The sequence below is a fragment of the Canis lupus genome, chromosome 7, assembly GCF_003254725.2.
Source record: "Canis lupus dingo isolate Sandy chromosome 7, ASM325472v2, whole genome shotgun sequence".
NCBI classification, from domain to species: Eukaryota; Metazoa; Chordata; class Mammalia; order Carnivora; family Canidae; genus Canis; species Canis lupus.
Window position 1 is genome coordinate 19,457,987 of NC_064249.1, and position 240,995 is coordinate 19,698,981.

The 240,995-nt window shown below is 37.2% G+C and overlaps 1 protein-coding gene and 1 long non-coding RNA gene across 11 annotated transcripts; one reads left to right on the top strand and one right to left on the bottom strand.

Annotated features, from left to right (window-relative positions):
* The first annotated feature begins 48,949 nt into the window (after nucleotides 1-48,949).
* On the top strand, nucleotides 48,950-200,555 carry PLA2G4A (phospholipase A2 group IVA). 10 transcript variants are annotated; one of them, XM_035718804.2, is made up of 20 exons: nucleotides 48,959-49,301; nucleotides 56,985-57,088; nucleotides 68,828-69,082; nucleotides 77,452-77,554; nucleotides 90,416-90,497; nucleotides 112,243-112,391; nucleotides 113,109-113,222; nucleotides 125,029-125,066; nucleotides 129,998-130,139; nucleotides 145,562-145,698; nucleotides 153,407-153,629; nucleotides 154,379-154,493; nucleotides 160,619-160,756; nucleotides 160,845-160,937; nucleotides 164,752-164,823; nucleotides 170,669-170,911; nucleotides 178,626-178,810; nucleotides 189,792-189,987; nucleotides 191,471-191,628; nucleotides 199,933-200,555. In XM_035718804.2, the coding sequence occupies exons 4-20, from the start codon at nucleotides 77,522-77,524 to the stop codon at nucleotides 200,062-200,064; spliced, it is 2,250 nt and encodes a 749-aa protein (XP_035574697.1). In that variant the 5' UTR covers nucleotides 48,959-49,301; nucleotides 56,985-57,088; nucleotides 68,828-69,082; nucleotides 77,452-77,521; the 3' UTR covers nucleotides 200,065-200,555. The 10 variants fall into 10 exon arrangements, with proteins under 10 accessions (XP_025285917.1, XP_025285916.1, XP_035574697.1 ...); XM_025430125.3 differs by having other exon boundaries at nucleotides 48,959-49,129; XM_025430124.3 differs by lacking the exon at nucleotides 68,828-69,082 and having other exon boundaries at nucleotides 48,959-49,129.
* LOC118355212 (uncharacterized) lies at nucleotides 55,668-64,941 on the bottom strand. The gene is made up of 4 exons (XR_004817237.1): nucleotides 64,828-64,941; nucleotides 57,231-57,431; nucleotides 56,095-56,235; nucleotides 55,668-55,774 (listed from the first exon to the last, which is right to left on the bottom strand). It is a non-coding gene; the product is annotated as an uncharacterized LOC118355212 (long non-coding RNA).
* Nucleotides 200,556-240,995: the final 40,440 nt, after the last annotated feature.

Below are 240,995 nucleotides of genomic sequence, written 5' to 3' on the forward strand. Positions count from 1 at the left end.
CCAAAGGCAGGCGCCAAACCGCTGCGCCACCCAGGGATCCCTGCTTGGTGTAGGTTTTATTTGCTGTTCTTTCTTCAGTTCCTTTAGGTGCAAGGTTAGCTTGTGTGTTTGAGTTTTTTCCAGCTTTTTGAGGGATGCTTGTATTGCGATGTATTTCTCTCTTAGGACTGCTTTTGCTGTATCCCAAAGATTTTGAACAGTTGTATCTTCATTCTCATTAGTTTCCATGAATCTTTTTAATTCTTATCTAATTTCCAGGTTGACCCTTTCATCTTTTAGCAGGATGCTCTAGTCTCCACATATTTTTCTTCCAAATTTCTTCTTGTGTTTGAGTTCAAGTTTCAAAGCATTATGATCTGAAAATATGCAGGGGACAATCCCAATCTTTTGGTATGGCTAAGACCTAATTTGTGACCCAGTACATGGTCTATTCTGGAGAAAGTTCCATGTGCACTTGAAAAGAATGTATTTTCAGTTGCCTTTGGATGTAAAGTTGTGTAAATATATGCAAAATCTGTCTTGTCAAATGCAAATTTAAAGCTCTTATTTCTTTGGAGATGTTGTGCTTAGAAGATCTGTCATTTGCAGAAAGTGCCGTGTTGAAGTCTCCCAGTATTAGTGTATTATTATCTAAGTATGTCTTTACTTTGGTTATTGATTGATTGATATACTTGGCAGCTCCCACATTAGGGGCATAATTATTCATGATTTTTGGTACTCTTGTTGAATAGATCCTTTAAGTATGATATAGTGTCCTCTTCATTTCTTACTGCAGTCTTTGGGATAAACTTTAATTTATCTGATATGAGGATGCTGTATTTTCTCAAATGCATCTATTGTGAGGATTAGATTTAAAAGAGGAAACAATAATGCTGCCTTTCTTTGCAGATGACATATGGTTGTACTTGTAAAAATTCCTAAGTAATCAATATAAAATCTACTAGAACTTCTAGGTAAATTTAGCCATGTTATAATATCAAAGCGACCTTGCAAAAATAAACTGTATTTTTACTTCCCCAGATTTGAATATAAGATTAAGAAAAGGTAGCATTTATAATAACACCCAAAACAAGATACTTAGGAATAAATTTAGTAGGATTTGTGTTAAAACTCTACATTTAAAATTATTAAATATTTTGAGAGAAATTAAAGAAGACCTTGAATATGTGGAGAGACATATCATATTTGCGAATTATAAGACTCAGCACTATTAAATGTTCAGTTGTCCCCGAATTGGGCTATTGATTTTTTGCAATCCCAATCTTAGCAGACTTTTTAAAAGTAGAAGTTGACAATATTATTTTAAAATTTATATAGAAACTCAAAGAACCTAAAAGGAGCAAATTATTTTTTAAGTAATTTTTTCCCCAATAAGTGGTGCTAGAAACAGTAGACCTCTGGATGAGAAAAGAAAAAATGCTGACCTCTGCCTCAAGTCACACACAAGTACTAATATCAGAAGAATAATACACTTAAATGCAAAAGCCAAAATGATAAAGCTTCTAGAAGAAAATATAGGAGACTATATTTGCAAGTTTGTGTTGGGCAAATGTTTCTTAGAAATGAGAAATAAAGGTAAACTTTAAAAAATGAAAAATTGAATGTTAAAATTTAAAACTACTCATCAAGAGACGTTACTAAGAAAATGAACACACAGCCGTAGAAAGAGAAGAATATTTGCAACACATAAATTTGAGACTAGGAATGGTATTCAGAATATAGAAACAATTTCTACATTTCAATTATAAAAAGATAACCAGCCCAATATAGACGTGAGTCAGACACTTAACTGACTATGCCACCCAGGCACCCCTCGATGTTGCTAATCATTAGAAAAATGAAAATTAAAACTACCATACAGGGATCCCTGGGTGGCGCAGCGGTTTAGCGCCTGCCTTTGGCCCAGGGCGTGATCCTGGAGACCCAGGATCGAATCCCACATCGGGCTCCCGGTGCATGGAGCCTGCTTCTCCCTCTGCCTGTGTCTCTGCCTCTCTTTCTCTCTCTCTGTGACTATCATAAATAAATAAAAAAAAATTAAAACTACCATACAAAATAACTACATAGGCACTAGAGAGGCTGAAATAAAAGCATAGTCAAATGTTGATGAAGGTGTAATGCAAAAAATCAACATACATTGTTGATGGGTGTGTAAATGCTATTTTGGAAAACTTGTAATATTTGAAAGATTTAAGTGTATTTCTACCCTATATATACCATATATATATATATATATATAGTTATTGGTATATAATATATATATATATATCCACAGCAGGTCCATTTTTAGATTTTCATTCGGGAGAAATAAAAATATATATCAAAAATAACTTTTACAAGAACATCCACAAGCAGCTTTACTTATAATAGTATACTGAACCTGGAAACAGTCTGGGTTTCCATTAACTGAAGAATGAATTAAAAAATATACAATGGAATGACATTCAGCTATAAAATGGAATAAATTACAGCTGAATACAACAGCATTATACAGAGTGAAAGGATCATGACATAAAGAAATGCATACTTAGGGGCACCTGGGTGGCTCAGTCGGTAAAGTGTCTGCCTTTGGCTCAGGTCATGATCTCAGGGTCCTGAGATGGAGTCCCATGTTCCACTGAGAGTCTGCTTCTCCCTCTGACTCTGTGCTCTCTCTCTCTTTCTCTCTCTCTCAAATAAATAAAATCTTTTAAAAAGATACATACTTATATGAATTCCTAGGAAACCTAATTTATGATGGTGATGAAAATCAGAACAGAGCTATTTCTGGGTGAGAAGAGACTAACTAGAAAGAAGCATAAGAAAATTTTCTGGGACCATAAAAATGTGCTATATTTTAATAGGGTATAGGTTATATATCCATTTGTCAAAACTGATGATACTGTACCTTTAAGGTCTGTCTACTTCACTGCCATAAAATAGACTTCAAATTCTTTTAAATGGAACAAAGCAAATACTGATAGGAAACTAAAATTCACAACACAAGATACTTAATTTCCTGTAGATATTCTACGAGGCAGGCAGACTGCTATAAAGGCCCCCTTGCACCTCCCCACCCTAAACCCTTCAGGATCTTGTTTTCCTCTTTTCTAATTCAGCAAATGTGTGTAGAGCAGAGGATGACTGACACGCTCACTGGAGGTCCAGATATGGTCTACCTTAGTGAGTCAGTGGAAATGTGGGAATCTCCTCCTTTATACATGTTGCTTTCTGATTCTAAAGTCTACCATTATAGGTTAACCTTGACTCTGACTCAGTACACTTCTATTATATTACAAAATATGATTTCCCAATATTATCCACAGATTGGTCACTCAGTCTGCTAAGATACATTGCTTCCTGGTCCATAGATTACTACTCTTTTCTGGTCACAGGGATCTCTGATGGGACATTTTTTTTCTCCCAGAAATCATAAGACTGATGTATAATTTGTGGTGCAGGTTTTTGTTATAGTTCATTATTGTCACTTTCTCTTTGATTTGGTGGTACACAAGGAGAAATGACAAGCTTTTCATTTTCTAGGTTACAGTAAAATTCTACTTTGTATCCCATTGCGTTTTGCAAGTTATTGTTTACTCATTGTGTGAGATTGACGAAATAGTACTAATCAGTAACCCGTGGGAGCATAAAAACTGTGGCCCGGCTAATGGTGTATAGGAATTCTGGGATGTACAGTCTAAAACATTTTTTCTTTCGTTTTACACAGATACACTCTATAAGAAAAAATAAAGAATTTTTAAATTTCTTGTTATCATTTCTGAGTATATGCATTGATGAAGAGACATTTTTTTTTCCCTCACTTGGGAAACTTGAATATAATCACAGAGTGCTGACAACAATTTCCAGAAGGCATTTCTGTCTTCAGTGTTCTGCTTAATGTTATTTAGGTTTGGGTATGTGAGCAAATATTTGGTGACCTGAATTGTATTGTTCACACAGTGAACAACCAAATGAGTGATGTGGGTTTTGCTATCTACTCATTCAATATCCTGTGAGTATAAAACGTTTGAGGGGGTTTTTGTCTCCTGGGCAGTTCTTGTGCTTATGAGTCTTTGTAGAGAGGAAAATACGTCATTGAGTAAACTCAGGTGTAGCCAAAGTGTAGTAATGACCTTCATTAGTGATCTGGCTGTGTAGATTGGATTTGCCTGAAGCTTCGTCCCTTGGGATTTATGTGCTTGAGCGTTTTGAAACATATTTTCCATTCAAAACTAAATGCAATTATTATTCTTTAATATTTATGTATCTGGGCAGCCAAAGCCTGATGGAACTGACCTCCAGTGTGTTGACAGGGAAGGTTGGGTGAAAGACAAGTAATTCAGATTTCACCTCTTCTCGCCTATGAAGCCTTCTTTGTTCCACTCCTTTCCTCCTCATTCGTCATCCCCTTACATTTTGTGTATAGTATTAGATTTGCACTTATTGATATGTATGTTTATTTTTTAACTGTTGAGATGTGATTCATATACTATAAAATTCACTACTTTAATGTGTACACATTGGTGGTTTTCAATACATTCCCAGAGATAGGCAACCACTGTTACAACCTGATTTTCAAACATTTTAAACAGCTCTGAAAGAAACCCCATATCCATTAGCAATTACTCCCCATTTCTCCCTGACCCCAGCCTTTAGAACCACGCAACTAATTTTGGTCTCTATGGACTTACCTATTCTGGACATTTCTTATAAGTAGAACCAAACAATATGTGGTATTTTGCAGCTGGCTTCTTTCATGTAACATAGTATTTTAAAGAATCATCCATGTTGTAGTATGTGTCAGCACTGCAGTCCTTTTTATTATCATATAATATTCCATTGTGTTGATATACTACATTTTGTTTGTCCAAGTATCAGCTGATGGACATCTGTTTTTTTCCCCCACAGTTCCAAGTGTTTATTTTTAAATTTTTTTTAAATTCAATTAATTAACATATAGTGTATTATTTGTTTCAGAAGTAGAGGTCAGTGATTCATCAGTCTTTTTTTTTTTTTTTTTTCAATTTTTATTTATTTATGATAGTCACAGAGAGAGAGAGAGAGGCAGAGACATAGGCCGAGGGAGAAGCAGGCTCCATGCACCGGGAGCCTGATGTGGGATTCGATCCCGGGTCTCCAGGATCGCGCCCTGGGCCAAAGGCAGGCGCCAAACCGCTGCGCCACCCAGGGATCCCGATTCATCAGTCTTATATAACACCCAGTGCTCAGTACAGCCTGAGCCCTCCTTTTAATGTCCATCACCCAGTTAGCCCATCCCCCCTCATCCCCAGGGACTCTCAGCTTGTTTCCTATGATTAAGAGTCTCTTATAGCTTGTTTCCCTCTCTGAATTAATCTTGTTTTATTTTCTCCTCTCTTCCTCTATGAGTGTCTCTTTTGTTTCTTAAATTCTATATGAATGATATGATAATTGTCTTTCTCTAATTAACTTATTCCACTTAGTATAATATCCTCTAGTTCCAGTTGATGGGCATTTGAGTTGTTTTCGCTTTTGACTATAATGAATAATACTACTATGGATATCTGTGTACCAGTCTTCTTGTGAACATATGTTCACATGTTTTTATTTCTCTTGGATAGACACCTAGGAATGAAATCGCTGAGTAATATAGCTCCATTTAACATTTTGAGTAACTGCCAAACTGTTCTCCAAAGTCACTGCATCATTTAACATTTCTACCAGCAGTGTATGAGAGGTGTGGATTTTTCCACATCCTTGTCAACTCTTATTATTGTCTGTCATTTTGAATAGAGTCATCCTATTGTGTGTGAAGTGGTATGTCATTTCATTTTGATTTGCATTGCCCTAATGACTAATGATTTTGAGCCTCTTTACATGAACCTATTGTCTGTCTAGCTTCTCTGGAGAAATGTTTATTCAAATCCTTTGCCCATTTTTAATTTGAGTTATTTATTTATTTATTTTTTGTTATTGAATTGAAAGATATACACTCCCACAAAACCATACTATGGAGGAAAAATATATCCCCCCCGCCCCCTGCAAAAGAGGATGCCCTTTTATGAAAGGGAACAAATTCCAAATAGCAAAAGTAACTGTAAATATGCTCTGTTATTCACTTCTCATTCTCTATCCCATTGCATTAAATGCCATTCTCTTGGGATCTCTCTTCCAGGAAGATGATAAAACTCTACAATAAATTGGTTTAAAAAATAATAAATTGGTTTAATGATTTTAGGTATTTGACATCTGAAGATAGTGATCTTTCAGCCATCTATTCATCCATTCATCCATCCATCAGTTCAGCCATTCACACATTCATTCATTCCACAATACATTGAGAACCCTGTACTTGCTCATTGTTGGGCTGAGTAGTCAGAAAAGGGCCAGTGAAAACAGACATGGTCCCTGCCTCATGAAGCGCATTGCGTGGGAGGTAGACAGTGATCCTCTAAGTACACAAATCAAAAAGAGTGATAAGTAGCTGCACCTGGTTGGTTCAGTTTGTTAAGCATCTGCCTCTTGATCTTGGCTCAGGTCATGATCTCAGGGTGGTGAGATCAAGTCCTGTGACAAGGCTTTATGCTGGGCTTGGAGCCTGCTTAAGATTCTCTTTCTCCTTCACCCTCTGCCCTTTCTAGCCCCTCTAAAATAAAAAATAGTGATAAGTGCCATGAAAGATGTAGGGATCTGATCCAATTTGTCAAATTAGAGCAGGATTTCCTGAGGAAGAGATATTTAGATAATTTGAAGGAAAAGAAAAAATTATTAAGTGAAAAAATTATTAATGTGAGAGGTGTTTCAGGGAGAGGAAATGGTAAGTGGAATGGCTGTGCAGTGAGGACAGGGTACATCCAGAATTGGAAAGAAGCCAGGAAGTTTGAATAAAGAGTGAGAAAGAAAGCAGCAGGTGAGGAGGCTGGGGCTGAGGTGATCTGGGATTTAAGCAGTCAGAGCATCATAGGACATGTTAAGGAGCCTCTTATTTATCTTAAGAGCACTGTGTTACTTTTGAAGGGTCTTAAGAAGGAAGAGAATATGGTGAGACCTATTTTAGTCAGCTCACACAGTCTCTTGTATGGGAGAATCAACTGGAAGAGGCAAGTGTTGTACCAGAAAACCAGGTCAAGAGCGTACTATAGGAGACCTTGTTATTTGAATTAGGAGTGGCAACAAAGGAGAGAAAGAGAGAGGAATGTGCATAGATTGGAAGATACTTTAAAGATGGTATCAGTGGAACTGGTGATGGGCCACTGTCCTTATAAAGGGATAAGATGTCAAGGATGACAATGATATGTATATACTATTCACAGGAAGAGGTGACACCAGGAGAGGACCAGATATGAGATAAAGGTGACAAGTTTTAAGTGTTGGTCATATTGAGTTTGAGGTCTCTTTAAGACATGTAGGCAGAGATGTCAGATAGAGAGATGGATACATATGTCTAGAGCTTGGAATTTTAGGTAACCTGAAAAGTTAATGAGGGGAAAGACTTTTAGCCTGCTACATCTCATGAAGAGAAAAAAAAAATCTGTCTATTACAATGAGTAATTATCAATGTTAAATACAAGATTAACTATAATCACTTACATATAATAAGCATCCCAGACTTTCCCATAAAAATGTTAGAATAACATAGTATCCTGAATTAGTATCCACCTCCTTCATGAAGCCTGGTCAGACCCATCCCTCTGCTCAGTTCTTTCAGGCACTACAGCAAAGGACTCTCTCAGCTTCCGTTCCAAGTCTACTAGTCTTTTCCTTTTCTGATCATAAGGCCTTTTTATGATGCACTTCAGAGCTTTACCTATTCACAAGTGTATACTTCGGTAGGATGTGTTTCTATGTTTTTGTGTTTTTCTACACTTTTTCCCTATAAACTTTTTATAGAGCAGCAGAGGTTGTCATTATTTACTAAAGAAATTGCATAATTGTAAGTAGATAACAAACCCCTGAGTAAAAAATTAGAGTTCTGCAAGCAGAGTAAAACAAGCAAACAAAATCCAATAAGTCATGTATCTCAAAAGCCTTAATAGTCACATTACGATCAATATGCTTATGCTAAGTCTACCCACTCACTAGGCTGTTTGTTTCCTGGTTTCCAAAACATCAGTAAATATTTACTTATCTTATTCATCTCTGTTAGGCTGTAAATCCTGCGGAAGGAGGAATAGCCCCTTTCAAGCCATTCTTTATCAGTGCAGAGCTCTTGTGGGAGTTTGCACAGGAAATCATAACTCATTTTAAATAATGACATTTGGATTTACAAATGGAACTCTTGACAGCGTTCGAGAAGGTTACTCTCAGAAGCCAACGTTTTAATTCAAATAAGAGGTACAAGCCTAGTGTTCTGTTAAATTTGGATATTTGCTCTTTTGGAAGGATCCCTTTATTTTATTGCAGTGCACTCTACCTGAATTTCTACAGGTTTTTGGTTTTTGTTTCTGTTTACACAGTTAAAAGAACTCACAGGTGCTATGGGAATGAAGTAATAAATAACCTGGTCTGGACCACACAAATATGGCCAGACAGAGCTAGAACTGCATGCCGGGTCTCCTCACTCTTAATCTAAAGCTCTTTGTGGGTTTGATCATGAGGAAGAATGTGGTATAAGGACTAGGGGCTGTGTATACACGTGTTAGTTGTCATCTCCATGCAGTGCATCAGGAGACCCCACTTAGAATCTTCTCTTCCCCTCTGCCCCTGCTTCTCCCTGCTTCCAAACCCTTTTCCCCAATGATGCTGATGTTTCACTATTAGTATTTCCTTTCTTTATTTTAAAGGGTATATTTCTTGACACAAATACCTCTAGGAATGGTAGTTAGTAAAACATAATCCCTCAGGTACACTTTAGTGAGAGACTCTGTGAACCAGATAATTTACTAATAGGTGTGTTTGACTACTAGATGATAAAAAGGAGCCTACTGGGGTGGTGAGGAAGCCAGGTCAGAGAGGGCACCAAGGATGAGGAAAAGGAAAAAGAGGCTCGCAGTGACTGGAGATAAGCTTTATAGCTGATAGAAGCTTTGTATCAAACCAGACTTCCGCTTTCTCATTCAGAACACTCATCACAAGTGTTTTCATCATTTTTTTTTCATTCACAGATTCCAGTAATCTGGGACCTCCAATTCAAGACCAGTGTCACTGATAACTCAATTGATAAAACAGAGGCAGATACACTCTGTACAAATATTTCTCAGTATGACCTTGTAGATAATTAGGGGTGAAACATATTTTCCATTTTAAAAATACAGGACATTTTGAACATATTGTTTATTATGAGGGGAAATCATAGAGAACCAGAGTTCTTACCCTTTGTTCTGTTTCCATTACTGATTTGATAATGGTAGAAATGTCTTTTCAGCTAGTGAGATTTTGTATGCTTGTACTATGATTTAGCTCTGCTTCCACGACAGGACAAACACTGTTAGAAGAAGGATGAAATAGAATGGAAAGTGGAACAAATCAAAAATATTAATCTGGAATCATTGATTATAATTCTTGTAAATAATTAAAATAATGCCAAACAATACCAATAATTCCTGAGCTGGAATATTCAGGAGTTGCCTAATTCCTTTTCAGTTCTCAAAGTTTATCTTAGTCCCTGAGTAAATAATACATTTTTATTTATTAGTGTTATAAGGTTAATAACACTGTAATTTGTAGTATTAGGAAGTTACTGCGCTTTTAAAATGATCCTTGTTGATTGTTTCTGGATTGTTTGATTCTTCTTTTCCTCACTTTTCCTCCTTTCTTCTCTTCCCATCTTTCCCTCCACCCCCATCTCCTGAACCGATTTACAATCACCATAAGTCAAGTTATTTGTCTACTCATAGACACCTGTTCAGGTTTTCTGCCTACATTTTCCCTTCCCATACTTAGAAAATATCATGTGTGAAAGATACTAAAGAATTTTTTTTTGTATTCCAGCTTTTCCCTTAGTAAAAAAAAATCACAAATATTCTTATTTGATGTATCTTCATGTTATAATGCAAGCAAGAACATTATCACCTAATGAGCTTATCAGTTAGCATAATCCACATATATATATAGGTATTTTATAAATAGTATGTGATTGATGAAGAATATATTTTTTAAATTATAGGACTACTGTGATTGTAATATTATGTAATCTTGATATGTAAAGCATAGCAATGTACATCATCATGGACACATACCTGCAAATCTCTGTCACATATCAAAGTGTGGCAAAGGCTGTTTCACTGCAATTGCTGCCACTATTACCAAGTTACTGCTTTGAAGACAATTAGAATGCAGGAAAAGTGTAGAAACTTATGGTGCATATGAGATGCCATTGTTGTGTTCCTCCAATCTTTATTCATATCCTTCAGCTCTCCTTCATGTTGGTTTTAGGATTGCAGGCATCCACATTACTAATTGACACTGTTGGCTCCAAACTGATGTTGGAAAATGTTAACACACTGATTGTGTTCAGTTAAACCGTATTTTTTAAATGATATCTCTCATGTTTTTCTTGTTCCTGCCAGACAAGATTTTATTACTTGCTGACTGTTAACTTGTACTTTTTTGGCTGATGGCATTTTGGTGGGGGGAGATCTGGGTATACAGCTTTAATGTGGTGGCCTTACAACAAGATGCTATGTCCTACCTTCCTCTACCTTACAAACCCCTTTCCTCCTTAACTCTGGCTTAAAGCAGACAATATTTCAGGGTAGGATTAGAAGCAGGTACCAAAGAATGAGCTCCTAAAATCACAGTTGCATTAACTTTGGTCTTTTAGAGATTTAGAAAGATATTTGATTTTTGAATTAGTTGCATGTATACTCCAGACCTTGAAGATTATTGCATTAATTTTGTTTAATCAGCATTTTAAAATATCTCATTTTTATAAGATGTAAAGGTGATTTAAATATCTATTATCGTGTATAAAGATATATGTTACACATATATGTAACAAATACATATCACATACTTGCATCTGAGATAACCAAAGCAAAATTTGGGGTTAAAAAAACAGTATTGCGACGCCTGCATGGCTCAGCGCTTGAGCATCTGCCTCTGGCTCAGGGTGTGATCCCAGGGTCCGGGATTGAGTCCCACATCAGGCTCCTTGCAGGGAGCCTGCTTCTCCCTCTGCCTGTGTCTCTGCTTCTCTCTCTCTGTGTCTCTCATGAATAAATAAAGTCTTAAAAAAAAACAGTATTATATTTTAACATAAAAATCAATATACTATAAAACATTAAAATTATCTGTTGCAACTTATTCTTTGGTCACCTTTCTGGAGTTTGACCACGCCCACTGTTGAACAATGGCATTCACAAAAGAATATAAATAAATGAGAAAATTTTAATTAATAGTTTCCAAAGTTAAAAATTAAAAACATATCAGTGATCAGTGACCAATGAGGTTGGATCCACATTGTCAATCAATTTTGTTTTCTTCCTTTTACTACTGTGCTACTCACAGGATAAAAAATTTCAATGGGTAAATTATTAGAGGCAAAACAGAGACACATACAAGAAATGCCTAAATCAGGTAACCTCATGACCTTGATTTCAAAATGCCAAAAGTTAGATGATGCATTTTCTTTTGATTCTTCACTTGGCTTAGTAGATCAAAAGCAAACTTGTGACACATTCTAAACTTGCTTTTAAATGCAATATTTGGTGAAAGATCAGGAGAGAATCCCATCTCCTAATTGAAACCAAGGGAACTTATTTGCTTTTTTAAGATAACAAAATATTAAGAACATCAAGACAAAGATATTAAACAAAAATACTTTTCACCATTGTGAAAATAGTCTATAAATTGAAGTACTTGTGAAAGCACATCAGAGACCCCACTCAGAATAATGAAGCTGCATGCACAGCAATTACTCTGAGTGAGTGAGGCTTTAATATCCAGTATGTGTGTCAGAGGCCTGGGTCTCCCTGACAGGATATTGCAATTTGGTAATTCCCTTGGGGAAAGGGAAATAATCATGTTGTTACTCTTTAACCATAGACAAGGTTTGAAATGATTGAATAGGGTATTCAGAAACCTAATGAACTATGATGTTTCGAGGCAGGACACGGTTATTACGCATTTTCTGAAGGGCATACAAGGTTATTCATACCATTCCCTCTTGATTACCAACCACCCCAACCCTTAAATATTGTTTTTAACCAGTTTCCACATTGAAGATGCATAACAGGGGAGATTTTTAGGGCAATATCAATGCTTTGGAATAACTATGTTCCAGCAATGCAGACATCAATGGCTTACTCTTGGAGCCTACTCTGGCAGCATAGAATATTGAAATGTCGCCAAGTACCCGATATTTATACTTCACTGTCTTTCAGATCTTTATGTATATTACTTACATAGGCCATATGCATATAGGTGAATTATTGGATGCAGAACTAGCTTAAACAAACAGAAACTCCTACTTTTTTTCCATACTTAGATTCCTTTCCTTTAGAAAATTGACCTTTATTCAAAAGTTTATTAACTGTCCTAACCTGTCACCCAGATCCAGATTGCCTGACCCACTTGATGAGTAAAATAACCAAGCTGATGAAAACTACTTCCGTGCTCATGATAGGTCATGAATGGGTCAGAGCTCTGTTTACCTATTAATGCAAAAGACCTTATATAATTAGTTTATTTTTTACAACCTCTTAAACACACGAGTTGCTGAAATCAATTGAGTTGTAATCATCTGCGGAATCAGTAGTAGGGGGGGAGGACAAGTCTCTAGATCTGAGGTATGAGAGCTTCCTAGTTTCCATTGTATACAAAGAGAATGAGAAGAATGCAGGCTTTCCCTCTCTTATGCTCCTTGGAGTAAGGTTTGTTTGTTTTCCTCCACAGTGTAGTCCTCCATTATCAGCAGATTTCGCTTTTCAGGTTTTAGTTACCAGGGCCAATGTAGTCTGGAAGCAGGTGATTCTCCTTCTGATGTATAATCAGAAGGTCAATAGTAACCTAAGGCTACATCACAAAACCTGTGTCATTCACCTCACTTCGTCTCATCACCTAAGCATTTTATCGGCTCACATCAACACAAGAAGGGTGAGTACAGTAAGATAATTTGAGAGAGAAAGCAAGATCACAATCACATGACTTTTATTACAGTATATTGGTATCATTGTGCTAGTCTATTATTGTTTATGAACAATAGTTCATTTCTTATTGTGCCTAGTGTAGAAATTAAACTCTTACAGGCATGTATGTATAAGAAAAACACAGTCTCTAGAGGGTTCAGCGCTATCCACAGTTTCAAGCTTCCACTGGGGATCTTGGAACGTATCCCTCATGAGTAAGGGGGGAGACTACCGTCATTTTTTTCAGCTTTTAAAAAAATGAACTGCCAGTTGTTTTATCTTTTTCTCCAGCTAAGCATTTTACATTTGTTCTTAATTTTGTTTTACAGTTAAGATGAAAAAAGTTCCTACAGCCTTAGTTCTTTCTCTTCCCTCACCACCACCTCTGTTGTCTCAGCATACCTGGATTGTCTTGGTATACTTGCCCTGATTATGTGAGACCTTGCCAGCATCCCATATGTCATGCCAGGGATCCTGGGTGGCTCAGCCATTGAGCATCTGCTTTTGGCTCAGGTCATGATCCCAGAGTCTTGGGATCAAGTCCCACGTTGTACTCCCCATTGGGAGCCTGCTTCTCCTTCCGTCTATGTCTCTGCCTCTGTGTGTCTCTCATGAATAAATAAATAAAATCTTAAAAAAATATGTCATGCCAAGAGGCAACTGCAGAGTATCAATTGTATTTCTTACTACATGATTTGAGTTTCATAGAGGAAAACCTTTCCTATTTGTTAGTACTATAACCCCTTTTCTTAAAGTTCATATTATCATTACACTCTGCAGTGCTCAGAAACTAGATTCAATCATATTTTTAAATGAGTTGATTTTTTTCTGACAGTGATAAACAAATAAGGACATGTTTGTAAAATATAAGCTAAGCAGTTTTACTATATTTATTACAATATTGTGCTTTATTAAGAAGTATATATTTAAGTTTTTGTTTTATCAAGAAATATATATACTTGGTCTGCATCACAGCTCAGAGCTCCCCAAACTCTTGGAATTTCCTGAGCCACAGGAGCAGTGGAAGCACCTTTTGTCATAATATTTGGTCTCTTGTCCTCAGTTGCTTTAGAACCATAAAGGTAAAATGAGTATCTTGTTATTCACAACATTCAAGCCCTTTCCAACACAGCTGCGTTTATGTTAATGAAGATGACTTTTGCAAAACACCTAAGGTTGGAGGGTGGTTGCCAGGGGAACCAACCAGAAATAGAGGGTTGAAACTTCCAATCTTACCTTCTGATTTCTAGGGAGGTGAGGAAGACTTAAGGTTGAATCAATGGCAAATGAGTTAATTGCCATAATGAAGCCTTCATTAAGAATCCAAAACGATGAGGTTGGGTTGGGGGGTTTTCATGTTGGGGTACCAGAATGTTTCCACATGCCACAATGCTGGGCCTCAAGCTCCATGAGGGCAGAGGCTCCTTTGTTCTGTATTTCTTCATTTGGTTGTTGATTTGTATCTTTTGAGATAAATCAGTAATCTAGTGAGTAAATGGGTTTTCCTTAGTTCTGTGAGCAATTCTAGCAAATTAATCAAACCCCCCAGGAGACATTGTTGGAGCCTCAATCTGTAGCCTGGAGATCCGAAGCATGGCTAACAACCTGGTGTGTGTGTGTGTGTGTGTGGGGGGGGGGGTGATCTTGTGGGACTGGGTTCTTTACAAGTAGAGTCTGATTCTATCTCCAGGTAAATAATGTCAGAATTGAGCTGAATTCTCAGACACCCTGACAGTGTCCTACACTTGCTTGTTGGTGTGGGGAAGTCTACACACATGCACGCGCACACACACACACACACACACACCAGTATTGGGTCCAGAAACCTAATTTATTTATGTGGCAATGTATTAATTTTCTACAGATGTCTAGGAAAGTAGCTCTGGAAATCAAAACAAAACATGAAATAAATGGAAGGAAATTAAGTCAGAGTCACAGTTGTCATGGAACAATTTTATTTGAATGCTTGGTTCATTTAAAGATTTATTCTGCAACTGCAATTTATGATTAGAGCAAGACTGGTGGCCTGACACCCCCTGCTGACCTGTGAGAGAATGCTGTGTCGTCGCCCTTCAATATTTACTGAAGGGACACATTCTCTAGGCCTTTTTCCGTTGTTCATTATGATGACTGCTGACACATTATATTACTTCATCCCAGATTACAGCAAAAATTGGTAATTTAGGGATCTCTGGGTGGCGCAGCAGTTTGGCGCCTGCCTTTGGCCTAGGGCGCGATCCTGGAGACCCGGGATCGAATCCCACGTCGGGTGCCTGGTGCATGGAACCTGCTTCTCCCTCTGCCTATGTCTCTGCCTCTCTCTCTCTCTGTGACTATCATAAATAAATAAATAAATAAAATAAAAAAAATTGGTAACTTGGAGTGATCTTAGAAGCTGGTTTGAGGCCCTTGCACATTCTCATCCTTTGCTTTTAGATTTGGTGACACCAAAACTGTCCTGTAAATTAACTAGTTGTAGCCATGAGCATGCTATCTTTGAACTATACCATAATGCTAGGTCTGGATAATCCTAAATTATTAGGCCAATTTTATCTGACCAACTTTACCGATATGAAAACTGAGTTTAGTAAACAAGGGAGATAAGATGATATAGTGCTAAGTCTGGAGAAACTAGTGTTTCATTTGTTGGTTTTTAGTTCATTGGCTAGACCATTCAGATCAGTGTGACTGGTGCACATAGATGTCTTCATAGTGTCTAAAAGTTTTTTCTATATTCCAATGCCTATCACCTGGTACCAAAGGCCTACTTACTAGCTATTTCCACAAAAGAAACATCTAACCCAACAGCCCTTCCAAATAACTCTTGGCTTAGAATTTGAGCCAGCTTTAGGTTTTCTTTTAATGGACACTGACTGGAGGTCATTTTGTGCATGTGAAAATTCTTTCTTTAATTCTTTAGAGCCCCCAAAAGTTAGTGGTTTATATTATGCAGCAGCACTTAAAGAAAATAGCAATGCTGGGATTAGAATTTGATTCTAAGGGCAGCCCCGGTGGCTCAGCGGTTTAGCGCCGCCTTCAGCCTGGGCATGATCCTGGAGACCCAGGATTGAGTCCCATGTCGGGCTCCCTGCATGGAGCCTGCTCCTCCCTCAGCTTGTGTCTCTGCCTCTCTCTCTCTCGCTCTCTCTCATGAATAAATAAATAAAATCTTTAAAAAAAAAAAAAAGAATTTGATTCTAAGCTTGTATAATCTTCTGGAAGATAGAAACTACATTCTCCTAAAATTGCTATACCACCAAGTAAGCATAATATCCTCTAAGGCCTTTCCAATTGGAACAATTAGTATTAAGAATTGGGGAAATCTTATTCTATTTACAGTCCCATAGAAATGTTGACGTTTTCATAGTTTACCACTGCATATCATTTAAAATACATACAGTTGAACTTTGAATAACATGAGTTTGAACTGTGCAGGTCCACTTAATATGTGGATTTTTTCAATAAATGTGCAGTACTATAAATATATTTTGTTTCTTAAGATTTTCTTTTTTTATGATTTTATTTTTTGGCAGAGAGAGAGCACATGAGCACAAGCAGGGGATTAGCAGAGGGAGAAGGAGAAGCAGGCTTTCCACTGAGAAGGGAACCTGATGTGGGGCTCAATCCCAGGCCCCTGGGATCATGACCCAAACAAAGGCAGACACTTACCTGGCTGAGTCACCTAGGTGCCTCCTATGATTTTCTTAATAGCATTTTTTCTCTAGCTTACTTTATTGTAAGAATACAGTACGTAATGCATATAACTTACAAAATAGATGTTAACTGACTATGTTATCAGTAAGGCTTCCAGTCAACAATAGGCTATTAGGTTAAGTTTTTGGGGAGTCAAAGTCATCCATGGCTAGAGTTATAAAGCACCCCCATTCAACCTGTTCTACTCAGCAGGAGTCCCTCCAAAGCAGTGCCTGATGTATCTCATTCTGCAACAGTGGACAGCACTGCTCTAAAGTTACTCTTGGGGACACTCAGTGATTGTCTGCCTTCAGCTCAGGGCGTGATCCTAGTCTAAGGATCTAGTCACTCATCAGGCTCCCTGCAAGGAGCTTGCTTTTTCCTCTGCTTATGTCTTGGCCTCTCTCTCTCTGTGTCTCTCATGAATAAATAAATAAAATCTTAAAAAATAAAAGTTACTCTTGCCCTGGGGAAAAGTGTCGATAACCATATGTACCAGTTAGACTGCAGCCCCATCAGGTGCCTGGGTGGCCAATAGGTTAAGCATCCATCTTTCATTCAGGTCATGATCTCAGGGTCCTGGGATCAGGCCCCACATTGGGCTCCCTGCTCAGCAGAGAGTCCACTTCTCCTTCTTTCCTGCCCCTCCTCATGTTCTCTCTCACTATCTCTCTCTCTATCTCAAATAAATAAATGAAATTAAAAAAAAAAAAAAGAATTCAGCACCAGCAGTGGGCTGGGGACAGACATCTATTCTGACTGTTGGCCCCACCCACCATCAAAAACCTCACAAGGGGCAGCATAGAGAGCCCTGTTGTTCAAGGTCATTACAACCCAAAAGACAGACTGGGGACAGACATCTGCTCTGACTGCCAGCCCTGCCCATGAAAGTCTCTTAATGGACAATGCAGGGAGACCACCCTACACTTTCATGTAACCATAGTTCCAGTAAACAGGCTGAAGGCAGGCATCTGATCTAACCCAACTACAAGCACAAGGTGGCCCCAGACTGGCCCCTTAATACACAGGGACCAAACCCTGCTCACAACAGGCAAAGAGGGCCATTGCTGCTGGCTGGCTGGACTGAAGGTATGTGGGGCTCATTTGCAACAGTAGGGCACACAATATAGATAGGGGACACTACTGAAGCTCCAGGTTCTAGGAAACAGGGGACATTGCACTACAAGGCACTACAGGACCTATTCTTCCTAAGGCCACTACTTTCAAGATCAAGAGACATAGCTGACTTTACTAATACAGAAAAACAGAGAGTTAGACAAAATTGGGGGACAGAGGAATATGTCCCAAATAAAAGAAGAGTAAAAAATCACAACAAAAGAACTAAATAAAATGGAGATAAGCAATATACCTGCTGGAGAATTCAAAGTAATGGTCATAAAGATACTTACTATATTTGAGAAAAGAGTGAAGGATCTCAGTGAAACGTTCAGTGAAAAGAGAGAAAATATTAAAAAGAACCAATCAAAGATGAAGAGCTTTATAGCCAAAATTTAAAATACACAAGAGGGGATAAGTAGTAGTTTAGAGAAAGCAGAAGAACAAATCAGCAAGCTGGAAAGCAGAGTAATGGAAAGCAACAAGCTAAATAGCAAAAAGAAAAGAGGATATTAAAAAATGAGAGTAGGTTAAAGGAACTCAGTGACATCATCTAACATAATAACACTCACATTATAGGGATTCTGGAAGGAGAAGAGATAGAAAAGAGAGGGAAAAATCGTTGGAATAAATAAAAACTTCCCTAATAGGAAAGATATAGACTTCAGATCCAGATGGCACAGAGTGCCCCAAGAAAACCAACCAAGGAGGTCCACACTAAGACACATAACAATGAAAATGACAAAAAGTAGTGATAAAGAGAATTTTAAAAGCAGCAAAAGAAAATAGTTATAGGGTGAAAATAGTTATATATAAGGGAAATAAGGACTATCAGCTGATTTTTCAGCAGAAACTTTTCAGGCAAGAAAGAGTGCATATATTCCAAGTACTGAAAGGAAAAAAACTTACAGTCAAGAATACCCAGCAAGGTTACCATTCAAAATAGAAGGAGAGATAGAGTTTCTCACAAACAAAGGTTAAAGAAACTCATCACCAATAAACCAGCCTTAAAGGAAATGTTAAAAGAAATTCTTTGGGTGTAAAGGAAAGGCCATAATCAGGAGGAAGAAAATTAGGAAAGGAAAAAAATTCACAAATACATATAAACATAGTAAAAGTAATGCCTTAATAACTTATAAAACCAGCAGAGAGTTTAAAGCACAAAAGCAGTAAAATCAATTTTATCTATAAAAATTAGTCAAGGAATTCACAAAATAAAACGATGTCAGGTATGACATCATGTATATATAAAACCTGGGAGGTAGAGAGAGTAAAAATATAGTGCTTTAAAAATGAGTTCAAACTTAAGTAACCACCAATCTAATATAGACTGCTATATGCCTAAGCTAATTATATATGAGTCTAATGGTGAGCCACACTAAAGGTAGCCACAAATCAAAAACCTGTAAAATATATGCAAAATATAAAGAAAAAGGAATCCAAGTATATCCTAAAGAAAACCCTCAAACCACAAGGGAAGAGACCAAAAATAGAAAGGGAGAGAGAAGAACTACCAAAACACCTGGAAAACAAGGAACAAAATGGCAATAAACACATATCTTTCAATAATTACTTTGAATGCAAATGGACTAAATGCTCCAATCAAAAGACATAGGAAGACTGGATAAAAAGAGTAAGACACATCTATGTAGTGCCTGCAAACGACCCAATTTAGACCTACAGACACACGCAGATTGAAAGTGAAGGAATGGAAAAACGTTTATATCGCAACTAGAAAAGAAAACCAGGGTAGCAATAATTACATTGGACAAAATAGACTCTGAAACAAGAGACAAAGACACTACATAATCGCAAGGGAATAATTCAACAAGAAGATATAATAACAGTTGTAAATATACACTCAACATGGGAGTACCCAAATACATAAAACAACTATTAACAAACATAAAGGAAGTAATCAATAGTAATACAATAATAGTAGGGGACTGTAACATTCTTCTGACATCAATGGATAGACCACTCAGACAGAAAATTGACAAGAAAACAGTGGCTTTGAATGACACATTGGCCCAAATGGATCTAATACATATATTCAGCACATTCTATGCAAAAAATAGCAGAATGCACATTATTTTCAGGTGTACATGGAACATTCTCCAGAATAGATCACATGTCAGGCCACAAAACAAGTTTCAACAAATGTAAAAAGATTTCAATCAGATCATGCAACTTTTCTGATCACAACAGTATGAAACTAAAAATCAACCACAAGAAAAAATCTGGGAAGACCACAAACATGTGGAAGTTAAGTATCATGCTACTAAACAATGAATGAGTCAACCAGAAATCAAATAGGAAATTAAAAAATACATGGAGACAATGAACATGAGAACACAACAGTCTGAAATCTTTGGGATGCAGCAAAAATCTTTCCTCTTAGGAAAGAGGAAAGATTATAGAAATACAGGCCTACCCCAAGAAGCAAGAAAAAATCTCAAACAGCCAAACTTAAACCTAAACGAGAGAGAAAAAGAACAAACAAAACCAGCAGAAGGAAGGAAATAGTAAAGATTAGAGCAGAAAAAAAAGTGATATAGAAAGTAAAAGAAAAAAAGCACAATACAACAGATCAATGGAACCAGGAGCTTGTTCTTTGAAAAGAGCAACAAAATTGATAAAACTCTAGCAAGGATTATTAAAGAGAGAGAAAGAGAGAGAACCCAAGTAAATGAAATCGCAAATGAAAGAGAAGAAATAACAACCAACACCACCCAAATACAAACAATTATAAGAGAATATTATGAAAAATTATATGCCAGTATGTTGGACAACCTAGAAGAATGGATAAATTTCTGGAAACATAACTTCTCAAAATTGAATCAGGAAGAAATAGGAAGTTTGAACAATCTGAGTACCAGCAATTGAAATCAATGAGATTGAATCAGTAATCAAAAAGCTCCCAACAAACAAAAGTCCAGGATCAGATGGCTTCACAGGTGAATTCTATCAAACATTTAAAGGGGAGTCTTTGAATGCAAAGGGGAGACCAAAAGTGATAAAGTACCAGAGAAAATCTCCAGAAGCAAAGAGAAAACAAGCAATAAAATAACAATAAATACATATCCATCAATAATTCTTTGAATGTAAATGAACTAAACACTCTAATCAAGACACAGCATGTCAGAATGGATTAAAAAAAAAAGACCCATCGCTATGCAGCCTACAAGAGACTCATTTTAGACCTAAAGACATCTTTAGATTGAAAGTGAAGGGATAGACTAACATTTATCATGGAAATTAATGTCAAGATAAAGTTCGAGTAGCAATATTTATATCAGACAAACTAGACTTTTTTGTTCTTGTATTGTTTTCATACTGCTTCAGTGTCACGATAGTACTGGCCTCATGGAATGATTTTGAATGTTCCTTCTACTTTATTATAAGATTTTGATAAAAGTATTCATTAACTTTTCTTTAAAGATTTTATTTAATTCATAAGAGACCAGAGAGAGAGGCAGAGGCACACGCAGAGGGAGAAGCAGGCTCCATGCAGAAGCCCAGTGCGGAACTCCATCCCAGGACTCATGGATCAGGCCCTGAGCCAAAGGCAGAGGCTCAACTGCTGAGCCACTCAGATGTCCCTGGTTTTTTTTTTTTTTTTTTTTTTAATGTTTGGTAGAATTCACCAGTGAAACCATGTGGACTTAGCTTTTCTGTGCTGCAAGATTTTTGATTTCTAATTTAACTTTCATTCTTGTTATTGTCTAAGAAGATTTCCTGTTTCTTGAATTTAAGATTCATGATTCAGTCTTGGTAACTTGTGTATTTTTAGTAATTATCTGGGTTTTTTTTTTCTAAGTTATCCTACTTGTTAGTGTATAATTGTTTATAATCTATTATCACACTATGGATTTCTGTGGTTATCTGTTGCATTGTTTTCTCTTCCGTTTCTCATTTTGGGTTTTGAAACTTTTCTCTTTTTTTTCTCAGATAACGTAGTTAAAGTATTAACAATTTTGTTTACTTTTTGGGAAAACCTGTTCATTACTTTCAGTGTTATGTTCTTGTTTGTTCTGGGCTCCATTTTCTTTGTTATTTCCTTCCTCTACTAAATTTTAGCTAAGCCTCTTCTTTTCCTAGTTCCTTGTCATGTTGTTTGTTTGAACTTTTTTAATATAAACATTTATAGCATAAATTTCACTCTAACATCTGCTTTTGCTACATCCCATAAGTTTTAGAACATCATGTTTTTCTATTGTTTTGAGCCATATTTTAATTTGCCATTAGATTTCTTATTTGGCCCATTGCTTGTGTGGTAGTGTGTCATTTAATATTTATATATTAAGTATTTAATATTTACATTATAGATTCTTCCAGCTTTGTTTTACTGTTGGTTTTTAGTTTTGCACCATTGTGGTTGGAAATATATTTGGTATGTTAGTCTTCTTAAACTTGTAATATTTGTTATATTATATTACATTTTTTATCTGACGAAACCAGGGGACTCTTCTGTGTGTACTTGAAGAAAATGTGTATTCTATTTTTTCTTGGATGGAATGTTTTGTATACATCTTTTAGAACCAGGTATTCTGAGGTATGCTTCAATTAAAAAATGTTCTTGTTGAAAAAAATTACTTTTACTGAAGGTACTCATTTAACATAAAACATATCAGAGGGGAGGTGGGTGGGAGGATGGGTGAAATTACCAAAGGAGATGAAGGGTACACTTCTCATAATGAGCAATGTGTCACGTATAGAATTGTTGACTCATTACACTATACACCTAAAATGAATATAATAATGTATGTTAACTATACTGGAATTAAAGTTTTAAAGCTTAATAAAAAATAATTAATGCTTATTTTTTTCCAAACCATTCCAAAAGATGGAAGAGGAAAGAAAGCTTCCAAATTCATTCTACAAGACCAGCATTATTCTGATACCACAACCAGATGAAGACACTGCAAAAGCAAAGAACTACAGGCCAATATCCCTGATGAACATAGATGTGAAAAACCTCCACAAACTGTTAACAAACCAAATCCAACAATACATTGAAAAAAATCATTCACCATAATCAAGTGAGATTTATTCCAGGGATGCAAGTGGGGTACAACATTTGCTAATCAATCAATGTGATACATCACATTAAAAAAAAAAAAAAGCTACACATGAATTTTCAACTCTGTGGAGGGTCAGCACCCCAAACCCTTAATTTTTTAAGGGTCAACTGTACTTTAGATCTCAAGTTACTTAGAGCATTTACTCAATGTATTCTGTTGGAAAGGACCATGTTATAGTCTACCTCTTCTTCCACTGTGGTACGTTTACATTTCTCATTAAAGTAAAAAAGACATTCAATTCAGATTTTAAATAATTCAGTGTTTAGAATAAGATCTGGCACATAGGAAGAGACCATCAACATTAACTATTACCAGAATGCTCTAGACAATGGTAGCAGGAATGTTATACATGGATACCCAAAGGTCCCTAAGATCCTATCAGGAGATCTACAAGCAAAATATACTCATAACAGTCCTAAGGTATTATTTTTATATTATTTATGTAACCATTACTATAAGTCATTGTACTCTTCACTATTAGTACTGGCGCTAGTGCTACCGTCGTTGAATACTTTGCCATCATGCAATCTCAGTCAAAAAAAAAAAAAAGTCAGTGTAACTTAAGAATGCCCTTTATGAAGTATTAAGACTTAGTAATTTTATTAAATCTCAACTCTTGAGTATATATCTTTTTATTATTTTGCATGATGCAAAGAGAAGTATACATATACATAAAAGACTTCTACACCCTGCCTGAAGTATGACGGTCCTGAGAAAAATCACACGTGCAATTATTTGAGTTTTGAGTTAAACTACCCACATTTTCTATGAAATACCGTTCATACAGAAATTTTTAAAAAAGATTTTATTTATTTGACAGAGAAAGAGAGCTAGCACACAAGCAGGAGGAGTGGCAGGCAGAGGGAAAGGAAGAAGCAGGCTCCCCACTGAGTAGGACCAGGGACTCGATACCAGGACCCCAGAATCATAAGTTGAGCTGATGGCAGATACTTAATGGACTGAGCAACCAAGGTGCCCCAAGAAATACCATTTTTAATTCAAAGACCTAATTACAGATAAATTATGATTATTTAGACTTTAATATTTGACATTCATTTTCTTAAAAATGAATGGAGTGAGCCTGTCACTTCAGAAAATATAACCAAATGTTTGTTACCAATAGTAGCATTTGAATTTTCACATGAAAATTAGAATTTGGAAAAAATTCACCACCATGAGCTTCCAAATACTTAAAGACTCTTCTGCTGAGATTGGTAATAATAGTAATAAATGTGCTGTTTTATTTTCTGTAATGAAATGTGTTGGCATTTTAACGAGCTGCATAATTTCAATGAGCCTATATTTTCCAAATGACAAACAAGTATGCTACTAAGTCCTGCATAGATTAAAAAAAAAATCTGGGTAGGACAGACCAATGGCTTTATTTGAAGATAAAAAAGTAGGTTTATTGATATTTGGTTTCAGCTTTCACATTTCAGCTCACCTTTAAGAAATTACCACTTGTTATCAATACCATGTGTGGTATCAAAGGTAATTTTTTTTAGAAGACTATTGAAATAGCTCTCTTTTTCCAGTAGCACACTTGCTTGTGGCTGTATTTTCTTCATAAACTCTAGCTGAAATGTATATTTCAATAGACTTATGATAGAAGTAGTATGAGAATCCAGCTACTTCTCTTCAGCCAGACATAAAAGAAATCTGCAAAAGTCTCCAATAATCGCACTCTTCTCCCTAAAATTTTTTGGTTGGGGAATGTTATTTTTCATTTCAATATATATTTACCTTAATTTATAATAAAATTATTATTATTTAATTTTTTAAAAGGTTTTATCTATTTACTCATGAGACACACACACAGAGAGAGAGAGAGAGAGAGAGAGGCAGAGACACAGGCAGAGGGAGAAGCAGGCTCCATGCTGGGAGCCCGACGCGGGACTCGATCCTGGGTCTCCAGGATCACGTCCTGGGCTGAAGGCAGGTACTAAACCGCTGAGCCACCCAGGGATCCCTTATTATTTAACTTTTTATAAAGATTTATCTATTTATTTTTAGAGAGAGAAAGAGTACACGACCAGGAGGGGCCGAGAGAGAGAGAGAGAGAGAGAGAGAGACAGAATCATAAGTAGCCTCTGCCCTGACATGGGGCTCAACCCTGAGATAACCACCTGAGCTGAAACCAAGAGTCCGACCCGTAGCCGACTCTTACTCTCCCACCCAGGCACCTCTATTATTGTCATTTTAAAATGAATATATAGATAATTGTTCCAAACATTTCTTTTTGATTTCAAGTGCAGTAGATATTAGTAAGCCATTTCATCAAAAACTTTCTTGGGTCCTCAATTATTTTTAAGAATATAAAGGATTCCTGAGACAAAAAAGGTTAAGAAACACTAGTGTAGAATAAATGTCTGTTGTGTGGCATCTTCACACCATAGAATCCCTTCAGTCAAGGGCTTTAGAAGATAGGATAAGGATTATAATTCTGTACATAAAATAAACTGGAATAAAGCAATAATATGTAATCAGGCATGACTCTAGAAATTCCTTTAAGATAAAGAGAAAGGAACACATTTTTGTGACTAAAGGTATACCACAATTAATGAATAAAATGTTTTTTGAGAAGTTATTTTTGAATTGAGAGATTTATGAATTGATTGCAACTGGAAAGTTTTCAGGCTGCTGTTTATTCTTGTCAATACAAGGGTAGTAATAATCTTACCAAATGCCCAAGATGAAATTATTATCTGGTGACTTGGAGATACCAATAGAGGGACAGTGGACTTCAGTAAGTTTGTACTTTTTTTTTTTTTTTTTAATGTGCTTGAAAGCATGTGCTTATTCCTGCTAGTTTCATAATGATTATTTCTTAGATTTCCTTCTTCACTCTACAAGTGAGAGTGGCTTTACAATAGCCTTTCTGTGTAATGAGAGACTACCCGACTTGAAAGCTCAGTGAGGTCTTTGACTATTTTTCTACTTTATTTGTAACCAGCTGCCAAATTGTACTGTTTCTTCTTTTCAAATCCATCCCCATCGTCCTCTTCTAATCCAGATGATAATCACCAAGACCTGGATTTTTAGAGGGAGATCTTAGCTGATCTCTCTGCTGCTAGGAGCATTAAATATTTGACTACAGCAGTGATTTGATCTTGTCACTTTTGAGCATAAAACGTTCCAGAGGCTCATGATTGCCTATAAAATACTTCCTCACCCCAGCATTCAGGGGCATGCAATACTATTAATTGTCTCCAGACTCTGTATTCAGAATGTCTTTCACTATAGCTCATCAGGGGAGGAAGATTTCCCAATGTCCTGCACAAGACATGCCTACAATTGAAACTAGAGCTTGACTTTTGTAACCCTACAGACAGACATGTCCCCCCTCCTCTTCCAGTTACAAATCCCATTGTCCAGAGTCCAAGTCCCAACTTTTCCAGAAATACTCTTCCCTTTCTTGTAGAATTTAGAAATAAAAACATTAATAATACAATTACAGTGCTTCCTCTGTGCCTCAAATCCTAATGCTACATGATATGGGAGACTTACAGCAGAGAACGATGTCCCAATTTTTATCATTGGCAACGTGGTGAGCCATAGTCTTTGGAGTTAGAAGATCAACTTCAAACTCTAATTATGGTTAAAGAAATTTGGACAAGTCATATCAACCTTTTGTACTTGGTTTTCTCATGTGTAAAATGGGGATGTTAATAATATATACCTTACAGGATCATTATAGAATCAATTATCAGAGAATGTCTCTTGAAAATGACAAAGCTCCATAAAGTTTATTATTACTATTACTGCTGCTATTACTACTACTCTGATTATTGTTATTATTGTTGCTATTATTGCTTTTTTATGTATGTATGTATTTTCTTTATTTTTTAGAAGATCCTATTTATTTATTTGAGAGAGAAAGAGAGAGGTAAAGAGAGCAGGGACGGGGACAGAAGAGGAGAGAGAGGAACAAGCAGACTTCCTGCTGAGCACAGAGCCCCACTTGTGGCTCGATCTCATAACCCTGAAATCACCAACTGAGTGAAAACCAAGAGGCAGAGGCTTAACTGACTGAGTCAACCAGATACCCCTAATGTGTGTATGTGTTTTTATGCCCTTAATTAGGATATAGTTTTGAAAGGGAAGTATTGAGCCATTCTTTACTTTTTAATCCCCCCTTGGTAACTAAGTTCTGAATATAAGAATGAATGTTTACAAAAAGAGAAGTAGACTGTGGTAACCCACAAATAAATTTTTTGTTTTGCTAAGAAAAAAAATATGAACTGGGAGATTAGCAACGTGGAGCTTAATTCTGCTTTTATTGAGGGATTGTCTCATAGTGATGAGAATAGTCTTACTACTAAAAAATTTTGAACCGCAAGAATTTTTAAAAGATTCCAAGATAAATAATTTATAGCTTCTCAAGGGAGAATGAGGTTAAAATTCTGTAGGGAAGGAATGAACCAAAACAGAGGAGACTTAAGCATGAATCAACATGAAAAATAAAACTGTAATAGAATATATGGTTGGCTAAATTCTGGGAAGGTGGCTTACCTCTTACACACAATAACTTATTACAGAGATTAAAGCTTAAGTCATCTACATAGTTCAATTTCTAATGTTCAATCAGCTGAGTGGTCGGCAACCTATATGATAGATTATGGTGTCATAAGGAAAGTAATGTAAAATTAATAAATTCTCAGTGCTTCCAGAATTATAAGAAATGATATTAAACTTTTAATAACCACATGCTGACTTGAGAGTTACCACATACTATAACTTAAATGAAATCCTGAGCCAATGAGAATGTTCAAGATTAGGAATAGCTGGTAAGAAGAGGTGTGGAGCACCATGCAAGTGCATATATGAGGGCAGAGAAAGAGAGCAAATAGCTTCATAAACAGAGGGATCAGCGAGTATGATAAAGCTAGGGGGGCATGTAAGGGATAACATCCTGCTTGTCTTCTGCTCACTGCTCTTCTCCAGCCTTTATAGGGTAGGTCAGCACCTACCTGTCCCCTCTGTGCAGTGCTCAGCTGTGTTAGACTCTGGAACCAAATCAAGGGAAATTGGCTTCAAATAAATGATGTTACTAATCCCTCTGATTTTGAGTCTTGCCTGGTTCTCACCTTCTGCCTCGTATGTGATCAAAGAAACTCCCCCTTTTGTTCCTTTGTTCCCAAGCATCTACTCAGTAATGCACTACTTTTCATCACCTCTCTTTGTCACCAACACCAATTGCTTCTTCTTAGTGTGGGGCCCTTGTTGCCTTTTCTACACAATGGGGGTGAATAAAATTTAGGACTAAAAAGCAGATAGATTGAAGAAGCACCTAAAATATGATAAATTTAATTTTCTTCCCATTGAAGAAAGAAAGGACTTTCCATAGTAACAAGCAACAGAAAATTAAGAGTAAAAGAAGCTAACAAGTAAAAGAAAGTTACATATTGGCACTGAAACACAGGACCCACAGACAGCCATTTGCACTCAACCCATTGAGCAAGTGGAGTCCAACTCTGTGATGACCCCCATGGAAGCCACAGCAGTAGAGCTTGTATTTCAGGATCATGTTCTGAGCTATTGGTGGAGTGAAGGATCTGAACGATGCTTCACAACAACGTCTGGAAATATGATTACTTTAATTTGGTCTTCAGTGAAGTTTTCTTGAACTTCTATTATATGTCAAACAATATGCTAGTATTAGGGGTTCATAGATGAAGGAGACTGGTTTTTGCCCTCAAGAAACTCACTGTCCTGATAGATGAGGCAAAAGGTTGTGATACATTAAAAAGAAAATCATTGGGGATGCCTGGGTGGTTTCGGCTCAGGGCATGTTCCCAGGGTCCTGGGATCAAGTTCCACACTGGGGTCCCCACGGGGAGCCTGCTTCTCCCTCTCCCTATGTCTCTGCCTCTCTCTGTGTGTCTCTCATGAATAAATAAATGAAATCTTTTAAAAATAAATAAAAAGAAAAATCACTGAGGTGAGAAGATTTGGGATTTGGTGAAATTGAGCCATACTGAAGAGTCACCACAACAAACAAAATTGTGTGGTGTCAGTAATAATTAGGATACAATTTTATTTGAAATTCTTTACTTTTTATCTCCTGAGGAGAAATCAAGAAACTGTGATGGGACACAAACACAAGGATTGAAAAAGAGAGAGATAAATGACAACTAGTTTAAAACACTTCAAGTGTAGCAAGGGAAAAATACATGTGAATATTCAGTGATACAAAAAATTAACATCAACACTAAAAATTGCGATGTGGTACAGCTTGAATAAACTAATAATGAACATGATTATAGGGAGATCTCATCTGAAGGTGATTGGAGAAGACTTTGAGAGTAGTTTTTGCCCCCCCCCCCCCCCCACGGTGGATCAGCGGTTTAGCGCCACCTTCAGCCCAGGGCATGATCCTGGAGACTCTGTAGAGTCCCGCGTTGGGCTCCCTGCATGGAGCCTGCTTCTCCCTCTGCCTGTGTCTCTGCCTCTCTCTCTGTCTCTCATGAATAAATAAATAAATAACCTTAAAAGAGAGAGAGAGAGAGAGAGTAGTTTTCAACCAGAACTTGAAGATAATGATAGAAACTCTTATCCCATGGCTAAGTCTAGGTAATGACTTGTCCCAAAGCACAAGGACAAACATTAGTAAGTTTGGTTGAAGGATAACAATGAAATGTTGTTGGCCAAAGTAGAGGGTTCAAATTGCTAATTAATAAAATATGAGTTAAGGGTTGAGCTGAGGAAGATAATGGGTGACCCTGAATTATAGACTCATGTGGACACATGTGAACTTAGATAGATCTATAATATCTCAAGAGTTTAGAACTAGCAATTTGCTGAAAACAAAGGAATCCAGTGGGTCTGAGAGTCTGGGGAGCAGGAATTTATGGTCACCTGGCAGAGCAGAGATATCCATTCATTCATTTACTCATTCATTAATCTAATATTTATTGACAACTTACTGTGTTCCAAGAAGTGTTCTAAGCATTTGGAGGAGCTCTGAAGCTTTATGAAACTTACATCCTTATGGAAGAAGTCAGAAACAAACAGATAAACAAACAAATGAAGAAATTGCCAGATAATAATCGCAATTATTATTGCAAATTATTGGAAATTAAAAGGAATCATATGAAGAGAGACTCATTTTTCTCTTAAATTTGGGCATAGGGAAGGAATGGGAGTAGAGGAGGGCTCTTTGAAAATGTGACATTTAAACAATGACCTGGAGTCAAGAAGGAGATACACATGTACACAGGGATGTGTGGCTGCGATGAGCATAGTCTGATGGAGCAATTCCCAGCAGACAGACTAAATTCAAAACCCTGGGAGGCCAATGTGGTCAAGAAGGAGTAGTCAAGGAACAAATGGCTTAAGTAAGCAAGCTGGGTAAGGGAGGATGAGGATCCTGTGAGGAAGGATCTCAGGAACTTAAACCACAATTCTGAGGTATAGAGAAGCCAAGAGCTAGTTCAAAGAGGAGAAGTCCAAGGGCTGGGTGTGGGCATGTGTGCGAGATTCAGTCATGGATAAACTGAGCAATGTTAGAATTCGGTACAGTTGGGGGCATCTAGGTGGCTCAGTCAGTTAAGCATCTGAGTCTTGATTTTGTCTCGGGTCATGATCTCAGGGTCCTGGGATCGAGCCCCATGTCAGGCTCTGCGCTCAGCATGGTAGTCTGCTTCTCCTTCTCCCTTTGCTCCTCCCCTCACTCACATTCTTTCTCTCTCTCTCAAAGAAATAAATAAAATCTAAAAAAAAAAAAAAAAAAAGAATATAGTACAGTTTGCTGTAATAAGGAACCAGAAATTAGCTTGGGTCTGAGGCAGTGTTTTCTCATGAAAGACTTTGTAATAATAATAATAATAATAATAATAATAATAACCACAATAATTGTTCCAGTGCTCTACCACCTACTTGTGACAACCTTCTGTTTCCTCTTTGCCTTTATAACTTTTACTCATTTTTGCCTCTTGGTTGAAATCAGGTGTCTCATCCTCCTTGATCCAATTCCCCAGTCTTGGTAGAGTTTAGAAGTTCTTACTCAGGGATCCCTGAATACACTATTACTATTTCCATATAGGCACATTACTTTATGTTTGCATTTCTGCTACTATGTGAGGGTTTTCAGGGCGAGGGACTAAATCTTATTCTTCACATCTCAAGTTATTAACATAGTGCCTCGCACCAGGATGTATTCAATATATATTTTTTATTGAATAAATTAATTTAAAAATGAGTAAACGATAGCTTATTAAAATCCTTTTAGAAATTAAGGCAAAAATATAAAATAAGAGTAAAGTATATGAGTATGTCTCATACACACTGGGTTCTTTACTTAAACCATGTCTGTTAGTTCTCACAGCAAGAAGTCAGTGTGGTGGAGAGTGAAATCATCCATCCTTTAGAGTCAAAGAAACTGCAGTTCAGAATCCATAAAGCCCAGCAACAAAGTGGAATATCTAGTGATGGGCAAGGCTGGGAAATGACACTGGGCTCTTTCTAGTTTGCCTAGGATCACAGCATGGATGGTGTTGAACTCACAGATATGTGCACAAGAAGGAAAGTTTCCTGCCAGAGGGCACATAGTTCCTGATTGCCGTGAACTTTTTTGACTATTAGGCAATAGAGAACAATTTAAGTTTCTGAGTGAGTGATAGGATAAAATGTATTATGCTATCTATGATGGACATGATCTTTGAGATAATTATTCTCACTACTCTGGGTACTCTGTATAGGCTGAATTACAGAGAGACCAGTTAGGGGTTAATTATAGTCCCCAGCTGTGGAGTTGTGAAGAATGACAATTGTGTGTGTCCCTAGAACTAGAAAAGAAAGAAAAAATAAATTAGGAGATGTTGGATAGGAAAAAAATAACAGGACTTAAAAATCTCATTAGATGTGAGATAACAAGGAGAGAGTTCATTTAAGTATGGGGTTTCAAGTCCACAGATCTTAAGAGCATCCAGGAGTTTTGGATGGCACTTCATTTAAGGGATGTGCTGGATGCTGCTTGAATGAAATTCATTACATTTTTAAAATATCCAATGTTCCACTAAAAAATCATGGAGTGGGTGGATGCAAATCAGTGTGCAATTCATGTCTCATTGTTCCTCATCTAAAAACTAGTAAGAGATTTCTTAGATGACTTTAAGGGTCAATGTCCTCTCTAAATTTATAAAATTCTTGAATTGGAACAGTTTCTTTCTTTTATGTGCCCTTCCTTTTCCTTCCCTCTTCTTATTTCAAAATGATGGACCTGAAAGTGGTCATTATCTGGATGAACAAATATGTTTAAAACAAGCATATAATTAGAAATCTTTCCCAGGTTTTGTACACACGAAGTATATTTTTTGGTTTGCCAGTGCTGGAAATGTTTGTGATGGCTTCTTGGCTTTTAGTAAGGATTACTCAGCACAACCACCTGCTTTTTTCTTTCTTTTCTTTTTTAATTGCTTGGGATGAAGCTGACTGTTTTCTCTCATGGTGTTTTCCATTTGATAAAACTCTTCTGTTTACCTTACTTTCAAACATTCCTCTGTAGCACACCCTTGGAGATGGCTAAGAAATCCTGCTGTCATCAGTCATCTACTTTAAGTATGTTGCAGAGTCTTAAACATTTCTAGAATTTCAATATGGGCAGTAGCAGCAAACAGTTTGTGTCAATCATGCCTCAGGATTCACTGTACTTTACCAAAAAAAAAGTTCAACCAGAATTTGAGAAGCATGATTTGGTAGCACAAAGGAGAAACATAGGAAAAACACATTATTATTATATATTAAATTCAGAGCAGTGGGGCCTTGGAAATTGGAATGTTGATTTGCAACATCATCTTCTGAAATAATTAAGATGTGTTGCTGAAACTAATAGCCAGAATAAAAAAAGTAACAAGAGAAAAGGGCTCAGAAGACAAAGCAGAAGGAATTCATTAATTTGAATATATTTATCGAATACCAATTATTAAGATATGGAGGCATCATGTTAGACATTGGTCATACAGCAGAACACAAAAGAGACAGTCCCTGCCCTTCCAGAGCTTACAGCACATAGAGTGTGAAGCTATAGGGAATGTAGGTATTGCATAAACTATTAGAAATTTTAAAATAGAGAACTTCAAGTGAAATGGAAGGAAAAGGAACTTGACTTTGGGCATAGAAAGAGGGGATATTGTTGGCCTGGTAAGATCTTTTTAGGAAAAGGAAATCTTTAAGATTAAAATTAAAAGTTAGGTAAGTGTTAACAAGGCAGAAATGTTGGGAAAGGAATGGGATGGGATAAGTATGAAGGCTAATTAGACCCTCAGGAGCTGAGATATTCTTGGAATTGAAAGAAGTCCATTTCTTCTTTCAGAACAGATAGGATTTGGTCAAGATACTTTGAGACCATATCAAAAAGAATAGGTAGCAAACCAAAGGAAGTGGGGAGCCATTGAAGAGAGGTGACAAAAGATTTGTGTATTGAAATGATCATGTTAACAGCTGTTGGAAGTACAAGTAAGTAATACTTATGAGTCTAAGTGTGGCTCACAGAAAAAAATGTCTATTTGCTCTAAATCTAGGCAGTAAGGAAATGCTATTTGTCATATTGCATTTACTGAAGGAAGAGCAAGAAGTTTAGGATAATGGTTTATCACATTATTAAGCAGCCTAGTTAAGTTTTCCTTTTTGATGGCAACCCTTGCTATAAGATTACAAACATTTGTACTGCTGGAACAGTGTCAAGAGCCAGGTTCCCTAGCCTTTCTTAAAAAGCTTTCTAAATATCACAGATCAGGAAATCACTCCACTCTTTCCTTAATACAAAAATCAAAACAAAACCCAAACAAACTCCAAAACCTAAATATAAATTTGAAATGCCGTTTTAACATCATGATTTAAAAAGAATATAATTTCACAATAAATGGTAAGCCTTCTAATTCCTCTGTAAGGATAGTTAAAATTTTTGTGCATATGATTCTTTATTTTTCTAGTTTGTCCACAAAGCTATAACATTTTGTCACATCCACAATGTCCCAGAGCCTGAATTTTGTAAACCTTAATTCTACCTATCACAGAGACAGGATAAAAACTGGTGTCACCTTTACCCTTGAACCAATTATATCCAAGGTCACTTAAGAGTTGAAATACACTTTAATTCCACAGCTGTGCCTTTTAGGATAGACCAGAAGGAGGCTTAACCTCTCTTACTGACAAAGCATGATTAGTTGCTTATTCATTGAAGGGGGGCAAAAGTTTCTCAGAATATTCCTTTTGCTTGATGGGTACTAGCTTTGTAAATATACCCCTGGAAGAGACAACACAATTGTGATGAGTCATCATGGTTTCATATAAGGATGCTGAAATGTAACCTCAGAATAGGAATAGAAACTGAAAACTTATTTTAAGACTTCTCTGATTTGTAACATTTTTTTTTAAAGGAACATACACAGGAAATAAATTTGCTGCATATATATTAATTTAAATTGAATATATTTAGAAAATAAAGACCCAGTGAACAACCCTAAAAATGTTTCAAATCATGGACATTATGTTTTTAGTTTTACAATTAAGAGGGTAAAGTAATAAGCAATGAAAAACGCTGATGGGTAATGAGTTCTTTTTTATTTTATTCTTAATAATAATAGGTCTTCTGGTGGAAGAGAGCTTTGGTAAGAGGAAAATGTAATTTCCACTCTGGATAAAGTAGGCATAAGGAAGTTTGTGAGTGAGTTGAGTTAAAAATAGACCTGCCCTACGACCCAGCAATTGCACTGCTGGGGATTTACCCCAAAGATACAGATGCAGTGAAACGCGGGGACACCTGGACCCCGATGTTTATAGCAGCAATGTCCACCATAGTCAAACTGTGGAAGGAGCCTCGGTGTCCATCGAAAGATGAATGGATAAAGAAGATGTGGTCTATGTATACAATGGAATATTACTCAGCTATTAGAAATGACAAATACCCACCATTTGCTCCAACGTGGATGGAACTGGAGGGTATTACGCTGAGTGAAATAAGTCAATCAGAGAAGGATAAACATTATATGGTCTCATTCATTTGGGGAACATAAAAAATAGTGAAAGGGAATAAAGGGGAAAGAAGAAAAAATGAGTGGGAAAAATCAGAAAGGGAGACAGAACATGAGAGACTCCTAACTCTGGGAAACGAACTAGGGGTGGTGGAAGGGGAGCAGGGCGGGGGGTGGGGGTGACTGGGTGACGGGCACTGAGGTGGACACTTGATGGGATGAGAACTGGGTGTTATTCTATATGTTAGCAAATTGAACACCAATAAAATATAAATTTATATTTTTAAAAAAGTAGGCATAAGGAAGTTGTGAGTGAGTTTGTGAGTTTGTGAGTGCCTGGGTGGCTTAGTTGGTTAAGCAACTGCCTTTCTGCTCAGGTCATGAACTCAGGGTCCTGGGATTGAGTCCCACATGGGGTTCCCTGCTTGGCAGGTAGTCTGCTTCTCCCTCAATCCCTCCCCCTTGCTTGTGATCTCTCTCTCTTTCTCTGTCTCTCAAATAAATAAATAAGATCTTAGAGAAAAAAAAAAAGTTTGTGAGTTTAGTCTTAACCTGCAAAGGAGTGACACTGCACACCTACTAGCATATCAAGAAGATTTTTTCCAAAATACACAAATGGAAATACATCAAATTAAAAGCTGCAGGCGGGAGGGGGGGGGGGGTCCCTGGGTGGCTCAGCAGTTTAGCGCCTGCCTTTGGCCCAGGGCGTGATCTTGGAGTCCCGGGATCAAGTCCCACGTCAGTCTCCCGCATGGATCCTGCTTCTCCCTCCTCCTGTGTCTCTGCCTCTCTCTCTCTCTCTATGTCTATCATAAATAAATAAATATTTAAAAAAAAGCTGCACAACAAAAGAAATGAGTAGCAAAATGAAAAGACAACTTATGGTTTATTTGCAAATCACATATCTGATAAGGGCTTAATATATAAAGAATTCATATAACTTGATAGCAAAAAATTCTAGTTAAAAAATGGACCAAGGACCTGAATAAACCAAGAAGGCATGCAAATGGCCAACAGGTCAATGAAAAAGTGCTCAGCATCACTAATCATTAGAGAAATGCCAGTCAAAATCGCAATGAGCTATCACCTCACATCTGTTAGAATGGCTATCAACAAAAAGACAAGCAATAACAAATGTTGGTGAGAATGTGGAGAAAAGAGAACCCTTGTGCACTGTTCATGGGATTTTAAATCGGTCCAGCCACTATGGAAAACAGTAAGGAAGTTCCTGAAAAAAATAAAAAATAGAATGACCCTATGATCCAGTAAATTCTGAGTCTGAGTATTTATCTGAAGGAAACAGAAATACTATGTCAAAGAGATATCTGTACTTCCATGTTTGTAGCAACATTATCCTCACTAGTCAAGATAGAGAACCTAGGTTGTCTATCAACAGATGAATGGATAAACAAGTTGTGAATTTTATGTATATAATGGAATATGCTTCAGTTATAAAAAATGAAACCCTGCCATTTGTGACAACATGGATGGAACTTGAGAGCATTATGCTAAGTGAAATAAGTCAGAGAAACACAAATACTGTGTATTCTCACTTATATGTGAAATCAAAAAATCCCCCGGAACCCAATTCATAGGAAAAGAGATCAGATTTATGGTTACTGGAGGCAAGGGGTGGAGGGAATTGGATGAAAGGAGTCAAAAGGTGTAAAATTCCAGCTATAAGAGAAATAAGTGCTGGGGATGTAAGTACAACATGATGACTAGAGTTAACACTGCTGTATGCTGTATGTGCAAGTTGCTAAGAGAGTAAGTCCTAAAAGTTCTCATCCAAAGGAAAAAACAGCATAATCTTGTCTTGCTTGTTTGATATCTGTCTGAGATTATGGATGTTAACTAAATTTATTGTGATAATGTCACATTTTAAAAAAGTCAAGTCATGGTTGCTATACGCACAAGCTTATACACTGCTGTACGTGAATTATAGCCCCATAAAACTGGAAAACAAACGAAAACAAATGAACAAAACAAAACAAAAGATGTTTCTCCAGAAACTTGAATGCCTTGCTTTCTTTCTCATTCCTTACATATTTGAGAGCAGAATAAATGCTATTATCATTGGGTGGTTTTGCTTATGCAAAATGGTAATGTTGGCTAAACTTGTTTTAAATTATGTATGAAAAAAAAAAACCTTGAAAAAAAGCCATGGTCCTTAAAATCAGGAAGACTTGAGTTTGCTCTCTGCTCTAACACTTAGTAATTTATCTTGGGCAATTTAATCATATGTCTTAGTTTCCCATTTATAAAATGTAGATAATGCCCTTCGATAGTGTAGCTGAAAAAAATTTTTTTAATAATAAATTTATTTTTTATTGGTGTTCAATTTGCCAACATACAGAATAACACCCAGTGAGTGTAGTTGAAAATTAAATGAAACAGTATAACTGTTTTTCTGGATCCTTGCTAAATGGTCACTGTTCTCCTATGTTCATTCTTCTGTGCCAGTATCCAGTCTTCTCTGTGTACTTACGTCCCTTTGGATGAGGATACTTTTCCATCCATCTGCCTGGTCCAGACTGTTTTCCCCAAGGAAACATACAAATGTTAACTTTCCCATTACTTCTCATATCAAAATGTGCCTCTTCAATTAATTGTAAATTTGAGCCAAGATTTATTTACAAAAATGTTTATCAAAGTTTTGTTTATAATAGTAAAGAAATTGGAAACAGCATAATATCTTGAAATAAGTTATCCTTTAATAATAAATTATAGTGTCCCAATACATTGTAATATTACACAATTATTAAAATATCTTATTGATATGGAAAAATATTTCCAGCATACTTCAGCAGGTAAAAATAAAGATTACGAAGTAGTTATATTACAAAGGAATTAAAAAATATGTATAGAGTACATATACATGTACAAAATAAAAAATAGTGATATACAACAAAATGCTAGCCAGTGTTATTTCTAGGTAGTGATTTTTATTCTCTTTCTTCTATAGAATTAGGTACGGTGGCTACAAATTTTGTAACACAGGATCTAAGTCATTTCTTTTATTTTCCTAAGTCAAATTTGAACTGTTCCTAGCCTCTATCTGGCTAGAACATTTAATTTCAAGCATTATTGAAACTTCTTTGCACTTAAAATTGTCCAAGTTTATGCAAGTGTTCTGTGGATCTTGTAAAATTCAAGACATTCATTTATTTTAAAGATTTTATTTATTTATTCATGAGAAGGGGGGGCGGAGAGGCAGGCAGAGACACAGGCGGAGGGAGAAGCAGGCTTCTCACAGAGAGGCTGATGTGGGACCTGATCCTCGGACCCCGGGATCATGCCCTGAGCTGAAGGCAGAGGCTCAACTGCTGAGCCACCCAGGCATCCTAAGTTCCAGACATTTAAATAGAATCCCCTGATTTTGATATATTCTGATTACTAGTGATAAGCTCATGCCCAAGCTGCATCATGTTTTGAAATTTAAGAGCTGTTTTCCTGGGGATCCCTGGATGGCTCAGTGGTTTGGCGCCTGCCTTTGGCCCAGGGCGCTATCCTGGAGTTCCGGGATCGAGTCCTACGTAGGGCTCCCGGCATGGAGCCTGCTTCTCCCTCTGCCTGTGTCTCTGCCTCCCTCTCTCTCTCTCTATGTCTATCATAAATAAATAAATCTTAAAAAAAAAAAAGAAAAAAAAGCTGTTTTCCTGCCTCTGCACCAAACTTGAGTTCTGGGAACTCCTACCAATCTTGTAATCCCAATCCTTTACTTTCTTCTTCAACTTGTTTTTCAATTTTTCATATAGCAAGGCTGTTTCCTACTAAGAATAAACTGGTTTTCTTTTTCCATGTATTAATTCTTGAAGTAAAAGGCAATTAGAAGATTATTTTTTTTTAATTTGGACTTTATTTTTTTAAGATTTTATTTATTCGAGAGAGAGAGAGAGAGAGAGAGAGGCAGAGACACAGGCAGAGGGAGGAGCAGGCTCCATGCCGGGAGCCCGATGTGGGATTTGATCCTAGGACTCCAGGATCATGCCCTGAGCCCAAGGCAGACGCTTAACCACTGAGCCACCCAGGCATCCCAGAAGATTAAATTTTAATAAGTATTCCTAAGTACTTAATATGTATCTCCCTGTATTACTTATGTATTACTATGTAGTACTATGTATCACATACTATGTATAAGGCACAGAAGTCCCTAATTTTAAATGGAGTCCCTGAATCATCAATCTTTTTTATGCATTTAGTAATTTTTAAAAAAATTGAAGTGCAGCTGTCACATAATGTTGCATTAGTTTTAGGTATACAACATAGTGATATGAAATTCTATGTGTTATGCTGTGCTCACCACAAGGGAAGCTACCATCTGTCACCATACAACGCTATTACAACACCCACTGACAACATTCCCAATTGTGAATTTTGGGATGGAGCCCGGTGTGGGGCTCTGCGCTCAGCACAGAGTCAGTTTACCCCCTCCCTCAGCTCCTCCCCCTGCTCTCTCTCAAATAAATAAAATCTTAAAAAAAGAAAAAAAAATAGGATTTGGGCTTTGCAAGCGTACCTGGGAGGGGAGATGGAAGTAAGCAAGGAGTTGAGGTTAGCAATCTTTTCCATACTTTGTACTGGCTACAACTTAAAATATTCTTTGTGAATGGAAGACAAAGTCATGATTTGGAGCGGAGAAGAGAAAAATACCTACAGCAGGAGAACAAAACACACCAGAATGACATGTACATTATCAGAATGTTTAACAATGTGTTTGTTACTTACCTCATATAAATTAAAAAAAAAACAAACACAATAATTTAGCAGGAAAGAAAACAAAGCATGTGTATATTAAAACTCCAAACTTTCTCATTTTCTATTTACTTGGGAACTTTTTCTTTGACTTCTCAGGCTCAATTAATTTATCTGTGAATAAGCAAAGGGAAATGACTATAAAAAGATGTACATATTTTGAGGTTAAAGGTTTGGTTTAAACTCTTTTTTTTTTTTTTTTAAGATTTGAGAGACACAAAGAGAGAGGCAGAGACATAGGCAGAGGGAGAAGCAGGCTCCCTGCAGAGAGCCTGATGAGGGACTCAATCCCAGGACCTTGGGATCATGACCTGAGCGGAAGACAGATGCCCAACCACTGAGCCACCCAGGTGCCCCTAAACTCTGACTTTGCTGTTCAATTGTGGGTAAATCACCTACTCTCCAAGAGTCTTTGATGTTCTATTCTTTCAGTGGAATGATAACAAGAAAGTTGGGGGCAAGGCTGTCAGGACCCCAGTTCATCCCAGAGGTCACTTGCAGCTCCCATATGCTGGGAAGACTTTCTTCCTTAAGCACTCATGTCTGCCTCTCTAGGGATTTAGAAACAGAGGACATGTTTTGTAATCCCAATCTCTTGGTTTCCCAAGTTGTTTTTCCCAACTTTCAGATGGCAAAACCGATTCCAACTAAGAATAAACTGATTTGTTCAGATGTAAGTTCAAGAGGTAAGCAGTAGTTTGAAGATTAACTCTTAAATTTCAATTCAACATTATCAAATACATACTATGTATAAAACATTGAGTCTCTAACTTTGAATTGAGTCTCTGAATCATCAATCTTATATAAATTATTTTGCCCTACCATGTGTCATGGGCTGGTTTATTCATGCAGTTGACTTTTGTCAATTTTTTTCAACCTTCCACTTCCATCCTTTCCATCTTGACAGGCCTCCTCTTGTTCAGGGAGTACACCACATCTTCTTGGCACAGTAATCACTTTGGCTTCCCCTTCCCCACATCAACGCCTTTATTCTTCAGTCTATCCTGCTATCTTCCAGAATATTAAACAGTGTCATTCCCCGACTAAGATCCAAAAAACCAACACCCATCTGTGACAAAGAACCAACTACCAAAATTAAAATAAAATGGCACAACTAACCACTGCCATCTCTGATACCTGGGAAGTTTCTTATTCGCTGCAGGAAAATGTCTAAATTTCCTTATTATTAAGGAACTGTGAAAGCGAGACCCCCAATGTACATTTCTAAGTTTACCTTCTACTGCTCTCCCCACAAACTCTCCTCATCTAGAATTGCCTTTGTACTTCCTCCCAACCATGAATGCTGGCCTTTGCCTTTTCTACTCAAATTTATGATGATCCATCAAATTCTAATCCAAGTTTCATGGCCCAATTTGGATTTTCAGATTTAATTTTGTACTCCCTTGTTGCTATTTCCTCCCTCCAGGACTTCTTGTTCAAGACATTTGTAATGGCTTTCAGTCATACATATCTTTTATATTTCATGCGTCAATACAGGTTTCTGAACTTGTACATTTCTCTTACACTCAGTTTCATGGCTGACTGGCTTATTTTCACCCTTCAAGTCTCAGTTGACATGTATCCTCAGAGAGGCCTTCCCTGGACATGTTGAATTATTTTTTTAAGTCATTATCTTATTTATTCTGTTCCTTGCCTCTCCTGTCCAAGGAGGATATAGTCTCCATGAAAATATGAACCTTGTCTATCCCTTTTGTTCTCTCTAGCTGCTAACAACATGCTAGGCACATGATGAGTAGGCAAGACTGCAGGAGAACGGCTACATTAAGTCCTTGGTAAAGCTAGATTATGTTTTAAGGTCTTCCCAGGAGCCAATCTTATCACAAAAGCAACAGATAGACTTCTTACTTTCAAAGGATGAAGGCACTTGATTTATCAGTTAGTAACCTGTGCTTTCTGAGTTTGACTTTTGCCTCCCCAAGTAAATTATGGATTTTTAAAAGGATCTCCCAGTATAGGTATTTAAAAATCATTATAAATGAGTGATCAAATGAATGAATCATATTATTGGGTGAATGAATGCTATTTATTAAATATATATTACACCCAAAGAGAATGCTGTGTAATATTTGGTAGAACATTTCAAAATGAAACGACCCCATATAACTTAAACTATGAATTTATAACAAATATCAGAATGGGTGTTAAGGAAAATAGATATATCTATAGAACCAAATGAAAGGGAAATTGGTTTTTCTAGAACTACTATTTTTTTAAAGTTTTTATTTATTTATTCATGAGAGACAGAGAGAGAGAGAGAGAGAGAGAGAGAGAGAGGCAGAGACACAGGCAGAGAGAGAAGCAGGCTCCATACAGGAGCCCAATGCGGGACTCAATCCAGGACTCCAGGATCATGCCCTGGGCCGAAGGCAGACACTTAACCACTGAGCAACCTAGGTGTCCCTAGAACTACTATTTACAATAAAATAGTCACACCCTTTTCTTCTTATTTTAGTGATATATGAAAATATTATTTGATATTATGGTGCTTTCTTTAACTGTAGCAAATGATAAACAAGAATGGACATACAATTAGTTAGGGTACTAATTTTTTTTATTCAGATTTTGGACCAGTCTATTTTCAGGACAGTTAAAATACCTCAATAGGATATTAATTAAGAAATACTTAATTTTTGTGTGTCAGCACTATTTTCCTCAATGGTCCTATCTATATAAGTAAAACAGTTGGATCATTTTGCTAACTTGGAATGGATTTGATTATTATTAGTGTTTTGGTTTTTTTTCATAGCAGTTTTTGGATTTTTGCCTTAGTTGTCGTGAGTTATCTTAAATTTCATTCTACCTAAAAAACAGATTTGGGACAAACTGAGATTAGAGGCTAGATTAAATGTAATGAAATTAAATTCTAGTATGTGATTCTCTTTGTTAGCTGGGTGAAGGTTAAGAGTTACTTGCTTTTCTTTGCTGTGCTTTCAGTCAGACAACAATGACCTATATATATTGGGAATGAAGAAAGACAGATTTTCCAAAGAGAAATTGTTGGGCCTGACAACATATTTGGACAATCAGATAACAAAAGTGCTTTTGAAGATGTTTAGTCACTGGTTTTACAGACATAAATACGGGAAAGCTATTACTCTTATAAAAACAGTACTCACATCTATCAGAGCTCAGTCACTTGATGAACTCTGGACATTCACTTAGCAGTAATTCTTCCCACTCAAACGAAAATATCAGAGAGGGTGACAAAACATGAGAGACTCCTCACTCTGGGAAACAAACAAGGGGTAGTGGAAGGGGAGGTGGGCGGGAGGTTGGGGTGACTGGGTGATGGGCACTGAGGGGGGCACTTGATGGGATGAGCACTAGGTGTTATGCTAAATGTTGGCAAATTGAACTCCAATAAAAAAAATAAAAAATAAATTCTTCCCATTCAGAATTACCTTCAAAGAAAAGGACAGATTCTCTCATGGTCATCAGCACAGCTAAATTCCAGGAGTACAAATATTTAAAAATTTCTATCAAGTGCCGGCAAGTCAGTTTCTGAGCTGTATAATTGGGCTGGTGCCCATTCTGACAAAATTCCTAAAACTAGACATGCACTTGCTTTACCAAATTTAGAGGGATCTTGGAGAGTAGAAAACAACTAGCTAAATTATTTCCATGAGTAGGTAAAATGCATGAGGACAATTCAGCTTCCTCAAAAGTTCCTGAAGATGGTTTGTCTATAGTCAAGATTTTTTACTGTGTATTAAGTCATATTAATTGCTGACTGTAGGGATCCCTGGGTGGCTCAGTGGTTTGGTGCCCGCCTTCGACCTGGGGCCTGATCCTGGAGACCCGGGATCGAGTCCCATGTCGGGCTCCCTGCGTGGAGCCTGCTTCTCCCTCTGCCTGTGTCTCTGCCTCTTTCTCTCTTTGTGTCTCTCATGAATAAATAAATGGGGTCTTTAAAAAAATAAAAAAATAATTGCTGACTGTATGACCCGTTCTGCTTGTACAATATAAACGTGCAATTTGTGATAGAATCTGAAGGGATCCTGATTTTATTTTCACCTCTACTTTATCTACAAAAGAAGAAGAAATGTTTTTAAGGTACAGTAATATAAGTTGAGGGGCAGTGTAGAAAACTTCATGGTATAAGTCTGATAGTAAAATGATCTGACTTGTAGGAAAGTTTTTCTGGGAATGAAGTCTAGGATGAGTTTATGAGGGGAAAGGAGATGAAAGAGTGAATCCCATATGATAGTATATGTAACAGTAATGAAAGGGTGTAAATTAATATTTTCAAGGCAAAATGAAAAGGTAAATGTAGATATAAAAATTTTGAATCTAGAAACCCAAAGATGAACGAAGGACTTGGGGTAGGAAGGATAGGCAAGAAAGTAAGCATTGCTGATGAGGAGGAGAATGATGGAAGTTTCTAACCTGAAACTAGAATTAGGAGCCTAATTTCATGATTGTAGTGATTAATTATGCCACAAATGTAGTAAGATACAAACAACCTGGCTCCTTACAGACTCTATCTAAAGAATAACCGTGATATTGACAGTGCTTTATTTGCTATAATCCTCTTACTGTATTTAAAAGAAATTAACAAGGAAAACATTTTAAAAATGTAGTGATAATCTGCCTAATATGTTCAATTAGAAAGCAATAATTAAGAGAAAATTATTGTTTCCACTTATCAAGTTAAAGTATTGATGTAAATGTATGGGTATAGTAAATGTATATGAAGAGTACAGGTGATTACTAGTAGATATTTAACGATTAAAATATAGTTCTTATTGTTCATAAATACTCTTCCTAGATCTGTGCTTTCATCATGACATTTAATTTTTAAATGCATTATAAATATATCTTTTAAAAATATTTAATTTATTTATTTAAAAAGAGAGAGTGCGTGATCAGGGGAAGGGGCAGAGGGAAAGGAGCAGAGGGAGAGAGAATCTCAAGCAGACTCTCAGCTGAGACCGAACCTCATGTCCAGAGTCCAACATTTAACCGGCTTAGCCACCCAGAAGCCCCGCATTATAAATATATCTTAATTAGAGTTCACTCCACCCTAAATCTCTGATTAGCTTTATATCACCAAGAATTTTACCAGTGTAGGGGAAGGGAGTAGAAAAACTAAACTTTCTCTTCTTCTCCTGCTTCTTCTTCTTCTTCTTCTTCTTCTTCTTATTTACTTAAGAGAGGGATAGTGAGGGAGAGCATGAGCAGGGGGTAGCAGCAGAGGAGATGGAGAAGCAGGTTCCCCACTGAGCAGAAAGCCAGATGGAATGCAAGGCTCTATCCCATGACCCTGGGATCCTGACCTGAGGCAAAGGCAGACACTTAACCCACTGAGCTACTCAGGTACCCCAAACATTCTCTTCTTTAATAATGATGAAAAGAGCAGTTGGTAAGTAGAATGTTACCAGGTTTAAGATATCTCTGAACCCACTATCATGGAAAACAAATTCAGCAAATATCCTTTGAGTTCCTGGTGTAATATACATTTGGGGAGCGGGTTGACTAGAATGAAGAAGGCTTGCTTCCTGTCATCATAAAGCATAACATATATTTCCTTTTACAACCAAATATAATACAAGTTGATTAGTGCTCAAATGAATTGTTTTATGCTGAAAAGGGGATTGGGTATAAAAATTTTCCAGACAAAGTGGTAATTGAGTTAAGCCTTCAGGATGAAGATTATTTCAGTGGCACTTAAGGGCGAGGTGTACAGGAAGAATTAGTTTCTGTGTTGAAAGAAAAGTGAGGGTCTATTAGTTGGAGGCCAAAAATTTCACAGGCAAGAATGACTTTGATTTTCTTTGATTAATATTTGGAAGAAAGGGATGACTGGGGGCCCCTGGGTGGCTCAGATGGTTAAGCATCCAATTCTTGATTTTGGCTCAGGTCATGATCTTAGGGTTGTGGGATGGAGCTCCACATGGGGCTCCACACTCAGTGCAAAGTCTCCTTGAGATTCTCTCTCTCTCCCTCCGCCCCTTCCTCGCTCATGTGCCCTCTAAATAAATAAAATCTTAAAAAAAAGAGAAATGAATAACTCATATGAATGATATTCACACACAGATAAATAGTAAGAATACCAACTCATTATTTTACTATAAACATGGTCACAATATGGACCAGAATACTCAAGCATGGCAGTGCATAAAAGGGACATATTATTACAAGCAAATTTGTTACTGGTGGACATTTAGAATCTTCTCTGTGTCTATCTGCAATCTGAATTGGATTTTCCTATTCAACTCTGTTAGCGTTCTTTTTTTAACAGTAAAAAATTTTAATAAGAAATAGGTACACATAACTCTAGTATTCCCACTCCTCCCCTGTAGTGAAGTTCAGGAAGAAGGTGAAGAAGGTGGCCTGATGTTGGCAGGACCAGGTTTTTATCTCTGAAGCCATCTCCGATCATAAAACTGACTGATCGGATCTAACTTGAAATTTGCAATGGACAATTTTGCCTTTACATTTTCCACGGTAATTATTACACTGGTATTTTAAGTTCATCATAATAGTGACATGCAATGTTAGGCACACAGAAATATATCCAAGCATACAATTAGAATTTCTGGAGCAATACATGGACGTTGTGACTCCCTCTAAGTAGCCCAAAGCATATCCACCTGTATCAAATGTGGAGAAAAGGACTTCTGTACTGATGACTTGGTCTCAACTTTGACCAAAAGGCCAGTTTCACTGAATTTGTTTCTTGGTTGAAAAACACAAATCAGGCCAGAAGAAGACCTAGACTATGAGAAATATCTTTGAAATAAAGAAGGCAAGTTTGAAAATTTTTGAAGGCATACCTGTGTTTATCTATCATCTATTTATCTATCGATCTATTGATCTATCTATCTATCTATCATCTATCTATCTAAATATTTAAAGAAGGTATCCATTGGCATACTGGCTAATTGTTTTCATTGAATGTATAGATTTACTACAAATAGTATCTCATTCCTCATGCCCAAGTTTCCAGGAGGCAAATCACTTTCATGCAGTTAGAGCACAGGATAGGTGAAGCAGAAGTTGTGAAAAGAGAACGGAAAGCAACTTCATGTAAAAGAAGAAAAATCCATCAAAAACATCAAGTTCTTCTTTTCCATTTTTTGAGCCATGTATTTTGACAAGTATGTACTTCCTTGTTAATTAATTCAGCCACTTTTAGGACTGTTCTACTTGCTTGCTTATCCAATGCTAATTATTATTAGGGCTCATCATTCTCAGTCTAAAATGTTCAGGTGTTGATAAGTAACAAATGGTATGAAACTCATTGACTAGTAATAATGCAAAAGGAGGGACGGTGTTTAAGGAGGCAGCTACCATACCACTCAGTTTCAGATGGGTTTTACCAGTAGTCCTCCTAAAAGACCTTCACTGATCACCAGCCCAGGAAGAGGAGTCTTCAGATGTAATTGATAGCACAGCCTGAAGCAGGCTCTGAAAGCAGTGTCTCTCTTAACCTAAGGTGCAGGCAGAGGTCCTTGGAGCCAGTAGATATAATTTTGGAGAAAATGGGATAAAGATAGTAAATCTGAATGTGTACTATCCATTTAAAGGTCTATCTGAATAGTGAAATCGGGTAGGGACCCAAAATGGATGCGGACATGGAAGCCATGGAATAGGGCAATGAGAGGTGGTCTACATCAATTATAGATAATTGATATCTATATTAATATATAGCAGTATTGAAAGCTACAATTTTTTATTATCAAACTAGAACACTATGAAGCTCATGAAAAGGAAATCTTTGTCAGAGTCTTAGGATGAGCATACCTTGCAAAACATAATCTTTGACCATTTGTACCTAGGGAAGGGGAGAAAATAGTAGTATGCTCTCAGTTTTTCTCTTCCACACACACTGCCTCTCAAGAAATTTGGGGTCTCCAAAGATACAGATGCAATGAAATGTCAGGACACTTGCACCCCGATGTTTAAAGCAGCAATGCCCACAATAGCCAAACTGTGGAAGGAGCCTCTGTGTCCATCGAAAGATGAATGGATAAAGAAGATGTGGTCTATGTATACAATGGAATATTACTCAGCCATTAGAAACGACAAATACCCACCATTTGCTTCGACGTGGATGGAACTGGAGGGTATTATGCTGAGTGAAGTAAGTCAATTGGAGAAGGACAAACATTATATGTTCTCATTCATTTGGGGAATATAAAAAATAGTGAAAGGGAATAAAGGGGAAAGGAGAAAAAATGAGTGGAAAATATCAGAAAGGGAGATAGAACATGAAGGACTCCTAAATCTGGGAAACGAACTAGAGGTGGTGGAAGGGGAGGTGGGTAGATGGTGGGGGTGACTGGGTCACGGGCACTGAGGTGGGCACTTGATGGGATGAGCACTGGGTGTTATTCTATATGTTAGCAAATTGAACACCAATAAAAAATAAATTTATAAAAATAAAAAAAAGAAATTTGGGGTCTTCTTGATAACTAAAAAGATCTTGATCTTATGAGACACTAAAGGCCTTTTTTAGGAAGGAGATATTTATAATATGCCATGTTGAATTTATGGGAAAAAAATAAAAACAAAAAGGAGTTGATATTTGGGCTGCAGAAGGCAGATAATCCAGCAGACTTAATGATGGAGTCTGCAGAAAATATATTCTTTGACAATGCTAAAAGAGAACTAGGAGAGTGTGCCCCCTATTTGATTAGGGCCAAAACTAGAAGATGCTGTGTTTGAAAACAAGCTATACAAAATGAACCTCTCAATCTTTAAAGACAGGGATCCATTCTTGTGGGCTTTGGATAAACTTAAACAGTACACTTTCCTTATTACAGTGACAGAGGGAATTTAAATTCGTATTACCCATTTGTGATTCTACATGATGAGATTTTTTTCCCCTCTGTATCTCAAAATATACATTAGAGTCTTTGGTATGTCTTTAATCTTAAATTTCCAAACAGTCGGGTAGGTTATCAACTCAGGTGTTTTGAGTTTGGGGAGGAACTATTTGAATAGATCATTTAAAGTGGGCTTACATCGTTCATCTCCTAAAGGTACACATTTGATATTTTGGGTCTGTCTTAAACTTTCCTTGTATAAAGAATGCAGATGCTATTTAGCTCTTCAATTTTGTTCTGACTTGTTTGGGCACTTGGGAGGTGGGAAGAGGAAGCAGTAACTGCTTGAGCACAATAGGTGCTTCCACACACACACACACACACACACACACATCCATGAGGTTTAGGACCAGGTGACTTACGCATTACTTTAAGCACGTTTTGTGACTTCAGCCTGGCAAGTAAACATTTACGTTTAAGATCTCTGCTTCTGCGAGAACACAGCTTTCCCTCTCTTCCTCTTTCATTCCACCTTAAACAGCTTGCAGAAGCTAAAGGAAACCAGCCCACATTTTAGCTCCTCCTACCAAGGATCAGACTTGAACTTCTCCGCAGTCCCCGCCGAAAAAGGATCCCGACTGAAAGCTAGAGGCCAAAAGGAGCCAGAAGAATCTCATGTAACTCGGGGAACAGTAAGCAATATATTTACTCTCGCCCCGCTCCACTTCCCCCCCTCCCCTCCACCTCCTTAGCTTGAGGTCTGTATCTTACTTGGAAGGGAGAAAGGACGGAGGCAAACCTGGGATCCACTGCCTTACAAAGTCTGCGTCTTCTCTCTCTCTGCCTTTTGGAAACCAGACACAGGTCAGGGAATTTAATTTCTTTCTAACAAGTGCCAGCTTGCTTCCTGGGGTCTGAAAGGTGCAGGGGAGTGGGACCAGGAGGGGATTCCCTCATCCAGAGCCGGGACGGAAAGCGCACGTTCCCCTGGGCAGAGGTGGTTCTCGGTTGGACTCCACGTGACGCTGCGCCCTGGCGCCCCAACCTCGCTGTGCTCCTAAGCGGGGAGACCTGGGGGGCTCCGTCTGGTTGCAGTGAAAAAAAAAAAAAGAAAGAAAACAAGTCATTGCCATAACTTATGCAAAAGCATCCCTGGGGTTTTCATATGCTGCGGGGTTAGGCGAAAAGAAAGACGATGTTGAAAAGAGAATCGTATGTAAGACGCCTGGTACTCTAACTCGCCCTTCCCTAAGTTGTTGGACCTGCCAGGAGAACCAAGCTCAAACCTAGATGCTGGGAAAGACTTGAGAGAACAAGAAGTAAGGTTAAGTTTTGAGCGTGAATACTCTTTTGGTCATTTCATTTTAGACTAAAAAGTTTAAAAGGGCATTTGGATCTGAAAGAAGAGTGGCTTAACATATCTAAAGCTCTTACAACTCATAATGGTAGCTGTAAAAATAATGATTTTCATCTCAAAAACTAGAACAGGACATGCTCTTCACATTAGTTGATGATGTAAGCATTTATTCAGCTAAGGTGGATGGATGAAGTCTACACTCAGAAGCATCTCATTTGGATGGGTGTCAATTCTCATTTATGATGTTTGCATATATAACCCTTTGAGTTCGAGGAGGATTTGTGTTGTGTTTTGTTTCTGTTTGTTGCAGGAATTTGGAATCGTAGCCCAAGAGATATTTGCAGGGAATCAAACCCTGTTAAGAATTTTTAAATTTTACTCCAGAAGTCCTTAGACCCTGACAATCAAGTTTGATGGTGGGATAAGAAACAAGTATTTACTTCTTTCATTGAGCCAAGGAAGAGTTAAATTTTAAATTAAGCAATAATTGTGAAATGCACAGAGAAGTGTGTATTCTGCCTTTGCTCAAAGCAGCTTTACAAACTTCCTGAAAAGGCAAGCACAATTTGTGGGTCAAGAAACTAAGAAAACTATTTAATAATTTTCCTTTTCCTACTTAAACACAAATTTGTTTAAGTAGGAAAAGGAAAATTATTAAATGATACATTTTAACATTTTAAGTCCCTATTGGGGTATTTTGCATTTATGTTTAATTAGGGAAGGAAAATTGTTAAATAGGTTTCCTAGGACCTGATAAAGTTCATTCCATAGAAATAATTTGGCCTGATGGTTTTTAACCCATCAATATTTTTCTTTCCTGGTGTCACTGCTTAGAAAGCAAAATCATGAGACCAAATCATTTTAATATTAAAACATATGTTCCAGGAATAAAAAAGAGGAAGACACAGTTGCTGTGGTTCCTTTTCCTCTCTCATAAGCCTTTCATTTGCCTTCAGTTTATTTCCCTCCTCTTGCTTGTAGACTTTATAGCTTTAATTATTCTCAACTTTTTTTTTTTTTACCCACAGAACCTTTTACACATCTTATGAAAGCTATAGACTCCTCTCCCCAGAATAATGTGTGTATGTGTGTATGCTTCTCCAACATGCACAAATTTGGAGACACCATTAGGATGATCACAAACCCTTCAAAACAATTCATGTCACATGAACATGTAGTAGTTTCTTGAACTTTGGAGTTTTCTACTAATACTAAATAATAAATCATTTTCTTATAGGAACTATTGAACAATGAATATTGCAGTGTCCATGTTGCCATTTATTCAATTAGCATTCTGGAACTTATCTAAGCAATTTGGTGTAATGGAAAAAACTACTTGCCTGAAAACCAAGTGACCTAGATTCTTGACTCAACCCTTAGAACTAACTGTATGATGTTGAGCTTGCCTTTTTCTGTAGAATCTGATATTTTTTATTGCTGAATGCAGTAAGTAAAACAAACAGGAAAAGAAGATACAAGTTATATTTTATTGGATTATGGGATGTCTGTATTTCTTGCTTTTATTCCAAAATTCCTGACAATGTTTTCCAGGAGGATTCTTTTATGATATCCTTGTTTTTTACAAAGGTAATTCCTGGTCACTGTTTAAATTTCATTAGATATAGAAAATTGCAAAGGAAGAAAGGAAAAAGATGACCTATAATCTCCTCAAGGGATAACTCTTAAAAATGTCATTCATTCATTTATTCAGTCAACAGATTTATGGACTATTATACATAAGTACAGAGACAAAGGAGACAAAGAGACACAAATTCATGAATATATATCTGTTTTTACTTCTAGGCATTTTTCTATACATACATTCACATGTAAATTTTACAGAATTGTTATTACATTTTTAAAAGGTAAACTGAGGCATGTCAAAAATTTTAAGAGTTTGTTTGAATAAAACTTGATTAGATAGGGACAGCACCAAAGGGAAGTGGATAGAAGCTCTTTCCCAACAGGATCTCCAAGGAGAGACTTCTGTAAAGAAAGAGTGGAGTCAACATAACAAAATTATTGATTGCCCCTAGTTTAAAGCCTAGTTGGCTGTTTGTGATTGGTTGTCTTTACGTTTCAATTCTGTAGGTTTAGTTTTTAGAGCAGTTTAGATTTTGGTTTGCTTATGTAGGCCATCGAGGCATTAGAGTCACCTCGTCTAATGGCCTCCTTGTTTCATTAGTTTAACACATAGTTGCTATTTTATAACATGCTTAGTCCTCAGTCATGAAGTTTTCTGTTAACATATGATTTTTTTATACTCGTGTATAATTTTGTATTCATTCATATCTGAAACAAATATTATTGAGTCCCTACTATGTGTTAGGTGCTGTGCAAGTAATGGCAATCTATCCATGAGCAAGAGTGGTTCTCACCGTGATGTAGTTTGTAGCCTGTGGAAATATTATATTGGTTGATTATAAATTGTTGGATATTTTTTTTTAATTTTTTAAAATTTATTTATGATAGTCACAGAGAGAGAGAGAGAGAGGCAGAGACACAGGCAGAGGGAGAAGCAGGCTCCATGCACCGGGAGCCCGATGTGGGATTCGATCCCGGGTCTCCAGGATCACGCCATGGGCCAAAGGCAGGCGCTAAACCGCTGCGCCACCCAGGGATCCCCAAATTGTTGGATATTTAGGTGGATTAGTTAGTTTTCTATTCTAAATAATGTTTCAGCTCTTTTTATAAGTGTTTGTACACATCTTTGTACTTCCTTTGGATAGATTTTTAAAAGTGCATACCAGGTTTTAACCTACAAAGTTGTGAGATCATAAGCCAGTTTTTTTATCAAAACACTCTTTTTTCAACTGTGAAATCAGAATAATCATAACAATTGAGTGTTTGGAGGATTCTCAAAAATATTTAACAAAATATCATGGAATTATTTTTGCCATTTTGCTCTTGAGAAAAATTGTATCAATTTATAAGCACTATAGAAGAGTAGAATTCTATATGCTAACACGGTGTAATCACTCAAACAGAACAAACAACAACAGATTCAAAAACTTAGTCAATGGTTGTCTAAAAGGGTATCTTGTTTAAATTTATACTTTTTTTCAGAAATAAGGTTGGCTAATTTTATAGTGGCCACTCATGTCTATATTTATGAATTGCCTCTTTCAATGTGATTTTTAAATATTTTATTTTTCAGTTTTAATTCCTAATATGGTAAATTTCAATAGAAATAACTCATATAATCCAAGTTCCTTTAAGGTCCTCAATAATTTTGAAGTGTTTGGGGGCCTTAATATCAAATGTTAAACTGGAAGTAGAAAATTCTCTACTGCTTTTCTCAATTTTGGAAGATAGTTCTTATTTTAATGAATTCAAATGACTTCAGTGAGACTCAGCAAGCTGATAAGTGATCCTTATCTGAGTTTGACAGCTGCTGGGATAAAGAGGAGAGATTGCACCATTTTCTTCTTTATTCCTTCTCAGCACACACATTTGTGAAGCCCTGGTCCCTCTTTCTTAATCTACTACCCCATTTTCTTGACTTCTGGAGTGTGCAGGGAAATTCAGGCATTTCAGGTAATGGTAGATTTTGAATGAGAAAGCAAATGTCCATCATATGGATAATTTCATGATCTTATAATACATAAAACTCATATATATATATATATAATATAAAACTCATATGTATACATATATAATACTGAGCTTATCTTGCTTAGGTTTTGATTTTACTATTTAATTTATAATTTGTTTTTTTGATTACTCAGTTGGAAAAAATATCAGGGGGCCAATAATACCTTTCATTTGCATTGCATTTTGTGGCTTATAAAGGGGTTGCTTAATAACTTCATTCCCACAATAACCATGTAAGTTAGCAGAGTACGTATTCCCATTTCAAAGATGTGAAAAGAGAGAGATTGAAAAGTCAAATCATTTGTTTAATGCCCAAGCCTTACAATTTCTGTTTTCATGCATTTTATGTTCCAAGTGATTGAGTTATATTTTCAATTTTGATGCAAGCTATTAAAGCTGTCAACTTCTTCTAATTTTTATTAACATCAGAAAAATTATAGGGGAAGAACCAGAAAATATGCATCCTAATTCCTTATTAACTCCATTGTTCTGCTCTTATATCTGGGCTACTGATTAACATAATAGGGAAGTTACACAAGCATTTAAAAATTGATTGAAAAAGTAGTGTATGATTTAGAATTTTTTGTCTTAGAGGTATGTAGTATTTTACATAGATATATGCCACTTGGAGAGAATATGAAGAATATGAAGTTTTAGCCAAAAGTACAAAAATAGACACATTATGAGTTATATAAGTACCAATTTTACCAAAGATTTTACTTCCATGTGGTAGTGGAGCATTCTCTTAGAATGTTCTAAGTATAACCTACAGAGCCTATGGCTCTTTTTAGTTCTTATTAATCCTGGAAGTTGACCTAAAGCGTTTGTGTCAAAATGGTTACTCTGACCTTGGATTTATCATTATTTGACCTTTCCGAACAATCCAGGAGCGTATGGTCAACCAGATACTCCTTTTCAGCGGTGAAAACCAACTTTTGTTCCAAGATGGTGTATCATGCCTATGTGTAACTTCTTAGGAACTGATGTAGAGTGGGTCAGGTTTGGTTGCTGGATGCCGCTGTGCCACTAGAAACCAAGGTCAGTGAATAGCTTCTGCATTTTAGTCAGTAAATTGACATACTTTCAATTTGCTCCATACTCTACTGCCCATGGCATTACAAGATAAGCAGGTTGAGTGCAATACATGGACTGTAAACTGTGATGTTAGACCCCTTATGGAAGGAGGTATTCTTGCTGGATTCTGGATTCATAGTTGTAGAAGAGATCAGAAAAGATCTCTTCTGCCTAGGATAGGCTGGGGGCAAATAAATAAATGGTATCTTTTGTTTTCTTTGGGTTCTCACTTTTAATTTATTGAAATGAAAGAGTAATCTATCTTGTAGACTTTTTTTTTACGTGTTTTTGGTTCCATATTATGAAAGTATTGAGAAAAGTAATTTAAAGCAATTATGTAAGAATTTATAGAAAAGCAGTTTGGGGAACAGTGCCTAAAGGTGCATGTAGCTATGAGAACCTGCCGTATAGATACCTGCATTTGTAATTCAGATTTCTTAATATCCATCAGTCCCTTGTTATATATATCACAAACATCAAACAGGTATTAAATTCCTTTCCATTCAACTGTCATGAAGAAAAGACAGATGAATTTAAAATTGATTGAGGTCATGGACTTCGGCCTTAATGAGATAACACTAGAGCAATTCCATCATTCACAACACAGTCTTCTAAATCACTACTTTTTTTTATTTTTTACTACTTTCAATTTTTCAATTTATAATGGGAATTCATGTTCAGTTAAAGACTTCAAAGTATTGTTGGGTCCTTGATCCTTAGAAAAAGATACTAATAACATATTTTAGGAAGATTTCACATAACAAAAATTTTAATTTAAAGAGATTTCCTGGTTAAAAATTGCACACTCTTAAGATGGTTACTTATAGTCTAATACTTGGTACTTATTTTTTTTTTAAGATTCTTTATTTAGAGGGAGAGAGAGTGTGTGTGTATGTGTTTGTGCACGCACACATGCATGGGCGGGGAGTTGGGGGGAAGGGGCAGAGAGAGATCCCAAGTAGACTTTGTGTAGGCTGGACACAGGACTCGCTCCCATAACCCTGAGATTCTGACCTAAGCTGAAACCAAGAGTCAGAGTCGGAGGCCGAACTGATTGAGCCCACCAGGTGCCCCTACTTAGTTTTCTTTTCTTTTCTTTTCTTTTCTTTTCTTTTCTTTTCTTTTCTTTTCTTTTCTGTCTTTTCTTTTCTTTCTTTCTTTCTTTCTTTCTTTCTTTCTTTCTTTCTTTCTTTCTTTCTTTCTTTCTTGTGATGATCTCCAAGGAAGGATTTTTTTATATTTAAAATACATAAAAGTTCACAATAGTTACATGGGATTTTTTTCCTTATCTGCATCACAAACAATGCCCCTGCTGTCAAGGAAAAGCAATAAAAGAATCCATTTTGTGAGACTCATTCAGTGTTTGCAAAAGCTCTTACTGTTTAAATTATGTTTTAGATTGACAGATTGATTAGGTTGAGTAATACCTTGTGAATTACTGTCAGAGTAAAAACAGTCTTGTATAAATTATGATTTTCCATGAGTAAAATAATTTCCAGCTTTTTATTAATATACTATATAATGTGCCTAGGAAAACAGTAGGAAAAATGTATCTTTTTAATACTTGGAAAAAGAATAGGTTTTATAGAAAGCAATTTAGAAAATCTGTGCTCTCTCACTTAAGAATCTTACCTGTTGGATTAAAAAAAAAATCTGGGTCTTAACCAGGAATGGTTGATCACAGGGCTGGGTGCATATATATTCCTTCACCAGTTCAGGAAGTTTTCATTCATACATACATACTGCTAGGCACAGTGCTACCTTTCAGCATACCTGGGTGAATAAAACAGGTATGATTAATTCCCTCTTGGAAGAGAGAAGCAATAGTTAAGCAGATGGTAAACAGATAATAAAGGAAGCAACCAGGTTGCAACAGCTGAGAATAACCTGGGGAGGGGAAGGATGGAATGCTTTTGCTGAGGTGAAAGGCAAATGGAGCTGCTGACAGATGGGAAGCCGTGAGTGGGAGGTGAATGAGTGAGTGGGAGTGAGCAAGGTGTGGCTCAAGCTGGGTCTTCTAGGCAGAGCATTTACACCTGAGCCAGAAAAAAAACAAAACAAAACAAACAAACAACAACAACAACAAAACAAAAAAAACGAGGGAGCTGGGTGGAAAACCAGGGATTTGGGAGATGTCATGGTTGCAAAGAACTTGGTTCCAGGGAAACAGAAGCTAGAAAAGTGACTTCGTTTGAATACTGCAAGGTCATTAGTGATCTTAATAGCAGTTTCAGTGGAGTGGTGGGGACAGAGTGTGAAGGAAGTGCAAATGAGGTGGCACAGGGATGGGAGGTGAGGGCCCCCCACGGCGGGGTGGGGGGGTGGGGAAAGGGGAAATGGATACCCTGTGAGCACTGGCCCTCTAGCGATGTCTGTCAATAAACTGGGCAGAAACATGGAAGCATGGCAGGGGAAAAAGAATGTGGAGAGGGACTTTCGTGGGGTGGCCAGTCAGGTCATCCAGGAGAAAGTCCTTTTGACTGTTCAGAAAAGAAAAGCATGACTGTCTTGTACTTTTTCAGAGGAAGAGAGGGAATTTGTGTCCTAAGAGCCACATGTGGGGCCAGGTCTCTAACAAGAGGAGAACCCAAAAGTACAGGGTGTTTGCTGCTTTCGTGGTAGAAAGGTAAGAAACTTCCCTCTGGTGCTGTTTTCTCAGTGAAGGGAGGTGTGGTCCTCAGCTCAGACAGGGGGTGGTGGATGGTGAGAGATGAGCAGGAGAAGGAAGCGATTTTCTAGAATGGGAATGCAAGCACAGAGAAACTTACAAAGATGCTGTGGAGTGTCCAGGGCCTCTTCTGAGTGTTGAGAACTTGAAGCGAAAATAAAACCAGTCTGCCAGGTTATGTGGTTGTTCTCCAGCTACAGGCTAGGAGCAAACCAGAGAAGCTAGAATGGCTGGGTTCTTCTGGAGTGGAAGTTTTGCAAGCAAGCAAGTCTGGAAATCTTTAAGATGAACAACCAATGTCCTAAGCAAAATCACAAAAGAAAAACAAAACACCTAAAACAAGAGTACATAGAAATTTGTGAGCTTATAGAATACAGATATATAAAGATATATAAATACCTTTTATCTAAGGTAATTATTAACTAGCAGGGAGTAGTTACAAGTTGGCTTGATTTCCATCAGGTGGTAGGAAGGGATTTGGTCTTTGTTGCTTTCACTCCTGTTGGATTTTTACCATACTGGTTCCTGGCCCTGGTTCTATATATCAGTGAACCTGCTCTAGGAGCCATTGTGCTGGTTTTTTGTTTGTTTGTTTTTTCCTTCTTGTCCTACTTGCTAGAATTGTTGTCCTTCTGAGCTTGGATTAAGAGTGCGCCTGCCTTTATTGGGTGCCTAGCTAAATCCAGTGTCTGCCTTCTATCACCTCTGCCTCTGCTCTTCTTAACATTTGCTTACTTCTCCAGGCTCCTGGAAGCCATCAGTACTCCCTCAAGATAATGCTGGCTAGAATTTGAAGCATTATAGCTCTATAGTAGAGAGAGAGCTAAAACATGTAGTTGTAGTGGTAGAAACTGACCGTCAGAAGAGAAGGCTTTTCTTTTATAGCCTTGCTTTCAGGATGTTCTTTCTTTAACCTGACATAAACCCTTCATTTTGCAATGAAAAGTCATTTCCTTCTCTTTTCTTTTCAATCCTTCGAGCTTTGGAGAACAGCTGGTTACTATAATTGAAATGGTTTTCTTCAGGAATGAAAATAATATTCTTGAAATATTGACTCTTAACATTTTTTCGAGGTTTAAAAGAAAATCTTGTTGTTGCTTCAATTCGTTAGACATTTTTCATAAATCCTCTTAACATCAAAGTGCTTTAGTTTTATTCAAAGGATGGCCAGGCACTTTCATGAGTGGAAGCAATGAGCCCGTGTGGGTCAAGCCAGGCAGTATGGTGAGGGCAGTATGGTGAGGAGGGAAAGCTCTTTGTGACCTGATCCATTTAGGTTTGCTTCTGGCAAACCTTTCCCAGTTGCACTACCTGGCACTCAAGTTTCTTTTCTGTCCTCCTTTCCTCCTACCTCTGTGAGACATGCCATGAATTAGAAAGTCATTCTGTACTTTATTCCTGCTTTTGCCCATATCTGTTAGGCTACAGTTTAGATATAGTTCTCTAACTTTTTCCTGTCCAAAATGAAGGAAACATTTGCAAACTGAATGGGAGAGTATGGCACTGTTTTTGTTAATTTCATATTTTTACAAACCCACTGGAACACTTTTTTTTAAGCTTTTATTTATTTATTTGATGGAGAGAGAGTGAGCATAAGCAGGGTGAGTGGTCAGCAGAGGGAGAGAGAGAAGCAGGCTTCCTGCAGAGCAGGGAGCCCGGTGTGGAGCTCAATGATTCCAAGATCTGGGATTATGATCCGAGTATAAGGCAGATGTTTAACCAACTGAGCCACCCAGGTGTCACCCCTGGGACATTTTATTATGTCACCAGCAGAAGTGCAACAGAGGCATTCTTATAGATTTTATTAATATCCTTGGTACTGTTCTCTAGCTGGTTGATCAAAGGTGGAGAAAATGTAAATTTCATATTTTGAAGCAAATGACAGTGTTTCTAATTTATTCCAACCTGTATTTATTTCATGTAACATCTAAATATTCACATTGGGCTTACACGTTCATCTTGGTGCTGGCAGAGGTGGATAGTACAAAAAAAGCACTTAGTTTTGTATCATTTTACCTTTTATTGTGCTGTTCTTTTGTAAAAATGTCACACTGAACTTGAAAACTATATAGGTACACTCCACAGACGTAGAGAAAACGTGCTTGCAAGGCTCTAAAGCATATATAAATATCATATAAGGGGTTTTCTAGACCAAATGGACTCCATGTATTTCAACATAATGGGTTTTCTTTACAATCTGATGTTTCTATTTCATGAATTTTATAACGTCCTACTGTATCAGGGGGTCCCTGCAGCTTTCCCAGACTTCCAGACTGGTCGTGGCACAGAAAGAATTCCTGAGGCTATTCCTTTCAAATGCTTACTTGCACAGCTCTTAATCCTGCAAAAGACAGGGTTTCCTGTTTAGTTCAAAAGTGAATTGCCATTCACAGTATCTAGAAACACATTTCGAAAGCTTCTTACAACCTGAGAAAAGAACAGTGAATTTCCACTCCAGTCCCGTGTAACACGATCCAGGACGTGTAGAATGCTCATCTCCACTTTTGTCATTTAATTTCCGATAATGCCTGGAATGGGTGGGTGTACAGCTCCTCTGATCCTCCACAATCCTGCTATATTGATTTGTCATCTTTTTCCACTTTTAAGATCATATCAATGTCCATATTTTAACTGCAAGGTCAATCTCACTAGCTGCCTGAAATAGTTATTGTGTTAGTTGAAAAAAAAGTAAAACAAACCCAAAATGTTGATAATTTCATTCAGTAATAAAAGGGTTCTCATGAAATGTTTAAGTCAGTATGACGATTTTCCTGGGGGTTTTCCCTGGACTGTTTAGAAGAAAAGATATGGCTTTCCCTCCTGTGGCAATCTTGAGTACGTCATGAGAAAAAAGCAGCAATTAAGGAGGGAGTGGAACCCTCGACAAAACGCAAATACTCCCTAGGGGAGGATTTTTGCAAACTGTCTGGGCTAGAGAGAGAAAGCTGTAGAAGTAAATACGCCTCTCAAAACATTCTCTTTTTTTCTAGCATTTTGTGTCACATTGTTTAAAAAAGTAACACCAAGTCATCAATGTTATCCTTTTTTTTTTAAAGTAAAAGAACATTATTCTACATTTTCTGAAAATGAACATGGTATTAGTTAATACTTGGGGTGCCTGGATGGCTCAGTTGGTTGAGCATCTGCCTTCAGCTCAGGTCACCATCCCAGGATTCTGGGATCAAAGAGCCCTGCGTGGGGTTCTTTGGAGTTGCTTCTCCCTCCCTCTCAGCCCCTCCCCACTGCTTGTGCATGCTCTCTCAATCTATTTCTGTCTCTCTCTCAAATAAATAATATCTTTGAAAAAATTTTAAAAATATAGTTAACACTTGTCAATGTAGTGGTATTCCACAATTGCCTATGTGGGAAGAGGAATTTTTAAAACAGTCCATCTACTATTTGTGAGTAAACATCTTACAAGTATAATTCAAACCTAGAAAAGGGTGAAAGATGAAAATGACTCTTTTAAAGTTTAATTTGAGCAAACATAAATTCAGTTTTTCATTTCTCTCTAATTTATATCTTGAATCTACTCTGTAGTACCAAACAATAACTTTGCAACTTCAAATTTTGGTCAAACTAATATATATATATATATATATACTTTTTATTTTGGCTGTATTTCCTTTTTAGCTCGAGTATGTAAGGGGCAGGGGAGAGGAAGACATGTGGTAGGATAAAGAGAAAGAGTACCTGGTTCAGCCCTTTCTCCTACAGGGTGAACTTGGCTAGTGTAGGAGAGGAAAAATTTCTTTCTACCCTTCAAAGTTCTTCCAGCTAGTCTAAGAATTAAATTATCACGAGGCAGATTAACAGGAGAAAAAGCCCAGAGTTTAACTCTGTGTACATGGAAGCAAGACCTAAAGAAATGACCAAGACAGGCAGTTTTTGTATTTTTTTGGACAGAGACAGTAAGTCTGTGAGGAATTGACAAGACAGATAAATTACTGTTTGGTGCTTCATTTAGTAGGGAATCCTAAACTAACTTGGGCTGGGGTACTAATTTAGTAAAAGTAACAAGGATCGTTCATACAGCTTTTTCAGCTTTGAATTCCCCATCTTTGGTGATAAGGACGTCTCTTTAACTTCTGGTACAGGGAGGGTACCTTTTGCATGGGAGATTTATTTTCTGCTTTGTGGAGACAAAGGTGGGATGGGAGGGTGGGATGTGGGGGGTGGTCAGAGTGTTCTTTTTGCACTGGCTGTTTCTTAAGTAACTTTTATTTAAAATAATCAGCATGCCAAAGGGGCACATTTTGGAGCAGTCTGTCCTTGGCCCCTACACTATGTTTGTTAACATCTTTTGGCCTCAGCTTATATATTTGCACAATGAAGTTCTGCCTGGGTGATGGTTGTGAATATTTCTTCCAATTTCAAATTTTGTGAACTTAAAATAGGATAGTGGCTTAGTTTTGGCCACCAAGGAAACAATGGAAAATAGCAGCCAACTAGACAGTCAAGGAAAGAAAAGCCAAAAACTGGCTCAGGGATGAGGAGACATTCTTGCTTTGTTTATAATGCAGCATGTGAAACTGGGCCAGCCAGTTTCCTAGCCCTTAAAATAGACAGGTTCACCTGGATTAGTACTTCCCAATTGTGAAGGGGTTGAATAAACTGTTCTGTATTGTGTTTTATTTATAGAGTATGTGTGTGTGCACACACATATGCATGCTCTTTTTAAATAACCCGACAAGGGAGACTGGCCCATCTAAAAGATGCTGTAGTGTATCCTCTTTATCTTATCCACAATTCTAGTTTAGACGCATTTCCTATCACATTTGAACCTCTCTGGCTGATTGTGTCCCTTCCTTCTAAAGCACCGCATTTCTCCATGAACAGTTGAATGCTTCTTTATTTGACTGCTATGTTTATATTACTGATGTGTTTTAGGCAGAGTTGTGCTCGCCGTGCATCATATGTTGAAGCTCTAACCTCCGTATCATAGAATGTGTCTGCATTCAGAAATGGGGCCATTAAAGAGGCGATAAAGCTAAAATGATGCCCTTAAGATGGTTCTTAATCTAATCTGACTGGGTTCATTATAAGAAGAAGAAATTTGGACACAGAGACACCAGGGATGTGTGGGCACAGAGGAAAGACTGTGTGAGGCCATGGGCAGAAGGGGACCATCTGTAAGCCAATGAGAGGCCTTAGAAAAAAAGCAAATCTGCCATTGCATCCATATTAGACTTCCAGCCTCTAGAACAGTAAGAAAATAGTGTCTGTTTAAGTCACCTACTCTGTTTTTTTTTTTTATATTCAAATTCAATTAACCAACATATAGTGCATCGTTAGTTTGGCGTTTTATTATAGCAGCTCTAGCAAACTAATACAAAGTGTCACTTCCATCGTGCCATCTCTATGCTGAGATCCTCTCATATGCTGTTGCTTAGTGTATAATGTCTCTGAATCTCTGCCTGTCCTTTAGGGTCTCATGTGACAGGACACTAGAGAAAAAAAGAATTTGGTATGAGGCCGAGGGTCAGGATTCCAGGGCCTTCACAACCTCTGTTAACCCAGATGACCTGGGAAAGTTTCTTAGTCTTCCTGGAAGACAGTGCTTCCTCCTAGAATGTGGTAAGGGAGACTTTGCCAATTAGGCAAATCACTTAACCTTTCTAAAGGTTAAGTTTTTTTTTTTTTAATCTCTAAAATGGTAATAATCTCTGTCATTATGAACATGAAATGAGGTGGTATATATAAATCACTTAGCATGGTACTTGGCACCTAGGAAATGTTTAATGAAGGTGAACTTTTAAAGTTAAGTAATCAAATTAGCAATTGCTAAGATATCTTCCAGTTTGTCATTCTAGAGTCTATTAATAGGCTTTGCTTCCCCTTGATTATTTCTCAATACAAGACCTCATCTGTGGTTTTCCCCCTGGCACACCATACAAATTCCCAAGTTTGTTCATTCATCTTTTCAGTTAATAGTAATTGAGTGATCATCTGGGGCCCAACAGGAATACAGGGAGAAGGAGATGGAACTTGCCTCATGTTGCACACAGTGAGGGGAAGCATACACTGTGTATAATGGGATTGTAATGTGTAACAGTGTGGCAAGAGATATCAAGAAGATATATGAGGGTCCTAACCTAGTAGATAAAGAGATAGTTTAAATTTACAGTGGAATCCTGCAGGACAGGTAAAGACTGTCCTGTAGAGAAGGTGTGAGGACAGGGGAACAGCACCAGGGAAGCTGGAAGTTGGACAAAGCATCTTCAGTGAGAGTGTGGCTCACTGCTCCTGTCTTTTTTTAGAGGAAGTGTTTTTCATTTCCCCTCTCTATACATTTAAGCTTGATCGTGATTTCGAATATCAGCTTAGTTATTCTCCTTTTCTATCAAGCCTTTTTCCTATTTGAAACCACCTGACTCTTCCTTCTCTGAAACTCTAGTAGATACTCTATATACTTGTCTGTTTAAATAACAAACTCTCAATAATAGAAATTTGAGAGATAAAGAAGCAGTGCCAGAGACCTAAGAATAAAAACAGCAGGACAAGCCAAAAGAAGTAGCATGGACATTAACCACAGGGATGGGGTGTCTGCCTGCAGGATATGGAAGGCAAGTTCCATTCCTTTGGGTTCCTAGCTTAGGAAACACAGTTAATTAATGTGCATCTTTGGTGGCATGCCTTTAGATTTCCTTGGGAATAGGGAAGTTCTCTTAACAGGTTTTCCATACTAGACTGAGACTGTGGCTTGAGAGACATTTCTAATACAGAGCAGCTCATTTGCTTATCTTAATTCCTGTTGTTTATTTCTCTCTTCTGTTGATGATAGCAAACTCTTTGCTTAGCCCAGTTTTAAAAAAAATTTCCAGCAAAATAATCCAAGAATTAAAAACAGTTGTGTCATTATGACTATATACCTATGCAAGGATGAAGATGGTGGGAACAAGAGTGCACTGCTTTTTGCCTTTGGAACATCTTTCTATCTCCAGCATAATGGAGAAAGTTTTGAGTTTGGAAGCAGACAAGTCAGTGGCCCAGGATTTTTTTATTTTTAAAATCTCAACAAATCAGAAACAGGAGTATTTCTTCATTTCTATTACAACTCATTGTTGAGTATGGAAAAAGTACACAGTCTTTAAAAGAGGTGCTTAACAAATTTGCCTACTTGAATTTCTTAGAAACTTCCAAAGAGCCAAATAAATCTCAGGAAATTGGAGCAATCTGGGGGAAAAGCACCAGTTTCATAAGCAACCACAATAATAACAAATGATAATTTTGTGTATTTTATGACCGGCTAGGTACTGTGCTTGATGATTGACATATTTTCTTTCATTTCGTCATCCCACTGCCTTTGTGATGTGTGGGGGCCATTTCCTCCATTTTACAGATAAGGAGACTGAGGATCAGGCTCCTACAGTCAGAGAAAGGAAGAGACAAGCATGAACTGAGGTCTGGCTCCAGCAGGGAGCTTTTGTGTTGAGCCCCTTATTAAACTAATCTATTCTGTTATACAGTGAAATGAAAGGAAAGAGGGGCACCTGGGTGGTTCAGTGGTTGAGCATCTGCATTTGGCTCAGGTCGTGATCTCAGGGTCCTGGGATTGAGTACTGCATTGGGCTCCCCATAGGGAGCCTGCTTCTCCCTCTTCCTATGTCTTTGCCTCTCTCTGTCTCTCTCATGAATAAATATATAAAATCTAAAAAAAAAAAAAAAAAGGAAAGAGGAATGGATCCTTGGCTTACCTATCTTTCTTTCTTCCTGATGCCACAGCTCCTTCTCTTCCTGTTGTCCTATCGCTCTATGCAGGGAAAGAGAATTGACAAAGCAGCCCACTCTATGTTTCTGGTTCTTGTTCACTTTTCCCAGAGAAGCCTGTCTTGCTCTGACAACATGACTAAAAGGGTTTTGGATAGACCATACACTATTCAGCATTCATGGAAAGCCAAAAGTTACATTGCACGGGCAAGTATGCTACAAAGCGTATCCAAATTTCCCCTCTCATTAGTGTTCAGAAAGTTTCTAATGACAGGGCAGCCAAAAAAAAAAAAAAAAAAGTAAAGAAAGAAATTAAAGAAAACACGAGCTTTCTATCTCTTGCTTCAGACTTAAAAGACTGTATACTCACCAAGGCTGGTCATTCAGCTTAGTTATAAGAAAACAAAACACAAAACCCCCCAAACTCGTGTCTTATGAGCATTCATGACAATGGTTGTGCAACCTAGTTGCAGTAAGACTTCCAGGACTGAGCCAGTTGTGGGGAAAAAAACATTTTCCCAGTGTTTAATGTGGCTAGCTGGACAGAATGCCTTAATTTCATAAAAACCTAAAATATCTACTACTACTAGGGGGGGAAAAAGGATAAAAAGGATGCCTATTTGTAACTGGAATTGAAAATGCTGTCACTGTCTTGACAATAATGACCGGTAATTTTACCCTGAAGAACATAAACCTTAGTCAGTTCCCATATGACTGTTTTATTTCTTCTTCAGAACTTACTTTGGAATGGAAATTGCACATGTAAATTAGACCCATACACATGTATTGGATTTTTAAGTAACTTTTTAATTTTGAAATAATTTAAGATAAATTGCAGAAATATCACTGAGTTCCCATATCCCTTTAGCTAGATTTCCCCAATGTAACAGTTTACATAAGCATTAGGATATTATCAAAATCAGGAAATTGAGAACAGCATAAGTCTATTAACTAAACTACAAATCTTATTTGGATTTCATTGTTATTTTGTATGTTTTAGATTTTACCCAGTCTGACAATCTCTGCCTTTTGACTGGAGTATTAAATCCACTCACATTTAATATTGTTATAGTTATGGCTGTATTTCCAACTGCCGTTTTGCTTTCAGTTTTCTCTGTGTCTCACGTCTTTGTTGTTCCTCTATTCCTGTGTTCAGTACATAGTTTCCAGTGGACCATTTCAGTTCCTTTGTTGATGTGTTAACTATATTTTTGAGTGATTTTTATAGTGCTTTCTTTCTAGGAATTCTTTCTAGGTATGCCTTCATTTACTATAATCTACTCTATGTAAATAATAACTTAATTTGAGTAAAATATGGAAACTTTGCTCTACTGTAGTTCCAGTCCTCCTTTGTGCAATTACTGTTATACCTATTAAGTCTATATATGTTATAAATCTAATTATACAGTACTGTAACTGATTGTTTTAGGCTTTCAGTGTCTTTTAAAGAAGCTGTGATAAAAAAGAAAAATTATATAGAATATTTTATATCAAATACCATCTGGTATTATATCCTTACTCCATTACAGCTCCATATCCTTCCTATCTTTTGGACTATTATTTTCATATCTATGATATCTTTAAGTAAGCCCAACAATACAATTTTATGATTATTATTTGAATGCAATTGACTTCTAAATCTGTAAGAGAAGAAAGTAGAAAGCTATATTTTTGCTATCTTATAAAATTGTTTTTATATAATCTATTGGCTCTCGGTTTCTTGGTATGGCTTTGAGTTACTGTTTGGTGTCACTTCCTCCCAACCAAAGCTTTCCTCATTATTCCAGTGAATGCTTCTCTCCTGGCAAAAAATTCTTTCAGGCTTTATTGATGTGAGAATGTCTTTATTTCTCCTTCACTTGAAGGATAATTTGTTGGATATAATATTCTTGGTTAATAGTTTTGTTCTTTCAGCATTTTGAGTATGTCCTCCCACTACCTTCAAGCCTCTGTTCTGACGAGAGGTCAGATTTTAATCTTATTGTGGTTACCTTACACAGGATGAACATTTTTTTTCTCTTGTGACTTCTAAGACTTTGTCTTGGATTTTCAGCAGATGGACTGTGATGTGTATAGATTTGAATCTCTTTGTATTTATCCCACTTGAAATTGGTTGAGCTTTTTGACATGGTTTTAATCAAATTTGGGGAATCTTTAGACATTATTTCTTCAAAAATTTGTTCTTTCCTTTCTTTCTTCTTTTCTGATGAAATTCCATTTACACAGACCTATTAGTATACTTGATGTTGTCTCCCAGGCTTTAAGGCTTAGTTAAATTTTCTTCATTCTTTTTATTTTTCTTTCTGTTCTTCAGATTGAATAATCTCTATTCCCATATATAAATCCACTGATTTTTCTGAAAGTTTAAATGTGCTTTTATCCTCTGTAGCAAATTTTTCATTTCAATTATGGTTTAACGCCAGAATTTCCATTTGGTTATTTTTTCTATTGTCTATACCTCTTTATTGCTATGTTACTGTGTCATACTTTCCTCTAATTCTTTCTGGTTTTCTTTAGTTCTGTGACCATGTGTGTAACAGATGCTATGAAATATTTGTCTGTTATGTTCATAATCAGGAGTCCTGCAGAGATAGTTATTATTGGTTGCCTTTCCTTCCTGTGTCTGGCTTACATTTTCCTAGGTTTGTTTATTTTGTTTCTATTGTTGAACAGTGAAACTTTTAGGTTAGGTGTTGTAGCAACCATAGAATCTCATCCTTCTCCCGGGAGGGTTACTCTTGCCCTTTGTCTTAGTGGCTTCTTCTGCTTGTTCTATGGAGTCTTAACCCACAGTGTTCAGACTCTGACACTCTGATGTGTCAGCACAGTTTTCACTTTTCATTTTTATTTTGAAGCCTAGTTCCCTAGGTGCTGCCCTTGGGCCAGCATATTTCTGTTGTTAGCTAGTGATTGGCAAATGTTTGCTTAGACATCTTGAGCAAGTAAGTCTACCTTGTGCTGTTTAATCAGCATGTGGCCTGGAGAATTTCAAATACAAGGAAACTACGAGTTCTCCCTGGTTTTTACTTTCTGCATTTGCAAGGCCTCACTCTTAGTGGGTATTTTGCTAAGTCCTCTGAGCTTTCTTCATAGGGGGTATAGTATTGCATATACACACAGCCTTCCAGACTAGGAATAAGTGGGCTTTAGCAACCGTGCTCTTTGCTTATCTCCTCCTCCAAATCTTGCTATTAAATTTCTAAAATGGTCTGCAGTTTTTGTAGTTCTTCCAACCAATATGGACTCGATGCTAGTAAAACTTCCCACATTGTTTGCTGCTGTGTCTCTATTTTTTTTTTAAGATTTTATTCATTTATTCATGAGAGACACACAGAGAGAGAGAGAGAGGCAGAGACACAGGCAGAGGGAGAAGCAGGCCCCATTCAAGGAGCCCGATGCCGGACTCGATCCCGGGACCCCAGGATCATGCCCTGGGCCGAAGGCAGGCACTAAACCACTGAGCCACCCAAGGATCCCCTCTCTATTGCTTTTGATAATATCCCTGGGCATGGAACTTTCTATACTTTGTTCCAAATACAGTTATTTCCTTCACCCTCAAACAGAAAGGCAACAAAGCTGTAAATCCACAGGACTGCTCTATCTTCCCAGCTAGAACTTCTATGCTGAAGAACTGGAGGATGGTAGATGCAGTTTCTTGCTAAAATATCATAGATTCTCATTGCTCTTACTGAAATTTAATAGATTTTTTTTAAAAAAATTGAAGTGTGGTTGATACACAATGTTATATTAGTCTCAGGTATATAACATAGTGATTCAACAAGTCTTTATGTTATGGTATATGCTATGCTCACCACCATGTGGCTACCACCTGTCCTAATATATCACTATTACAATGTATAATTATAAGGCACAATTATATGCCTTAGCAGACTTCTAAAAAATAAGTGCTTTTGAGGTGTTCCATGTCCTTTGATTAGTTTCCAGAATTGATGTTTATAACTCTGACCAATTTTATCTGCCTTTTAGAAAGAAGATTTCCTAAGTTCCTCATTCTGCCATTTTGGAAGTTGGCACACCTACATGTTAAATTTCAAAGTGAAACTTGAAAGTGGAAGCTTTGGTCAAGACTCTATGATAAAAGAACTAAGAAATCAAATACTAAAGTAGTTTGTGATACAGCCTGTCCTTTTACATTTTGAGTAAAGCAGGTGGACAAGAACAGTATTTAACTCTCAAATTACATGCCACCTACTTCACCAGTCTTAAGGCTCAGAATAGCAGGTATGTGGGAAGGACTTTGAGAGGGTTTTGTGTTGTTGTTTGTTCATTTGGGAGAGAACTGGTTGGAGTAGAATCCTTTTGGAATCCTTCCTTGGTGAGGAGATCTGGAAGAAATATACCTCCTAACCCCTAATCAAGAGAGGGGCCTTTAAAGAGACTACTCAGTCTATCAGAGAGTTTAATATGCATGTCCTACATAGGCTGGTGTCTAGTTGGGCCTGAGAAACATAAAGGGCACAAGTAGCTGAATGGAGAGTTTCATTTGGGAAGCAGTTGTACTCTCTCTGTTGAGTATTCTCTGTAGACTGAAGAGAACTGGGCAAAAGGATCTTAAATCCTATACAGAGGTTTTGCCTGGTAGGGTGAAAGAACCACAGAAGAAGACCTGTGGACATAGACCACAGGGTGCATGGGGGCTTAGAAGAAAGTATAAGCCTCCAGCTATAATAGAGATGCATTGCTACATTCCAGAAAATACAAGGAAGATATCTCAAAAGTAGAGCATCTTAGAAGAATCTGCAAAAGCATCTATTTATGAGAAAAAGAATCAGCTTTAATATATACCAGGCACAGGGTTCACAAAGCCTGCTTATGATAGTATAGTGAAGTAGTAACTTTCTTGCTCCTGTATCTTTGCCAGCCTTCTCCAGCTAGGAGGTGTTAAAAACCAGAGTTCATGGGTTAGAAGGGTTAGGCTGTAGACAGAGGCAGAGAGAAGCCAATGACCTTATCTTTCCCTGCTGTAGTTGCAGAGGAGAAAAATTTCAACTCTAAATCAAGTTTAATTTTGGATGAATACATGGGCCTAGCATTTTAATTTCTAAATAAGCATATTTAGAAATTATATATATTAGAAATTAAATTAGAGATTAAATATATGTATATATATAAATTAAATATATATAAATATATATGTGTGTGTGTATATGTATATATATCTCCAATTTTTTAGACACATTCTGAGGCTGACCACGGTTTCACCAAAGTAGGAGAAGACATAGCCCTGAGTGGATTTAAAGAGCAAAAGAATGTTTCTCTAGGATTAAATGCCATGAATCATATATGTTTACTTTCTACCTTTTATTTTATTTTTTAAGATTTTATTTATTTATTCATGAGGGAGAAGGCAGAGGCATCAGCAGAGGGAGATGCAGGCTCCTCACAGGGAGCCCGACGTGGGTCTCGATCCCAGAACTAACTCCAGGATCATGCCCTGAGCCAAAGGCAGACGCTCAACCACTGAGCCACCCAGGCGTCCCTATCTATTTACCTTTTCATTTCTAACCTAATAGACATGGACAGTTAGCTATTATAAACATATCTCCTGCTTTTAGCTTTAATATTTGGGCTGTCTCTGTCCAGATCTTCCTGCAGGATACGGTAGTAACCGTGGTGGTGAATAGTTAGGTGGTGAGCACAGTGATTATGAATGGAGTTGCTGGAAATAAGAAGAGGAAATAAAGCTGCTGACACCAAACTTTGGGTGCTAGCAACACATTTCCTCTAAACATTTTGAGTACGAGTCTCATCTCTTCTGAAATATATTAGTTCTGCTTTTTGAAAGAGAGAGAGAGAGAGAGAGAGATTTAACATCCTTGGATATTAGGAATGAAAGAGACCTCAAAATAGAGTGCCAGTACTACATTGTAAATTTCCTTCATACAGAAACCTGACCGTGTGTAATATTCATCCATTCATCCATCCAACAATATTTATTCTGAACCTACTACATTATAGGCTCTGGGCATTAGGGATAACTCTATGAATAAGACAAATGTGATCCCTGACTTTATGCATCCCTTAGTTCTCTCAGGAAAGGCAGACCTTATTTAAGTTGAGTGAAAGGCTTGAGGGGGAGTGCAAAGTGCAAATGGAATCAGTAATAGGCAGACCAGACATACTTTGAAGATCATGGAAGGTTTCTCTGTGGAAAACACACTTAAGCTGAGTCCTGAAGAATGGGTGACTGGGCCTCCCCTCATTTCCAACCTCACCATTCATGAGTCCCTCATCTCTCAGTTTTTCAAACAACCTGCCTGGAACACTATATTCTGAACCCACTCCCTCCTGTCCCTCCAAAGCTAGCTATTTTCCAGAGCCCAGACCTCAGATTGCTCTGTAGTTCTGCTTTTTTGCTCACTTCTCTCATTTTATATATCTCTATTTCTAATTGTTTTCTTTATTTCTCAGATTACTTGTTGTCTGACTGCCCTCTAGAAATGAGGAAAGGGAATATATCTAACTTATTTCACTTTTGCCTCTCCAGACACTGGAATAGTTCTTGATACATAGGAGTTATGCCTTAAATATTTGTTGAATAAATGGATGGAGAGAAGTGGTAGGTTACAGCCATGAGTGAGCAAGAGTATGGCACCACTGAAGAAAGAAAACAGTATGGCCATAACATAGAAAGAAAAGGGAAGGATGGAGGGATAAGACTGAGGGAGTTGATAGAAATCATCTTGAAGTCATGAGACCATTAATTTCAAACTTCCATTGGTGGGCCATGAAATGAATGTAGTGAGCTACTATCAGATTTAAACACATGAAATAGAATATTTACTGGATATATTCTTAGGATATACTGTTCTTTGTAAAACTGTCAAATTTGTTTCCATATTTTGTTTATGTGTGTGTGTGTTGTGATATGAAAAGGTTTTCCTACTTTGGATGGCATAAATAGGTATGAAAGCCACACAATAGATATGAAAAAGATAGAAATATTTCTAATTTTAGAATAAAGGAATAAGAAACCACTGGAAATATTTTTGTAGAGGAGTTTCAAGATTCCTTTCCAACTCTTTTTTTTTTTTTTTTTTTTTTTTAATTTTTAAATTTTTATTTATTTATGATAGTCACAGAGAGAGAGAGAGAGAGAGAGAGGCAGAGACATAGGCAGAGGGAGAAGCAGGCTCCATGCACCGGGAGCCTGATGTGGGATTCGATCCTGGGTCTCCAGGATCGCGCCCTGGGCCAAAGGCAGGCGCCAAACCGCTGCGCCACCCAGGGATCCCCCTTTCCAACTCTTGACATTAATTATAGTGTTGTTGCTTTTGCAACATGTGAGTGTGAAGTACCAGGCTAGGCTGTAGTTATTGCCACCTCTAAGTTACTTTATGCTTATCCTAGATATATCCTTTCTGACCACAACACTATGATACTAGAAGTCAGCCACAAGAAAAAATCTGAAAGACCACAAATACATGGAAGTTAAATAACATGCTATTAAACAATGAATGGGTCAACCAGGAAATAAAAGAAGAAATAAAAAAGTACATGGAAACAAATGAAAATAAAAGCACAATGTTTCAAAACTTTTGGGATGCAGCAAGAGTGGTTCTAAGAGGGAAGCTTATAGCAATTCAGGCCTACCTCAAGAAGCAAGAAAAATCTCAAACAACCTAACCTTGTGCCTAAAAAGCTAGGAAAAAGAACAACAAACCAAATCTAAAACTAACAGAAGGAAGTACATAGTAAAGATTAGAGCAGAAATCAATGATACAGAAACTAAGAAAGCAATAGAACAGATCAATGAAACCAGGAGATGGTTCTCTGAAAAAAATCAATAAAATTGATAAACCTCTAGCCAGACTCATCAAGGAGAAAAGAGAAGGGACCCAAATAAACAAAAAGCACAAATAAGAGAGGAGAAATAACCAGCACCACAGAATTATAAACAATTAGCATATAGTTTTTCATAATTTTGTAACATACTGGACAACCTAAAAGAAATGGATGAATACCTAGAAACATAAATGACCAAAACTGAACCAGGAAGAAACAGGAGATTTGAAAAGACTGATAGCCAGCAAGGAAACTTAATCAGTATTCGAAAAACTCCCAACAAACAAAAGTCTAGGATCAGATGGCTTCACAGGCAAATTTTACCAAAAATTTCACCTAACTTTTAAAGAATTAATACTTATTTTCAAACTATTCCAAAAAATAGAAGAGGAAGGAAAACTTCCAAACATTATCCTGCCAACATTATGCTAATAGCAAAACCAGATACAACTTTTTTAGTACAGGGCAATATCCATCGAGCAAAAATACAAAAATCCTCAACAAAATACTAACAGACCAAATCCAACATTACATTAAAAAAATTACCACCATCAAGTGGAATTCATTCCTGGGTTGCAAGGTGGTTCAGTATTCTCAAATCAATCAGTGTGATACATCACATTAATAAGAGAAAGGATAAGAATCATGTGATCATTTCAATAGCTACAGAAAAAGTATTTGACAAAGTACAAAATCCATTGGTGATAAAAACCCTCAACAAAGTAGGTTTAGAGGTGACATACCACAACATAATAAAGGCCGTATATGAAAAACCCACAGGAAGGAGTATCCCATGGAAAAAGGATAGTAAATGGTGCTGGGAAAACTGGACCACTTTCTTACACCAGACACAAAAATAAATTCAAAATGGATTAAGGGCCTAAATGTGAGACCTGAAACCATAAAAATCGCAGAGAAGAACACATGCAATAACCTCTTTGAGCTTGGCCATAGCAACTTCTCTCTAGATAAGTCTCCTGAGGCAAGGGAAACAAAAGCAAAAACTACTGGGACTTCATCAAAATAAAAGGCTTGTACATAGCTCAGCAAACAATCAACAAAACTAAAAGGCACCCTACAGAATGGGAGAAGAAATTTGCAAATGACATATCCTATAAAGGGTTAGTATCCAAAATACATAAAGAACTTCTCAGGGTGCGTGAGTGGCTCAATTGGTTAAACATCTGACTTTAGATTTTGGCTCAAGTCATGATCTCAGGGAAGGGGCAGAGAGACAGGGAGAGAGAGAATCTTAAGAAGGCTCCATACCTAGAGCAGAGCCCACTGTGGGGCTTCATCTCATGCCCTGAGAAGGGATGCATGTGCCCCCATTTTTATTGCATTTACAATAACCAAGATATGGAAGCAGCCCATGTGTCCATCAATTTTTGAATGGATAAAGAAGGTGGTGTGTGTGTGTGTGTGTGTGTGTGTGTGTGTATACATACATACACACAATGGAATATTCAGCTATGAAAAAGGATGAAATCATTTGCAATTACATGGATGGAGCTAGAGGGTATAATGCTAAGCAAAATAAGTCAGAGACAAATACCGTATGATTTCACTCATATGTGGAATTTGAGAAATAAAACAAATGAGTAAAGGGGAGAAAGAGGGAGAGAAAGACAATCCAAAAAACAGACTTAACTATAGAAAACAAACTGTTGGTCCCCAGAGGGGAGGTGGGGTAGTGGATGGGTGAAATAGGTGATGGAGATTAAGGTGTAGACTTGTGGTGATGAGGACCTGGTGATGTATGGAATTGCCAAATCACTCTGTTGTAAACTTGAAACTAATATAACACTGCATGTTAACCAACTGAAATTAAAACAGAACTTAAAAAAAATTTTAAAGAAGGAAAGCTTGCATGCATTGAGTATTTACTATGTTACAGGCACCTTTCACCATAATTAATTCATTAGTCCTCACTACAACATACAGTACATTCATAGTACTATTCCCATTTATGGTGAATACACTGGATCTTAAAATGTGAAACTGAAGTTTGAATTGAGGTCTTTCTAATCCCATATGGTATTATGGTATTAGTGGTATTTTGACCAAATTATGCTGCTTCGATGAAGAAAATAATATGATTTTCCCTCAGGCATTGTATCCCTGATAGTATCCTGGCATTACTGTACAAGCATATGGGCTTTTCAGCTTCTGGAAAGGGAATTCTCAGGAATCACCAGTGATGCAGCAACATAAAGGCTTTATGCTCTTGGGTCTAGGAGCTTCACATGGCCTATCACGTACTTGAAAGAAGAATTCTGTTAAGAAATTGCTTCACTTCTAAAGGGTTGGTAATATAGGGAAAATGTACATTTTCATTAAGATGAAACAGTACATTATAAGAAGATAGAAATCAACTTTTAGTAATTACAAAGTAAGTGATTAAAAGAAATGTTTTATTTAAAAAATATTTTTTTCTAGTAAAATTAATGATTCTTGATGAACCAGAACAAGGAAGAAAGGAGATTTTCATTTTATACAATTTTTAAATAGAGAACTATGAGTGATTTTTATCTTTCTTATAATATAGCTTCATGGTTTTCATATTACAAATAATGAAGCCAGAGTGGTAGAAAAAATGCAAAAGACACATGTGAAAAAGGACTATTATCCAAAATATACAGAACTCTTAATATTTAACAGAAGATTAACAGCCTGATTTTTAAAATGGACAAAAGACCTTAACAGACACTTCACCAAAGAAGATAGATAGGTGGCAAATAAACATATGAAAAGGAGATCACATCATATGTCATCAGGGAAATGCAAATTAAAACAACAGTGAGATTCCACTGTATACCTATTAGAATGGCCAAAATCTAGACTGCTGACAACATACACTGTAGGTGAGGATGTGAGCAACAGAACTGCTGAGTATTTCCCGTGGGAATGCAAAATGGTACAGACACCCTGAAAGATAGTTTGGTGGTTTCTTATAAAATGAAACATATTCTTCTATTTGATTCAGCATATAGAAGAATATATTTGCCCCTTGATATTTACCCAAAGGAAATGAAATCAATCTTATGTCCACAGAAAAAGTTGTACATAGATGTTTATAGCAGCTTCATTCACAATTGCTAAAATTTGGAAACATCCAAGATGTTCTTCAGTAGGTGAATGGATAAATCTAAAAAAAAAAAAAAAGAGTTATCAAGCCATGAAAAGACATGGAGAAAATGTATTAAATACATATTACTAAGTGAAAGAACCCAATCTGAAAATCTGAAAAAGCCAATGTGAAAAATCACATACTATGTGATTGCCACTATGTGACATTCTGAAAAAAGCAAAACAATGGAGTCAAGTAGAAAGATAGGTGATTGCCAGGGGTTGAAAGATAAGGAGGAAAGAATAGGCAAAGATTTTTTACGGTGTGAAAATACTCTTATGATACCATAATAATGGATACATGTCATTATATATTTGTCAAAACCCATAGAATGTAGAACAGGAAGAGTGAACTCTAAGATAAACTATGGTCTCTGGGTGATGATGATGTATTAGTGCAGGTTTATCAGTTGTAACAAATGTCCCACTATAGTAGGGGATGTTGGTAAGGAGCGAGACACTGCATGTGGGTCTGGGGGGCAGAGAGTATATGGGGAGATCTCTGTACCTTCCTCTCAATTTTGCTGTGAATTTAAAATTGCTCTAAAAAATGTTAAGCCTTTAAAAATAAAGGCACGAATAGATAAATAGATGCTATTCTTTTTGCTTAAAAAATGATGAAGTGAATTTAAAAATTCAAAGGCACTTCATGAGATCCCATTTGTGTAAAAACAAAATTCAAATTCTTTCTTTTCCTTTTTACTTTAAATATATGAATATGCGTTGGATAGTCTGGAAGGCTACACATCAAAATGAAATCGTGATTATACTTTATTCTTGATTTGTTTCCATAGTTCATATTTGTAAAATTAACCATGAGTTATTTTGTATAGCTCTAGAAATGTGATGTTTAAAAAGAAAAGAAACACTTTAAAGTTTTAATACATTTTATTCTGAAATAAAAATGTTTTAGAATTTATGTATTTATCATAAACAACAAAGGCATTTGAAAAGATGTTCCAAATTAGATGTGACACATATAGAATACTAACATATAGGTATATATTGGGGGAAAATATCTATGATGGAAGAACAAAATGTTTATTGAATATTTTTTTAAATTTTAAATACTATAGAATAATTGTAGAAGAAAGCAAAGTATATAAAGTATTTTTTCATTATTTTTTCATATTTTTCATTCCTTTTTAACTGCTTCCAGATTAAACTGGTATTTTAGAATGAGTAAACTTTTTAAAAAATATCAGCGCTGAAGTGGAAATTCAATATGAATGTATCTTTAAAGTTCTTAACAAATAGCTAAGGTAAAAAATGTTCCTTTCTTATGAATTTGTGTTACACTGGCCCAATTGAGAAAACAATGACATGTGGCTTTTTAATGAGAAACAGTACAAAAATAATTTTAATTTTTTTGTAAGTTCAAGGAATGTCTCATGAAATACTTGGCCAATGCAAAAAAAAAAAATCTGGAGTTTCCTAATAACTACTAACAGAATAAATTTGAACAAATAAATATGGAAATTTAGCTGTACTATCAAAATATGTTTACCCTTTCCCTAAGTTATGTGTGTATACTCGGTCATGTAAACAATTGGGAACTCAGTCTATCTGGTTCCCTTGGGTGGACTTTTACTTCCTAAGATTCATATTTATCATAATTTAAATCTTAGAACTGCATCCAAGAGGAAGCTTAACAATAGTGATTGTTTATTTTGTAGGTTTTAAAGAAGCTAGAGTGCCAGAGAAGACCTTTGAAGTGTGAAGAGATTTCCTGTAATTAAAACCAAAATGTCATTTATAGATCCTTATCAGCACATTATAGTAAGTCACTTACTGTTTATATGTCCTTTCTGGGAGGGAGGGAGATATACTTCTGTGTATTGGTAGCATTGGCTAATAAAGTAAAAGTCTATGACAAATCCAGAACCAGAGATGCTTGGAGGGGAAAAAAATGCCAAAACATGTGTAACAATACAGAACTTCCATGGAACGATAAAAAAAGAGGTTACCACTTAGCAATGATCTGCCTATGGATGTTCTACCCTTACTACTAATAAAAGAATTATTGAATTGAAGGCTGTATTTTGATATGTGTTGCCAGGGTAAAGCATTCTGTAAACTTTCCTTTTAAAAAAAAAAAACAAAAAAAAAAAGAAAAAAAAAAAAGAAAAAAAAAACCTTTCCTTTTGCTATGCTTAAACCAATAGGTGGTTAGTTTATAGTAAAGAGTAACCAAATTTTAGTATGTATTTTTCCAAAACTTAATTGGAAGTATACACCTTCTTTTTTGATTGAAATTGAGATCTAGTTAGGTTTATGGATTGGAAATAGTTTTTATGGATATTAAGGAGCAATCCAGAGTTTTATTATTACTTAAAATGAAGCACTTGTTCTCTTACCCTACATCCTTCTCTAGCTACCATCCTTTCTCTGTCCCTGCATGGAGAGCAAGGATTAACATACTACAGTTGTTTTCTAGTGTTTTCTTGTGCTCTATTCACAACTCAGATCATTAAAAACTGGACTCAGCTTTTCCAATTCACAAAAAAGCCTCCTCAGGGGCCTCTTTTGGTGCTGAATTCAAAGGACCCTTCAGTAACCACTACAACCCTTCCATCAACACCCCACCCCCACTGGTCATTCTCTTCTTTAAACTCTTCCAATTTTCAGATTTCTCTGTTTCTGTTTCCTGTTTTCTTGCAATTGGTTCCTTCTCAAGAACTTTTCTTTGTAAGCTGCTCTTTCTTTTGGACTTTTTTTTTTTTTGATTGAGGTTTAACATATATAAAGTGCATAAATCTTAGTTGTTCAGCTTGATGGATGAACCTATGTATTCCGCTCATGAAACCATCATCCAGATAAAAATACACAGCATTAAAAGTAACCCAGAAGAGTTGCTTATGTCCTTTCCAATCAATAAACTCCACAAGGTAACCAATATTTGACTTCTTTTACCATAGATAAGTGCTGCCTGTTTTTGGCCTTCATGTAGATAATCCATGAGATTCATTCATGTTGTTATAAAGCAGCAGAATTCTACCCTTTTACATTGCCATGTGATATTTCCTTATCCGAATATACTACAAGCTATCTAGTCCCCTGATAACTTATCATCTCCTCACTGAATGGCAGTGGTGCCTCTACTGTAAATCAAGCAGCCTTATGTGTGTAGCTTGATTTCTATACTGTTCTGTTGGTCTATTAGGCTTTATTATATAATGTCGATTGTATAATATGTCTACCTTAATTTCTGTAGCTTTGAGATGTATCATATATTTTATAATCAGTTTGTCAATTTACACACACACATACACAAAACTACTGAAATTTTTATTGGCACTATAATGATTTTATAGACTAACTAAGGGAGAGATGATATGATAATGTTGAATCTTCCCACCCATTAATATCCCATGAATCTAATCCAAAACTAATGTTATTTAGATTATCTTTAATTCTCCAAGGAGTGTATTGTAGTTTTCAGTATGAAATCTTTTATAGTATTCCCCACCCCCACACCTGCAATTTCAGTGTCTCGTGGTCAGACTTTATACAGAAGCAGATGATCCTCCTTCTGACATATCTTCAGAAGGTCAATAGTAACCTAACACTATTACCTCACAAAGCCTGTGTCGTTCACTCACTTCATCTCATCACCTAGGCATTTTATCATCTCATATCACCACAAGAAGGAGTGTGAGTACAATACAAGACACTTTGAGAGAGAGAGCACATTCACTTAGCCTTTATCACAGTATATTATTATAGTTGTTCTATTTTATTATTAGTTATTTAATTTCTTACTGTGTCTAATAGAGAAATTAAATTTTATCATAGGTATGCGTGTATAGGAAAAAAACAGTATACAGGGAGTTTGTACTATCCACAGTTTCAGGCATTCATGGTGGGGTGGCAGGGAGGTTGCTTGGAATGTATCCCCTGAGGCTACAGAGGGATTACTATATATCTTTTTTTAACTGTATTTCTTGATAGTTGATGTTTTAGTGTCATTATATGTAGATTTTATTTTCCAATTAGTTTGCATTCATATCAAGATACAATTGATTTTTGTAGATCCAGTAAATTTACTGAATTTCTTTATTAATTTTAATAGTTTTAGATTCTTTTGGATTTTCAACTTATACATTACTGTTATCTGTGAATAATGCCAATTTTATTTCTTCCTTTTAAATTTTTAAATATTTATCTTTCAAGCTTTATTAATTGTAGACCATCTACTTTAGATGTAGCACATAGGTTTGGAAATACCATATTTTCATAATTGCTAACTGAAAAATATTTTTATTTCATCTGTCTTTTGACTCATGGGATACTTAGACACGTTTTATATTAATTTTCAAACAATTGTCTTTGATTTCTAATCTAATACCAGTACATTCAGAGAACATACTCTGCATGATTTTCTGTTGTTTGTAATATACTTATAGATAATTTTGGCCTAGCATATTGTCTATTTTGCTAAGTGTTCCATGTACAACAATATGTTTCATTTTCTACCTTTGCTTTATGGATTTTGAAGATATGTTATTAGTTCATATAACTTCTGGATGATATATTTTTCTGTCTAATTGATGTTTTATCATTGTAAGTCCTTTTTTTATCTCTAATAACAACTTTTGTTATTAGATTAAATTTTACTTTGTCTTTTATTATTTTGACCCTTTCCAATTTCTTTGATTAGTGTATGCATCCTTTTATGTTCAAATTTATACTTTTCCTTATATTTAAGGTGTGATGTTTGTTAAAAGCATATAATCAGAGTTTAAAATGAGATGATCTTTGTTTTTTGAAACAATATCCTACTTTCCACAATTATGGTTTTCTTTTTATTTATTTTTTATTTTTTTTTACAATTATGGTTTTCTATACATGTATTTAAACAACGAAATAAAATTGTTTTTTGATATAAATGAAGTTTCTATATGTTATGTGCAGATTAATTTCTTTCTTACCCCACCACCTCAAGACAAGTTATGAATTCTATAACTCTCAGAGAATTTAATCAATGTGTGCATTCTTAAACTTTAGCATGAAACTCAGCACTAAGAACTGAAAAGGAAGAAGAAGGTAAGGTTAAGGTCTATAACCCTGAGCTTAAGACAAAGACCAACAATAATTTTGAATGCTAACATTTGAACTTTCAATTCATTCTGCCTCTAAAAATATTTTATTTTATTTTTTCCCTGAGCACTTAAAATTATTCATTGTTTGCCCATTGTGTACCACTCCCTGTCAGTTGTGAATAGGTACTGGGGTTGCAAAAGTGTGTCAGACATATTCCCTGAACTGACCTTATGGCTAGCAGAAAAACCATTCATCTAACACTAACCGTACTTTTAGAAAGGGCTCTGATTAGAGACAATGAAGATTACTCTGGGAATATACAACATGAATAACTAATAATAGGAATCCTCCTGAAATTCCTAGTGGGAGTGACGTATAAGCATAGACCTGACAGTTTAGTACAAGTTAAGTGGAGAGGGAGAACATTACTTCTTTTCTGGATTGGAAAAAAGCAAATGTGAGGTAGTCTGGAGATGAGAAAGCTAACTTACGAAAATGAAAGAAGTTCAGTATGGTTGGAGTATAATACACTTCAAAGAATATCCTCATTTCAAATGTCCTTCACTCTCCTACCTAAATCTGACCAGGTCTTATTAGTGACCACTGTACAGTCCCCACACATCACTTGTCAGATGACCTTGTGAACTGGCCATTTAATTTCTCCTTTTAACATGGCAGAGTTTATTTAAAAATCAAACTGCTTCTGGATATGTTAAAACTCATTGCTGTCACCTTTTCTAGCAAATTTGAGCTAGAGCTAAATATTTAGGACATAGTAATTGCCTATGTGGCATCGTGATATGATGAAGCATGCAAACCACAGATCTGTATCACAGTTTCTGTTACCTTTCCCAGTGTCAGAGTGGGACATTTATAGCACTTTTAATTGGGGATCCCTAAGAGCTTTGTAGTTTTGCTCTCATTCTTTCTGTGTATGTATGAAGAAGACTGTGAGTGTGTATATCTATGTAAATTGTGTTAGTGACAAAATTCCCTGTTCTAGTTTCCACAGAAAGATACTTTTCAAAATCTATGTAAGTCAGCATACTCAACACAGAACAATTTTAGTAAAAAGGAAAAATGGGGCAAACTAAGTCAGCTAACTTGTAATGAGTGGTGCCAGACTGGTCAACATAGTTTTGGGTGCCTCAAGGCACACAAGATAGGCCTTATTTTCACTACACCTGTGATGCAGTGACATGTTGGGGAATCCCATGGGCTGATGCAGCAATTGACAGCCAGCAGGTTCTCTTTCTTCCAGGGCTGGCTTTTAGGAACTTGGTACAAAATGGAGTGATAAACATATCGCAGAATTCAGTTTCCATATGATTAGAGTCATTGTGAATAACTTCCTAGCCTGAAGGATGTTTATGTCTCCAGGATTTATTGAAATTCTCTTGGACCAATTTTACAAGGATAGGTCAAGGATAAATCATTTATAAAAATTTCCATCTTTTTACTCTGCAAATGAGTCACTTCCCTGGAGTGAAAAAGAATCCACACCTCTTCCCACCACTTATTAGCAATGGAGGGCCACTGTCCCACATCCACAGAAACTAAGGTTGTCTTCACATTAGACATAGCCAACCACATGGGTAGGCTAGCATGAATGCCTGCTAAAATACAGGAGCCTTTTGAAAAAACATCTTTGTGGGGTGACTGGAAATTTTACCAAGAAGGTAGAAAGATACTATTCTAGATTATTATAGTAACATAGTGGGGGGTGAGCAACACTGGGTAAGTAATCAAAGAACTAGTATTCTAGTGGTAGTTCCTGTCTTCAGTTACGTGCTCATGAGCACTTAAACTGAGTTTTAGCTCCTTCTTGTGGAAAACAGGGTATGAATAGTACCTGCTGTGTCTGCTTCACAAGGTTCTTAGAAATAATAAGTTATTATGTGTATAAAGTATTCTCTAGACACAGTAAAGAAAGTTCTTTCCAGCCAAGGGACATCTGCTATTGAGAAATAAAAAAAACAAAACAAAACAACAACAACAACAACAAAAAACATAAAGGTGGCAAAACTCCTATAGCAAAAGCCTAGCACTGTGCAAAACTAATAATGAGTTTTTATGAAATAGCGTATTTGTTGTTGTTTTGTACAAAAGTGAAAAAGAGGATGGTTAGTGATAAGCTTCTAACCTTTCCCTGATACCAGTTATTCTTTAAGGTGCAGTCTATGGAATTTTCGACTTAAAACAGGAGGGTGGTTTACTAGGGTCCTAATCCTTAGAAGGCTCACACTCTCTCAAGGCAGCTCAGTCTCAGCTACCTCCTCTCTGGATCACGAAATGCTCCTGCAGCAAAACTGTGCTTACCACTCTAGGTTTTTTGTGCTTTCTTTGGCTTTTTGATCTCTTCCCTGGTAGTTAAGGCCTTTCTTTGCTGCTATGTTATTCTGTGTTCTCTAGGGACACAGAATCAAGAGGAAATAGAGAGGGAGATAGATAGAATCTTAATTTAGCTTCTAAACAACAGAAGTTTATTGCTCAGAGTTCTGGAGGCTGGGAAGTCCAAGATCAAGGCACCAGCATAAGTTGCATTTGGTGAGGGCTTTCTTCCCTGGTTTGCAGCCACTCTGTCCTCACAAGGTAGAAGAGGCAAGGAGTCTGTCTAGATTCTCTTTAATAAAGGCACTAATCCATTCCTGAGAGTTCCTTACACTTCCCAGAGCTCTCATCTTGTAATCTTTGAGGGGTGAGGATTCCGACATACGAATTTAGAAGAACACAAACATTCAGACCATAGCAGGTCAATCTAGACATGGAGATTTATTTTGAAGACTTGTCTCAAATGGTTATGAAGGCTGCAAAGTCATACAGTCTTCCATCTGCAGACTGGAGACCCAGGAAAGACAGGGGTATAATTCAGTCCACTACAGGAAGCTTGAGAACCCAGGGGGCTAATGGTATAAATAGCCATCCAACATCAGAAGCTGAAATGCAGCAGTTCAGTTTGAGCAGTAAGACTGGAAGAAAAGAGGCAAATCCCTCTTGTTCTATTCAGGCCCTGGACAAATTGGAGGATGCCAGTCCACACTGGGGAAGGCCATCCACTTTTCTGAGTCACTGATTCAAATTTAATCTCGTTTGGAAAGACCCTCACAGACACACCCAGAAGTAATGTTTGATCTGAGCACCCCGAGGTCAGTCAGAAAATCTTTATTTATTTTGTAAAAACTTATTCAGTTTTTAGTTATTTTTTGTGAGAAGTATTTATGTAGGAAGTATCTTATGACTGTTTAATCTACCATTATTACAAGTGGAATTCCCCCTGGGATGCCTGCCTTTGGCTTAGGTCATCATCCCAGGGTCCAGGGATCAAGCCCCACATCAGGCTCCCAGCTCAGCAGAGTGTCTGCTTCTTCTTCTTCCTCTGCACATCTGCCTCCCCCTGCTTGTGTTCTGTCTTTCAAATAAATAAAATATTTTTAGAAAATAAGATTTAGGTGCTAAAAATTTGAGTGACTTGAATTTTAGGTATCTTGGAGATGTTGTAGTCACTATAAATTTATGGTGAATATGCCATTAAGTGACTATTTTAGATGCAAGCTATGTCACTATCAAATTTTTTTTGTACTAGTTTTCTGCTAAAGCAGTCTCAGTAATCATTTATTATGATATGTTATTACTGTATTTGATATATATTTGTTGTGTAAGTGGGGAAATCTTCCTGTTCACTAGAGAGAAGAAACCCAAGTCTTATTTCTGATTATGATTTTCTTTTAATAAAGAAAAATCTAGCTCTGCTAGAGCTAACAAATTCTATTGACAAATTACGTGTTTGGGACATTAGGATAATTTGTGCTTATGGCAATCCATGACTGAGAATTCTCAAAGCAAGTTTAGGTAGCATTATAGATTTTTAGTAGATAAATTGGACGCTCTTAAAAAAAAAAAAAAAGAGTAACACAATACCTGTGCCTCTCAAAGTATTAGAATGAAACTCCACACCAGGAAATGAAACTAAAAATAGGTATCTTATCTAAAAAAAACAAAAAACTATCCTACCTCTTAGATGACATCCGTGCAGCAATTCTTTTAAAAACATTTCTGAGATCTGTCTGAAATTGTCTGTTGCTGATTGTGATGATTGCAATCTCTGGGTTCAGTAAATGAGATTCTCCAGTCTTTATCATACTAACAGACTGGTTTTAGTTTGAGTTAAAGTTAGGCAATGGCAGTTAAGTAGAGAAAGAAAGATATTTATTTGCATGCAGAATCTTCCTTCTCTTCCATCAGATTTATTTTATGATTGTTTCTTTGGTTCTTCTTTGTAACAACAGAACTTTCAACAGGTTAGAACAATCATCAAATTGATTTTGTACCAGCTGACTGGTTCTTTTTGCCAAAGCCGAATCATTTTAGTTATAGATGGTAATATAATTCTCCAGAATGAATTTAATACAGTAGCTATTTTCCTAATGACTGGGAAATTGTAATTGTGAAAAGAAAAAGGGTTGTGATTTTCACTATGGAAAAGATTAGGGATGAAAAAAAGACACTCAAGAAAGGTAATCCAAGACCTGAAGGCAAAGCTTAATCTTGTGGCTGAGTCAGTGTATTGAGCTAATATTTGACATCTCAATTGAAATATGGCATCTCTTTTTTGCCAGCTACCATTGTGCTGAGTCATTAGTTTCCTCAGAGAACAATGGTTGTGGAGTCAATAATATCATTTCCTTTGGTACCACCTCTGAGACATAACCAAAAGTCTCCTATCCAAGTTGAAAGCTAGCCTCATCCATACTAGTTTGAATTTATATGTGATACTGGCCCCAGGAAACGAGAATTATCAAAAGATATTTGGATAGTTCTTGATTAACACTAAACATTTTACTCCAAGAGTTTGTACTTACTTTATAGATACTATAATCTTTACAGCTCTTAGAGCGTGATTTTGACGCTCCTGTTCTGAAAATAACTTACAGATAATCTGAAGATTTATGGTTTCCAAAATTAACTTATAAAAACCAAGAAGGTTGAATTGCCCCTTATTTCCTCTGAAGAGTATGCAAGTATTTCATTCATTATAGTTAAGACAGGGTTGAGGCTAATGGAAATAAAAGCAGATTAAAACAGAGCTGAACGATAGAGGAAGTAACTCAGTTACCAGAGGAACTTCAGATCAACTACAGATATAATAGACTGATTATAACTACTCACTTTGATAAATGGAAACAACTTTTTTTCACTGTTAAGGTATTGATGTTTGGTGTTAGTCTCTGTGTAAGTAAAGGAATATACAGAGTGAGGACAATGACGACAACAAGAATGGATTCTAATATAACTTTAATTTTTACTATCTATGAGATGCTGGGAAATTATTTAACCTCTCAAAATCTCACTTTAGTCTTATATAACTACAAATAATGCCTATTATATAGGATTGTTGCAAAAATTAAATGAGAATTCGCATCTAGAAGAATATGTAACATGGTTCATACTCAGTGAATCCTTATGACATTATCATCTCTCTGTATGTTATTTTTTTTATAGTGTTGACATTTTTTAAAGGATTTTATTTTAATTAATCACTCCACTCAATGTGGGGCTCAAATCCACAACCCCAGAGATCAAGAGTTGCATGCTCCACTGACTGAGCAAGCCAGGCACCCCTCGGTATATGTTATAAATAAACATTTGACATAAATACATCTGCAGTAATTTAAAAAATCATGTTAAATAATAGTGAAGATTATTGCTAATAATTTTTTGTCATTAGGGAATTTGTAGGCCTTTGAAAACTCATGTGGTATTAGAAGTTCTAGGGTATGAAAAGAAGAGTATAGATGATTTTGGGAGGATGTGTACATATAATATTTATTACTGAAGAATTCACTTTAGTAGAGAAAGCTAAGCTCTAAGTTGGTTTTTCAAGAGCACTTATTCTCTTTTTAGGGGCAAGTATCATTTTGTCTAGAATTTATTATTTTATTTTATTTTATTTTATTTTATTTTATTTTATTTTATTTATTTTATTATTTCTTTGCAGGTGAATGTCTAGTTCTAGCACCATTTGTTAAAAGATTATCCTTTTTCCATCATATTGCCTCTTTGCTCCTTTGTTAAAGATCAGTTGACTATATTTGTGTTAGTCTATTTCTAAGGTCTTTATTCTGTATTGTTGATCTATTTGTCTATTTTTTCACCAATACTATACTGTTTTGTTTACTGTAGCTTTATAATAAATCTTAAAGTCAGGTAGCATCAGTCTTCCCATTTGGTTCTTCAGTATTGTATTGGCTCTTTTGGGCCTTTTGACTGTCCATATAAGCTTTAGAATTAGTATATTGATATGCACGAAATAACTTGCTGGGATTTGGATTGGAATTGTACTGAATTTATATATCAATTTCTGAAGAACTGACATTTTGACAATATTTTGTCTTCTATCCATCAACGTAGGATATCTCTCTATTTCTTCATTGCTTTCCATTCATCAGAGTTTTATAGTCTTCCTCATGTAGATTTTGTACATTTAAAAAAATTTATACCTAAATTTTCATTTCATCAAATAAGTTAGGTACTATTTCTTCTGCTTCTATCTTCCAGGAGAGATTGGAGAGTATTGGTGTAATTTCTTTCTTAAGTAGTAGAATTTAGCAGTGAATCCATCTGGGCCTGGTGCTCTCTGTTTTGGAAGGTTAAGTATTGACTCAGTTTCTTTATAGGCCTATTCAGATTGCCTGTTTCCACTAGTGTGAGTTTTGGCAGATAATGTCTTTCAAGGAATTGGCCCATTCCATCTAGATTATTAAATGTGGGCTTAGAGTTGCTCATAGTATTTCTTTATTATCCCTTTGCTCTCCAGAAACTGGAGTGAGCTTCTCACATTTATTTATGATATTTATAATTTGTGCTCTCTTTATCCTTATTTAGTCTGGTTAGAGGCTTATCAATTTTGTTGTTCTATTCAAAGAACTAATTTTTAGTGTCATTGATTTTCTCTATTGATTTTCCACTTTCATTTTTATTCATTCCTACTCTAATTTTTACTATTTTTCTTCTGCTTATTTTGAATTTAATTTGCTTTTATTTTTCTAGTAGACACTTAGATGATTGATTTTAGATCTTCTTTGGATAAATGCATATAATGAAATAATATATGAAACATCCATATGTATGAAATAATATGTATGTCAGTATATGTATTACTTAATTTCCTTCTAAGCACTACTTTCACTGCATCCCTCAAATTTTGATAGGTTATAGTTTCATTTCCATTTAGTTGCAGATATTTAAAAATTTCTCCTGAGACTTCTTCATTGATATATGTGTTATTTAAAAGTGTGTTATTGGGCAGCGAGGGTGGCTCAGCAGTTTAGCACCAACTTCAGCCTAAGGCCTGATCCTGGTGACTCAGGATCGAGTCCCACTTCAGGCTCCCTGCATAGAGCCCGCTTTTCCCTCCGCCTGTGTCTCTGCCTCTCTGTGTCTCTCTCATGAGTGAATAAACACAATCTTAAAAAGAAAAAAAGAAAAAAAAAGAAAGAAACCATTTCATTCTCATGGTACCTGGTGTTAATTTACTGGTATATGTGTGTATGGCCTTTAAAGGGAAAGTCCAGGGCAGCCCTGGTGGCCCAGCAGTTTAGCGCAGCCTTCAGCCCGGGGTGTGATCCTCGAGACCCAGGATCGAGTCCCACGTCGGGCTCCCTGCTTGGAGCCTGCTTCTCCCTCTGCCTGTCTCTGCCTCTCTCTCTCTGTTTGTGTCGCTCATGAATAAATAAATAAAATCTTTAAAAAATAAATAAATTTAAGTGTGTTATTTAAACTCCAAGTACTCCGTGATTTTCCAGCTATCATTGTATTTTGTTTTCCAATTTAATTCCATGTGGTCTGAGAGTACACATTGCATGATTATTCCACATGATCTTAAGAAAATGTGTGTTCTGCTCTTGGATGAAGTAGTCCATAGATGTCAATTATGTCTAGTTGACTGATGCTCCTGTTGAGTTCAACTTGTCCTTACTAATTTTCTTCCTGATAGATCTATTTCTTTTTTTCTTTTTTTCTTTTTTTTCTTTCTTTCTTTCTTTCTTTCTTTCTTTCTTTCTTTCTTTCTTTCTTTCTTTTTTCTTTCTTTCCTTCTTTCTTTCTTTCTTCTTTCTTTTTCTTCTTTCTTTCTTTCTTTTTTTTTTAGATCTATTTCTAATAGAGGTTTTTTGAAGTCTCCAACTATGATAGTGGATTCCTTTTTTTTCTTTTTTTTTTTTTTTGGTGGGGTAGTGTGTGTGAGTTTTGATTGTATAAAGCAACACACTTCTTTTTTAATACAACACACTTTTTAAAAATAAGCATTCATTTCATTTGTAAATTGATCATTTTACTTATATGGAGTAAAACTTTAGCTAGTCAGAGCACCTCTAGACATAGATGGTATTTCTCTTCAATAATAAACTTGAGGGGATCCCTGGGTGGTGCAGCGGTTTGGCGCCTGCATTTGGCCCAGGGCGTGATCCTGGAAACCCAGGATCGAATCCCACGTCGGGCTCCCGGTGCATGGAGCCTGCTTCTCCCTCTGCCTGTGTCTCTGCCTCTCTCTCTCTCTCTCTCTCTCTGTGACTATCATTAAAAAATAATAATAATAATAATAAACTTGAATAAGAATTATCTTGAAACATTTTACATGCTTCTCTGCCTTTTTAAACAAAGTGTGCTCATCTTTCATGACCCCACTTCCTGATGTTGTGTTATAAATCTGAACATAAATTATTCTATTGACAGAGTAATAGCTTCAGAAACTGTTGAATGCTGTACAACTGTTGATCCTGTATCTCACTACTCATTTGTCAGTATTGCCAGTATCTTAGCTCTTTAAAATCAATTATGGACTTCTAAATCAGTTAAGCAAGTCTATTGAAGTTAGGAAAGCTAGGAGTAATCTCTTCTAAGATTAAACAGGTTTGAGCTTTAGATAAGGACTTTGTCATTTTCACTTGCTCAGAGAACTTTGTGAGTTCCTGCTTCCTTATTCTGTTTTGGTTGATAGAGTTGTTTGGTAACTACTTTCTCCTTAGGTGAAGTATTTAATAGTCTTCTAGAATCTTTTAACATTGTTGCATATGGTTTATAACAAATGCATTACAATTAATGTAAGTAGTTCACCGGTTATTGCCTTAGGTCCAAAGGATTTTGGATACTGCTCTGGAACTGTCTTGCCAAAGAAAACTTTCATTGAACAGTAACAATAAAAACAAACAAATCTGAATAATGCAAACATCTTTCTCTCAGACTTTGCCTTTCTAAGCCAGGGCTTCCTTGTCATTCAATACAAAGCCTGATTGTCTTCCTAGAAGGCCTGCAGTCCTGATTTACATTTTCCCTCAAGCTTGGTAAACCTGTCAGCAAAGAAGTTGCCGGTAGTCGAGTTGTAGTAACATTTTAAAGCATGATCTAAACTTCTCAATAATTCCGTGGTGGGAGCGAGGAGAGACTCAAATAAGAAGCAGCCCTAGGATCAAAGGATGTTTCTGGTATGAATGTTACTTCCCTTCAACTGAATATTTAACTAGTCTCGAGGAAACAAGGAGAACGGTTTGCCTGGATTCTATATTGGAAGCTTGGTTTTAATTTACTGTTATTTATTTCCAGGTGGAGCACCAGTATTCCCACAAATTCACGGTAGTGGTGTTACGTGCCACCAAAGTGACAAAAGGTGCCTTCGGTGATATGCGTAAGTATCCTTATTTGCTTTTCTGTTGAAAATGAATAATAATAGTTCACTCTTTAGTTGCTCTAATTCTCAGATATAAAGGGGGGGGGGCTGTCCCTCTTTCAAATGTGGTTATCTTTCTCTATATCTTTAAATGATAACATTTTGAACGATTCCCTGATTCTCTGTTATCTGTTGGAATAGTGTTTTATATTGACTTTACATTAATTGAGAGTACTTGGAGTCAGGCAAAATTACAGTCTCATGACATACAGATTTTTGGAGTTAAAATAAATTCTATTTAATTCTATTTTGGAAAGAGTGCTGAGTCAAGACTTCAAACAAGCTGCCTCCAAGGCACTGTGCCTACAGGATTAAAAAATGCAGTTTCTCTAGTTCTTATGCCTTTAAGTGTGTTTACTGTGTATGGGAATAGCTATAGAAACTGGTGTAGCACAGCTCGACAGGACCTGAACCACACACAGCCTGAGGAATTTGAATTAACTTGCTGGCAGTATCCTTCTCCATGCTTTGAAAAGCAGTTTTTCTGGCTCATCTCCCCACTCAAATGGCTGGATGTCACCAAGGTGGGAATAAAAAGAATGATAAGGATTTTGATGAGGAGTTTGACAAAGTTTTAGATTATTGCTAAAACATGGGAATGGGCAATTGAGCCCTCGGCACAGGTTTTCAAGAAAGTACAGAGATTACAGTTAATGGGGCTGGGGAACTAGGACGAGTGCCCTGACTTTGAAACTGGTGCTCAGAGGAAGGAAATGTCAGCAATGAGAGTGCAGAGCGGTCCCAGGCTGAGCAAACTGCATATTCAAGAGTGAGAGAAGAACAAGAGGAGAGGAGTGCTCATGAGGACTTAGCACAGGTTCAGCAATATTAGAAAACAGATAGCAAAGGACAAGGGGGACAGGTACTGATAGGACAAAGGCCAGGAGTGAAATCTCATCAGCAATGCAATGGGAAAACTTGATGGCCTTTGAGTTACAAGGCACATGGTTGGATCTACATTTTTAAAAATGTTTGTCCTGGCCATAATAGGTTAAAAATATTAGAGGGAAATGTGGGATATACTTTTTATTTTTAAGAATAAAAATAGTGAATAGAGAAATAAAAATAATACCGAACACAAGAATAAAAGTGAGCTTGTCAAACTCATGCTGAAAAAAGGCCAACATAGAAAAGTTAAATACTAAGAAAAGAAAAATACAAGCTCAGTGTTCAAGCCTTCAATGAATGAAAAAGAGTATGTGGGAAGTGGTTAAAAGAAGTAAAATGGGAAACAGGGCGGAGAATCTAATGGCAAGAGTTTTGGATGAGCAAAGAGGTTTTCACAAAAGGTGGAGGAACAAGGACGATTTCTTCAACTCTTATCTGGACCAGGAATTTATATATATTAAATTTTATCCCCTACCTCAGCCCAACCCATTTAGTCACTCTCTGGTCAATGTTCTTCTGAAGTGATTCTTATTTTGCTTTTTTAAAAATAATTCTTCGCATTTTCATCATTTAAATAAGAGTTCCCTGGGAGAAAGAGAAGTCAGATCAGAAGCTATATGTAAGAACTGGTATAGTCCCCATGCCCTGGAGAAAAGGCACAGGCTCTCCAGTTCAAGAGGTTGAGTCTTAGAAAAACTGTTCTCAATTCACCTGAAGCCTATCTCAGGAACTTGCCAGGCATGCAAGTTACAGACCTAATTTGACTTTTAAAAACATATAGTTATATACAAAGCAGCAGCAACTCTTTCCCATAGTGCTGGACTCTGCCAAGCAGAGACAATGGGTGTCACTGTGTTTAAGATGAGCCCAAGAGCAGTTCAAACCCCATACTCTGTGAGTCGCCTTCAACTGCTGTGGATTTGATTTCCTAGCTGCTTCCCCCAAAGGCACAGGCACTTGGAATTTATTTAGAATTAAGGCAGGGGAGGGGTGTCTGAGTGGCACAGTCAGTTAAGTGTCTGCCTTCTGCTCAGGTCATGATCCCAGGGTCCTGGAATCCAGTCCTGAGTCAGGCTCCCTGCCCAGTGGGGGGCCTGTTTCTCCCTCTGCCTCTGCCCCTCCCCCACCCACTGTGTTCTCTGTCTTTCTCACTCAAATAAATAAAATTTTTGAAAAAGAAAAGAATTAAGGCAGGGGAGACAGTGGTGCAGCAAATGTTATTTGAAACCTACATGAGTGACACTGATAATATACGAATGAACGGGAGGTAGTAACTTGTCTCATGAAACAGGGAAAAAGGTGCATTTTGGGTTCCCCACAGTGTGTATAGCACAGGTTAGACCCATGGTCTCTAGAAGTTTTCTTTGGAAAATGAAGGACCCATGGAAGGAATAATCACTGGCGATTAGTCACTAGAGGAGATAGGGCAGTGTTACAACATTCTGCTAATGTTTTTATTCAGCATTTGTAATTTGATTTTATTTCACTTGAATTATTACATGATTTTTTTTTTTTTTTGGAGTGTGGAGGAGGGAATTGTTGCCAAGTCTTTATATCAACTTATTGAGTTTATGGAAAGTCAGGAGCAGGAAAGAAGGAAAAACAAGAGAAAGTCTTAGAGAAATGAGTTTAGCAAGAACGTTAGTGTGAAAAAGTGAAGGGATGATACATAGTGCCAAGCACTTTATTTTTGAGCAGTTGTAGGAGATTATCACAGTGAGGAAAGGTATTGGCATTAACTGTCACTTTTCTAAGAGGGGTTTTGCTGATATTGGTTGGTGAGCTGGATCAATATGAATTACCAAGTAAACTGAATTTGGGATCTTTATATGTGGAAGTTCTTTCAATATGGACAAGGATAAAGCTACAAAAAATATTGTAAGGTCTGTGAAGACCATCATAACAGAAACTTACACTCTCTTCTGCTCTTGATAGTATCTGCATTTATTTAAAAAGGCAAATTTCCATAAAGTTTTACATGTTGGTAAAGAGAAATGACAGATTACTATTGGGTTTTTTGGTTTTCTTTGTATGTGGGGGCTTTCTCAAGGGTGCCACACAAATCAAATAAATTATTGATTCCTGGTAAAATGTCTGTATCTACATTTTTCTTTTTATGAGATAATACTAAGTTGATATCAGTTTCTTATTTTGTCCCTTGATAAATCATCTAGTTCTAATTATCACCACTTAAAAATAATGTATTAAATTGCTAAACCAGCATAATAAAATTAGCAGCACCCCATGAACTGTCTTCTGAGGGGTCAGAGCTGACCTTGTAATCATAACATCTGACATATTTCCTTGTTTTCATCTGAGGGCCTTGGGCCAGCCAAGAACAGGACAGCTGCTTCCCAGACCTGGTTGCTAATCTTACTTGTGTGGTCAAATGTATCATTTATACCTGTATCCCCATGCTAACCCTTCCTTGTATTCTTATGCTCATGTCATATGAAAAGGTAGTTTGAAGTTCGTATTTGCACTTGATTCACCATAGTCTAATTTTTAAAATAAGTACTTTGCATTAATTTGACAATATTAACATAACTCTTTTAAAGCTATAGGAGGGCAGTCCCGGTGGCTCAGCAGTTTAGTGCCGCCTTCAGCCCGGGGTGTGATCCTGGAGACCCTGGATCGAGTTCCGCATCAGGCTCCCTGCATGGAGCCTGCTTCTCTCCCTCTGTCTCTCTCTCTCTGTCTCTCATGCATAAATAAATAAAATCTTTTTTAAAAAAATAGCTCTGCCTTATTAAAAAAAATAATAAATAATAAATAAATAAATAAATAAATAAATAAAGCTATAGGAAGTTGTAGTTAGATTTAACATGTAGCCAGGAGCATATTAACATTGCACCAGGTGCAGGTGTTGGATGGATATCTGATTAAACTTTGCATTCGTTATTGTTCCTTTCTTCTTCTAATAGAAGTTACATATTTGCAAATGACTACAGTGACCATAAAATTTCAGTTGGTAATACACTTTGTACATATGTGAAACAAAAAGCATACACCCCTGGCCTCAAACCTGATTTTAAAATGGAATGAGAGAGCTGGCAAAAATGTTTTAGCTACCTCACTGCGTTTCTGCTCCTTTTAAAAAGTGTTGAGGAAAACACTGATCATATATCATAAGGGAGGCTAGTCTCAGAATTCAGAACTAGTCATGTTTCATTCTCTAAGATGAAATCAGAAAATGGATACCATTGTCTTTTTGTTTACCTCTTTTTTAAAGATGTATTTACTTGCAAGAGAAAGAGAGAGCGAGCATGGGGTGGTGAGGGGAGGAACAGAGAGAGAGAATCTCCAGCAGACTTCCTGCTGAGTGAAGGGCCCAACTCAGAGTGCCATCCCCCTACCCTGAGATCATGACCTGAGCCAAGAACTAGAGTTGGACGCTCAACCTACTAAGCCACGCAGGAGCCCCACCAGTGTTAAATATTTTTAATATCCTAATTAAGCATATATACTAAAGATTCCTGTCTGGTCTTAATGGACACTGAACTCTTTCTCTTTACAGAACTATCATCATCAACATTAGGGTTTTCAAGGACAGTTGTAGGATTGCGGATGGATCGACTTTCCTTAAGTATTTAGGAGAACACAGAGCTTAATTCCAACATTTAAACTTTAAGAAAAAATAAATATACTTGGGAGAATTATGAACTCATTGTATTGAAACCAATTTTTATAAAGTTGTATTGCTTAATATCCTAAGGTACTCTTTGAAGGTTTTCTTAAGAACCTCAAGCTTTTGTTTTTCATAATGTCTGTCTCTGTGGGTAAATGGTGTTTTATTGGAGAGAAACTCATAGCAAGATCTAGACCAAGTTCCTGATTTTTAAACAGCTGTGCCATTTGCAGGTCCAAGGCTGACCTAATCTCCCCAGTAGTGCTTTTCAAAAATTAATGTCTTTATGAATCACCAGGGGTTCCCAGTCAAAGTGCAGATTCTGATTCAGTAGATATGGGAAAGGTCTCCCTCGTTCCTCCAGTCTTGCTCTCACAAGGAGTAGCCTTGACCCCTCATGTCAAGAAACACCGAGAGGATTTAGCCTCTTCAAGGGACATGACTCTCAACACATAGTGTCAATAATTCCCTGGGAAAGCAGCTTAGAATTCAAACTTTTCTATTCATAAATGTTAGCCTGGGAGACAGGGTGTTGGGTGTGTATGTGCAGAAACATTACTTAATTTTTTGAGAATCTTCATCAGCACCAAGAGCAATGTAGAAATTACTTTGAAAATATATTATTGGGACACCTGGATGGCTCAGTTGGTTAAGTGTCTGCCTTCATCTCAGGTCATGATCCCGGGGTCCTGGGATGGAGCCCCACATCGGGCTCTGTGCTCAGTGAGGAGTCTGTTTCTCCCTTTCCGTCTGCCCCTCCTCCCCACTCATGCTTGCTCTCTCTCTCTCTCAAATAAATAAATAATTAAAATCTTTTTTTTTTTTTAAGAAAATGTATTATCCCTCCTGGTAGACACTCTTATCACAGTGATCAAATTTCTAAGGAGGAGGCAGAGTATATGTATGAAAGAACATGGTCTCCAGAGGCAAAACACTACTCACTAGTCCCATGTCCTTGAGCAAATTTTCTGTCTCCTTTTTTCAGCATAGAAATGTTATGAGAATTGAATGATTGAATTCATAGCACTCACATACCTGATGCATAGTACACCCTTAATAATTACCTATTGTTGTTAAAATTATTTCAGATACCAACATCAGAAGACTTTCTTTATTTCTTTCTTTGTAATGGTTTTATATTATTTATTCATGAGAGACACAGAGAGAGGCAGAGACATAGGCAGAGGGAGAAGCAGCCTCCCTGTGGGGAGCCTGATAAGGGACTTGATCCAAGGACCCTGGGATGACGCCTTGAGCCGAAGGCAGATGCTCAACCACTGAACCAACGAGGCATCCCAGAAGACATTTATTTCTTAAATAAAATCCATAAATTCCACTGTGAATTTCTGTGTTGAGCATATTGCTGGATCTTTGTTTTTTTCAGCTTGAAAGAAATAGATGGTGGAATGGTACTTCGGTTATCTTTTCTGATACACTTTGGCACAGTTCGTTCCTGTGCTCCTCTGACAGCTGTTCAGACTTCTGTTTAACACTTGTCACATAGGTATCTAATCGTGCATTTGTAAAACTGTGGCCTGTTTCTTACTCACTTTTTTAGAAAATCAGTGCTTAACTTTAAGTTTGGCATAGTAGTAAGATGTCAGAGAATTTTGGATTAATGAATAGAACACAAATGGGTGTAATTATACCTTTCTTCTTGGATATTGCTTCCTTTTTGCCTCACTCAAGAGAATTTTAAAAATGATTTTAGGGGCATTTGGGTGGCTTAGTCGGTTGAGCATCTGACTCTTGATTTTGGCTCAGGTCATGATCTTAGGGTCGTGAGGCTCTACAGTGAGCATCGGGTCTACTTGGGATTCTTTCTCTCCCTCTGCGCCTCCCCCCCTAAAATATAATAATTTTATACTCCATCTTTTTTGGTAATTATAAATACTGCTCTTATCTCTATAGTAATCTAGAATTTTCCTGGGTTTCAATGTACAGAAACTTTATAACACTTTTTGGATTACTATAATCAATCTTTTCTTAGATTATGGTGTTTCAAATATATATTTATAAATTATAAATGGCACTGTTGTTGGCCTATAGCAGCCTGCTACCCTTAAATATATTTTTCCAGAATCAAACATTTCCCTAGCATTAGCCCTTAAGTTAATGATGAACATGAATTCTAGTTTACTAATATTTTTGGAATGTTTTTGAGTATCCACCCAAGATTTAAAAAATTTTACGTATAATGAAACTGTTTCCCAGTGGAGTTTTTATGAAAGATAATTTCAAGATGAATAAAATGTTCCAGAACATGCCTGTCTCTGATCTCTTATCTTGTCTTTTCTGTGAAGTTGGGAAATAGGTTGTGTTAGGAGGGCACTACTGTTGTTCTTTCATTTAGAATGTCACGTAGTTTATTAAATGGCCAAATGTTTTAGAAGTACAGTTAGTCCTTCTTATCTTTATTTAAATGTCATAAGATTTCGTGTGTGTGTGTCTTATATGTATATATTTGTGTTTCTAGGTCTGATGAGTACAGTAAATAATGTCCTATGATATTTTGATAATATCAATCGGTCCTTTTGTGGATTTTCACCATATTCATTCAATAAGATTAACAGCTATACTTCGGTTGTATATTTGGTAACAATGCTTTTGAGAGATAATAAAAGCAGGTTCCAGGCAGCCTGGGTGGCTCAGTGATTTAGCACTGCCTTCAGCCCAGGGCCTGATCCTGGAGACCTGGGATTGAGTCCCACATTGGGTTCCCTGCATGGAGCCTGCTTCTCCCTCTGCCTGTGTCTCTGCCTCTCTCTCTCTGTGTCTCTCATGAATAATAAATAAAATCCTTAAAAAAATAAAATAAAATAAAATAAAATAAAATAAAATAAAATAAAATAAATAAAATAAAAAAGCAGGTTCCCATCAAAATGGAGAGTATGTTACCAGTACTAATAGGGACACAATCCACATGCTCCCTCCCTCCCTACTTTTAAAGACTTATCACTAATAGAGCCTACTTAGTCTTTTTTTTTTTTTTATCATATATGTCTTGTACTTGAGCTTCTTTGTGTTAAAATACTTCATGCACTTTTCATGTGTATACTTTAACATGTTAATGTTCTACCAAGTGAAAGAAAGCCTTCATTCTAAAAACTTTTTAAAAACTGAATGATATGCAACCTTCTTTACATATGCTAAGTAAATTCTCCTTGCCAAAAATTTATATCACTTCTGTATTGAAAAGGTGTGATATAATATCTTATGGAATTAAATTTAAAAATAGTTAAACGTTTTTTAAATTTCCTCAGAAAAGTTTACTCCTAAACTTTTTATATCAAAGAGAATAACTTTGCTGCTCTCAGTTTAAACATTTATGTGAAAACATTTATCATATGTTATTTTAGTATATTTTCATATTTTAAAATTTTTCTTAAAAATAAAAATTATATAACATAGAAATTGAAATAACTAGTGACCTTAGCCAAAGGATAGTATGGGGATTTTTGTAAACCTTACTCCTTAGAAATACTCTTCTATTCTTGCTCCTCTAGATGCATCAATACATATTTTATGAAATATTTTAGATAAAATTCTAGACAAAATTATTTTAAGTTGACATACAAGGTTAATCCAAATCTGCAGATGCAAAATGAAATAACAGCCTTGAACTTTTACCTTTGCAAAAGAAATGTTAAAGAAATATATAACCCATTATTAATGTCCACTATTAACATCTTCATCAATAAATGCTGAGCATCTGCTGTTTATATTTCATACTCACCCAGTGCCTCAAGAAGTACAAAAAATAATAAACATAATACTTGTGGTAGATAACTTTATTGAGTGCCTGTCCCATCCCCAAAGGGAAGCATGGGTTAGACATTGGAGCAAGCATTCTGGAACTGGCTTGCCTGGATTCACATCTCCTTTCTATTTATTAACTCCATGATTTTGGGTAAGTTACTTAACTTTTCTAGGCCTCAATTGCCTCAGTGGTTAGATGGGGCATAATAATAATACTTTCCTCATAGGCTTTTAAAAATGAGGGTTAAATAAGATTACAGAGTGTTTAGAAAGGTTCTTGATGAATAGTGTACACAATATGTGTTAAATAAACAAAAATGCTGAGTAGCGTTCTTAGAACTTAACATTCTTCATTTATTCAGTTTAGTAATATGAGAAGTTATATGCTGTTTTTATTTTAATTTTACAAACATTTTTAAAAAGACATTAAGTAAATAATCCAAAAATAACGCAGCTATTATATTTTATGACTTGAAACTAAACTTACCTCACTCTGATCCTTATTTGTACAGCAGCTTTACCTTTGACCTGTTTGTGGTCTAAATGAAAAGATGAAGTAGGTCTGAATAACTCTGGAAACCCAACCAAACCAAAAAAGTGTACTCTCACTAATTGTGTATTTTGGCCATATGATGTTACTGATTTTGAAAAGTGTTGGCAGGAAGCTTCACAGAAGACTTCACAGCTTGAATGGAGATTGAGATAGGTTTGATAAGGAAGTAGAATTTTAATATGTTATTATTACATCATTTTGACATTTCAATTTAGAAAAAAAATCATAAAAGGTTTCAAACATGGGACTGACATAATATGTATAGTATACATTATTAGGGAATCTGGCCATTTTTTAACAGTTTATGCTAGTGAATAAATGTCAGGTAGCAAGGATGATGCCTTGTTTGAGTTTAGTGGTTCTAAACAGGGGCAGGAGAGTGGTTTTGCTGCACAGGGTACATTAGGCAATAACATCTAGAGACATTTTTAATTGTTACAATTGGGGGGGGGGGTCCTACTGGCATCAAAAGCAGTGGGTGGGTAGAGCCCAGGGACAGCATCCCAGAGCAAACAATGATCTGACCCAAAATGTCAGTAATGTCAAGATTGAGAACTCCTTCTTTGATGAAAAATAAAATTATTCTTGTGTAGGATAGAATGCATATATGCAGCTAAATCCATATAGCTAGCATTAATAATATAAATAAATATATTTTATAATAATTTTTTGCAGAACTACATTTTCTCTCCAAACTAAGCAGATGCCAAGAAACATTCCTAGATTCTAAATGTTTAAAAACATTCCAAACATAGATACTGATAACAAAGGTATTTTTGTTTCCTTCCAAAAAAAGTATCACAGAGATTTAAGTAAAAAGGCAATGCAAATAACAACAAAAATTTCAGTTCTGTTATAGATTGACATTTCACTAGCTTTGGGTTGTTTTGAGTTTATCTTCCTGTTTTGTCTCGTGAATATCAACTTTCTTTACAGTAACGTATTGTTTTTGTTTGTTTTGTTTTTTACTATATGCCAGATGGTAGCCCATTTCATTAACATACTAAGTCAATTGTCAGTTCAAGCTGTACCAAGTCAGTTGTGCATAGATGCTGCTGGGCTTTCTTCCTGGTATCCATTTGGCTGATGCTCCATTCTGATGGTTTCGTGTCCCTTTACAAAAGGAAACATGTGACCTGAGAAAGCACTTTTATAGATCTGAGGGTGTGAGAAGAAGATGAAAAAATAGAGTTCAAATTGGAGACCCTGCCTGATAAAGGGATTTAAAAATTGTGTTAATAAAACTGCTTTGTAATTTCAAATGAAGGAAAGGTAGTCTATGATTATTTTGAGTTAGACAATGTTGGTCTTGTTGGAAGGGCTTTGCTCTTCTTTTTCCAATGTATCCAGAATCACCACCAAAGTTCTGTTTATAAAACTACATTGAATTCTTCACTAACATTTCCAGCTTCTGCATTTCCAGCAATTTGCAGGGACTGCCCTTCAGCATCTACAGCTGTAACAACTCCCACTTTGAGCCTGTGCTAGAGGAAGCAGGGGCTACTAGCTATAAATAAGTCCTCTGACACTCTACCTTATTCCTTGGAGTTGTTAAGGGAAGCATGCTGGGATTCACAGGTTTAATATTATTTTTGCATTCGGAACTTGAAAATAAAGGTTAAATGCAAATGTACTTGGAAGAAATGACTGGCAGTGACTTATATTAAAATACAAATGAATGGGGGACACCTGGGTGGCTCAGTGGTTGAGCATCTGCCTTCATTCGGCTCAAGGCATGATCCCAGGGTTCTGGGATCGAGTCCCGTGGCAGGGTCCCTGTGGGGAGCCTGCTTCTCCCTCTGCCTATATCTCTGCCCACCCTTGTCTCTCATGAATAAATAAATAAAATCTTAAAAAATATATATATAAAATATATATGTGGGGCAGAGCTCCAGGAAGGTTGAGACATGTTAGCCAAGAGTAAAGAGAAGTTAGAAATGGAAGACAGTTGCGCCTTTTCTGCAGTATTGCTTGGGGCTAGTCCATCATCCAGTACTCCAATATTTATATGTTCCTATAATGTTTCAGACTTTATGCTGGACTTTTAGACATAGTAGTGAATAGGAAGGCTGTGATTCTTGCCATGATGGAGCTTGCAGTTTAATAGAGGCAAAAATAGGTAAGAGTTATTAGTGTTGGTATATTTGAAAGAGCAAGGAGCTTGGCTTCAGAAAGTCTAGGTTAAAATCTAGTTTCTGAATGACCTCGCTCAACTTACTAAATACCTTGGAGCCTCAGTTTCCTCATTTCAGGATGGAAATAATGCCTAAGTCAGCAAGTTGAAACTTTATGTGGAATTATTTTTATTTTATGCAGATGTGTATAGATGCAGCCTCTAGGAACATGATTTATAGTGGCCAATTTTACCTGAAAAGAAAACAGAACAATTGACTTAGGGATGTGTGAGATGGATAAGGGAAAAACAGAGAGAACATCTCATTCCACTCATCCTTTATGTGTACAGTATTTGGACCCTTGAATATTCTTGAGACAAAGACAACAACATAATAATGTTTAGTTATTAGCTAAAATGCCCAAAGAGAGCATAAGACTATGCACAAATAAAAGAGAAGCTATGTTTTCTTACTCAGAACAGATGCTTTTGCCATCAATGTGACTGTGTGGAATGTGCAAAGGAAATGTGTGGATTCCAGAGATGCCTCATGGCCTAAATGTTGACTCATAAGGGTGATGCTGCAGTGCATGGTGGAGGAGAATCATTGACTGGAAGGAGAACCTGCAGTCCAGTGTGTGTGTGGGGGGGCCCTACAGGCCTTTCTCACCACACTTAGGCCTGCCCCTGCAGTCTTAGTTAGTGAAGGACAAAAGTGTGGTTTACAAAGATAATTGTGGCATTATAGTGGAGGTGTTACGAAGAGTGGTTTGGACGTGGGGAAAATAAACAACTATGGGATTATGTGAATAGTCCAGGTGAAGGTATTGGGGCAGTGATATTTTGAGTGGGCTTGAGGAACACGAAGTGGTAGCCACATTAGGGATGGAATAGCTGGAACTCTGGGAGAGATTAGATACAGGAGCTGTGAGGAAAAAAGAATGACTCTTGTGTTTCCAGTGCTAATGGCTGTAAATGATGGCTCCTGGTAAAATAGGAAAGTCAGAAAAAATACCAAGTTTTTATTATTAGGTTTTTGGTTTATTTTGGTTTGTTTTTCTTTTGCCTTGCAGGTAAGGAAAGAAAAATGGAAAGAAAATAAATTTGCGTTGTACATGTGGGGTTTGAGGTATTTTCAAGGCATTTAAGAACAGTTTCAAAATCTCAGAGTGGAGAGAGCTCAGAAATGTAGATTATGGAGAAGATCCTATTTATATGTAAGGTAGAGTCAAGAGAGGATGAAAGGACTTCCAGAATGGATTCAGAATGTTTTTTTAAAAAATGGAAGCCTTTAAATATATGTTACTCAGCAATATGTGATGAAGATACTCACATTTGTCATGTTTATACCACTTCCTCCTTGCAGCCTTGAGGAAGTGAATGAATGCATCATGACCACCATTTAAGCCTTGAAGACAATCAACATAAAGGATCTGAGATTAATCAAACTGCAGGATTCATGTGTGTTCTCATGATCTGAGGGGTTCTTACTGAGTGTGTTTTTTTAAGACTGTATCTATAAGATAATTCCTTTACAAATTGGTTGTGACTATGTGAGCATTAATTTTTTTGAAGGAGGTCACCTCATTTTGAAGGACTTTTTTGAAGGATTTGTAAGAGTTGTGAAATGAAAGCCCACAATTTAGTGGTGAGCTGAGGGGGAAAATGTTGGAGACAGATATACTGAGGGAATATTTACAGAACTAGGTAGGAAATCACAAATAATGATATCTTTTATTTGCACAAAAAGCATTGCATTAAGAAAAGTTCATTGAGTTCTATACTGAAGCTATAATAGGGGCAGATAGTTGCCAGGACCTGGGGGATGGGAGGCAGGAATAGAGAGATGTCCATCAAAGGATACAAACTTCTAGTTATTTTTTTTTATTTTTTTATTTTTTTATTTTTTTATTTTTTTTACAAACTTCTGGTTATAAGATGAATAAGTTCCGGGGATCTTATAACAACATGGTGATTATAGTTAACAATTCTGTATTATATATTTGGAAGTTACTAAGAAAGTATATCTTTAATGTTTTCATCACAAAAAGAAATGGCATTTATGTGAGATGATTGAGGTGTTAACTAACCCTACTGTGATAGTCATTTGGTAATATGTGCATCAAATCATCATGTTGTCTACCTTAAACTTACACAGTGTTATATGTCAATAACATCTTGATACAGCCAAGAAAAAAGCTACAATAAGGAGAGTAACTGATTACGTAATAGAACAAGGTGGAGCACGATAGGTCGGAATTTTATAAGATATGGGATTGGAAGCAGTAAGTATAGACTACATTTTTTTTAAAGATGTAAATGTATTTATTTATTTGAGAGAGAGCACAGTGGGAGGGGCAGGAAGAGGGAGAGAGAGAAGCTCAAGTGGGCTCCATGTTGATCACAGAGCCTGACACAGGGCTCCATCTCAGGACATGACCTGAGCCAAGACCAAGAGTTAGACTCTTAACTCACTGTGCCACTCAGGTGCCCCCATGTAGACTACATTTATTTTTCTAAACTCTTTGCTAAGGATAGGAAAGATCTTGAGGAATTGGCAAAATTAATGAAGTTGTTTTTTAATTGATCAATATTTGTTTATAGGTTGGGAAGATGTGGCCAGGGCAAAGCAAATATTTAGAGATTAAATTTTGGGCTAGGGTAGGTGACTTGAGAACTGCAGGAAATTTTTTGATAGTCATATGAAGAGTGGAAATAAAAGGAATAGGGATTAGCATATATTTGGTCAAGTTAATGACTCAATGGTCATTGGACTATGCTGAAGTAACTTACAGAAGAGAATTCATTTCCCCTAAATGCAACTTAGAAAACACAGAGTCAATTAATTTAAAAAAATATCTGAAGGATTGAAAAGCCACTGAGTCAACTAGGATTTGAAGGACCAATATCCCAGAGAAGAGAAGTCATTGAAGTAAGCCCAGGATTCTGTAAGCCATTTCCTCTATCAATCCACTGCTGGATCTAGGTGGTTTGGGGGTGACAGGGAGATAGGGATATAGGAAGTAGCCAAGCAGTGAAGAGGCAGAGAATCCAACAGAGCTTTGGCAATCCTGAAGGACTCGGGGATGAAAAAACTGCATTTCACAACTAAGCCAGTTAGAATTTGAGGGTCAAGATCTCTGATAGAAGAAGGGAAGCACAGAGAAGCTGAAAAGACAGTGCCTTCACCATATGCACTAACTAAAGTCAATCTGTGCAGGGCGACAGGCTGAGAAACAGAGATATTGGCAGCCTCACAGTGCTAATAGGGGAAAAAAAATGAAGATCAGGACTTCCAGACATAAGCCTACTAAGCAGTGGGAATGAACAAGAGGTAGGCTGAACCTTACCAAGATTTGAATCCATTCCATTTTTTATTAAATTGAGGAGATCCATCCTATTCTCACTGCCTACCAGAAGATAAAATGGGTCCTCTGTGGAGGTCTATCTCCCATGCAAATTTTCATTAAAAATCTGGCATTCAGCTAAGAATTGCCAGACATATCAAAAAACAAGCTTAAGAAAAATAAGTAGATCTACATATAATATTTAAAATAAGTAAGATTAACATGTTCAAGAAAATAGATGGCAAGATGGAGAATTTTTACCAGAGAACCAGATATATAAGAAAGAATCAAATGGAAATATTACAACTAAAACCACAGTAAGTAAAATTAAAGACTCTGGGGATCCCTGGGTGGCTCAGCGGTTTAGTGCCTGCCTTTGGCCCAAGGCATGATCTGGGAGTCCCAGGATCGAGTCCTGTGTCGGGCTCCCTGCGGGGAGCCTGCTTTTCTCTCTGCCTCTCTCTCTCTCTATGTCTATCATGAATATATAAATAAAATCTTTAAAAAAATAAAAAAAATTAAAGACTCTGTAGACAGGTGGAATGTAGTTTGGACACAGCTGAAGAGAAGAAATTAATTAGCTGAGTAGGTTAGTGGAAAATATCCAGACTGAAACATGTAGAACAAAAAGGGAAATAAACTATAGAACAAAAGCAGAAGGAACATCCAGGGCATGATAAAAAGCACTGGGAAGGAGAAAGTACGTGTGTGTGTGTGTGTGTGTGTGTGTGTGTGTGTGTGATGAACCAAGGATAAATACAAAGAATACCAATCTTAGGTGTATTGCAGTAAAATTTCTGGAAACTAAAGAGAAAGAAAAAAAAATTCTAAAGGCATCCAGAGAGGAAAAAAAGACATTCAAAAAAGCAAAAGAATGAGAATGGATTCCTCAACAGAGTATATAGAAACCACAAACTAACAGAATGACATCTTTGAAGTGTTGAAATAAAATGCTTGCCAAAATAATCATGAAGAAGCTGAAGAAAGATGATTTATACTACCTGACATCAAGATCTCTTATAAAACTCTGGTAATTAAGACTGTGGCATTAGTGTAAGTTTCAATGAATAGACTAATGGACTGGTAGACCAATAAAAGTCCAGAAACAGACTTGCATTCATAAGACCACTTCATTAGTGCAAAAGTTATATTGCAATGCAAGGATTAAAGGTGGTATTTCCAGTAAATGCTGCCGAGTCCATTGGTTGTACATATGAAAAAAATAATAACGCCCTCCTTACACAATACACAGAAATTTATTCTAATTGGATTTTAAATCTAAAAAGTAAAACAACTGAGATTTTTTGAAGAAATCCGTGCAAACACTGGTATAGCTAAAGTTTTCTTAAAAGACAAAAAGCACGAACTATAACAAAACAGATGAACATGCTTGACTCTTAGGCATTTATTTTGATCAAAAGACATCATTAAAGAAAAGAAAAGATAAACCCTAAATCAGGAAAATATATTTGCAATGTATGTCTGTCAAAGGACTCATATCTAGAATATGTAAGGTAATCTATAAATCAATACAAAAAGGCAACCCAATAGAAAAAAAATTGACAAACGATTTGAGTATGCCCTTCATTCGAAAGAATATCCAGCTGACCAATAAAAACATATGAATAAGTATCAACCTCATAGTCATCAAAGATGTGTGAAATAAATCCATATTGAGATATCCTTATACAGCCACAAGATGTTTAAAATTACAAGACTGACAATATTAAGTACTGGAAGGATGTGCTGCCGTGTGACTCTTAACATTAGGGTATACATACTGTGGCATAACAATTTCATACCTAAGTAATTCCATTCTTAGGAATCTTGCAAAAGAAACATACATATGTATGTAAACATGTATTCAACAAAAGCCATGTCCAAGGGTATCCATGGCAGTACCATTGGTAATATCCCAAATTGGAAACAATCCAAATGTCCATCAACAGTGAAATGGATAAACATATTATGGAATATGCATTCGATGGAGCAGTTTACATCAATAATAATATTGTACACATGTCAGTGTGAATGAATCTCACAAACTTAATGGTGAACATAAGAAGCCAGACCCAGTAGTACATATTGTATCTATTTACATAAAGATAAAAAGTGGATAAAAATATTCTCTGGTGATAGAAGGAAGAGTAGTGGTCACTTTTCTGGAGGGAATTGAGTGAGGTTTCTGGAGTCCTGCTAATGTTCTATATCTTGATCTGAAAACTCAACAGACTACAGTTGTAATCTTCTAACTCTTTGGCCTGTATAGTATCCTTCAACAAAAAACTATACATTAAAAAAAGAACCAACTGCTATTAAAATTTTTACATTTATCATTAGGCTAACAATCTCTTTCCTGGCCAGCCACTCGGCCAGTATAGTATGGAGAAAGTGAATCACTTTCAATCACTTGTCAATCACTCTAAGTTTTTAAACCTTTAAGTCAAAAAACTTTAAGTTCTCCACATAATTAGCATTATCACAAAATCATAAATATTTCAAAGGAGGGACATTTGAGGACATTATTTAGAGGCATTTACTTAAATTATTTTTTAATTTTTGGTCTTACTGCAGTATTCCTATTTTGGTGGCAATAGAAGCAGAATGCTTCAATATCAGCCTGTAGCCTTATATAGATTGCCAACTGACCTACCTCATGTACTTTATTCTTGGATTTGTTTTCATGTGGTCACTTGGAAATGTCTTTAAAGACTGGAAAGAAACGGAAGTGAATTACTGGATTGTGCTTAATATAGTCTATGGGCAGAATAAGTCCATGACCAAAGGCCAGTAAGCCTGTTGACTTTTCAATGCCAAACGTTTCTACTTTTCTGTGGGTGTTATTTGTATCATTGTTTGTCAATTCTAAGAATATATGCTTTAAACCATGTTTTTCAAACTTGTGGACCTAAGAATCACCTGGTCAAGTGTTAAAAAGGCAGATTTCTAAGCCTAGGCTCTGACTGAAGATGCAAGGTGTTTGCATTTTTGACACTCCAGATGATTCTATGAAGATACTGTAAAGGACTGCATTTTGAGAAACCTACTTTAAATTTACCATCAGCAGTAATAGCTATTTGGAAAGTGATATTTTAGCTGTGAATTTGGGAGGACTATTCCTTCTGGGATTTTTTTTTTTTTTTTTTTTTTTTTTGCTGTTCATTGCAAGAATTATAATAGGTTATGGGTCATCTTTATTTAAAGCAGGGTTTATTTAAAGAGGGTTTAAGTTGCTGAGCACAGTGGATATGAGAAAGCAAATGGAGGACATCTAAATAGAACTTACAGAGTATAGAAGCTGCCATCAGCCTCTATCATGAATCACATAATATTTTGCTCAGACAAAGCTGAAATGACAGATGGACCTGTTATTAATTTAGACAGGCACTCCTTAAACTACTAAAGTTTATGAGAGGTTTTACAACCCGGGAATTCTGAAGCTATTTCGGGTGCATGTAGTTTCATGCCATCTTTATGGGAGCAAAAGAAATCTGTATCCCACACCCCCAACATTTTTGTTTGTCAAGATTTAGATAAAAGGATGAGATGGAAGAAAGTCTTTGCCCACACATTACATCTTGGCTTTACCACCTGTTTGGCTGGAACTAATCAAGGGAAGCTGAATCAGTGAGCCAACATCCAGTTACCCCCTAGGCATTAATTGACAAAACCATGAAATAAATATACAGGAGAAAAAACCCCAAACATTTCTTTTCCTGCATTTGCCTTTTTTCCCCCTTCACGCATATCTCTAAAGCACTGGGCTTAGTTTTGCTGTCAAAATGGACTGCTTTCTCTTTTCAAAGCTTCCAAGAAGCTTTCCCTTTCCAAAGCCAACGAAGATTATAGATTATGTAAAGAAAGTGAGCTATGTGATTATCGTAGTCTGATTTTAAACTTGTGTCCCCAAACTCCCTTTTCATCCTGCAGTGTCTACCACTGCTACAGATGTTTCTCGACTTGCAAAGATTAGCCGTGATGCTGATTGCAGTATCAGAGTTTGCAGCTGTCAGTGGTTTTCCACTGTCCAGCACCCTTTGACATCTTAACGTTGAGGTCTCTTGCTCATGAAGCAAGGGAAGAAGCTAAATCAACGACCACTCTTTTTTTTTTTTGTTAACGACCACTCTTGACAGGAGTTGTAGAATATTGATTGTATTTAAAAGAGAAAAGAAGAACCCAAAATGACAGCATTGAACTGGATTCTAATTTTCTTTAAAAAGTCCGTTGATGTTTTGATGTATAAGTGTAGTGTTGGTATCTTGTTGCATGCTCTTTTCTTTATCATTTTTGTCAGAGTTAGAATTTGCTAAAGTGTATAACCTGGATTGAGCATCCGGAATGGCTTAGAAGATGCTTATCTCCCTTCAGCTTGCTGCTTCTTTTCCTACATGGTTTCTCCCAAGGAACTTAGCTTTCTGCTTCCTCCTCCTTGTTTGGCCCAAGAAAACCTTTCCCTCCTTTCCTCAGATTCAGATGAAGACCAAGCCTTAAAGGCAACTTCTCCACCTACGATTTGACTTTATTTGTGTGTAATAATCTGAGTGACTGAGTTACTAGTCACTGGCGTGGTGTATCTGCTTGTCTCCTATTTACCCTGGCCTCTAAAATTAGGCCGTTAGCATTTGACTCACTTCCATAGTTCAAATCTGCAGTTTCGTGTTCGGCTGCCTGTTAAAGCCAAACTGCTTCTTGACAGGTAGTTCCTGGCATAGAGCAGGTGTTCAAATATTTGTTGAATGAATGAGTGATGTTTAACATTTGCATGTCTCCTCTTCCCAGGCACTTTTTGTTTTCTAGATTGTTTTTTTTTTTTTTTTTTTTTTTTTTTTGCTTGGTTTGGGGTTTTCTAGTGTTTGGGGGAAACAGAAAAAAAGCATTAGCCCCATGAGAAAGAACCTACCCTATGGGATGACAGGCTACATTTTTATACATTTGATGTGAAGTACAATGGAATCTCTTCCTTTAAATCACATGTTGACTTCTACTCAAAAGAGGAAAGATACTTTTCTTTATGATCTTCCATCACTCACTATTCTAAATATGAAGTTTTATTTCTGATTTGCAGTCTTGAGCTCTGGCGTCATGGCAGAAACACAGTTAAGGAAAGGGAACATTTGGTTGAGGAGGTGGGAAGAGTCACCATGTAGAATGCCCTTCTCTTCTTTGGCCCATTTCCCCTTACCTTCCTTCCTGTTCAGCCTTTTTGTTTTCTAGTTTGTCTTCCATGGTCCTGTTGAGAGAGATCAGCATTGAGTTGGAGATTGCAATATGTAAATATATCAAGTCAACACACTGGATGCCTTACACAATACTATATGCCAATTATATTTCCATAAAAATAAATAATAAGTAAAATTCCAATAGCTGCCTATTTCCTTTTCTCTAAAATAGGGTATCAAAAATGTGAACAGAAGATGACCTACATCAGTATCAGCTAGAATATTTGTTTAAAAATGCAGATTCCTTGGGCCGCTGCAGATCTACTGATCATGGGTCTTAGGCAAGGAGGGTCAAGGGTCTGCATTTTTAATCCAAACCCCAGGCATTTATGTTGTACCTCTTTTGAGACTCAGCTGCCTTTGACCAATGATGCATAAAGTACAAGTGAGAAAATTTAATAAAAGACAATTCCAAATGCTTATACTTCATTTGTAGATCTTTCCACTTTACAATAAAAAGGCACACTTAAAAAATATATATATATATTTTAATTTTTCTTTGAAAAACAATCATTTGAGAACTATTATTTTTGTTTTTCCTTTATTTTCAATTCTTATATCGTTTTAAAAAATATTTTATTTTATTTATTCATGAGAGACACAGAGAGAGACAGAGACATAGGCAGAGAGAGAAGCAGGCTCCCTCTGGGGAGCCTGATGCAGGACTCAATCCCAGGACCCTGGGATCATGACTGGAGCCAAAGGCAGCCACTCAACCATTGAGCCACCCAGGCGTCCCAATTTTTATATCTTTTGTATGGATCTCTGTACCACCTCTTTCTCTCTCTTTCTCTCTCCCCTGTCCCTCCCTCTTTACCTCTTCTCTCTCTCTCTCTCTCTCTCTCTCTCCCTCTCCCTTCCTCCCTCTATCCTTTCCTCCTCTGTTCCATAACTCTAAGTCCCAACTCCTCTTTCAATAGCAATGCTTACCTTATGATCTTGTTTTTAGCACTTAAAAGCATGATGTCATTAAAACAATGTGGCAGCCAGATCTTCCTCTGAGACTTACTAGCTGGATATTAGATTGCTTAACATCTCTCAGTTCCTGATACCTCAACACCAAAACAGAGCACCTACCTTAGAGTGCCTTTAGGAGATTTGAACGCGACTAAAGTGTATAAAGTGCTTGACAGAGATCCTAGCAGTCATTGCTCAACTGTTGGTTTTTGTGGTTATGAATTACAATGGTCACATGGGAGAGGATGTGTTAAAGAGAAAAACTGACTCTTTACATTAGGAGACCGGAGACCTTTAAATATTGTGATAGTTGTTAGGTTCTGAAGAGATAAAAAATGAGTAAGACTTGATCACTCCCCTCAAGTTGTTGAATTTTGTAGGAAAAGACAGATAAATGTGTAATTACATCTATAAAATGTAGTGTGTGGAATGTTGTAAGATGGTGAAGGGTTCAATGGAACCACTAAGGAGGGATGATGAGTGTTTCCACTGCTTAGTGTCAGTTGCCTTATTGTTATGTGTATATATATACACAGTAGGAAGAAATTTAAATACTTCCTTTATTTGCAATTGATTATTTCTATTTAAAACGGCACCCACATCATGCCCTGACTCCAGCAGGCCTTTATGTACAAGAAAAAGCTGTTACATTCCTTAAGACGTCCACTTCCATCTGATTGAATACTTCTATAATAAATACAGAAACATATGTGGATTACTAATATAAATACTCACCCTTAAGAGCTGTTCAGTGCACAACCTGTACAGCTACCCAAGGCAACCCCATAACTACAATATTTATCTCACACTGAGTTTCATGATTTTGTTTGGCAAAGAAAGTAATTAGGATCATTTTTCTAACGTAGATAAGCACCGTGATCCTGAACCCATTATCTTGTCACCATCATAGTCCCGGGGTGAAGGTTATACTGTAGTTTGCTGGGTAAGATTGTTCTCATTGTTAAGCAGTTCCACTGAAGTGTTGACTGAACATGTCCTTTAGGTGGATAGAGGAATTCTGAGTAAATCACCTCATAAATGATTCCTTATGTTAGGACTGTTAGGATGGGCAAGAAGTATCAACCTATGATGTTCTTCCATTCTGGAGTATGTTGTCTCAGACATTTTAAATATGTTACTGCATATTCATTAAAAATAATCTGACAACACATATTAAAAAATAGGAATTATGAATCACATTTTTGCCTCCTTCTCACCTGTGTTTACTGTCTACAGTTGACACTCCAGATCCGTATGTGGAACTTTTTATCTCCTCAACTCCTGACAGCAGGAAGAGAACAAGACACTTCAATAATGACATAAACCCTGTGTGGAATGAGACGTTCGAATTTATTTTGGATCCTAATCAAGAAAATGTTTTGGAGGTTAGTGAATCATTTGTGGACTGTTAGATGGTCATCATTCATGTGGAAGTTGCTGCTTGAGCTTGTCCCTTTCATGCCTTCTTTCTCCTTGGTTAGGTGTAGTTGGAGTCCAGCTGGGCAGCCTGCTACACTGGGTGCTAGCTGGTGTACAACAAGTGATGTGAATATCCAGTGGGAAACACAAGAGTCTGATAGACTGGGAAGTATCTTTTATCTTCCTCATGTGTTTTAGAGAAAACATATTTTCTATCGTAAAGAGGAGGGTCCAAGGACAACAGAATAACAGTATCATCAATGGATTATGACTTTAAAACAAGTTAACTTTATTCACTTAAAGTTTCTAACTGAAAATAATTAACTTTAAAAGGAATTAAAATAGATCTTTCCCAAAATGGTTGCATGGATTTTCTACATTAATTTACTTCTCATACTCCAAAATAGCATTTCCTCTGAGGGAGTGGTTAAGGTTCCATTTTTGAAAACATGATAATGAATAAGTCAATCAGGAAAATGAAAAAGTTAATGATCATTTTAGTAGCAAATGTGTCAGAAAGAAAAGAGAAGAAAAAGTATCATAACCCTTTGAGTATTGAGGTCTCAAACTATTAAATATCATTCAAGAGCTTTCATTTTTTTAATGTGATAGAAATTTTAGATATAATTTCCAAAAATTCAAGAGAAATTGTTTTCTCATAGTCTACCTTTTAATCTCTACAGGTCACATTAATGGATGCTAATTATGTCATGGATGAAACTCTAGGGACAGCAACGTTTCCCATATCATCTATGAGAGTGGGAGACAAGAAAGAGGTTCCTTTTATTTTCAACCAGGTAAGCAACACAACAGGATTATTTCTCAACCTTATGTCAGATAAAAATCTATTCTGGAATTTATTTTATTTATTTGTTTATTTGAATGTTGGGCTTTTTTAAATAAGATTTTACTTTTTTTTTGAGAGAGAGAGCATGAGAAGGAGGAGAGTCAGAGGGAGAAGCAGACACCCCACTGAGCAGGGAGCTTGATGCAAAGCTGGATCCCAAGACCCTGGGATCATGAACTGAGTTGAAGCCATATGCTTAACTGGACTGGGCCACCCAAGTGCCCTTAAGTGTTTGTTTTTTAAAGAGAAAATTTTGTTTGCCCTTTTACTTCTTGCCCGTCTTTTTTTTTTTTTTTTTAAGATTTTATTTATTCATGAGAGACACACAGAGAGAGAGAGAGAGAGAGGGAGAGGCAGAGACACAGGCAGAGGGAGAAGCCGGCTCCATGCAGGGAGCCTCACGTGGGACTGGATCCCGGGTCTCCAGGGTCACGCCCTGTGCTAAAGTCAGCGCTAAACTGCTGAGCCACCTGGGCTGCCCTTGTCCAAATCTTTTTATTGTTCTGATATTTATAAACTTTTAGGTTGAGGTAATACACTAAATAATACAGAGACATTAATCTCTGTGGTTGTTTCAAGTGAGGCAATGGCTTTAACTTACCCCTCTCCCCCCGCAACCTCCACTCAAGCAGGTCTAGCAAAACTTTTGGGAGGATAAAGGAATATGTAAAATTTGAGAGAAATGGCAGAGAGAGAGAGAGAGAGAGAGAGAATGAGTGAGTGAACTCAAAAAGAAAACTGTTGGAGGGTGCTCAGGCAGTTAAGCATCTGATTCTTGATTTCAGGGCTCAGGTCATGATCTCAGGGTCATGGGATCAATACCTGCATCAGGCTCCTCTCTCAGTGGGGAATCTGCTTTGGATTTGCCCTCTCCTTTTGGCCCTCCTCCTGCTCACATGCTTGTGTTCTCTCTCTCTCTTTCTCTCAAATAAATACTTCTTTAAAGAAAAAGAAAACTGTTGGAACATCCAAAGTGTTCCAGAGTTACATGTTTAGTAATAAATTAAGCCTCTGTGGAGGGATATTTCTACCTCAGATAATCCTCAAATAATTAGGGCTGCATCAGTGAAAGGTGAGCAGGAATCGTTGTGTTTGTTTTCTTTACACTTCTAGGTTTGCTATATGTATGAAATTTCAAGAATTTAGAAACAACAAAGCCCTAGAAAAATTATTCATGCAGCACAAACAATGAAGTTTAAATTTTATAAGAAACTACTTTAGTAGTTTACAATAAGAAATGTAGGTAACTGATGGATCAGTATCCAGAAGGCTGGTTAATGTATTAATTTCTTGTTGGGAGAGGCTCTCTATTTTTGCTCATCCTTGGAATGACTTCAGATTGCTGTCTTCACCCAAACTGCCTATTCCTTAACTCTCACCTCCTTTCCTAACTGTTATTATCTCAGGTGACCTCCTTTTTCTCTGAAGCCCTAAGGTAATGTCTGTGCTATTCATTGGGCATGAGTCATTTAAATCGTTCGATTTCTTATCTCCCTCCTTTTGCCCATAAATTAAAATCCTATAGGTCAGGAATACTGGTTATGTATACCTAATTACAGAGTTAATTCATAGCTTATATTTATTAAATGGATATATATACCTATTCAGGAACCAACTTAACCCCAAAGGGCTACCTGACCAGTTCATACAAGCAGAGCAGCCCGGGTGCCTTGAGGACACTCTAGTCACACACTCTCTGCTGACTCCTTCGGCTGCTCCAGGAAGCCTGTCTTCTACATGTCTTACTCCGGTGCCAAGAGATACACTCCCATAGTCCTCTTAACTTTTTTAAAAGTTATTTCATTCATCCCTCTTGCATATGTTTATTGAAGTCCACCATGTACCCACCACTGTGTTTTGTGTAAGGAATATAAAGAATAAGACACAGGAAGCTCTTCCCTCGGTTACCTATATGTGGAGTAGAGGTGAGGTAGGGACTGGAAGAGGAAGTGGGCATAGGAGATATAAACATGTGAGAAATGAAACCACCACATGGTGAGATAAGCAGCAATCAGGAATGTGTGGTAGGAAGACAGAATAAAGACAGACTGTGTTGTAAGAGGAAGCCAGGGACCGCTGTATATGGGTAATGTCAGTTCCATCCCTCGCTATCTATTTCATCCTGATGAATAGCTCTTCTGTGCCTTGATTTACTCATCTGTAAAATGGAGATAATATCTCATAGGAGAGTTTATGATAACTCATTTATAATTGAGTTAATTTTATTATATATAATATATCCATGTAAAAATATATAGTATAATGTATATTACCTCTACATACATTATAAATATATTAGGTGTAATTATTTAATTATACTTTAATGTAGTTTATTACAGAAGATATAGATTCTATGTTAATTTATATATTAAGTATAAAACTTATTACATATGAAATATATAATGATGCTTGGTTGTAGAAATACATACAATACTGTATGCACAGTTGGGCTCTGTGCAGAGTCTATGAAGGTTTCTCTCTTTCTCTCCCTTTGCCCCTCCCCACTCTCTCTCTCTCAAATAAATTAATTAATTAAAAAATATTGTATGCACATGGATGTATACATGCATAATTATACTTTTATATATGCTTTTTTAAAAAAGATTTTATTTATTTATTTGAGAGAGAGTGAGAAAGAGAAAGAGAGCACAAGTGAGGGGGAGGGTCGGGGGAGAGGAAGAAGCAGACTCTCTGCTAAGCAGGGAGCCCGATGCAGGGCTCGATCGCAGGACCCTGGGATCATGCCCTGAGCCGAAGGCACTTAACGAACTGAGCCACTCAGACACCCCTAGATAGACTCTTATGTCTTATTACATAAGATACAATGTATTGCTTCGTTTAAGTATTTATTAAGTATGTAATTTATTACATATTAAATATATAACTATGCTTTGTTATAGAAATATATATCACTCCTATATGCACATGGATGTATACATCCATACATATAGTGCTTAGAACATCTTAAGCACTATATAAATGCAAAGGCATGGAGTCTTGAAAGAAGAAAGCAAGTTGGGGCCTGGCAAGTTACTAGGCTTTGTTGGTACAAGTTGATGAGCGGAGGGTGGGGGTAAAGTTGAGAGATGGTCGAAGGCTAACATTCTGCAGCCTTCCGAAGGCATGCTGCTAGGATTGGTTCTCCATCAATGGTTGTTGAGAGCTTTGTAAGCATGGATTGGCCTTTCCAAAATATGTTTTTCTCCCTCTTCAGTCTGATGATAAAGAAGATATTGTAGGGAAACATGCATTTCCTCTCTTCCTGTCATTTCCTATGGTTAGCTGTGTAACCTCCGGGCTCTAAAAAAGATGTTCTACATTCCTGAATTTAAAGTAGCTTACATAATTAGTTTCTTTAGTGTGCCTGAGAAAACAGTTGGCCAAACAGCATTTTTTTCTTCCCTCTGTTCTTAAGAGTCCTGTCTGAAGGACAATTGTTTGTTTTGGTGACCTGTGATGGTAGAGGGGAGGAAGGTGCATACAGCTGGGTGGAGAGCCCCTGGCATTCCCCAGATCACGTGGCGGGCCCTCCAGGCTTGCCTCACCCCTGAACCCCATCTTTCAGAGGAGTATGGGCTTCTTTCCACAGTGTTCACAGAGATGAGAGAGAACAGACTGTGAGGGAATAATGTGAGAAAAGAAGTTTTTAAACTATTCTTGAAGATGATTATAGCAGTCTGAAACAGTATAAAAAAAAAAAAAAGCACTTGGATTTGGCAAAGAGAGAACACGTTTCCAGCCAAGACATTATTAGCAAAAAATTCTTCAAAATTTTGTCATCCAAAAGTCAATACTGAGTCAACATAGAGTGATTTCTGTGGCCAGCAGCCAGATAGAGAAACAACAGGAGTCTCCAACTGAAGATTGCCAGATTCCCACGGGGCTTGCTCTACCCACTCAGAGAATTGGGAATTGGGAGATCCATTCTCTCATTTTGTCTGGGTCACTAATCTCCCTCTTGAATGTTTGATTTATCACTCTTTCTGTCTTATTTTATCTCTAAAATAAAAGTTTTGATGAACTTATTTCTAAGATCCTTTCTAATTTATAAAATTCCATGATTTAGAAAAAATATATTTTTTCATATGACCATTTTCATTCAAAATATTTTAATTCTTTCCATTTTACAGATATGGAAACAAAAATAATAATAATGCAATAATAAAAATATTTCATTTTGTGCCCACCCAGGGACTCCAAAAAAAAATTCTTTATTTTGTGATTTTAAAATACTGACCTAGGGGATCCCTAAGTGGCTCAGTGGTTTAGCGCCTGCCTTTGGCCCAGGGCGTGATCCTGGAGTCCCGGACTGAGTCCCACATCAGGCTCCTGCATGGAGCCTGCTTCTCGCTCTGCCTGTGTCTCTGCCTCTCTCTCTCTGTGTCTCTCATGAATTAATAAATAAAATCTTTAAATAAATAAATAAATAAATAAATAAATAAATAAATAAATAAATAAAACAAAATGCAGGGGCACCTGGGTAGCTCAGTCAGTTGGGTATCGGACTCTTGGTTTCTGCAAGGGTAGTGATGTCGAGGTCATCCAGCCCTTCCTTGGGCTCCACACACAGCAGGAAGTCTGCTTAAGATTAGCTCTCTTCCTCTCCCTCTACCCTTCTCCCCACTCATGTGCTCTTTCTCTAAGTAGGTAAATAAATAAAATCTTTAAAAAAAAAACAAAAACAAATTGCAGACAACACTATGCTTCATACCTAAACCCTTTAACATATCGTTCACTAGAGTTTAGTACTTATATAGTATAATTTTAAGTGCCAAATAAATAGTGTAGATAATATATACAATGAGAGTTATAAGAAGGAATTATTCATTCATTCATTTCACAAATAACTATTGAACACCTACTGCGTGACAGACAGCCTTCAGGAACTACCTGTTTAGCAGTGAACAAAACAATAAGAATCCTTATCCTCATGGAACTTATATTTTATTTAGTAAGAGACAAAAAGCAAGATAAATAAGTAAAGCTTACTTATGTTAGATAGTGATAGCAATAAGTGCCAAATAAACCAGGGAAGGAGGAAAGAGGTGTTTGTATATGTATGTAAAGGGGTTGCAAATGCAATTCCAAAAATGTGGCTAGGAGCATCTCCAATGATGGGGGAGGGGCAGAAGTCTCTCTGAGTAGGAAAGTCTTGAAATGGAAGTTTGCCTGGCATGTTGAGTGACAGCATATGGCTGGAACACACAGAGAAAGAGTAGTAGGGATTGTGGTAGGAGATGAGGACAGGACGGTGAAGGGGGATGGGGTTTCAGGGAGTTAGAGTGGCTATCAATGGTTTAGGCTTGTCCTTAAAGGAAGGATGTGGTTGGATCACTAATGGGGTGGAAGGCCATTCTGGTGAAGAGAATAGCCTGAGCCTTTGCTCATAGTCATGGGACTTGGAAGGGCAAGTGTGTTCAGGAAACGGGCCTAGAGCAGTGTGATGGGAGCGGAGCACGGGCATAAAGGAAGGGATCAAACTACAGCAGAGCTCAAATTTCAGATGTTAGAATTTAGATGTTTTCTTACCGATAGTAGTGAATCATGGAAGATTTTTGCCTGGGTAACAGGGAATTTGGAGCAAACAGGATCTGGCTTCTTCCTCAGGTGTATTTATTAGTAAGCAACAAGTTAGTAGGTAAAGAAACAGTGTTTCCTAGTGAAAACCAAAAGGTTGATGCAGCTTTAGCAGACCACTTCTGTGGCAAGGGACAAGGATGAGGAGCTCAGGGTGACTTGAGCTAAGTCAGTGTGGCAGCAGCTTTCCTGTGTCTGCTGTGTGAGAGCTGAGTGGAATGATTGCTGGTGGCAGCGAGGACCAGCTGTAGCTGCAGAGCGGGAATTTACAGTAGACCCGGCTCTTCCTGAGACTGCGATTGATCATTCAGTTTTTGAACTTTTTTTGGTTTGTTTATCATTATTTGTTGTTTTTAGGAGAAAGCCATTCTTAGGGCTGGGTCCACATTTTGTTTTGTTTTCTAGCTGACATTTAAGGTTAGGTTGTGTTTATTGCAGTCACAAAGTGAGAGAGCTTCAGAGTTGTCATTTGAAAGAAATAGGCAGGACCTGCTATTTTTGACTCCAGGCTCAGAGTCAGCCAGCCAACTGCCTGGGTTGGAATCATGATTCTGCTACTTATTCTCCATGTTAATGTTGAACAGATTATTTTTTTCTTTTCCTCTTTGCCGTGCATCCTCATCTGTGAAACAGGGTTGTATATAGTACCTACCTCTTAATGTTGTGGTTTGGTTAAATTAATCAATAAATGGAAAGTTTTAGAATAGTGCCTGGCCCAGTAAGCACTAAATAAATATTAGATATTCTCATTCTAATTGTAACTGGCCAGATTTAACTATTTGCCATGTGCTTCATGAAACGGACTTAACTATTAAAATTAGTTATTTGTTGGAACTTACCAGAATGAAGTTAGATGTAGAGCCTATAAATTTAGTGATCGTTTAGCACACTCCAAAAATATTTCAGTCATCCATTACTGAATATATCACGTGTGGCTGTAGCTTATAGAATAAGATGTGGAGAGATAACAGCTTTCGAATTTGGTGTGTTTTGGGTAAACAAAGTGACCCACTTCAGAGAATCTTAAAAATGCAGAGGTTTTAAAGTACGATAAGTAAGAGTACACTTCTTTATTCTTTAGATGAAATTAGTTTGCTTTGGCCAATACTTTGAGGGAGGTAGCCTCTAAAGTTTACATGGCACAGTGCTTTTATTTGCCCTCTTTATTTAGATGTTGGTGGTATTGGTTAAAAATAGCCTTGTCTCATGGCTTCTGTGACATCTGATTCTGGCTGATTGCTTTCTTTGGTTATTGCTTATTCATGACTGCAAATTTGAAAATTAATGAGGTTCTATAGAAGAGAGAATGGCAAAGCTTTAAAAAGATGGTAGTTTTGATGCTGAATTCAGAATGTGAAGTGTCAGGATGATTTTCTTTGGGAAACTGTATTGACCTATGAAGACTAAGGCTACAATTTAGTTAAGTGAATGAGACAAAACAGAGCTTGAAAGGGAAACAAGAGAACTGTATACTTTTATGAGAAGTCTGGGAGATGTTTGGCTAAGATGTGAATGCCAGCAGATGGATGCAGGTCAGAGTTCAGACATAGAGGTCAGGCATTCCTGGCTTTAAGAGAGAACACATTTTTATTTGGGGGTGCCAGCAATGAAAACCTAAGTGAGTCTTTTTTGACACTTTCCTAATTTATAACTTTTAAATTATAGGGCATTTTAGAATGCTATGTCTCCTTGGGTCCTCTACTAGACCTAACTCCCATCAAGGAATAGAATATGTTCACTTTAATTACTATTGCATACCTAGCCTGATACACCTGAGGTGCTTGAATCGTTTTTGGATAAATGGATAAATGAGTACACTTATGGGAAATACAAAAAACCTGAGAAGTGCTCAGACAGGAGTTATGAAGGTAAATTAAGAGGAGAAACTAGAGTCTGAGAACTTCCCATTTGTAGAAAAAGAAGTAGCATTTTGGTTTGATAATATTGCTCTAGGAAATCTGGTTTAGAATTTCCAATTTCTACATACGGAAAAGGGACCTTATATCAAGGAGAAAGAGATCATCCTCAAATGTAAGAAGGAAACCTGCATGATAGAGTGGAACATGACTATAGGGCAAATAATGTATTTTTTTAATCTTTCAAATCTTTTAAGACCATTTGGGATATTTAGGGGGCCACAATTCTTGGATGAATGGATTAGATGATTCCTGGTAGTAAATACAAATTTTTTTAATTAACAAATCATATATGTTGACTAGAATTACTGTGGTGATCATTTTGCAATGTATAAAAATGTTAAATCATTGTGTTATATACCTGAAATTAATATAATGTTAAATGTTACGTCTCAATTAAAAAAAAATAAACATCATATATATTTTAAAAAGTGACTTTAGCAGTATCTCATTGAATTTTAAACTTGCAAAATTTGCCTAGATATGATCTGGTTTGTCTTGGTGGAATTGTGATTTCCACTCTACACTTGAATTGCCTCGTGTTTAAATCCATCTCCCTTCCTTCTTCACTGGATAGAGTTGCAGTGTATGGAAACATGATTTTTAGTAAAAGTGGCCCTTATTTTTAAATACAACTTTAATTTTATCATGTACAGGTCAGGTATATACAGATAAAGCAGAAAATATTCTGTAATTCACTCAAAAGATATAAATGATTATTGAACCTGCATGGTGATCAGTTTCTCTTTTTGTCCATCAAGGAGGGGAAAAGAGGACATTAAGTCAGGAGGGATCAGAATTCAAAATAATGTTTTATTGATGGTAAAGGTTGTAAATGCTGGAGTATACTGATCAGCAAAGGCATAACATACTTGAAGAGCTCTTTACTAATAGGACAGGTTCTCAAGTTTAAAATCATTTGTGTGCTTCTTTTTGTAATAATAATTTTAAATGACCTCCTCAATACCAGTCACTATGCTTGTTGCTTTATCTTTATCATTTCAAAATGACCTTGAAAAGTTTGCGAGAGAATTAGTGGATTAAATACTTTAAAAATTATTTTTAAATCTAAAGTGGCTTCTTTTATATAGTTTCTTTCTTCTAGGTCCTCACCTTCTCCCTCCCAGGTGTACAGCTTCCATTGTAAGCATCTCAAATTGCTTTCCACTGTGGAATTCAAAGATGAGATTGTTGTTTTTCGCAAGAATGTACAATGAGTACAGCCTGCTTCTTACATTTATAATTCCTAGAAGAGGTGGAGTTCTTCTCATTTGTCTGGCTTCTAGCTAAGCATTATGGGGGAGGGGGAGGGAGCCAGAGAGACTTGGTCACCTTTCCTTCAAACTGCTTTGATACTGCAAGCAATGTGGAAGACCATGATGCCGTGTGTGGGAAGGAATTTACAATACTTGTTTAATGCCTCACAGGAAGTACATGTTTTTGTGGCTATTGTATCTGAACTACGTGTTTCAGGTCAAAGGGTGTGGAGGGATTGTAAATGTCAATCTTCATCGCATGTCTAAGTATAGCACATCAAGTGGGAGAATTTAAAATTTCCTCCAGATGGTGGGTGATCCACTTGGGCAACACGTGGAAGTGAGGATCCCATCTGACTAGTCCCATCACAACACATTCTGTAGTGCTCCACATGGTGGGAAAATCCAGTGTCTTCCCTTCTCTTATCCTGCCTTCATTTAGAAAGTCTTATCAATCAGTGTAGGATTATGAATGTCTTAGCCAAGAAGCACTGTGGGTAGATGTAGATATTCTATGCAGAAGACAAATATGACCATGAACATAGCACAGTTGCTTTTCCTTTTATTTATTAAGTTGTCAGGACAGGTAGACATTAGATATATCTAGACATTGAATATCTTAAGATCTAAATTGTTTAGGGACCTGCCAGTTGGGGGAGCCATCTTTTTCTCAAGTGTGTCACGACGCGGTACCTTGGACTAGGAAGCCCATTTCAGCCTTGAATCTTTCCATTTGTTAGAAAACTTCACAAAGGGTTGCAACATTGTTCTTTTAGTTTCCATTCTTCTGTGATATGTTTGTCCTCTGGAGATAGAAACAATAAATCTAGTCTCATTTAACCCCAGCTTTTATATCTATTTTTTGGGGAAAAAACAGACCATGTTTTACCCATGTCTTGTTTTTCTCCCTAAATATCCAAAGCAACCTCATTCACTATAAAGTTTTCCAAGCCCTCTTTGGGAAAGATTCTATTTGAAATTTAGAAATAGGGAGTAGACATGATATTCTGGGACATGGTCTGAGCGTGGTAGAAAGCAGTTATGTTAATTGTTTAGAAGCCAGTCACCTTTTTGACTTAAAACTGAACTCTGATTCATCTGGGCATGTGTAATTCTGTTTGTACCAGGATTCTTGAATATTTTGTTAACTTAAAAGTAATTTGATATGCTGCCTTGATACATAAAGGTCATAGGATTTCATTGGAACCGCTGTCTGTGTTAGACCAACCCATGATTTTATATTTAGCAGCAACGAAATGTTTCTTGACAAGGAAAGATTGCCTTGTGTGCTCCCCTCATGCACACATGCACAGTAATTCAATAGGTATTTATTGATTATGTGTTATTTACCAAATTGTGTAGTGAACTATTAATAGAGATTTGTGTAAGATAAAGTTTACAGTTTAGTGGGAGAGGCAAATTCTTGTACAGATGATTTCAGTACCTTTTTCTTACTCATAAAATGCAGTCCTGAGAATTAGCCATGAACTTACTTTAACCTTTTGGAAAGCTTCTAATTTGTTTTTTTCCATCCTCTGAAACTAAAAAGAACACAAAGCCAATAATCTATATCATTTTGTGTTGCTTCTAAAAACATCCTCTTCACCTTTTAAGAGGCATATCTGAGTTCCATCTGAAGGTATTGGACAGATTCACTCTAACTATATTCTATGCTAACTGATAAAATAAAAATTATAGCACCATTTTACAATTAGGCAGCAGCCTTCAAAACATTTTCTCATTTGGTTCTCACAACAATCTAAAATTACAACAGCCAAACTATGGAAAGATCCCAGATGTCCATCAACAGATGAGTGGATACAGAAGATGTGGTATATACATACAGTGGAATACTACTCAGCCATTAAAAATGCAGTCTTGCTATTTGCAACAACGTGGATGGAACTAGAGGATATTAGCTAAGCAAAATAGGTCAATCAGAGAAAGACAATTATCATATGATCTCACTCATATGTGGAATTTAAGAAATAAAATAGAGGATCATGGGGAAGAGAGGAAAAAATAAAACAAGACGAAATCAGAGAGGGAGACAAACCATAAGAGATTCTTAATCATAGGAAACAAACTGAGGGTCCCTGGAGGGGAGGTGAGTGGGAGAATGGGCTAACTGGGTGATAGACATTAAGAAGGGCACAGGATGTAATGAGTACTAGGTATTATATAAGACTGATTAATCACTGAATTCTGCTTCTGAAATCAATAATACATTATATGTTAATTGCATTTAAATAATTTTTTAAAAAAATATAAAATTACATTATTCCTAACTAATGACAGGGATAATACTGAGAGGATCTTTCCATACAACAGATATATAGTCTCTGGAAAGATACCTTTTAATACACCTTTTTTCTCTGTAGATATTAATCACTGTCTTTTCCATTAATCCAAAATTGTCCTGTTGGCAGAACTGGGTACTCCCATAAACTTGGGTGGCTCACACAGTGTTGAAAAATAAAAACCTGAGACCCACCTCCCATTTGAAGATGCTTCCTGAGCTGGCCACAGGAGCTGGCTTCTGGTCCTGCTGCCACTTTGGATAGGTGTTCTGTCTCCAGTTTATTACAGCCCACACTTGTCATAAATGCACAAATGCTAGGCTTTCTTGACCCACGGGGAGTTCCTGAAAAATAAGCACAACATCTTCATAGTTTTTAGCACTCAGGCAGTTTTTATGTTTCACACATAATGATTGTAGAACTCAACTACTTCATTTTAACAAAGGAGGAAAAACTAACCAGAGGCAATTCTTATGTTTACTAAAATGACCAATTAAATAGATTTATATCACAAAAAATAGCAATATATATATATTTATTGAAATGCATTCATAATTTAGGGTCTTCATGAAACTTCGTTACTTTTAGTTTTAGGATTCTTTTAGGTTAAAAATAACCTGTCACTTAAAAATTGTTTTGACCTTGTTTGCATTATATGTAACACACATCCATTTTATGACCTAATCTGATTAATACATCTGTTCTAGGTCACTGAAATGTTTCTGGAAATGTCTCTTGAAGTTTGGTAAGTGCATTATATTTCATTGGGTGGAAAATACTGTGAGTGATCTGCTGACTTATTTTAATTGTTAAAGGGTAAACTTTGAAAATATGAAATAATTCTGACAGCTTTGAACATAAAAAACACATTATACTTTTCTTTAACTCCTCCCTAATGATTACTGCACTAAAAACTAATAAATTGAATATCTTTACTTAATTTTCCTGTAGTTTGGTCTTTATTATTTAAAGTTTAGGGCTTAGAAGGTCAATAATAAGGGCTTTTAGAAAGAGTCCTCCTTCAGGTTCATTTCCCGTAGAAATGAACAGATACGGTTATTTAAGCCTATTCTTCATTGTTGTTTCAGATATATATTCAAAAACATGAAAGTAAACTAAACAGGAAGCTATAAAAATGAAAAACTGAAAATTGAGACTGTTTTTATTCATGGAGATCAGTAGGACTACAAGTAGTAAAGTTCCATGAAGCATGTTGCTCTTTCAAAGTGGTCTCCAAAACAAATGTTGGAAAATTGTTTATTTATTTTCAAATGGCGCATCTTAGGGGAGTCAAGCCTGCCTGGAGTATTAGCAGGATCTAACACTGAGTTCACTACATCTCACCTCCCTCAAACTCTCTGGGTCTCCTTGAACTTCCCCTGTTGAAGTGGGTTTTACCAAAGTAAATAGTACACATTTAATTTACCCAAATACATAACATTCTTCTTTCATGTGATTTGCCAAATGAATGAAGATGGCTGCATTGATATTGGTTAGTATTTCTTTCTCTTATTTTGTTTCCAGTAACATGTTGATTCAACTTAGTAAATTATTACATAAATTACCACTGTCCCTCAAGATATGTCAGGAAGTATCAAAAGATAGTCCTAGCAATTGAGTTGTGTTATTCTGCATTGTATTGATTCTTGCTTAAAAGTGGTATATTTTAGCATGAGATTAGAAAAATTTTTATCTGACAAGGAAGTCATGCTGTTTGTCTTAATGGAAAATTATCTTCATTGCTGTAATTAGGACTAATTATGTAAAAGAAATTTGCTGTAACAAAACATAGTTATCAAAAAATGTAGGAAAAAACTCAACTAAATAAGGTACATGTGTCCAGAAGCAATTTACTGTGTTTATAATGAACTTTAATCAAACTCTATTTTTATGTGTTTGTCTTGACGCTGAAATGGAAATGTTCTTTAAAGAAAAAACTTTCAATGGAATGTCTTCCATTAGATATAAAATAAAATCAAGAAAGAAAATTAGATAAAGGGAAAAGCAAAGAAAATGAGTGGGAAATATCAGTGAGGGTGACAGAATAGGAGGGACTCCTAACTCTGGGAAATGAATAAGGAGTGGTGGAAGGGGAGGTGGGCAGGGGATGGGGTGACTGGGTGATGGGCACTGAGGGGGGCACTTGACGGGATGAGCTCTGGGTGTTATGCTATATGTTGGCAAATACAAAAAAAAAAAGAAAGAAAATTAGAGATAATACACGAAAGAAGAAATAAAGGAACCAAACTTCTCTTACTATATTTATAAAATTACTCAACATTTTAAAATTTTCTTTTACATATTTTTGCTAATATCTTTAAACATCTTTGTTCATTGCTCTGTTCACAGATTTTTTTAAAAATCATACTCCTTGTGTTTAATATAAGAGAGTGATCATCATAGTATATTATAAGGAGCATGAGTTCCAGAATAAGAAGCCCTGGTTTTAAATCTGCCTCTTGCTAATTATGTTAACAGTTGAAAGATTTTTAATCACTTTTTTACTCATTTGTAAAATAAGAAAACAGTGCATTATAAGCATATGATGATGATTTCATGAGATGTTCTTTAGAAAAAGTATTATTTTATTTAATACGAAACAGAAAAATTTTCCACATGTGTAACACATATTCATAGTAAAACTGTTTGTAATAGTTTACAGAAATTAGAAGCAACCTCAATATGCATGGATACATAAATTACACTATAATCATATAATGGAAATACTCCACAGTAGTAAAAATGTTTGAATTATTTCTATTTCTTTTTAATTTAATTTATTTATTCATGAGAGACACATAGAGAGAGGCAGAGACAGGAAGAGGGAGGAGAAGCAGGCTCCATGCAGAGAGCCCTATACGGGACTCAATCCCAGGACTCGTGGATCACGCCCTGAGCCAAAGGCAGATGCTCAACTGCTGAGCCACTCAGGCATCTCAGAATTTTTTCTATTTCTATATCTATTTATATGAATCTCAAAAACAAAATGTTCCATGGAAAAGAAATTGCAGAATACATACAGTTGATAGCATTTATAAAAAAATTAAAAACATGTAAAATGACTCTATATATTACTTAGCGATGTAAATATATACTATAAAATTATAAATAAACACATTGGAATAGTAAAGAGCAAGTCTAAGGTAATGGTTACTCTAAGGAGCAGAAAAGGAAACACAATTGAGGTAGATTAACAGAGACAACTGTGCTAATGAGATTTTTATTTCTTAAAATGGTTAGAAGGTACTCAATCTAATATATTATAATAAATAATAGAGAGTTTACCCTAAGACTTGACTTAAAAAATGCTCATTCACTCTTACCTCTTTTCCTCCTTTTTTCCTCTTTTCCTCCTAAGCCTCAATAATCAAATTTAATAACTGTGTAATCCAATGTTTTAATATATACTGACGATTTTTTAAAATTATTGGATGATATGGTTAAATGATCTTTTCAAAATTTACAGTTAATTTTTTAAAGATTTTTATTTATTTATTTACTTGAGAGAGACATAGAGAGAAAGAGAGAGCATGAGCAGGAGAAGCAGAGAGAGAAGCAGACTCCTCTCTGAGCAGGAAGCCCAACACGGGGGCTCAATCCAGAGCCTCAGAATCACAAACTGAGCAGAAGGCAGATGCTTTGACTGACTGAGCCACCCAGGAGCCCTACAGTTAATTTTTTTAAAGTAGACGTCCAAAAATAGAGTTACTTAGTCAAAAGGAATACACATTTTTATTATTTTTGGTGCTCATCACTAAAGCACTTCCAAAGTGTTTTTGCAGATTTATATTCCCAAAATGAACATATGATAACATTGTTACTTTGCCTTTCCCCCAAGTACTGGAAAATAGATACTTCAAATATTTCATAAAAATTATTAATAATACATCTGAAACTAATGATGTACTATTTATTATTGGCTAATTGAGTTTAAATTTAAAAATTATTAACAATAGCAGTATTTTATTTTTTATTTTTTTTTATTTTTATTATTTTTTTTTATTTATTTATTTATTTATTTTTTATTGGTGTTCAATTTACTAACATACAGAATAACACCCAGTGCCCGTCACCCATTCACTCCCACCCCCCGCCCTCCTCCCCTTCCACCACCCCCAGTTCGTTTCCCAGAGTTAGCAGTCTTTACATTCTGTCTCCCTTTCTGATATTTCCCACACATTTCTTCTCCCTTCCCTTATTTTCCCTTTCACTATTATTTATATTCCCCAAATGAATGAGAACATATAATGTTTGTCCTTCTCCGACTGACTTACTTCACTCAGCATAATACCCTCCAGTTCCATCCACGTTGAAGCAAATGGTGGGTATTTGTCATTTCTAATAGCTGAGTAATATTCCATTGTATACATAAACCACATCTTCTTTATCCATTCATCTTTCATTGGACACCGAGGCTCCTTCCACAGTTTGGCTATCGTGGCCATTGCTGCTAGAAACATCGGGGTGCAGGTGTCCCGGCGTTTCATTGCATTTGTATCTTTGGGGTAAATCCCCAACAGTACAATAGCAGTATTTTAAAAATTTGCTAATGAAGCTAAATATTCTACTGGTTTTCATTTTTAATCATATATGCTCTTTTGTGAGTTATCTGTATTTGTCCTTTGAGAAGTAGTAATTAAAATAGTATTTGTAGTGATCAAATATCATTACAGAGTACATAGCCCAGAGGCAATGAAGTCTCTTCTTTTGGTCTACATTTCACAAGGAAGAAATACACTGAATTAATAGAAATGATGCTTCAACTTAATTGATTCTGAAGGGAAGGACTTTTATGAATAGTAAGGAGGCAGTATACTATTAGTGAAATTCTTGCTTCCTATGTTTGGATTTACTCACATTACAACATAGATTTCTAGGTTTTCTTGTTCTGGTTTGTTTTTTTTACTATTTTTAAATTCAGTAGCTGGTTTTAGAGTTCAGTATTGGACCTGTCTCATTTGTGAGGCATTGCTGCTGCATTGTGGAAAATACATCACATATTTGCTCTGTGCTCCTAACCAATAAGAACTTCAGTGTTTTTGATCTGTGATATGGAGTTATAAAAATAATGTATTGTATAATAATGTATAAGATCCATTCCCATAATTTCTGCAGTGATACATACCTATATATCTAATGTGGTTTCTGGCATAGTATAGGTTTCTGAGAAGTGGCTGCTGCCATTATTAGAAAGGAAGGGTTATATATACATGTAAGGGTTCTGAAATCCTCCAGCCATAACTTATTTGGGTGCGGGGGGACATCTTGTTGACAAGGCAATTCATTAAGATTGGGATGTTAGTGTTTTGTCATGAAGAAGTGGGGGATGAAGGGCCCAGGGAAGGAATTCTTGGTCAAGGAAATGTGGGAAATACTGTGCCAAACAGATCTAAAAGATAAAGTCTTTACCATGATAAGATGAATTTATTGGGGGCTGTTTTTTTTTTTGTTTGTTTGTTTTTGTTTTTTTAAACATCTCATACTCTTTATTTTTGGGAAACATGCCTTGGAACATGAGGCTTAAGACTGCCATGATTTTATCCCCTTATTTCGGGTCCCTTTCTAGGAAATGGCTTGAGGGGAGCAATGAGCATGTATCAGTAGCTACTTGGGACTGATTGATTTATAACAGGGTTACTGGGGATGTTGGCTCATGACTGTCTGTTTTATATACAGTTCATCCCCAGACCTCCGATTCAGTATGGCTCTGTGTGATCAGGAGAAAGCTTTCAGACAACAGAGAAAAGAAAACATAAAGGAAAACATGAAGAAACTCTTGGGTCCAGAGAATAGTGAAGGCTTATGTTCTACACGCGATGTGAGTTGGAAACATTTCAAATGTTAATATAATTTAATAATAATGTTGTTTGTACTCTCTCCCAAATTTCACCCAAATATGGACATATTAAGATGGATTGAGCATTGTATCTTCAGTTTTTTTTTAATTTTTATTTATTTATGATAGTCATACAGAGAGAGAGAGAGAGGCAGAGACATAGGCAGAGGGAGAAGCAGGCTCCATGTACCGGGAGCCCGACGTGGGATTCGATCCCGGGTCTCTAGGATCGCGCCCTGGGCCAAAGGCAGGCGCCAAACCGCTGCGCCACCCAGGGATCCCAGTATCTTCAGTTTTTTAAGATAAGATGTTTCATAAATACAAATTCTTTGAGAAAGATCATCACAAATGCTGCCTGTATTTAGTAATATTAATCAGATCCAGTTTTAAAAAGTTGCAGAGACATACTTATGCACAAACAAGATACTTATTACTTTGAAAAGTTTAGCCTCAGATGGAAAAGGCTCATTGAATTTATTTTATTTTTATTATTTTTTAATTGAAGTATAGTTGGCAGTGTTATATTAGTTTCTGCTGTACAGGATAGCGATTCAACGAGTCTATTGGTTATGCTGTGCTTATCATAAGTGTGGCTACTATGTGTTACCATACAACGTATCACAATACCATTGACGATATTCCCTGTGCTGTACCTTTCATTTCTGTGATTTATTCATTCCATAACTGGAAACTTATATCTCCTACCCCCTTCATCCCTTTTGCCCCTCCCTCCAACCCCTTCCTTTCTGGGATCATTGAATTAACTTTAATATAGACTAAGATGAAACAATTGTGGGGATGGTCATTACCAAGCTAGAAGAAAGTGTTACCAAACTTGTTAATAATAAAAAAAATTAACAAAAATAGGTAGATGTGAATAAGGAAGATAAAAGGAAATGTTTCAGACTCTTAATATTTCATAGCAGGGAGTTAAAAGCTATCATCTCAGATTGACCAAATAATTAAGAATAATGACTTCTACATTTAATGTTTTTCGTAATCCTAATTATAAGGAAATCTTAAAATATTTTTGTGAACAAATTATGGAAGTACAATCCTTCATTTGTACTTCTTTTTCTTCCCTTAAGTTCCAGTAAAATAAATACCATTTATTATTCAATATCTTGTAACATAAAAAACATTTTTGGCTACTTATCTGTTCATTTGTGCCTTCACTGATCACCTATCTACCTACTTATACATCCATCCAACCATCCATCCAACCATCCATCCATCCGTTTATCCATTGGTCTATCTTTCTGTCTGAAATCTATAAAAATAAATTGCTGCTATAGTTAATATTACTGTATTACATATTTGTAAGTTGCCAACAGAGTAGATCTTAAGTATCACAAAATATAACCATGTATGATAATAGATGTCAAGTAGACTTATTGTGGTGATCATTTCACTATACATAATCATTATATTGTACACACCAAAACTAATGTAATGTTATATGCCAATTATACCTAAATTTTTTTTTAAATTGGTGCAGTGATGCTCAGCAGATGATAATGATGAAATTTCTTCTTAGTGACATGTGTAATTTTTTACTTACTTTTTTGAGCTTCTCTGTTACTAAATATTTTAAATAAATTATTTTAGAAAGATATTTTTATTAAATGCATAAGTAAATATATGCATTAATACATGCATATAAATGGACATACACATATATTTACATGTACATGTATATGTACACACTCTATACATGCACATATAAACCAGGGATTCAAGATTCCTGTAATTTAAGCACAAAATATAATTGGAAATGAGACATAAAGTATGAGTGAGGGAGCCAGTTGGCCACCCCTATCCCATATGTGACTGTGAATTTCCAATTGTGTTATTAGGTGGGTACAGAGGTGTTTGAAAGCCAATCTGCTGCTGCTGGAATGGCTTTTTTTTGTTACAAGAGCAGACTTTATGATAAAGGGTTGCCTATAGGGAAATTTTGCTAAAAGGAAGCTTGGAGGAGATGCAAAACCTCTATTGAAATTTCTATTAAAAAAAACCCAGACTTAAAGATTTCATATCAGCTATCCATCTTGCTTGCCACTATACAGATCCCTCATAGCACTTGTGGTTGATTATTTATTGTCTCAGGTTAATTTGAAGACACTTCCTTCTCTACATATTATTTAGAAGTTTCTAGCTCCCTGGGAAATGTTTGTTTTTTGTTGTTAATGTAAAGTAAACCTTTCAGCAACACTTATATATCCTTCTTTTTATCCCCATCATTGTTCGATATTGTTAATACCCTTGGAGCGGAGAAATGACATTTCAATTTTTTTTTCATTGCTGCCATTTGTCATTTGTTGAGATACTGCTAAAATCTGGCAACGAGCAAACCTGAGCAGTTATTTTCCTTGGTGAGTTTAAAGCCTAGTTGAGGAGAAAAACACTTGAGCAGATAACACAGTGATGTGTTAAGTTCTTTTTTTTTTTTTTTAAGAGTCATGAATAGAAGGATATAAGAGCTTACAATAGAGTGACCCACTCTTTCTTTTTTTTTTTTTTTTTTTTTTTTTAAAGATTTTATTTATTTATTCATGATAGTCACAGAGAGAGAGAGAGGCAGAGAGACACAGGCAGAGGGAGAAGCAGGCTCCATGCACCGGGAGCCCGACGTGGGATTCGATCCCGGGTCTCCAGGATCGCGCCCTGGGCCAAAGGCAGGCGCTAAACCGCTGCGCCACCCAGGGATCCCCACTCTTTCTTTGTGGTAGAGAGATGGTGATGGGGTTCAGGACTCACCTGCCCAGTATATGGCACCCCAGCATATTGAATATCTCAAGCTGAAGGAGTTTGAGAAGACTGCAGAAGCAGGAAGCTCTCTCCGACCTCCCACTCTTCTCCCCTGCAGCAGGTCTTAAGACCCTCATGCAAGAGGTGCTCTCCCCAAACCTGTACAGAAAGAGCATCCTTATCTCCAAAGATATAGAGATTCCAAGAAGAATCTGAACAGACAGGTCTTGCTAAATATCCTCCAGTTCTCTACACTTAAATTCATACACTGACTTATCTGATTTCTATATGATCACCCATTCTTCATCAAACCTAGCTTTAAAAATACTCAGATGTAACTATTTCTTTGGGTATTCATTCCCTTAACTTACCTTAAATAAATATGCATGCTTTTCTCCCATTAATCTCTCTTGTTAGTTTAATTTTCAGACCCAGCCAGGGACCTAAAGAGAGTCGAGGAAAACCTTTTCTTCCTCTACAATGGCAAGTCCTCCTAGAATGGAAGACTATTGGTCAAGCCTTGAGGAATGAGTTTGCTAGAAAAGAAAAAAAAGCAGGAAATGGATACCTCTGTTAATTCCCAGATGTCAGCTTCATTTGAGAGACTCTGTCTTGCAATCTCAGTTTTTCCTTGCCTAGCTGCTTTTCAGTTGTTTCCAACAATTATTTCTTTCACTCCCAGCCACTGATTTACCCTCTGTTCCCCTCACACCTGTTTGACTTGCTTCCTAATCAAAGAGAGATCAACAGACGTTAAATGACCAAGCCTTCCTTTCTTGCCAGAAGATTGCCATATTCCATAAGCTATGCTATCCTTTGTTTCTTCCCTCTTGAATTCCATGGAGCAAACGGCCCCTTTTCTTTCAAATGCAGATCCACACCTGAAATGGATTGCCAGCCCCAACTAGGTGCCCTAGTATGTCAATCATCCAGTCTTCCCAGGACCACTCTTGTCCCCTGAACTTCTCTGCCTCTATCTCTATATGAAGTTTTACTGTAAAAATATAAACTCTGACATGAAGGAGAAAAAAGGAACAATCACAAAATCTCCCTGGAATGTACCTTCCCATCTCCTACCTCTCCACTTCCCAATCCTTATATTCACAGACTTCTTCAAGTTTCCTACACCATCTTATCCTCTTCCCTCCCTTTCTCAGGCTTCTGACCTCGTTATTCTAATGTAGCTACCCCACCAATCGCTCATACTAATAAGTGGCAAAAGATCTGGCTCTATCTCCCCCAGCTCTGTGGGTGCCAACAACATATTTCCCTACTTTGTGAAACATTCTCTTTCCTTCACCTACTGCTTTGCTACCTGCCTCCCTGGTGCCCTGTGGCAGATCTCCCCTTGTGCATTCTTTAAATATACAAGTTCTTCACCTTAGGCCCTCTTCCTCTTCATTATGTGTTCTTCTTAAGAATTGTCTCTCCCTTCCATGATGTCACCCAGCACCCACGTCCAAAGAACTTTCTGTGTCTATCAACGACTTAGAACCCCCTTCTGAACTTCAGGCCTGAATGTCTGTGCACCTACTTGATTTCTTCACTGGTATCCCTCACATCTCAAACTCTGCACGTCTAGAGCTGGACACAGCACCTTGGTTTCTGTCAGTCCACTTATGCCTGTCCCCCTAACCCCCACCTTCTGTTCACTCTCAAACCAGAGCTTAAAACCTTTCCACTGCTCACCAGCATCTGTCTCAACTCAGTTTTTGCCAGATCATTCCCAGGTCACCACACTCCTTCAGTGGGTGCCTCTTAGCTCCATATCTCCTCAGAACCCTTGCCCAGTTGGTGCCTTTCCCCACACTGTTTCTCCTCCCTGTAGCATGCTTCTCCTGTACCCACCCTCTCCCCACTCTACCTGCTTTTCAGGTAACCAGCACCCTCCCTCCCGTGCTTTGAGCAGTACATATGTAGCTGCTTCTGAGACTGTCACCCTAACCAACTGCTCCCTCTTCTCCCCCCATGTCTGTTAAGTCTCAGTTATATTCTCTGTGGCATAAATATGCACATTATCTTCTCAGCATTGACAACACTAGTACTTAAAAAAAACTTGGCCAAGTATTCATTTAATATTGGTTTTCTGCAGCAGAATATAAGCTTAATGAAGATCAGGACAGTGTCTGGGTTTTTTACTTTTATATCCCTGGCAGCTGGCATAGCTGCTGGCACATGGTAGACCCTCAGTAGATCTTGTGTTGAGTGAGTCAGGGCACAGATTCAGGTGGGGGCTTGGCGCTGCTTCCAGGGAATGAATTAGCTAGAGAGAGGGATGAGGAACTCAGAACTGAGAAATACAGTATCGGGTTGGTAGGGAGGAGACACAGGTTGAGGAGAAAAGTTTGGATGAAAAGATCCCAGTTTGAACTGTTCCACTCGAAATGTGTGTGTGGGTACCTGAGTGGCTTAGTAGGTAAAACATCTGCCTTCAGCTCAGGTTATGATCTCAAGGTCCTGAGATCAAGCTCTGAGTCAGGCTCTTGGCTCAGCGAGCAGCCCACTACTCCCTGTCCCTCTGCCTGCCGCTCCTCCTCTTGTGCTTTCTTTCTCTGTGTCAAATAATTAAAATCTTAAAAAAAAAAAAAAAAAAGAACTGTATGTGGGATACATAGATGTAGATGTCCAGTTGGCCTTTGTCCTTAGGTTCTCCTTTAGCAAAGGGAAAGTTGCTGCTGCAACACGCCCACCCCTCCAGCCCCCCACAATGCACTCCTTGTTTTGTGGAAAAAGGAGTCTTCCTGGGAAAATGAAACTTGGCCTAATAGTCATACAAATTGGCTTTTCTGCAATAGATGAAAGAATGAAGTAATTATGTTTCTATCTGGAATATTCTTCAAAAAATATTAAATTCATGTTTTTAGAAGTCATTCTTAGAATTAAAACTTTCACTGTAGTTGTTTTAGTTTGGTCTAGAGTTTTTCTGTCTTGTCCAAAATAGTTTAGATATATTCAGAACCACCCATTCCCACAACACAAGTGCTTTTTTTTAAAAGTTTTTTTTGTTATTCCTCAGTCAAGGGTCTCTTAAGCTCGCAAGTCCCTTGCTCTCTGATGAGACTTCACTTTCTAGTTAGTTCTGGCTCATCATCCTCCTTAAGGAATGCAGGACAGGCTGTCATGGCGGCTCGACAAAGAAGAACAGTCCTATTTAATTTTCAATGCACAGACTGTCTTTCTCTTGTTCCCAGTGTTCAACCAACAGACAGCATCCAGCCTAGGACTTCAGTGTACAATTAAAATGTTGCATACAGGGATGCTGGCGTGGCTCAGTGGTTGAGCGTCTGCCTTTGGCTCAGGTCATGATCCCTGGGTCCTGGGATCTAGTTCCTCATTGGGCTCCCCACAGGGAGCCTATTTCTCCCTCTATCTATATATATATCCCTCTCTGTGTGTGTGTCTTTCATGAATAAACAAATAAAATCTTTAAAAAAATAAAATAAAATAATGTCGAATACATTTGGGCAGCATAAACTTGGACTCCTTCACTTCTGTGCTTCACTTGTAAAATGGAGACTGTGTCTCTTATTATGTAAAAGAATAAGTGCTAGTGCTTGTAAGCATCCAGCTCAATGTGTAAGAGCATGTAGTTGCCCTGAAGAGTAGTAACTATTCTACTTGAGTGTTGCTGTTCTACTGCATAATACCTGAGGGTAACCATTGTCAAATGTAATAAAATCTTGCCTAATAGCCCAAGACCTTATTCTCTTAGGTCCTAAGACTTTTAAAAAATGTATTCTCCATAATAAAAAAAAAAAAGTTTTAAGAATTTATCAATTTGAATCATTTGGAGGGAGGTCTTTCTAAAATATGTCATTCCTTGCTCAGATCGAACTGATTTGAGTGTTCTCATGTCTGTTTCATTTGTGATCAACTGCCATTTCCCCATGCTTTACATGTTTCCTTGAAGTAATTTCTTCAAACCACTCCTTTCTCTTTCAGCTTTATTGTTGTGGAATTCAAATCTGATAAGCAAGATTGTTGTTAGAACAGTGTCTCTGATTAGTGTAATTTCTCTATGAATAAAGGCCTGGAATCTTTCCCATAAGTAAGATCTGTAAGACTGTGTACATGGGGATTTTTGGCATAGCTGGATTGTTCAGAGGCCATTCTTATAAATTTTCTGGTCTGAAAATAGTTGTTGGTCAGATGAAACTTCCAGATTATAGTCTTATGGGAAGGGAAATGCTACTCTATGGTTTTTGTGTTCCCTAGTAACTGACCATAACAAACCAAAACTGGCTGGGGCATGTGTGTGGGGGTGTGTGTCCAAAATATGGACTTGGAATAGTGGGGAAGCAAGAGAAGAGAATTCCACTTTAGCCTTCATCCGAGACTGAAAGAGAAAGTGTTTCCTCTCAAGTCAGGATATATTACATAACTTCAGTTTAAACAGATAGATGGCTTTGGGTAAAGTATAAAGTGGATCATAAATAATACATTCTGTGAGTGCTATTCTGTACTGAAGTCTGTCATATAAATTCAGTGAAAGACTAGAGAAAACAGAGCCATCTGGTGACAGAGGAGGAGGCAAATCAAATAGTTTGTGGAGGAGATGTGATAGAAGTCAGCCTTGAGTTACCAATAAGAATTTGTATTCCTTGGGTATGTTGTTTCCATCGTCTGGAATATTCTCCCTCTTGCTTCTTACCTTCACGGTGATGGCAGCACTGTGTACTATCAGTTCTTATTCGCATCTTAGATTGTGAATATGGCAGGGCAGACTGTGTGGAATTCCCAATAGTGGAGGCCAGGGAGATGTACTGCACAGACATGAGCTTCCAAGGATCCAATTTCATGATTCAGGAGGTGGACTTGGAGTTTTTCTCATCTGACATAGTGGTGGGATGTGAACAGCCAAGAAATAAGAGAGCTGGAGTCGGTCTAGGAAGTACTTGTCCAAGACGCCCAAACTCTACTATGAGGCGGGTGACAACTGAAGACTGCAGAGCTCCTGAGGAGACAGGCTCAAGGGGAGGCATGCACCAACACACGTGTCCAAGCAAGGAGGGAGGAGGTAGAGGGGGACAGGTGCTGAGTGTGCTGCAGTTTTCAATTTGTTTTATAAATCACATGGGCATTATGTGAGGAAGCTTCCAGGGTTTAAAGGACCAGGGGCTGGATGAAAACCAAGTTTCAATTTCATGTAAACTCACTTTTAAAATTTTGCATGTGAAATTATGGCTATGCTGGAAAAAAATTGTACATAGATTGAAATGAGATCGTATATACTACTTTTTGTATATTTTGTGATGCAAGCCAAGTCAGTGACTTCATTCCCTTTATATACAAAGGTGTTGCCTAAGTTTCTGACTAGAAATGGCCTGGACATCACTTTGGGAGGGCTGGTACTGGGCACAGGATGGTGGGGAGGCAATACCACTGTGGGAATTACCATTTACCAAGTACCGACAGCCATGTCCACTCCTACCATTGCTAATACTGTGGAGGTGCACTGGTAAATCAGATTCAGTAATTGTCATCTTTGCTTCTATCCTCTAATTAATAATAGTAATAACAACAACAAATAAGTAAAGACCTAGGATGCACAAACAGTCTAAAGCCTGAACAATTTTAATATTGGAATAATCACTGTGATATGCTCATTCGGTCTTTAAAAAGAAATTAATGCTATTTTAAAAAAATTTCCTTTATGCTTGTAGGGTTGGCTTTCTCATTTTCAATACAGCTTCTTTGACCCCTTTTATAAGTTGGTGGGGAGTCATCAGTTGAAGGTTACAAAACTAGGGCATGGCTACCTCCTTGAATGTATATTCAAGCGTCTTGACTTGTGCTTTGGGGAACTGGGGGCTCAGGTGGTGGTTGACACTTTGGAAAATTGACTTTCAGCGAAAGCAGAGGAAGAAAGTGTTCTGATTTGACATTCATACCATATTTTTCTCCAAACTGGCCAGAACAGAGAGATGATTTGGGACAAATTAGAGGGTAAGGAAACAAGTTTCAATAATGTGGAGTTTGTGGCATCTTCAGGCATCTTTGCCTGATTTTACCTGCAAAAAAAGAAAAGGGAATAATTTGTGAATGATCATTACTAACAAATACCAAACCCAAATACATAACAGTACAAATGGTTATAACTATTTATGATTCTAGCAAGAAACTGGCATAGGAAATTCTTTTTTTTTTTAATTTTTATTTATTTATGATAGTCACAGAGAGAGAGAGAGAGAGAGAGGCAGAGACACAGGCAGAGGGAGAAGCAGGCTCCATGCACCGGGAGCCCGACGTGGGATTCGATCCCGGGTCTCCAGGATTGCGCCCTGGGCCAAAGGCAGGCGCCAAACCGCTGCGCCACCCAGGGATCCCAGGAAATTCTAATACTTAAATTTTTTGACTTATAGCCCTCTTTCATACTATTCAGTAAAATATAAACTCTCTTAGAAATTAAAAAATATTTAATCAACTGGACTGCGTGTTTTAAAAGGTACTATCAGAAAAATATCTTAAGTCTCTATTTTACTAAACATAATGAACTGAATTTTCATATAATATTACTAGTTATATATTAAAACACCTTCTTCCCACTTAACACGTGAAAGGCGTCTTAAATAATTTACCAAGGAAAAGATTTTTTCTTTGAGTTTTTCATAATTTTGAGCATCCAAATTAACAATTTTGTTAAGACCTGATAGTTTTGGTACAGAGATGGTTATGTACTTTTCTTTAAGACATGAAATGGGGTGATTTTAGATGAGATTAGCACTCAGTTGAGTGAACTTTGAATTAATAAATTGCCCTCTGTAATGTGGGTGGGCCCTGTCTAATCATTTGAAGGCCTGAATAGGACAAAAAAGATCAGCTTCCTTGAGCAAGAGAGAATTCTCCAGCAGACTGCCTTTCTCTCCATCTGCACCATTGGCTCTCCTGGGTCTCTGCGTGCTGGTCTTCAGACTAGAACTGCATTAGTGACTCTCCTGGTTTTGGAGCTTTCATTCTAATTTCATGATCCAATTCTATATCAAAAATCTCTTTCTTGATAGGTAGGTAGATAAATACATGTTGTTGATTCTGTGTCTCTGTAGAACTCTGACTAATACAGGAGCCAAGGAGGAAAAAGCCCTTAGATAATTTTCAAACCTTAAAAATCTATGAAAATATAAACCAAAAAAATCTTTAAACACATGAGAATTTCTTTCGCAAGAGAAGAAAGTAATAATATCCATAAGCCTGTGCATCAAGGTAATTTAATCACAACCACAGAATTTTTGGTAAATGAAAATTCACTTCCTGTTATCATATGAGAGAAGCATGAGAAATATTCATTGATATCATTTATGCACAAATACTGATGCTATAAGGTCTAAATATAACCTAAACCTGTCAACAATATTTATCTCTTTGCTTCTTTTAGATTTTAAGCCAGGACTAACAGCTGCTTCTTGTAACTCCTCAGTTATTTCTTTGAAAGTTATTTCAGTATGACCAAGGCTATTAAAACATCCAAAGTTAGCCTTCATTTATTACGTAAAATTGGGCTGAAATCATCAAAGTGACACATGAATCTGAAATGCAAATTAGCTAAATATCTAATGGTTTCTTTTACTAAAGTTTTCTCTTTCTTTCTGAAGATGAGTAAAAAGAGTGACTTATGATGTCGGTGAGACCTTCGGTCACGTAATGGTTTTATGACCAATTAGCTGCATCTGTACGCAGACAGGGTGTTCACGTACATTGAATATGTATTCATGTGAATAATGGAAATGACACTCTCCTTTTGAGAGCTGGGAAAATTAGATGAAATAAATTGAATGCTAGTGCCCATACTTGTGCCAGACACACAGTATTTTCTTGATAAGCCTAATCTCCCCTTTTTTATGTTAATAAAAATTTATATTTTTATAGTTTTTATAATTCCTATTCTGTATGAGTTATAGGATCTAGAGTGTTCTAGGAGCTAAAGGCCTCAAGGTTATTAATTCTACGCAGTATTTCTACATGTAAGGAAACAGAGTCCAAGGATTTTTTTTGCCTCAGGTCACAAAGTTAGTTGTAGGGAAAGCTTTCAGAGACAGTGGACCATAGTGAATTAAAAGTTTTAGAAAAAGGGGATCCCTGGGTGGCTCAGCGGTTTAGTGCCTGCCTTTGGCCAGGGTGTGATCCTGGAGTCCCGGGATTGAGTCCCACATCGGGCTCCCTGCATGGAGCCTGCTTCTCCTTCTGCCTGTGTCTCTGCCTCTCGCTCTCTCTCTCTGTGTCTCTCATGAATAAATAAATAAAATCTTAAAAAAAAAAAAAAAGCTTTAGAAAAAGAAAATAAATAAAATAAATAAGTAAAAGCTTTAGAGTCTGACAGATCCACTTTTAAGTCCACAAGACATTACTTTCTAGCTTTGTAATATGGAAAAATCAACTTTGTATTTGTATTTGTATTTGTCTTTGTATTTCAATTATTTTATCTTTGACATGTATGTTATATCTCAGAGTTGTGAAATTTAAATGAGATACATAAAAACATTAATTCATGTGTAGTAAATGAAGATGGGAATTATAATCACCATAGTCATTCAATTATTTGATCATTCAATTTTCATGTACAAATATCTGACATTTGTTTCATCTGATAGCACCTCAGATACTTGACTTTAAAATCTTACCTGAAAACTCTAAGAATTTACTGTAAAGCAGTAATGAAAACAGCGGGTTATATAACAACCAATTCCAGTTTAATAAGTGACTACTTCCAGAAAATTCCTAACAACATAAAATAAACATCCCTAAGTATGTGTTGGTTACTGGCTTATGAAGAAGGACATATGGAGAGCTGTTTTCTCAGGATTAGAGAAAGTCTTATATTCAGTTTTCCAACTTTTCATATTAATCTGACCCTGAAAAACAGTTCAGGTCATGTGTTTTGTGTTGAACGGTATAACCTCTTACTAAGAATTTTCTTTCTCTAAACTATCTGATTTGTATTAGGTTTAATGTTATTTTCAATAATGCAATGTTACAAGTAACCAAATCAAAAGGCTCAAAGGCCTCTAAATGATTTTTGAATATAAACGATCTTCCTCCTTCTACAATATCCACTCTAGTACTTTTTTTTTCCTTAAAGGCCTTCTTAATCTTATTTTTCCCGACTCTCTAGTATACTCCTGCTACAATAAGAAGACTGGTCCTTTGGTCCTCAAATCACGTACCTTTCCTGCTTATGACTGTCTTGGCTTGACCTTGGAACCTGTGCTTGGCACATGGCAACAGTAACTGTTCACTATTATTGCCCATAAACTCAACTCTTTTTTCAAGGCCTAATTCCAATCCTTCCTCCTTCTAACTTCTTATCTGGTCTGCTACAAATACTGTATTGTGCTCCATTCACTCACTTTATATAACCCACTTTTGTTTCCTATCTTAGCTTTCTTTTCCCTCCACAAAGTTTTTAAGAACTTACATATTTTGCTTTATTTACAATTTAAACATTTATATTTGAAAGCATTCTGTGAATCTAAGCATACACAGGTTCAGGGCAGCCCGGGTGGCTCAGCGCTTTAGCGCCACCTTCAGCCCAGGGTGTGATCCTGGAGACCTGGGCTTGAGTCCCACGTCGGGTTCCCTGCCTGGAGCCTGCTTCTCCCTTTGCTTGTGTCTCTGCCTCTCTCTGTGTGTTTCTCATGAATAAATAAAATCTTAAAAAATAATAAATAAACATACACAGGTTTAGAGTCATTTAAATTGCTTTGCTCCATTGCACCAAACTGGTGAAGTGTATTTTCATGAATGAGGTCTCGAACCTGCATCCAATTAGGATGACTAGAGTCTTTCAGTTTAGGGCCACTTGGTATCAGAAAAGAGCCCTGGATTAGGAAATTAGTCCTGGGTGTCCTGCTCTTAATTGTCCTACGTCGACTAAGACCTAACCTCTACAGACTTCCCTTTCCATATGCAAGAATTCCATAATCTTTTTGGTCCTTCTGGTTCTAAAACAATAATTCCATGAATATATGTATTTGTCACATTGGTCAGTAAATACCCAAGAATCAGGATCCAGGTGTTCGGAACACAATGCATTTGTGTCATATATTCTGTATTTCTGAGATTGAGTGCAGTATTTCCCCTTCAGCTGGCCCCATGCCCTGGGATTTTCCTCCTGGGTCATGACAACATCATCTGCTGCAAGCAAAGCTAGAAACCCTAATGGTCTGACCACATTCCGTCCCCTCTTATGTCCGACAGCAGATTGGTCGTCAGATTTTCTTTGTAAATATGCCTTGATTCTATTTCTCTCCTAAGCTTCACTCTAGGGATTGAAGAAAGGAGGATTGCTGTCTCCCATTCATGCCTCAGAAGAAAAGAAAACCATGACTATTACAGATAAGATGGAACTATCAAAAGTGGAATATCTGGGTGGCTCAGTTGAACATCTGACTCATGATCTCGGGGTCATGAGTTCAAGCCCCACATTAGGCTCCACACTTGGTGTGGAGGACACTTAAAAAAAGAGCTGGCACAAGTACATGAGCTCATCTCTGCACATGCACTCCATGATGTGTACATTTATTCTGCAAATGAGACTTCATCACAAATATAGAAAATAAAACCTGATAACAGTATGACAAATTTGATTTCACTCCAGTCAGATACTCCAATCAGAACATCCCTACTCACTTATGTTCTGTTCTTCCACCCACCGGGATTTCATCCTTCACTTCATTTCTTATAAAGCTTTGAATTCCTTCATGATCTAATATCTCTGCTCCATGAATTGCTCAGTCTTCTATCTATAATTTTTCTCTGATAATAGCTTTACTGGGAAACAATGTCAAGCAAAAGACAGCCCTTTCCCCAGTAAATATTTCCATCCATTCCCTCTTCCCTTGTCTGTCTCGCCCCACCCCTGCACCCTACCTTATCCTCAGTAGGCTCAGAATTTTCCTGGAAGATGTTGGATTGTACTCACCATGTGCCTGATATTCTGGAGCAGTGGTTGTTAAATTTTTTTGGGTCTCAGAAATCCATTATACTCAAAAAATATAAAAAACTTCTAGGAGATTTATTTATATGGGTTATACCTATGAATATTTAACATACAAAAAAACTAAAACTGAGAAAACTTATTAGAATATGTATTTTAGATAAGTCCTCGTCTTGTTAATATAAATAACATTTTATGAAAATAACCACATTTTCAAGAACAAAAAAAGTGAGAGCAGCATTGTTTTACATTTTTACAAGTATCTTTATTGTATGACTTAATAGAAAACAGCTGGATTCTCATATCTGCTCTCAAATTTAATGTCTCTATATCACACATCCTGTAATTTCTAGAAAACTCCATCATACACTCATGAAGTCATGAGAATGAAAAAAAGGCAAATAACATATTACTGTTTTCATGAAAATAGTTTTGGCCTTGTGGACACCCTGACAGCTGTGTATACTTTGAGAACTGTGCCCGAGGGTAAAGAGAAACCACCAGCTCTCTTAAGCAGTAAGGGTTCAGATCACAAAGAAAATGACAATCTCTCCTTCTCCAAAGACTTGTAATTCAATCATGTTGCAGACAGCCTTTGCTTCTCTATTGCAAAAACTCATGGTTGACTCATGCTGCTTCCATTTTCGGAACAGCCTCCCCTCCTTTTCTGCCCTCATACCTCCCATAGTGAAGAACTGTGCATCTTTAAAATGAACCTCAGGTTTCTTTTTTATTTATGAAGCTTTCTCCACCACTTCAATTTCTCTGATTGGCATTGACCACACTTTCTGGACCTCATGTCCTCCTAGCCTGTAGCACTTTATTTTAGTAAGGCATATTAGCATGAGCCTGGAAATAGGAGTTTGGGATTTAACTTCTGACTGTATTTGCTGGTTGCATGATCCTGAACGAGTCTTCAAGATCTTGTTTCCAAGTGCTTTGGTTCCTGACCTATAAAATAGACGCTTCAGAGGAATTTTGTGAAAATTAAATGAGATAATTTCTATAAAGTGCTAAGAACAGTTCCTACCAGATACTAAGAGCTCAATAAATGTCAATCTATCCCTATTTTTATTGTCATAATTGTTATTACATTTATGCCTCACTTAAATAAATGATATTCCTATATCTACGTGTAATGACCAAAAGATAGAGATCCCTCAATCAGATTTATTTAATAAATAGATTTAATATATAGATTTTGTAGACCTTGTCTTTTTTTAATCATTTGAATAATAGCATATATTTTTGAAATGAGTCAGCATAAAGGAGCAGTAGGAATTCTGGACCAAGAGGGCACAGTGCTTACTTAACTACACATTACCAGCTAATAGATCTTACACAGGAATATCATCATTTTAGAACTTCCATCTACAAAATGAGCAAAGATGTTTTTGCTCACTTCCCAGGATTTTTGAGAGGATCATAAGAAAAAAAAGTGCACCCAAAGCAAGCCAAAAACTGCAAAGGGTCAAGCAAATATAGAGACTTACGGTTGCTATTATTTTTTAATAGAATTAGCTGGTAGTTTAGTAATGTCTACTTTCTAATAGACATTCTTAATTTTCTTATGTGAAGCATTTGCTTTATTAAAAAATTAGATATAACAAGGTATGAGTGAACTTAAAATTCTTTATTACCAAATGTGGAACATAAAAAAAATCGAAACCAAAAGGGAGTATGTTTTATGATTTACTAATGATCTGTGTTTCATCCCTTGCAGGTGCCTGTGGTGGCCATATTGGGCTCAGGTGGAGGGTTCCGAGCCATGGTCGGATTCTCAGGTGTGATCAAGGCACTGTATGAATCAGGGATTTTAGATTGTGCTACCTACGTTGCTGGTCTTTCTGGCTCCACATGGTTAGTATACATTTTAAATCTTAGTTATATTGTGCTAAGTGTTTACCATTTATCTACCTGAAACTTTAGAAAAGAAAGAAAGACTTAGAAAATTGAATGTTAGCTTCAAATTACTGAAGTGTTCCAGCTGGATGCAATAATTTGCTTCTTAAAAATGTTTTTGGAGGTGCCTGGGTGGTTCATTCAGTTAAGTGGCTGTCTTCAGCTCAGGTCATGATCTTGGGGTCCTGAGATTGAGCCCTGTGTTGGCTCTGCTCAGCAGGAAGGCTGCTTTTTCCTCTCCCTCTCTGCTGTCTCTTTCTCAAATAAATAAGTTAATTTTTTTAAATGTTTTTTTAAGGCAAATTCACAACTAATGATGACTTTCTTCATAAATTTACTCCTTTTAAGCCTCTTTGTAACTTAAAATGTAGTTAAACATAAAATTAGAAAATAGATCAATTGAAATTCTATATAAAGATCACAGAGGTGGAATAACATGCTCCACCCATAATTAATTTAATCTTCCTATAATTTGCTGATTTGTAATCTTTCAGCAATCATGTCTAAGTCTACATGATTCACTAGGTATTCATTTTCTTCTCTAGGGCAAATAGAATGAAATGCAAGATGTCTTAGTATATAGAAGAATAAAAACAACTTTTGAATGCAAAAATGGAATAAGTTTCACTGATTGGCATCTAATTATGAAATTAATCCTTTAAATGTATTTAAGCTCAGCTAAATTTGGATAGAGATGTAAAACGTCTGTACATATGATATTTGTACACTGTAGATTTGCCTTTTCACAAACATTTGTGAAACATGTTCAAAGAACCTCCTATGTACTTTTTTGTTTGCCTAACCCACAGATGTACATTGAAAATCAAATATTAGTTCTTCCTCAGATGTTTCAACTATGAGTGTCACCTTATTACAAAATGTCTGACTTTGACTTACAAGGCTTTTTAATCATTCAGCCATAGTAAAGTTCATCTAGCATACTATACTATATGTGTCTAGCATTTTAAGATTTCTGTACCTTCTCATCCTGAGATGGATCTGAGTTTTTTCATTTTTAACTAAAGAAAATTTGACTCAGAAGCCAAGAGATTTGTCTAATATTGCTAGCAGAATCAACACATAGAGTCAGGCTTTTGATCTTTTAGTCTAGGATTCTTGAAATTAAACCATAGCCTTCTCTTGGACAGCCCTATGTTTTGCATAGAGGTTCATGTATAAAGAATCTATAGTTTCTTAAATATTTTTAATCAGATTCTTTAGCTAAGAAACAAAAATAAAAAAAAGAAACAAAAATTTAGAACTATATTTGCCACCTTCTTTGTATGTACCCTCAAAATGATTTATCTCTTTTGAAAGAAGGGTGTAGCCCATCATTATTCTTTCCCTTGAAGGAAAGAGCAGGCACCTGCCTGTTTAATGAGTAATATGATGGAAAAACTTGGACCCTTAGATTAATTGGCCTCCTCAAACATTTCATTATTACTCTCTGAGTGGTTTTCTTCCTCCGAATTCACATTTGTTAGATCCCTGTGGTCCATCACTGACTAGTACATTGCAAGAAGCTTACTTTCTTAAACTCATTTAATAAAGACAGAGCAGGTATGATTTGGGTTGCTGATCTGAGGATATAAAAGTGTGTTTTTAGGCTTAATTAGAGCTGCAATCATTGCTTTGGTTATGAATTGGGGGCAACATCTTATATTCTCCTGTCAGAGTTCTAAAAACAAGTCCTGCAAAATGTAATTAAGAGCATTTGAAATGTTACAGGCCAATCATTTAACTATCAGAGGCCACATGTTGATATGTACATAAACTTCTGCTCTATCCTTCACTGTCTAATTTCCTCAAGATTAGCCTTCTCTTATTTATTCCATTTCCTTGAAAGCCACTCTCTAAAATCCTTTCAATTGATTTTCACCTAGCAACCACCTAATTTCCAAATATAATGATGTCTTTTGAAGTTCTTTTCCTCCTTGACGTTTTGGTGAAGTCAGAGAAGATGAGGTTGGGGGTTGAGACATTTCACACGGTACCTGTCCCTCTTTCAAATCCCCCTCCTATGCATCTTGGTTTGTATTTCATCCTCTCTAATTGCTCTGTCTGCCATACTGTCTTTACTACTTTCACGTCTTTACTCCTTAATGTGCGCTTTCCTCCAGGACCTCCCTTTTGTTCTGTTCTAGCTACACACCTCTCCCTTGGGAATTTCACCAACTTCTACCATTTCAGTTATTACCACCAATAATTTAGTTCATGGGACTCTAGAACATCCCAAAAGCTAATGAACCAGAAATGGAAAGAAATCTCTTCTGGACAAGACAAATAGCTGTCAGAGAAGAGAATCGATTAAAAGATGACTCAGAGGTCAAGGATAGAGAGAAGTAGTGTATCTTTTAATAGGGTGAAACATCTGTGAACAGCTTAGCTTAGAACTGGGTTTGGAAAGCTTTAGTGATTTTGGCAAGAATCACTGAGGTAAATAAAGAGCACTTTTGAACATGAAATTGCAAATAGAAGTGAATAGAAAATGAAAGGAAAAAGAGTAGGTGGGTAAACCTATTGGAAACTGTTATTTCAAGAAAGGGAATATAGGATTCATATAACTAAGTGTCTTAGTTTTGTTTTCAGAATTTAAGAAACTTTGATATGTTTGTAGAAGTCTGAGTTAAAGGAAACAGTCTTGAAGGTTGGATGGAAGATAAAGAAATAGAGGGTTCATGGATAGAAAGAGATTCAGACAGAGACAGGACAAGACAAGATAAAAAGCACAGGTGAAAGCTCTTCATCGTGGAGAGAAGAGATACTTCCTGAGACAGAAGAAAAGGTGGTCAGGATGATTCATGTTAGTTTTCTCTTGAAAAGTATAGGTGAGATGGTAAAAAAGTTCAAAGGAAGGAATTCGGAAGGACTTGGATAAACAAATTACACTCTTGTGTTGTGTAAGTTTTTATATTCTACTGACACATGACCATTACTTGGCACAAATGAGGTAATACGGAAATATTTGGAGAAACCCTGGACCTCCCAAAAAGTTTTCTGTGATCACAAAAGAGAATTTTATGTAGGACAAAGGCTTCCCTTGTAATGGCCACTACCTTTATGGTGATTACCTCAAATTATTTTTGGATGATACTTGTTATTCATTGCATGTAAGTATTAGCCAACTAGTCAACACAACTTCTCCAGTACAGCTCCCCCAATACAGCTTCATTTGCAGAATCATAAGGTACTATGGGATCTTAACTGCCACTGTGCTCGTATGGTGTTGCCATCCAAAGAGAAATAAGAGCAGCTCTATATCTATAACAGGGTTCAATTCATTAAACTGACTAAAATGGAATTCAATAATGAGAACTTCCAGTTCAATGGTCTGAAAAATTCCTGCAGCACTGAAAAATGAAACAATTTTAGGAGACATTGCCACTTTAGAGGTGATAGACCAAAAGATCAAGATGTAAGTTAGAGAAAATCTGTTTGAGGTGGGAACTTGTTTGTCTTGTTCACTAGGGAGTATCACACATCTAATGACTAAATGAGGATTTGTATAAGTATCTGAATTTTGAGGAGAAAATTAATCTAGAGATTTCTTTAGCCTTATAGGCTCTTCACCTCACAAATGTCAAGGGTCTTCTCAAGTCATTCCAAATTTTAGTTGCTTTTGAGACTTACTTTTGACACTTTTTTAAGCATAGAACTTCTATATGTTTACCCCTAAGGATGCTGATTTGCCAAGGCCTTGGAGGTCAGGCACCAGATATTTTAAAATATTGGCTATGTGATTTGGAAGAAGGGATTGCACTGAGAATTCCTTGTGGAATTTTTTAAAGATTTTATTTATTTGAGAGCATGCATGAGAGAGTGACCACATGAGTTGGGGGAAGGACAAGAGAAGTGGGTGGAGAGGGACAAGCAGACCCTGTACTGAGCATGGAACCGACATAGGCCCTCAATTTCATGATCCTGAGATCATGATCTGAGCTGAAACCAAGAGTCAGATGTTGCTCAACCACCTGAGCCACCCAGGCTCCCCTCCTGGTGGGCTTTTTTTTTTTTTTAAGATTTATTTATTTATTCATGAGAAACAGAGAGAGAGACAGAGAGAGAGAGAGACAGAGACACAGGCAGAGGGAGAAGCAGGCTCCTCACAGGGAGCCTGATATGGGACTCAATCCTGGATCCTGGGATCAGGCCCTGAGCTGAAGGCAGATGCCCAACCACTGAGCCACCCAGGCATCCCTCTCCTTGTGGACTTTTGATATGATTTAGCTGTTAAAATTTCACACTTAGCCTAAAATGCATCATATGGAGAGAATGATGTGTACCATCTTATAAATATGTTGAAAAATTAGAGACAGATATTTTCTGATTTATAGAGAAATAATGTTGAGGATCCTTTCATTTAACTACCTATAGAGACCGTGGCATGTCTAAGACCCTTCATTTTAGCAACTTAATTGGTATAATTAGGAGTCATGTATTGGTAAAGAGATGAAAGTTAATGCTTAACTACAGAGTTGCAAATTGGAGTGATGTTTGCGTGCTTTAGAAGATAGTGTGTCCACAGAAACCAGTCATAGCTGAATCTTTCCTTGGTGAAACCAAGGAAATGAAGAAAGTTATTTAAGGAAAACTGGCCACTGCCTACCACTCCATCTTTAGCTTCACCAAAGCTAAAACTCAGGTATTAAATGTCACCACAATAACATCATAAAAGGTCTGTCCAACTCACACTCGCGAATTCTAAGGAATATGGTGTCATAAATGCTAAGCAAATGGAGAACATTAGCCCAGTGCCAATGGCTGAAATATTCTAGGCCTTTCTGTCTCTGACTAGGGCTTGTATCCTCGAACCAGCCAATTGCTTCATGATAGGGAAAGGATGAGAGAGGGAAAATGGGAGAGAGAGATTCCCCAAAATTAATGAGTTTACTTAAACCTTTAGAGGGCAGAAATGGACTGGCATCCATATACATTTTGACCACTTAAAAAAATCTACCTCTAAAACTGTGGCACAAGTCCTAGCTTTTGAGCAATCCTCCAACCCCAAAGAGAGGATTTGCTTGATTTAAAGCTGATGGCTAACATTGGGAGGAAGGGAAGAGAGGAGAAGGGACTTCAGATCTTGCTGGAGGCAATTCATGGGGCATAGGTAGTTAGTAGAATCATAAATTAATTCATTTAAAGACCAGCTAAATATAGATGAGAAAGGAAGTCTTAAATAATGTCTATGGGATTTGAGTAATTGCATTATTCTGCTGAATATTTGGAAATGACAGCTTCCAAAAGCAGAATGATCATATTATTTCCTTTTTACCTACCTTTTAAAAAAATCATTCTGCAGCTAAATTGATTTCTACTGACATAGTCTGGTTCTTTTCCTTATTTTTTCCAGCTTCTTTAAGGAAGGGATTTAATATATCTTATTATAAAGTAAAACTGGAATGAATCCGATAAAGTAAGTAAATATGTAACTAGAAATTCAATTAAAAATTCTTGCTATAACTTATAGCTCTGAGAAGTGTGAAACAGAGGATTGGGTTTAAGCTTTCCAAAATCCAAGACAAAATCCAAATTATATACAATGTCATAATACAATTTTTAATAAGTTAAGGACAGGTCAATGGCCCATGCAGGTAGAAATTATTCTTGTTAATAAGACCAGTAAATAACTTCTTAATGTTCTCAAAGAATGAAGCATATCCTGAAGAGTTCCAGAACCAGCCACTCAGAGGCTCAAAATGATGTTTTATTTTCCTACTTTTATTATGTTCCTAAGTGTAAAGCAATACATTCCATCAATGTGTACGATTATTGAATAGTATGATGAGGTCCAGAAAATCAAGTCTTTGTTGTCTATCCAGATGAATCATGTGATAGACCTTGGAATAACTACAGGAATGGACAAACCATGTATCTTTCAAACATCCTAAGCTATATTTTTTTTATAGATATTTGGTGATTATACCACACTCAAGTTCAGAGTAAATATTTTCGATTTATCTTTATCACATGTTTCTGGGAAATATTAGGAATCTGATTTATGTATAAAGATCTTCTAAGAATTTTTATTAAAGGCAGCCTGGGTGACTCAGTGGTTTAGCGCCGCCTTCAGCCCAGGGCGTGATCCTGGAGTCCCAGGATCAAGTCCCACGTCGGGCTCTCTGCATGGAGCCTGCTTTTCCCTCTGCCTGTGCCTCTGTCTCTCTCTGTGTCTCTCATGAATAAATAAAAATCTTTAAAAAAAAAGAATTTTTATTAAAAAAATTTTTTTCAGAGCATGTGTTCCATTTTAGGTCTCTCCTCATCCTCCATCTGTTAACTTATAATTATTTTCAATTTGTCTCTAAAGAACTCTGAATCCAATACAAAATTCTAATTTAATGTAAAGAGGAAGTTGTTTGGTGTCTAAGAACTGAAATCTTATTTAGAAGATTTTTAAAAATAACAAAACCTATCAGAGGAGAGGGCACATTTTAAATTCTAATTCTGTTATTAATTGGAGAGCTGTGAACATTATTTATTTAGATTCATCAATCCTCTCTTCATCTTTAAAATAGAAGAATTGAAAGCTATTGTAGGTCTTCAAGGCAACAACTTATATACAGTTAAGCAGCACATGTCTTGAGCATGGCAGGGACTCATCAAGGGTTACTTGTTTCCCCCTCCATGAAGGAAAGATAAATCATTATAGTAGGCATTTTGATTTGAATGTCAAGGAAACAAGAGATTAAATTATGTGCTATTTTCTCTTTGTTTGGATGATGTGATGGATATTTATTTTTTATTTTGTTCTCTCAGTTCAATAGTTCAAAAAACTGTGCTTTCCAAGTGCCAGGCATTGAGGCCAGAAAAAGAGGAATAAGTAAAGTTTTCCCTGCAGGAGTTGATAACTTAGTAAGTGAGGCAGATGAGTAAGTCATACTTCATATTCAGTATGGAGAGCTACAATACTAGAGATATTGGCACACAGGAAGGAGAGTGGTAACTGAATGTTTACTATCTAAATATCAAACACCAAGGTAGTATCTACTGATTTCCAGTATTACTAGAAGTGGTCAGATGGCTGGTAACCAAGAATTTCCATAAGAAAGCATTTACCTTAAAGACTCATTTCTCTCTAGGATTTCACCATCAGATTTGGATGCTCAGAAATTCTGGGATCTAAAATTGGCAAAGCTTAGGATTCTGTCCAAACCACAGTGGACAAAACAAACAAACACACAAAAACACATTTGTCAGGAAAATTAGGCATTCACAATAGGTTAGAAAGCACATTTTCTGACTGTAGATAATCATTAGGGAAAATCAAATTTTCAGATTACTTGAGTAGGATTATATAGTAAATCAGTTTATTTACGTGACTCAAATGTGTTCACCAGTCTCTGATAGTCTAATAGGTATTACCCATTTCCAGAGGCTATACAGTGAACAGTAAGCCCAGTGTGGCATCCTCCTCAGTGGATTGGGCATGGGAAATCCACTGTTTCCTCTGAGACCTCTCTTTTACTTTGCTTCCATTGTAGACCAACTCCTTTCTGATTGATACATTCTTTCCTTTAACAGATTAATATCTTCAATCAGATAATTAACCAACTCTCTCTTCCTTCCTTCCTTTATGTATTTATGACAGAGAGTACCTGCCTTCTTTGGAGACCACTATGTAATGTCCTTTCTCTTCATTAATCATCTTTTGTTTTCTTTACAGGTACATGTCAACCTTATATTCTCACCCTGATTTTCCAGAGAAAGGGCCAGAGGAGATTAATGAAGAGCTAATGAAAAATGTTAGCTACAACCCCCTTTTGCTTCTCACACCACAGAAAGTTAAAAGATATGTTGAGTCTCTATGGAAGAAGAAAAGCTCTGGACAACCTGTCACCTTTACCGATATCTTTGGGATGTTAATAGGAGAAACACTAATTCACAATGTAAGCTATGATTCAACCTGCAGTCCTTTTGATACAAATAGACTTTGTATATCATAATACTTTCATAAAACAAAATGATACATCTTATAAAAGTCACTTGACTCACCTGATCCTATCAACAATGTGTACTGAGTACATACTCCCTGCCAGACGTAACATTTCTACATTTCCAACTAGTTCTTACTCATTCTGTGTAATAGTTTTGATGTAGCGAGGTACTTTTGGGTTCTTTTTCTTTGGAAAAATACACATTTTAACCCTTAACTGCCCACCCCCACGCCCAATGGCAGTCTTTTTAAATAAGGAGATGAATACAAGTAATAATGGTAGAGGAAAAATAGAGGTTGCTGAAAAGAGAGTCAGAAAAGGGAGTGAGTCACAAGAAACAAGCCCATTTGACATATGACAACAGTGTGACACTTCAACTGAAGATAAAGTTGGGGGAGATAAAGTCTGTGCCAGAGAATCTGGGGTCCAGACTCTCTTCTTCATAGCTTCATAGCTGCCAAGTTGTTCTTCATTTCAAATGTAGACATAGCCTTTAAACTTGTGGTTGTTTTTAGAGTGAAGATAATTACCTCCCTAGAGCATACTTTTGTTGTATATTAGGACCCAGAGATTTCTAGAAAAAAATAAGACTTATTTTTATTATAAAAGTTTTAAGTGTCTTGATTGCAAGTACTATTTTAAGTAGCTTCCTATCTGTATCTGTTACTATATTTAAAACCATGTATTTCTTCTGTGGACAGAGAATGAACACTACTTTGAGTAGTCTGAAGGAAAAAGTCAGTTCTGGTCAGTGTCCTCTACCTCTCTTCACCTGTCTCCATGTCAAACCTGATGTTTCAGAGCTAATGTTTGCAGGTACGAAATCTCCTCTTTCAAAACGTTTCCTCGAACCTTTGAACTGTTGGTTTGTCATGATTGTCATTAGAGGAAGTTCATAAGCAATTTTAGTTGTCTGTTTTTGTATATTTTCTGTACCATAAAAACAGTCGAAGATACAAGAAAATATTAAGCTAAATGATTTTCTGATGGTAGAGAATATTCCATGAAATTAGGTACTAATATATCTTCATTTAAATTAGTGAAATAGAAATTATGAAAAAAAGTCCTGACTGTAATCTCAATTTTCATTACTCAGTTCTCAAGGACTTTTAACAAAATAGTGTGTCTCGTGCTTTTAGGCAATGCATATTCTTTTGCTTACTGCTTATATTTTCATTAAATTGGATAACATATGTGATTATCATTAAAAGCACTTTTATAATTTTTATAATACAGTACTTAAAAAGTACGACTCTATACTTGTGGCAGATGAGGAACAAAATGCCCCATTTTGTTAATTCTCAAATGTAAATATTTGTTTCTTCTACAGAAGCTTTGCCTCTTGCTGGGTGCTCTAAAACATGTAACATCATGCTTCTGGGGGCTTTGGCAGTCCTAGTCTGCAGTATGGAAGCATTTCTGACTACAGCTAGTAGGGTTCGTTGTAATTTTAGGAAAAGTACCTCAAGAAAACCAGTCACACCATAAGAAAAAAAAAGTCATTGTGAATGGCATGAAATTAACAGATTTATTTCCAGAAACATTTTGCAATTTTACAAAGTCTCACTTTATTCAACTGACTATTCTGAGGCAAGAATTTTGAATTATTTATAAAAAGCAGTGCACCCGCAATTCATTCATTCAAATGTTTACCAGTTACATTGACTAAAATATCCATTATGCTTATGGCTCAGAAATCACTTATCATATTTATTATCCTATTCAATTTTGCTACAACTCAGGAAGTGAGGTCTTTTCAGCTGTGCTTCATAGAAGAAAAAAACAAAACCTCAGAAAGATTAAATGATTTGTACATTGCCACACAGAAGTAAGTAGCAGAGCTGAGATTTGTTTTCAAAAATCCTTTGTGTTTTTTTTAACATTTTATTTATTTATTTATTTATTTATTTATTTATTTATTTGACAGAGAGAGAGAGAGAGAGAGAGCCCGCACATGCGCACAAGCAGCGAGAGTAGCAAACAGAGGGAGAGGGAGCAGGGAACCCAATACTGGGCTCGATCCCAAGAACCAGGGATCATCACCTGAGCCAAAGGCAGGCACTTAACTGACTGAGCCACCCAGGCACCCTTCCTTTGTTCTTTTTATTAAAATATTAGCTTCTCTGGTTACTGACTATGTAAAATATAGTATGCCAGGTGCTAAGCATGAACCCCCCTCCCCCAGCACAGTATATTGCCTCTGTTCTATCAGACCTTATAATCTAGGAAATTTACCATAATTATTAAAGAATTTAAGGCACAAGGAAGAAGTTACTATGCATTATTCCTGTGACTAAGTTACATGACATCTGTTAGTCTGTTTCCACATCTGTTAAATAAGGATGAGACTGTCATAGTGTTTCTATAGATAAATGATATGAAGTATGCAAAGTACATAAAACACTGGCAGGCCCGAATTAAGGTTAAGTAAATCTTAAAAATTTAGTGCTCTATGAAATCTATATGAGAAATCAGAGGTCTGGATCTTAACTACAAATAGGTTTTCTATATAAAAGGCAAATTTAATTATTGGATGAGGATAAGGCGTAGATTAGGAGTCTAGGATAACCATGGCATGCTCAGCATTAATAAAGAGCAAGATCTTGATTGTAATGTTTTTAGAGAGAATTGAAATTTTTGCATACAAGAAAAGTAAGTGCCATGAGGAAATTGACTTTGTTTTGTTTTTGCTTTCCTATAGCTATTGTTTTGTGAGGTCTTGGAATGTTTGCAGATAGGTTGATAAATCCTACTAGTATGCTTGTCAAATATGTGCATAGCCAAATAAGCCATTTTACCCCAAAAGCATTATGATATGGTCAAACAAGCCCTAGACTAATTTGAAAGTCTTGTTTTAAAGCTGAAATACCTTGGTAGGCCATTTAATCTCTCTGATTTTTATTTTCTTCATTATTTAAAAAAAAAAAGATGGTATTAGTAAATATCAGATTTATCTAACAAAACTATTAAGACAATCACATGAAGTAGGCAGAAGATGACACATCATAAAGAGACAAAATATGATAGTGTCACTACTATCGTTAAGATTGTTAGGACATTTTCATAGTCACCTTTTTTTATTCTGAACTTTGAGGCCAGTAGCCTATTCTCAATGGAAAATCTGATCATAATCATTAAGGAAGAAGTAATTTTAGATTCCCCTAGAGTGGGAAAGGCTGTTTTATGTTCAGCTAGTAACCTTCTGACCTCGATGTGTCTGATTTGGGCCATCTGCCTAATTACGATATTGTTACTGAGATGAGAGATACACCATTAACCTTCATTGTGAAGCTTTTATGATAAGGAGGTTCAAAGCTCTGTCTTCCAACAGAGTTGGACAAAGCCATCAAGCATTAGTTATATGGATCTTGTACCCAGATAAGATATTCAAAGATGTTATGTTATGAAGGTTCAAGTAGCTTGGGTTATTGAGGGGAGGTGGGGGAAGAGCCATGTCTATACTTTATTCCTTTAAAGTTTGCTCAGATTAAAAATAGATATTCAGGGGGAAAATAGCTGCAATATTATCTGAATAATATTTTTAAATGTCAAAGAACCAAATTATCTTAGCTTACAAAAGTTTTATCAACTTTGTTTCACAATATCAGAGAATGTTTTTCTTCCCTTCAGAATAGTTTTAAACATTTTCTTCTTTTGAAGATTTTAAACAAATAAACATTAGATGTTTAAACTGTCAAATATTTTTGCCTCCTTCACTTACTACATTGCTTTCATTTTTACGTTTCCATTGGTCAGTAAATTGCATTTACTGAGCACAACTTAGAGAACTCCACATCATGTTAAATTCTTTGACAGACTATAAGAGTAGATATATAGTATTATATAGTATTGTATATATAGTATTCAGGAAAGTTATAATCCCATTAACAAGACAAAAATAAAACATGAAAAATGAATGAGCCATACACATAGCATATTACGATCTATTAAAGTGTGTAGAACCGACATGAGAGTAAGATATCATAGACATTTAGTCCAGTCATAAGGACTTCAGGTGGATAATGGAACTCAGATTTCCTTTGAACATACATGGGTCTATCAAGAGAGATGAATAGTTCTTGTTGTGTGAAATACCATGAGAAAATACTCAGAAGGGGAGCCCAAAGTATGTTTTTGAGAGCAGTAAAAAGAAATTGGCCTTATTATGAGTGGGTGAAGGTGGGTGGTGCATTTGGGAAAATTATTAGTGCCAAATTATAAAAAGATCTGAATTCCAGGGAGAAATCTTTTTATTCAGTTATAATGATAATGGGAAATATTTTGATGTTTGGGGGCAGGACAATAAATTTTTTAAGTAGTGTTTTGGGAGGAAAAAAGCACTTTGGTGATTCATATGGGTAGATTAGCAAGGAAAGAAGCTGGAAGCACCACTATCACTCTGCTTTTGTAAGTGAGTGAGTGATGTGATGTCAGTTTAAAAAATTCCTTTTTGGGGCTCTAATAGTGTACGGAAATAGGTAAGATAGACTGGGAGGAAGGATAAGGAGTTCCTTTCCAGATAAGCATAGTGGGATGTGATGACATTGTGTCTAAGCTTAAATGCGCAACAGGAAGTTGGAAATGAGTAGATGGAGGTACAGGAGAGAGATTCAAGTTTGAAATGTACGAGTCAACAGCAAAAGGAATAGTCACATACTCGTATGGTGAGTCCTTCAGTAAAGACTAGAGCGCAATCTCACCTTGAGAATGTCTGTAATTACTGTGTGCACGCACCATAGCATTAATAAGGAAGAGATTACTCGAGAAATTATTGTTTCAGTACCCAAGATAAGGGGATGAAATTCAGAGATGGGAAATTACTTGTAGTGATACAGAAATTTTCCTAGCAGCCTCTGATTCATTGCTAGTCATGTCTCAATACCTCCATGTAAATCATTATAAAGCATACCACTTTCCGATGAAAGGTATGTGTGCCACTTGGCTTTGATTTGAAATGAATTATAATGTGTTCTCATCCCAACTGTGATTTCATAACTTCCTTCACGAAAGTAGAATGTTATGATCTGCCACTGAGTAAACAATAAATAGACACCCACAATCCCTTTTCTAAAACGTTGGCGATAGGTGTTTTGGAATTCAGAATATTTTAGATTTTAAAGCTATGTTATATAATATATAACATTATATATAATGTTATATAATACCCTCCCGCTCAGATTTCATAGTCAAATAGAGTAATTTCCTTAATAGAATGTGTCAATATTCATATTTAGTGAGATAAATAAAACCTAAGTCTTGCATCATTTCAAGACTCTTTTTTTTTTTTTTTTCCTGCTGAATGAAGTCAGGTCAGATTTTACCACCAAATGAATAGCAGAAAAAAGCTAGGGGAATTTCGAGTCATTTGGATTTTGGATTGTTTGGATAGACATGTAATAATTTCAGAAGGGAAGGGAGGGGATAAAGGAGAGCAGAGAGTTATGGGTTAGGCAAGAGTGGATGGTGGTGAGACTTTACAGAGGGTGGCCAACAAAACTGGATCTTGAACTAAAGGTTGAGAAGGAGCAAGCCTTGTGATCACATAAGGTAATAGAGAGCATAAAAGTATGGAGGTATCATTGAACTTTCTCTTTGAGGAACATTAAGAAGACTTGTGTGGCTCAAGGAGAAAGAAGAGCAAGACCAACATTATGGGAGATTGGTTAGGATGTGAGGTCAGGGAGCACCAGCCGGACCATCTTGAAGCCTTGTTGACCATATTTTTATGTTCAGTATAATGGGAAGTCATTAGAAATCTTTCAGCTGGCATTAGTGTGCTGTGATTTCTATTTTTAAAAATTCATTCTTGCTCCAAGTATCAAAAATATAGGGAAATAGAGAAGAGATGTTTTAGAAGACTATGGCGGAGATCCAGGGAGGAAAGTATGGCACTTGTGCCAGTAGGGTACAAATGGCTGGTTGATCCATGGTGGAGAAATGGGTAAGCAGCCTGTTTCTAACCATATCTGGTAAGAGAGTCTATAGAACTTGAGTTTTTGTATGGAGGATAAAAAGGGAAAAGAACTGTCAAGAATAAAGTCTGAATAGGGGTATAACTATCTGCAAAGTAGTACCATTTACCAGGCAAGGGGGACTGAGAGTAGCAAGTGTAGGACGTGGGAATCAGAAACCAGGAATTCTTTTTGGATGCCTAATTAGATGTAGTGATAGCCATGGATATACATGAAATCTAATAGTAGCTACCATTTGTAGACTGATTAAAATGTGCTATGCCCTCTTCTAAGTTGTTTACATTTCTTAACTCACTAGCTTTTCAAAACAATTCTACAATCTCCTGATTTTATTCATACTCTGTAGATTAGAGGACTAAAACTTGGAGAACACAAGTAACCTAACAAAGGTTGCATAGTTGGTAAGCAGCAAAATGGGATTTGAACCCAGGGCTCTGGCTCTATAGCCTCTACTTCTAGAAAGTATGCCTTTTGACCCTATTGCAGGTAGTTCTTGAGACACTCAGCATACGAACTTTGCATTATAATCTTGAGTCAGGATAATGGTTAATAAGCAAAATTAAAGAAAGATGAAGAAAAGGCAAATGTTGGAGAACACTTTCTTCCATTTTCATAGTCTGCTTGCATTATCATAGTTTAACTTCTATCTCCTTCATGGATTTTACAATTGAATTAGCAATTTTCTGTTTTCCATTCTTTAGAATTAAGATGGACTTCATGAAAGAAGCTTTTAAATGCAAAAGATGTTCAGTTTGTACAAATTGGAAGGGATCCTTTTGCATTTTCATCTCAATAAGCTCTTTTCCCCCAGCCTCTATACAGTGCTATATACATAAAAGACATTTGGTTAATTTTTAAAAAATATTTTAAATAAATGAAAATAATCAAGGCATTGTTGGAAGTGATCTTTGGGTGCATTTCTGTAGTATTTTCCTACTAATGGATTGCACTTTTTAAAAATGTTTTCAGATTGGGTTGAATTCAGTCCATATGAGATCGGCATGGCTAAATATGGTACTTTTATGGCCCCTGACTTATTTGGAAGCAAATTTTTTATGGGAACAGTTGTGAAGAAATATGAAGAAAACCCCTTGCATTTCTTAATGGGTAAGTCATCAAAAACTACCATTTGTTTGCTTGACTGTTTTAAATCTTGGTGCAGTCTAAGTTATTCACCATTCTTGCTTGGTTTTAGGTGTGTGGGGCAGTGCCTTTTCTATATTGTTCAACAGAGTCTTGGGAGTGTCTGGCTCACAAAATAAAGGTTCTACAATGGAAGAAGAATTAGGTATTGTAAAAACATGTTTCTATTGATCATATTTGTGCTAAACTGATAAATTTTAACATGCCTGATTTTAATTAGTAAATTAAATCATCATTAAGATTGCAGTTGTCCTAACGTTACCAATAACTTGGTTAAGTCAACTTAAATATTTCCTAGGAATCATCTGTATATTACTTCTTAAGTATTATTCTGACATTGAGGTTTTGAAATTCATAAAAACTATTGATTCCTAAGAATTTTTAACTAGAGCATCTTCATTCCCCTTAGTCATCATATATCTAAATATGCTATCTGTATTCAAGATATTCCTTTTATCAAATAGAATTTGCTTTTCAAAGATTAGATTCATCAGCAGTTGAACACAGGATGACACCTAAATTCATGCTTGCCTGCTCATTTACCGCTTAAATACTAGCTTGTTAGAATTCTGTTGGCTTCCTTTGGCTAAGTCATACCAAAAAGGAGGAAAGAGTATTTCAAATTCCATCTAGTAAATGAACACTAATGATTTTCTTTAAGTCGAACTCAATGGCCCATAATAAATTAAAAAATAATATTTACAAAACTTGAAAAAGTAGACAGACTGAACTGAGAACCAGCAGTTTTCATTCATTGTAAGATGAATGACAGGAACATCAGTTTTCGTGGTTGAGTAAATTTGACTCAAAGCAAACAAAATGAAACATACGTTCGGTGTCTTCCAAATGCCTTGCCAGCTGTTTCCTTATGGCTATTTTGTCTGGCAGTAGGAAGAAGCAGTGATTGCTAAATCTGAATTTGGAACCAACCCAGCAGTGGCTGGGGAGGAGGGTCCTGTAGATAATCAGCACATGACCTACCAACTACCTCCCGTCTGTCTGTGAAGCATCACACGTCTGTGTGAGGAGAGAGTTCACAGAATAGTATCAGTGACTTTTTCAACAATCAATTCAGTTGAAGAATACTTGCATGTAAAAAACTTAATGTAGACTTTTTTTTTCTGACAAGGTGCCCTTAGTTTTTTCAGGAAGTGACAATTGATTTAAGTAAGCTTTATATGAAAAAAAAAACACACAATTGTAACATTAATTAATACACTACAAAGTGGCTTATAAGTAGTGTTATCATTCCTCCTGTAAAAGCCATTTTAGCTATTGCACATTAAGCAAACAGCAATTTTCCATAGTCCTTAATATTTTCTTCAATAGTATCAATTGTATTTTGGGGGGGTCGTTCTTCATAAAGTAGTGAAGAAGTGATCTTCCGAATGCCTTAGAGCCAAAGATTTTAAAATAAAAATAAAAACAGTAAAGAAAGCACTTTGTGCTTGAACTTTCTCCTGTCCTCTGAGTGGCACTCCGTTAACAAGCAGCCAAGGCAGATGGAACTCTGGAGCTTGCTCCAGCTGGAACTACAGAGCCCCATTCTCAGGAGGAGCTATGAGGCCAAGAGTATATTGCTGAAATGCTCTGACTTGACTTTTTTTAATGAACGTTACACCCCACATGAATAAATACCCTGTTCTCCATTCTAATTTTATGGAAATCACTAACTCTTCTCAAAAATTTGTAAAGATTTCAGAAGAAAAGGGATAAAGAACAGACGGAGCACTTGTTACGGGACTTGTTTCTCTGTGATTCCTCTCTGTTGAATAATCCAGATAAACCTAGGGCTTGTTATTTTTTTCCTCCTATGGCAGGAAGAGAATAGGGCTGAAATAACAGATCTGAGGTGGGCGAGACAATGGCTGAAGGCCAAGGAAAAGGACAGTGTTTATACTAAATAATCTTCAGAATATTCTTTGTTGTGAGATGTTTCCTTTGGGGCCCGTGGTTTGGCAGCTTATTCACTTGTCCTGTGTGTCAGACTAAGGGGGAATATTGTGCACTTGAGATCCAGTAGCCAGAAGGATCCATGTTACCTCAGATGAGGTAAGGGTTTCCAGAAATGAGACCAGAGAGGTGACTGAGGGGAATCTGAAGATGCCTGGTGACTCTTTTCATCCATCAGCTCCCCAAAGTTTACCCTTTAAAGGGAGGCTCAAAGGTGGTTTCTGTATGTGCTTCCTCCCTTCTGAAGAAAGACATTATAGTATATTGGACCATAATCCGATAACTCTAAATGAAATTCTTTACATTCTCAAGGAATTTTGAATATGAGCAATCTGTGCTCTTGAACAGATGAAGTCAAATGTTATACCATAGGGATGGAAAATAAATACATTCAAATATTTAGCTATCTCTTGAAAATATCTTTATAAAAGAATATTTTGGTGAACCTTGTTTTTTGTGAACCATTTTCTTAAATGATAGTATCAAAAATGACCCAAAAAGAGAGAGAGAAGAAAAACTTACTTGCAGAAAGAGAATTTTGTTCTGCTAAATACATACAGGACCAGAGACACATCTACTGTATAGGAAACCTAGAGCAGATCATTTCTTAACACCACCCCTCTTCTACACAACAAAACTACTTTCTGTAATAGTCATGAAATGAAATGAAGATTAAGCCGAGAACATGATCTTTTATTGAATTTCATATGTGTAACCATGCCAGTAAAATTAAATAAATCTAAAAATTAAAATGACTACCTCAAGCATTTAAAACCCTTTCATTATATACCCTCAGTCATTCATATATATGACATTTACGCAGGTATGATAAATATATGCAGAGTAATATGGGGGAACTAAGTGTTATACATGTATTTCTCTAAGTTTGGAGCCCTCAAATTACTGTGTCACTGAAAATTATAAATTTAGAGTCCGTTTCTCTGAGTTCAGAGCCTTAAAATGACTCTATCAGTGAAAATTATAAATTTAGAGTCAGTTTTTTAAGACCAAAAAAAATTCTATTGACTAATCAAAGAAAAAATTCATTGTAGAGAAAGTGGTTTCATGTAAGTATCCAAAGAAAGTTTGATTTTTCTACAAATGCTGATGTTAAGAATGATCTGTATGCTCCATAGTTTAGGTAATTTTTACTTGAAAAAAAAACGAGTTATTATGTGGATTTTACTCTTATCTTTGTTTTAAGTGTTAAGGATCTGTGGTTTCTATTTTAGTTTTTATAACTACCCTTTTAATATATTCTGAGGAAGTACAAATTCTTTTTTTTTAAGATTTATTTATTTATTTATTTATTTATTATTTATTTATTTATGATAGACATAGAGAGAGAGAGAGAGAGAGAGAGAGAGGCAGAGACACAGGCAGAGGGAGAAGCAGGCTCCATGCCGGGAGCCTGACGTGGGACTCGATCCCGGGACTCCAGGATCGCGCCCTGAGCCAAAGGCAGGCGCTAAACCGCTGAGCCACCCAGGGATCCCCAGAAGTACAAATTCTTGACTCCAATAGGCACATTTCAACAACTTTCAGGATTATTGAAAATCAAAAGATACCTTATATTAGTAGCTTTCATTCATTTTAAAGGAATTGTTCTGTAGTTCCCCTGTGGATTTTGGTTTTACCCTACATTTACCCTCCTAAACACCACTTAAACATATTTAATTGAAGAAATATATACCTTTTTGATATAAAAAGGAGCCTCCTATAATTAAGTTATTTTGTCAGGATTAAGATAAACATTTTTTCCCTTTAAATAATGAATGAATAGCTTTAAACTAATTTTTCCTGCCCTAAGACATTTTGTTTTTCAATGAGAAATTTGAAAATACTAGTGAAACTATAAATTTCGGGACTAAATTGTTCAAAATTAACACTAGTGAACTTGGTAGATCTCACTTGGTGGTTTTTCTGAGATTACTTCCTTACAGTAAATTTAATTGTGAGTCTTGACACCTGAAATCCTTCAACTGTTTTGATTTTTTTCCCCACAGAAAATATTACCGCAGAGCATATTGTGAGTAATGACAGCTCAGATAGCGATGATGAAACACAAGAACCCAAAGGTAAGAGGATCTTCTCTGGCAGAAGTCCATTTGCATAGAAGAAATGCATGTTGTGTCTGATTCTCTCACTCAAGGTGCTAATGGTAATCTCTGCTCTCCGAGCAATATAGAACTGTAGCTTTCTGTTCACTGAAAGAATTGATACTATGTGTGTAATAAAATATGCAACACATAAATATCCCTTATGTTTTTCTTTTTAAGACCTCAAACTATTATCCATGGAACAAATGGAGAATAAACTGGAATGGTAGAAATAACAAATTCTAAGTCCAGTTAGAGCACCAGGCTTCTTGGCATGAAAATTGTGACATGGGAGCATTTTTCTTTGGCTTTAAAACTTAAAATTTCATCCTTAAAAATCCTATTATTGATGAAGTATCATGTGAAAAATTATTCTCACTTCATTACTGAGCTTTATCCCATTGTCAGCAATCCATCTCTTAGGAAGAGATCAGTGATGAAGTGGGATAGAATTATGAAGAACTTTTTTTTTTTTAATTTTTATTTATTTATGATAGTCACAGAGAGAGAGAGGCAGAGACACAGGCAGAGGGAGAAGCAGGCTCCATGCACCGGGAGCCCGACGTGGGATTCGATCCCGGGTCTCCAGGATCGCGCCCTGGGCCAAAGGCAGGCGCTAAACCGCTGCGCCACCCAGGGATCCCTATGAAGAACTTTTTATTGTATATGTTATTTATAAGTGTGAATGAGTTCTTTCACATTTTGACAAGGCAGTTTTTGGCTTGGTGTGGATCACCGTATCAGGGATGAAGCCTGGGCAGGGATAAGGTGAGGATCAGGGGGATATTTATAGCAAATGTTAGGTGGTCAAATTAACCCCTGGGTAAACATCCTGTGATAGTTTGAATATGATTATTTAGATTTTAGAAGACACTAGATGCTTTCTTGCTCTAAATTTCATGAATCCCTCCAGCCATGGTGTAGATATTGGAAAAGCCTGTTTTATCCTTGCTGAATCAACATTAAAATTAAAATTCTCTTTTCACAGCTGGGCTGTGACTCCCTCATAAGATAAGTTTGTGTAAACTAGAGGGAAAGTACCTTCTCTGGGAAATGCAGCTACACAAGCTCACAGCATGGCTAGCGTGTAGTTTCTTGTAAAATTAATAATAGTAATAATAATAACCCTTCCCTGGGCACAAAATTTTCGACCAGGCACAAGATTTGAGCACTGCTCATGGTCTCCTCTTCAATCCCTGTTGGCCCACTGTCTCGCTGTTTCATGCTGGAAAGTCAGTCCTAATTCTGGCTCCTTCTTATTTTTAACTTTAATTTTTTTAGTCATTCAGGTCTTTTTTTTTTTTAATTTCCTTTTAATGAAGGGTGCCAGCCAGTACAAAGGGGATAGACAGTATATGCCTAACATTTCTAGAATTAATATGTGTTGACATAGGGACTGTCAAGTAGGTATAATAATGGCTTGTTAATTATTAAGGAAATTGCTATAGATGGTCAGTACATTTGATCACTTCTGGTTATCTTAAGGCTAAGAAATTCAAAGGCCCTTTGAACATACATACCTATTTTGGTTTTAATAGCAACCTAGATTGGAAAATTATATTTAGGATGTTCTTGGGATTTCTTATTAGCTCTTAATATTCTTTTTTTTCTCTTAAATAAAATTTTTTGGAGTAGTTTTAGATTCTCAACAAAATTGAACAAAAAGACCAGAGAGTTCCCTTAGATTTCCTGCACACTCCCACCCACACTCAGAGCCTCCTCCACCTCAACATCTTATATCAGAATTGTGCGTTTGTTATAACTACATCGACACATCCTTGTCACCCAAGGTCCAAACTTTAGGGTTTACTCTTGGCATCATATATTCTATAGGTTTTCACAAATGTAGAGTAACCTTTATCTACCATTATAGCTTCATACAGAGTAGTTTCACTGCCAGAAGCATCCCTCTGTGCTGTTTATTTATTCCTCTATCCCTCCCATCCCCACCTCTAGCAACCACTGATCTTTTTACTGTCTCCACAGTTTTGTCTTTTCCAGAATGTCAGATTGTTGGCATCATACAGTATATATAGCGTTATCAGATTGGCTTCTTTTACTTAGTAATATGCATTTGAGTTTCCTCCACGTCTTTTCATGGCTTGATAGCCACCCCCTCCTTTTTTTTCTTCTTCTTTTTTTTTTTTTTAGCATTGAATAACATTCCATTGTCTAGATGTACCAATTTATTTATCCGTTCACCTATTGAAGGACATCTTATTTGCTTCCAAGTTTTGTCAATTATGAATAAAGCTGCTATTGGGTAAAAACTAAAATACATGATTGTTGGATCATATGATGGAAGTAAAATTTAGTTTTGCAAGAAACTTCCAAAGTGGCTGTACTATTTTGCATTCCCATGAGCATGTATGAATATTTTTGTTGCTTCACATCCGCACCAGCATTCAGTGATGTCATTGCTTAGGATTTGGCATTTCTAATTGGTGTGTAGTGTTATCTCATTGTTGTTCTAATTTCTATTTCCCTGGTGACACATGATGTGGAGCATCTTTGCTTACTTGCCATTTCTATGTCCTCTTTGGTGAGGTATCTGTTAAGTTCTTTTGCCCATTTTTTAATTGGTTTGTTTGTTGTCTTATTGTTGAATTCTGAGGGGTCTTTGTATATTTTGGATGACAGTCTTTTATTGGATGTGTCTTTTACAAATATTTTCTCCCAGTTTGTGGCTTGTCTCCTTATTCTCTTTTGAAGCTTCTTCATTTTTCATCATATGATTTTGAGCAAGGTCTTTAGGAATTTTTAACTTTAGTTTTTTTCAAATCTATGCTGGCATCATTTTACCTGCTCTCACAAAATTGTTATAATTATCAACTTGCAAATGCATACAAAGGGCTTTAAGTTGTAAAAAGCTATGCAAATAGAAATTTACTTATATTATTACTAAAAAAGAGTCAATTATCATTTATCTATTGACTGCTGGGTTTGTCCCACAAACGGTGCCATTTCCAAATATCTTGTAAGGAAAGATCTCTGTCTAGGACAGAAGTGGGGTTTATTTAATAATAATAACAAAAATGATGATGATAATGGTAATTATGTTGGTGATAAAGAAGGAAGAGGAGGAAGAGGAAAAAGAAGGAAAAAGAAGAGGAGAGGGAGTTGGAGGAATAGGAGGAAGCTCCAAATTTTTGGAAAATAATTGGTATCTTTGTATCCTTTGTGACTGGAGGATATAAATCATTCACTTTATTTTTTTTAAAAAAGATTTATTTATTAATATATATAGAGAGTGCATGGGTGCGCACACATCTGGGGAGGACCAGAGGGCGAGAAAGGAAGAGTCCCAAGCAGGGGCTATGTTAAGTGTGGAACCTAATGCTAGGCTCAATCTGATGACCCTGACATTACAACCTGAGCTGAAATCAAGAATCAGCCACTTAACCAAATGAGCTCCCCTGGTGCCCCCAAATCATTCACTTTAAAGCCCAACTTGTCCTTTGAGAGTTTTTCTTTGTCATATTTGGCTTTAGAGAAGTGTGAGGTAGAAAAATGTATGTTTTTTTTGTGTGTGTGAGTATGTAGTCACCTGAATTGGTTACTGAAAGATCCATTCATTTCCTCAGCTCATTAAGCTAATCCTTATGAAGCTAAAAAATCAGTATTTATTATGATTTTATGTATGTCTAGTTAATATTTATGAGAAATTATGAAGTTTGAACATAGACTTTCTTTTTCTCAGATATATATATATATATATATATATTTATTTATATTTATATTTATATAGAGTTGCCAGAAATCTGAAGAGAGAGATGCAGGCAAGTGGAATTATACTATACCACACAACCTTCCTCGACTTGGATTATGAATGAATAGTATTGATCATGATGATACAGCTATCACTGCCACCACCATCTCTACTGTTACCTGGTTTTTATTATGAATTTAATACAGGCCAGGCATTTTTGTAAGAGATATGCATGAATGCATTATCTCGATTAATCTTCACAACAGCCCCATGAGGTGTCCTGTGAGGAAATGAAAGCTGAGAAGAGTTACTAAGAAGCAGTGGAAAGAGGATTGAAATCCAGGCAGTCTGATTCTGGAACCAGTGTTCTAAAAAACTACCGATGCTGCTTCCCAGTGGTCGTGATGTGTGCACAGGTTTTAGGGGAGAAGTCATTTAAAACTGCTTCTTTTGGAAGATTGTTGGATTTCAAGACATTTTAAAGCATGTGTTTAAATTACACGGTTTTAAATTCCAAACTTTATAAGCAAGGATGAAATGACTGTTTCTAGAGTGTTTACTGAGCAGCAAATATGTGTGTTGAGCCCTTCAGTTGTCTGTTCTCAGTTTGCATGATTTCTGATGTTTACTAAACAGGAGAGGGAAGAAAACTTAGTAATAAAGAAGGTAGGATTAGCTACTGTGGAATTTCCCTGTGTGTGTGTGTGTGTGTGTGGCCAGAGAAAAAAAAAGAAAAGGTCTAGGAAAGGACAGAAAGGGGAAAGTAGTTTGCCTGGAAATGTAAGAATAGACCAAGTAACACATCAAGAACACAACCTGTAGGGGTGCCTGGGTGGCTCAGTCGATTAAGTGTCTGTCTTGGGCTCAGATCATGATCCTGGGGTCCTGGGATCAAGCCCCACATCGGGCTTCCTGCTCAGCAAGGAGTCTGCTTCTCCCTCTCCCTCTGCCTTCCACTACCCCTGCTTCTGCACTCTCTCTGTGTCAAATAAATAAATAAAATATTTTAAAAAAAAAACACAACCTGTAGACTGATGGTGGGTAAAGGATAAAGTAATAACAATTTAAGAAAAAAATGATTAACTGAAATATTACTGTATTAATTTATACAAATATTTGTTAAATCAAAAGACATAGAGCTTCACTATTAACCTTAATATTCAATTACCTAGAGATTTAAAAAAATTTTTTATTTAAATTCAACTTAGTTAACATATAGTGTATTATTAGTTTCAGGGGTAGAATTAGTGATTCATCAGTTGCAAATAACACCCAGTGCTCATTACATCACATGCTCTCCTAAATGCCCATCCCCCAGTTACCCTATCCCCAATTGTCTCTCCCCTCCAGTGACCCTCAGTTTGTTTCCTGTAGTTAAGAGTCACTTATTATTTGCCTCCCTCTGTATCTTATTTTATTTTTTCCTTCCTTTCCCCTATGTTCCTCTGTTTCGTTTCTTAAATTCCACATATGAGTGAAATCATATGGTATTTGTCTTTCTCTGACTTGTCTTTCTCTGACTTATTTTGCTTAGCATAATACCCTCTAGTTCCATCCATGTTGTTGCAAATGGCAAGATTTCATTCTTTTGATGACTGAGTAATATTGTATTGTGTATGTGTAGACACACACACACACACACATCTTCTTTATCTATTCATCTGTCAGTGGACATCTGGACTCTTTCTGTAGTTCACCTATTGCGAACATTGCTGCTATAAACATTGGTAAACATTGGGGTGCAGCTGCCCCTTAGAATGGCCAACAGACACATGAAAAAATGCTTAACATTTTTCATCATCAGGGAAATACAAATCAAAACCATAATGAGATAGCACCTCATATCGGTCAGAATGGCTAAAATTAACAATTCAGGAAATAATAGGTGTTCGCGAAGATGCAGAGAAAGGGGAACCCTTTTATACCAACAGTGGGAATGCAAAGTGGTGCAGCCACTCTGGAAAACAGTATGGAGGTTCCTTAAAAAGTTAAAAATAGAGCTACCCTATGATCCAGCAATTGCACTACTAGGTATTTATCCAAAGTTTTTTGTTGTTGTTGTTGTTGTTTTTTAATGGATTTGGGAATCTATATGCTCTGGTTCTTTTTCCTTAGGCACTGAAAATGAAGATGCTAAAAGGGAATATCACAATGATAATCAAGCAAGTTGGGTCCATCGTATGATAATGGCTTTGGTGAGTGATTCAACTTTATTCAATACCAGAGAAGGACGTGCTGGGAAGGTGCACAACTTCATGTTGGGCTTGAATCTCAATACATCCTATCCAATGTCTCCTCTGAAAGACTTGATGACACAGGAATCGTTGGATGAAGATGAATTGGATATGGCTGTAGCAGGTAAGCACACAAAACATAATCCATGGAAGCTAATTCAGGAGATCTTTATTCCTTTCGAGTGAGAAGCCTTTTGATTCTTAGCAATGCTTATCCATTTATGCTCAGGTACAGCAACATCTATTTAGTGTGTGAAGGGCTTCAGATTACTGGGAGTTTTTTTTGGGGGGGGGAAGAAAAACATTCATTGGACAGGAAATGGCATAGTTATGTCAGCATAGAAATTTTTCACTGAACCACTAAGGAGGGGTGTTAGATCTTCTCTGTATTGGACAAGGTTCACTCAGAAAACAGGAAGCCTTCTCCCTTGCTTAACTGAGAGGGATTCAAAGTAGGGAATCAGGTGTTGACAAAGTTGTTCCAAGGCTTGGAAGAGCAAGCTCTGGGCTGATCTTCCAGGAAGGATTCCAAAAACACTTCAGAATCACCCCCACAAACGCCCCCACAACCGTGCCTGGCAGTGGAAATGGCAGAAATGTAGCCTCTGTCTCATTTCCTCCTTTGAATTTTCTGTGGGTGTTTCTGCTCTTGGCAGAGGGCAGGTCTTAGCAGACCCAGCACTTTTCAGAATCCTGGTTGATGTGGTCCTCAGCCCGACTCTCTGCCACAGCACAGGAGTTGCCTGCATTCCAGGGTTCCGAGGGGAGGTGACTTCACCAGCCTCAGAGTCTGTGAGGCTACTGAGTCTGTCCCTCTAGTTCTCAGAAAGGTTAGGTCACTTTCTTAAGGCCAGCTGGTAGGAGCCCACTCACTGCTGTGTCTGTTACGTTGCCAAATTCCAACGAATCATTCCCTTTCCTCTTCAGTTCCCTGCATATTTCAAATTAAAAGTTAAATTTGCCATGGTGACTAATCAATACATAATAATCTTTCTTATAATGATCCTACATTTTTTTACATCTAAATCTTTCTACTTCATCATACCAGATGAAGTAGATATCTGGGTCACTGCTCAGATATCATTTCTCATTTATTTCTGCTTCAGGGCATCAAAAGCAGGATGCTCTAGAAATGTAAGTGGGATTTTTCCAAAAACCTTTCTTCTACTTTTTGGTGGAGCATCGTGCCTCTAAAATACTTGGAAAAATTAGGACGTGGCTTTAGGTTTGGTGGTGTTTCTGGTAGTGCTGTTCCCATTTATTGTCTGAACTTAGGGGACATTGCAAAAGCAAGTTACCTTGTTTAAACAAGAGGAGTAGAAACTCACTATACTTTGCATTATGTTTATGGCATCCAAGTCTAGGATACGAGGTATGGTATGATTATTTAACTGCAAATGACACCCTTTCATATTAGCAGTGATAAAAGTCCATTTGTGATAAAGTCAATATCTGTTTTAAAATTCATCCAAAATTTAAAAAGAAAAAGACAAAACACTTGCCCATTAATCAATGACCTTATTTGTCTTGTGTCACGTGATTATACTTACTGCGATTAGAATATGCATTAAATGTATATTCCTTAGAAACTGAGCCTTCATTGATGAATGATGATGGCTGTTAAAAAAACTTAGTCTCAAAGATCATTTAGAACTGAAAAGAATCTTTAGTTATTTTACTTTAGAAAAAAGAATGATCAAAGAGAGTCATTCTCACTGCCTACAGTTTCTTAGCTGAGCTAGAATGGGGTCACAGACCTCAGTGTTGCTCCGAAGCTTTTCCTTTCTGCTACACTCCCTTCCCCGCTCTGTTAGTCATTGTTTTGCTGATGTCAAATGGAAGTTTCCTTTCTGTGTACTATATTACATCTGTTTTATGTTATTACTTTGATCGAATTACCCAGCATAGCTCCTGTGATTTGCACAGCATGCATTCTGCACTCCACAGTTTAACAACTCCCTGGTGGTTTTGCAATACTTTATGTAGGTTCAGAGGTGTTTGGGTTGCTAGATCAAATACAGCAGGCCTAGTTAAATTTGAATTCTAAGCCATATATATGTGAGTATATATGTAGTGTGAGAAGACTCATGGACAGTTCTCATAAAGTAAAATGAGCAAGTAGAAAATGTAATCGCCTCAAAATACGGTATTACATCAATTAAAAATTCTTTTGTTGACCTATTTCGGAATGCATGAACCTAAAATTGTTGGAAAGAACCTTAAATTTTATTTCCTAGTGTTATAGCTCATAAAAATTCTATTTCACTCACTCTGTATTTATCTAGTTGAAAAAAATATATATGGGATATTGATTTTAGTCAAGAATTTACTAAAATTGATTTAGTCAAGAATCCAGCCAGGTCAGTGATGAGTTCATTCAGATATATAATTTACAAACTAACATTGCCAAAAATGACTGCATCTTAGACCAGATTTACTAAATCGATTAGTGCTCTCTCAGACAGTTGTTTAGACACTGTCTCCTGATTATTTCCAAGTTTTAGATTAACCATGTATATGTAGTTAAAAGTTAAAAGATTTATCATAAACTGTAATCATTTTGGTTCATAAAATCTTCATCAAAACTGTTTATTATAAAGGGGTGCCTAGGTGGCTCAGTCGGTTGAGCCAGGTCACAATCTCAGGGTCCTGGGGTAGACCCCCACATCAGGTTCCACACTGAGCAGAGTCAGCCTCTCTCCCTCTGCTTCTGCCCTTCCCCCTACTTGTGTGCTCTTTCTCTCTCTCTCTCTTTCTCTCTCTCTCTCTCTTTCGCTAAAATAAATAAATAAATAAATAAATAATCTTTTTAAAAACTTGATTTATTATACAGTTGAAAATACTGCAATTTAATTAAAATGTTAAGGTTATATCTCTTATTTTTGTACCCCCATGCAAAATAGAAATAGAAACTTTTATCTTATCTAGATATTAAGAAAATCTTACATTTTAGTGTAGGAAAATCTTACATTTTAGTTGACCCTATGGTGATTTCATTTGTACCAAGTAAAATTTGAGTATTTTAGAATTAAAACAATCTCTCAACCTAAAATGAGAAAAAAAATACTACTTCACTTTGCAGACAATCGTTTGAAAATAAGAAGAGGGATCCCTGGGTGGTGCAGCGGTTTAGCGCCTGCCTTTAGCCCAGGGCGCGATCCTGGAGACCTGGGATCGAATCCCACGTCAGGCTCCCGGTGCATGGGGCCTGCTTCTCCCTCTGCCTATGTCTCTGCCTCTCTCTCTCTCTCTCTCTGTGTGACTATCATAAATAAATAATTTAAAAAAAAAGAAAATAAGAAGAATAATAAGATGAGGGAATTCCTCTTGTTTGTTTATTTCAAAATAGTTGTATACCTTTAGAAACTACGAGAAGCTGTCTATTATTTATGTGACTTCTTTCCTGTTTACTTTTGTGTTTACGTTACTTACTGTGACACATAACATCTGGAATTTTAAAAATCGAGGCATGCGTTGATTTAGGCCAGAGTTCAATACACAAACATCCAAACATTTTGTACATCATATATTGAATCTGTGTGAGGTATTTATATAAAGTGACCATTGCAAATGCCCACAGAGGAGCTGCTTTAAGGAGATGGTACATCATTATAAAACACAACATGTTTCCACACCTAGCAAAGAACCTGATTAACTCATTTACAGGTTTAGAAACCCTGTATGTTTTGAGCTATGGGAGGATGTTCTTCCGTAGTGTCATTTATCAAACTCTCTCTGACATTGTAGTAGATGTTATATAATAAATTGGGTTCAAGTTCAAATAAATTTGGAAAAACTAACAACTCCATCTCCCTATTCACAATGCGATGGGATACTCTAATGAATTTAAGGAGCCCTACTCAATGTGCCTACTTGAAAATGTGCAGACTGGCTTACATTCAAATCCTAGATGGGCCACTATTAATGAGATGGTCTTAAATAGTTACTTAGCATAATCCTCAGTTAACAGTGTTAGAAAAACTAGAGCAAAACTAAAAACCAACACCCCTGATCCCCATGCAACCTGCAACCTCAGGGCAGCGAGGTTGCAACAATGCTCACTCTTTTCCCCAAATAGAAAGAATAGTACCTGTCTTATACACTTCCTGGGAAGATTAAATAACATCTTTCTTTCTTTCTTTTTTAAGTAGCATCTTTATTTAAAAGGGCAATTAGCCTAAGGCATAGTCAGGAGGATAGGAAACCCACAATCTAACATGGTCATTACATTAAGCTGTCGATCTATTTCTCAAACCCATTTGATCATGAAACTCTTATTTTGTGTAGAGAACATCTGTTAATATCTTGCAAAACTACTTTGTTTGCAACACAATTAAGAAACACTGCTTCCTTTCCATTTATTTGGAAGGGTGGAACCATGGTGTTTAGCTACATGCCAGAGCTGGAACTTGGTCACATAATGACCTGTCTCTCAGACATCATCTTGGATATAAAAGAGGAAAAGAGAGACTACCATTTTTGTGACAAGAAGGAGCATATCAAACAGAATATGAGAGAAGTGGTCTGTCTTGGTTAATCTTTTAGCTGAAATTCAAAAGAGCACTAAGTGTATGAAGCCAAAGAAAAATATTTGTAAACTATCATTATACTTTATTGTATTAGGGGAAATCACTGCACTGTAAAAAACATTGCCCACTAATGTGTTTTGCAAACATTTGTATTTACTTGTGATTAAAGACACATATTAGTGTGGTTTTAATGATTGACAGATGCATGTGTAGTTAGCCTCTCTACGTTGTAATTACTGCTTTTTAAGTTGTTTCAGTTTTATGGCCAGCCACCCACTGAAGTAGCAATGTGACACACTGGGTCTAATGAGGGGACTAAGCAGAGGGCTGAGACCTGGGCCTGCCTTGGAATCCTATCACTGTGTGAAACCGGACCTCTTGGGCCTTAGTTTCCTTATCCTTTATTTACTTTTTAAGATTTTATTTATTTATTTATGAGAGACACACAGAGAGAGGCAGAGACATAGGTAGAGGGAGAAGCAGGCTCCCTGCGGGGATCCTGATGCAGGACTCGATCCCAGGATCCCAGGATCATGGCCTGAGCCAAAGGCAGATGCTGAACCTCTGCCTCCACTGAGCCACCCAGGTGCCCCAGTTTCCTGATCTTTAAAATGACACTAATAATGGCTCTTTTGTAAGAGTCTCAAAAGGATGATAAATCTCATATATGAAATTTCTAATGCATTAGAGAAACTCAAAATAAATGAAGCTATTTTGAAGAGAAACAAAAGTACCCAAATACTGAACTTCCAGCCTCTTAGTAAAATATTTTAAAACGAATATAAGACAAGGACCCACAATTGTTCACCTTTATAAAGCTTAAGCAAAAGTTTTTAAGCAATAAAAATTTCAGAGAAAAAAATATTAAAATCATGTTTGATGATATATGTATTTTTCAATGTTACAATTCTTAGGTTCGTGTTTCTGTGACAGAATTTTAGAATTTTGGCTAGTAGCAAAGTACTTTGTCACTACAATCCATAAGTACTTGATAGGAAAGAAGACTTCATCTGGAGATAATTATTTACAGAATAATTTCTCTTTTCTCTCCTTGTTGGTCTAGTATTCACCTCAGACATAGCAAGACTTTTTTTTAATTTTTAACTTGGCCTGCCTTTTCATTTAGTCACATGACCTTATTCTTATCTAAAACCCTCTCCCTATTGCTTTTTTTTTTTTATAGCATATTTATTTATTTTTTTGTTTAAGACCATTCATTCACACCTTGTCTCATTCACCAGTTCTGGACAGTACAAATCATCTCAGCTGTAAACTCTTTTTCTCTTCATTCATAAGCACACTAGTATATGTTTATAGCATTTGCTTGTTAGTATTCTAGGGATGAGAAATTTTAATAAATAGGAGAGAAGAAAACACATGACTCTCTGTTACCTGTAGAAACTTAGAAGAAGAGGGTGCCTGGGTGGCTCAGTGGTTGAGTGTCTGCCTTCGGCTCAAGGCATGATCCTGAGGTCCTGGGATCAAGTCCCACACTGGGCTCCACATAGGGAGCCTGCTTCTCCTTCTGCCTATGCCTCTGCCTCTCTCTGTGTGTCTCTCATGAATAAATAAAGTCTTAAGAAAAATAAAAAGAAACTTAGAAGAATAATTATGTTTTCTTGAGTAAGTCCAAACCTAATTTAGAACTGTTTCAATTCACATTGAATAAACCTCAAACCTAATTGTGTTCACTGGTGCTCTTCAGATTTTAATGATGATGAAGATTGTGGATTTAATGGGACAGTAAGAATTGAAAGATTTGCCTTTCTTTGGGATCCCTTGCTCTTGAAACATAATGATAAAATTCACCATGAAAGGGTTATAGTCAGTATCATTCTTATTTAGAAATATAGGGAGGAAACGAACATGCAGTGGGTTCCCACAACGTGAATATTTTTCTGGATAATAGGTAGTAACTACCTTGGATACGTGATTCTATAAACACAGGTCAGTCTGACCCTCTAGGTTTTATTGTTACCTCTTTGAAAAGACTTGCCAAGTAGAAGTTACAAGCTTTCTCAGAGATCATAATGCCTGTCTAGTATGAACATCCTCATGCTGTTCTGGAGCTTTCCAGCCTTTTTCTTAATAGAACAAGTGTGAGGATATGGAGACAGACCAAAACAATTGCATGTCATTTCATTCAACTCAAATCAGTTCAATTCTTATCACATCTCTTTTCCTGGGAAATGAATGAGGAGTCCCACATGTAAACGTGAAGAGGAGCATGTCACCATTTTTTCTTAAAACGAATGATTTCTAGACTCTACTTTCTTGCAGATCCTCTCATCACCCCATACTACTCTCTTCCAGTACTGTAGCTACAGTGGGCTTCTTGCTGTTCCTCAGATATACTGAGTCGGATTCCGTCTCAAGGCTCTTTCCTCTCCCTGGAAAAAGTAACCCCCCAAATATTTGGATGGACCGTTCCAGATTCTTAATCTGGCCTCAGCTCAAGGCCTTCTTCTCAAAGAGGTCTCTCCTGATTATCCAACTGAAGTTACTCCCCATTCTATGACCCCCTATCATTTTCTACCATGTATTTAATACTGCCTGAACTGTTTACTGATTTATCAGTCACGTGCTCTGTTAGAGCAGAGTTTGCATCTTGTTTAGCACCTAGAAAAGAGCCCAAATAGTAACAGACAACAACACGTCTGCTGAATGTGTTGGCTGGATTATTTCCTTGGACTCCCCTCACTTTGGGAGATGCAGCGTGGGATCCATTCAGACTCTGCCACTGCCTCATTCTGTCACTGCAGGGATTAATTTATTTCATCCTCCACTAACGGATATGGTTGTACTTCACATGTCTGTTATGACAAAACAAGATAATATATGAGGAAATGTTTTGAAGCCAGTAAAGACCTCCTAGATGAGGTGAGGTAAGGCTGATAAAGCCATCATGATCGCAGTTAGACTTCATGCCAGGGCCTAAGCTAAGTACTTTCCATACATTGTCCCACTTAACTTTCACAGCACCCTTATTTCATTCTTTTACCCAGACAGCACAGAAATTGAAACTGAGTCAAAGACAATGATTCATTTACAGGACCCATGCCCAGCTCTGTTTGATTTCAAAGCCTGAAGCCCTAATCCTATGAAATTCTACTTACAAATTTACATGAAAAATATATTTATGTTCTAGATAATGTTAAGTGGTCATTTCATTCTTTTGTCTCTTTCCTTTTTAAAGATCCTGATGAATTTGAGCAAATATATGAGCAATATATTTACATGAAAAATATATTTATGTTCTAGATAATGTTAAGTGGTCATTTCATTCTTTTGTCTCTTTCCTTTTTAAAGATCCTGATGAATTTGAGCAAATATATGAGCCCCTGGATGTCAAAAGTAAAAAGATTCATGTAGTGGACAGTGGCCTCACATTTAACCTGCCATACCCCTTGATCCTGAGACCCCAGAGGGGAGTTGATCTGATTATCTCCTTTGACTTTTCTGCACGACCAAGTGACTCTAGTCCTCCGTTCAAGGTAAGGAGAACTTACATAGCATTCCATTATCTAGCATGTTCTATCTCATGCCTGGTATATATCTTAGTCCTCTTCGCTCCAGTTTCTCATCCCTTGAGCCTATTTTTCTACGTGATTATGAGTCCTATTTTAAAAACACAGATGTGATTCAGTTGCTCCCCTTCTTAAAGAAGCTTGTGAAAAGAAAATGAGAAAAATAGAAAAAGGAGAAACTTGTAAATGGTTCCCATGGCCCACATTAATAAAGTTCACAGTCTTAGGCAGAACAAGAATGATGCAACATATCTGAAGTTCAAGGAAATTAGGCTGAGATTTGGATGTTAGCAAGAAAAAGATAATTAAAACCATGCATGGGAAGTGATACTCAGAGAAGAGGACATAAAATGCTATTTTGAAGATCCAACAGCAATCATCAGGGGAAAATAACGAGAATCAAGGAAGTGTACAGTGTTGTAAAAAACAATTAAAGGTATTTAACAACAAGGAAGTCTTTGGTGAACTGGACAAAGGCAGTTTCAATAATGTTGTGAGGGCAGAAATCATACTGCAATGATTTGAAGGAGGAGTGGAAGATAAGAAAATGGAGATAGGGCATCTAGGTGGCTCAGTCAGTTAAGTGTCTGCCTTCGGCTCAGGTCATGATCCCAGGGTACTGGGATTGAGCCCTGTGTCGTGCTCCCTGCTCAGCAGGGAATCTTCTCCTCCCTCTCCCTCTGCTGCTCCCCACTGCTCATGCTCTCTCTCTTGTTCTCTCTCCCTCAAATAAATAAACAAAATCTTTTTAAAAATTTGAGATAATCCTGTAGACTGTCCAGGAAAGAAGGAGATGTGCCATGTCTGTAAGAGGAGGTGAGGAACAGAAAACCTGTGTATGTGGAGAGGTGGGTTGTTAATAGAAGAGATTTGAATGTGTTTAAATGCTGATGCCTGGGGGTCATTAATGAAGATGTTATTGGAGAATGGAGAGATGACGTATCTGATAGGGTCACAGCCCTGGGAAGGTTACAGGGGTGAGGAGTGCAAAGGAGATATAAAAATACAGGTGGAGGGATCCCTGGATGATGCAGCAGTTTGGCGCCTGCCTTTGGCCCAGGGCCCGATCCTGGAGACCCGGGATCGAATCCCACGTCGGGCTCCCGGTGCATGGAGCCTGCTTCTCCCTCTGCCTGTGTCTCTGCCTCTCTGTGTGTGTGTGTGTGTGTGTGTGACTATCATAAATTAAAAAAATAAAAATTAAAAAATTAAAAAAAAAATACAGGTGGAGAGTAGTATAGAAACATCTATATTAGGACAAGAGAGGAGGGAGAAGATGATGGCTGCGGGTGGAAGTTCACTGTTTACCTAACAGTGAGAGGAGAAGTTAACAAAGTACTCATCTGATGACTTTTCACCCTTGTAGAAATTAGAAGTCATTATTATCTTTTGAGGGTGAGAAGGTAGAGGTGGTGAAGCCAGGGTTGTGGGGAGAATAAAAGTCTGCCTCTGAAGAAATAAGAACAAATTCTGAATAGGCCACATATATTGCTTAGCAGCACTGTGGCCTCACCCATGTGAGACCATAAATGTTACTCTTTCCTCCTCCTGGAACACCTCAAACTTTCTTTAGATCATCTCAACTGTTACCTTTCCTGACCTCCACAGCTAGACTTTCATTACAAAAGACTTAGTAGATTCTTCTAACATGGCAATGTTCATGGTGTATGGTCTATATTTGTTTACAATATATAAATCTCTTCCACTGTCTGTGAGCTCCTTGGGCTCACACTAGGACACTATTCTGAATGTATGTTTTGTTTTAATCACTTGGTTCTAATTGTATTATAAATGCCAGCCGAAGTATGAGTAAGTCATTTTTTGTGAGTGAATGAATGAAATGCTGTAAGAGTGATAGAGTTATTAACCCTATTTCATAGAGTAAGAAATGGAAATTCATAGAGATTAAGTGAAACTGTCCATGATCTCCCAACCAGGAAGAGCCAGTGATAACCCAGGTCCTCTGACATCTCCTTTCCTTCCCATTATACTGTGGTCAAACTGCTCTCAAGATTAAGAGTGGCTATCACAACAACTCTTTAACATATATAAAGTCTCATATTTTAAAAATGCTTTCATGTTTGATTTTTTTTTTCGAGGCAGTTAATCACTAGAAAACAAGGGTTGGTGAAATAGGCAATTTCATCATATCAACAACTTAAGTAAGATAATGAGTGAACAGAACATAGCTCAGGACCTGGCTGGGAAAGTGCTAGCTATGAAGTGGTCAAGCTGGACCAGATTCGAAGACTCCAGAATGGCAATCTAATGATCTTTCCCCTTCACTAGCTGCCTCCTTTGAATACATTGTACATGTACTTTTTTTCTGTGCAGTGTGCTGTGTACAGCAGTTAATGATAAACCATGGTTCTTGATCTCCGTAACATTTTAGCTTTCTTGGGGGAAAGACTTTTATATACAAGAGTCATTTGGAAGAAAAATAAGAAAAATATTGATAAATAGTTACTTGACTTTATATAAGCATGTGTATTATGGGCAATCCATATAAGAATAGATTGGTGTGTCCTGGAGCAGATGAGCAGGGAAATAAATAGAATAGGATGAAAATGGCACATGGATGGCAGTAGACCAATCTGAAGAAATGGAGCAATCTGGTTACAAGTGATAAATATTAAGCTCCCATCAGGAGGGCTTTAGGGCTGGATGATGGGAAATAGAGAATCAGTGATGGGTTTGCAGCTGACAAATGACTTCATGAAATTGGAATTTTAGGATGATTAATCCCACAGTGGAAAGTAGGATGAATTGGAGAATGAAGAGCAAAGATTAAAATTAAGAAAGATTTTACTGCAGAGCACCTGAGTGGCTTGGTCAGCAAAGCATCCGACTCTTGATCTCAGCTCAGGTCCTGATCTCCACGTCGTGAGCTTAATCCCTGCATTTTTTTTTCTTTTTTAAAGATTTTATTTATTTATTCATGAGAGACACAGAGAGAGAGGCAGAGACACAGGCAGAGAGAGAAGCAGACTCCACACAGGGAGCCCCATGTGGAACTCAATCCTGGGACTCCAGGTTGCACTCTGGGCCAAAGGCAGGCACCAAACTGCTGAGCCACCCAGGCATCCCACAAGCCCTGCATTAAAAGAAAAGTTAAATTTTTTTTTTAAAAAAAGAGGGATTTACTATAATCCAAGCATAGGATAATGAAGTACTGTCCAGGTGAGGTGACCAAGAAAGCCAAAAGCAGGATTTGATGACCCATGAGCAGCAGTGGGGAGGTGAGTTCCAGTGGATGACTCTAAGATGATATCTTAGAAACTGGTTCTGGAGGTGGAAGAAACTGTATTATTCATTTCACCAATGGGAGTGTAAAATGTCAAAGCCATCATTTTATATATGAATCACAGCTCTACTACTTCATGAGTTAATATTGGGAAGGTTTTAGAATATCACTTTGTACCTCTCAAAAGAACCATTGTACTTTGTTGTGGTTTTTAAATGCACTTTCATTCATTATTTCTAATTAAGAATATGTACTTACTGTAGAAAAATTTGGAAATTTGGAATATATATCATTTCTATTATTCATAGACAACAGCTGCTGGTATTTTACTGTTTTCCTTTAGTCTTTCTTGTGTGTGTGTGTGTGTGTGTGTGTGTGTGTGTGTGTGTGAACACCAGGATCATACTGCTTTGCATTCTGCTTCTTTCTACTTAAAATTATATTATGAGCATCTTCCCATATTGTTAAATATTTTTTAAACATAATTATAAATACAGCATGGTATGTAAATATCCAAGAATGTTTTAACAATGCTCTGTTTTCGACTTTCAGATTATTGCTATCTTGTCACTTTCTTTCTAGTGATCATCCTCACATGTGAATCTTTAATCACACTTTTTATTAATTGCTTGGCTTCTTAGATATGGATTAGTTTAGGATTTTAATAAATATTTTAAGATTGCTTTCTCATAGAGTTGCACCAAATTACATTACTACATCAGATTGTATATGCAAGTCCTTGTTTTACATTGCTGTGCTGGCTGAAAAATATTAAAGACAAAGTTAAAAAAATTTACAATATGACAGAAAGAAAAATACATTTTGCTTCTATTTTTCTGCTTTGCTTGTGAGAGTAAATAGTTTGCCATGACTATTATATGCTTATGTTTTTAAACTATTTTTTTAAACTATTTTTAATTAGATTATTAGTATTATTGCTATTAAGTATTATTTTATATTTTAAGGATACTAAAGTTTATCAAATTTATTTTTGCAAATATGATCTAATGAGTCTTTTGTATAGGGTTTTTTATTTCTGATGATTTTAACATTTTAAATATTTATGTAGTCACTTCTCTCACTGGTTTTATTCTTGAAATTCATATTTAACAAGACCAGTTGCATACAGATTGATAATTTTCCTTTTATGATATACTTTTAAAATATTCTAACTCATTAATGCATTTTTCAAGCTAATTTGGAATATTAAAAATGATTTTTTCAACTTATGAGTGTTATAATTGTCATTATAAAATATGCATTTCTTTGTGGATCTAAAAGATTACCCAAATATAATAATAATTATTATTATATTATTTTTTAGAGAGAGGAGGGGGTGAAGGGGCAGTGAGAGAGGGAGAGAGAAAAAGAATTTTAAGCAGGCTTCATGCCCAGCCCAGAGCCTGATGCAGGGCTCTATCTGACAAACCTGAGATCATGACCGGAGCCAAAATCAAGAGTCAGACACTTAACTGACTGAGCCACTTAGGTGCCCCTGAAAGATAATTTTTAAATTGATATAAATACTACACTATTAATGCTGAAGTAGGACACTTATTTTTTTTTATTTTCAGGATATTATTTTAGATATAGTAAGCTTTAAAAATTGATGAGGAATCTACATGAAGTTTTTTGACAGGAGGAGGAAAGAAGCTCCAGTGTAATAACAGGATTTTATTATATCAGTTAAATAGTGAGTAGTTTTCTGTTTTTGAGATTGAAATATGAATGCCATTTGTAATAAAGAGCAGAGCAAAAATACTGAGGCAGGAATTAAAATTGTAAACTTTATTTCACAATTATTGATAAAAGCATTTCATACGTATAGTTAAGTGTCAGATTTTGTGAGGGAGATATGAATGGTAGATATCATGGCTTTTGATAGAGGCAATCACAGTTATTTTATCTATGTTGTAACTGGCCTTGGAAACTGATGATGTCAGTATCAGTAATAGTAGAGGCTTTTTTTTAAGATTTGTAGTCACACACCCTAATGGTCTGGTTATAAAAAGCCTCATGATTCTAAATAAGATTCTTATCAATGGATTTAAGAAAAGCAGCTCTAGGTTTCATTTTCGTCAAGTTTTGTTGTTGTTGTTGTTGTTAACCCTTTAATAACTTAGATAAATGCCATGCAAATTTATTTCACCATTAGGGCCTATCCAAGGAGAATTCTAATAGCATTTGTCTTTAATATTGGTCATGAAAATAAGCCAGGGTCTTCCTATTCAAGTCTGCAAAAGAAACAGACTGTGACATTAGAAAAAAAAAAACAAAAAACACATTTTTAAGAAAGTTTGGCTCGAGAAGCAAGCAAGGAGTATAAGAGAATTCAGTTTGCCCCTAGAGATTTTTTTTTTTTGCCTTACTAAATTTTTTAGAGACTACTAGATTAGAATTACTATGCCATAAATTATGTTATTTTATAGTATGCTGCTATATATTGGACATAAATCTAACTCAGTTTTTCAGTGCCCTTTGAAATGCTTAGTGAGCAGAAACCAGAACAATGGATTCATTTTCTTAAAAATAAAGGAAAGAAGGAAGGAGAAAAGGAAGGAGGAGGCAATAGGGAAGGCAAAGAGGAGGAGGGAAAGAAGGAAAATTGGAGATAAGCCAGTCTCCACAAATGACAGAAGTAATGTGTCTAAATTGACTTTATCTTTCTGTTTTTCACTCAAGGCCAAAATTCCATCAACCACCCCCCCCCCCCCCCCCGCCGACACACACACAAATAAAACAAAAACAGAAAAAGAATTTTATTTTTCCATACTAACCTGATTTATTTGTTAACATTAAGGAATGATCCTTGTTTTAGAACCTCTGCATATGATTTACTTAAGACTTGTGTTTTGGGTTGCAACATCATGGCAACATCATGGTCCAAGTGTTAGCTTTCCGGGCATTGATCCACTGTGGCTGATAAAAAGAACTGCTTGTTGTTAAATGTACCATTTATGGATTTACCTTAACTATTAGTTTCTAAGGGCTACCATCATAAATGACCACAAATGGCATGCTTAAAAACACAGAAATGTATTCTCTCACAGTTCCGGAGGACAGAAATTGAAATCAAAGTTTCCTCTGGGCCACACTCCCTCCAAAGGCTCCAGTGGAGAATCTGTCCTTGCCTTTTCCAGCTTCTGGAAGCACTAGACTTTCCTTGGCTTGTGGCCGCATAACTTCAGGGACAGCCTCCACCTCCAATGGCCCCTCCTGTATGTTGTGTCTTCTTAAAAGGACATTTGTCATTGGCTCTATGGCCCACTCAGAACCCATGATGATCTTATCTTCAGACCCTTAGCTTAATTACCTTTGCGAAAACCCATCATTCAAATAAGGTCACATTCACATGTCCTGAGGCTGGATGGAGGATTAGAGAATGGACTTATCTTTTGGAGGGCCACCACTGAACCCGCCACATCTGTATTGGTCATTAAGGATCAGATGCCTTGGGATGAGTAGATATATCCAACATTAAGTTCTCTACATATTTTTGTGAAGTTATAGTGACATCTTGATGAAGAACTAATGAGAACTGTAAAGTTCTACACATGATTAAATATATGAAATTATTTTCATGCTATTATAAAGCTCTTGGATCTTAATACCAGCATGCTTTTTATTGGAAGTGTTGATGACCATACCCACAAAATGTTGAATTCTAAATTGTAGCTTCTGTCCATTGTATCTTCTATTACTTGCTTCATTCATCTTTTTAAGATTCAACTTATTTACATATTTACATGCATATTTATACTTCTACCTCTTCCCAATCCAAAAATAGATTTTAAATATTGAGAATCATCATAGAAAGCACATGTCTTAGGTGTGTGCAGAGAAAAAGCTCATTTCCTCTTGAGAGAAGTTAATTTATTATATATAAATATGTATTTATACATTTAAGAATACATAAAATATATATTTATCCACATATAAAAATAAGTAAAATGGCATTATATATGCCACTCATGTTCTAGTTTGAATATATTTCTGTGTTAGACTGTATTTCTTATCCTTCATGTCTTAATACTCAAAATTAGTGTATCTTACAAGTATCACTTTGAAGGGTACTGTCAAATTTTTATCTCCATAGAAAATCATTTTATTTTATTTTATTTATAAATATTTTATTTATTCATGAGAGACACAGAAACGTAGGCAGAGGGAGAAGTAGGCTCCCTGCTGGGTGCCCAGTGCAGTACTCGATCCCAGGACCCTGGAGCCCCTGATCATGACCTGAGCTGAAGGCAGATGCTCAACCACTGAGCCACCCAGGTCCCCTGAAAAATCAATTTAGTACTATGTAAATTACCATGAATTAGTCTATGGAAATCTGAAGCATATGAGGTGTCCAACAAACAAAATGGATACTTACTATAGAAAACAGTTCTGGCATGTTGCCTAATTTATGAAGCAGCAATATTCTGGCTCATGGCATTCTTCTAAATACTCTTTTCAAACTCTGCTCTACTCATAGTCTGGGTCATTGTTTCTCAGTCTTTACAAACAGGGAAACGAGACATCAGAGAGGAGATCATTTTTCCATCCTGTAATCACCGTCTTTATAGTCATCAGTTTTTAACCTTTTCCACAGAAGGATCATATCAGGAAAGGGAAAGTTTCAATTGCTTCCCGATTCCAGCATGAAATATCTATCTAAAAATAGCTTGGTCTTTTACCTCATGCAGTTCCCTTTTCCTCTTTCTCCACACATCCACACATCATTAGTCATCCTGAGTCATGTTTGTAAACACTAGAAAGCTCTTTTTTGCCTCATTCTCACGCAATTGATCCACAGTATGAACTTCTGGTTTTATTTTGGTGTTGAATAATCTTGAATGAATAATTGTGAAAGTGCCAGACAAGAAATAAACTGAGTAATTCAACTGAACAGAGGGTAAAAGGGCTGGTTATAAACATTCCCTCAAATTTCAAACTATATATATATAGTTTGAAAAAAATAGACACACACACACACACACATACTATATATATATAGGATTTTCAGTAAAATATCATATTTTGTTTGTGAGTTTATGCAACAACTGCTTTAATATACATGAAATCCTGTGTTCACCCAGGTTTTATTGTAAATGGCATTGAGAGTTGATCAGCTTAAAATTCACAACATTCCAGAAATATCAAGAACAGTGAAAGTTCAGGGGCACCTGGGTAGCTCAGTCAGTTAAGCATCTGCCTTCAGCTTAGAGCATGGTCGCAGGGTCCTGGGATCAAGCCCCACATTGGGCTCCATGCTCAGCAGGGAGTCTATTCTTCCTCTCCCTCTGTGTGCTTGCTCTTGCTCTCTCTCTCAAATAAATAAATCTTAAAAAAAAAAAAAGAACAGTAGAAGTTCAATGTATATTTTTCTATAAATTTAAGGTACTATTTTAAATGTAAATATAAATATAAATATTTTAAATATAAATTATATTGTTAAATATAAATTACTGAGTTTTTGAAAATACATTATCTCGTTTAATCCTCACGGCAATCTTGAGGAAGATAATGGTATTAACTTTACATACAATGATAGAAAATGAGTTGCTGAGAAATAAGAAAGAGGTGGAATGTAAGTGAAATGGGATTGGGAACCTACTATTTCAGGGATAGTGAACAACCTGTTTGGTTGGATGATTGATTGGTTCTTATGATTCCAATGGTGCCATTAGGGGTATATCACTACCTATACACCACAAAATAATTTCTTCCCTGTTGACTTTGTGGTAGCTACAGAGTATGTCTCAGACTACCTGGCTAGCAAATTAAGGTGTCTGTGTTTGAGATGGGCTTTTTAGACTGCACAGCCCAGGCATGAAGCCATCCATCATATCCTCTGCCTCTGTTATACTGCACTATAATATCTATTATTTATCTTTCCCATTATTTATGATCTTCAAGGATTCAAAGACAGCCAAGTTATCCCTAGAACATTAGCAGGTGCTCAATAATAATTGTTGAGTGAATTAATGTACACTCTGAGAAAATAGTCCACATACCCTGCAAATCCCATGGTGAATACTTTTTACATGGAATTTACTACAGTTTTAAACCAAAGGAGTTATTTGATTATTATCTCTCACTCACCCGGCTATAAATCCCATAATGCAAGAGTTTCACTCACTATGATGTCCCCACTTCCTAGCATGGACCTTTGATTTGTACGTAATAGTTATTGATGAATAAATTGATGCGATGACAAAGAATAGCTTAAATAACTTAATGTTGTAATGGTCATTTCCGTAAAACCTCATCTCCATGGGGAATTTCTCTAATATTGTACCTCTCTTTTTCCTTTTCTTTCCTTACTTTCTTCCCTCCACCTCTTTTCCTCTCTTTATTGACATTTATTTATCAAACTTTTGTCAGGCACTTCTAAATACTATATGCACATTCTTTTATTCTTTTTTTTTTAAGATTTTATTTATTTATTCATGAGAGACACACACAGAGAGAGAGGCAGAGACACAGGCAGAGGGAAGAAACAGGCTCCATGCAGGGAGCCCAACGTGGGACTCAATCCCAGGTCTCCAGGATCACACCCTGAGCCGAAGGCAGCACTAAACTACCAAGCCACCCAGGCTGCCTGACGTTCTTTTATTCTAATGCAATCATGAGATATATATTTTTATTATCATATTTATTTTATATTTGGGGATATTGAGTGTGGAGACATTAGGAAACATGCTCATGGGCCCAGAGCTTGCACTTGACCTTAGGCAATTGGGTCCCAAAGTCTGAGCTGTTGACACTGAGAGTCTGCTGCTTATTTTCCCACTACCCCTCAAGCTGTGTATAAATATAACTAAGCTGTATTTATGGCATCTCTCCATATTGATTTATACTTTCTAGTTTAAATCTAATACTGCACGTGTCTGCTTACCCACTCCATTAGTCAGCCTTGATGCAGAAACAAACCTAAAATCTTAGTGGCCAACAATAACGTGTATTTCTTGGTCACGTTTCATGTCAGCAGCTACAAATCAACTGCTGTGGCTCTGTTTACATGTCTTCTCATTCTGATGGGGATGTTTAATTCTCTTACTGGGAAGGAAGCTAATATGTGGAAACAGTCACACAATCTGCCATGTCCATTAACTAAACTCTTGGTTTCCCTGTCTGGCCCCTTCTTGGCCACTACACTTATAACATTTTGAGTCCAGAAGTTAAATTATTTTTATAAACAGAAGCAAAAAAAAATGCTGATTCAAAGTAACTCAAATATGTTTGCGTACATAAAATTTATTAATTTTAGTTGGCTGTTTTGAGAAGGTACAGGTAAAAATTCAGTACCAGAGTGTTCCTCATTTTGCTTCATTGGATTCTTTGACTCTGAAGGGTTTAAAAATGTTCACATGGCTTATAAATAACCAGAGCCCTAATGTTTTTTTTTTTTTCCCTATAGCCATTACATCACTATAGTTTCATTCATTTCACTTCATCAGTAAATTTTTAAAAGCCTCCTATGGAGCTAGCTCTATGCCAAAAATTAACCTAATAGCGAGCTTGTTTATAGAGTGCTTTAGTATTTTGTTTTTAGATTAATGAGCTTCTTGAGAACAGGGTCATTATTCATCTTAGCAAGGAGCACATTGCAAGCACACAGTTAATACCTGATGGATATTGAATGATGGCCAGACCAACATTCTGAATAAGTGAAAACTGAAAATCTCTAAATGCATCTTTACTTTTCCTCCATAGGAACTCCTCCTTGCAGAAAAGTGGGCCAAAATGAACAAGCTCCCCTTTCCGAAGATTGATCCTCATGTGTTTGATCGAGAAGGACTGAAGGAGTGCTATGTCTTTAAACCAAAGAATCCTGATATGGAGAAAGATTGCCCAACTATCATCCACTTTGTTCTGGCCAACATCAACTTCAGAAAGTACAAGGCTCCTGGTATGTTGAGAATAAATTATATTCTGTAAAGTAGAAATCTGGTAACAGAACAAGACTGGTATTAAGCAGGTTTATAGTGGCACTTGCAGTACTAGCTATTACAATTTTGAATGTTTCCCTTACCTTGATAGAGAACTATTATCCTGAGACTCCAAGTACTTCCCCTCTTTCTCACTCCAAGATTCCCTGAGTTCCTCATAATTCAGAAACTGATGTGTTAACAACTCCCTTGATAAAAATCTCTGGGGCTTTACCCAAAACCTGGGCTTATGTTGGTTCTGATTGATTGACACCTTTGTTATAGGGATTATTAAATATTCTGAAAATCATTCTTGCAAGGGAGCTCTTGTTTCAAAACAAATCATGCAAAAACTCTGGGAACTCTAAGTGACCACAGGAGTAGTATAATCTAGCAGTACAGCATAGATAGTTATTTCAGGTTGCTTTTATTATATGCCATAGAAAAAGAGAATCAAGTTCAAGGCACAGTTGTCCTGTTTTACTACATCCAGAATCTATAGACTCTTATATATCCTGGAAAATATTGATTAACAAAAGGAGAGCTAGAGATTGACTTGCAGGATTCTCAAGGCCTAAGAATATATTATCCTTGGACCAGAAAGTGCAGTTGGTATAGGAAAGATATAAAAGATAATCATGGAAGATTTGACACAGGATGACAGAGAAGAGATGGTGGAGGAAGACAAAGAAAGGATCAGTAGGGAGGGAAGTTATTACAAGTCATACTTCAAAACAAGAGAAGGAAGAATTGGCTGATATTTTTAGTTATTGGGGAGTAGAGTACTTGAAACCTAGAGAATTTTCTATGACTGTTATTTCTCAAGGAGAAACTACATAGGGGATTCCTGTGGCATGGACACACTTAGTTAATGTTTTGGTTTGGATTTCCCCAGAAGCAGATTCTAAGAAAAGAATTCAAGTGCAGATGGTTTATTTGAGTGGACTAGGGAACTTTAGTAAGGACATAGGGAAGTAATAAAGGTAGACAAAAAAGATGTGTCAGTAAGCCAAATACCACGAAGAGAACTTGACCCTGTTGGGAAAGTCTAGGAAATGGAATAGAACCTATTCTCCAGAATCATCCTTCATATTCATACAACAAGAGGCAAGGGAACTGGGGTATTTTATAGCCTAACTTCCTAGAGTCTCTGGTTGACTGATCCCTGGGGCAGAGTGTTATTTATCAGAATTTACATTCTGCTGCTAGAGAGCAAAGCAGCCTTCCTCTGTTGCAGGATGGTGTAGAAAGATGCAGATGCGGGCAATTGGAAGTTACCTAAAGCAGAACGCTTAGATATCCCAACCCAAGAGATCTGGGTGGGAGCATAAAGCTGTGTACTACAGATTCCATGACCCCACTGGGGGCTCCCAATGTTATGTTTACAGGTATGTTTTCTTTCTTCAGTTTTAGAGATATTTTGCTGTTTTCAAAATTATCATTTGAGACCCTTCCAATATTTAGGTGTTCCAAGAGAAACTAAGGAAGAGAAAGAAATAGCTGATTTTGATATTTTTGATGACCCTGAATCACCATTTTCAACCTTCAACTTTCAATATCCAAATCAAGCGTTCAAAAGGCTGCATGATCTCATGCACTTCAATACCCTGAACAACATTGATGTAAGTATCTCCTGTGATCACTGACAGTGTCACACACTTCCCTATCACATGAACAAACACCTTTTTAATTCATTAAAAATAAAAATAAGGTTCATGAATGATACCACCCAAATTGTACCACTTTATTTTTTGTAAATCATTTTATTGTTCTTATTTGTGAATTATAAAATTCACAAATAAGAAAAAGTAATCCCTCTAAATTGGCAGGGCCCATATTTTATACTATTATTTGATCCAAGGATTGGTTAATACTCAGCTGCTTTCCCAAAGTATTGTCATCTGATAAAATAAATTATAAGTAGGGAGAAAAGTGTTAAAAATGAAAATATAAGAGTAGGAAAGTGAATTCAACCAAAAGTGTAGTTAATCTGCTAAAATATCACGACTTTTCGTAGATAGACTCATGCTTTTAAATGTCTTTATTTTTGTAGATCTTGAGAATGTTGCCAAAAGTAGCAGCCTTCCCATTTTTAGCCCATGAGATATCAAGTACACTTTGCGTTAGGAACTTCAAAAATGACTCATTCTCTTCACTTTGGTCATCTCTAACCCCAGTATATCTGCAGCTAGGATTCCATGATGATGTGAGATTCTGTAATCTCTAACTTATGGTTTAAGAGCGCTGTTGTGAAACTGGAATCATGTTTGCTTGTAGTTACAAATCATAGTGTCTGTCAAATTATTATCTGTTGTGAAAGCCCAAGTTCATTAGCCTGGCTGGATTTTGCACATTAAGAGGAAGAAGAAGAAGAAAAGAAAAGGAAATTTATTGGGAAGGGAAAGGTGTCGTATCTGATTTGCCAGTCTTTTTGGATACCTTGCAAATGGTACCAAAGAGAGCACAGTATGTGGATGAGGCTTCTGGGTACGTAGGATTTAGTTAGATTTTGTGCTACAAGATTTCTGACACACACAGCTCACTTGTTAGTTTAGTTGGCCTGAGACTAGTAGTGATCAACTGTGTGCGGTTATAACAATTATACTGTATTATGTTTTAATCAGTATCTCTCATTTTTGTAAACACATATGAAAATTTTCCCTAATAAGCTTCAGTTCCTGAAACTCTAAGATGCTTTCTTGTTATCCTTTATCTGAATATGTGATAACTCATGAAAAACATGCTTAGCAAAGTTATGACATCTGTCATTTCCTAAATATGTTCATTTTCTTTGTTATGTTACAATCACTGGTCATCTGAAATCCCTATGCTATGCTGAAAATTTAAAGAATATTAAGAGAAAATCAGTATTTTTAATCTCTGATTTTTAGGGAGTGAACAGACACTCTCAGGATAGAGTTGTGTTTTATAGAACCTCATCCGGTCAAAAGAGAAGAGAAACTAAGGGATAGTGTCAGAACAATCCTTCCTAGCATGAAACTAACAAACTCAAAACTGTATTCCTTAAGATAGAATGTATTAAACTTGATCTGTTGTTCTCAAATGGGAAAAAGAAAATAGATTGTAGGAATATATAAATACCCTCTCGGACTTGGAAAAAATAAAAGGATACCGACACATACATACATATTTATATCTGTATATATTATAGATATATGTGAGTGGATAGATATCTGTAACTTAAACAACTGTATTTCTCTCATTGTTTTCCAGGTCTGGTTTGTATAAAACCTGCTAAACTGTTTGCTATAAAGAATGATATGGCTCTGTTTTTATATATGCTTCAAAGTAGTTTGCTTGACACATAGATGAAACAGCAAAAGCCTAAACAAATTGGACTGAATTCCAAAATTATTTTCCCAACATGCCGCTCATCAAACATCACTTAATAAAGCAGGATTTCATTGTTTCCAAGAACTTCTCTGGCATAGTGTGCAGAAGCAAGGTCATGGGCTTTATATTTCATTTAGATCTCCATGAGCCACCTGACTCGCCTCTATGACTTTGAATAAATTAATTAAACTTTTTGGGCCTCAGTTTCCTCATCTCTAGAACAGGTGTAACAGTACCTTGTCATAATAGCAAGAGTGAAACGTTGGGTAGCACATGAACAGTCAGAAGCTGCTCGATAAATGGGAAGCTTACCTATGTGTGTCTATATCCTATACCAGGATGGATACACCCCAAGACCTTTGCAAATGCCCAGAATTAATAATATAGACAAGTCTATAGACGTAATAGCAGCCTGGCAATAAATTTTTGAGTGGGGGGTGGCACGAATGAATGTAAGCTTCCTCTTAAATCATATGACCATTGCGATTTGTGCTCAAGGGATTCATGTGTGTGTGTTCATGCTCGTGCGCGTGTGTGTACATTTCATACCCAGGTAGGAATTCCGATGTTCACTGACATTTTGTCTCTTTTTTGATTACCCTCCCTGACTCTTCACTTTTAACCAAGAAAACATATCTTATTAGAATCAAAGCTTCTTGATAAGTGATGATAAATAAAGACCAACCAAACTGCTGAGGTAGGATGCTGGAGAGATCGTTAGGCTCAGTCATTAGCTAACTCACCGCTTCCCATGCCCTTTGGATAGAGTAGCTTGCTAATTCAAACTTCAGCAACACAGCACATAATACCTTGCCATAGACTGTCAGAGTTGCTTGCAAATTGTGAACACGGGGAACATAAACTCTTCTAATGCAGACCCCGACTGCCAACTCCCGAGAAGATGGTTTTCAAGTTTGTGGCCATGACCACTGTGGCTTAAGGCACATTTTCATCTTCAATCAACATTCTGGCTTCACTTTTTATTCTAAAAAGCCCACGCTGTCTCCGACAGCTGGATGCTTCTAGTGGTTTCTTTTCCCCAGAGATCTCAGCTGGCCTGCTTTGCTGAACCTAATTCTAGATCATCTTTAGAGAACTTTGGCTGTTTCTGCTCTCGTCATCACAGCAGCCTGGGTTTCTCATTAGCATCAGGTTTCTGCACTTACTCAATCCTCCCAAATTCCTTCTCACTGAGCATTGCCTCAGTGCTTTAACAATGGCAGTATTTAAGGGGGAGAGTTGCTAGTGGGTTTTTTGGGTTTTTTTTTTGTTTTGGTTTTGGATTTTTTTTTTTTTTTAAGAAACTTAACATAGAGTGACTTATACCGACAGACATGTGGTATGTAGGAAATGCAGATACTTTGGAATCAGACCAAGGTGCGTTCAAATCCTTGCTCTTGGCTGAGTGACCTTGGACACATTGGTTAGCTTTTCCAAATTTTACCTTCCTCATTTGTAAGGGGAAACAATGATGCATATCTTATAGGACAGGGTGAGGATTAAGTAAAATAATATAATTTAAAGGCTTGGCATGTAAGAGACTCTTAATAAATTGAAGCAGCTAATATAATAATGATAATATTATCAGTGTTCATATTGTCTTCTGTTTTTGCTTATATATTTTAAACCCATTAAAAACACTAACTTGCCTTATCTATCTTTCGTATCCTCCAGAGACACTGATCACAATGCCTGGCCCCTAAAATAAATATACAATGAGATTGTCATGAATGATTTTTAACATGTCATTGACTTACTGGCTGAAGTGTTGAAGAGTTTCATGTGATAGGAAGAAGGTATTGCAAGTGTCAGGATGCAGGTCCGTTGGTTGGAGGCAGAATTCCTGACCATGCAGAATCTCTGCGCCACGTATGCCTGGGCATGGAGTGTGGCTACATGCTCTACTCATAAAGCACCAGTTTGCTCTAGAGAGAATATAGCCCAGGACTTGTTGATTCAGCCCTCGCAGGAAAACGTACTGTTAGGCAGTCTCAGTCATTCAATTTATTAAATCAGTAGGTATATTCTAAGAACAGGTTATGTGTCGACTTAATATATACCAGTGGTGCATAGTAAATAATAAACTTTTAAAATTCTTTCTCAAACAGTTCTATAAAGTGTTAAATACCAGATACTAATTACAGTGAGGAAGTAGGATACCTGGATGACTCAGGTTAAGCATCTGACTCTTGATTTCGAATCTGGTCGGGATTTCAGGGTCCTGAGATTGAGCCCCGCAGCAGACTCTGCACTGGGCGTGGAGCCTGCTTAAAATTCTCTCTTTCTTGGGATCCCTGGGTGGCGCAGCAGTTTAGTGCCTGCCTTTGGCCCAGGGCGTGATCCTGGAGACCCGGGATCGAATCCCACGTCGGGCTCCCGGTGCATGGAGCCTGCTTCTCCCTCTGCCTGTGTCTCTGCCTCTCTCTCTCTGTGTGTGTGACTATCATAAATAAATAAATTAATTAAAAAAAAAAAAGATTCTCTCTTTTTGACTCCAAACTCTGGGAAACGAACAAGAAGTAGTGGAAGGGGAGATGGGGGATGGGGTGACTGGGTGACAGGCATTGAGGGGGGCACTTGACGGGATGAGCACGGTGTTATACTATATGTTGGCAAATCGAACTCCAATAAAAAATTTATAAAAAGAAAAGATTCTTTCTCTCCCTCTGCCCTTCCCCCATCCCTGCTTGTGCTCTTTCCCTCTCAAAGAATTAGTTAATTAATTAATTTAATGAGGAAAAGTATATATCCAGAAGTACTGGTACTAATTCTTAGTTTATTGATATTTCATCATCATAATAGCATTTAGGTACAAGTTAAAGTTTTTATCTTTTAAAAGTAATTTAGAAACTTATTATAATCATGGCCTAATATGTGAGGCCCAAATCCATCTACCTTTAATACTGCCTTTAATCTCTTTCCATCTTATTTATTCATTAATTCAACACATGTTTATTGAGTCTCTACTGTGGCAAGCACTGTTTTAGTAACTAAAGGTATAACAGTGCACAGAAGAAAAGGAACGAAAAAAGTTTTGAGTGTTTCATATAAGCTATTTTTCCCTCACATATTTAACACTCAAACTTGCCTATGAGGTGGGAATCTTTATTTATATGTGAAGAAACTGAGGCAAGGGTAATGGAGGCAGATTGCTGGAAGTCACACAGTTACATGGGGAGCCAAGATGGGGCTGCAGGGTTGTTTTTTTTTTCTTCTCACTCTCTCCTATTTTTTAACCATCTGCTTCTCAAGCAGCCTTCTTTCTTCCTATTTCCCAAACACAGGCGAGTTTCCAGATGCTTCCTACACGTGCCATGACCTCCCATCTTCAGCCTTTCTACAGGATGGTCTTTCTACTGAGAATACCCCATCCGTCCACTGCACTTAACAGAATCCACCTGTCCTTCCATGCATCTCATTGTCTCCCTGGTTGAACTTTGTTTAACTCAGCCTTCTGTGCATTCATTAGTTGTACAAATATTTATGGTTCCTTTTCTGTGTTGTAAGTGCTGTGATTAAAAATGACAAGATTCATAAGGCCCCTGCTTTCATGACACTTTAGTTCTTATTGGAAAGGCAGACATTTGCTAGCAGATTCATAGTAATTTAGACCAGAATGTCTTCTTGTATTCTTCTAGATTTGTAATTTTTACTTCTCTTTTCAAAATATATGATAATTTCTTCTTTGGGATCATTTCTAATTTTCCACTGTGGGAATTCAGTGTTTGCTTGTGGACTGCTTCTGGTCTTCTGTCTCTAAATTTGTTCCTTTTTGAAAGAAGATCCCATTTTGTATGTTTCCTTTTCTTATTCTCTGCCTTTCTGGCCATAGATTTAAAGCGTTTGGATCAACAATTAGGAGGCTTTTGAAGAGCACAAGTGAAGGATGACTTGGGTCAGTCACACTACTTAGGGAAGGGCAGAGGCTTCCATCCTTAGGGGATGGAGAGGCGTGAGAGATGAGGGCTGTCGTAGGAGAGCTTCCCACAGAAGGGAAGGATTTGAAATCTCAATTTCAGCGGGGAATGAAAGAGGAAATGATATGAACATGATATGAAAGGATATGAATGATATGAAAAGATATGAATACTACTGAAGATTACTCCTAATATCATTTAAAAAATAGGAAGATTCAAAGATAGCATATTGCTTCTTTGGATACATGTAATTGTACCATGTATCATGCCAGAAGGTTTGGATTTAGCACTGATGTAAGATTGAGTTTAGTCTCTTCTGTTTATATTATTGAATTATTAATCACACCAAATGGCTATGTTCTGCAACAATCTGAAAAAATCTGGCCATGATTTCACAATGTTAATATGCCACCTAGTGGTTCATCTTGCACATTCTAGTTGCATATGATTAGAGTTTTTCAATTAATACATGTAAATATTAGTTTTCCTTTATAAGAATGGCCTATTAGAAATACCTGCCAAGGTCCACTTATGGTAAATCCACTAGCTCATGGTAATGATATTGCTGATTTTTTTGTACTTATGAATTTGTTATAAAGGAATTGACAACAGTTATTAGTATAATTTCCCTATGTTTTTGATATTTTAAAGCTTTTTAGGTATTTGGAAAATAAGTGGTTGATTTTTATTTTACTTGGGTATTTCTCTGCAATGAGAGTTCCTGTGTCCTGGGCTGGTATGGTGAAGGAGAAATCAACTGAAAACTTGCTGACATAGTATCCAGAAAGCAGAGAGATTATTAAAAGAAGATGTAGTAGGACACAGTTGATAGCAGAATTGATTTGCTGACTTTTACCATTTAATAAGCCCATAATTGGATACACATTGTGTGTTTCTTTCTAGTAAACTTTATAGCCTTATATCCAAATTAAAGCGCCTACATTTTCACACATATGATCAATTTAAAAATAACAATAAATAGATGCCAGTTATGGAATGTTTCCTAGGTGCCAGGTATTGTGCAAAGTACTTTATATAAATGAACTCCAATCCCCACAAAAACTAAGATAAGTATTATTATTCCTGCTGTGAAGAAGAGGGAATGAGTTCAAGGATTTCAGTTAATTCCCTTTGATCTCACATAGCCAAGAAGTGATTATACCTCGAGGTCCTTAGTCAAGGTCTCCTTCATAGGCCTCAAGCCTCTTCTGTCACCATAGAATTAATGATGTTTCCCTTACTCATGAGAAAAATGGGCTCAGCATATACTTGCTTTACTTAAAAGACACAATAACATTTGAGTCCATAAGATAACTACATATACATATATATTATGCTTTATTATATATATTCTCTATATATAATTTAAAAATCATAAAGCAAATAAAAGTGTCACATTTCTATGATAAAGCCCTGTTTCCAGAATACAACTGTTTGTATTTGTACAACTGTTTAAAGTTACCATTAGAGAATTAGGCCTACCCATCGAGACCAGCATAAAGTCACAGAATATTTGTCATGTATTAGCACCACCCAGGTCATGTATCTCTCTCCTCTAGGCATTGAACTTGGCTTGTTCAGTGACGCTGGATGTGGACATGGGAAAAACCCCTGTGCCAAGTGGGCCACTCTAGTTCTGGGTGGGAGGGGGCCCTACATCCTAAGCTGCTCAGGCTTGCCAAGTATGGCAGGAGCTGAAACACATGCAGATAATACCTAAATGTTGTTTAACAATCTTTGAGGTAGAGAATAAAGGGAATTGTAAAATAATCCCTGTGATATTTTTCTTTGCCTTCAAACTTCTATCTCATTGGTTAAGATGAAATCCTATAGTCCTGTCATAGGGAATGGAGTCTTCCTGATTTTGGCAGGGTTCCAAATAAGCGGCAGAACCGAGATTAATATACAGGCCTCTCTTCCAAAGCCCATTCCCATTGCTCTGCAACAACTGTTTCAACTAAATTCCAAATCTTATCTTCTTTCCAGAAGTTCTTAACTAGGTTAACTTCAGACCAGAAGAGAGTATAATTGGAATAGCAATTCTTAGAGGTTGTAGTCACCATTAATTTGAGTATATATGAAAATTATCCCGAATAAAAAATAGTCATCATCAATAAAATCACAGAGTATGATATTTCCTTGAGAGAGGACAGCCACGTTTTATAACTCTATTTATTTAGCTGAGAAAGCAGGGCAATTCTTCAGCAATGTCTTCTTTTCTCATTAGGCTTAAAGAAAGTCTTTTACTTCCTTATGGTCTCTCATTTATGCTTGTCCGCTAACAGTAAAGAACATAAATTTTACATTTAGTAGTTACTTGTTTCTACCCTCTTATCAATTCCCCATTGAAAATAGAATAAAGATCAATTTACCAGGTTACAAATACTTTATTCCCAATTTTACCAGCACAAAATCTGGAACACTCCTGGAGTAGTTCTTTCTCTAGTTGGGGAAGGAAGATTATCTGGGAATGAGCTTAACAAGAATATAACGGTGGGATGTTAGATTTAAATATACACATGCATGACTTAGAGATTTCTCTACTTCAAAAAGAAAACTATAATAAAAAGATCAATTAGATTTTTTTTGACCAAACAAATGTTTACATGAGTTTAGAGCAATACTAATTACACATCTTTCCCCCTCTATTTGCAGGTGATAAAGAATGCCATAGTTGAAAGCATTGAATACAGAAGACAGAATCCATCTCGCTGCTCTGTTTCTCTTAGTAATGTTGAAGCAAGACGATTCTTCAACAAAGAGTTTCTAAGCAAACCCGCAGCATAGTTTGTATGGTGGAAAGGGCAGCAATTTCTGATGCTGAAGCAGTTTGAAATTCCATTACAACTGGATTTAAAAGCATAGTACAGATATTAGTACTGATCACAAGAGACTGGCTAATACTCAAAGTTGCAGTTATTTAGCTGCAGAGAAATAATACCATTATAAATTTGTTAGATTGACAGATGATGTGATTATGTAAAAATATACTCAGCTACATTTTCTGTCAGTATGTATTTCCTGATGCAAATGTAAGGACATAGACTGTACTTTTAGACATTCCTCACCAACTATCTTATATGTCCTCTTTTTTAAGAAATTGTTTTCTTTTTAGAATATTTGACAGTTCAGTCTCAATAAGTAAGACTTTGCATTGTGTGTAAATGTTATTCACTGACTGGATTTATTCATACCATAAGACAACACTATTTTTTATTTATATACACATGTATGCATATATGAAATAAATACATCAATATGCAATGAGCATGAGATAACTGAGTTTTTGTTTATTTTTAATGAAGTATTGCCCTGTAGCTATGAAGGATTCTCAGATTCATAGTTTTCAAACAGAAAATTTGTTAATCCTAAATGGTAATATGAAAGATTATTTAAAATCATGATTATTTTTCATAAAGGAGAAAGTATGTATAATTTGCTGAACAAATGGTATATATTTACTCAGCAAGTAGAAAGAAAGTGTAACCTCTTGTAGTTTAATATTTTACTTTGAGATTATCTTAGACTGTTTGTCCACCAGAGAACAAGTGACCTCAGCAAAAAAATCCAGAAGAGTGGCAAGGGCTGTATCTATAAGACGTGTTTTAGGGACAGTCTGTATTGTATGACTCTGGTTTCAGGTACTATTGAACTGCTAAGGTTCAGGGTTGGTGTAAAAGTAAGGAGAAAATAACATAGTAAGGAAACTTATTCATCTATTTATTGTTGGTCACCTCCACTGGAATGTAAGGTCCTTGAGGGCAGGTCTTTTCTCACTTTTCTGCCACTACATCCCCAGATCTTACAGCATGCCTGATGATCTGTAGTGGGCACTAATTTGTTCTATGCATAAATCAACCAAAGAAAGAATGAACTTTCAATTGTCCCCTTCTTTATTATTGTTTTTGCTTTTCCTCATAGATATAAATGTGAATAAAAAGTGAGAGAAAAAAGACAACTGAATGGAGGTTAAAGAAAAGTAATTCAAAGAAAGAAGAATGAATATCCAATTAACTTAGCACCATTTATTGAAGAGACTGTCTTTTCTCCACTGAGTGTTCTCAGCCTTGTCAAATATTAGTTGATAGTATATGCTTAGGCTCTTAATTCTGTTCCATTGGTCTATTTGTCAATTTTTATGCTAGTATCCTACTGTATTGATGACTATAGCTCAATGGGATAGCTTGAAATCAGGAAGTGTGATGCCTCCTGCCTTGATCTCTGGATTTCTTTGGCTATTTGGGGTCTTTTGTGGCTCCATATAAATTTTAGGAGTGTGTTTTCTACTTCTGTAAAAATGCCACTGAATTCTTAATATGGATTGCATTGAATCTATAGATGTAGATTTTGGTAGTATCAACATTTTAACAATATGAACACGAGATACCTTTCTACTTATTTATATCTTCAATTTTTTTCATCAGTGTCTTACAGTTTTCAGAGTAGAGATTTTTTGCCTCCTTAATTTATTTCTAAGTATTTTATTATTTCTGATACTATTGTAAATGTATTTCTGAATTTCAGAAAGTTTGTTTACTGTGTAGAAATGCTACTAATTTTTGTATGTTAATTTTGTATTCTGAAACTTTATTTTATATACTGCAATAGAATTCATTGATTGCAGCTTTTCTTTTTTTGGTTGTATCTTTAGGATTTTCTATACATAAAATCATGTCATCTGCAAAGAGAGACAATTTTACTTTTTCTTTTCTAATTCTGATAACTTCTATTTCTTTTTCTTGCCTGATTGCTCTAGCTAAAACTTCTAGTAATATGTTGAATAGAAGTGGTGAGAGTAGACACACTTGTCTTGTTCCTGATGGTAGAGGAAAAGCATTCAACCTTTTTACCATTCAGTATGTTGGCTGTTGAGTTTGTCATATCCGGCCTTTATTATGTTGATATATTCCTTCTATGCCTAATCTGTTAAGAGTTTTTATCATGAATGAATGTTCAGTTTATCAAGTGCTTTTTCCAGTTGTCAAGATGATCGTATGATTTTTTTCTTTCATTCTATTAATGTGATATATCACATTGATTGACTTGCATATGTTATGTTCAACCATCCTTGCATCCCAGGGATAAATCCCAATTGATCATGGTGAATGATCTTTTGTATGTGATGCTAAGTTCAGTTTTGCTAGTATTTTATTGAGAATTTTTGCATTTACATTCATCAGCTTATTAGCCTGTAGTTTTCTTTTCTTTTATTATTATTATTATATATATATATTTTTTTTTGTAGTTTTCTTTTCTACTAGGTGTTCTTTTCTGGTTCTGTGTCAAGATAGTGCTGGCCTCAGAAAATGAGTTTGGGAGTGTTTCTGACTCTTTGATTTTTTGGAAGAGTTTGAGAAGAATTGGTATTAATCCTTCTTTGATGTTTGGTAAAATTCACCAGTGATGTCATCTGGTTTTGGGCTTTTCTTCCTTGGGAGATTTTGGATCACTGATTCAATCCCCTTACTAGTAATTGATCTATTTAAATTTTTTATCTCTTTCTGATTCAGACTTGGTAAGTTGTATGTTTTTAAGTTTGTCCACTTTTTCTCAGATGTCCAGTTTGTTGGCATATAGTTGTTCATAATAGCCTCTTATGATCATTTGAATTTCCGTGTTATCATTTGTAATGTCTCCTTTTTCAGTTATAATTTGGTTGATTTGGGCCTTTTCCCTTTTTTCCTTGGTTAGTCTAGTTAAGAGTTTGTCAATTTGGTTAATCTTTTCAAAGAACTAACTCCTAATTTGGTTAATCTTTTCAATTGTTTTCTGCTCTGTATTTCATTTATGTCTGCTCTAGTCTTTATTATTTCCTTTCTTCTAACTTTGCTGTTCTTTTCCTAGTTCCTTAAGGAGTAGAATTAGGATATTTAAGATTTTTGTTATTTATTATACTTCTTTATTGCTATAAACTCTTTTAAAACTGCCTTTGCTGTATCCCACAAATTCCAGTATGTTGTTTCCATTTTTATCTGTTTCAATCTTTATTTTTCTATTATTTCCCCTTTTAATTACATCTTTGATCCATTTTCACTAAGTCTTGTTTAATTTCCATGTGTTCATGAATTTCCAGTTTTCTTCTTGTTAATTTCTAGTTTCATGCCATTGTAGTCAGAGAAGATACCTGATATGATTTCAATCTTCTTGAATTTACAAAGACTTGTTTTATGGCCTAACATATAGTCTACCCTACAAAATGTTCCATGTGCGCTTGAGAAGAATGTAAATTCTGCTATTGTTGAATAGAATATCCCGTATATGTCTGTTAGGTCCAATTGTTCAATAGTGTTATTCAAATCTGCATTTCTTTATTGATTCTCTGTCTGGGTGATCTATCCATTATTGAGAGTAGAACTTTTACTTCTATTAGTTTTTGCTTCATATATTTAAGTGCTCCAGTGTTAGATGCATAAATGTTTATAATTGTTATATCTTTTTGATATATTGACTCCTTGATCATTATATAATTACCTTCTTTGTCTCTTTTTACTATTTTTAGTTTAAAGTCTATTTTGTCTGACATTAAGTATAGCTACCCCTGAATTGTTGTTGTTGTTGTTGTTGTTGTTACTATTTGCTTGAAATGTTTTTGTCCACCCCTTCTTTCACTCTTAGTCTATGTGTGTCTTTTTTTTATTACAAACTTATTTTAAAACTTTATTGAAATATATTAAGGAAGACTGAAATTTACGATAAGCTAAAGCATGTCTTGGTTAGGAAAATTCTAGTGAATATGTTGGAAATAAAAGTTGGATTTATACAGAATCTGTAACCCAGGAGTTCTGTTCCTAGATATGTAGGTCAGGCATACAAAGAGATACCATCATTCTCATCATCATTACTATCATCACAGTTAACATTTATATTTGCCATATAGTTACAACATTAAATGTGTGTATTCACTCATTTATTAGCTTATACCATATGAAAATCCTGATATATGACTCTGTTTGGCCAACAAAAATCACAATTACACATGCTTCAAGCTAATATCCATCTCAATATTCTGTGTGTGTCTTTAAGGCTAATGTGAGTCTCTTGTAGTCAGCATATGGTTTGATACTGGTTTTTTAAAATCTATTCGGCCACTCTATGTCTTTTAATTGAAGAAATTAATCAGTTTATGTTTAAAGTAATTATTAATAGTTAAGGACTTACTGTTGCCATTTTATAGTTTTCTGGCTGGTTTGTAGATCCATTATTCCTTGTTTCATGTCCTGCCATCTTTTTTTTGTATTTTGATGTCTTTTGGTATTAGTGTGCTTTGACTTATTTATTGTGGTTTTTGTGTGTCAGGGTGATTAAGATTTTCCTTTGTGGTTATCATGAGGTTTACATAAAATATTGTAAACTGATAATGCCCTATTTTAAAGTGATAAAACTTAACTTCAATAGAATTCATAAATTTTGCACATTTACTTATCCTCCCGCCCCCCCTTTTAGGTTATTTCTTTTATAACTTACATGTTTTTCTTACATCGTATAACAGATTGTTATTGTTATGGTTATTTTTAGTACTATGGTTCTTTTTCTTTTTTTTAACTTCTAAACTAGAGTCTTAGGTCAATTTTGCACCACTATTACCATATTGCAGAATCTAACTATGGCTATATATTTCCCATTACCAGTGAGATTTACACTACCTTTTTATGTTTTTGTGATGTTAAATTGCATTCTTTTCTTTCCACTCAAAGAGCTCTCTTCAGCATGTCTTCTAAGGCAGGTCCAGTGGTAAGAAACTCCCTTAGCTTTTTCTGGTTGGGAAAGTCTTTATCTCTCTTCTCTGTTCTGAAGGACAGCTTCATTAAGTTTAGAATTCTTGGTTGACAGTTATTCTCTTTCAATATTTGAATATGTCATCCTATTCTCTCTTGGCCCCACAGATTCCCCTGTAATCCCTGTAGTGTGAAGTTAGACTAGGGACTCTTGCAAAACAACTCACAATGCTTGGGGGTGAGGATGGGGGCTATGGCTACTCATCTCCCTAGATTCTTTTTTCCTACCAGAGGAACCAGAAACTCAGGAAACACCTTCTGCATAGTGCTGCACTGGTCTGGGGAAGGAGCAATTCAGTCCCTAAGTAGCTGCTGCTCTTACCCTTCTAATGTGATCTTAGTCTCTGTGGTGCCGGGGTGGGGTGCATGTATATTGGTGGTGGTACTTTAGCACTAACCCTGGTGTTCTAGGATTCTTAGTGGTGTCTTAGTTGTCCTTCTTATGAGGGGGAGCAAAGTCAAGAGCAACCTATGTAGCCACATTGGTGACATCACTCAATCTTGGCCTTTAAATCCCATTATTTACAAAAAGAAACCTAGGCTTTTTAGAGAAGTGGCTGATTTTAGGGCTGGGCTGAGACAAAAACAAAAAAAAAGTATAAAATAAAATAATTTTAGATCACTTTAGTTTGCCAGAAAGCAAGGAAGTGCTCAAGGAATAACAAAGGCATGTCAAAAAGACACAGAATTCAGCTTGAAGGGATACCCACTGGCTCTATTTGGGAAAATTGAGCATTACAATAAACAATAATAGTAACATCATAATCTGTTATGCAACAGATCATATAATCCCATTGAATAATATAGGAAATCATTATTTTGTTGAGTAAATATGCTGATAGTTAAATAAGGAATCATCTCAAGTCATCTCAAAGATAAATGTTAATAGTTAAGAAATCATTTCAAAGTAATAAGCATCTTTTATAAAATGCCTATGAATTATAAAAGGGGAAAAAGTAACTTTACAGTGGAAAAACCTTGCAGAATAATCGAAATTATCATCAGTAATTCAACAAATCAAAATCTTGCTCACTTAATAGGATGCAATGGGACGAGTGTAGCATCACTCATGTGCTATGTGATAGTCTTACAAAGATGCACCACCCAAATCTGTTCATGAATAAATATCAAGCAAGCCCAAAGTGAGGGAAATTCAAAGCATAATTTTCTGTAATAGTCAAAATTATCAAGGAAAGACTAAAGAACTGTTCTGGACTGAAGAAGACTAAAGAGACATGACAACTGAAGACAATGTATGATTCTGACCTGAATTCTTATTGTTATTAAAGATGTCATCAGGACAATTATTGGAACTTAAATGGGATCTGAGGATTTGGTCATAGAAATGTATCAATGTTAATATCCTGGTTTTGATTGTTGTATTGTGATTATACAGATTATCCTTTTTTCTGGTAAATACAAATTAAAATTTTCTGGGTGATAAGACGTTATGTTGGCAGCCTACTTTCAAATGGCTCAAAAAAGAAAAAAAAAATCTCTTCAAATTCTACCTGCAACTTTTCTGTAAGATTAAACTTTTTCAAACAATTATAATTACCTGAAGCTTTAGCAGTAGGATCTCAGAAGTTTCTCAAATAATTAAAGAGGTTCACATGAGTGGCTCCCTTTTCATATCCACATTTTCTTCTTTTAACTCTTCCTACAGCTGATGAGTGCAAATTTTACTTATCTATATTGAATAAAACCCAAAGAGGTAACCATAGGCTAAAAATTCTATAGAATTACTTTCACTGAATATTTTAAGGAATAGTTTTACAGCATCCTAATGATTTTTTAATGCCTTCTTACTGTAATACCAAGTGACAGATCCAGTTGGTGCCATCATTGGCTGCATAAATATAAGAGCAAAGTTAGCAATAGCCAATAAGAAAAGTTTTGTTGAATAGAAAAGTTGTTCTTTTGGTTGAACGCTTTAAACAGTGCAGATAAGTAGACATTTATTATGTCCCAATATGTGTAAGATGCCATGCTTGGAAATGAAGAGAAACTGTAGCAAGGAACTGGTTGGTGGTACCCCAGATCCCCTTTGCCTCCTCTGGGCACCCATCGCCCAGCTGCGGCGAGGATTGGCTTTTAAAAGCCCACAGCTTGCAGCCTTCTTCTGAGAGCTGCCTTCAACTGAGGAGATGTGCTTGTGGTGTTAGGACTTACCCCTGGAGGAAGCCTGCAACCGGTCACTAACTGATATAGGGCTACAAAAGGCACCTTATCTCAAGATGGGCTCTTCTCTGTTGCTTTTCCTGCCTTTGGGATCTGTCTGGGATCAGGCTGAGGTAAGACTACAGTTAAACCCACTTTTTTTTAAAGATATGATTTATTTATTCATGAGAGACACAGAGAGAGGCAAAGACATAGGCAGAGGGAGAAGCAGGCTCCTCGCAGGGAGCCCAATGTGGAACTCGATTCTGGGACCGGGATCTTGACTGAGCCAAAGGCAGACGCTCAACCACTGAGCCACCCAGGCGTCCCAAAACCCACTTTTTAAATCTAGCTTCACTATTATTCATCTAAGAGTACTTCTTCAACATATTGCTTACATAAGAACCTTCATCTCAGCCTCTTTCTCTAAAGAAACTGATCTAAGATAGATGCCAAAGTACCTGGGACTGGATTGTTTGAGTTTACAAGTTAATAAAAGATAGAAAAAAAAAAAAAATAAAGTAACACCTGAAAAGGCCAAAAATTATATATATATATGTAATATATATATATTATATAACAATACATAGCGATATATATATATATATATATATATCGTTAAAAGTGGGATAATGGGGTAATTAGGGAAATTTTTTTAATTAGGGAAATTTTCATTAAGAATTGGCATTTAGGTGAATTCTTAAAAGATAAGTAGAAAAAAAAAATAAAAAAAAAAAAAAAAAAAAAAAAAAAAAAAAAAAATAAAAGATAAGTAGAATTTCAAATTGGCTGTAGGAGACAATGATTTCCCTACTGGAATAAGCTAAATAACGCCTTGGGGATTCTGTATTCCTCAATACTTGTTTTTTTTGTTTGTTTGTTTGTTTTGTTTTTAAGATTTATTTTAGAGAGAGAGTGTATAGGGTTAGGGAGTGGGAAGAGGGAGAGGGGAAAGAGAATCCCAAGCAGACTCCACATTGAGCAAAGAGTCTGACACAGGGTTCAATTCCAGGACCCTTGAAATCACGACTTGAGCTGAAACCAAAAGTCGGTTGCTTAACTGACTACACCACCCAGGTGCTCTTCCCTCAACACATTTTAATACCACTTTAGGATTTGTTTTGGCATCAATCCACTAACTTGTATTAAGTTTATGAACCCCCATATCCTTAAGATATTTTACAAGTAAATTTTATATGTTGCAGCAAATTAAATCTAATCAGGTGAAATTTAATGGAAATGAATGAAGAACACTGTACTGAAATCCAATAAACCAATAATGCAGTGGAAAGAGAAATACGACATCAAGGTTTATGGTATACATCCAGAATATCCAAGGAAGAATGACTTGGGCAGGGGGGAGTGGTTAGAAACAATGTCTTGAATCCATTGATAAGACATTTATTCAGATTCTTCTATATACTAGGTGTTTGAGACCCACTTTACACACAGGTAGTAGAACTGTTTAAATCTATTGGCTTCAAATCTCAGTTTGGAATGAAAATATAAATCCTCTACATTGGGGCACCTAGGTGGCTTAGTCACATAAGTGTCTGCCTTCGGCTCAGGTCAGAATCCTGGGGTCTTGGGATCCAGTTCCACGTTGGGCTCCCTGCTCAGCAAGGAGTCTGCTTCTCCCTCTCTCTTTATCCCTTCCCTCTCCACTCATGTGTGCGTTCTCTCTCTCTCAAATAAATAAATAAAATCTTAAAAAATTAAATAAATCCTGTACGTTGCCACTCTCCCTTCCAGAATACCTAACAGACATAGCCATTGAACTATCATTCTTCCTGATGAGTCTGGAGGCAACTTTAGATTTCTGCTGGGTACCTGCCCCAGGTCAGTCATACCAGTTGATTAGATTTGGCATAAGAGGGGGATCTGGGTGGCTCAGCGGTTTAGCACCTGCCTTTGGCCCAGGGCGTGATCCTGGATTCCAAGGATCAAGTCCCACATCGGGCACCTGCCTTCGGCCCAGGACATGATCCTGGATTCCAAGGATCAAGTCCCACGTCGGGCTCCCTGCCTGCTTCTCCCTCTGCCTGTGTCTCTGCCTCTCTCTCTCTCTCTCTCTCATGAATAAATAAATAAGTAAAATCTTAAAAAAAAAAAGATTTGGCATAAGAATTGAAAACCACTACTAAGTTTCTTTGGAAGAGAAATTAAATACCATTCAATTGCAAAGAAGGAAAAGTTTCTACCAATTACATTTTTCAAAAAAATGGGATAAAATCCATGAGGTGAATAAATTCCTTGTCACCAGAGTTATTCACATATTCACAGAGCACAAATTCAAAAGATTCATTTGCTAGGTGTGTAGCGAGGGACAGTGTAGATGACTTCATGGTATATAATTCTGTAGCTCTGTTTGCATGTTAATGAGGATGCCTATTTATCTACGAAAAGAAATCTATGATGCTAAAATTTTAGTCCAAGAAACTGGTTGGAGAGAGATTTTAGGCAGAATTCTAACCATTACCATGTCCTGAAACCCATTATGTACATTATTGTCTGCAGCTCCCAACAAAGCAACTTTAATACAAATCCCTTTCTCTAACGTTTTAGCCTGAGCTGATTTCCTCTATTTCTCCACACTATGCTGAGTAAAGATACAAAGTAGTGGTAAATATAATGACTTAATATCAAAAATACTATCAAAAAAAGAAGCTAAATGCAGCATGGCTTATGAGGCTCTTCACATCCACAACCACACAAACTTAGCCTGATTTCCCACTATTCTTTCTTTGCGCCAACTGAACCAGGTGTGCTTTTTCATGCTCTGGTCATTAATTGCATTTTTCCTATTAACAATTCCTTTGTACAACTTGTTTCTTTTGGATTTTTCTTGTAGATCCAGTGGAAATATTCTTTTTAGTGAAGCCTCAAACACCCCTTTGCAGACTTTAGCACGTTCTTCTGTGCTCCCATCACTGTGCCTCTAGAAGAGCATTGTGTTCTGTTTCCACCAAAGAAATAGCAAACCCATCCCAGGCTGAGTTTCTGATTTTCATCAGCTAAGCTCTTGTTTAAGTAATTTGTGGTTTAGGTATTAGCATTTATGTTATGCTTACCAGAGGCAAGGTGCTCTGCTAAACATTGTAAAGCATCAAGGGAAATAGTGATAACATTAATCAGCTCTAGGAAATCATCATGGAATGAGGTTAATAGAATAATTGTATACTTATATTAAAAACACCCCTAGAAAAAAAAGGAAAAGTCTCTAACAGAAGCTACATTAGAATTCTCTCAGTTGACTAGCACACAGGAGGCCAGAGGCTCAGTGTCCTCACAAGTCTCATGGAAGCAAGTTTCATCATCCCCTAATCTAGCCTTCATACTGCTCTCAGAACCTCCTTTCAAAAATGCAAATGTGATTGTCATTTTCCCCCTGAAAATTGTTCAGTGCTTCCTCATTCAACCCAGGAAAGTAGTCAAAACACTAAAGAGACAACTATAGGTTAGGGCTGTCTGGTTTCTACCTACATAATGAGCCTTTCTTCTGGCTACCACCCCCCCACCCGACCCAATCACAATCCTATCCTTGCAATCTACATTCAGCTCACCAGTCTGCATTATTCTATCCACAAATCCTTGTATTTATATTTACTGGCCACTCCATTAGCAATGCCCAACTCATGCCTGTCCTATTTACTATTAAACATATCTTCCTTGGGAGTCCTAGAAATATCACCTCCTCTGTTATGTTCCTTCCTTACTTCTTGAGCTGGATTGAGGAGTTCATTCTTCTATGTTATCATTTGCATTACTCAGTTCCTGAGATAAATCTGTAGGAGTCTGCCCTGCCTGGCTGGCACAGGGCCTGGTGGGCTGACAAGGTATCCTTCACTGAGAGACAAATGGGAGACATGATCACTGGGAAGCCCAGAACCCCATCAGGCAGTAAGTCTAGAGGACTGACTCATTTCAAATAGAGCCTCAGATATTTGACCTGTGTGGGTTCCCTCCACCCTGATTACTTTCAGGGGGTTGGGTGTCCTCCCAGCTTCAGGAGCCTGAGTGCCCCCTGGCAGCCAAAGCCAATGGACAAGGCAGGGAATGTGCATGTGCAAGCTGTGCAGGTGAGGGTAGCCAGGGATCTGGAAGGAAACAGCCCTTGGGAAAGGCCTGATCTCAGGAGTAAGCTGTTTGGGATACGAGGCATCTCTCTCATTCCAAGCCTCATCCTACAAGAATGCACATATTCCCCCTGAAGGCAGAGCCAGAGGAAATCACACTGCCTTGCCATCATCTGGCCCAGCAGACTGGCTGTGGCACCCTCCAATAAGACATACATCGGACCATTGATTGCTGTAGAAGCCAGGGACCCCATCATTAAGCCAGTCCAAATTTGGACTATTACCATTTTAAAGCTACTTCCTCAGAAAGATTTTCAGGGATGGGCTCCATATACCCAAGAGCTATGCTGGTATCTGGGGACAGGAAAGAATTGCCCAGGCCTGAAGGATCCCAGCTGCCCAAGGCTGGCTAATGCCTGCCTACTTCCACATGGGTGTGCTGCATAGGTCAGGTGAGCGAGGGACCTGTTCCAGGTGAAGCGTCTGGAGAAGCCTGGTGCTAGGAGCAGGCTGACAGGGTATAAGGCATCTGCCTAATTCTAAACCCTAATCTGCACAAATGCCTATGTTTACCCCTGAAGGTAAAGCTAGAGGTGTATGGACTGCCTGGCCAAGACAGGGACTACCAGGCCGCTGGGATAGCCCACACTGAGACTTCTGGGAGTCTAGATTTCAGGTAAGTCCAGGCACATTTATGCAGCTGGTAGAAACAGGGACTGGATTGTTGCCAGTTTAAAGCAGCCACCTCACAAAGATTGGGGGTGGGGGGTGGGGGAGGCTCTGTTGTGCTGGAGGCTATGCAGGCGACTCGAGACTGACCCCAGCCCTGCAGACCCATAGGGCCCTGGCTGCCCTTGGAGGGCTGAAGGCGGTACAGCCTGGGCATGGGGGAGCCACGTGGATCAGGGGAGCCAGGGGCTGGAAGAGGGCAGCTGTTGGTAGAGGTTGGGTCACAGAGGCAAGCCAATTGGGGTCCCTGGTGTCTGCCTTCTACACAAGTGTTGATACTCCCCCCAAAGGCAAAGCTGGAGGAAGCAGCACTGCCTTCCCACCTGCAGCCCAGTGGACTGGCCAGGGTACCCCACAGTAAGACACACCGGGAGGGCTGTCATTGCTGAGGGATCCCATCCTACAACCAGTTTTATTTTTTTAAAAGATTTATTTATGTATTCATGAGAGACAGAGAGAGAAAGGCAGAGACACAGGCAGAGAGAGAAGCAGGCTCCATGCGGGGAGCCCGATGCGGGACTCGATCCTAGGTCTCCAGGATCAGGCCCTGGGCTGAAGGTGGAGCCAAACTGCTGAGCTACTGGGCTGCCCATGCAACCAGTTTTAAATATGGACTATCACCCATTTAAAACTGCCTCCTCAGGAACATTTTTGGAAGTGGGTTCCACCCACCCAGAAAGCTGTGCGGGTGACTGGGGACAGGCCCAAGCTCCTCAGCCTGGAGGGCTCTGGCTGCCCAAGGCCGGCTGGTGGGTGCCTGTGGTGCATGCGTGAGCTGCACAAGTCAGGGGAGCCAGGGACCTGAACAGAGAAAGAGTCAGGGGAAGCCTGATCACAGCAGTGAGCTGCTGGGGTGCAAGGCATTTGCCTAATCCTAACCTTCATGAAAGCTCATACGTGGACCACCGTGCCAGAGCGGGGATACACTGACACCCTCCAGTAGGTGATACCTGGATGCCTTGATTGCTGGAGGAGCCCAGGATACCACCAGGGAGCCTAGCCAGTTGGGGACCAAAATCCCAGTTTAAATCGAACCTCCAGGATATTTTTAGGATGTGGGCTCTCTAAACCCTGAGGCCATGCCGTTGGTTGGGGTCCTGTCAGAGCTGGGCAGGCTCGGGGAGCCCCTTGCAGCCCCAGGCCTGTTAGCAGCGTGGATGGAGTAGAGCAGGGGAACCCGGGTCCTAGAACAGGTCAGTGTCAGACAAGGCTGGCCTACAGGAGAGGGCTATTTGGCCTGACTCCAAGCTTTTTTTTTTTTTTTTTTTAATTTTTTAATTTTTTTTAATTTATTTTTTATTGGTGTTCAATTTACTAACATACAGAATAACCCCCAGTGCCTGTCACCCATTCACTCCCACCCCCCGCCCTCCTCCCCTTCTACCACCCCTAGTTCGTTTCCCAGAGTTCGCAGTCTTTACGTTCTGTCTCCCTTTCTGATATTTCCCACACATTTCTTCTCCCTTCCCTTATATTCCCTTTCACTATTATTTATATTCCCCAAATGAATGAGAACATATAATGTTTGTCCTTCTCCGACTGACTTACTTCACTCAGCATAATACCCTCCAGTTCCATCCACGTTGAAGCAAATGGTAGGTATTTATCATTTCTAATAGCTGAGTAATATTCCATTGTATACATAAACCACATCTTCTTTATCCATTCATCTTTCGATGGACACCGAGGCTCCTTCCACAGTTTGGCTATCGTGGCCATTGCTGCTATAAACATTGGGGTGCAGGTGTCCCGGCGTTTCACTGCATCTGTATCTTTGGGGTAAATCCCCAGCAGTGCAATTGCTGGGTTGTAGGGCAGGTCTATTTTTAACTGTTTGAGGAACCTCCACACAGTTTTCCAGAGTGGCTGCACCAGTTCACATTCCCACTAACAGTGTAAGAGGGTTCCCTTTTCTCCACATCCCCTCCAACATTTGTTGTTTCCTGCCTTGTTAATTTTTCCCATTCTCACTGGTGTGAGGTGGTATCTCATTGTGGTTTTGATTTGTATTTCCCTGATGGCAAGTGATGCAGAGCATTTTCTCATATGCATGTTGGCCATGTCTATGTCTTCCAAAACTCTTCAGAGTGTAGGGATAGAGGGAACACTCCTCGACATCTTAAAAGCCATCTATGAAAAGCCCACGGCAAATATCATTCTCAGTGGGGAAGCACTGGGAGCCTTTCCCCTAAGATCAGGAACAAGACAGGGATGTCCACTCTCACCACTGCTATTCAACATAGTACTGGAAGTCCTAGCCTCAGCAATCAGACAACAAAAAGACATTAAAGGCATTCAAATTGGCAAAGAAGAAGTCAAACTCTCCCTCTTTGCCGATGACATGATACTCTACATAAGAAAACCCAAAAGCCTCCACCCCAAGATTGCTAGAACTCATACAGCAATTCGGTAGCGTGGCAGGATACAAAATCAATGCCCAGAAATCAGTGGCATTTCTATACACTAACAATGAGACTGAAGAAAGAGAAATTAAGGAGTCAATCCCATTTACAATTGCACCCAAAAACATAAGATACCTAGGAATAAACCTAACCAAAGATGTAAAGGATCTATACCCTCAAAACTATAGAACACTTCTGAAAGAAATTGAGGAAGACACAAAGAGATGGAAAAATATTCCATGCTCATGGATTGGCAGAATTAATATTGTGAAAATGTCAATGTTACCCAGGGCAATATACACGTTTAATGCAATCCCTATCAAAATACCATGAACTTTCTTCAGAGAGTTAGAACAAATTATTTTAAGATTTGTGTGGAATCAGAAAAGACCCCTAATAGCCAGGGGAATTTTAAAAAAGAAAACCATATCTGGGGGCATCACAATGCCAGATTTCAGGTTGTACTACAAAGCTGTGGTCATCAAGACAGTGTGGTACTGGTACAAAAACAGACACATAGATCAGTGGAACAGAATAGAGAACCCAGAATTGGACCCTGAACTTTATGGTCAACTAATATTCGATAAAGGAGGAAAGACTATCCATTGGAAGAAAGACAGTCTCTTCAATAAATGGTGCTGGGAAAATTGGACATCCACATGCAGAAGAATGAAACTAGACCACTCTCTTTCACCATACACAAAGATAAACTCAAATGGATGAAAGATCTAAATGTGAGACAAGATTCCATCAAAATCCTAGAGGAGAACACAGGCAACACCCTTTTTGAACTCGGCCACAGTAACTTCTTGCAAGATACATCCACGAAGGCAAAAGAAACAAAAGCAAAAATGAACTATTGGGACTTCATCAAGATAAGAAGCTTTTGCACAGCAAAGGATAAAGTCAACAAAACTCAAAGACAACCTACAGAATGGGAGAAGATACTTGCAAATGACATATCAGATAAAGGGCTAGTTTCCAAGATCTATAAAGAACTTATTAAACTCAACACCAAAGAAACAAACAATCCAATCATGAAATGGGCAAAAGACATGAACAGAAATCTCACAGAGGAAGACTCCAAGCTTTCACCGACAGGAATAAGCATATTCCCCCGAAGGCAGAGCTAGAGGAATCTGAACTGCTTTGCCAGAGTCAGGATACCTTCCAATGACAAGCACCTGGAGCCTCCATTGCAGGAGCAGCCCCGGGGTGCATGAGCCCTGGCGTGCATGAGCCCAAATGGGGGCCGACTGCTGCCAGCTTGAAAGCTTCCACCTCAGGAAGATTTTCAGGGAATAGGCACTCTGCACCCTGGAGCCTCTATGGGTTTTGGAGACCGGCCTGAGCCCAACAGTCCTGGAGGACCCTGGCAGACAGAGGCCAGCTGAGCGGATGCAGACTGCTTGTGGGTAGTGCGGGTCCGAGGAGTCAGGGGCTCGAAACAGGGCAGCTGTCTGGAGAGACCTTGTCACAGAGGCAGCTCTGATTCCAAGTTCTAACCTACACAAATGCACATAATCCCCCCGAAGGCAGCGCTGGAGTAATCTGAAGAGCCTTCCAGGTGGGACACAACAGGGTGGGCTAGGTACCCTCCAGTAAGAGACTCTTGGGAGATTTGATTGCTAGAAAATCCCATCAGGGATTTTTCAGTCAAATGGGGACTGGCTGTCATCAGTTAAAATCTGACTCAGATTTTCTGGATGTGGGCTCCCTCCACTCAAGGCCTTTCAGGTGGTTGGGGTCCTCCTAGAACTCCAAAGGCCTCGAGCACCCCTGCAGGGCAGGACTGACCAAGAGAAAGTGGAATGTGGATACCCAGGCCACAGCAGGTCAGGTAGTCGGAGCCCTGGAAGTAAGTAGGCAGCTCCAGGAAATGGCCAGGTCACAGGAAAGGCTATTTGGGGTACCTGGCATCTGCCTCATTCCAAGTCTTAGCCTACAAAAATGCACATATACCCCCTGAAGGCAGAGCTAGAGGAAACTCCCTGCTTGCTGGCAGCCCGCCCTACAGACTGGCCAGGGTGTTCTAATAAGCACACCCGAAAGCCCTGATTTCTGTAGAAGTCGGGAATCCCATCACTGAGCCAGTTCACATGGGGACTGATTGTCACCAGTTAAAGCTGCCACCTCAGAAAGATTTTCAGGGGTGGGATCCCTCCACTCAGGAGGCTGTGCAGGTAGTTGGAGATAGACAAGGACTCCACAAGCCTCGAGGGCCCGGGCTGCCTTCAGAGGGCTGATAGGCTGCATATTCTCCACTTCCAAGCCGCACAGATCAGGACTGCAGGGACCTGGACCAGGGCAAGTATCTGGAGACACCGTGTCCCAGGAGCAAGCCATTTGGGATACCAAAGCATCTGCCTCATTTCAAGCCTTACGCTACACAAATACACATAGTCTTTCTGAAGTTTCGCTGGAAGAGTCTAGACTGCCCTACGAGGACAACGGGGCCTGGTGGGCTGCTGGGGTAGCCCTCACTAAGAAACCCCTAGATTACTGGTATGCCCAGAACCTTATCCAGCAGCCATTCCAAATGGGGACTGGCCACCACTAGTTTAAAGCTGCCACTTGGGACTCCTGGGTGGCTCAGCAGTTGAGAATTTGCCTTTGGCTCAGGGCATGATCCCAGTTCGGGGATCGAGTCCCACATCAGGCTCCCTGCGAGGAGGCTGCTTCTCCCTCTGCTTGTGTCTCTGCCTCTCTCTCTCTGTGTCTCTCACAAATAAATAAATAAAATCTAAAAATAAATAAAGGCTTCTTCAATAAATAAATCAAGCAAGCAAGCTGCCACTTTAGGAAGATTTTTTAATAGGTGGGCTCCCTCTGCCCTAGAGCTGTGCAGGTGGTTTGGGAATGGCACGATCACAGGCCTGCAAGGCTCCAACTGTACTTGGGGGAAGGGCAGAGATGATGCATACTGCACATGTGTGAGCTGTGCAGGACACGGTAGCCAGGAAAGTGTCTAGAGAAGCCAGGTCCCCGAGCAGGCTTTTGGAGGTACAAGGTATATAGCTAATTCCAAATGTTACCATACATAAATGTGCATATTCCCCCTGAGTGCAGAGCTAGAGGGATCAGGACTACCTTGCTGGGGTGGGGCCACATGAGATGGTTGGGTTCCCTCCAATAAGAGACACCTGGGAGTCTTGATTAATGGAGAAGCCCAGGATACCATCAGGCAGCTATTCCAAATGGGGACTCACAGTCTCCAGTTTGAAATGGAGCCTCAAAAATATTTTCAGCATGTGGGTTCTTTATACCCTGAGGCCATTACAGTGGCTGGTGTCCTGCAGAGAAGCTCAGTGGATCTGGAGCGCCCCGGGCAGGCCAAGCCCTGATAATAGGGTTTGGACTGCACATGTGCAGACAATGCAGGTCAGGGTAGCCAGGATTCAGGAACAGGACCATATAGGTTGAAGTTGGTTGGTAGGCGTGGGCTCTTGCGGGCAGCTGACATTTGCCTAATTCTAAGCCTTAAACTACACAAATGCATATATTCCCCCTGAATGCCACACTGGAGGAATCTGGGCATGGCAAGTTGGAATAGTTGGGGGACTGTCCCATAGAGACACATTGAGCCTTGATTTTTGGAAAATTAGAAGAGCCCATCAGGCAGCCAATCCAAAGGAGACTGACAGTGGTCAGTTTAAGGTGGAGCCGTAGGAAGATTTTTGAGAAGTGAGTTCTCTCTACCCCAGACGCTAACAAGTAATCTGGGATTAGCCTGAACTTGACAGACCTGGGCAGTCAAGGGGTGAGCTGTCAGGGAGCAGACCTGTGTGCATGGGTTGTACAAGTCAGAGTAGTCAGGGACTTGGACTAGGGCTATGTCAGGTAAGGCTGGGTCATGAGAGAGGCCTATGGGGATGCAGCCTAATGGCCGATACCTGCTATTCCTTGTCTCACCGAGGGCAGAGCTGGAGGTTTTATCAGTTGTCTTTCAGGGAGGGGCTGATTTTGTAGGATAGGATATCCTTCATTTGGAGACATCTGGGAGTCTCTAGAGAACCCTAGTTCCCCCTTAAGGCAGCAAGTCTGCATAAAGGCTGACCTCACCCATTTGCAGCTGTTGGCTCAGAACTGTATTCTGAAGGTGTGATCCCTCCACGCCTGAGGCTCTGCAGGTGTTTGGGGGCCTGGCCAGAGTTTCACAGGGAGTCTTAATCACTGCTGAAGTCTGAGACCCCAGCAGACAGGAGGACTGCTGCCAACTTTGGCTCACACCTCAGAGCGACATCTAGAGGGGAGTGATGGGCACTCTCTACCCTTGAGGCAAGGTGGTACTGTGTTGGTCCTAGCCCAGGGGCACCCAACAGGATATGTATGGCTCATGCAAACTGCATGGCTCAGGCCAGCCAGGTCCTGAAACATGGCAAGTGTCCCAAGAAGCTGGTTCTTAGGAGTGGACTTTTAAGGGGAACAAAATGTCAGCCAAATTACAAGGTCAAACTACTCATTGTGCAATATTTTCCCTAAAGAGAGAGCTGGAGGTTCTTCCCTTGCCTTGCCAGGGAGGGGCCAGGTGGGCAGGAAAGGATATCCTCCATTAGGAGACACCTAGGAGTCCTAGTTCCTAGAGAAGCCCCAAACCCAACAAACAGCAAGTCCACATGGGAAGTCTTGCCCATTTGCAGCTGCAACCTCAGAGGGATTTTTGAAAGATGGGCTTCCTCCATGCTGGAGGTTATACGGGTGGTTGGGGCCTGTGGCCAGAGTTTCTAAGGCTTGAAAGGCCCATCTTTTCAAGAAATGGCATATCTTACTAGACATGTGTGAGCCTCACAAGTCCAGGTAGTCAGGCACCTGTAGCAGGGCAATGTTGGGCAAGGATGGGTCACAGGAAGGGGTTCTTGGAGGTACCTGGCTTCTGCCTAATTCCAGACATCAACCTCTACAGAAGTGCATATTCCCCTTGAAGGCAGATCTAGAGGAATTTAGACTGTCTTGCCAGGGTTGGATCTAGTGAACCGGTCTGGGTATTCATTACCAAAAGATACCTGGGAGTCTTGACTACTGGTAAACTAAGGACCCTAGCAAGCAGCGAGTCCAAATGAGAACTGATTGTTGTAAGTTTAAAGCTGTTATTTCACAATGATTTGGAGGTGGGGAGGAAGGTTGGGCTCTCTCAGCACTGAAGGCTGTGCATTTGATTGGGGACTCATCTGAGCTCCATAGCACTGGAGTATCCAACCAAGGGTAGATGATGGGCAGCAGCCTGCCCATGTATGGGCTGCTGCAGGTCCGGGAAATCAGGGACCTGAATTGGGTCATGTCTGGAGAATCTAGGTCTCCTGGGTGATTTCTTAGGGGACCATGGCATCTGCCTTTTTCCAAGCCCTAACCTACACAAACATGCATGTGGGGACCAAGAGTAGGCTGCCCCAGAATATGCCACCTTGGCATACTTATTATTTTGAGTTAAAATTACTTAAGAAACAGCCAGTGCAAGAAGGACACCCAAATTTCCCTTTGCCTCCTGAAAGCAGGAAATAAATCCCCCATGTCAGTGGTATCCTCCCTGTAACCAGGAAGCACAGAGACATCCTTGTCATCAGAGACATTGTTGGTTTATAGCTCTCCTGAGAGCTTCCCAGGTATAATTTTGAAACCAGCCCCCATATGCAGAGGGTAGGGAGAGACCAAAGAAAGAGACCACTCCAAGTAGGCAGATGGCAGCTTTCATAAACAAAGAAAACTTACATATGAGGCTTACCTTGCTTGGGTAGCAGCAAGAGGAAAGGATCCTCCCATTTGCCTGCCAAATCTTAAAAGTTTATAAAGAGGCCCTAACTAGGTTCAGTCACATATACAGTACAGGAGTTCTTAACACCACATCACTATCTCAAGGCTCTCTTGGAGCAGCCTCTGGGAGTGGGAAAGGCAAGTGGAACCCACATTCCAAGGACAGAAGAGGGGGTGAGGAACCTCCAAGAGCCCAGTTCAGCTCATAGGTCTATTAGCAGTCATGTCTTTTTGATGACCTTACTCGACAGGTAATTCAGTGCTGAAGAAGCTTATATTAAAATAAATAAATAAACAAACAAATAAGTAAATAGACCAACCAATCGACCGACCTTGTTGCTTTTTTAAAAAAGATTTATTTGAGAAAGCGAGAGTGGGGGAGGGGCAGAGGGAGAGAGAATCTCAAGCAGACTCCTTACCAAGTGCCCACTCAACACAGTGTTTAATCTCACCACCCTGAGATCATGATCTGAGTTGAAATCAAGAGTTGGGAGCTTCACTGACTGGGTCACCCATGCAGCCCCAGAAATCTTGTAATTTTTATGAATTTACTACTCCCGCCCAAATTCTATTTAGAATTCCTTACTAATTAAAGCTCCCAGACAAAAGTTTTCTTACTGTTATTCTACTGTCAGTTCTACTCTCTTTATACAGTCAATTCTTCACAGATTTATTATTTGTCTACAAAGTATAAAGGCTGCTTATCTCTATCATTTCTTTGGGTCTCAATTTTAATATTGAGCTTCTGTCCATAGTTAAGCGTTTTTGTTTTTCTCTTGTTAATCTGTCTCATGTCAATTTAATCCTAGGCCAGATGGAAGAACTTTGAAATGTAGGGAAATGTTTTTCCTCTCCAAAAGTTGCTGTAATTGGCAGGATAAACCTCCCTGGCTGGACGCTGCTGCAGCTGAGAGACACTGTGACATCTGACAAAAACCAGCAGAAGGTAGGAATCCTTACTATGTCAACAACCCCACCCACCAGCTCTCTGCCTGAAGAATCTAATGGAGCAAGAGTGGGGAGAGTCCTTTTTCTCTCTCTAAATTTAGATCATCAAGAGAAAATATTCGTGGAACTAGTTCCTTGGGCTTAGCAACCTTCATAAATTTGGTAAGGTACTCTTGCGTTGAATGATTCATTTCTTCCCAGAGATGGTCACTGTTTGTCTTTTGTGTCATTTGTCATAAAAAGGAATTACCATGGGGAAAGAACACAGACGTGGGCCTCATTAGCCTGCTATTCCAGCCAGCCTCACAGACTGATGAGCTCAAGGTTCTCATCAGACTAGTGTCTGTTTAAACAAACTTTGCTGGGGGTCCTCTACGTTAAATCTGGATGAGGTTTTCATTTAATTTTGTTCTATGTCCTAAGAGCTTGGCTTTCTTACCAGGAAGGATATTCTCTGGTCTTCACCATCCACAGGGTACACCTACCTGGGTGCAACTTGGTCAAATAGACTGGGGTTTCAAGATGTGCACTTACTAGCCACACTCTCTTTGTCTAGACATGCCAGCTCTCAGGGGAATTTAAGAGGTCCCAGCCCATGAGGGACCTTTGTCATCTTAACATTTATTGTTTGTTAGTGCTAGAAGAATCCCAATACTGTAGTGACTTCCCTGTGTCACAGATTAGCAAGTCTGTGATTAGAGACATCTTATATTTTCATGGGAAACTGGAGATACTGTTTTCACCACCCTCTCCTTACTATGTGTATGATGAAGGCCTTTGCCTTAGCAAGATTCCACTTGTCAATGGCCAGATGATGGAAACTTTAAATTGGCCAAATTTGAAAGAAAAAAGAAATTTCCATAGAGAGTACTCAATAGTCTTATTAATAGAAAGGCTACTAATAAGGAAAGTAAAATTTCATCCAGTTTTTACATATGAGACCGACAGCATAGTTTGTCTAAACAGATGCCAGTCTGACAAGAATCATGAACACACCAGTCTGTGAGGTTGGCTTGAACTGCAGGCTGACAGGGCCTATGCCTGCATTCTTTCCGTATAACAATTCCTTTACTAATCTAAATGCTACACTTAGGGACTCCTGTGACAACCTGAAAGAATGGAAATTAGACGTCAGACAGAAATTAATGTCCACCTCTGATATAAGATCCTTTTCTCACAATCTGGCACCATTTATTTTTTTTTCAACTTCCCTTTCCCTACATGATTTACACAGAGCAAATTTTAATTCTTTCTTTTTCCCTTAATGTTATAAATCTTATCATGTCTTTGAACTATAAACACAGCCCACAGTCACCTGAAACTGAAGAAAAAAAAGGAAAGAGACCTTTTTTAAAAAGAAACAGTTAAAAGGCCTCTTGCTCTAGCACAGCCTCCTTAAGATTATTTCCAGGGACAAATACAAATCTTAGAAATCTTCTCCATAAGTATTAAGAGACTTTAGCCACCTAAGCAAGTAAACTTAACGTATTTCAACTGTTATTTATAAACTAGTGAGTTTTATATTATTTCAGAACAGAATCTATAAGGTCTCTGTATTTGTCTATATGTATTTGCATGCATGTATGTTACAGATACACTATTTTCCTACCTCCAGGTGGTATTGCCATAATTAATTTGTAAAAGAGCTCTATTTAATTGGCTTAAAGAAAATTAAGTGCTTATATAAATTGGTATTCATAAAAATTCTCCAAAATAAAATGGAAACTTAATCCAAATGAATTTCAGATTTATATGATCTGGAAAATATTTGGTATTAAAGCTTATTTAAGGTTAAAGCTAATTTAAGAAATAAACACATCCTTAGAGTTAGCAACATTAAATATAATACTTTTATCCTACCCAGGTTTCTAATCAAATAACTTTATGTTATTGCTGTTACAAAATTTATCAGCAAAAACAACAGAATAACTGATTTTGTTTAATGTCTTGTGAAGTTTTCATGAGTGATCTATACATAATTGTTGGGAGCAAATGGTTTAGATAGGTGTAAGTGGAATAAGAGTTTTTAGATCATCTTTTTAGTAACAACTATGTTTTATGCTATCCATACTTAGGGATAGGTACAAAATCATTTTTGATAACCTGAAACTTTAAAGTTTTGCCGAGTGATGACTTAAGTTACATTCATTGAATAATACAGTAATTTCCAAATAAGATAAAATAATGAAACATTAATTATTGAATGTAGGTTTATCCACTTTGGGTTTTTCTACTACAGAGAAACTAAAGCTAAAATGTGGGTCTGTTAGTAAACATGTTTTATGCTTTATTAAAAGGTTGTACTATGAAGATAAACAGTTCTAGAAATTATAAAATGTGTTCATAAATTTGCCATCAAAAAATGCTGGCATAACAGTTCACAACTGCTTACTAGATTTCACTAAAAATTAAAGTTTCTACCAGTTAAGAATTCCAATTAATATATGTGCTTAAAGCTACTAGAAATAAGGAAAACATCATCTCCATATGCAAGAAAAGTAGAATGTATGTTTTCAGTAAATGAAGGTATGGGGAATAGAAATATATTTTTATTGAGAGAAAAAGAAAGTAATTTTGTCTTAGAGGTTAGAAAAGAGGGAAAACATAAAATCAAGTGTAAAGAAGGAAGTTGTAAAAGATTTATGAAAAAGGAATCTTTGCAAAGGAATTTTATGGGTGGTCAGGACTGGCTAAGATTGGAATAAATCTGAGTGAGCTTTAATATTTTTTTAAGATTTTATTTTGAGAGACAGAAAGCAAGCAGGGGAGAAGCAGAGGGAGAAGAACAAGCAGTCTCTGCCATGAGCATGGAGCCTGACATGGGGCTCAATCCCACAACCCTGAGATCATGATTTAAGGTGAAATCAAGAGTTAGATGCTTAACTGACTGAATCACCCAGGCGCCCCAGTAAATGAGTTTTAATATCAAAAGTACACTGGTGTAACATTAAAATTGGGTTTACACTTTGTTAATAATTCTCTTAAATTACTGGTTTGCTCTTGATAAGGGATTGTAAAAGGTTTTTGGATTTTTTTTTTTTTTACCTTTTTAAGTTATCTGCTTAGAAAACAAAGATTTTATGTTTTATCAAAATAATCTCTTGTGCTTCATGATGTCCTTACCATCAGGTCTTTGATTATTTAAGAAAATTGAGTCCTCTTAAAAATACAAGACCTGAGGCCTTGCTTACAACTACATAAATTTCTGCACATGCCTTTGTTTTTTTGTTTTTAAAGATTTAATTTATTTATTCATGAGAGATACAGAGAGAGAGGCAGAGACACAGGCAGAGGGAGAAGCAGGCCATACACACAGGGAGCCCAATGTGGGAGCCGAAGGCAGGCGCTTAACCACTGAGCCACCCAGGCATCCCTGCACATGCCTTTGAAATCTTTTATTTTCACTTTGGTTAAATAAATAATTAGGTAATGTTTCAAAATTGATAGTCTGATTTAATCAAATGTTCAAACCTTTTGATTTGACAGACTTCCCAAAATCAAACTCTAAGAAGACAACAAACTAAGTTTGAGGTTTTCTAAAGGGTCCCTGGAACAATTGAAAGAATTTGTTCTCCTTGTAAAAAAGAAATATTAAACTAATTAGGCTTATTTGGTATGTTAAATTAAATGGGAAACATTATCATATAAATTATGCTAAACCTTCTTTGATTATATTAGTGTGAATATATGTTGTTGAAATATGAGTTCTAGAAAGTATAAAATTCCTAAGACTCTAGTATGTCCTGGCATATTATTCTTTTTTGTTTGTTTGTTTATATATTTTATTTATTTGGGGGTATGGATTTTTATTTATTTTTATATTTTTTAAGTTAAATTTAGTTAACATACAGAATGTTATTAGTTTTAGAGGTAGAGTTTAGTGATTCATCAGTTGCATATAATACCCAGGGCTCATTACATCAGATGCCCTCCTTAATACCCATCATCCAGTTACCCCATCCTCCAGGCCCCTCCCCTCCAGCAACTCTCAGTTTGTTTTGTAGAGTTAAGAGTCTCTTATGGTTTATCTCCCTCTCTGATTTCATCTTTTCATTTTTGCCTCCCTTCCCCTATGATCCTCTGTTTTTTTTCTTAAATTCCACATATTAATCCTGGTATATTATTTCTCGTAATTCTAATTATCTAAGTATCTTCTGTTTGTATAACACAAATAACTAAATTTCCTTGTCAATTGCACTGCAATGAACTTGAATCAGATCTTTAATCATGGCCATTACTAAGTGTTTTGTCATTTATAGACAATGATATATTACTTGGATGCTTTTACAAATGTGTTCCTGCAAAAATGCTTCATCTTCAAAGAGATTCATAAAGAAGACTCAAGAATACATGTTTGTTATAACTTGAAGTCACAAAATTGAAGTGGGTAAGAATTTCCAGAATTAACAGGAAGAACAGGATGAGGCACAATAAGAATTACTTGGGATGAAATAAACTAAAGAGGATAATTAAAATTTTTATGACTATTTGTTTGAAACATTACTGATTTGTTTAAATGCTTTGTTTTTCCAGTTTTAAGGGAATGTTTTTTCAGCTAATTTCTAGTAGTTTGGTAAATTACAACTTTGTGAAGCAGAATTAGAATAATCTTCTTTGGGATCCCTGGGTGGCGCAGCGGTTTAGCACCTGCCTTTGGCCCAGGGCACGATCCTGGAGACCCAGGATCGAATCCCACGTCGGGCTCCCGGTGCATGGAGCCTGCTTCTCCCTCTGCCTGTGTCTCTGCCTCTCTCTCTCTTTCTCTCTCTCTCTCTCTCTCTGACTATCATAAATAAATAAAAATATAAAAAAAAAGAATAATCTTCTCCCTACCTGATCCCTCCGCAATTCAGAAACAGTAATTATTCTTGTGTTTTCATGGCAGTATATTTATTTGCATACATTCAACAAGAATCTGTTCTCCTTGCAACAGGACACAGTTGGAAATGCTGGTTATATTACTGAGGCTTTGACTGGAATATCATATTTGAGAGAAACACACATGGACTCCAATGTAGCCAGACAGCTCTCAGGAATTAAGTTGACTTTATGGAGCCAAGTAAAGCCCCTGGAAAAACAGCCTAATACCTGGGTTACAGGGTTCCCAGAAGCCTTATCAGGCAAGTAAAGGAGGCTCTTTCCTGGCAGGTGCAAGATGCCTTGGATATCAGGATATCTTGAGGACCATGAAAAGAGAAGTAACCCAAATCTATAGATATTTCAGGTAAAGACTGATGACAGGTATTTGGTTGCTTAGTCTTGAGAGGCTGTTAAAAGTTTAATCTGAAGTTTCCTTATGAAAAGTTCCAGCAAAGATTTTATAAAGCATACATGACCAATTGCTATTCTTGTGGCATTTATGTAAATAATCCGATCACATTTACCAAAACTAAATTGATCTTACAAATTAGTCTTTATCTGACTGATTTTGAAAATAGAGTGACTTCAGAGGGAAAAATTATGTCTCAGTAACACAGCTTTATAGGTATTAGATTATGGTTCTTTTGTCCTTGAGGTTTTGTTTCCTACCTATAAACTAGACTAGATTACAAATTCCAGTTTCCTCCATTGTCTGGTTACAACTCTCCAAAATAAAATTTATTATTTTCTCCCATCCTTATGACTTGGAATCATTGAAAACTAAAACTTCCCTTTTTCCCAAAGCTCTGAAAATGGAATATGAATGACTTTATGTAAACTTCAGGAAAATCACAACAGCTCATATGTAGACAATCTTCATGCCTGCTGCTCTGTGGGCCACTCCAAAAGATCACCAGAGACCTTCAAACTATAAACCAGAAAGAACTGTCAGATTGTCACTGCCTGCTCTCTATCTGAAGATGCTCTGAGCCTAACATCTATACAGGTGCTTGTCCACAGGTGTGGAGGGCCACGGCTTCCCAAAGCTGGCAAGCTAGCTGGCCATGTTGGTCAGGCTAGGTGCAGACCTAAAACAGAGCAAGTATTGGGGGACACTCGGTTATGGGAATGGGCTCTTGGGGAGTTCATGGCAGCTATTTAAGTCCAAGCCCTAACCTACACAAATGTACATATTCCCTCTGAAGATAATGCTGGAGGATTCTGGACTGTCTTGTGAGGACGTGGTCAGGCAGGCTGGCTGGGGTATCCTCCACTAAGAGACACATGGAAGCCTCAATTGCAGCAGAAGCTTGGGACATCCTCAGGCAGTCATTCCACATAGGGTTGGACTGTTGCTCAATCAGCTGATGCTTCAGCCATATTGGAGGTTGGTCTTCTTCTATCCATGAAGCAATATAGATTTGGGGGTGGGCCCTACCCCCATAGCTTGGAAGGCTCCAGCTGCCCAAGAGCAGCTGAAGGGGTGCATAATGTTTCTGTGTGGGCTATGCAGGCAAGGGTAGTTAGTAACCTACAACAGGGCAAATGTCAGAAGTGGGTGGGACACAGGAGTGGGCTTTTGGGTATGTAAAATATTGGCCTAATGGCCAGGACTTCTCACCCATTCTGGAATATTCCCCCTGAAGGAAATGGTGCTTTTCCAAGGAGAAGCAAACAAGACAGGGTGTCCTCCATTAGGAAATGCCTGAAAGTCTCCTTTCTCTAGGGTCCTTGACCCATCAGATAGCAAGTCCACTTGGGGAGTGACTATGGCCCATTCATAGCTGTCAGCTTAGATTGATTTGGGGAAGGTGAGGTCCGTCCATGCTGGAGACTATGCAGCTAGTTTGTGTCTGGCTGGAGTTCCATAGGCTTGGAGTGCTGGGTCTGCATGAGGCTGGCTTCTGGGTGATAGGTACTGCCTGTGTACAGGTCATGCAGAACAGGGTAGACTTTGAAACTGAAACAGAGTGAGCATCAAAGGCAGAGTCATAGAAGTGCTCTACTGAGGTTACCTGGCATCTGTCTAATATGAAGTCTTACTCCACACAAATGGGCACATTCCTCCTGATGGCAAACCAGGAAAAAATGGACCATCGTGCCAGGGTGAGGCAGGGTGGGGTGGCCAGGGTACCCTTCAGTAGCAAACACCTGGGAACCTTAATTGCTAGAGAAGTTCTGGACCTCAGTAGGCAGCCAGTACAAATGGGGATAATTTGTCAACAGTTTAAAAGCTACTGCCTAAAAAGGCCTGTCCACACTCCCTGCCAAAGTCTGGCTGACAAGGTGCAAACAGTGCATCCATGGGAGGTGCAGTTCAGGGTGCTCGGGGACCTGGAACAGGGCGATGTCCTGCCAGGTTGGAGATGGACCCTAGATCCACAGGCCTGGAGGGCCCCCGCTGGCCAAGAATAGGTGCTAGGGTTCTAACTGCTCGTGCCCAGCACTGGAGGTCAGTGTAGCCAGGGACCTGGGCATTGGTTGGCAAGGCTGGGACATAAACTGGGGCTGGGGGTGGGCAGCTATTGGAGGTACTTGACATCTGCTTAATTCCAAGCCTTAACCTCTACAAATACCCATATTTCCCATGAAGGTAGAGCTCGGGAAATCTGGAGTCCTTTTTACTACGGCTGGATGGGGCAGAGGCTGGCCCACATGTTCGCCCCCCCAAAAAGACACCTGAGAGCCTTGATTGCTGTAGAAGCCCAGTTTCCCTCAAATAGTAAGTATCTGTGGAGACTGACTCATTTTGATGGTCCCCACTAAGTGATTTTTGGAAAGCGGGCTTCCTACACCATTGAGGCAATGTAGGTGCTTAGAGGTGGACCCTGGATTCATAGGCCCGGACAGCCCCAGCAGGCCAAGAGCAGTTGGTAGGGTTCTAGCTTCTCATGGAGGTCAGGGTGGCCAGGGACCTGGAACAGAGCCATGGCGAGCAAGGCCAGGTCACCGGAGCAGGCTACTGGTAGTAACTGGCATCTGCCTAGTTTCAGGTCCTGCTGTCAGTGCTAGAGCACGTTGCTAAGGTGTGACAGTGCTGGTGTTGACGGACTGGATGATCCTCTTCACCAGGTGACTGCACAGCTCTTGCCACTGCAACCCAGAGAGTCGCCTTTACCAGGCGGGAGCTAACTGCCCCATGGCCTTCAGAGAGCTATTTTAGATCAGAGAAGTGTGGCCTTGTGCAGACCCAGCACTCTCTCCTCATCCCCAGAGACTCTGCGGTCTGATGTCCCCTTGCATAGGTTTTTATTATTTGTCAGAGAATGAGAGGGAGAGCAAGAGAGCATAAGCAGAGCAGCAGGTAAAGGGAGAGGGGGAAGCAGGCTCCCCACTGTGCAGGGCACCCAGTGCAGAGCTCGATCCCAGGACCTTGGGATCATGACCTAAGTCAAAGGCAGATGCTTAACTGACTGAGCCACCCAGGCATCCCTTCATAGGTTTTTATTAACAAATCCCCAGCAAAGCCCCTCATAAACTGAGCTATGGAGTTCTAAAGGGTGAGAACAGATGAAATGACATCCTGACACAACTTCTTCACTCTTGTTTTTTCATTTTTTTCATTCTCATATCAAAACAACTTTAATTAACTATAACCATTCTTATATTAAGACAACTTTAACTCATATTAAGCCAATACATGATATCCAACCTGGGATTTCAGATCTTTCCCACTTTAATTAATACTAAGGGCCTAACGCCCAGTACAAATCTAAGCTCATAAAAATATCACGCCACCTCATGATTCTACACCACTGGCAATCTTAATCGCTTAATCTTTTGGGAGTATTTTTATTTGACACACATTCTTTCATACCATAGTTTAATGACCAGTTTAAGGACCATATTCCAAATATTACAACAAAGAACTCTAACATGATAGCATATCCGGTTGCCAAATGACCACAACTTAACCTTCTTAAGCCACTCTGTTTAACTTTCTTGACAAACATGTTTCTAAATAAAAATCACTTTTATAAAGCTTCAGGGGGTGCAGGCCTGCATCACACTATCAAGTACATGTTTAATTTGCCATAACACGAGAATTCAAGGCAATCATTATTTTAGGGGATACAGGTTTCTGTTCTCTTTTCAGTTCCTGCCAAATTATTTATTAATCTCATCTCCCAAGTATGCCTTTACTTAAATGTTCTAACATAGGATTTACATTTATTAGATTTTAGGAAATTCAATGTGAAATATTTCTCTGGTTATTTCAATAGTTCTTTCATCTTCCTTTGACCACAAACAATATTCTTTTTCTTCTATGGTCAGATTCACTACCTAGTCTAGTTTTACACATTCCCTCACGCCATGTTCCTTGTTTTTCCCTTGACTCTAATAGGTTGGGGTAAGATTTGGCTGAGAGCAATATTCTGGTCCAGCTTTCTCCTGGTTGAGAAGGCAGCAGGGCCATAGTCCTAGGTACCTGTACCATAGCTGTGTCCACATCTATACTCTAGTAGTAATAAAGGTATTTTGGTTCTGTTCCAACAACACATCCTTAGGAACATGTCTTCCTTCTAGTGTAAGGGGGCTATTTGGGCCCTCAACTCTCCTTTTGATATAACAGAACCCAGAAGTGTGGTAGCCCATGTCTTATTTCCTCCTTTAAATAACAATAGTCATTTTATAGTTGCCCAAGGAATCACCATTAGGATGCATGGTATCTACTTGACTTCTGGTTGGGTTGTATATTATCTCAGATGAGATCAGATCTCAGATCAGCATTGCCCTAATTATAGCTATTCTAGGAGTATTTCCCACATCAACCAAATCTTACCTGTAACATTGACCATCTACAATTTTAGAGAAACATGTTTAAAATCCTTTCTTACTATTTCATTATTTTTAGTGTTTTCTCCCAACTTCTACTGCTCTGCCTGCTTCAGTGTGAAATGCATTTATATTGCCTATCATATCCATCTGTACCCAGCTATAACAAAACTGTATTCATTGCGTGTGTTAAACTGAGGTTCAAAATTTTTCTTAATTTATTTGATCAATTTGGAATTGCAAAAAAAGTGGCTGCCGTTGTTCTGCCAATGAAATCCCTACCAGCATAACATGATCTATAAGGTTTTCCCTTCATTTGAGGGAACCTGTTTTTGGTATAAGTTATAAATTGGGCATAAGTGAAGGTGGATAAAATGGAGTACAATTTGGGGATTTGTATCTGAATTGAAAATCCTGTATATTAAATTTCAAGGTATTGGCTACTATAATAGGTTCCAATATGACCAGGAAAATTTTTATTAGCAAAGATTCCCATATTTTTAGGGTAGAATTCGGTGATAGAATATAGGAACCCGAAGTATACCATGAAGGATAACAATATGTATTATATACTATGTTTCCTGTGTGTCTTCTTTACCCCTTACATGGTGTTCCTGTTCTTTTAAAGTCTGGGCAGAGTCCATGGATCAATTCATTTCTAATAGATCACAATGGATTAAGTAATGTAAGTTGAGAGTATAGTAAATAATCATTTTTTTTTGCCTATTTATATTTGAAAATATAATTTGCCCATTCTGTGTATTCAGCAGCTGCTTTTTGACAAAATGTTAGATCACCAAGTAAATTGGGAATTAAATTAGGGTTATTTTTTTTAAAAGATTTTATTTATTTATTCGTAAGAGACAGAGAGAGAGAGAGGCAGAGACATAGGCAGAGGGAGAAGCAGGTTCCCTATGGGAAGTCTGATGTTGGACTGGATCTCAGGATCCAGGGATCATGCCCTGAGCCAAAGGCAAATATTCAACCACTGAGCCACTCAGGCATCCCTAAATTAGGGTTATTTTTAACAGGGTCTCTGCCACAGGTCCAATGCTACACTCAATTCAGTAAAACAAGAGAAAAGTACAAAAGCCAGTAGCTAGTAGTCTTGGTATGTATGCCGGGCTATACTACCAAGAGCCATTTAGCATTTCAGGCCAATCATCATGTCCCAAGTCTGTGTCTGTGGGGGCATGTTGTTCAGGATCCTTGTTACTTCTTGTAGAGATTGAAGTGGAGGCCTTCACTTCTTCAGCTTCCCTAGGTATTTAGTTTCTCCATTGACTGAAGGTTTCCCAGGGAGTAGATGGTGCTGACAGTGAAGGGTGGGGTGAGAGTTGGGCTAGGGTATGCTAGTGATATGATGACGCTGGTGTGTCCTCAGTTGCAAAAAAGTGCCAGGATGGAGGAAGTAGAGAATTTCACAGACAATGGAGTTATATCTGGATCAGGAGGTAACATTCCACTTTGGAATGGTGGTACAGCTGCTATTGCTAAAGCTGTCATGAGCCACAGCTGCAATGAGTATGGTATCCAATAGTGAGCAATAGACAAACCAGAACAGCCGGCAGGCAGCATGCTGGACTGACCAGTTTAATAACCTTTGTAGGATTAAATATGCATAGCAGATTCATGTCTGCAAACTGTAGTGTCCTATAAATATTTATTTCTTGTTCTATTTTAAGACATCTATATTTATTATAGACATTATTGCCAGTATTTCCCCAATCAAGCCCTGAATCAAGCTAGACTAAATATTAGGCATCTAGAGTCAATACAATAAAACTTGGAGTCCCTCATGCCTGAAATTTTTATAAAGGCATCTTATTTTCTTTAACTTGGTGTAATATACCTTTTCTTTCAGTCACCTAGTAGATTTTATCATTTTTTAAAGTAATACTTTTCCTTTTAATTTGTATTCTGGGCCATTGCTAGTGCTAATGCTTACTTTTGTGGGTGCTTGAAATATGATTACAATAGGGGTTTTCCCAGCCTTTTCATATATATGGTTTAGATATTTATTTTAGTTTAGTCCAGGTTTTTCTATTTAGATTGTCAGAAGCAACCTAAGCTTTTGCTTGAGCAAGCCATTACACCTTTCAATGAATCCAGAGGCAGTTGGGTTGTAGGGTAAATAGAAGTTCCACATGATGCCTTCTTCCTTAGCAGATTTTTTTATGTTAGCTCTCCTGTGAACTGGGTAATCTAATTTTATGATGGTTGGGATACTATAGCCAACAATCCTGGTTTCTAATGCTGATGGTGGACTTTTGATCATTTTTCCTTCAAGGATTGGGTAATCATATTCCTGACCATGTGCCTACAATTGTGCATGCATATAGTTTACTCTCCGATATAGGTAAGGGTTTTATCTAATCAACTTATATAATTTGGAAGAGTCTTTTAGCGTTTTTATTAGAGAATTCATTCATGACCTATGCTTTAAACATTTGGCAATTCTTTACATTTCCTAATCTGAAATTGGAGATTTTTTGTAGGTATACACCTACATTTTTCTCTAACCATGTTCTACAGCCATGTGTGCAGCATGATCTGTTTGGTAATGACTCCATACTCTCAACTGACATAGCTGTGGTTTCAAGTTGTATGTTGCATTCCCCTTCCTGTATATGTGTGGTTATGTTTTGAGTTGATGTCTTCATGAGTAAGGAATCATTCTCCCTTTAAAGTTAAATATTAGGAATCTTTAGCTTTTTACGTTTCCTAGTGAGTTTGTCTACCTGGTTATTAAATTCGATTACCTCAGCATTGTCCTTTTGATGTGCAGAGACATGTGTGATGAATAGGGAGATGTCAGCCAGTGCTAGACTGCCATATATCCTTACCCTATGTTCTTATTTCCCATTTTCTAGTCATTTCCCCAACATGTTCCTGGCCAATGAACTCTTCCATTAGCTACTGCCAAAGATATACCTCATTCTGAGTTTCATTAACAAATTATTCAATCACTTATCTAATGACTATTTGTATTCTGTAGGGCCTCATAGATTGCATGCCAGCCAATTGAAAGGCTCATGTGGGCAATCTGTATTCTTCGAGTGGTTCCGATATTTTTCTGCCTTCAGAGGACCAACTCATGCCTAGAAATTTTACTATAATATGGGGTCGTTGGACATTACTTAGATCAGTGACTCTCCTCAGATGGATGGAATTCAATTAACTATTTTGACCCTTTCTGTTCTTTCAACTTATCATACGTAAGGAAGTCATTATTATGGGAGATGCTGGTTTATGTATGTTGCGTTTTCATCAAAGGCCTGAATGTTTTGTGTTATATGGTTGTGGGCTATTACTGACCTGTTAAGGTATCTTTGTGATACCCTAGTAAACTAGTATTGTCTGCCTTCCCATGTGAATGCAGTCACGAGTTGGCTATTCTCATCAATTAGAATAGCAAAGAACATGTCAGATAAAACCATCACTATGTAATCAGTTAGATTCAGCAGTGATACTGTTTAATGATAGCACCTATATCTAAGAGTGATCCCTCAATCTGGGGAGAGCGGTTTTTTGTTTGTTTGTTTGTTTAATGCATATAAATCTATTGTAAATCTGTGTGACCTGTCTGGCTTTTTAACAGGCCAGATTGGATTAATATATGGCAAAATAGTAAGCATAATAACTTATGTAGGAGTTCCTGAATGTTTACTTTGATTTTTGTGTATCCTATTACATCCATTCCAAGACTGTTTTCTAAATTGGGGCCTATAAGGCATTCAGCTTTACTGGGTGGTCTATCTTCCATTTTTAGGAATGTAGATTCTTGGGATGCCTGGGTGGCTCAGCGGTTGAGCGTCTGCCTTTGGCCCAGGGCATGATCCTGGAATCTCAGGATAGAGTCCCATACCTGGCTCCCTGCATGGAGTCTGCTTCTCCCTCTGCCTCTCTCTCTCTCTCTATGTGTGTCTCTCATGAATAAATAAATAAAATCTTAAAAAAAAAAAAGGAATGTAGATTCTTATGTTCCTGGGATTAATTTTCCTCCTAATTCTTCAATAGTCCCTTTTTATTGTTGAAGAGTTTTCTAAATTAGTAGGATATCCTTGTATCAATGTTACTTGGGAAGCTGTATCTAACAACATCATGGTTTATTTTAGTTATTTTTATTTACAAAAGGCTTTTCTATTGATGTGGGCAGTATAGCTTATGGGTGGCCTGCTGAGTCCTTAGGGGGAGTTCATAGGGTTTACTCTCTCTGGCAATCAGTGGTTTGTCTTAATGGGAGTAGGTTTCATAAAGGAACTCATATGTATTGTAAATGGATTAGTGAGTCCAAATGTGGTTTTATTCTCTGTAGGTCTATTTCCTTGAAGGTTTGGTTGTTTCCATTTCTCTAAGATTATATGTAGTTTTTGAGGTTTCTATTTGGATTTCTATTTATATAACTTGCTTTAAAAAGTGGTGGTCTAAATGTTTTAAGGGGCTAAAAGGGCCTTATAAATGTAGGTCTATAGGGTCTATTTGATTGGGTCTATTTACATTAAGTATCAAACTACTTTGTCTGTAGATGTGTGTGTTAAAGCCATAGTCTTTATCTTGACTTAGTTCCTCAGTTCTTCTTTATCAAGTCAATGAGTCCTGTGTTTCTGGGACTTGCAAATACTATAAATAATGCTGCTCTGCCTTGCAGGGGGCAGCTTTTAGACTTTTTTAATTTGTTCTGTTGTTCCCACAAGTAATGGTGAAGGTGTCCACCTCCATCATTAATCATAGTTAATAGTCCCAATTTCATTATTATATTAGTAGCTTCCCTTGCTGTTTTCCATAGAGATGTTTTAGGGATCATATATACCTATAGGTATAGGCCATATTAATCTCTAGGTTCCTGCTACCCAAACAAAGATCTTTGTAAATTAGTATTATTTTCTCCAAAAGCTATAAGGTGTTGATTCAATTTAGCATCAGTGGTAATGAATTCAAGTTGTACAATCTCTGTTCCTGTAGGGATCATGTTTTTATTTTGGACCATAAATCTAAAAGCCATTGAGTTTCTTAATGGCTAAGAAATTTATTAGAATTTATTAGAATTCCATTCTAATTTTTGTCATTTCTTGTCTGATATAAGCTTGCTCTTCAGCGACTCTGATTGGTTTCATATTCTCATTTGTTATAGTCTTGTCTGGTTTCATGAGACTAGCTTTTAGTTAAAGTTATCAGGGTCAAAGGGTTAAAATAATCCTTGTCCTGGGGTGTAGAATCATGGCCTTAGGAATAATGGGGTCTGGTTTCTTCTTATATTGGAGGTTACTTTCTATGCTAGCCTTTCTTCTCTACATCTGTTATTTAATGCTCCTAAGAAGAGCACTGGAATGTTTTCTTTAGTTGTTCTTTTTAATATAGGATATAACTCACTGAATTGAGTGATCAGGCCAACATCCAGAGTTTAAGTTTTGTCTGGACTAAGTATTCATTAGAATTCCAGGGATCTTCAGAAATTAAGTATCACCCTTAAATCATCTCTTGAGTAATTTTGGTACAGTGAGGGAGTTAGGCATATTTACCATTGTCTTCTTGCTGCCTGATGAGGTCTCATGGTTCTCTAGGAATGAGGACCCTAAAGTGTCTTCAAATGGAGGATAGTCTGTCTTGCCATTTTAGCTTCTCCCCTGCAAGTCAATTGAAAAATCTACAGCTCTGTCTTCGAGTAGAATATGACACAGTGGGTAGTTAGGCCTTTATGCATTAAGGCTGATGCCTTGTATCCCCAGTAACTCCCCTCCTGTGACCCAGCCTCATCCAACATTGCCTAGTTTTATGTATCTGGCTATGCTGATCTATGTAGACTATGCCCACCAAGACCTGTCACCTGGCCTTGGGCTACAAGGGCCACTTCAGACCTAACGGAGCTCTGGTGTTCCCCAATCCCTTGAATGGCCTCAGAGTGAAGGTAGCTCACCCCTTCAGGAGGAATATGCACATTCATGGAGATTAGAACTTGCAATTAGGCAGATGCCTGCTACCCCCCACTACAGCCCATTCCTATGACCCAGCTTCTCCTGACACTTGCCTTTATTAGGTCCCCTGCTCCCCTGACCTGTGTGGCCTGTGCATGTGCAGTGCCCAGCCTAAGGTCTTCAGGGATGTGTAGTACTGGTGGTTCTAAACTAGCTATATGGCCTCCAGAGCAGAGGGAGCCCTCTCCCTGAAAATTTTTCAGCAGCATTTAAACTGGCGATAGGATCCATTTGGTTTGGCTACCTAATGGGGTCCCAGGTTTATCAGTGTAGTGGCCCAGAGAAGGTTACACAAAAAGTTTCCAAAGTGGCATATTAATTATTTTGAAGTTATTTTAAAAATGGCCAGTGACTTTCCTTTGTCTCCTGAAAGCAGTGAATAAATCTCCCATGTGAAAGGTATCCTCCCTGCATCAGGAAGAGACATCCTTATCCTTAGAAACAGGTAATTTACTCATTTCCTCCAGTGTATCATTTAAAGCTCTCGTTTCTTTGGAGATGTTGTGTTTAGAAGACCTATCAAGTATAGAAAGCGCTAGATTGAAGTCACCAAGTGTAAGTGTATTATTATCTAAGTATGTCTTAACTTTGGTTATTAATTGATTGATGTATTTGGCAGCTCCCACATTCGGGGAATATAAATAATAGTGAAAGGGAATAGAAGGGAAGGGAGAAGAAATGGGTAGGAAATATCAGAAAGGGAGACAGAACATAAAGACTCCTAACTCTGGGAAATGAACTAGGGGTGGTGGAAGGGGAGGAGGGCAGGGGGTGGGAGTGAACGGATGACGGGCACTGAGGGGGGCACTTGACGGGATGAGCACTGGGTGTTATTTTGTATGTTGGCAAATTGAACACCAATAAAAAATAAATTTATTATTAAAAAAAAAAGAAACAGGTAATTTAGGGCTGAAAAAGTCTGCATAAACAAACTGTGTTACTTTTACCAATTTATTACCACAGCCCAAATTTTGTTTAGAACTCTTTACTAACTGAAACTCTTGAATATAAGTTTTGTTTGTCCTGTCCATTCCTCACAGATTTATATTTGTTTGTCTAAAACATTTAAAAACCTCATGCCTTAGTCATTCATTTGAGTCTCAGTTTCAACATTGGGCCTCTATGCACACATAATTTGATTTTTTTTTCTCCTTCTCATGTCAGTTTAACCCTTCAGCCAGCTAGAAGAATCATGAAAGGTAGAAAAAAAATTTTCCTCCCCACCAGTTGGCATAGGGGCAGGATAAATTTCCCAGGCTAGACACTGTTTGCTTTGAGGCTGCTATAGCTGAGAGATCCCAGCACATCTGATATACAGCTGGCAGAAGGTAAGAATCTTTACTGCATCAGCCTCCTGGCTCTCTGCCTACAGTATCTAATGGAGCAAGCATGGGGAGAATGCTTGTCTTAATTTAGATTAGCTGAAGAAAATATTTGTGTAAGTAGTTCCTTGGGCTTAGCAACTTCTATAAATTTGATGGACTGCTCTTGATTTGAATAACTCACCTTCTAGAGACAGAATAACTGTTTCATAAAAGGAATTACCATAGGAAAAGAATGCAAGTATAGGCCCTTATAAGTCTGTTGTTCGAGTTAGCCTTAGAGACTGGTGAGTTCATAGTACTTACACGCTAGCATCTGTTTAAACAAACTTTGCTGTGGGTCTTCTAATGAAAAAAAAATCTATGGGGATTTTCCTTTGGTCTTGTTTTATACCCTTGAGAGTTTGGCTATGTAACTAGTGAGAATACTCTCTAGTCTCTACCATCCAGAGGATGCACTTATCTGAGTGGCCAAAAAAGCTGAGGTTTGAAGACATGCAGTTACAAGAAGTATTCTTTTTCTGGCCATTCCAGCTCTCAGGGGAGTTTCCCCATAAAGCACAGTTTTCATCTTAAGTTTTGTTGCTTATTATGTCAGTGCTGGAATGTACCATTCCACTAGTGCCTGTTCAGTGTCATGGACTAGCATGTCTGACTGGAGAGGTCTCATTTGCACAGGATAGCAGAGATACTATCTTGACTACATCATTCTTACTGCCTGTGCGATGAAGGCCTTTGCTTTCTTATACTATTTTGGGGAGTAAAATTTTGATTAAGGAGGGCCAGTGGTACCTCTTGGTATAAGACTGGAAAGTTGTTGTAGGGTCTTTCCATTAAAAACATGTTTATTGGTTTCAGTCACTATTAAGATTAATATGATTCTATTCATCAGGGCCAGATGATGGATCCTTTAAAGAATGAAAAAAAAATTTTAACAGATCTGTCTTTCCATCTTAATGTCTAATTCAATGTAAATTCCCTTTCTCAAAATCTGGCGTCCAACTGCATTTTCCTATAAGATTTACACTCTGGTCTAATCTTTAGGCCAATGTTTACTGCTGTTCAGGTAAATGCTAAAAGCCAGAAAGTAAATTTAATAGAAACTGGGCCTTATAATTCCTATCACTTTTCAAGGCTCTGTAATCAGGCTCTGCCAGCTTCAGACATTCTCATGCAATTTCCTTTGCAGATATCCTAGACTCCCCTCCACCACCCATAAAAAGAAATTCATCTTTTACCTCCACTTTCAGAAAATCCTACCAAATTTGGAGAAAAATTAGAAAGATTTGTGACCATTCACAATACTTCCCTAACAGAGAAAGCAGACGACCAAAATTTCTTCTAGGCCCTCCTACAAATAATCAGCTAAAGGCCAATATTCAGGGGGCTGATAGAAGCAAAGGTTGAATTGTGTATTCAGAATGCTTTACACAGATTTACAAAGGCATAAGTCTTTTAAGATTCCTTGATATAATGAAGTTAGAAAGGTGGGTTAGATATAAAGACATTAGAAAGGTTAAGTTAGAAAGGTGGGTTAGTCCCTTGGTATTCAGGTTGTAATCCACTTGCAAATCTTTACAAAACTGGAAATGCAAATCTAGAAAAAAGGTCAAATTCACCTTTCTTCTCTGTCCCTTGAAGTTATAAATTTCATTGTGTCTTTAAAGAGTGAACACAGTCCACAGCTAGCCTGAAAGTGTGTGTGGTGGGGGAGTGGGGGGTGGAAAAGAGGCCTTGTTAAAAATACAAAGTAAAATTAGTGTTCTTGCCCAAACTCTGGACCACAGTTTCCTTAAGATTACTTCCAAGGACAAATACAAATCTTAAAAGTCCTCTCCAAAAATAGCAAAAACTTCAATCATCTGGGTAAACTTAATTTATTCCAACTACTGCATATAGCAGTACTGAGTTTTATATTGTTTTAAAACCAAAACTGTGATATGTGTTTGTCTATCTGTATATGTGTGCATGTCATTTATATATTTTTCTATCCCTGGATGGAATTACCAAAATTAATTTGTAAAAGAGCTCTATTTAATTGGCTTAAAGAAAACTAAGCATTTATATACATTTAGTATATAAATATATAGTATTCATAACTCAAAAATAAAATACATGTTTAATCCAAATAAACTTCAGATTCATATGATCTGAGAAAATATTTGGTATTAAAAGTAATTTAGGGTTTTTGAGTTAATTAAAATAGATCTTATAGTTAACAGATTTAAAAAGAAAACTTTTAGTAATAGAGCAGACTATAAGTTCATATTATAAAAATTTTTCAACAACAAAATAGCTTGCAAGAATGATTTATTTTATCTGATATGTCATGAAGTTTTTGTGGATGATCTGAATGTATAATTGTTAAGAACAAGTAAATCGATTTAAGTGTAAATAAGTTAAGAAGCTTTTATGTAAACTTTTTCAATAGTTTCCCAATGTTTTTTATAACCTGAAACTTTGTTTTATTAAGTGACGAATTAAATTCATTGAATATCTAGATCATTTCCAAATGCGATAAAATGAAATTTTAATTACTAAATACAGGTTTACCTGTTTTGGCTTCCTTATTTCAGAGAAATTAAAGGTGAATTTGGATCTGTCACTATTTTTTATTATTTATTGAAAGATTGTATTATAAAGAAGCACATGTTTCTAGAAATATATTCATGGTATAACAGATTTATAATTCTTACTGGATTATACCAGAAGTTTCATTCTGGATTTCACCAGAAGTTAAATTTCTAAGGGTTAAAAATTCTAATTAATATATGTTGTTAAACCTGAAAAATAATAAAGGAAACCTCTCCATATGTAAGAAAAGTAAAATGTGTGCTTTTGATAGAAGATAGTATGAGGAATGGGAATGTATTTTTGGTTGGAGGGAAAAAAAGCTAATCCTATCCTAACATGCAGCTGGTTATGTAAAAAAGAAAAAACTTGGGAC

Excerpts from the sequence above, each read along its gene's own strand:
- PLA2G4A (XM_035718804.2), top strand. The coding sequence starts at position 77,522 with ATGTCATTTATAGATCCTTATCAGCACATTATA. Across the intron at positions 145,699-153,406 it reads GGTCTTTCTGGCTCCACATG|GTACATGTCAACCTTATATT; the intron begins GTTAGTATACAT and ends TTTTCTTTACAG. Across the intron at positions 160,757-160,844 it reads CCCCTTGCATTTCTTAATGG|GTGTGTGGGGCAGTGCCTTT; the intron begins GTAAGTCATCAA and ends GCTTGGTTTTAG.